The sequence below is a fragment of the Lontra canadensis genome, unplaced genomic scaffold (assembly GCF_010015895.1).
Source record: "Lontra canadensis isolate GAN:19392208 unplaced genomic scaffold, GSC_riverotter_1.0 scaffold7, whole genome shotgun sequence".
NCBI classification, from domain to species: Eukaryota; Metazoa; Chordata; class Mammalia; order Carnivora; family Mustelidae; genus Lontra; species Lontra canadensis.
In genome coordinates, this window is record NW_022631001.1 from 29,849,131 (window position 1) to 30,074,182 (window position 225,052).

Here is a 225,052-nt window from a genome sequence, read left to right on the forward strand (position 1 = left end):
GACTTAAGAGGTAGATCGCTTGCTTTGGACACAGTGAGTTGAGGTACATTTCAACCACAGCTCAGGACAGTGTGTGTGGCTGGTGGGGAAGGCTGGGGAGAAAATATTCACAGAGTACCCGGAATGAGAAGGGGGCTAAGAATAAAGGGAAACCCAATCTTTAAGAGGAAGATGAGGGAGAAGAAACCCAGGGGAAAACCACTTGTTGACATTTACTGAGCACCAACAGCGAAAGACTATACTGGCTGCTTCTCCCTGAGTAAAGTGCTCTACAAGCAGGTGGCCAACAGGGTATTTCTATGTGCCACTCGCCAGAGCCCAAGATTCATTGGGAACCTAAGAAACGACTCCGTGATCTTTCTGAAATTGAAGCCACATTCCAGGTTCTAACAAATGTCTTAGGCCTCGCAGGCTTTTCCTCCCACCTCTTCACATGGAGTCCAGATTAGGTGACATTACTTTTATTGACAGTGAGGGCAAGCAGGTTAGAGTGGCTGCTCCTCTCTCAGAGGACACAGTCTAGCCTGAAGGAACTGGGAGAGGCAAGTCAGAGCGGGGCTGTGGATGCAGGATTCACTCCTTATTTGGGTGTGAAGGCTGCATTCTGAAAGGGAGATTTATTTTGGGACTGGGCATAGGCACCGGAGAGGCACCGGCCATTAGGCTGCGCTCTCTATTTGAAGCACTGCGGCTTCCGCTGCCCCAGGTCTCCCGGGATCTTCCTCGGTGTCCTGTGGAGGTTCTGACTCCAGCTTGGGCTCCAGCTTGGGCCGGGCGTCCGGCTGGCCATCAGCGCTCCGGCCAGGCCCAAGGCGAGGTGGCTTGACCGGCGTGGGCGTTGGTGCTGCAGGGCCTTTCCGGCCGGACAGGGCTCTTCGCAGGCTCTGTACCTTCTGCAGCCCGGTGCGCCGCAGCCGCCGGGCCCTGGACTCCACGGGCTCCTCGTCCGAGCTCTCCTCAACTTCACCCTCGGGCTGCTCTGGGCCGGGCTCGGACTGGTCAGCTGGGCCTAAGGGCTCTGGCGCCTTCTGGAAGGCGCTGGCTGGGATTTCGGCCTCCTCCTGCATGTGATGAACACAGCTCTGACACGGGCAGTCCCCTACACCGCGCAGCGGCATAAGTCTCACTCCATAACTACACCGAGGAACCCGCCCCAACCCTGGCCTCCGCAGCCGGAGTGGCAAAGCAAAGGGAGGCGTGGGAAAGTAGGGGGCAGCAGGGAGAGGAAGAGCTACTGGGCGAACTACTAAAGTTTGGAAAGTACGTGGGACCTGCTTAGACAGGATGGTGGTAGCAGGGGCAAGAATCGGAGACAAGAGAACTGTCGAACTGTCGCGGGACGCACTTCCGCCACCGTTCGGGGATGGGCTGGGACTTGGAGCAAATTCGGTGGACGTGGCCTGAGCCCGAGCTGGGCGAACTCTGGTTGGCCAGGCTGGGTTCAGGGGATGGGGCAGCGTGGTGGGAAGTGGGTGCGGCTCTAGAAGTCCGCTCCGCCGGGTGGGGTGAGGAATGCGGGTGTGGTAGCCAGGCGGGGGACGGGAGGGAAGGAGGCCCCAGATGGTGGTCGGGAGGCGGGGGACGCCTAAGGTCACTGACCTTGAAGAGCAGGACGTGGAGCTTCCCGCGCGCCACCAGCAGCCCGTGGTTGGCCTCCAGCCGCTGCACCTGGGCCGCGCGGCGCACCGCGCGCTCCTGCGCGGCATCCGCGTGCGAGCCCACGCGCTCCGCCTTGGCCAGCAGCTGCGCCAGTGTGTTGCTCGTGGTGTCGTGGCTGCGGCTCAGCGCGCCCAGGCCGCTCTGGATGCGGCGCACAGAGCCCGCTAGGCCGCCCTGCCTCCGAGCCAGGCCCCCCTGCCGCTCCCGCAGCGCCTCCAGCATGGTGGCCAGCTTCTCCAGCAGCGTCACCACCGTCACGGCGTGCACCGGGCCCCCCGCCGTTGCTGCGGACACAGGCCCCGGCTCCAGCGCGCTCTCCCCCATGATCCCCGACCGTCCTGCCTGCTCTCCCTTTGGCCGCGGGCTGCACTCTGGGCTGGGGCCTCCTTTCCCCGGCTCCTCCCCAGCTCCAGCCGTGACTCAGGCAGGCGGAGCGGGCCCTCCCGGGAGGCGGGAAGGGGAGCGAGGGGCGGGATGGCGGCGGCGGGGTCCTTCGGAAGCGCTCCCCCTTCTGCTGTTCCGCCCCGGGGGCCTTTGCAGGGAAGCTGGTCGGCCTCGTATCCGCCCCCCTTCCCCAAACTCTCCCTGTAAGTTTGAATTCCTCTCCTTCGCCACAGTTCTCTGGTGTGTCTCTTTCTGGAATGTACTCCCACCACCGCAGAGGGTGAGCCATGGAAAATTCTGTTGTGCACATCGAGTGGGTAAAGAAACTATGTAAGCAAGGCCACAAGGATAACCTGAGGGGCTTCCACAGCCACGGCCTTCGGCCTCCCACGTCCCTGAGGGCTGTATTCGTGCCCCCGGGGCTGGTCCCACGTCCCTGAGGGCTGTATTCGTGCCCCCGGGGCTGGGCGCGGTAGGCAGGGAGGCTGTGGGATGCTACACACAACAGACTCGAGACTGTTTAGGGTGTTGGCCTCGCTTCCTGACCACACAGGCTGCTCCGTGCGCACCGGCAGGCGGGGCATCCTCTGGTATTTTCCAAATAGTCATCGCCAGGGTTTAGCCACAGGCCTCCTTTACTGCCTCTCTAGTTCTTATTGTTGGGTAGCTTTGCCCTGTTTTCTTTCTTCTAGTTGTCACACCTCCCTTTCTTTATGCTTCAGTGGTAAAGCCCCAGCCACACCTAGCTCTTACACCCTAAGCCTGGAGGGCAGGCAAGACACCTCTTCCTTTGAACCCTTAAAAGGGTTATTGTAGGTGCTGGTATGTCTTTGTTTCCTTGCAGGTTGGTTGTGGCTCCAACCTGGGGTTTTTTTGTTTGTTTAATTTTCTCTAGAAATAGCTGAGAATATCTGCAGCGGGTGAAGAAAATTTAAAACTGCTGCTGTAGAGGGAGAGAGTGTGTCCCTAGAAGGTCCAGTTACGGTGGCTCATGAATTTGTAATGCCATCAGCTTGGAAAATCCCCTCTCCTGTCTTTAGCAAAACGCGGTAAACTGACTGTAGGCTCAGGAGTCCAAGCTATCCATTGATCCTGACCCCTCTCCTCACCCAATCTGTGAGGGCCACTTGATAACTGTGGAAGAAACTGTAACTATCACTGGGCATAGTTAATGCAAGGGACCTGCAGTCTGACACAAAAGTACCCCAGAGGATGGCAGCTCTTGGCCAGATTTCTGGGGATGCTAAGTTGATGACTGACTTCTACAAATAGGAGGTTATGGAGCCTGAGCCCTGTGCTTAACACCGAGGAAAGACTCCCTTGGGAGCCTGCTGGGAATCACTGTCTCTACCATTGGACCTTCCATGTGCTCAGACAGACCCATCAGGATGTGCCAGATAAAATGCTTTCAAACCAGGGGAATAGAAAACCCAGTTTAGTTCTTAGAAACAAGAAACCCAATCTGCACCTACTTGGAAAAGCCCATTGTAGAGTGATGATTAAATGTAGGTCAGTCACAGCTTCAAATCTAGTTCTTTACCATTCTCTCAACTGTGCAGCTTCATTTCAGGAGTCAGCTTTATTCCCAAACTAGGCATAAGGTGGCTACAGCAGTTTCAGGTCATATATTGGTACACAAGGTCAGGAGAAAAGAAGGGCCCATCTTAAAATTTAGGACATCTAGGGCACCTGGGTGGCTCAGTGGGTTAAGCCTCTGCCTTCAGCTCAGGTTGTAGTCTCAGGGTCCTGGGGTAGAGCCCCTCTCTCTCTGCCTGCCTCTCTGCCTACTTGTGATATCTCTCTCTGTCTCTGTGTGTGTGTGTCAAATAAATAAAATCTTCTTAAAAAAAAATAAAATTTAGGACATCTATTTCCCAGAAGCCTCCCAGAATCCACTTGCCTTCTACTGGGTTACATGGCCATTCCAGAACCAAATTATATGGCTAGGAAAGTATCCTGCCTTGGTAAGCTTTAGCCTGGGTTCCTTCACCCAGCGGTAACAAGAAAGCTGAAAATTACATTTTAACAAATTAGGCCTACTTCTTGTCCTTCCCTAGAAACATGGATGGTATAGGAGGAAAAGTGGCTATCTCAGCACTGCTAGGATTAGTCAATTAAAATTATCTTCTAGAGGAAGGCTGTGAAAGAATCATCAGCCTCGAGGAGTAATGCTAAGGGAGTCCAGTGCATTTATAAGCAAGACTACATGGTTAGGTATTTTTCAAAGACCTGCTAAATCCCTCTCTGGATATGTAGAGCAAGGAGGAGCTTAAAACTTAGCAATAAAGTTATTGATGATTCTATGGGTCTCTCTAAAACCTTAGGTATAAAAGTCATAGGAACTGACTGATGTGGGAAAAGTGAAGCCCTTAAGGTGGATAAAAATAACTTGGGGCAACCCAGAAGAATGCTCTGAGTTAACAAAGCCCAGACTGATAGAAATTATGGTCGTGTAACCTTGATCGTGGAGTATCCAAGAAGAAACCATATTGCAGTTTCCAATTAGGATAAGGAAAAAAGAAAACAAGGATGCAGAATGAAACCCTCTAAGGCAGTGTAACCTGATCTTAAAGATTTCTGGGGTGTGGCTGCAACTACTCCCTCAAACTCCTTGGTGTGGGCTTGAAAAGTGGAAACCCACTGGAATAGGTTTTTTGTGTCTCCTGAAAAGGTATGTTCAAGTCCTAACTTTTGATGCCCATGAATATGTTCTTATTTGGAAACAGGGTCTTTGCAGATGTAATCAAGTTAAGATGAGATCATACTAAAGAAACAGAGGACCTTAATCCAATAGGAATGGTGTCCTTATAAGAAGACATGAGGGAAAAATAAATAAATAAAAAGAAGAAGACATGAGGCACAGAGAATGCCATGTAATGACAGAGACAGAGACTGGAGTTATGCTGCCAGAAGCCAAGGAATGCCTGGAGAGACCAGAAGCTGTAAGACACATGGAAAGTTCTTAACTAGAAGCTTTGGAGGGAGCATGGCCCAGCAACACCTTGATTTCAGACTTTCAGCCTCCCAGAACTCTGATAGAATATATTTCTGTTGTTTTAAGCCACAGTTTGTGGTAATTTAATAACCCAGGGAAACTAAGATATCCATTAATTAATCACCATCATTATCACAGTATCCCTTTACATAGGTTGCCCCCCTCAATGGCCTCCCCAGTTAATTCTGTGGGAAGTATGAAATTCTCTGCAGGAAAAGTTAATAGAGCCTGAAGACACCTTGTGGATGTAGACAATTAAATTAACAGTTGCCCAGATATAATGGATCTTGCAAAAATTTGTGGAATGCTATGGTGGTAGGGCCAACACGCCTTTTAAAAACCTGAAACAAGGCTGGGGCACCTGGGTGGCTCAGTGGGTTAAAAGCCTCTGCCTTCAGCTCAGGTCATGATTCCCAGGGTCCTGGGATCAAGCCCCATATTGGGCTCTCTGCTCCTCAGGGAGCCTGCTCCCCCCTCTCTCTCTGCCTGCCTCTCTGCCTACTTGTGATCTCTGTCAAATAAATAAATAAAATCTTAAAAAAAAAAAAAACAAACCTGAAACAAAGGTATTGCCCACTCTATTTGCCAAAGGTTCCTTTTATACACTGGCCCATCCCCTTCCTAGAATTTGGCATACTATGAGGAAACACTGGCTCTATTAAAAAAAAAAAAACAAAAAAACACTGTACTTTTCACAGGGCCTAGAATATACTGCTTAACAAAGATCTGCTCACAGACGGCTCTCTGTCTCTGCCAGTATCAAGAACAGTTGGATGTTCCCTTCACTTTCAATGAGACGAGGGTAAAAGGAAATCTCTGAGAGCTACAGAACAGGTTATGGTGACTCAGGTGGTATCATTCTGCATCCTTGTCTTTTTTCTTCTTTTCTCAGCGGTCAGGTGCCCTACTATATGATGTTCCAAAAGTCCCCTGAAACAAAAGTGGCAGAGTCACTGAGGGGAAGAGTAAGCACCATCAGTTCTGGGGACCAGCTACAAGGAATCCGGCAGACAGGTTAAGAAGTAGTGGCACTTAAGCCTGCAACATGTAGGGAAGCGTATGTAATCATTACCTCCCACAACAACAAAGAACAGCTGCTATTGGGGGTGTTTGGGTTTTAGAGTTGGCATATGCTCCATCTTGGAATTCTTACACATTCCATCTCTTGGATTATCCAAAAAGGCCACATACTTTGAATAGGGTTCAGAGGAGCTTCGGTAACTGGCCCTGGCCAGGTCACAAGTCACAGTCTGGCCAGTTCTACCCCTGGTACCCTGTAAGTCAGAAAGAAAGATAAGACCTGAGGTCTCTTTAATTTCTGCCTCTCTCACAGATGATTTGGGGCATGGAGGGAAAGAGGCAGATCCAAGCAGGAAAAATATAGCAGAAATACTTAGAGTTTTAGATTAAGGCAATACTTCCAGCCTCTGAGAATTATGTTGTTTTTGAAAAACAACTAATTGTGATTCTACCACAAAAGCTAGTGGAAAGATTCACTGAAGCTTGCAGGGTTGTTCTGTAAATGGGAATGCTCTGTCTCATGTTGCAATACAGACTAACAGTCTTTAATTATTAAATGGGTCGGGGGGAATCTAAGAAAGGATGAGGGATGGCTATGTTAGTTAATCATACAAGAATCATCCGTGACCCTGAACCTCACCTTCAGCTGCCCAGACAAACTGGGGCATCCTTCAGGGACTTAACTCTTGAATCAAAAGTAACAATGTGCAACACAGGCAGAACTATGCATTTAACAGGGAATGACCCTCAGTGGACAGGCACTACCTTCCACCCTTTGTCATAGACATCCTGTCTACGGAAGGGGTAAGGCCATTCTACACAATGACGGAGCTCTGTGTCACTGGCAATTAAGAGAACTGTAAGTTTGGGGCAACAGGAAGTAAGAATCTGAATTGAATCCAGAAATCAAAATCCCCAAATGGATGGAAGATCCTGAAATGGTATACTATAACCAAGAGGTTTGGGGATACTTTTTTATAAAAATCAGGCATGCTATTAAATCAAACGACTATCATTTTCTCATATTTTTGGTGAGATAAATAGCATCCCCATAAAAGATATGTCCAAGTTCTATCCTCTGGTATCTGTGAATGTGACCTTATCTGGTAGTAGAGTCTTATCAGAGACCATCCTAGTTTTAAAATGGGTCCTAAATCCAGTGAACGGTGCCCATGTAAGAAAAGGAGAACACAGAGATACAAAAAAAGAAAAAGGTGTTATGCAGATTGAGACAGAGATCGGAAAGCGGTCACAAAAAAATGAACACTGAGGATCGCCAGCAGCCACCAGAAGCTAGGAGAGAGGCATGGAATGGATTCTCCTTCAGAACCTCCAATGGTGTGTAGCCCTACCAACACTGATTTGTACCTCTGTCCTCCAGAACTAGAAGGGAATAAATTTCTATTGTTTTAAGCCACTAAGTTTGTGGACATTTGTTATGGCAGCCCTAGGAAACCATTACACAGAAAGACACCTACAAAAAGGATTAGGGGCAGAAAAATGTTAACAATGAGGTAAATCAGTATGCCACGGATGGATGTTTTGGCTGAGGCACATCGGAGTACCACACACCTGGAATGAGACCAAGGTTGGCAGAAGCCCACAGTTCTGGAGTATGTGCCAACAGTCAGGACGTGGGAGTTGAGCTTTTCTGCAAAAATGTCCTGGGACATTCCAAAAGGCAAAAAACCTAGAACACTTACTGAATAGACTCTATTGAACCTCCTTCTGTAATTTGAGGAACTCAGTGGGCTCTGACAGGGAGGGCCTTAGCCTTGCCTGGATCTGAGCTTGCATTCTTCACCAAATAACCACGGGGCCACCAACAAACCACTGCAGCCCTCTACCTTCAGCTCTATGGCCTTTCTCAACTACAGCCTCTGATCCATGACCATATTCTGCCACCCACATAATAAAGGACAGGGCAGATCATTAGGGAATGGTGTGCCCTACCTCTCACAGGGCAGCCCTCTAGACAGAGAGATGCGATGGGGCCTGGAGGACAGGCTGCACTATGATGCCATGGGCAGTGATTCAGACCAGTGGCGACTACCAGGAAACTCTGTATAGCTGGGGTCCTGTAGCCACATTCGTCTTAGTACAAAGACCCTCACCTCCTCCCGCTGCCATTTATCTCAGGCTGGGCCCAAGGAAGAAGTCATTATGAGCCACCCAGAATCTATCACAACTTGGAAACAATGTGGCTTATAAGATTTAGCACTGCATGAGTTGGTGGTGCTTAGTTGTAAGGTTTTGTTTGAAAAATAACTCATTTGTTTGGTGTCTAAAAAAGGAGAGAGTTGCTAATCAATTCAACTAGGGAAGTGAGAGAAGTAAGCTTTACCCTGGCAGAGAACAGCCTTGGCTCTGTCATCCCATCCCACTCGAAGGCAACTGGCACCGTTTAGCAGTACTGCGCAACACAAAGTACCCTATTAAATATTTCTTATCCTATTCGGATTCAGTGGATTCTAGAAGCAGAAGAGAAAGCTCTCAGAACCAGACTGTATGAATAATCATTTACCAACCCAGCCAGGTATGGCAGTGGTGAGGCTCTGAAAAGGGTAACCATGTTTTGATAGGCTGCAAGCTTACCCATTTACTCCAAGAGTGAGAAGGATCCCTAAGACTGATGAGATTGTCCTTGAGGCTGGTACCCCAGCTTTTTGGTATCACACCCTGTCCTGTCAAATGGGATAGTATCACAGTAATGCACTGAATCTCATGGAGGTAATGTACTATACAAAATGAGTCCACTGCCGGCTAGTTAATTTGCCTGTTTGTGGGAGCTGCAGATTAATCATGACTCCTCCTTATTCTAGGGAGTTGGATGAAGGAAGTATTAATTGAACAGTCAGGACATAAGGGTTAAGACATCCCTGTTGTCACCAAGTTACATCTAAGCCACATCTAAGCTCTCTCACCCCACAGGGGTACACAGGGCTGCTTCAGGCCCTGGACTAAGGAGTGAGACCAGGGGGAGGAGGTGGGGCTGGTCTTGGAGGCATGAGAGTCAGCCAAAGTTCAGTTAGCTTGGAAGCTAATGTAGGTGGGGGAATGCAGGAGGGGACTGGAGCAGTCCTACTGATATGGGCTAGAGATTTATGTTAAAAAAAAGAAAGAGAGAAAGAGGGAAAGGAAAGAAGGATGGCCATAGGTGGGGCATGGCAGGGGGTACAAAGAGGAAGGCAGGAAGGGTGGGAGAGGGGAGGGGAGAGAGAGGGCGGGAAAAGAGAAAGAAAAAGGAAATATTTACTGACTGATACTTCCACAACTGGAAAATTTGTGCAATATATTGAGGAAACCATATACTTACATGGTTCCAACTAGAATAAGAAAGTTTATAAAGATAGAGAACTGTAACTTCTAGATGCTACTGTACTTATAAAGGTTGTAGAGTTACAATGTAAATCTTCTAACAAAGAATGGAAATTGCTCCTTGCAATTAAGTTAGGGGTTGAAGGACCCTTGGGAAGTCAGATTAGAGTGCCACCTGGTAAAGCCTGATATCAAAAATGTGATCCAAATTTGTCTCAGGATTTCTCTAGCCTGGCACTGTCCAACATGACAGCTACTAGGCACATGTGGCTGTTTAATTTTAAATTACTAGTAAAGGGAGCACCTGGGGTCCTCAGTCAGCTAAGCATCCGACTCGATCTCAACTCAGGTCTTGATTTCAGGGTGGCGAATTCAAGTCCCACTTCCAGTGTGGAGCCTGTGTAAAAAATAAATAAATAAATAAAACAAATTACAATGAAAATTAAGTCCCCTGTCACACAATCCACATTTCAAAAGCTTAACAGCCACATGCGGCAAGTAAGTACCCTACTGACCTACACACCCCTAGTTAATACCGCCCCTAGTGAATTAACTACTCTAGTTAATACTACGGGGGTGAATGAGCCACCCCAAATGCTACCAATAACAATAACACAGGTTTCTCTGAGAGATGACACAAAGAATCCTTTCATTTCACTTGAAAGCCAAATCCTGCAGGAGATGATCAGTGTGAATGAAATCACAAAGCATTAGTGGAGAAGTGATTTCCTCCATCAGTGTTTGGGACTATTTCAAATTGGTAGAGAAGGATACAGGAGAGTACTTTCTGGAATGCTTCAGGACCTGGATCAGCACTGTCAAAAATATATACTTTTCAACATGGTTTACCTTGATGGTGGGAATATTCTTCTTTTAAAGATTTATTTATTTATTTTAGAGAGAGCAAGAGTGGCAGGGGCAAGGGAGAGGGAGAGAGACCCTCAAGCAGACTCCACGCTGAGTGAGGAGCCCAACTCAGGGCTTGATCTCACAACCCTGAGATCACGACCTGAGCTGAAATCAAGACTCGGACACTTAGTGACTGCACCTCTCAGGTATCCCTATAATTGTTGATCTTATCCTTTTGGGGGAAGTATTGTAAGAACTGTTGAAGTTAACAAGATCCCTTCTTGTAAAAATGCTCAGGATGTTCACTGCAAGACTGCCTCACCCTGGAGAAGGGAGGTGAGGGTTATGAGAAGGATGAACATGTTTAGATTGGAGCATGCAGTTTTGAGTAAAAAAGTAAATGTGACCTTGCACCTACCCACAACTGGTTACCACAGATATTTGTGTTCTTACTTTTAGGACAAATGCTAAGCACCCAAGAGCTTAGAATACGAAGGTGCCCAATACAGATTTGTTAATTGAAGAAAACACAAAATTTGCTTTGCTAAGCAAATAAATTGTGCTTGCAATGACAGCCTTAGAAGTAAATGTGTTCATGAGAATTAAGCGCCTACTTCTGATTGGCAACCTGGGGAGAGAGAGACCAGTGAGAAGCAATGAGGAAGGGATGGGGGAAACACCACACATGGGCTGAGTTTGGTCACAGGCCAGGACTACAGTGTTTGGAGTAGTGAACCCTCCTGCTGATGTCATTGATGCTGCCTGGCTTTACCCTGAAGCCAGCTCACCTGTCCAAGAGGAGTCACCATCATATGCATTGCCAGATGTGCCCACTCTGAAGGAGAGCCTGTAGACTATGGTGATATCTCGGCAACAAAATTTGAGAAAGGAAAGGAAGGAATATGCTGCTTTGCTTTGTGTCCATTCCCTCCCCTGAAATAACCCTTTGCTTAGGCTCCTCATAGGACTTGCTTTGTTTTATCTACGCAATGAGTGAAGGGGAGGCAGAGATAAGCTTTCTCTATGGCTGAACAATTTAAGCCCCTCCCCCCCATCATGATCCCAGGTTCAATCTAGGACCTGAGCCTCTATAAGATGCCTCAAGAGGCCAACACATAGTGCCTTGGTTGAAACCAAAAGCAATAACCATTGGGAAACCCTGGCTTCCCCATGTAGTGCACAAACCTTGTGGGACCTGGATCTTGGGGAAGGGGTGTATAGAAAGACCTCCTGACACAACTCTCAGAAAGTGGCCTGTACTAGCCAAGTCTTTGACTGAAGCTTGGGATCCTCGGGTGAGGGACTCCCTCTCACATCCTTCCAGTCAATCAAGGACCATTAGAATGAGAAGGCAAAATAAATTGGAAAGATTTGAAATGTCAAATGTTACAAGGAAGAGGGAAAGACATAGAGAAGTTGGTTACAACTAGAATTAAAAACTCAGAAAACAGATTGAGTTGAACATTACGAAGCCACTTGGGTGGCTCAGTTGGTTAAGCATTGGACTCTTGGTTTTGGCTCAGGACATAATCTCCAGGTCCTGGGATTGAGCCCAGTGTCAGAAGATCATCAAGCCCACCATCAGGAAATGAGCCATGCCTCAGTCTCCATATTCAGCAGGGTGTCTGCTTCCCTTCTCCCTCTCTCTCTGCCCCTCCCCCAGCACTCTCTCTCTCAAATAAATAAAATCTTTAAAAAGCATATACAAAATAAAATAAAAATAAGCTAAATTTAAATAAAATCCCATGCCAGTTGGATGAGAAGTTGATGGTTGAATTTTAGAAGTAAAACTGATCTTTATTTTGTCTATCCTCTACAGTGCGTTTCACGTGGCCTAGGCTCTTAACCAGTACCTACACTGCTTACAGTTTCTTTACTAGGTGAACTGACCCAAATCTTCATACCAGAAAAGTTTGAACCCTTGGTGAATTAATCTAGAATTATGCTAATATTTTAAGTAACCTTTACTACCAGACATGGCAGAACAAGAAGTCATGCCAGGGGCTCCTCACATTCTACCCATAAATCTTCAGGCCTGTATTATATTGGGTGCTACTCAGGTGTCACTTTTTTGCAATAAGCAGAAGCCCACTCAAGCTGGCCAGGCTTCACCACACTGCTCTGCCCAGGATGAAAGAATCTTTGCCACTTGACACCATGCGGCAAAGCTAGAGAGTATCCACATTCTTTGAGGCTCTATTGCTTGCAAACCTACTTGTCAAAACCCCTTTCTCTTCTAGACAAGGGTCAGTTGGTTGCAAGGAACAGACACTATCTTGGTTAATATAAATGAAGGTGGGTTTATTATAAAACAATTGGCAGCTACCCCAGCTCCCAAAGAAGACTACTGAAACTATTTATTGAGTCTGGAGCCCTTCCTGAATTACCAAGAGGGAGGAGCCATTAAAGGATAATATAGCTTATTTATTCTTTCAGTAGCTTACCAGGCAGAGCAGGAAAGAAACCAGACCTCTTTTCTGAACAATAATGGGGCCCACTAACTCTGGGAAAAAGGCGAGATGTCCTTCTAATTGAGGAAATATATCCTTTTTCAATATGAGTCTAGATTGTACTCTCTAAAAGTTAATGTCTGTTCCTGGGAGCAGTAGATGAGCTAATATAACAATTCTATTAATCAAATGAACTGACATGATTGCTGCTCACACATATAGGAATATGGAAAAGGAAATCTGGCCAGGAAGACCTAAATCCACAACTACTACAGACCCAGGAGTTCTTCCCCTCCCCCGCCCCACCTCCTCCCCTATACACACAGTTCTGCAAGACTTGGGTGACAACAGGCTTCATTTTGAACTAGCTTAATGTCTTGAGGCTCACCTAAGATTGGCACAGTGAGACTAGGAATGTTGGGCTGGGGTAAGGATGGTGAATCTGGAGAGAGAGAACACCCAAGGAGTGAGATCCCTTCCTATGACTGGTCTGGAAACTGGTGGGGTTTCAAATGGGACAAATTTTAAAAGGAGGCCCAAGAAGAAAAAGTTGTCCAGCTAAAATCCAAAGAGTCTGAAGGATCTGGATCTGTACATAGAATCCCTTTGAGAACTAAAGAAAAAGTCTCACAAAAAAAAAAAAAAAATAGTTAGGAGCACTTTATCCTTCCCTTCTTTGACACTGACTCTCCCTCCTGAAATTGCTTCAACTCTTTGGTGAAGAAACCTGCACATAATCACTTAGGCTGCTGGTAATTTGGGAGAGAAAAGAGGAAGAGACCTGTGAGGGTAAGGAAGATCTGCCCCTTTGAGGTCATGGAGAGAGACCTAAGTGAGCTGTAACAAGGAGCTCCTGGTGGTGACAGGCTACCTGAGGGCAGGGGGACATAACCATGATGATAGGATAGCCTGGCAAAGATGACAAATTTGAGGAACAATATGACCGAAGCTTTGGGGTCTTTGTGTCGATTACAGGACCCTGCCTTCTAAAAGAGGAAGTGAAGGACGCTCACATCCCAAGTGACCAATATCATCAGGTTACAGTTAGTTCTAAACCTCGGTTTCAAGCCCAAGGTTCTACACACTCTGTTCCACTTCAATACACACACACACTCTCTCTCTCTCTCTCAGGTCTCCTATACTCCCTTGGGCTGCCTTCATTCCTCCAAATGAATCTGGGTGTAAAGCACAATCCCTTCATCAATTTTCGCTAAGAACACTGACAACTTCCTGTTTCAAGAGATCAGAACTCTAAAGTTTCAGAGGGTTGGTCATGGGAAATGTCACACCAACATCACAGACTCTACCCCACACACTCTTACTCTCTTTCTTCCTTTTCTCTCCAGACTAAGCAAATGCTTTCCCTTGCTCCAGCCAATGTTTTGTCCATACTTAGATTCCTCGGCTTCTCAGCTTCTACCTCAAGTGAGCCTATCATGAAAGTTCTTCCAGAAAACTAACAGTGCTGTCTCATCAGCAAGTCCAGTGAGTACAATTCCTTCTATATCATCAACCTAGGGAGAAGTGACTATCTCACACTCTCTAAGATCTAAAAAAAAGCCTATGGGACTACAATAAGGAGGTCAGAGAGCCCATCTTCTACCTCTGATTCTCAAAGGTCTCCTGATCGTTTATTTCTCCCCTGTCTGTGTGCTTGCTCCATACTCCTTTCCTGAAGCTGAGTCTCTGTGCCTACTTATCAGCAAGGCACAGGGCCAGAAAATGGCTGTCCCAATCCAGCTCAAGCACCTACTATAAAATGATTAAAGTCACTGTGTCTTAGGAGAATTTCCTGAAAGAGAGAGTGAGCACCTAACTGACAGCTTTGGGTCAGGCCCAGTTAGCTATTGCCCAGGAGTGAGGGAATGAGATGAATACAGTAAATATGGCCAACTCTTTTTTTTTTTTTAAGATTTTATTTATTTATTTGAGAGAGAGCAAGTGAGCATGAGTGGGGGTGGGGGCAGGGGCAAAGGGAGAGGGAGAAGCAGGCTCCCCAGTGAGCAAGGAGCCTGATATGGGGCTCCATCTGAGGACCCCAGGATCACGACCTGAGCCAAAGGCAGGTGATTAAACAACTGAGCCACCCAGGCACCCAGTATGGCCAACTCTTAATAGGACCTGTAGACAAGACAGGCACAGAAGCTTATCTAACACAACTAGCTAGTCCCTTTATCGTTGGTGGTTGTTGTAGAGTTTAAAGGCTCCAATAAATAATACCCACCCCATTCTCTGCCTGAGTTCTGAATCAATTGAGAAATAATGCAAAGGAATAAGGTAAGTGAGAGGTCAAAATAACAACACTACTGATAAGTTGATATTGATAGATGTGGCTTTATCATTTAGTAATTGGGCTTCTTGATCCTGAACCCCAGGATTAGGGAAACTAGCCCACCCATTCATAGATTGTACAAGAAAACTGTAGCTCTCCTTACTCCCCACTCCATCCTCTACCCCATCTAGGGAAGACCCCTTTAAATCTTACTTCATGGAGGAGGAGAATAGAACGTGTATATCCAGAGGGAGTCTGGCTACAAAGAGCCAGAGGAGCTGTGTTGAGGATACCCAACTCACTCTTTTCAAATTTATCAGAGAAATGACCACTTTGCCCCAGGGGGTCAAATTAAAAATCAAATCTGAATCTGATCAAATCTCTAGATCTAACTACTAATTCACCAGCAATATGAGACAAAGAAACATTTTTCAGTACATCTAAGCAATCTATGCCTACTGTGGGACCTCCTGCAGGATAAATAACTCAGGTTCCTCAGCTAATAAATTTCAAAGAAAAAAAAAGGTGGAAGGTAAAGGTATAGATAAAAAGAGATCTACAAAACTTATAAACTAATATTAATGATTGTATCTTATTTGGACTCTGATTCCAAAAATAGGCTAAAAAAATTATGACATAATCTGGGAAATTTGAAAGCTAATTGAATTTTTAAATGCTAACTGAACATTAAATAATATTAAGGAAAAAAGTTTGAGTGTCATACTGGCTTTGTGCTTATGTTGTGTTTTTTGTTTTTTTTTTTTAAGTGTTTTGAATTCCCATACAGTTGCAGGTACTGGAGTCAAAACCTGGTAGAGTTGAACTGGAGTGTTCTTGGCTACTAATCTCAGTAGATAAACTGATAAAGTCAATAGAATATGTTTGGCATACAAAAAAGTAAACTACAACTTTATAATTTGCTCACACTATGATCTCTCATTTTGAAAAGCTGCCTCTTAATGGTTTCCTAAATTTAGTATCCTTTGAAGGAGTCATTCCAGTCAGCTCTGAAATCTGGACTTTTTTTTAATCTCTTTCTAGATTTATTTAAGATCTAATCACTGTTTCTGAGCTAATAAAAAATTCAGACATCTTACTCTGTTCTTATACCTTCTTTAAGAGCGATTGAGACCTAGATGCATCTCCTTTTCCCATCTTTATTCACCCATCCTGGTCTTCTTAACATGTGATGAGAGCAGGTTAGTCTTTCCATGGTTCCCTTTCTTGGGTAGGGTAATTTCAAAATGGCATTATTTTGGATCAGGTTTGGAGCAGTCTGACCAATAATACGACTGGTAAACAATTGTTCTGCACGCCCCATGTATAAAAGGCTCATATTAAGAAGGACTCTTTCCTCCAGGAACGAAGCAGGAAGGTTTCAGCTACCCCTGTTTATTAGGACACTGCAGCCCACCAGCATCTCTGTGTGGTCCCTACACGGCCCACGCACAAATGCTAAGTCTAACAGCTGTGTGTTTCAAGGATAAACAGCAGCAATTATACCCAAGGCTCTCATTTTCACTGTGGCTGTGCCTTTTCTGAGAGCAGTGTGGCCAGCAGGTGTTTGCTAGATTCTGTGTAGCAGGCACCTGCCGAGACCAGTGTCAGCTGAGCTATCCCCACCTGCCCCAGCCCTCGGACCCTGGCCCAGGGTGCTATCTGTCTCAATCCTGCCGTTATAAATGTTGAGGCCACCTACCTGCGCCGAGCAGACGCACTTTGGCTGAAGGCAGGAATGGCCTGCCCCTGCATCCTAAAGCCAGCCCACCACCCTGCCTCTATCAAAACAGATCCTCACCTGTGGATAAAGTCCTGAGAGGCGTGGGGACCCACCAAGGGGAAGACCCCACACACCTGGCACCAAAAACCTAAAGTTGCCCATCCAGCTACAACTGATAAAAACCAACTCCCTCCATAAACAAGCCAGCTCCATGGCTCCATGCAAGCGACCACAAGCCACATGGTCACAAAGGCATGCTTACTCAAGTCCGTACCTCAAGCTGTGGAACCTGGCCTCACCAGAAGCCTCTTCACATGTTAGTTGGATCCCCAAATTCTATTCCCTGTTTATTTAATAAGGCTTCCGATCCAGTGAAATTAGATCTTGAAGTTCTGTGGATCTTTAGTAAATAGCCCCCCACTTTTCCTCTCCCCAGCTCAAAACCAATTAAAAGGTAGAGGTCAACATATTACTTTTTTTTTATTGATAAAATAATGGAGAAGGTGATGTATATAATTGGATAACTTTCTAATACCCCCAGAAAGAAAGAGAGGCTTACCTACCCAGTTACAGATTATCCTGGAAAACTAAGGTCTCCCCGCTGGGGCAAGTCCCTTGAAAACGTCCTACAGAACACGTGCTTCTGTAGCCAGTCCGACTGCCAAAGAAAGGCATGGAGGAGCTGAACCAGCGTGCTCACTTAGTTCTTCTCAAATTTTCTGATAAGTTACTGACTTCTCTTCTGGGAAGAGAGGCCAAGAGTGTTACTCCAGAGGAGCTCCCTCCATATGAAACAAAACCCTGAGAGGGAGGGCAAACCGCCTTTCTCCAATAATAGTATTGAAAAGAAAACCACTGGCACACACCACGTGCCTGAAGGCCTCCATCCCGTCCACTATCATCAGTGCTTGTACACTGGGGAGCACCCTCGGCTCAGCCTCTAGCTCACCTTTCCTGCTGTCTGACCAGCTGAGAATGTTCTATATCTTGACAGAAACACAGGTTACATTAAATGTGTGCATTTGTCAAAACACATTGAACTATACACAAAAGATCACTGTTCAAGCGTGGATCATGTTCAGTGACCACTGTGTTGATGTTCACACAATCCTATGGATTTGCCAAAACCTATATAATTGTATACCACAAAGAATAAGTATTACTGTGAGTTAGAAAAGGAAAATTAACACCCCAAGTAGTGGGGGAAATGCAAAATAAAATACAAACTATAGCAAATGAGCCTACCTGTTTAACAAATAAATAACTACAATGAAGGACATGAGTAGGAAACCAAAATGACTTTGGAAAACTATATTTTGAACAGAAACTAGAAGACAGAATACAAAAGTACTGTCCATAAATTATTTTGTATTTCTTTTTTTTTTTAATTTTTTTTTTGAGAGAGAGAAAGAGAGCACAAGCACAGGGATGGCGTGGAGGAGAAGGGGGACTGAGGGAGGGGAAGAAGCAGACTCCCCACTGAGCAGGGAGCCCAACCAGGACAGGACGATCACACCAGACTCAATCCCAGGACCCTGGGATCATGACCTGAGCCGAAGGCAGATGCTCAACCAATGAAGCCAACCAGGGGCTCTATTCTGTATTTCAAAGGTGTGTTCCTCATAATGATATTGATTACTGGTTCTGAAATGATGTGTATATTATGGTTGATCAACTATGTATATATAATGTAGATAATTATATATATTATATATATATATATACATATATATGTATATATATATATACATATCTGCTTCCCCTGTCAAAGAAATATGTTACAAACAAGGAAAACAAGAAGGGTGTTCTCTAACACTGTGGTGTTAGATTGGAAAAGGAAAAAAAAAAAAAAAAGAAAAAAAAAAAAAGAGAAAACCACAGGACCAAAATGGAGTCACTTAAGCCAAGTCACCAAACCAGGTCTTCATAGTAATTAACACTAATTGTTTCAACCAGCATGCAACTGCGAAATTACTCAAGTAAGAGGGCTGAAAGCTATCAGCAGAAGGGAGGAGGGGAACAGAAAAAAAACAGTTCTATTTTGTTTTACAGAACCTACACTTCCAGCCAAGGAGACGCCCAACTACGGGTTCACCTGATAGCGGGTAGAAGCTAGTATGTTTCGCCTGGTTTCTCCTTACCGAGCTAGTTTGAGTAGGACTGGAGCTGAGGACCTGCACAGAAGCCCCCTGAATTGTTCTGAACTTACCTTTAGTTCATTATAATACTAAGATCTCCTTCTACGGCAGTTTTCTGCTATTTTTTAAACATACTATGTAGGCACTAGCATGTGGACATGTTAGGCCTGCCCAGTTGAACCAGAAGTGCCTAAGCTCCCTGCCCCGCCCACTAATACCCTAAATCAAAGCTCCCTGTGCTAACCCTACAGAGAGTGCTTTGAGAACTATCTCAGTCTCCTTACTTGTACTGCGTAATAATAAGTTCACTGCCTACAAATTTCCTTGCCTTGTGTTCAATTTGATGCACCCCAAGTGACAACAAACCCTTTGAGTTCAGTTACAATTGCAACTTCCGTCTCCCATAGAAATGTAATCTTAACCAGTCAGTCAGAAATGCTCTGGTCTCCAAAGGATGATGAGCTAATCTGCTGGATAAGACCCCCTGCCACTGCCCCCAAGGGAAGGGAAGTTGACTCTGCCCAAAACAAACCCTTCTTTTCTTTCTGCTAAAAATATCTTGCCACACCCTCCTTCCTATAAAAATCTTGTATTTTTGTACCACTTCTCAGAGCATCTCTCCACTTGCTAGATGGGGTGCTGTGAGACTCATGAATCGCTTAATAAAGTCAATGAGACCTTCAGATTCACTCAGCAGACCTTTTGTTCTTTAATAGCTATCAAGATTAATCATTCTAGACAACACTAGGACAACTTTTGTTCCCTTTCTGTTGTGTGTCATGAGAAATATAAAATGACCAGTTTCCAATATAGTGGAATCATTACTACAGTCCCCTAGGGGAAATGCTCCTGACTCAGGTAGTAAAAGAATCTTAGTGTCAGGAAGCCAACATTTTGAGAACGGTTATTAAAGTATAATTATGAGTAAGGACACTCCCATCTTCCAAAGGACATCCGTGTCTTTTGCAGAGCTTCCTGCAAATCAGGCATTTTTGTTGTTACAAAAAGCTGTAATGGATATCCTCCATTAGGGCCCTTCTGTCAAAAAGCCCGATAGTCTAGTGAAGCGACTGATATTGTCATAACAATAGTTATGAAAATAATTACTTAATTATCATCATGGTAAATGTTAGGAAATGCTGGGACAGGGCATATCATGTAAAGATCTAACCACGTGAGGTTGAGGGTGGATCACAAAAGGCTAAGGAAGTCACAAAGGAAGTAACATTTAAGCTGAGACTTGAAGGATGAGTAGGAGGTGGTCAGGCAACAGGGTAGAGGTAGGCACAGGAGGCAGAAGGGTCAGAATAGGTGAGGGTTTCGGGGCGGGGGGTGCACCACCAGCTCACCACACATACTAGTGCATACCGGAAGAGAGGTGGGCCCTTCCGGGAGTTAGTACCAGCAACCCTGTCTGCCTGGTCCGTAGAATGGGGCAGGGAAATGTTGAGGGTGGCAGGGACTGGATAGCCAAGGGCTCTATGTGCAACTGGGAAGCGTTTTGACTTTATTTTATCCTCTACATGATAGAGGGCTACTGGAGGGTTTTCAGGAAGGATTTTCGGAAGCTCTAGCTTGTGGCAGTGTGGAGGGTGGTCTGGAAAGGGGTAAGACTGAAGACAGGAAAACCAGGTTGGGGACAGAACAAGCTGTGTGACCTTTGGCAAGTTACATAGCCTGGTTGAGCACCAGTTTCTGCATCTGAAAATGGGGATGATAATTCCTATTTTATAGAGCACTGTCATGACGGCTGACAAAGTGTTACAGATATTAAATGCTCAGTAAATATTCACATTTATTATTTGCCTAAATTCTTCATTCTTCCTTTCACATCTACTTTGCCACAAAATCCTATTCATCCTCCCTCCTAAATACCTCTAAATCTGTTTTCTTCTCCCTAACTCCTTCTTTACTTAACTCTCATAAATTCTAATTTGGTTGCCTATCTGGGTTCCTGTATGCAATCTCCCTCCCCTAAGCCACCCCACACCCCACACCTTGGCTACTAGCAAATTAAACAGAACCCTGAATTTCATCTGCCTACTTGAAAACCCTCCTGATTCTTCATGCATTAAACAGCCATTACCAAATCCCTAAGTATGGGCTATAAGGTTCTCAACGATCCCCCCCTCCACCTGTCTATCTGTCATCCCTACTCCTTACCACCCTCCCAGCCCATCCCCACCCTGTTAGACATTTGGGGTACAAAATGATCCCTCAACACCCATGCTCCTTCCCACCCCACATCTTTATTCACGCTTTTGTTTCTACTCCGGGAATCTTCCTCCACTGGTGTCTCACAAACAAAAACCCGGATCATACTTTGAGACCCTGAGTCAATGTCACCTCTTTCTTCCTTTATGTTCACCAACTCCCCGGATCCTAAATTTCTTCCTTCCCTGGATTTCTACAGCATTGGGTACATCTTTATAGCCCTTATCACATGTATTATATTTTGTTTATGTTAATGTTTCACCTCCAAGATTATGGATTTTGCAAGAACAGCAACCTTCTTTAATCACCCTTGTATCTTCCCTCAGAGCCTAGCACAAACTCTATCAGGTACTAGGCCTGCTGAACAACTGAATTGATGAATGAATCAAATGTAAAAAGTCACACTGCATTTAATCAGCCTGGTGATTAAGAGGACTTGGACTCTAAATGGCCAGTGTTTAGGAGATCTGCTTAGGCCTTGGTAGCCCGGTTCCTCCCTGCATCCAGGGAATGTGGTCAGAGGAGCAACTAATTCCCTCTCTCTTTCCTCACCTGCTCGCACCTGGACCCCACCTTGGGACACAAGCCGGCAGACCTGTCCTTGTGTGAAGCTGCAGTGCCATCTACTGGTGACTGGAAGACCTGCAGATCAGGCTGAAGGAGGAAGGGGAGGAAGAATTAAGGGCCCCTCGGGCTTTATCTGGCCATAGACTCAGTTATTGGACCCCACTCTGGACAGTTTTCCCCACCTATATGGAGGCCTTATTTGTATTTACTTTGATGAAAGATCTTCAGCCATATCTCAGAGGTCAGAGCTATTTCTTCAAACCTCTCAAAGCCAGGACCCCCAACCCACACAGTTCCCTCAGAAGGTAGAGACCCTAACTCCATGAACCAAACATCCTCCTTGGTTCTCTCAAGGAGTACAACCTCTCACTTAGGACCTGTTGACCGTACTCGAGAATTGTGACAGTAGCCTCTCCTTTAGGTTTTGGTAACCAGATGGCTCCATCAGTAAGCAGTGCTACTGACAAATGCCTTAGTGATGAGGCACATTTCCTCAGGTCCTCGATGACCACACCCCACCCTCAGCAGTGACTGGGGACCCTCACTCAGACCTGTGATGACCTCCCAGGTGAACCCCCTCAGTGACCAGGACCCTCACCTAGACCCTCAGTTAGTTACCCAAGCTTTTCCCTCCATTCCTCTAGCCCTGCACTCAGCCTCTCAGTGAGCCAGTTCTCACTCAGGTCTCTGTGACAGGGCCTCTACCTCAGGTCCCTCTTCAGGGATGGCACTGCTGAAGTAGAACCACCAAAACTGAAAAAAAGTTTTTAAAGTGAATTTGGTATTTGCAGAAAAACATCAATGAAACTAACCATCACAGGATACACCTGAATTGTATTACTGAACTAAACTTATTCTATGGTTTGTTTTACTTTGAATGACATATGAAGATCAGACAGAAACTTTAACATGTTTAGACCTTTCAAAGTTTTGATTCAGCCCCTTTCCCTCAGGGACCTGGTACCCATCACTTAGGACTCAGAGATCGAGGGGACTTCATTAAGGTCTAGTGAGCATAACAAGAGCTAGGCTGTCCCTCCAGACTGCCCATCTCCTTTCTGCTTCCCTCTGGTCCCTGAAGCTGCTGCCGAAGCTGCTGCCAAAGCCCCTTGCCTCCAAGACTTCTGCCTCCTGCTTTGTCCCTGGGCCCCATGTCCAGACAGGGGCCACAGCTGGGCCCAGGTCTCATGAGGAAGTGTGAGCCTGCTGGACTAATTGGTAAATCCCACGTACAATCTCCCAAAAGGCCAGCTTTGGCCACCTCTGCCCCAGCCCACATGCATCAGAAGTGATTAGCAATAACCCTCCTTGAGACATTGCTGCCAAACAGTAATCCACATGAACAGTATAACAGATAAACAAACCAACTTCTACTTTTACCCCAGGTCACCTGGGAACATAGTACAGGGACCAAAGTAAATATGATCATGGAAGAAACTGGTGGGATGGATGTAGGAAATTGTGACTCACCATCCCCACTCCCATTCCCAGCCCTCCCAGAACCTTTTGTTCCCTCTATTTTGGCCCAAGCAGGTTCCCCTGCACTTGACCAGACTGCCCATGGAGTCTCCTTAAGCATTAACCACTGCTCTAGGTTGCCAACTGCCCCAAGGCTTGTTTTCCCCTTTCATAAGCAGATCCTTCACCATTACGACTTCTTTTCAAAAACAAAACCATCCCCTGCTTATGAAAATTACTGTGAGTCAATCATTCAATTCACTTCATTCATTCATTCATTCATTCATTCATTCCTATCACACAACTTTATTGAACTCTATGTGCGGGGGCCTGTGCTAGATGTTGGGGATACAGCAGTGAATAAAACAGTCAGAATACCTATCCTTGTAGGATTTACCTCCAAATGGGAGACACAGATGTTAGATAAACTACACAGTTACTTATTTAATGAACAGTATGATATAAGCTGCAAAGGAGTAGGCCTAGCATATATATATCTCAGCCAGGGCTACATGCTCTGGGTGATTAAAAAGAAGTAGATTAGACATAAGTATACTGTCAAGGAGTCAAAATTGAGGTGGAGAGCCAACCTAGAGCTCCTGCTAGGGGAAGGAGAAGGTTGTAGAAGTCTTACATTCTAAAGAAAGTCCTTGAGAATATCTCAAGGACTCCTGATGACTGGAAAAGACAAAAAAATGAGTAAAGGAGCCCAGGAAACAGGGCCAACAAGTCAGGGCTGGCATGATAAACTAGTGCCAACAAGCCAAACACGAAAGAAAACTAAGTTTAGAAAATGTAGCCCCCGAGAGCTGCTGGTAGTACCAGCTGGGTAGGGAGGGAGGCATAAAGGGAAGGCAGGGTTTCTTAGACATGGGGTAGGAGGCATGCAGGCTTCCCTCACCTGTTCAATCAGTCTGCACGGATAAATGTCAGGCATTGTGCTGGGCACTAGGGATACAACAACTAATGGAAAAGTTTAATGGGGGAAATACACAATTCAACACAATAATCGCTATAAAATATATGCATGAGGCTCGGTGGTGACTTATCCTTATAATAATGTCACCCTCACTAATTCGGAAGAAAAAGGGGTGGTGTCACAGCCAGGACTCAGGAATTGCTTCTCCAAAGCCTGTGCCACACACACAGTAGCCAGGAGTGGGCAGACTGCTAACACGCCAGAAGTCATGCCAATTTCAAGTCATCGTATCGCATTGAGATGTAACAGTTATTTTTACCACAGACTTTTTCATTTCCTGCAAAAATCCTGTCCAGGTTTCGATAAAATTGGGTCTAACCTTTGAGAGCGTGTATGAATATGGATGCCATCCATCACACGTGGTGGGAGGAGAAAAGATTGAGAATGGCTGATGCAAATGGCTGATAATGAGTCTAGTTCCTTAGACCAGGGAGACAGCTGAGTGGGAGGCCGGCGGAAAGGAGCAGCAAAGGATGAATCAGGCTTTCGTGTCCTGGAGACCTCTCCCATGTGAAGGAATGGAGGGACCCAGACCTCACAGGTCTGGAGCAGGGAGGAGAGGAAGCAGCCCAGGGGCCTGGAAGGCCTCATGGCAGAGCAGCGGCTCCTGACCACAGGACGCGCATGCTGCCCTTGGACATCTGACTGGTAGTGAACTATTTCTGTTTTCCATTTTCTCTTGTTCTCTCCTCTTCATAAAAACTCTCAGAAATGCCGGCTATATTTGTACTTTCTCCCATGAATATGTATTGCCTGCATAATTTTTTAAAGATATTTATTAAAAGTCATATAAAGAAAAGACTAAAATGATATTGCTAGTTGAGCTCTCCTTGGAGGAATTAAAGCCAAGTTTTGCCCACCTTCCCAAAAGAGTTGTTAAAAAAAGATGAGCAGTTCAACCCCAGGTAGGAGTTGGGGGTAGGGGTGGGCAAGCAGCTGGTTTTTAGGTCTGAAAACCCCAAGTTTGTGGGAAGGTGGGACAGGGGAGTCAGGGTCCTTAGCTAGCTCCCTACCCTCATGGCCAGAGCATTCTTCCAGAACACCCCTCTGCCAGACCTCCCCAAGCTTCCGCGTGGTTTGTCCTCATGAAGAAAAGCTGTTTCCATTACAGATGGATGATGGTGGCTGGAGAGACACTAAGGGGGACCAACCAGCTCCAGGCTGCAAAAGCCTTGCAAATTTGGAGGGAAGCCAGGAGAGTCTAGCAAGCAGGAAAGGCCACCCAAATGCGTGGCATCTCTTCCCTCCATCTTGGTCAGTCCATATCGGTGAGAATGAGCCCGCACTCCACCTCCCCTGTGGAATTTTCCCTGACTCCTTTGGCTACCATGAACCTCTTCTTCCTTATGCTTATTAAAATTAAGCATCCTTAATCTTAAGCATCCTTCTGTCTTTTCTCTTTTGGAAACTATATGCTATATACTCTGCCTGTTTATTCACTGGGGTCTCCGTGTATTCTTTTAAAATAAATTTATGGAAGTTCTTGTGGCAGTTGACTGCAAATATTTCCCTGGTTTGTTTGCCCTTTTTATTTGGGTTGCCTTTTACTTTTTTTTTTTAACATGCAAAAGTTTAAAATACTTCTACAGTCCAGTCAGTTAACCTTCTCCTTGCTAACTGCTTCTGTTGCTTCTAAGATGGAAACCTACTTCCTTCCAGAGACGTGATAAATAGTTCAGTGTTTCCAAGGTTTTTAAAGCTCCTCGGTTCATCTGGAAAGTTCGTGGTATACAATGTGAGGAAAAGATGTCGGTTATTTTTTTCTTTGTTGGTAGCTGGTTTCCCCAGACCATGCACAGACTAAATCTTCTCCTTTACCAGTAATTCCTGATTCTACCTTTATCATCTATTTCTTTTCTCCAAGCAAACTTTCCAGTTCCAAGCAACCATCATTTTGACACTTGATGGTACATTTGGTATTTCTCTCTGTTAACTACACTTGAAACTATTTAAGTAAAGAAGTCACATATTTTCCTTCCAATTTTTCATTCAGCAAGTATTGGTTAGGTGTCGACGATGGTCCATGAACTTGCTGGGTGCTGGAAACCAAGTGGAGGATAAGACAGGCATGGTTTCTGCCATCATTGTTCCCATGATCAAATAAGCAACGATGATGAACTGTGGAAAGCGTTCAGCAGAAACCAGTGTATCTTAGAGGTGATGGAGGGAAGGCACAGCGAAGGCCCCCCTGAGGTTTCCTCCTAACACCCAGGAGATGAGCGGCACGAATGCAGAGTAGGAGGCTGGCAGAATCTGGGATGCAAGGGGACCCGGGCCAGACCACCCCTACCAGATACCTTGATTCCAGCTCCTAGTGGAAAAGGAAGAGATGAAGACGGAAATTGATGACTCTGGCTGGCTGTCCTGAGCGGGAGGTGAGGGGCAAGGGGATGGGGAAGAGCTCTAGCTCCCTACGGGTGTCATGACAACATTTCCGTGTGGTTCTCATTTTGTTCTCAGAACCTTCCCAGAGGTTCTATTATTTACTCCACTGCCCACACAGGGAGACAAATGCTCTAGGTGTTTACATTACCCACCTGCTCCCCAACATATTCAGGATGAAGGGAGGCCCTGAAGCACGGGCATAGCCACCTTGTCCTGGTGTCTTCCTTCCTGAGGGTAGGGGGGAACACTGCTATCCCTGGACCTTTGTGTTTCCTGTTCTCCTGTCATACGATCCTACACCTAAGTCTTCCTAACACTGTGCAGACTCACCAGAGTCCACAAACTGGCAGGGGCCTGCGTCAGACCCTAGAATCTCTGGGCCCATACCCATGACTGTCTTTTCAAGTCCTATGTTCTCCACCCAGACACATTAGGAGCTCAGTGAGCTCCCACGTAGTTAGTCCTCACCGCCTGCTGCTTGTTGCAGATACTTACACGGAAGCTTCAGTGCACCACACACACAAATGCAGAACTGCAGCCTTCCCGGGAATCTTTTGGGACTTCTTTCCCAAAACCTTCCTGTTCCCACCATTTCATTCTGAGCAGGCCACGCCCAAGGCCCACCCATACGGCCACCATCTTCCTTCGTACCCTGTGCTCTAACTTCATGGCAGTCGCCTCCTAGCCTTCTCACTCCCCTGCTGTGCCACTGTAAATATAGTCACTGTTCTTCAGACCAGTGCTATTCAAGGTGTGGCCTGAGGACCAGAACCAGGCCACAAATTCTTTGTATCTGTCCATGATGAGATAAGTTCAGAAATTAAGAGTAAGAGCTTAGAAACTTGTATAACGATTTGACTGAATGATTATGTGATTTGAATTCAATAATAAGAAGTGCACTAAATGCAGTCGGTAGAGCACTGGTTTGGATCCTGAAACAGAAAAAGGACATTAGCAGCGAAAACCGCTAAAATCTGAAGAGTCCGTAGTTCAGTTAATTGTACTATACTGAAGTTAATTCGTTTATTTTGATAAATGTACCCTGGTTATCTACAATGGTGATGTTAGGGGAAGCTCAGGGCAGGCTATACAGCATCTCCGCTCTCTTGGCAACTTTTCTGTAAATCTAAAATTATTCCAAAATGAAACTTGTATTTTTTAAAATATGGGCTTCTGTTTTGTATGTTTTTTCTTCAATTTCATTTTTTGAGCAATTTAACTGAATTTTACAAAAGTGTCAGTCTGCAATGGATCCAAAACGGAAATTTTAAAAATAAAACTGGTCTTTCCCCACAGACAGCCGGAAGAGAACTGCTTTATCTGTATCTCCCACAGCACTTGTCACCATGATCTGTACGAATGCTGATCACAAACACTTGCTAAGGGCACCTGGGTGGCTCAATCAGTGAAGCGGCTGCCTTTGGCTCAGGTCATGATCCCGGGGTCCTGGGATCGAGCCCCACTTTGGGCTCTCTGCTCAATGGGGAGTCTGCTTCTCTCTCTCTCCCTCTGCCCCTCTCCCCCAGTTTGTGCCCTCCCTCTCTTGCTTGCTCTCTTTCTCTCAAGTAAATAGATAAAATCTTTTAAAAATAAATAAATAAATGGACACTTGCTGATAATGCCCAAACTCACAGGTGCAAGTGTGTGGACCAGTTACTGTACATAGACTGTGGCTACAGTCACAGCCTAGCACTGTATCACTCAAATTCTGGCACATTTCAGGGCTCAGTCATATACCCAGCACTGTCACAGCTCAAGGCCAAGCACAGGCTGTGACAGGACCCTAGGAAGTAGTGACAGGACAGGCTCTTGGTTGTTGACAGGGTCCTAGGATGTGCCTTTATTCAAAGAATGACAAGCCCCGCTCTGTGACTGTACAGAGTACAACAGTACAGTACAGAGCACAACTCTGTTGAGGTACAACAAAGTCCTGACATGTGACATGGTTCTAGAATGTGACTGGACCCTGCAATGTGGCCGGGGTGCACCAAGTTCTGGCTGCAGCAAGGAACGGACTCCAGTTCTCTCTGGGTTTCACAGGGCGCCGGATGTTCTGCGAAACAATCGCTCTAATGTTCAGGGCGGATCCTAATTTGTCCTGGATCGGTGGACTGGGACAGCTGAACCAACCCACAGGTGAAAGGGCATCTGGGTGTGTTGGGCCAGATTTCAGGTTCTTGTTCTGTGTTCCAGAACTATTGATTGAGCCTGTCCCGGCTCCTGGGGTAAGAAACAGACACAGGACTCCTAACTCAGCACAGAATTCTCTGCTTCCAGGGGATCAGCCTGGGGCCATCACCCCAGGGAGTTTGGCTGGAATCCACCTAACACCCCCCAAGCCTCTAGGCTTTGCGGCTCCCAAAGCTGGTGGAGGCTCCCCTGAGCCTGTCTAGCTAAGCTTCACCCCAAGGACTGCTCACCAGCTGCATGGGGTCACAGTGCCATCTGCTGGCTGCTGTGAGCCATGCTGGTCAGACCCAGAACATCCAGTGTGCTGGGCCACCTGCAGGCACTGCGAAGGCTTCTCCAAGCATCTCAGTTCAGGATTAATGGAGTGGCCTCCCTCTCAAGAGCCCAGCTACCAAGACCTTCACTATGACTGCAATGATCTGCTCATGCCACTACTAGCCATGGCCCCCGGGTCCCTGGGATCAAGCCCTTCACTCAGCCCCTAATTCCTGTCCCCAGTAACCAGGGCTTTCACTCAGACCCCATAATGACCAGAAACCTTCACTTGGGCTTCAGTGACCGGAACACCTCACTCAGGTCCCACAGTGACCAGGGCCTCTCACTTAGGCCCCCTGCATGACGTGGCCTTACGCTCAGGCCATTCAACGACCAGATCTATAGCTTATGACTCCCAGAGACCCTCATTCAGGACCCTCTGCACCTCAGTAACTAGAGACCCTTACTCAGAACCCTGTGGACATATGGAGAGGCATTTTGGGGAGCTCTTGCATCCCTAAAAGCCAGGCCAGTCCCATCCGGTTCCCCCATCTATCTTCCTCCCTCCCCCTGATCTCCCCCCGATCTCCCCAGGACTTTCCTTCTTTTTTTGCTGTTGCTCCTGGTCCCTGCTTCTGATGTGGCCACAGCTGTGCCCTGGTCTCATGAGGAGATTTGGCTCTGCAGTGTCAATTAATCCCATCCCAGGAGCTCTGGCCTGAGAAGACCAGATTCCATAGCAAGGCCGCCTACCCATTGCCACCTGGAGCTCACTTCTGCTGGCTCCCCAACACCAGGCCACACACATATGTGTCACCTCATATGCACACACAGACCCGTCACAGACAAGGCCTCTGTCATATCACGGTCTGGCCATACAAAGGCCGAGCACTCCCCAGACCCAGGATTCCACCAAGCCCTGGTGCTGATTCTTCCATTCTCCCTTTCTTCCAGACCCCAGCACGAGCCAGCCCTGCCCTCCTTGGTCTTTATCCCATTCATCTATTCATTCAAACAAGCATTAAATGAGCCTCTAGTTGTGTTGGGAATCACCTAAATGGCCGCTTGGGGGTTTGCATGCAGGGACAGCAACACCAAAGGGGCATTTGGGCTGAGATGCAAAGGATAAGTAGGAGTTTGCCAGAGGTATTATGCCAGAGTATGTTATGTAATAATACCAGAGGTATTATGCCAGGAGTATGCCAGAGGTATGTTCACAACAGAAGTGAACCTCTGCCAGAGGGTCAAAGGATAGGAAGGTATTTGAAAAAGGAACTGATATACACAATGCCCAGAGGGCCCGGCCGTTGAGAGAACTCCATAACCATCCAGCATGGTGCAACATGAAAAGCAGGCAAGGAGGGAAGGAGAAGGCAGACTTGGACAGAGTCAGCTATGGAAAGTAGACTATGGGACTGGGGGCAAGGGTGGATGTGGGGAAACCCATTAGGATTAACCTGAAACCATCTACGCAACAGATAACACAGTTTTGGCTAAGATAGTAGCTGCAGAGGTGATCAGCAGCAGGATTTAGGATACATTTTGGAGGAGAAATAGATGTGATTTGGTGGTGAATAAAATCTGGAGATAAGCAAGATGAATGCCAAAGATGACTTCAAGTCTCTAGTACAAATAATTACGTAGATTGAGACACCTAATCCCTCGCTGGGAAGACTGGAGCAGTATCAAATTCAGGAAAAACGATCCCAAATTCCATTTTAGAGATAATTAAGTTAGAGATACCTGTGCTCAGAGGTAGGGACTGGAGATATAAATCTGGAACTCATCAACACACAAGAAGTACGTGAGGCTGTGGGTGTGGACAAGATCACTGGGCTCTCAGGAGATGTAGGAATGCCTGGTTCTGGGTCAAGCTGACCCAAAAACGTTCCCAGAATAGCGAGCAGATCTTCCTTATCACAGGATTCCCCTTATCTTATTTTTCCCCCTAGATCAGAAGTGAATCTCTGTATTCCAATAAGGCCTTTAGACTCCTATAAGCAAGGCCCCTGGTCTGACCCCATGACACAGGGGATCAAAGTTTTCTGTATTCTGTGGCGCCGGGAATGGCTGGAGGTGGCAGTGTTGCTGGTGGGTCTGGGTCCGGATCCAGTGGCCATGGTCTCTTTTTCCTCCCTTCAGAAGAAGCAAGCACAGGACTTTGGTGAAAGAGATCTTGGAGGATGGAAGATCTTTCTAGGTATGCCCCAAACTCATAATCTATAAAAGAAAAGATCAAAATTTTAACAATGGAAAAATTGAGATTCTGCATTGAAAAATCTACCATGAAGGAAACGACAAACTGGAAAAAAAACTGATACTCGTATTAGTGACAAATGCTTAATTTCTCTAACATGGAAAAAATTTCTAGAAATCAATAATACCAACAGAATAATAATCCAACAGAAAAATGGGCAAAGGGTTCCAATAAAAGAATATATGGATGGCCCTAAATATGAAATGATCAACTTTACTTATAAAAAGAAAAAGCACAAACTAAAACAACTCTGAAATATCATTTTGTATCTGATCTTATTACCAAATATAATGATTTGCTACGGTGACATTGTTAGGAGACAGGCAATCCAAGTATTTATTTTTATATGCATAGAAGATCTCTGGAAAGACACCAAAGAACCTGGTAATAATGCTTGCCTCTGAGAAGGGGAGCTCATGGGGACAGGAGACAGGGATGGGGCACTGATTTGTTTTCATTTTATAACCTTTTGTACCTTTTGAATTTTGAGCCATGCAAATGTGTTATCTTTTAAAATTTTTAATAAAGTTCTTTTAATCAGTAAAAGGATATAAATTGAAATAAATGAATGTGCTTATTGCCTGAGACCAAATCTATGTTTTCAAACTTGCCTGAAATGTGCTGCTTGGCCTCTGCTTGGCCCATCCAAATCCTATACAAATTATAAGACCCACTTCAGGCACTAAATTCCTCTGGAGCCTTTTTTTTTTTTTTTTTAGATTTTATTTATTTATTTGAAACAGAGAGAGAGCGATCACAAGTATGCAGAGAGGCAGGCATAGAGAGAGAAAGTAGAAAGCAGGCTCCCCGCTGAGCAGAGAGCCCGATGTGGGCCTCGATCCCAGGACCCTGAGATCATGACCTGAGCAGAAGGCAGAGGCTTAACCCACTGAGCCACCCAGGCGCCCCTCTGGAGCCTTTTTTGATCACCCCGGCCCACAATGACCTCTCCCTTCGCCAAAGAGTCATCTCCTACAATCTGAGTCCAGTAAATACAGGTGGTAAAAGAAGACCGGACTAAAAATTAGAAAGCCTGCATTCTCATCTGAGCTCTAGCACTAAATCATTCAACAATTCCACACAGTCTCTGAGCTTCTATGGGTAAAGAAAGTGACAGCACAGAGCAGGTGAGAGAACGCAACGAAGGAATGTCAAGGTAAGTTTAATTAGCCCTGGTACTGAAGGGTTACACACAGCAAGAGAGGCTATAGTACTCTGCAGGATCCCTGTTCTCCTCTCCTTCTTTGGCCCACAGACTCCCCAGGCCTCCTCCTTGCCCCACTTCTTGCCAAGGGAATCTGAGCAGTAGCAGCAGGCACTATTCCAGGCCCAGGATTTCATGAAAACTGCTTCCAAGCCTGGATCACCTCTCTCTCTCTCTTCCCACCCACAACCACACCCCCACCTGCTGCCCGATTTCAACATCCAGGCAATTCAAGGAGTCATGAGCTAAAGGTGATAGAACCTCTGTCTACCTGTGTCCCTCTCACTGCTCTTTCACCACAGACCCACACTGGACAGTGACAAGAGCCAAAGGTAAATCCATATTGGGTTAAGTGACTGGTATTTTAGGACTGTTTCTTAAAGCAGCTGAAGTTACTTATCCCAAATAATATGTAAGTATGGAAATAGAATAATGGTCCTATAAATCCAATATTGTCTCACAATATTAACTGTGTTTCCCTAATCATTTGGTTTTTGTGCTGTCCATAGCACAACTTTCTCATTTTCCTCAAATCACCAACTTCCCATCCACACTCTTCATGTATGCCTTCATACTATAGTGGTACGGATCTGTCTGTCCAAGGACAGAAAACCAAAGCTTCATTTGTAAGCTAAGGAATCAGACCACCTCTTTAGTCATTTATAACAACTTGAGCTATTTTCTTACCCAGCCAAGGACTACAGAAAAGACCCTTTTTGTTTGCTTGTATTAACGTTACTCATTATGTTCTTGGTAGACACTGGAATGCCACATTTCCCACCTTTTCAATGATGTCCAGTCCCTGGGGCACACACTCTCAAAGGTTTATGCAGCACCCTGATATCTATAACTATTCCTTAAATTGGCAGAAAGCTTGACATTTTATAGGCCTGTCTCTAGCTGGCAAGACTTTCACAATGGAAGGTGGACAGAGAAAGGCATACATTGGAATTTTGACAGCATGGCCTGGAAACAAGTCCCAAGTCTTGATTCCACTGATCAATCATTTAATCTCTCTAAGCCTCGGTTTCCTGGAAACTGGGGATGATAACAGTACCTGTCTCAGGGTCATGTTGTCATATGATTAAATGCTCTACTTCCTGGCTTCCTCCTCCCTTTCTTAGCTGCTAAGATACTAAAGCCCAGCTCCAGAATCTGATTTTACTCCCCACTCCCTCCAGAACGTGCGCATTAAATTCTGACCGCAGTAAATGAAAATAAGAATTTGAATATTTTCAATCCAAAGAAATGGTGAGAGGGACAAACAAGATTTCAACATAAAGGATACAACAGGTCTGGCAAGTTCTAGAAGGTCACCAGCCCTGCCCATACTCACACCTGCACAGGACTTGGAAAGCAGCCAACTCTCCCGTGCAGTGAGGTGGGACCTATATACCTCAGCCCCAGTGATTTCCCTGCATCTTTGAGTAGCTGAAGTGTCTACTTTAGCACATGAAAGTTAAAGCAGGAGGTTTGCTTTGGCTGGAGCTTCCCAGCAGATAAAAAGCAAAAAGAAAGTCCATTATTGGCTACTGGTAACATTGCATACAGTGTCACAAGGGAGGAACAGATAAGAGATATTTTTAAGAGAAAAACACTAAAAAAGAAGAAAACTGTTACAGAAAATAATATACTTGCCTTGCCTCTTAGCTTAGATTTAAGCAAGACAAGAAAGATAAGGGAAATAACAAGGCTCTGAGCCAGGCGGGCAGGAGGCCCAGTTATGAGATATGTCCTTATGTTAGACAATGACTTCACATACTTTTAGGTGATAAAGGCTGAAATTAACTGTCTTGGCTAAGAGGAAGCTCCCTCTCCCACCCTCACCAAGGGCAACATGCAAGTATATTGCAGGTTGCTTATGTCAGAGTTGAGTGTTCTAAGGGGAAAGAGCATAAAGCGGGAAGGCCATCCTAACAAGGGGCAATACTGGGAACTGAGTGTCACAAATAGGATCTAGGGTTTTTGATGCTATTTGAAGCTAAGACCAGAACCATGATTTTGCTTTTCAGCCCAGAGTACCTGCTTTGCATCTTGAATCCTCCACTGATGCTTGGCTGAGTTAGCAGGTAGCTTGTAAAACCAAGGTCCTTCCATCCCTCAATAATATCAGATAATGGGTGAAGAGCACACGTCACCTCATCACCTTGTGTTTGCAGCATCTACAGGAAGTCAGTGTTTCGAGGGGCTGAGAAGGAACAGAAGGGATGGGGGAGGCAGGAAAGAACAGCCAAAACTGAGGTGCCAGAGAAGCAGAGAGAAGGGAGTGCTGGAAGACAGAGTCATCCAACATGTGCAGACCCAGAAGAGAAACACCGAGAAGTACCCACTAGATCTATTCATGTGGAGGTCATAAGTACCTTAGCTATTCTGGTAGACTGGGGGCGTCGAGAGGAGATGGGAGTGTTTTGAAGGACAAATAGCTGAGGAAGTGGTGACGGCACATGGGGAGAGCCCTTTCGAGATGTTCCCTGTTTCAGAGAGCAAAGAAATGGGAACTGGAGATCAGATTTGGTCTGGAGAGGGGATTGCATATGTTTTGCCTTGCTTATGTTTACTTCATTTTTAAAGATGGAATGTCAATTGGATTTTCAAGTTGAAGGTGCCAGAGAGGTGGAGTACACTGAGACAGCTGATTTCCTCCATCGGGCCTTCTCCTTTATTCCATGGTAGTTGAATCTATGAATTTCAGCTGGGTAGAGGGCCTCCTGATGGTGGGGGTAAGGCTGCTCAGCCACTTGATGGTGACCCTGGCATAACAGTTCCTCCCTGTCTGACCTTCTCCTCCAGACTCCCAGCCCACCTCTTACCACCAAGTCCTCACTCTCAGAAGTTCCAAAGGACCTTTTCTAGTTTCTCCAGGGCAAGAAGGGGGGAATTAAATTATCGGCTTTGTTCTGTTCTCCATCACCATAATGACATAAAGCCTATGTCTGATTCCCCTTTCCTTGTCATTCTCAAAAACTTACTTGAAAATAAACATACATACCAGATACCAACACACCACTCTTAACATTCCTACTATTACAACAATCCTAATTTTCCATGAAATAATATGGCTATTTGCACTATCTACAGCAGGGCTCAGCAAACATTTCCTGTAAAAGGCTGGATAGCAAACACTTTGGATTTGAGGATCAGAGGGTTTCTGTGGTGACAGCTCAGCTCTACCATTCAGGTGTAACAGCAGCCACAGAAAGGAGATAAATAAGGGTGGTGTGTTCCAATAAAACTTTATGGATACTGAAATTTGAATTTCCTGTAATTTTCATATGTCCTAATATATCATTCTTGTTTTTTTTTAAAACATTTAAAAATGTAAAAACCATTCTCAGCTCATAGACTGTCCCCAAAAAAGGCAAAAGGCCAGAATTTGCCCACCCTAGTCTAGAGCTGGAACACGCAGAAAGGAAAAAAATGGGCACACAAAAATATTTCAAGATATCTTATGGTAGTGGAATACTATATTGATTTTAAGTTTTAAAGTAGGAGGAGCTGCTTATCACTTCATTCTTCAAGTTTTCATGGAGAGAAAAGATTCTGCTCTACTCTCCAAGAGAACACTCTCCTGGAAGAATAATTCTGGTCTCTTTCTCCTCTCGCTCAATGAGTAACTCAGGTGCTGAGATGAGACAGTGTTTGCCAAACCACAGCCCAGTCTCCTGGCTCTTGCTCTCTTGTAGGACTTGAAGGCCCATGTGAACCACACTCTTCCTCCATTTCTGTTCTTGAGTCAGACCTAGATTCTCCTTCTAGGGCAGCAGAGCACGCACATCACAGACCGGGCTCAAACCAATCCACTGAGGTACAAGAATAAGACTTTAGAAAATTAGAGCTGCTATTTTTATTTTGTTCTCAAATTTGTATTTTAATAAGTTGTTAAAGAAAAATAGCTATGTTACAGTATGACTGTAAATTTATTATGTAATTTGTAAATGAAGGAACATTTGAGGATGAGTGCTCAAAAGTCATTTATTCATAGGGATTTGTAAAGACAAAATTTGGATATTATTATTTTAGAGACAGTAATGAAACTGTGTTGCTCTCTTCTCCCAGGTAGATGGGCCCTGTGCCAGGCTGTGATCCTGGATGAGGACCCATCCCAGAATCTAAATCTAACTGAAAGGTTTCACTGTGCCCTCAGGCGCAAGCGTCCTTCTCCAGTACAGTACCAGGTTGAAGCAGACCTCAATCCTCACCTGCCTCTGGGCATTTACCCTCCATTCAGAATCCAGTAAGGAGCCCATGTGATTCACCGGCTCGCTGGAACTCTCCAGAAGTTAGCTCTCTGCCAGTTGATAGGAAAAGATATTTTGCTAAGCAAAAGAAACAATGTAGTGTTTTCTCCTTTGTATATTTTGCATGACAGCCTATAACTACAGATGTAATGGATTTACTTAGTGAACCGAATGCAGAAAAGCACAAATATTCTTCAGCTTTCTTTCCGAACACAGCCTTCACACATGCTGTACTGAGACCCCTTCTCACACCACCCGTCCCATGAAGTCTCGAGCTGATCCCACAGACGGACAGTCACTTTCAGATAGAAAAACGGTTTCAAGTCGATAATTACAACTAAGCTCACTCCTGTGTATTAAAATGGTTCAGTCCTGCCTAAATCAAAATAGAGAAATATTTCCAGTTCAAAATGTCCCCCACCAGCCCTGTACTTCCAGCTCAGGCCAGCTCTGTGGCTTGGGAACTTGTAATAATAAAAGGAGGTGTGAAGAGTGCTTTCATCTTCCATCCACCCTCCTTCACCTGCGGCACCTGACTCCTTTGGAGTCCACATGGGGTGTTTGGGTGTGAGTTTATGTGTGTGTCCCTAGCCTGTTGGAACTGAGCTCTGGATAATATAGACGTATAGAGGTGTCTACATTTGGCTCTCTCCTGGGGACAGGTATGGATCTCAGAGGCCCTGTAGGGATGCGCTGTTTGCTGACCTGGGGGCTGGGGAAGAAGCAGACAGGAAGGTGTATATACCCTCCAGCTAATCTCCTGAGTCCCCATCTCCTCAGTTCCTTTCCACTGACGTATACTCCATAGTCTCTTATTGCCAGTACCAAGTACCCCCTTGGACAAGGTTCCTTCACATTCAGCTCTCTTCTTTGATCTTCACTTGACTTGGACATATCATACTCTGAGCACACAGACTACCCCATAGCTACCTTCTCTCCTTGCTCTAACACTGAGGGCTCCTCCAGCCAGACTCCGCCTGAAACTTATACAGGTGCAAAGGAGGCAGCAGAGTCCTTGTCACATACCAAGCTCTTCCAAGAACTCTCTCACCATACTTTGCTCTGATAGCTATACTGGGATTGTCCTGGGTACACATTTCCACAAATTTCCAAGTCTTTCTCCCCAAGAAAGATACCATATTCCCAACCACTCTTGGTTCCCTGCACCCTCCCAAACATGTACACAAATGTACACACACTTAGAAAAATCATAGCACTGGCCCCAATGCTTTAAATGTCATAGAATTTGGGGGTGCCTGGGTGGCTCAGCGGATTAAGCCTCTGCCTCCGGCTCAGGTCACATGATCTCATGATCTCAGGGTCCTGAGATTGAGCCCCACCTCGGGCTCTCTGTTCAGCAGGGACCCTTTTTCCCTCTCTCTCTCTCTCTCTCTGCCTGCCTCTTTGCCTACATGAGATCTCTGTCAAATAAATAAAATCTTTAAAAATAAATAAATAAATGTCATCGAATTTTTAGACTTCTTTTATATAGACTGAAGGTGGATGTTAGGATGAGGGTCAAAGATCTGTTCAGCCAACTTTTTTTTTTTTTAAAGTAGACTCCACAACCACCATGGAGTACAACGTGGGGGTTGAACCCATGACCATGAGGTCAAGACATGAACTGTGATCAAGAGCTGCACACTTAACTAACTGAGCCACCCAGATGCCCCTGTTCAGCCAACTTTTAAGTAATCCTTTGGGTATATATATTGTCTAACCTTAAAGCTTTGGTCAAAACATTGAGGCATCAAAAGTCCCATTCAACACTCTATTATACACACACACACACACACACACACACACAGAAACATTCTAAAAACACACAAAAAATAAGTTATGTTTCTCTCCAGAGAAAGGCTCCAGAGTTTGGGGTAGGAAGAAGCATTCTCTGGGTGGCTAAGTCAGTGGGCATCTGACTTCTGCTGACTTTGACTCAGGTCGTGATCCCTGGGTCCTGGGATTGAGCCTGCACTGGGCTCGCCACTGAGCAAGGAATCTGCTTCTCCCTATCCCTCTGCCCCTGCCCCTCCCCCTGCTTGTGCCCTCTCTCTCTCTCTCTCAAATAAATAAAATCTTAAAAAGAAAAAAAGAAAACATACCCTTTAAGTACTTGAAAAAAATTCTTAACATATGCATACACTGCTCTTCTGGTTTTAAGAAAACCAGCTTTTAAAATGAAACACTTTATTGGGGTGTGGTCCTCACACCGATGTAACAAAACAGTGTGGGTGTTATTACTCACATAAAGCAAAGCAAGGGCTTTGTTAAAGCAATTTAGACAAGTTGATTTCAAGCAAGGGTTAAAGTTTTATTTCAAACTTTCCCTCAAGGAAGCTAAGCTTCCAAGAAACACAGCTGAAATGATTTCTTTCTTTGGGGGGGAATGACGTTTTACTGAGGGGGGAGGGGAGATGTATATAAAAAATTAGATTAGATACAAGAAAATCACTCCTTTATCTTTGAACAAATAAACAGTCAGTGAGCCTTTACTTGCCCCAAGCACCATGCCAGGGAGTGGAGATAAAATAGAGACACTGAAGGTCTTGCCCTCCAGCGCCCACCCCCATCACTCATGGTCTTGTGGAGAAACCACTGAGTAATTGTCTAGTGTTGAGGGCCAGAGGAGTGTGCTGTAGGTGGAGCACGGGGAGGGTGCCCTGTGTGTGCTGGAGTGGCTAAGCTGAAACTTGATGGGCAAGAAGATAAGCAGATGGGGGAGGAAGCAAGTCAGTCACCAGGGCCTGTGTGACCTTGATTCCTGACAGATCACCTGACACTGAAATCCTGTTTTCTGTCCTCCTCCTACCCCTACCGTCAGCCTCAGAGGAAGCTATATCCCTTTTTTTGTGTCAATCCACGTCTTAACATGTGTGCTCCATTTCTATCAACGAAACCAGAAACCTTGGTGTCTTTAATTCAAGTGTTCCCTCTGTTCATCTGCTTATTTAGAGATCTGAGGTGGCCCCTTGGCAGGTACCAAGAGCCCTTAGATGTGGTTCTGTGGGTGTTGCTTTCCTTGTATCTCTTCTGTTTCCCCTGCTGAACAACCTTCTTCAATCCCACTTTTCAGAATTCATCTCTAACGTCACCCATTACCAGCTGATCTCTCTGGCTCTCCTCACTAAAGGTCCACAAGCTATCAGGACAGACTCCAATAAAATCCTTTAATGACTCAGTTACCCAGATTTGCAAACAAACTCTTCAATACCTAGGTCCTGCCTACTTCCCAGCATCTCTTCTCACAGCTAGCCTTCACCTGAGCTTTTGGAAATTTCCCCTTTTACATAGTGTTTCATGCCTTTGGCCCTGTGCTTACACTCTCACTTCTAATTTATTCAAGCAATCAGTCTTATGGAGGCACTGGCAGACATTGTGGTGTGTACTGGGGACACAATGGGAGCAAAACCAGACATGGTCCCCACCCTCATGAAGTCCAGAGTCTACTGGAAAGGCAGGCATTAATTAAATAAGCACATAAACAAACACAAAATTATAATTGCAATAGAACTATGGTGGAGGATGAAGAGTAGGACAGGAGGAGAAAAGGAAGACAAGGAGGGAGAAAGGAGGAGGAGGAGGAGAAGGAGGAAAGAGGGAAAGGGGAAAGAGGAAGAAAAAGAAAAAACAGACCAGGGAAAGCATCCTCAAGGAAATCACAACTGAGCTAAAGAATGAGTAGCAGCTAATTAAGTGAAAGGAAAGGGAGATCTTTTTAGGTAGAAGGAACAGCAGATGCAAAGGCCCTGAGAAAGCCAGGAGCATGTTGTGTAGGCTCTGAAAGAACATTGCGCATCTCAAGCATTGAAAACAAAGGAAGGGTGCCTGCATGGCTCGGTGGGTTAAGCGTCTCCCTTGAGACCATGATCCCAGGTCATGATCTGGGAGTCCTGGGATGAGCCCCAGGTTGGGCTCCCTGCTCACTGGGGAGTCTGCTTCTCCCTCTGCCACTCTGTTCATGCTTGTGTGCTCTCTCTACCTCTCTCTCTCTGAAATAAATAAAATCTTAAAACAAAAAACAAAGGAGAAACCCCTTCCTAATCTTGTCCTCTAGGTAAATAACTAATTCATATTTCAAGACTGGCCTCCTGGAAAAATTTTTCTTGTTCCCATCAACCTTTACTCTCAGGTCAGCAGGAATCGGCCACTTCTTCCCTGGACCCATTACAGTACCAATTAAACATGTCACCGAAAGCCCTTTCTTGTGGGTCTGTGCTTCATGTCTGTTTCTTCCCACAGGTCCACAAGCTGGCTGAGGGAGGAGCTGGTGCATAGTCATCTCTGTGTTTCAGGGTCCACAGCACAACACTTGGCACAGAATAGACTTCTAAGTGTGTGTCACCTGACCGATGGCTGGATGGATAAATGAAACAAAATTATTAACAAATGCATCCATTCCTTTGGGGATTAAGATGAAGGTCTGATGTAATCCTCCTACTCCAGTGCCACTGCCAGTCTAGTGTCAGCCTCGCACACCCTCCAACTCCCTCCCAGGGCTGGAGTGGTCACATTGTCATCTTCCTCAGTTCCCAAATTTGCCAGGCCTTCCCTGCCACAGGACCTCGCATGCAGTTCCCTCCGAGGGGGCATTAGTCTCACCCCACCTGAGCATTCTTTAGGCCCGGTACAAAAATAACTAATTTCCTGGGGAACCTGCGTGAAGGCCCTTAGCTCCAGGTGACACGCCTCCTCTCTGCTCCCACAACTCCCCACACACTAGCGTAACAATACAGGGAAACTTCTAAATCATATTCCTCTTAGATGCAAAGTTTCTCTCTTGTTGTTACTGAAAGAAGCCTTTCATGAGGAATTTCGGGTGGGGAGAGTGAGGCTGCATGAATAACAGCAGATGACTGTAGGGTTTTTCTAGGGACGCTGAATTCTGTGAGGGTTTTGTTTAGACAAATGTGTGTGTATGTGTGTGTTGAGCAAATAAATGTATGACTGCCTGGCAAAAAAAGGAGCCAAGTCACTGCTACGTCAAGGCTTGCCACATCTTCCATTGGTGATGAAGGGAGGTGAGTCAGGGAAAGGATTTTTCAAAGTTTCCCACATTCTTTCCTTTGGCCTTCACCTCACCACAGGGAGTTCCTCTTCCCAGGCAACAGATCCTGTGAATGGGGCATGGGGAGCCAGGAGCCCTGGGACCTGGACCTCATTAAGTCAGTGATGGTCTATACAGATGGGAGATGCAGTTTAAAAGGACGGCATCTTCCTTCCACCATACATACTGTTCTAAGCACTCTGGATTTCACTGAACCTCACCACGACCTTGTACCATTATTATCTCTGTGTCATCTAGGAAGAAATCAAAGCTCAGAAAGTAATGTGTTTTGTCTAGGTCACACAACTAGTGAGCGGCCGACCCAGAACTCTAACCCAGGAGACTGAATCTGAAGCCACTGTCCCTACCACTGAGAGTTCTGGACACACTGTTGGAATTGCCTGTCAGAAGACCATTTCTTCAGGGTCTATGCCCTTAAATTCATAGATTCCTCGCTCTCTGGTACTCCTTAAAAAATCCACAAGAGGGGGACCTCTTCCCACCAGTTCCAGGCTGCTGTGGAAATTATGGATTTAATTAGCAGTTTCACAGGCAGCCAGAGAGTTGACTGGTTACCTGTATAGAATTTGAACAGGTTTCCTGACACAATGGAGCATACCCTAAGTGGGTACCTGATCCAATTAGCCCAAATTAATTAGGAAGTTCTCTTTCCCAACCAGGCAGCCCATATTATCCCTCCGCCAATCACTCTCCAAGCTTGGAGCCCAATTTGCTATGGAAGCAGGAGCTGTGTGAGCCTTAGATCTTTAAACACTAGGCTCATCTCCCCTGCCCCAAGTTTCACCTATTGCCTAGTAGACTGGGAGCCTCCAAAACAGGTTTCAGAGGTTCTAAGATCCAGAGAAAATGAAGAATAAAATTGTTTTTACCATTCTCACTCCTAGCCCCACAAAGGTCTGCTCATAATAACTCTTAGGCCAGAGGATGTCCAAATTGTATCTATGCCCTTTCTTAAGGAAACTGAGATCAGGAGTGTGGTGGACACTGCTAGAGGTCACCCAGGTTTCCCCTCAGGAATGAAAGACAGTCTCCCAGCTACAGGGGGGTGCTTCTGGAATATGGCCCTCAATGATGAGCCCACCCAGGAGCCTCCACCTAGGAAAACCACCTCACCCCAGGCCATACCCATAGGATGCCTATGATTGATCAGTTTGGGAGGGAACAAAGGCCCAGTCCCTTGATTCAGCCTGGAACACTTCTGAGAGGTTATCTCAGCTTCAGAACTCACTGCAGGGTCAGCTGAGGCCTCTGTAGGGATTACACCAAGGTTCATCCTCCACCTCTGCCAAATTCTACTTGCTTCCTTTCCTTCACAGGTAGTGATCCTGACAGTACTCCCTAATAAACCTCAGGCAAGTTCATCTCCATCATCCAGCAGGGTCTGCTATTGGGTCACCCAACCTGTAGAAGTTGGTGCCAGGATGCTTCAAGAAAGCAGATGGTAAGACAGGATTGTGGAGCTGGAACCTTCACCAACCAGCCGACAAGGGGCCAGCACTGATTAGGTGGAGTTGGGAGAGGCCCCGGTGAACTGGGATTGTATGCTGGTGGAAGGAAATGCACGGCTGGGTCATGAGGGAAACTGTAACTATACGAGAAACAAGAGGGAAATTGTAACTCTAAGAATGAGGGAATTGAGTGTAGATAAGCTCAACTGATGCACTAGAAAAAAGTAATGAAAGGTTTAAAATAATTAATCAGCAGTTAAAAGCATAGAAAAAGTGGCGGCCTGCACCAAGGGAGGCAGAAACACCATCACTGACAGGAAGGATAAAAAGGCTCAGAAGGTGGGTATCAAGAATGGATATATTATATGAGGTTGGAAAACTTACGAAATAACTGTTCCATGTGTTCCATGGGATACACAATTTTCGAAAGTAATAAGGAATGTTTAGTAACAGGGGCACCAGCATCACTAAGAAATTCCATAATGGCTCTCCTATACAGGCCTAGGCTGATGGTAGAAAACACCCCTGCTGAGCTGAGCTCACTGACAGCACTAGAAATGACAGGACTTTCTTCCCAAAACAGAGACTAGGGGGCAGCATATCATCATTAGAAACCTATTACCATAGACCCAATAGTGTGGGCTCTCACTTACCGAAGCTGATACAGGTTTCTGACACATGTCAAATGTCTAACCCACTAGCAGCAAAACAGAAGCCAAGTCTCCAACATGGCATCATACCTTGAAGAGACCAACTAGCCTCTTACTGGCAAGTTGATGACACTGGATTCCTTCCACTCCAAAAGGTGAAGCAATTTGTTTTGTCAGGAATAAAAACATATTGCAGGTATGGTTTTGTCTGTACTGCCTACCGGGAATCAACTATCACCATGCTCCAAGAGCTTACAGTGTTTGAACAGGCATGAGATCCCATCACATCAGACCAAGGACCCAGTCTTGAGCAAAGGAGGTGTAAAGTGAGCACATGACTAGGAGAGTCACATTACATATCACATCACCCAGAAACCACCAGCCTGACAGAGTGTTGGAATGGGCTGGTGAAGGCAAAGCTAAAGCATAAACTTGAAAGTGACACTTACAGAAGATAGGGTGCCATCTTCCAACGTGCAGTGTCCACTTTAAAATAGCAACCTTTATATAGTGCTATGTGCCCAAAAGATAGAATTCATGAGTCCAGAAACAAGGAAGAAGCAGGAATGGCCTTCTTACCATTAATCTTGTGATCCACCTGGGGAATTTGCACTTCCTGCTCCTACAAGTCTAGGCTCTGCAGGTTTAGAGGTCTTGATTCCCAAAGGGATAATGTGTCCAACAGGGGACAGAGCATGACTGCTGCCCAGGAACTTGGGGCTCCTTTTGTGAAAGGACCAGCAGGCAAAACGAGGCATCACTATCTTGGCCACAGAGAGGGTCCTGATTACAAGAACAGAGGAGGCATGGCAGCTGCTACACAAAGGAGACGTTGGCTGTCCTGATACCAGCTACAGTACCTATAATTCTTCCCACTAGCTTTCCTTTTCTAAGTTGCCATCATGAAGGGAGACTCACAAGAATGCTGAAAGAGCTGCTCCCAGACCGAATATGAAGAAATGGATCCAAGTGGCACACAAGGTGTATGGACGGTGGTGGATGCTGTCATTGTTGCCTGGTCTCCATTCAGGAATGAAGGACTTATTCTCCTGGCTGTTAGGAGTGTTCTCAAAAGAAAACCCTCAGCTATCAGCCCCCTACAGGCATTTCCCCAAATGGAGCAAACCCACTCATGCCATTTCAGGACAATTCTGAAGGGTCATCCCAGCTTCAGAACTCCCATAAGGTCCACTGAGGTCTCTACCAAGACAGCATCAAAGCTCAACTTGTCCCTCTCCCCAATCCTGCTACCTTTCCTTCATTCCACAGCTGTAGATTCCAAGAGCGCTTCCTAAGAAATCTCTTGTATGTTCATCTCTGTCTCAGAACCTAATTCCTGGAGAACAATGTATCCATGTCAGGGGAAGAGGGGCTTTGGATCACCTACCCAGAAGGGTAAGAGTGTGTGACACACAGCAACGATGGTACCACCAAAAGCAACTCTATGAAACACTGTGAGAAAGAGAACTGGGCAAATGAGCAAGGAGGGAGTGAGCAAGAAATATGCTGTAAAGGAGATGCAATGTGAGCAAAGGAAAGGACCTCCTGGGATAAGGTCTTGGAGAACACAGGAATTTGGGCCCTAAGGGTCATCAATGTCCTCTTACATAGGAAGGACAGAGACTGAGAGCAGTAACAGTTGAGGAGAAATGGTGCTATTTGAAGTCCCCTTCTTAATAACCATCTAAACATATCCATCCTACTGTCCATCAAGATGTACCTTAACTCTCCCCTTTGTGTCTCCCCCTTCTCTTATTAATCTAATGTTTTTATTGGCATCTATAAAACCCATGAGGGGAAGCTTACACAACAAATTTGATAAGACTTCTTGGACTGGGGCGCCTGAGTGGCGACTGCCTTCGGCTCAAGTCATAATCCCAGGGTCCAGGGATCAAGTCTCATATTGGGATCCCGGCTCAGCAGGGAGCCTGCTTCTCCCTCTGACCCTTTCCTCTCTCATGCTGTTTCTCCCTCTCTCTCTCTCTCTCTCAAATAAATAAATAAATAAATAAAATCTTAAAAAAAAAAAAAGACTTACTGGACTGTTGCTTGATTTTGCAGCAGAAAATTTACATGGGGGGGGGGGGTCCATGCAAAAGTGGCCTGCTTAACCACAGTGTTTACCATGACCTAGGTAATGGGCATATTTAGTGGGTGAGTATAAAGCCAAGGTCATCATAAAGCCAAGGTCATCATAAAGCCAATCCCACATGGCTTGCATATGAAGCAGATCAGCTGCTTGATGTAGGGCATTCCACTTGGAATTTATAGGGATTGTTAACAGTGTCCCTTGTCAGGGTAAAGAGACCTCACAGTGGCTTTTATCCAACCCAGCAGGCTGGCCATTTCCTCAGGAATAACCCTCTGTGTATCTGGATGGTGTATAGCCATCTGGATGGTTCCACAGTAACCAATGGGTCCTGTAAGAACCCAAACATGCTCTTCCATTCCGAAGCATGTAAAAACAAAGATACTGCCCCTAAATTAGTCATGCTCACAGTCCATTTCAGCAAAGGTTCTTCAGGAAGTTGATGATCTTAATCTACAAAATAAAACAACTCTCTCACATTGTACTTCCTAGTTTCAGGAGTTTCTTGGTTTTGCCCTCTCCCATGTGGCCAATCTTCTTATGACCAGTCTTACAGGTACTCTGTTTTCCCCATATAATTTTTCCCTTCAGGGACAGATTTGAGACTAGTGGTGAAAACTCAGACAAGCTAAAATCTGAGCTTGCTCGAGCATCAAGGACTCACCAGCATTCTCCCTTCCTTTCATTTTTGCTATTACAGAGAACAATAACGAAAAGATTATATAATTTGCTTTTTTCATATTAGTTTCCATCACCTTTAGCATCCAATGAATCAATTCCCCAGGAGTTGGATCTACCTCTAAATTCCATTGGTAAATTTTTACCTTTAGTAATTGGTTACAGCACAATTACTGTTCCACACTTTGGGTAAGTATGTGGCCATGGCCACCCTGGAATCAAAGGTTCCTCATCCTTTCCTCCACTGTTTCATCTTCTTTACCCAAACCACATGTTTCCATGAGCTAGGGCCTGGCTAGCAAATCCTACTTCTGATACCACTTCTAGTGACACCACACAATTCTCCAATTCTCCAAAACCAACTGGCTGTTCAACAGCTCAATTAAATGCTGACACTACCTAGAGTTAACATCAAATCCCACAAATTAAAGGACTCAGTCCCACAAGATTGTCCAGCTTCAGATTCAGAAAACACCTTACTTACATTTACCAGTTTATGACAAAAGGTACAGGTCCGGAATAGCCAAATGGAAGATATGCACAGGACGAAGTATAAAGGGGAGTGATGTCACGGAGCTGCCAGGTGCTCTTCAGCTGTGACCCGTAATAGCAACTGAGTAAATTCACCAACAGGAAACACTCAGATTGACAGTTTATTCTGCAGTCCTCCTCCCTTCCCCGCAGGTTGAGGGTGGAGCTGAAGTTTCTCACCCTCTAATCACTTCGTCTTTAAGTCACCAGCCCCATCCTGAGGCTATCTGGGGGCCCACCCAAAGTCACCCCTCATTAGCATAAGTTTAGGTGTGATTGAAAAGGGCACTTATAAATAACAAGGGAGTTTAAAAGATTTTAGCTCTGTGCCAGGAACAGTCACTGGAGACAAAGATCAAATATATTTCTTACTATACCACAATTACTCTGAGATGATGAGGAAGAGTCACTTGAAAGAAATTCTCAAAGAATTGCCAGGACTTGGTAGTTCCAGGCCTCTTGGAGAAGAACTCTAGAATTAAAGAGCTCACAGGTTTTAACTGCTGTTCTGCCAATTAACTTCCCCATGCTTCATTTTCCCCATCTGCAAAATGTAAGTAATAACAGCATCATACTTACTTCTTAGAGTCGTTCCAGTTGAAGACAGTATTATAAAATGTCTGGATCCATGCGGGAACGTGTATAGAGCTCAGTAAATGTTAGCTTTCACCAACATGGATACACGGGGATGGGACACACAAGTTCTAGTCCCTGTTCCTGGCTCTCCTGGATGTACGCTCTGTACCCCCTCCTTAGTCACTTCACTATCTCTGGGCCAGTTTTCTCATCTGTAAAGTGAATGTGTGGGTGTCCCCACGAGTTCAGGGCCCCTTCCATCAGGAAAAGTCTGCGTCAAATGTGACTCAAAGATTCTCAGTCAGGGTGATTCAAGGGTGCTGGTGCCAGGGGCAGAACATCAAAGATGGAAGGAAGGCGCTCTCTGGCCAGAGGTAACACACTTGGCGACCTGCTTGGTCGTGCTCTCCCCGCTCCTCCCTTCCCGAGTGGGCGGCTGAATGGAGTGCCAAGTGAGTCTGGAAGTTAGCCCCCCCAAGAATTTAGTCCCGGTTTGGAGAGTCGAGCCTTTCACCAGCCACACCACACTGCACCCACACACAACAGGTGCGTGGGCGGCTGCAGCGCCCTTCCAAGGTTTAGACCGCAGGGAGCTTCCCTCCGCCCAGCGACCCGCGCAGGCGCAGTCGCAGTTGGAGGCGGGGAAGGGCGGGGGCGGGGCGGGGCGGGGCGGGGGCGGGTCCCGGGCGCGCTCGGTTCTCTCCACCTCCCCGGCTCTGACAGCACTCTTGGCAGCGGCGGACATCAGCTGCTGGGGAACAGAGGAAGAGGAAGGGGTGGAGCTGCTTTGCGGCTGGACGCGAAGCAGTCCCCCGACTGCAGCGGGGGCTAGTCAGCTGTCTCTGGCGCTGCTCGGCCCCTTGAGAGCCTGCGCCTGGACCGGCGGGACACGGACGGGCGAAGCGGCCTATCTAGAAACTTGGGCAATGCCCCGCCACGGAGTATCTCCCGGCCAGGGCCACCCTAGATCCGGCGGGGAGACGGAATCGGGGCGGTCTCGGGGGTCCCCCAGACTGAGGCTCCTGTGGATAGGCCTGGCTCTGGCGTTGGCCCTGCCCGACTCCCTGGTTCTCTGGGCCCCTGCCGGGGCCCACCCTCTTCCCTCCCAAAGCCATCCCGCCAGGTTCGGTCGCTTAGTGCCCCAGCTCCGCAACGCCTTTGGGTGGTGGAATCTCACCTGCCCAGTCTGCAAAGGCTTGTTCACCGCCATCGACTTTGGGCTGAAGGTGAGCGCTTAAAGGGGCTGTGATGGAGCAGCCAAGGGGAGCGCTGGTGGGGGCAAGGGCGAGGGAGGTGCTGGGCCTGGGGTCCTGAAGAGCAAACGTGATGGGGAGGCTGGCATCTATCTACAAGCCTTCACCGGATTTGCTGTCCTTTAGGGACACCCATGATTACACACCAGCACCACCTCCACTGTGACCTTGTGAAGAAAGAGTGCAAATTGTGGGCCGGCCACTGTGCTAGCCATTTTATATAGGTTAAATCAAACCTGTGAGGTGTTCATTACAGTTGTTATCTTCATTTTACAAATGATTAGAGTCTGGAAGAGGTGAAGTCCCTTGCATAAGGGCACACAGCTGTCTGCTAGGGGAAGGGCTGGGACTCCTTTCCCTGTACATCTGACACTGAATCCCCTGTGAGGTAAAGTTGGCACCTGTAATCCAGAGCACCAGGCCTTGTACCGGTTACTCAACAGGGACTTGAATTCAGAAACATCCAGGGGTGTGGGACTAGATAGTGATGTCTTGACCCTGATGGGATTATGATGAGTGCTAGTTGGTCAGTGAGCTTTGCAGTGTTCTCCAAGGCCTGCCCCAAACTATGGACAGACATACTACCCAGCCTAGATTTCAGGGCACTCTGCAGACAGTGCCTGAGGAAGCCAGCTGGGTAAGCAAAAGGCCTGAAATGCCACTGCCTCCTGAGGGGAGGAGGAAGTATTGGCCTGGTGCTGCCTGAGTCACAGGGCAGTGTCTGTGGGAGGCAGAGAGTGCACTGTGGTCTCTTCACGGTGGCACTGAGGCCAGCCTGGCCCCAGTTTGGAGATGGAGGTACAAAGGGTGGTAGCCAGGGTTTGGCCTGGTTCCTGTGCTGCCTCTGACCTCTCATCACTGGTTCTTCCCACTACAGAAGGAGCCCAGTGTGGCCTGGATGGGCTCCATGGCCACCAAGCTCTGCAAACTGCTGAAGATAGCACCGCCTACTGTGTGCCAGTCAGCTGTCCAGCTCTTTGAAGATGACATGGTGGAAGTGTGGACACGCTCAGTGCTGAGCCCATCTGAGGCCTGTGGTCTGCTCCTGGGCAACACCTGCGGGCACTGGGACATCTTCTCATCTTGGAACATCTCTTTGCCAGCTGTACCAAAGCCTTCCCCACAACCACCCAAACCCCCAGCCCCAGGCGCCCCCGTCAGTCGCATCCTCTTCCTCACTGACCTGCACTGGGATCATGACTACCTGGAGGGCACAGACCCTGACTGTGAGAATCCGCTGTGTTGCCGCCAGGATTCTGGCCTGCCACCTACCTCCCGCCCAGGTGCTGGATACTGGGGCGAGTACAGCAAGTGTGACCTGCCCCTGCGGACCCTGGAGAGCCTGTTGAGCGGGCTGGGCCCTGCTGGCCCCTTTGATATGGTGTACTGGACAGGAGACATCCCCGCCCACAACGTCTGGCATCAGTCACGTCAGGACCAGCTTCGGGCCCTGACCACTGTCACAGCCCTTGTGAAGAAGTTCTTGGGCTCAGTGCCTGTGTACCCTGCTGTGGGCAACCACGAGAGTACACCTGTCAATGGCTTCCCTCCCCCTTTCATAGAGGGCAATTACTCTTCCAGCTGGCTCTATGAGGCAATGGCCAAGGTGTGGGAGTCCTGGCTACCTACTGAAGCCCTTCACACTCTCAGGTAGATGAGGTCCATGGAAACCCAGGAAGAGAAAGGTGGATGATAGGGAAGGGAGTAGAAGATCTGGGTATTACCTGTAACTATTCTATCATGAGTCAGCTCTCCTCACTGGCTCTCTCCCACCTCTGACCCTATCTTCCATCTCTACCCTTATATCCAGACACCCTCCCTCACCGGGCTGACAGCATACCCTCTCCATGTCTTTGCTCATGTTGGCCCTCTCTAAAATGTTGGCACCCCCCATTTTAACATCCCAACTTTCCCAGGCCCAGATCATATTCCTTGTGAAGGGCCTTCCCATTCTAGCTCACTTATCTCTTCCCTGAACTCCTAGAGCCCTTAGCCTTCTGAGCCCCTTCATCTCAGTCACATGGGCCCTACAATCAGTACTGTTTTTTGGTCTTCAGCTGGAATGTGATCTTCTTGTGCTCTTGTGGAAGTCTTGTGTGCCTCTGCCTTCCACCCAAATGCTTAGCACAGGACTGGGTGAGCAGGACCTGGATTATGAATGAGTGTTGATTTTCATATTCACTTTGTTTCAGAATTGGGGGGTTCTATGCCCTTTCCCCACGTCCTGGCCTCCGTCTCATCTCTCTCAATATGAATTTTTGTTCCCGTGAGAACTTCTGGCTCTTGATCAACTCCACAGATCCCGCTGGACAGCTCCAGTGGCTAGTGGGGGAGCTTCAGGCTGCTGAGGATCGAGGAGACAAGGTGAGGGAAAGTGGTGAGAACATGGTGGAGTAGTTGCTGGTGGGGGTTGGGAAAGAAGCAGGCCCTTTGTGACCGGACTCCTATCTAGAGCCAGAACACCTGTGAGCAGAGAAGCTTGGTTTTCTGAAGCTCCCAACAAGTGTTCCCTGGGAGTTCGGCTCCTGATCCCTCTTAGAAGCCCTTTCATCCACTCCCTGTCTCTGGCCGGCAATGCCGGCTGTTGTAGGAAATGAGTACCAATTTTTCCTGGCCGGGGCTGCCTGAACCCCTCCTTGCTCTGATATTTGTTTGTTTGTTTGTTGACTTGTTTGTTTATTTAAAAGATCCAATTGGCTTTATTGACCAACTCATGAATCGGGCAGCATCCCATCTAGCAAATAGAGGGGCGTTATCCCTGATAACCTTCCTTAACTCTCCCTGCAGGTACATATAATTGGCCACATTCCCCCGGGGCACTGCCTGAAGAGCTGGAGCTGGAATTATTACCGAATAGTAGCCAGGTAGGGGGGAGGTGGGAAGAGGGGTGGATGAACAGCCTGAAGGTTGGAAATTCCTTCCAGCATCTTATTCCTGCTGCTCCACTGGGGTAGAGAGGCTTCTTCGTTCAGTGTGTGAAGAAAGAAGCACCCCATCTCCCCAGATTTCCTCCCCATCCCTAGAACCTTCTGAATATAATTAGTGTCTTCTGGCAGGTATGAGAACACCTTGGCTGGTCAGTTCTTTGGCCACACCCACGTGGATGAGTTTGAAGTCTTCTATGATGAGGAGACCCTGAGCCGGCCGCTCTCTGTAGCCTTCCTGGCACCCAGTGCCACCACCTACATCGGCCTTAATCCTGGTGAGTGAGGTGGAAGGGAGCTATTAGGATAGAGGAAGTTGATGGGATTGAGAAAGCAGAAACAGACTTGGAGCCAAGGCTGGCAAAGAGCAGGTGGGACATGTGACCCCTCCCCGGAGTGGCCTTGGCTCCTTCCCTCTCCAGTCAGTTCTCCCTCTTTGCAGGTTACCGAGTCTACCAAATAGATGGCAACTACCCGGGGAGCTCTCATGTGGTCCTGGATCATGAGACCTACATCCTGAACCTGACCCAGGCTAATGAACCAGGAGCCACGCCATACTGGCAGCGTCTCTATAGGGCAAGAGAAACCTACGGGCTGCCCAATGCACTGCCTGCTGCCTGGCATGACTTAGTGTATCGCATGAGGGGTGACACGCAACTATTCCAGACCTTCTGGTTTCTCTACCATAAGGGCCACCCGCCCTCAGAGCCCTGTGGCATGCCCTGCCGCCTGACGACTCTGTGTGCCCAGCTCTCTGCTCGTTCTGACAGCCCTGCTCTATGTCGCCATCTAGTGCCAGATGGAGGCCTCCCGGATGTCCAGAGCCTGCAGCCAAGGCCACCTTTCTGCTAGCACCCCCAGGGCCCAGAGCTAGGAAAGTGGAAATCTTAGAAAAGGAACAAAACCCCACATGATAGCTGTGGTAAGAAGTGCATCTGAGCCCCAAGCACACCAGGGAAACAGGACCTTCTTTCATAGAGCTGGTTTGGCTAGATAAAGGAGAAGGGGCAGCTGTTCTGCCTGGGCCCAGCATCTAAGCTGCCCTGGGACTACTGCCATTCATGGCTGTGGAGCAAAGGTCTAAGTTGGCACTGTGCCAGCAGATCAGACAGGAGCTGTGCTGGCCAGCCAGGAACCCTGTACTGCTGCTGTCGCCTGGTTGCCAGGCTGTTAAAATAAAGATAAGAGACATGGACTCCAGACCCCTCTGTGACCATCCCACTTACTTCTTTTAAAGCTGGGAGGGCAAGGCAGCTGAGTGGCTCAGTCGGTTAAGCCTTTGGACTCTTGGTTTCAGCTGGGATCATGATCTCAAGAGTCGTGGGATCAAGCCTTGAGTGGGGCTCTGCTCTCAGAGTCTGCTTGGAATTCTCTCTCTGCCCCTCCCCCGTGCGTCCTCTCTCTCTTTCTCAAATAAATTAATAAAATCTTTTAAAAAAAAATAATAATAATAAAATCAGGGAGGGCACGGTGGCTTTGGGAATATGAGCCTAACTGAGGGGTCAAGGTACTGCAGGTGATGATGTAATGCAGGCACAGGAAGGCACACGGCTTAGCAGGGCAGACAGACTTTATTAGTGATATCAGTACAGCAGAGGTGCTCATGGAACAGGGGGGAGGGGACCCATGCCTGAACCAGTCCCCTCCTGCCCCTGCCGGACCCTACCAAGATGGGGCCTGGCCTAGACCAGTTCCTCCTGTTCCACCTGAAATGTGGGGGTGGAGAGCCCGGGGCTGGCCTTGCTTCTAGCTCCCCTTATCAATCCAGTATTGTCAATTCCTTGCAGGGATTAGGTCTCTCTCCCCAGCCCCTAAGCAGGGAACCCCAGCTACTGGGAAGGGGCCACTTTGGTGTGGGGGGGAGCGCTGAGGCCTAACAATAGCCTCCAGGGCCCCTCCCTGCCCCATACCCTTGAGTTCCCTGGGACCCAACGCAAGCAGGTGGAAGAAGAACTGAGGGCTTCAGGGGGTATGGGCCCCCAGGCGTTTGGGCTTGAGGGAACCCCACAACGACTGAACGCCCCTGCGGACAGTCCACCCTACACGTCGGGCAACAGACTCAGCAGGGGGTGCTGGGAGGCAGGAGGTGGAGGCCTGGGAGCGTGCATCCAGACACTTCTGGTAGCGGAGCTGCAAAGAGGCACGTGGGGCAGTCACTCTCCAGCCTGCCCCCTGTGAGGTGGGCGTCATCACACCACCACCCTACCCACTTACCATGCACGCAGCCTGCACGGCCTCTGAGAGGCTGGCAGCATTGGGCTCACACCAGAACATGTGGCAGCAGAAGGAGGCTGGGCCGGCAGCCATGATGAACGCAAATGTGTGGACATCTCTGCCCACAGCCAGGAAGGAGAGGAAACGCACCCGACATTCCCCCAGCACTGCTTCCGTCTGGAGGGATGGAACCCGGTTAGAAAGGAACAGCCCAACCCTCTCTTCCACTGGGCACATCCACCTTACTGGCAGCTCTTCCTCAACCACCCCAGGCTCCCCTCCATGGCAAAGCACAGCCATGCCTTCTCCCAACCCAGTCTTTACCTGCTGATGCAAGATGGTAAGGGTAGCAGGAGCCACACTGACGTGACTTGGGGTCCACTGCTCACGGCTACTGGAGGACAGGACAGACTCCAGGGCCCCATTTATCACATCCACTCCTGGAAGATAAGGACACAAACATGACACCACTAGGGGTGGGGAGAGGATACCCCAGGGCCTTTGCTCCATCCCCACTTCACCAGTCCACAGCACTGTATAATGCTGCACAGGTATCCCTTCCTTGGTGCCCTCCTCCTTGGCTTCAGTGATTTAGCACTTTTCTGGTTTCTTCTATATTGAATCCTAGGCTTGGCTTTCTTCACCTGACTCAGCCTCTTCCTTCAACCTTCAAAATGAACTGACCCCCGCCTAAGCTCTGACCTCCCCTTATCTTGGCTCTCAGTGTTCACCCACGTTCAGACATTTACTGCATTGTACCACAAGAACTCCCAAATCAGCCCCTATAAGCCACTCCTCTCCCAAGACCCAACCTTTGTTTTGTTCTATATCCACTTGAGGTATGTTGACTTGTGTGTGCCACGGTGCATGCCAGTCATTACAGTGCACAATCCCATGCACACCTCACAACAATCACTTGATTCTTTTATCACCATTTTACAGATAAGGAAATTGAAGCTTACAGTTCCCCTGCTCCTTCTCTTTATTTCTATTTTCAGAATTAGAAGGACTGTCAAATCTTAGCTGGATTCAGTAAATTTCTGTAATTTCTATAATGTGCTAAAAGGACAGTTATGCAAGGTTTGTAGCTTTTAGATCAATCAACATCCCCCTGTAAAAGAGTGGCTTCCTATACCTCAAACTGCCATTAAACACTTCACTCTTTGTTGCACTTGGCCGAGAACCAAGGCAGAAGCAACAAATGGCATGGCAGAGGCATGGGTTCTGGTCCCTGCACTACTCATGAATGTGTGATCTACTGTCTTTACCTTCACAGCTAAGAGGTTAGAAGAAACTGCCAATGTAAAGACATGCAGCTCTGTGGTCCACTCCTGAGCCCTCTCACCCCTTTCAGGGCCTCTGGGCTCCCACAGGAGCAGACCACATGGACCCTTTGTGGGCAGAGGACAAAGAAGAGGACAAATAACTTCCTCAAAAGCCCTCCCTCATCTTGGCCTTGATCATCTTACCTCTGGCTGGATCAAGGCCCAATTCCCCTCGCAAGCATGCGAGTCCTCCAAAAACTGGCCTCATCTGAGCTGTCAAGCCTCATATTGTATTGCTCCCTGAGCTTCAAATGATTTATGTAGCATTTATTAACACCTAATCTTGGCAAATGCCCTGCTAGGCAGATGGGGAATACAAAGTAAGAAGAGGATGCCCTCAAGGGACACAGGCAGTAACTGTGGAAAACCCTCTGTCTGGAGTGCCCTTTCCCTCTAGACTGTGTGAGAAACTCCTAATTCTCCTCCTTTAGGGTTCACCCAGGCCCCACCCAGGAAGCCTTCCCTACTGCAGGGCAGAGAGGGAATGTTGCTGGGACAACTCTTAGCACATCTCAAGGACAGAAGGCAAGTTTATTTCATCTCCGTGTCCCCAATCCCAGCACAGGGCTTATCTACTTAAGGAATTCCAGACACTTGAGCAAGACACCCTCAAGGCAATACTGGCCAATGCGTTCCAAACTTGTATAACCAAGTAAGCTAGGAGTCCACAGACGGGTGAAAACACAGGCAGTTCCTGAGTGGGTCTGGTCTGACTGGCAAGGGCTGCGGTGTGTTTAACATTTATGCCAGTCAGTGGCAAATCTCAAAGTGTGGACAAGATATCAAAGTCAAACCATTTAATAAGCTCGTAGGGTGTGGGGGTGGCGCTTGGCCTTGGAGCATGGGAAGGATCAGCACAGAGGCGGGGAAAGTAGTGGAACAATGTGGCCTAGAAACAATCTGCCATATTTGGTGACAACTCAGGATTAAAAACTTACCCTGACCCCTAGCCCTGCACTCCGAATCCCCTTTACCCTACTGTGCATTTTTTTTCCCTATATCAATTGTTGCCTTCCAACATACTATATAATTTCATTATTGTCTGTCTCTCCTGGCTAGAATGTCAGCTACCTGAAGGCAAGAATCTGTCAGTTTTGTTCATTAATGTGTACCAAGAACCTAGAATAGTGCCTGGCACAGATCAGGCATCCAATAGTCACTTGTTGAATAAATGAATGATTTATGAATGAATCAATATTGCAGCCTCATGAGGAGCCAATGTTACACTCCTGGAGGTTAAAAAGGGAGGATGAGACAAAGCAGTAAATGACTTTAGAGACTCAATAGAGCAGACCCGTCGAGGTAACGGGCAGCAGAGGGGCAGTCAAGGATCGCAGACAGTTGCTTCATCTTATGAGAACCTACATGAGGTGGTGGGTTGACAGGGGAATAGGGGTAATAACTAGAAGAGGCAACAAGGGTTTGGAAGTTGAGGGTGAAAGGAGAAGAAATGAAGCAAAGGCGTAGAGGTCAGCCAAGCTTCCTTCCTGCTCCCTAAGCATGATTTTCTCACCTCCAGCTCCATGTCTCTGGCACTGCCTTGAATCCAACTGGAGTACCAACTCCCCTCTGCAAATCCAGGCCATCTTTCTAACCCTAGCTCAATCCCCCCCCAACTTTCTAAGATGGGTTCCCTTATAGGACATAAGGTGCTGGTCATTAAAGTCAGCATGGTTTGAGGGGAAGAGCAGACAATTAAAGATGACCGGGTTTGAGTCCTAGGCCTACCATCTCCTAGCCATGTCATTTGAGGCAGGTCTCATTCATTGTTGCATTTGTCTGTTCATTTATCCAGCCACCAAACAGTTGAGCTCTTCCTAAGTATCTTTTGATATGACACCTGACCACTACTTAAAGTGGCCTCTTTTTTGCCTCCCCCTCTCTCTCCTTCTGCTCTCACAATCCTGATAATTTCTCTGTCCATTAAGTGCTGGAAGGTCTAAAAGCTAGGCCTAGCCTCATTTCTCTTTTCACTGTGGGCTGCCACGCTCACGGCTTTGATTACCTCTATAACCCAATAAAGCCACACTTTAATCTGTAACCCAATCCTCTCCTCTGTGAATCCAACTGCTAACCCAAGTTTGTCAGTCAGCTTCCCCATCAAACTTGGCATGTCTGAAACTGAACTCCAATCTCCATACCAAAACTGGCTTCTTCCAGAGTCTGCTACCTTTAGAGAATGGTGTCACCATCCGTTAATTCCCAAAGCCAGGAAGTCAGGAGTCAGCCTGAATATCTCTGTCTCTCCTCCCACATTCAGTCAATCACCAAGACCTGTTGATTTTAATTATCTAAACACCTCTTGAATCTGCACACTCTTCTTCAGCTCCACCATATTCCGTGATACTCTTCTTATCGGCCATGGCTACTCCAAGATCCTCCTAATTGATTCCTCACATCCACCTCCACCTGCTAAACATCCTTCTCCATGGTATAGCCAAAGCCAGCTTTTACAAAATTCAAATCTGATTATGCCAAGTGCTTTCCTGAAAACTCAACTATAGCTCCTTGCTGTTCTCAGGATGAAGAACCAACGGTAAATGTGGCCTCTGACATCCCATAAGGTCTGAGTGCCACCCAGCTCCCAGCCTCTTCTGGCACCAGTGGCCTTCTCTCAATGTCTTTGAAGTACCAAAGTGCCTTCCACTAGGGTCCTCTTCTACACTGTTCACCCTGCCTGGAGAGTTCTTCCCCTGCTTTATTCCTATCTCCATCTCTTTTACCACATTAGCTCCCATTCATTTTTTTATCTCAGTTCAAATGTCACTTTCTCAAAAAAGTCTTTTCCAACATAGTTTTATAGCACATTGCTACTTTCTTTCAGTGAATAACTCAGTTAATAATTATACATTTATTATTAATATGATTATTTGACTAACTCCTTTTTTTTTGTTGTTTTTGTTTTTTGTTTTTTCTGCTGTAACCTTCTGTAACCTCCACAAAAGCTGTGGCCATTGTTCTCCCAAGACCCAGCCCAAGATGGGCTTCATAGGAATTTGTTAAGTGAATGAGCAAATAAATAACAGGTACTGTGAAAGCACTGGAAATATAAGAGACAACCAGACAGTCTCTACTCAGTTTCCTTATCTACAAAATGGGTATTACTATAATCCCAACCTGACAGGATTGTCAAGTCTTAAATGATATATAAGGAAGTACTTCACAAGCAATAAAGCGTGTCACGGTTATGCTCACTGCTTCCTCTCTGGATGCTCACAGCCTATCATCCTTAGCACTGCAGTACCAAACCCAGCTCCCAGCTGCTACCTAGTATTTACAGTCATCTAAGACCTGCCTCCCAAACCAATCAAAGCTTCTCCATGGGATGCAATAGTGCATCTCCCGATGTGCCTGGTTCATTGGTTCAAACTCAGTGAAGGCATGCGAATCGCTACTATAGGCAGAACACAGAGTGCAGATGGGACAGAGGTACAACAAGCTGGGATGCATTTTAAAGGGCAGAGTGACATCAAGCAAGAGGAAGGTCTGGTAAAAAAGGCATTAGGGGGCAGAGGGTGGGCATAGCCTTGGGATCAAGGTGGTGGTCCCTGGGTGAAGAAGAACGCACATACCAACAGGTTTAGCAACAGGCACATTCCCCAGGTAATAGACTTGGAACTTTTGTACCAACTCATTCTTAGGTGCTGGAAATTCCACTGTGGGAAAGAAAAGAGGGATCAGTCGTGGTGGCAGACCTTGCTCACTCTCAGTCCCCACCACCAGGGCATAAGCTGGATATGCACCCAGCCAAGGCCCTACCTCCACCCCTTCCCCATCTCCCTTTGACTTATTTGATCCAAAGAATTTAGTCTCCATGTGCCCATGTCCACGTAGTAGTTTGTGCCTCCTCCTGAGTCACTTCACCTTTGCCGACAAAGCTGAGCTGGACCTGGCAGGGTTGTGGCACTGACCTTGGAAAGGGACATCCACCAGTTTAGAGTGGTCCAGGGAGAGTCCATTTACCAAGCAGCGGGCATTACGCCTTTCGGCCATGATCTGAGGAGAGGAAGGGAGGAGCAAGGGAGAGTCTGTTAGGTCTTCATTGCTCTGGAGTCCCCCACCCCCACTCAATGACCCCACCCACATCCTTGTAGAGCAAATGGTAGCTAGTCCAGGGAGCAGAGGGGGCCGTGCCTTAGAGCAGATCTCATGCAGGCTGGTGGCGATGTTCTTGGCAGGTGCCTCACAGCGAAACACGTGGCACTTGAGCATCTGGGTCAGCTTATCTCGAGCTACGTAGGCAAAGTCCCTGTTGGGGGAGGGGCACCTCAGTGTCTCCCAGTGCCATCCAGTGCGAGGTGTCATCCCTACCCCACCCTGGCCCTCCCTGTCCATTGCAACTCCTTCAGGGCTTCTGCCCTTGGGCTGGTGTCTTGTGGGTGCCGCCTTCTGGCTGGGGCATAGACAGGCAAGCATGCCAAGGTGGGGGAAGATGGGCCAGCACAGCGGGCAGGAAGGGGCAGGGCAGAATAGGGGAACTTCAGTGCTTTGAGGCATCTGGTCCAGGTGTGGGAAGAGGAACGGTCAAGGTAAATTAGACATAAGTACCTCTCTCTGGGTCCGGCAGCACAAGAGAGGCAAAGAATAGAGTTAGGAAGGAGGGCCCCCACTCTGACTGCTGGATGCACCCCCACCCGAGGATCCCCAGCCCATCTCCCACCTTCCACTGTCCCGCCCGACGCCCCAGACGCGGATGCTGACGATGGGCTGGGCATGCAGTAGGGCCTGACTCTGCGGCTCCACCAGCTTTAGTGTCTCGTCTTCCAGCTGTAGCAGCAGGTCCTTTCCCTGTGGGCCCAGGAAGCAGGCACTCAGTGGAGCCCCAGCTGGGGAGGTGGCCGATCTCTGCCACCTCCAGCTCAGGGAAGGTCAGCCACAGCTCTGGGCCCCTGGCCTGGTGTGAGACCACCCACCCTGCAGGCCTCACTCTACTCGAGTCACGTCTGTCATCTCTTACATGATCTGGTTTTACGTGATCTGGTCACTGCTAGAAACCATCTCCCCAGGCCACCACCTGGGATTGCACACCCATCTCGCTGGGCTGTCATTTGCCGGGGTTGTCACCTCCCTCCCCCAGTCATTGCTTGGGTAACCCAGCTCTCTCATTCTCTCTCTCTCTCACAGCTCCCTTCCCTTTCCACTGAACTGCACCCGCCAGCTGAGCCCTTACCTCCCCCCAGCCCCCAGACATGGGGTCATGCAGATTGTTTTTGTGGTAGGAGAGCTGCCGGATGCAGTTGTTGACAGCCACGCTGCTGCGTCCAGGAGCCAGCTCCTCCTCGGTCATCTCCACCCAGCCTAGGGAGCGCACGGCGAAACACTGCCAGACACAGAAGAGGGGGTGGGAGGTACAACCGGAGGACCCCCCAACACAGGATGCTCTCTGCTAAGAGCAGAGGAGTTTCTGACTCAGAACATGGCAGCTGGGAGGGTGTTCTGAGCTAAGACTGAAAAGCTCCCCAAACAGGATATGGTTGGTGGGAGGGGGATGGTCTCAGATGAGACCCCTGCTAGTACAAGAAAGCATCTGAGCCAAACCTAGATGGACCCCCTGCCAAGATGCTGGATTGGCTGAGTTAGACTCTGACATGCTTCTGGCTCAGACACAGGGATCTGTGCTAAGACTGGAAGAGCTCCTAACTCAGGACCTGGAGAGCTTCCTGAGACCAGAGATGCCCCCCCAGAACATGACACAGGGGGTCTCCTGCACACAGAGGAGCCCCAACCTGGGGAACGGGCATTGGTCTTGAACAAACCTTGATCCCTGGGTTGGCATTCCGTGGGGGCAGCTTCTCCTCCTCTTGGGGTAATGGCTCTGGGCTGGAGGAAGATGGTAACACTTGGTACAGATCCCTGAACATGAAGCTGTCCTATGGCCCCTCCCAGAGAGATCCATTCCCCTGCCAGCACACTGTATCATGCCTTCCCACTCACCTGAGACTCTGAGCTGGGAAGGGCAATGTCCCCTCCTCAGGGTCCTTCAGTCCCAAATCCATAGGAGCCTCCTCACTGGGTTCATCCTTGGGAAAGGGAGAGAGGAGTCAGGGCCAAAATGATGTCCCTTCTCCAGCTCGCCCATTGTGAAGCAGGTCCCCTCACCTTCCAAAATTCTCCATCCTCAAAGCCTTCTCTGTGGGCAAAGCCTGTCCAAGTGAGCTAGGAAGAGGGATGGGAGTGATAAGTGGGTGGCTCGTCTGGCTCCAGCAGCACCACCCCTCCACCCTTGGACAAAAGACAGGCCTGTGAGCTCACCTGAGACTCCTCTTGGGGGCTGCTCCCCTGTGAGGGAGAGGCCCGGCCCGGGGGCTCCCACTGGGTGGTCCCTGTTGGGATATGCCAGTAGTAGGTCCCTGAGGTATCCTGGACCCTCATCCATCCAGCCGGCAGGTCGGAATCCGTCTCGAAGGCGTTGGGGTTCCAGAAAGAATCTGCTGGGTGGGGGGACTGATGAGGGTCTGCCCACCAAACAAGCAGACAGTAGGTACTTATGCCCAGTCCCCTTGCGGAGACCCCATGGTGAAGAGGAAGAGATGGGGGAAGGCCCCAACACAAGGTTCCTGCTTCCTCCTAGAGCTTGCAGTCTGGAGTCACAACATGGGGCACCACCAGCTGGGGACATGACTCAGGTCTCCTCCCGGACCCTGCTCCTGGCTAATGTGCCCACATAGAGGGAAGGAGGGAGGCAGAGAGAAGAGAAGGAGACTGGGTGACCCTAACTGACCTCCTGTCATGCATATCCATCTCTCAAGTACACGGACTTATCAGCAGCTCCCGCGCACATGTGTGCATTAGGATACACAACACATACAAGCCCTACTACGATCCTGTGCAGCCATCACACAGAAAATACCAGCAGAGATGGCAGGTATCACAGTCAGATGCACACACATGAGGAAGGGCAAACACACACACACACACACCCCAACTCCAGCCATAGCCTAAGGCAGACACCACACGCAGAGGTATACACGCACGGTTCTATGTATCAGCTCCCATCACACGTGTGAAGAAGCCACACCCACAACAACCCCCCACACATGTGTGGGTACCACCCAGACAGTGAATGCACACTCAGTCAACCTCTGCCACATGTGTGCAGATACCACAGACACTCATACCCTAACCCCTGGCACACACATATGCAGGCAAACATTCTCTGCACATGTACACATACCTGTGACATACACCCCTCTTCTTCTAGCAGAGCCACACCACTCCAGCTCCGTAAGCCAGCTTCTGCCTCCTCTGCCTCTCCTCCCCACCCAGCCCCAGCCCACATCAAGCCCAGACTCAGGCTACCCCTCACCTGGGCTGCTGTCCTGTAGGATGATGGCCAGGAAGAAGTCCTGGGAGAACATGGCGCTGGTTCCCAGCCCCTCCTGCCTCCACCCTCCCTCCTCACAGCCCCTCCAGCCCGGCCAGCTGGGCTCACAGCCTGGTGCTGGGCTGCAGAGAAAAGCTCATCCCGCCCCCTTCTCACCAGGGCAGAGCGCCTGCCAGGCAAGATCCTCCCCAACCTGGCGCTCACTAAGGAGGGGCCAGGACCACCATGGGAGGGGATCTCCTTTGCATGGGGATGGAGGGTCCTCATAAGACCCCAGCCCTTCCTGCTCACATCTCTTCTTTCTAATCCTGGCTCCCCTCCCCCAATCCTGAATCTCCATCCCACCCCAAAACGGGCACCACAGCACCACAGTCAAACCTAGTCTTAGGGACACCAGGAAGCTCAGTGCCTCGGGAATACCTCAGCCACCTGGGGCTCTGCAAAGCCTGGAGCTCTCAGCACAAAAAGGGTGTGGCTTCAGGGCTCCCAGGGATCCCTCCCCTGCCCAGAACCTGTCCTGCAGTTTGAGCCCCAAAGTGGGCCTTGAGGGCTGGGCCCCAGCAAGCTTGAGGATGGGCTTGGGGCTTCCCAGAACAGCCCCCCTCACCTGCCAGGGCCCAGCTAGGCTGCAGCGTCTCCTCGGCAACCGCAGCACCAGGCCGGCTGGGAGCGCCCAGACTGCTGACGTGCTTCCCGTTACCAGGGAAACGAGGAATCCTGACTGGTCCAAGAGGCAGCACTGAGGATACAGGCAGTCCCCAGACCCAGGCTGCTGGGCAACCAGGCAAGGGGTGCTGGGAGCAGGTGTGGTTACCCAAGGTGGCTGCACACCTGATGGGAGAGTTATTTCAGCAAGATGTCTTACCACCCTGTTTGCAAATGAGGTGGGCCCACAGAGGAGGGGCTCTTCTTGCCTGTCCAGCCTTCTAGGTAGCCATTACCACCTCGTCTCCCTCCACCCTCCCCTTTCCTCACGCCCAAAGGAATTAGAATGTCCACTCTTTCCCAGGGACCCTCTATCACCTTCAGGGCTCTCCTGTCAAATCTTCCAGGAACACGGGCACCGAGGGCAACCGTGCCTTCCACAGCCACACCCTTCTTCATGAAGGATCATATACCTCTTGAATCTGGGGACCAATTCATCTTCTGACTGAGTCACGAACACCAATCCATCTGCCATCCTGTTAGCCTGTACCTTCCTGCTTCAAAGAGCGTCATCCTTCCAATCTGTCCTGGAGGGGCCGCTCTCCCCCCTCCCCCCAACCATCTGGGAGGCCCTTCTGTAGCCTGGCATATCTCCCTCCAAGCAGAGCCCCACTCAAAGCCTTTGCCGCCACATGCACACATTTATTCCAGAATGGACATCTCCACTCTTGCGTCAACTCATTCAGGCGCTCACACACGGATTTAAAGGTTTGTGTATCATTCTTTCATCCATCCACGCATGTCTTCATGGTGAAACCGGTGTAGTCATTTGCTCGGGAGTCAGTGAATCACATAATGCTCTCTCCTCTTCTCCATCCCCATGTCACTACAAGAGTCCAAGCTACTACCTGCAATTCTTCCCTGGATCGCCACAACAGCCTCACAGGTGGGCTCCCTCCTCCAGCCTAGTCTCCTCCAATCTGGACTGCACACTACAGCCCACATGACTATTCTAAAATGCTAAACTATTCTCCACTTTAATACTCGTAATTGTTTTCTCTTGCCCTCAGGATAGAACCCAAACTCCTCCCTGGGTTTGTGTGCTGTTCTCAGCCCTTAACCTCTGCTTCTCAGCCTTACCTCTGATCACCCTCCACCCCTTGTCTCTCTCTCCCTGCGGGGCATGCCCCTCATCCTCTCCAAGCCCAGCCTCCCTCCCTCAATCTTCACTGGACTATCACCCACTCCTTCAGGCATACATGTAAAGGTCATGTCTCAAAACTGACCCACCCCCTCTCCCCCATCACGCACACAGGCAGGGCTGGGTCCCCCTGCTGCACCTTCCCCACTCCAGTGCTCACCATGCTGATCAGAGCCGCCCGTCTATCTCTGTCTCCCCCACTAGACTGTGAGTGCCATGAGGACAGGAACCTCTGTCCCCTATAGTATGCCTTCTCAGCATTTAGGACAAGGCCTGGCACCAAGTATGAACCCAACACAGGTAGTTAAGTTCATTCACTCATTCACTCATTCATTCATTCATTCATTCAGGCACTTATTCAGTCAAAAACTTTGTGGAGATCCTAAGCTGGGAAGGGGAAAATAACTTTTGCTCAATTCTACTCCGTTCCTACATGAGCCCAGACTTTCTCCATGGCCTTCAGGATCATGGCACCACAATTACAAAGGAGTAAGCAGTGACTGGACCCCTTCCCCAGGCTGATGCCACACCACTCCCTCCACTTTCCAGAGTCTCCACCAGAGCTTGATCCTTGGCCATCCCCTCTCACTGAGGTCGATCCCCATGCCTAGCAGGCCCTTCCCACTTCTTCAGCAGTTCCAGCCTCCTTCTCCCAGAAGGCTCACAGGTGCAGCTACTGCACTAACCATCCCAGCAGCCTCTGAGCAATCATGCCCTCCAGTATCTGGCCTCTGACTCAAACCCCCAGCCCCCCAAGCTAGGGCAGAGTCTGCAAACTAGCAACCTATAGACCAATACAAGACTCAGACTTTGTATGGCCTGCATGGTGCTTTTTCAAAAAACAGAGTTGGTTGTTAATATTTAGAAATTGAGATATTTCACATCAATGTCCAGTTTTCAGTTTACCTTGAAAAGTGTCATGAACTGGCTCCATTGCCACTACATTTCCCCCTCACCCAACCCTATAAATAGAGTGAAGCAGCAGCTGCTCCCTTCAAAGGAGGTCCAAGCAATGACCATGGAAAGTCACTAACATCACAGAAAAGAGAGGCAATCAGACTTTGCCTTTGATAGAAGTACTCGATACCACCTATGAGGTGTCCTTGCAAAAGCAAAACACCAAAAAAACTCTCAAATCCAAATCTGATCAAGTCTCTGGAACACACTACCAAATTTGCAGGAAATCTAGGGGAAGAGAAACCTGCTCGATGCCACCACAGGGAGAGAGTCTGCAAATTCAGACCACAGAAAAGCCAGGCCAAATAACCCTGTGTCTCCAATTTAAAACAACAACAACCTGCAAGCAGAAATAGAGGGAGACAGAGGGATGGAAGCGTAACATACAGCTCAAAGAAACTTTGAGATACACATCCACCATCAAAAGGTCTAGGACTATTTGATTATTGATTCAAAATAATCAAAACTTTTTAAATAGCAGAGTGGGGGATCATTTATTAAACAACTGGGAAATCATAAACACTGACCGGATATTTGACAATATTAAGGAATTACTGTTAAATATTTGTATGCAACATAATGGTACTGGGGATTGTTTTAAGAGTTTTGTTTTCTAGAAACGCATGGGTGAACACTTATGGATTTGAATGTTTGCTTCAAAATTACCTAGGCTAGGGCCTGGAGTAGATCAGGGTATAGACGCAGCAAGATTAGTCATGTGCTGATAATTGCTGAAACTGTTATCATGGGTCACTTGGGCTCACTATTCTAGTCTCTCCACTTTTGTAGATGTTTGAAAATGTCCATAATTAAGTTTTTGGAAAAGGAAAGGAGATGATGCACTGCCCTTGGCTCCATGGCTCCATGAACTGCATGCTCCCCTGCAAAGGCTCCCAGTTTGGGGTTTGGTATGGTGCCTGTTGCCAGGGGCACAGCAGAGTCCTTCCGAGGCTCTACTTAGACTCCAATCCACAGAACTCCAGGCTTATAGCTATGACCGATCATCTCTGTCCTCCATTCCTCAACTCTGTCTGCATCTCTACATGACAGAGACTCAATTTATTTAAATGGGACATATTTAATGATCAGTCCTTGGAGTCCTAATACCTACTTTCTACTTTCTCCTCCTGCCTAATCCCACAAAGAAGTATCTATTTATTCTTCCTTTATTTCCTAACCTTTAGTCAGTATTCTATTCCTGATACAAAGAATAGAAAACGGTATCCTTGCAATGCCTTGAGTGGTGCTCTGCATACAAGCCCCGACCTCAGTCTTTCCAGGTAGACCTATGTGGGGAGGTGCTGTTGCCTCCAAACCTGGCCTGGTAAAAGCTGGCTCACGTGCACGTGGCTCACTGTGCCGCATGCACCAGTGCAGGGTAAGCAGGGCTAAGAGCTCGGGTCTAGACACAGTTCCACTATGAACGCAGACTCTGTGACTATGGGAAAGCTACTTAACCTCTCCAGGCTGACTTTTCACCATCTGTAGCACAGGCCCCATAATAGTATCAGACTCACAACATAATTATGAGGATTCAGTACAATAACGCCGAGCAGAGGGCGGTACCTTTTAAGTGCTCCCTAAATGCAACAAGTCCACCATCCATCAGCGTCCACAATGGATGGACTTATCAGTTTGTGGAAGCACTCTAAATATAGGAATAGTTTTGTTCAGGAAAACCCGGTTATGGCCTGCTGAGGACTGAGGACATGGGCTCTGTGGCTCATGCCCTGGCTGGCCCTGGCCTTGATTTGGAGAGGCCTGACCTCTGCCCTCTTGCCCTCCCATCTTCCCCATGTCAAGCTCCATAAGGTACCTGTGTCCTCCGGGGAGCCGTAGGAGGGGCTGCCCTGGGATAAGGTAGCCCAGCTTGAGTCCTCGTCACTGGCCGCACTGTTCCGCATGCCAAACAGGAGGCTGGCACTCTTGCTGTGATCTCGGGGACCGTCGGCAAGGGCCTGGGGTCTAGGAGGCACCTCCACACTCTCCGGGGGCTCAGGCAGCCCTTGGGGAGAAGACAAGTCCTCCTCCTCCTCCTCCTCGTCCTCTTCCTCATCATCCTCCTCGGCCTCCCCTGCTGCCTTCTCCTCTCCTTCATCCGGCCCCTGCTCTTGGGTGCTGATGATCAGGCCAGATCCTCGGAGCCCTCTGTTGGCCGCATTGTGGGCAGAGAGCTCCAGCTCAGAGTATAGGTGCATCAGGCCTTTGGGGCCCAAGGGTGCCATCTCAGGCTCCTGACTGGCCTCCTCTGCCAGGGTCAAGGTCACGTTGCGGTTCTGGTCACGATGGGCTGTGGCAGCCCGCCGGAGCTGGTTCTGGCCCTCCTTTAGCCACTTGGCATTGGCAGGGCCTGGCTCAGGCCCACCCCCCTCCCCCATGGCACTGCGCAGGTCCTTGGGTCCCACAGCCGTGACCTGCAGCTTGGAGTTGAGCAGCTGGTTGTGGGCAGCGTGCAGGGGCAGGGGTAGGCTCAGAGCGGGGCCTCCGTGGCTGTTGGCATTAATGGCCGACTGGCTCAGTGATGACGGAACAGACATGGCCTTGGCAGATCCTGCGGGTGAGGAGAGGAGACCGCATTGAGCCTCCACGTGGGAACAGCAGCACCCCTACATCTGCCTGAGGCTGTGCTCTATACCTCCTCGACTCACTCATGCTCAGCAGACCAGCACCCACCAGTCTGTGTCCTGGGAGCTATTTTCCCATGACAACAACTAGGCTTAACTCCTGTCCCCACTCACCACCACCCACTCAACCACCATCTCCACCAAAGGCTAGAGCCAGGCCTACAGTCTACCCTGGGCCCAAGTCCCCAGTCCTGAGCTTTCTGAGCCAGCACAGCCAGCCCCTGCTCTGCCCTCACTCCCAACAGAAGAGCCTCCACACAATGGCTCTCTGTGCGTCCCCACCCCCAGCTGATCCAACCGGGGCTTACTGTGCCAGGGACCCAGTTGCTGTGGGACTGGCTCATGTGCTCTGGACACTGGACACTGACTGCCCCCTTCCTCTTGCCACGCTGCTATCCACAGTGTCCCAGTGTGAGCTCCCCAGGCAGTATTCCTTTCACCATCAATCACTGGGCTCAATCAGCCCTGAAGCCCAACCTTACTAGGGACTGTGAGAGTAGGAGAGAATGAGCTGCAGACCCATTTCTCAGGGGCATGGACCTGAGAAGGAAGGTCATAGAGGAAGGACCATCAGCTCCAATTAATGGCTCCTTTGGCTGTATGAAACTACATTTTGATGAGTGTTTCTATTAAGTACCTCACTTTGGGCACCACTCTACCTCCCAGACCCTATAATGCCCCATGTCTGGTGGCTCACTGCAGGGGCTTTTGACCTGTACCCTCCAGGCCTTCAGGTCTTGATCTGAACATCACCTTCTCAGTGAGGCTTTCCCTGACACCCTTTTAAAACTGCATGTCACCATGCCCTCTCTCAGCAACACCCAAACCTTCCCTGGTGCCTAGCACCATCTGTCAAGGTATTTACCAATATTATTACTATTTGTTTAATGATTGTCTCCTCATGACTATAATTTCAGTTCCATGGTGGAAGATTTTTTTCTTTTTTTTCAATGCCATATGCCTAGAGCTTAACACAGTCCTGGCACAGAACGGGAATTCAATAAATATTTGTTGAAAGGCCCTCCTTTCTCTTCCAGGCCTGATTTTAGTATTCCTCTGCCAGTTTCAGAAAACACACTTGGGCCATGTTACTGTGTCTCAACCAACTGTTCATGGTGGCCCAACCAAATCCCATCTGCCCTTCATGTGAGGGGATCTCCTGTTCCACAGTGACAGTCTCCCCCCACTTCCTGTCTCCTTGGACCCCTCTCACCAGAAGCCTTTGAGGATCACTTTCTCTGCCTACCTGTCCTTCCAGCCACATCACCCAGTGATCCCACCATCAGGGTCTCATTGCATCCTCCCCATTTCCCCTACCTTCCATTTCTCTTACTCCCCTCCCTCCCTGACCCCTACCGTAAAGTGCTTACTCCCTGGACCCTCACTGCCACCACGTCGCTGGCCATTCTCCCTGACCAACCACTACCCAATTCTCCCTCATCCTGGCCCCCTTAGCTCCTGCTGTCCACTTCCCCCATGCCCTCCCTGAGTCCTCCCATAAGGCCTCCTTGACTCTTGTCCCCAGCACACAACTCTCCCTCACTGCCTGCCTCTCACTGCACACCTCTCTCTCTGACTTCCACTGTATGGTTCTTTCACCCCTATTTCTCACCTGAGAGTTCTCTCCCCACCCCAAAATCCCACTGAGGAGTTCTTTCTCCCCCTGACCCCTGGCCCTGGTTCTCTCTGCACCTCACTGTAGTTCTCAGCCCTGAGCACAGGTTGCCAATGAGGGGCTTCAGGCTACCTGTCTCTCAGGTGCAGTGCATAACGCCTTTCCATCCTGCCTCCCTGCCCAGACCCTAGCACAATTCTGTGCGCACATCTGTGACATGCATTGAAAAAATGTTCCTGTCTGTGTGTCTGCTTCATGTGGAACTGCTGGGGCACTTGGTGTGGCTCCAGCTGGGCAATAAGCAAACTCATGGTCACTGGCATAAAAGAGAAAAATAAACAGCTCTGCCACTACCTAGAACCACAGTAATCTTCCAAAAATGGAAACCAGATTGTGTCACTCCCCATTTGGAAAACTCAGATGGCTCACTGCTGCCTTCAGGATAAGGGCTGTGCACACTAGCAGGATCCTCCTTGAGCAAATCCCTATGACCTCCCAGACCTCCTCCCCCTTCCCTGCCTCCTTCACACCTGACATTTCAGCCTCACAAAGGGTGGCAGATTCAAGAACATGTCACTCACACCCTAACAGCTCTGGCTCTTTGTTTACAGTGCTCTCTACCCCCACCTGAAATCCTGTCTCCCCATGTGAGAACCTTTGCTCATGTTTCAAAACTTGGCTCAGCAGCACAGCTCCGAAGCAGTGAGCCTTTCCTGTTTAGTCCTCCCTCTTCATGCTCCCTCCTCCATGTCTCACGATACCCGGTGCCCCATTCCAACCAAACACCTGAGACTGTGTCTTACTCAACTTCACATTCCCATTACCAAGGAGCGTGCATTGTGCATGTGCCACAGTGCGGGCCCTCAGGGTGGACAGAAGGAAGGATGGAGGGGACAGATATAGAGTAAGAGGAATTCGGAGGCTCAGAACTCAGAATTTGGAGGTTGGAGCAGACACCGAGATAAGCTTGTGTGGCCCTGTGGGCTGAAAGCAGGCAACGGGAGTGTTAGGGAGGGTAATGGAGAATGATGAAGGGTACCCAAGAAAGCAGGGGGTCCCAGAGCAGTGAGGACCAAAATCTGGAGAAAAGGAAGGGAGGGAGTTAGTGTAAGCCGACATGCTGGCCCAAAGGCTGTTCCATGGTGGCATCTCCATGAGTGTCAGGATGTGGGAGACCTGTGACTGGCAAGCGCAGAGGATCATGGAGATGACGAGCCCTTCTCTGAAGCAGCAGTGTATGCAGCCAGGCGTCTAGGAGGTTAGGATAGGACCGACCGCCTTAGCACTTGGAGGTGTGATCTAGGAAAGGCAGATACACTGTGAGGCTGGGGCACTGAAGAGCCAGGTCATCTCCAGGACAGCCCTGTCCCCCTGGTCACCAGGGCAGAAGGCACTAGGGGAGAAATGAAGTTCTGCTGTGACTAGCACTGAAGCCTAGGCACCTGGCTCAAGGCACTGTGTGGAGCCATCACCTAACTTATTGTGGTCAAAGGGTGACCAGCAGCCCAGGATCCTCAAAAAGAGGCACATTTTGGGGTTTGGTGTACCTGAAGCCTCTCAAAGGATGGAAAAAGCCACATGGATTCTGGCTCAAGGCAGGGAGCTGGGCAGAGCCCTCATGGAAAGGAGCTAAAAGAGTGGCCGCTAAGCCCGAAGGAGCTGCAGTGGGGAGCACATCCCACTCAAGGTCAAGCCTCCTGTAACCTGACAGCTTACTATTTGCAAGGCACTGTGCTAGCCATGGGGAAGAGTGATGAGTTATAAAGCAATGGTCCCTCCCTGGTGGAGCACAGAGATCAGCAGGGAAACCACCCCTTACTGTACAGAACAGTGCCAGTGTCTGGCCAGTCCCTGGCACCGATGAGCACCCCCTATTTGTTGATTAAATGATGGAGTATTGTGATGGGGAGCAATAAGGCACTACAGGGGTAAGAGTCTGTCTTCCTCTAGCCCAGACATCAGCAAAGAGCTGCTTGAGGAAAGGACTTTTTTTTTTTATAAGATTTTATTTATTTGTTTGACACAGAGAGAGAGAGATCACAAGTAGAGAGGCAGGCAGAGGGCGGGGGAGCAGGCTCCCTGCTGAGCAGAGAGTCCGATGCAGCCTCAATTGTAGGACCCCTAGACCATGACCTGAGCCAAAGGCAGAGGCTCAACCCACTGAGCCACCCAGGCACCCGAGGAAAGGACTTTTAAGTTGAGACAAGAGCACAGCTCTCCTGGGACCACCCCCTGCACCAGCCCTCGCTCCCAGAGACCTCCCAATCCTCCTTCACAGAGGAAATAGAAGCCACCAGTTGAGGGATATCCCCAAAAACAAACTTGCTGTCTTCAACACCCATCCTTTCATCCTTCTTCCTAAGACCAACTGCTTCATCTGTTACTTCCCTCCTTCCTTTCATGACTTTCCAGGAATTTTATACCACTGTTTATCCATTTTCTCTTCTATATAATCAACCTCTCCTTCTCAATGGGACCCACTATCTACCAACTTACATGCAGAATGTTTCTTTACTGACACTCCTCCAGTGCAACTAACTACTGGCTCTCTCTTGTTCTCTCTCTCCCCCCTGCCAGCTCAAGCAAACTTCTTGAAAAGACTTGTCTCTACTCACTGTTGTCATTTCCTCACCTTGCACTCACTGCTCAACCCTCTCCAATCCTGCTTCCACTCCCAGCACGTCTCAGTAACAGCTCTTGCCAAGGTCAGCAGGACCCTATGTCATCTAATCCAACCCACACATAATCTTGGTTGTATTCTCAGCATTCCTCGACATCCAGCTTCTCGTCTAACTTTCATCCATGGCTTCCTCATGCTACATCTCCTGGTTTTCTGCCTACACTCTAATTCCTGTCTGGTGGCTTCTTAGACCCCTATGCTGGCTCACCTTCCTCTACCAGCTGTTACACACTGGGATTTCTCATGGCTTATTCTTATGCCCTTTTCTCACAAATATTCCACGTATTTATTTGTGTCCATAGCTTTGGGTGCCACCTATACACTGCCCATTTCCAAATTTACATCTCCATTTTAGACCCCTCATCCAAGCTCCAGACATGTACATTCAATTTCCTACTCAACATCTCCACCAGGATGTCTCAAAGGCTTCTCAAACATGCCTGCTTACGTTTCTCTCTCCCACACCCTTACTGGTCCTCTTTCAGGATCCTGGTTCATGGAGGGATATAACCACCTATCCTGTTGTAAAAATCAGAAGCAGGGGTACCATCCTTAACACTATCATCTCCCTCACCACCCCCCACATTTAATCAATCCCCAGATACTGATAATGTTCTCTCCGAGGAAAATTTCTGGACTTCATCTACTCTCTGCATCCACTGTCATCACAATCCACCCCAAGGACAAAGAACTTAAGGTCAAAATTATTAACGTGGCCTAAACTGTCCTGCTCAGTTTAAACTGGCCTCAGCCTTCCTCTCCATCTTCAGCCTCACTGGCCTTCTTTTGATCCCTCGAAGACCTCATGCTCTCTCCTTCCACAAGGTGTTCGCATGTGATTTTTCCCTTCTGCCTGGAACCTCCTTCTGGTAACCCTCAGCCTAACTAACTCGAACTCAACCTTTACATCTGAGTTCAAATGTCACGTTCTCAGAGAAGCTTTCCTCAGTTCTCTCTACCTCCCAGACCAGTTTAGCTTGTGCCCTTATGTATTCTCAAGGCACCATCCAACCATCCACTTCATGGTATTTATTACACTTGTCATTTTATTCTGATTCCCTCCTGGATTGTGGGACAAGATTGCAGTGTATTTTGTTCATAATTATATCTTCAGTGCATAACACTACCTGATATATAAAAGGTGCTCAAAGTTTATTTGCTGAATGAATAAATAATTAGATTGCTGCAATTTTTTTTAAAGGATCACACTGTGTTGAGAGCATTTAATGGGATGTAGGCAAGAGAATATATGCTATTAGAGCAATGAGGGGGAAATAAGAGATTAAATCTGGTAGCAGTGAGGATGGAGTGAAATGAATGGATCTGAAAAATATTTAGGTAGCGGATGTGACAGAATTTGGTGACATTAGATGCAGAGGATGAGGGAGAGAGGTTAATCTAAAATGTTGCCCAGGAATCAAGCTTGGATAACTGATTGGAAAGTAGCCATTTCTGGGAGCTGTAGGAAGAACAGATTTGGAAGAAGGGTAGAGAGGGAACACATGGAAGATAATTCAGCTTGGGATCTGTAGGTATGGAATTTCTCTTGATTCAAGGGGATGTCATGAGGGCAGCTGGATATGGAGTTCAGAAAAGAGGTCTGGGCCAGATACATACATTTAATAATCATCAGTATAAAGATATAGATATAGATATATAGATATGAAATCTGAAGACTTGGGAGGGAATAAAATACCAGAGGAGAAAGTACAGAATGAAAGAACACGGCTCAGGACAGAACCAAGAGCTTTACCAACATCTAAAGGGAGGGGAAGGAGATGGTAGCAAATGAGACCATGAAGGAGCAGACAATGCCGGACAAGAGAAACCAGAAAAATGCTTCCAGGAGAGTTAACGCACACCACTGCATATACTAAAAGGTTAAAGGGGGAAATAGGAAAGTGTCCCTTGGAACCGGCCACATGGAGGTCTCCGGTGACCTTGGCTCCAGCAGTTTTGGTGGATGTCGGCAACAGAGACCAAATGAAGTGGTTTTGAGAATGAATGGGAAGTGAAGACATGGAGACAGCAAGTGTAGGCAGGGTTTTGGCTTTGAAAGAGTAGAGAGAGATGGGACTACGCTGGACGGCTGGGAATGTAAGAAATGCACAGGCAGATGCAAAATAGGTTCGGAATAACCTCTGAATTGGCGGTAGGAAAACTACTCTTAATGAGTGCTTCTGCGAGTGCTAGGCCTCCTGTCTAAGCTGGGGACACAGCCGGCCCCAGGGCACACCCCTCGGTCGCCGAGGGCAACTGAATGCGGCTTGACAGATTGCAGGCCAGGGACCCTGCAGAAAACCGTAAAGGCTCTGCCCACCTCACCCCACGTCCCATTCCCAGCCCTAGACCTCCCCTCCCCCATCCCCCTCCCCCATCGACCCCTCGCTTCGTGTACCCCATTCTCGCCCCTCTCCAGCCCCGAAGGACACGAGGTAGAGGTTGGGGAGGGGGCCTTGTGATGACCGAGGTGGAGCCTACAAGGGAAGGACAGGACGGCAGTCGGAATGCGCGCGGCGGGAGGACCGTCAGCGGGGATGGGGCCTGACTGGGGGACCCAGACCGAGGGACCAAAGGGAAGGGGCTGCGGGGTCCGCTGACTGCTGGGGCTCGGGATCCGACCTCCAGAGCTGGGCCCGGGCAGGGGCAGCTCTTACCTGCGTGGGGAGGCCCCAGGCCCAGGTGGCGGAGGTGGCTCAGACTGCGGGGCTCCAGCTCCGCGGCGGCTTCTCCATCACAACATCCCCCGCCCTGGAGCGCGCGGGCCGCGGGGCCGCGCCCCGAGCGGCGGAGGCGCGCGCGGGGCGGGAGGGTTGGGGGGTGTTGCGCGGAGAGGCGCCATCTTGGGCCGCGCGCGGGCACGAGCGCGCGAGCCCGTCGCGGGCGACACTTGCCGCAGCTTGCCTGGGCGCCCCACCCTGCGGGACCTTCGGGCCTCAATGCACCCTACCGCCCAGCTGCCCCGGCCAGCCGCAGGCCCTGGGCCCGAGTCCCCGGGTCCCAGAGCTCTGCCCCTGCCTCCGCCGACCCCTGCCCAGCCGGGCACCGCCCTCCACGGCGAGGCCCCGGACTCACCGAGAGCGCCCCGCCGGGCCCTGGGTCCGCACCCCCGCGCGCGCCGCACCCACGAGGCTGGAGCGGGAGGGGCTGTGGCGGTGGCCGGGCCGCGGCCGCCTGGGGAGGGGCTCCGAGGAAGCAGCTGCTCCACTCCTGCCGCAGCAGTCCCTGACGTCCTGGTGGAGAGGCGATGAGGACACAGCGTCAGTAATAATAATAATAGATCGTATTTACTGACCAGTTACACTATGCCGGACTCCGTGTTAGAAGTTTTTCAGGCATTCATCCTCACATCAGACGTACGAAGACGCCACTGTTATCCTTCCTTTTCAGAGGCAGATGCTGAGATTCAGAAAGGCAGAGCGACTTGCCTGCAGTCACAAGTGAAGCGCTGAAATCAGACTGAAACCTAGACGTTTCTTAACACTCCAGCCCTGATGCTGAGGGTAAAGCTGCGACACCAAGGTCTCTCACATATGTCTGATATAAAGCCTTCCCTTGTAGAAATTCATAAGAAAGAGGAAAAAGAGAGAATGTGGATGAAAAGTGTGAAGGAATGAACGGAGGGGCGCCATGCTGTGCAGACTACTCCCTGGATTGTGGGGTAGTACTCCGTGGTCAGTGGCCAAGACGTCATCAAAGATAAGAGGGGAAATGTTACCATCCAGAAACCTTCTCTTGGTTCATTCTTCTAAGGCAGAGCTTTCCACTTATTGTAAGTGCTAACTGTGGAGCAACTGATTGGAGAAGCCCTCTAGGTACCTGAAACTAAAAGTGCCCAGATCTAAATTCATTCTCTCATCCCCTTTATTGACCTTCTGAGAAGTTTTGCTGGGGTGTGAAAGAACCTCCCCAACACACACACACTCACACACACCAGCCTGGATGCAGGTACGCTTTGTCCATCCCAGTGAATGGCACCACCATCTACTGGATAACCCAAGCCAGAAGCCTCAAGCTCATCCTTGACTACACTTCTGCCTAACTTGAGACGAACATAAATGTTTTAATTTTAAGCTTACTTATTATGGAAAATTTCAAATATATACAAAAGGAAACTTAACAGTATAATGAACGTTTATATACCTGTCATTCAGTTTCAGTAGTTATCAACTCCTGGCCAAGAGCTTATTATGATTTGACAAACATCTATGATATAGGAACCATGTACCAGGTCCCAACCTAAACCTAAGGATCCAAAAACGAATCAAATTTAATTGTAACCCAACCTGAGGGATATAACATCTGACCTTGGTTCTTGAAAGATAAGTAATTACCCAAAAGAGTAAAGGTGTCCTCATTCACTAATTCATTCTCTTTCAACTACTAGTTATTATGTGGGAGGCACTGTCCTTGGTACTAGGAACATATGAACAAGCAAGATTGAGTCCCCATCTTCATGAAGCTTGAATAACAGGAAAGAGACATTAAGCATGTGGTTAGAAATGTGATGAATATCTTAAAGGAGATGTTCAGGATGCTATGAGTGGACTAAATTTGGCCTGGGAGGTTTGGGAAGGCTTTCATAAAGAAGTGGCACTTACATGAGGGGAAGAGGTGAAGGACTTGGAGGTCAGCCAGAAGAAGAGAAGATTATTCCAAGTCCAAGGAGAAGTACAAAAAGGCCAGTATGGATATGATAATGGTGAAGTATTCTTATTAGAAGTATTCTCATCTTATTAGATGAACTGGGAAGGGTAGGCACCTACCGAATCAAAAAGGACCTTGTATATTAGGCTGAGGGTTTTGGACATTATTTTAAGGGGAATGGAAAATCATCAAAGCATTTGAGGCAGGAGAGTGGCATGTCTCCCCTTGCATTTTAGAAGGTCACTTCCACTGCTAAATGGACAATAGGTAGGAGGAGAGCAAAACTGCCAGTGTGGGGACCAGTTAGGAGGCAATTGATGTAGTCTAAGTAGCAGATGATTATAGTGGTAGAAGTAGGAATAGAGAAAGTCACACAGGTTTAATAAATGTACAGTAGGTGGAATTCACAAAAAATAGTGATCAACTGATTGATTGGCTATGGAAATATGAATAAAGAGATGACTTCCAGAGTTCTGCTGGAACAAATGAAAAAATCCAGAAATATCACCTGTTTACAAAGCAGAATACTTGTCTTTCCAACCCCATTGAATAGGGTGGCTCCAATATTCAGGAAAATCTCTTCAGATAACCAGACATATGCAGATAGTGGGGGAGAGGGTGGGGAAAGGAGTCTAATTAGCTAAGATGTAAAAAGCAAATTTTACAGTTCACATGTAGCACAGTTTGACCCACACACAGTCTTCTTAAATTCCTGATCTCTTCCTCTCTGCAGAGCTTCCTGATTAATGGGGAATCAACCTGTGTCCTTCATCTATCCTCTATTGTATCTCTTCCCACTTCTGATGTTCTCCACTACCTAGGAGCAGCCAATAGCCTATGAACTGCCTCAGATGCTCAGTGTGTGGTTCTGACCAGTTTAGGTCCCTCTGAGGCAGAGATCTTTTAAAATCGTTACCTGGACCTATTTATTCCTAAACTTGAATTAGAAGCAGATCTATCCAGAGTCACTTAATAAGAGTACTGACTTTATGCTCTTTGGATTAATAGACCAACCATTTAGCATTACCAGGCAGTTGGCACCATATATGGGAGAATAGATCTTTCATCTCTATTAGCGGCAAAGACACTTAATGAAGTAAAGGCAGCCTTTTCTACCACTACCTGTAAGTATTGCTTTGATAGTGCAATCTTTCTTGTAGTTGATTCAATAAACCCTCTTTCTTCTGGGTGTTATTATCATTTGAAAATCTATAAGGAGGGATGCCTGGGTGGCTCAATTGGTTAAGCGTCTGCCTTCGGCTCAGGTCATGATCCCAGGGTGCTGGGATTGAGTCCCACAATGGGCTCATTGCTCAGTGGGGAGCCCGCTTCTCCCTCTGCCTGCTCTGCCTGCCACTCCCCCTGCTTGTGCTCTCTTTCTCTCTGACAAATAAACAAATAAAAAAAATCTATAAGGAGTAAAATCCTTCCAAATATATGGAATGGAATTCATAAGTCACATGCTATCCCTGGCATGGTCTTGCTCAACCCCTTTCTTCAGCAGAACTATTCTAATACATTCCCAGGAAGAGCATATAGGGTGAGAAAAAAGACTAGAAAAAAAGACTTAGGCCTGAATTCTAGGAGTACCAGCATTTGGGGAGCCAGCAGAGGAGAAGAAGGCTAAGAAGAAAACTGAGAAGAAACAGTAAGAGAAGAATCAGCAGAGAGTAATGTCATGGAAGAAGTCCAAAGGAGGAGAGACTTTCAAGGAGGAAGAAGTGGTCAACAGCATCAAATGCAGCAAAGATTTCCAATAAGTTCAAAGCAAAAAAGTATCCTCTGAATCTGGCAACATTGAAGGCATGGATCCCCATGATAAGATCTGTGTCAGCAGAAAATGAGGACAGGAACCACAATACAGTGAATTGAACAAATGAAAATGAGGTAGAATAAGTGCCTACATCCCTTTTGAGAAATTCGGAAGGAGGAATAGACTGTAGCTGAAGAGTGATAGGAAGTTAAAGATTCTGGTTTTGTCCTTTTTAAACATAGGCATCAACTACAAAAAGAAACCAGTAGAGAAGATGAATTAGAAAATAAAGAAAAAAGATGATGAGAGATGGAGGGAGAGCCCAGAGACAACGAGAGGAGGTAGGATCAAGGGCTCATGGAGAAGAACTGGACACCTTAACTTTATAGGCTGATGGGATAGGGGAGAGGGCAAGGGTGTAAGTAGGGTAATTAATGAAGTGGAGCAGGCAAGAAGTTGAGGGATTTTGTGCCTAGTGATATCAACATCGCCAAAGTCTTTACCTGAGGAGTAGAAGAAGTTTGAATGGAGTACAAGAAAAACCATACAAGGTAGGGATTATCCTGTCAGGGACATGTCGTTGCCTCTGTTATCTACACAGCAAACACCACCCCCCTTCTTATTGGTAAAAGCACATCAGTGTTCTTTAAAGATCCATCCCACCCCACTCTAAGTCTATGTGGTTCAGATGGGAATCACCCAGTCTCATACCCATGTCAGTGACTGAGTTCCTAACCCATAATCAGGTCAAAGTGATCAATTCCGAAATGGGCACATGATGAAATCAGATCCAGGAATTTTCCTGCAAACTGTTGGGCAAGAGTTGCTCATAGAAGGTAAACCTGGTGGACATCTTGCCACTGGGAAGGATGAGCCTGCCTGAGAACAAAGCCAACTCAAAGAAAGCAGAGCTACAGGGTAGAGAGAGACGAATGCCTGGTAACATCAATTTAACATGTATATTTACCTTGGTCTAAAGTCACATAAGTCTGTAAATTTCCTTTGTACTTAACATTGATTTGAGTTGGGTTTTATTACTTGCAACCAAGAGTTATGCTGAATCTATGTGGCAGATATTGCCTGCTGGAACTCATCCCCACACCCACTCTTCTATACTCTCCCCTGGGAAGGGCTGGAAATCTGAAAACCACATTTCTCAGATGCCTTTGTCACTTCTTTCCAGTTAGGTTCCACCAGTGGGAACCCTCACGTGAGGAAGGGAAAGGGGAGAGGTCCTCTTGCTGTTGGCAGGCTCTCTGGCCACATCAGCAGCAGTGGTTCCTGCCTAGCAAAAGTGGAAGTGGTTCCAGTAGCTTCAGCAATACAAACTCCAGGTGCATAAGCAGCTAGTGTAGAACTGTGGGTTCCTTCTCCTTCATCTTTGGGCTCCTCTTTTCTCTCTTTTGCTCCCCTAAACCAAGATTAATGGTAGTTTCCTGACCTCTGGGTAACTCTGCTTTCCGTTTTATGTTTCTCAGACTTCCCTGACAACTTTGTTGTTGTTGTTGTTGTTGTTGTTGTTGTTGTTGTTATTGTTGTTGTTAAGTAAGCTCTTTGCCCAATGTGGGGCTTGAACTCACGACCCTGAGGTCAAGAGCTGGGTGCTCTACCAACTGAATCAGCCAGGCACACCCCCTCCCTTACAACTTTGTAACACATTCTTTGCATTAAATCCTTCTCTGCTTGGACTATCTGAAGTGATTTCTATATGCTTACTGAATAGTCATTGTTACAATACATATTTCTATTTTGCATACACACATGTGTGTACACACATATACACCACTCACAAGGATCAGAGAAGGTGTTTCTCAGATACATAGAATTAGTAAGTAACCTAGCTGGGATTGGAATTCAGATATGTCTGATTCTAAAGTTCTCACTCTTTCTCCACCTAACATTGGCTTTTGTATTTCTTTTCTTTTCCTTCTTTATGGCTTAATTAAATAGAAGTTAAAGGGGACAGAAGTAAAAGTATTGTTAGGGGCGCCTGGGTGGCTCAGTGAGTTAAAGCCTCTGTCTTCAGCTCAGGTCATGATCCCGGGGTCCTTGGATCGAGCCCTGGGGTCCTGGGATCGAGCACCACATCCGGCTCTCTGCTTAGTGGGGAGCCTGCTTCCCCCTCTCCCTTTGCCTGCCTCTCTGCCTACTTGTGGTCTGTCAAATAAATAAATAAAATCTTTTTTAAAAAAAACTATTGTTAAGAAAGTTGTTCAGGTGATTGATCTTGATGTTCAGTTTGGGTAGGAAATTCAGACAATGGAGGACTGGGAGATAATAAACGGATTAAAATTCTCTAAAGGCGAGGAGCTGAAGAAGTATGAAGTTGTGCAGGAGGCAGAGGGATAAAGGTAAGAAGTGTTCACAAGTGGGCTGGTGGAATTTAAAATTTTTCACAGGTGAAGCAATTGTGAATAATCACTAAGGTTAGAGTTTGGCCATACTAACTGGATGGCTTCATCAACTGAGAGAAAATAGGTGGTTGGTAGATGATGGCCATGAGAATGGTATGGCTCACTTGCATGATGCCAAAGAAAGGGAAATTTAGCCTGCATAGAAAGAGGAATAGAAGTGGTACAGATGTGTATGGGGGTCATGCTAAAGCTAATACTGTTGCCCATCTATTGGGACAGCTATAGGGAAAGGAGGAGGGACCTTAGGGCAGAACCTGATGGAGGTAAAGAGATAGAGAACACTCTGTGGAGTGTGTAAAGAGTATAGAGAAGCTTGTTAGCTATGGAGTGAATTACAAAAGGTGCCATGGGAAGTTTGGGAAGAGGAGGTACAATTGTGAGTGGGGAAAGGACCCATGGAGCCTTTTGGATGTGAGATTTCTCACTTTCCCTCACTCCTCTATCCAATCTATCAGCAAGTCCTATAGACTGTCTTCTAAATATTTTTGGTGCAGTTTCTTTATTTTTTTATTTAAATCCAGTTAATTAACATATAATGTATTATTAGTTTCAGAGGTAGAGTTCAGTGATTCATCCATTGTATATGACACCCAGTGCTCATTATATCACGTGCCCTTAATGCCCATCACCCAGTTACCCCATCCCCACACTCCCCTCCCATCCAGCAACCCTCAGTTTGTTTCCTATGGTTAAGAGTCTCTTATGGGGGGCACCTGGGTGGCTCAGTGGTTTAAAGCCTCTGCCTTCAGCTCAGGTCATGATCTCAGGGTTGTGGGATCGAGCCCCGCATTGGGCTCTTTGCTCAGCAGGGAGCCTGCTTCCTCCTCTCTCTCTCTCTCTCTGCCTGCCTCTCTGCCTACTTGTGATCTCTGTCTGTCAAATGAATAAATAAAATCTTTAAAAAAAAAAAAGAGTCTCTTATGGTTTGTCTCCCTCTCTGATTACATCTTCTAAATATTCTTAATCTGCCTTTTTCTCTTCATCTCCTTTGCCACCCAGTGCCCAGACCTATGTGGTTTACCACGTGGGCCACAGCGCCCACCTCAGCCATCTCCTCACATTCACTGTGGGCTCCTTTCACCCAGCATCCTCTCTTCCATAGTCAGAATGATCTCTCTAAAATGCAAACCTCAGCATGCATGCCCATGTTTAAAGTCTCTTAGTAAGTCTTCATTGCCTCAAAGACAGACAAAAGCTGTACTTCTTAGCCTGACATGAGCTGACAAGCCCCTTCTCCAACCTCATCTCCCACCAACCCCTCTTTTAGCCCTCCTAAGTAACTGTGGTTCCCAGTCCTGCTATTTCCTCTGCTCTGGCTTTTTTTTTTTTTTTTTTTTTTTTTTTTTTTTTGCTCATGTTGCCTTCTCTGCCTATAATGTTCCTGGCACGGTAGTACATAGTAGGTACTGAATTTATTAAAGGACGTCCATACATTCTATTCATCTTTTAAAATTCAGATTAAGTGTTATGTGTGAGGCCTTTTCTAACCCCTCCATCCCAGGTATTGCTGATTCAACTCTCCTTTGTATATAGATAGGCTCTTCCACCTTAATTTCCACCTCTATCTCACTTTATTGCATGTATCTAACACCTTGTCTGGGGTCCCCTCTTTACTCTAATGTACAGTTGGAGATTCTTGAGGCACAGACTGTGTGATTCATTGACTGACACACTGTTCTGCTCCTAGGAGCTGCGGAGTGAATGAAAGAAGCACGAGTGGGACCTTTTCTGGGAGTTCCTTGGAGACAAGCTGGAGGCTTCCCTGTGACAGAGCAGGTAGGAAAAGAGAAGAAAGAAGAGACTTAAATTTCTTCCTTTGATAGAGAGGAGGAAGTTAACCTAAGTACCAGAGTTGCTGGATAACTGTTTAGACACCGCAAAGCGCTTTGGCATGACACAGTGATGGGCCCAGATGTAGCACATCAACTGAGTAAGGCCCAGACCTGAGACTCTGGCCTTACCCCCACCTCTCAGACTGAAGGAGGGGTACCCAGCCCTATGAGAATCATCTAGACTCCATCATGGATGAAGGGGAAAGCTCGAGACACTTCTTCAGAGTGGACCCCACAGCTCTGGTGCCTCACCCCTAACCTCTGTTTCCAGCCATAGCCAACCTCAAGCCCTGGATGCATCCTGATCTGAGAAGCCCAGATTCATCTCCTGGGCTTCTGGGAGGGACTCCCAGCCATTGAGGCTGGTGAAGGAACCTTAGGCAGTTCTCCTGGTCCAGTGGTACCTGGTACTTATCAAAAGCCACTTAATGGCCTGGCCTCCCAGTACAAAGCCGTGTTTGGCAGGTGGAGCTTGTCAGTCTACTCTTCTATCCACCAAATTCACATAAGGCAAGGGGCCACCAGGTCAGGAGGGGTTAGCCTTAAACCAGATGAGGCCATGGTCCAGAGTGTGAGTCTACTTCTGGGAGTTTTCCCTCAACCCTCTCCTCCCTTGCTTCCCACAGCCTTGTTTGAACTTGACAGCCTCCAAAGAGATATTACTAGCTCCTCAGTTCCAGGAAAGAAATGAGACTCTTCCACAACCAGGGTCCCTTGAGTCCAGCAAAGATGCACTCTGGCTTTATTGTGAGGAAAATAGGGAGAAGGAACTGGGCCAGACTCATCCCAAGAACCCTCCTGTCAATGACTGCAGCCCAGGAGGTTCTCCACTCTCTGGGGCTGGGGAAGAGTCTTGGCTGTGCTCAGTTTCTCCACATCACTGTAGCAGTACAAATCAGAGCCATGGATGAGGTATAAGCCAGGACCATGGGCAGAACATGAGCTGGGGCCAAGGGACTTTTCCATACAGAGGGCTGCGTCAACCTTCTCATGGGGCCAAGGAAGCTCCATCCATGTGGCTTGAGGTCCTAACTTCAGGTCCAGCCACCACAGCTTCCGTCCTGGGAAGAAGGCGACAGACAAAACATTGCTTCCACATCATGGGATTCTCACCTTACCCTTCCCCATGCCCCGATGGGGATCTATGCAATGGAGAAGGAGCAAAACAAGCCACCCTTTGGTATCCAGATGCCCCTCACCTGCCATAATGTGGAGCCGAGAAGTCCCCGGACAAGTAAAGGCTGCATCCACAGCCTCAAGGTTGATCCCATGAGGGCTTCCAAATTCCTTCTCCAACCTCTTTGGATAACCATCTACTAGAGTATAGCCTCCCTTTGTCAGGAAGATATATACCTGAGTGCCCTGGAAGACAAAGGAATTAATCAGCATAGAGCTGGATATTCTTCCAGTCCCCATTTCAAGCCTCTTTCCCAACACATACCTGGATTAGGTAGACTTTACTGTCCCAGGAAAAGGCCGCATCCACTGCTGAAGGACCCTGGGGCCACTGATGGACAATGGGCCAGCTGTGCCACCCATCCTTGCTAGTGTCCAGACGCCAGTAGTGGGACCCTGTCGGGTATCAGAGGTACCTCTCTAGTATTGATGGTAAAAGGCCAGGCAGTGAATAGGCAAGTAACAGGTGCAGGGATAGGTCCTGAGAAGGTGGAGAGAATACATCCAGAGGCCAAGAGGGAAGAGGCCGGGTGAGAGGAAATAGAGCAGGACTTGAGCAGCAAAGTTTGGCATGGTGCCCTGATTGGATCTGGAGTTACTAGGGGCCTGACAGAAGGGCAAGCATGGAGAACAGTGGCTAAGGTGCCAAGTGAGGCCAATGTCATGGGGTTTGGCAGGGGCTCCTTATGCATCTCAGACATCCATGTACAGAGATACTGTAGACAATGAGGGACAGTGACCAGAAGGTAAAAGAGAAGCACCACAGCATGATCCCACCAAGTGTTCTCACTCTGGCTGTGTTCCCTAATCCCCTGATGTGGCAGGAGAGTGAGGGAGTAGCCAGACAAGTGCCCTAATTTTCTTCTCCCTTCCTCATAAAGATTTACTAAGGGAATTATGTAAGTTCCCATTTACCTCTCCTTCCTCAACCACTTCACTTACACTTGTTTCCCTCCTCCACTGAAACCGTACTTTTCAAGGTCGTCAATGTCCTCCAACTTGCCAAATCTAATTGTCAATTCTCTGTCTCCATCCTGCTCCACCTCTCAGCAGCATTTGACTGCTCACGACTCTCTTCTTGAAATATCTTTTTTTGGATCTTGGCTTCTGTGATACCAGCCTCTTCCAGTGTTCCTCTTTTTTTTTTTTTTTACTACCCTTCTCTTCAGCCTGATATCTTATATTGGAATCCTCTAGTTTGGGCCTCTTCACTACCTACACTCACTCTCTTGGTGATTTCACCCAGTCTAGGGCTTTAAATACCATCTACATGCTGATGACTTTGGATCTGTTCTCTTCAGCTTTCATAGACCTCTCCTTTGGGCATCAGGCTCAAACTTAACCGCCTGCCCAATATGTCCACTTGGGGCCATTAGACACCAAAACTCTGCAGTGTCCAAGCTGATGTCTGCTCCCTGCCAAACACACACGCACACGCACACACACACACACACGCACACACGCACCTACCTCATCTTTACCAATTTTAGAAAGAGGAAACCACCAGTCACCCAGTTGCCTAGTCCCAGAAAGCTAAATCATTCTTAAGACCTCTCTTTTTCATTCCCCACTCCAACCAATATTCAGTCCATTGGTTAATGCTGTTACCTCGACCTCCAAAAGATATCAAGATGACTCCTCACCACCTCTGGTGCTATTATCCTAGTCCACACTATCATTGCCTCTAATCCAGACAACTGCAAGAACTACTAGCTGGAGTCCCTGCTTACACCATTGTATCTCTAATGACTGTGTGCTCCAGGATGTTCTTTAAAAAATAAGTGAGAACAGGGGCGCCTGGTGGCTCAGTGGGTTAAAGCCTCTGTCTTCGGCTCGGGTCATGATCTCAGAGTCCTGGGATCGAGCCCCGCATCGGGCTCTCTGCTCAGCAGGGAGCCTGCTTCCTCCTCTCTCTCTGCCTGCCTCTCTGCCCACTTGTGATCTCTGTCTGTCAAATAAATAAAGTCTTTAAAAGAAAAAAAAATAAGTGAGAACATATCACGGCCCTGCTCAAGACCCCCTCCTGGTTTTCTTTCACAGTTGAAAATCCTTACCAGGTATATGTAATTTGTCCCCTGTCTCCCTCTTTTCAAGCCATTCACCTGCTCTTATATTGTTCTCTAGCCACTCTGGCCTCCTTTCCTGATTCCTCAAAGTATATGCTATCTATCCTCTCTAAAATGCTTTTCCCCCAGTGCTTTATGTACCTAATGCTTTAAAAAATTTTTTTTTATTTAAATTCAATTTAAAGTACAGTGTGATTAGTTTCAGGGGTAGAATTTAGTGATTTCATCAGTTGTTTACAACACCCAGTTCTCATTATCTCAAGTGCCCTCCTTAATGCCCACCACCCCGTTATCCCATCCCTCTCACCTCCTTCCCCTAGAGTAACCCTCGGTTTGTTTCCTATAGTTAAGAGTCTCTTGGGACACCTGGGTGGCTCAATCAGTTAAGCATCTGCGTTTGGCTCAGGTCATTATCCGAGGGTCCTGAAATCAAGTCCCACATCAGGTTCCCTGCTCAGTGGGGAGCCTGCTTCTCCTTCTTGTGCTTCCCCCTGCTTGTGCTCTCTCGCTCACTCACTTTCACTCTCTCTGACAAATAAATAAAATAAGTCTCTTATGGTTTGCCTCCCTCTCTGATTTTATCTTATTTTACTTATCTAATGCCTTTTTATTACTGAAATATCAGCTCAAAAAGCATCTCTTCAAAGAAGGTCCCCCTCATTTTCCTCACCTCTATCTTATTATCCTGTCTTAATTTCTTCACAGCTTTTCTTTGACACCTAACATTTTTTATTTTATATTTTTAAACATCAACAATTTTTAAATCCATTTATACCACCTCCAAATGATATTTGAGGATAAGGAACATCCTGATGTTCCCATAACACTTCACTGCTACCTGAAAGTATTCTCTTCTTTCCTTTTCTTATGGTCCTTTCTCCTCTTGTCAGGCTGTGTGAGGGCACCTGTCTCATCTGCCATGCTGCCTCCTGTATCCCAGTGCTTAGAACTACATCTGATGCCTCTCAGGTTCTCAATAAACACTTGTTGCATAAATAGCCGATGTTCTCACGATAGCCACAAGCTCCCTTTATAGCTGTTTACCAGGCATGTCATAGTGACTACATAGCCACCTTCACCTCCTGCAGAAACTACCCTGCTTATGACCCCTATTTTGAGAATGGGCTGTGGTGCTCTTTGTGCAGAGGAAATAAGTGATGAGCCCTCACCAGGCAATGCACAAACTGGCCAGCAACCACTTCAGTGTGGGCTAGAATAAAAATATGGGCTGGGTCAGTCAGATTTCCTTTCTGGCAACCCAAGCAGGAAAAAAGAGAGCAGCAGAGGCAGTTTCCAGTTGGACCTGAGGCTGAAAGATCATGACTAGGAGAAGGGAGAGGGCATGATGGGCCTTGTGCAAGCCAACATTGTGAAAAAGCAGAAACAATGGGTAAGGAGCTAGGGGGCAGAGAACAGAGAAAGATATGTCAGAGATGGGAGAGGACCAGCTCTATGCTGAGTAGCTGGGTCACACTAGGATTGTCACCTCAGCTGGGGATTTTTAACGTAACAGTGTTCTCTCATCAGCTAGGAAACGTATTTAATACTTTTGATTTAGGAGTTCAGCTGCATTCTATTCATGGCCACATGGCCTGGAGGTTCTATGATCTCTCCATGGTTGGGTATTCTCTGTACATCTTTATGTGGTCCCTGCGGCCCTGTTTCCTCAATAGCTCTACCTACCTACCTCTATCTCTGTCTCCCTTTTTCTGTCTGTCCTCCCAATGGTCCCATGCTCTCACCACAGCTACATGTTGATAATTATGTGTTCTTACTATGGCATTTATTCTCGGTATAAGCCTATATTTTCATTGCAGGTGTGTGTTTCTTCATGGAGGAATGTTCTCACTACACCATGCATTCCTGTTGTGAGGATATACTCTCCTCACAACTGTGTCTTTTCCATTATACCATGGTAGTCATATCTGATCAGATTTGTCCAGGAGTTAGGAGCAAAAATGGATTTTCACTGTTCTGTGTTCTCACCACTATTTTAAATTTATATCTGATCATATGTATATCTTAGGCTGAGTATTTGTTTACTCCTTCTCTTGGAGCTATTCAAGGTGGATCAAGACTCATCACTCTCTGCCTGACCAATGCCAGAACATCCCTAGGTATCCTTACATGGCTTTTACTAACTAATGCCAAAGGTCTGGAGAGAGATGTCTATCTGGTCACTAAGAGAAGAAACCTCCTTAGTCCAGCAAATCTATCTCCTAGAGGTCTAAGGGACCCAAAGTTTCTTGGCTGGTTCTCAGCAATAGGAACATCTCATCCCAGGTAATGCTGTGCCCAGAGGCCTGAGCTAAGAACCAAGAGGCACTTGGGAAAAGATTGAGCTCCTGAGGATATGCTTAAGGGGAGCTAGAGGACCTAGCAAGACATGCAAGAGCTAAGGGAATATGAGGAATCATAGAGACCCAAAGAGGGCACAGACCTGAGAGTAGATGGTCCTGTGAGGTAGTCAGGTAGATGAAGTTAGAGGCCTGGGCAATGAGAGACAAGGTTGAACAATATGCACCAGAGGAGATGAGGGATAAAAAACTGCATGCCGAGGAGGCTAAGGTTGGGACCCAAGGGGACAAAATAAAGCATGCAGTGATGAAAATGGAGGAAGTAATCAGAGATATATGAAAGAGACAGGAGGTATGGAGGGCAGAGATGGGGGAGTCAGGAGGCATCTCTCACCACTGAAGGCATATGTGGCACCATGGTTGTCGGTAAGCAGTGCAGACAAGACTAGATGTGGGCTACAGTGCATATCCCCATGGCCATGATGGGTACCATTCCCATGGCCCATCCCATTCCTGTGTCCATGGCCTGGGAAGAGAAATAGGTGAGGGGGAACATAGAGGGAGGCCGGAGGTCAGAATGAAGTCCAAGGTGGCCGAGATGGCTAGGGTTAGTGGGGATGTACACCTCTTCCATAGGAGGACAACTGGGAGTGTCCAAAATGGAGATTGGGCTAGGGCAAGGGCCAAGGTGCTATATCACAGAAATAAAGTAGGAGCTAGGGTAGGTGGGGTCTGCAAACTCAGGGAAGGTAGGTGAATTCAGGTGGATTGCAGGGGCTGGGGCTTTCTCACCTCTGCCAGGGCAGGATATGAAGTAGTCTCGAACATCCAGAGGGTACTTTGGAAGCACCTCTCCCGTGATGGGGTGGAAGCGCAGGAATTGGTTACCCCGGAAGCAGAAGTAGCGGCCGAGCCATCGCAGGGCAGAGGAGCATTCCCCAACAGCTGGCCAGGAACGCTCCTTTTTGGTTCCCGTAGCCAAGTCCCAGAACCACGTTTGGTTACCTTTGTCCAATCAGTCAACAAACATTCAGTGAGGCCAGGTTATGCCCTTCCTTAAGCTAGCAGTGGGGCCCATGATGGGCCAGATACAGTCCTGGCCCCGTGGAACTCACAGCCCAGCAGGGAAACAGTTGAAGAGAGTGATCATATAATAAACTTCAGCAGCAAAATGCATATGACTGGCTCAGCAAGTGCATTTAGAGGAGACAGGGAAATGTTTCCAGAGAAGGTGATATTTAAACTCATACCTAAAGCAGGAATTACAGGGCAGAGATGAGGAGATGGAACTCCAGAAGGAGGAAAGTCTGAAGCATGAAGCAAGTGAGGTGTACAGGGAACAGTGTAGAGTCTCTGGAACTTCATATTCAAGGTAAAGTCATGATGAGTATCAAGGCTAGAGGGTCAGTAGGAAGTTGGCCATGGAGAATCTTGTATGTAAGACTAAAGTACATAGATTCATCCTAAGGATGATGGGGAACAGTGAAGAATTTTAGCAGAAGTACACCCCGGTATGTCATGCAGGGTGACTTCTCCTTCCCCTATTTGACCTCTAGACCATAACCAGCTTCTCTATTTCTTCCCTTCCTTGGGAAGCCACATGGTGCTCCATCACCACCACCATCCCTGCCACTACCTCAATCACCACCAGCCCACCATTACTCCAGGTTTTCTTATTCCAGCCTGTGCTGACCTTTGAAGAAGAGGACACCCTCTTCTTGGCATTCCCCACGGTGACATTCCACAGCTGCATCCACTGGTGATGGGATTCCAGGAAACTCTTCTTGGAGCAACTTTGGATATCCTTTCTCCTTCTCAGGAGGATACACCCAGACTTTATCTCCCTGCATACAAATCACTCTATTTTTAACTGTGGACCCCACATACTGCCACCTGCATTCATACATTACATCTCTGATCTACTGCATTTATACAATATCCCCCTTGTGCCCCTACACACTTTCAGTTAACCTGTGGATGACAGTGTGCTGCCCCTTGCACAAATATGTACTATTAGCTTGACTGTGCAAATCCCCCCCTGTTGCTATAGCACATGCACACATCTGACACTTTCATGACACATTATCTGTAATACCATTAGTCTTGGCAAACACATCCACAGTCACCCTGCAATCATCCATCCATTCATACATTCATTCATTCACCTATCCATTTGTTTATTCATCTGTTCACTTGAGAAACAGTTGCTGAATGACTACCATATTGTGAAAGGCACTGGGGATAAAGGGATGGCAGGACAGTCTCTGCCTTCAAGGAGTCCACTGTACAAAAGCAGAAAGGTTCCTACAATCCTAGCCATTCAACCACCAAAGTAGAAACAGGTGAAGTGCATGGGGAATATAGAGGGAGTGCTTAAGCCTACCCAGAGAATTCCTGGAAGGCTTCACAGAGGAGGAAGCATTGGGGCCAAGAGTTGAAAACGGAGTAGGAATTCAATGTGACAATTGTATAAAGGGTGGTACCAGCAGAGGGAGAGCAGGTGCAGAGCATGCTCAGAGAATTATATGTAGTCTCATGGAGCTGGCACACAGTGATTTTGGTGGGGTAGGAGATAAGCCTGAAAAGATAACCAAAGGCCAGATCTTGAGACCCAAGTGTACCTGACTTGCAGGAACTGGCACAGGGTGGTGCCACTTAATGAAATAGAGGACACAGCAGAAAGGGTGAGTTTGTAAGAAAGATACTAAACTTGATTTGGGGGATACTGAATTTGAGGTACCCACAGAACATCTAAGCCAAAGATATCTGCCAGGAAATTGGAAAGAGATATCTGGGGCTCTGGGAGGAGCCAGATCTGGTGTCCACAACATAGAGAGTCCTCAGAGCCATGATAGTAGTTGTGATCACTTCAGGAGGGTGTTTTGAAGGGCTGGGACAGATCTCCAAGGAACATTCAGGGACTGGCTGAGGATGGGAAGCTGGAAAACAGCAAGAAAGAGGCAGGAGGGAACCTAAAGCTGGGAGTGAAGGCTGCCCCAAGCACACGGCACCTTGTACAAATTAGGAGAAGGTGCCCTTCCTCCAAGCAGACACAGCCTGGGCCAGGACATGGGACTTGATGAGCACAGCAGACTAGATTTCATCTTCTCCTCACCCCTTGGCCAGGTGCCATTGTTATGAACGGCCTGGCCACCATATGAAGAGTATGTGAGGCAGAGTCAGAGACCAAAGGAAGACATTACCAGGACGGAAGGATGGCCAACAGCATGAGGAGTAGCAGAGAGGTCTGGATAGAGATTGGGCCTGAAGAAGAGCCACTAGCTGCTATGACTGCCAGGCCCACGTGCACGTATACTCTCTTAGCTTGAGCTTTTTCAGGGAAGGAAGGCATAGGGGCAGGAAACCAGGAAGCCACTGTAAGGGGTCCATCTAGGGCTACCTGAAGGCGGGTCTCTAGTGTCCATTCCAGCACTTCCTGGCCCAGCCCTGACCTTGCCCCAGCAGTACCTTGATCAGGAAGACACTGCTGTGACCACGGCGGAATGCAGCATCCACGGTGTTGGTGAAATTCTTCCACCTCTCTGAGATTAACTCCCGGACCCATTTTTGACTGCTCCACACAAACTCCCCTGAAAAACACACACTCATTGAGGACCCAGAACAAAGTTTTGGCCTCCTGTGATAGTTACCAAGAAGCTGTGGGTGATGCCCTCAGTTAACTTCTAAGATCTCCCACAGACAGATACACCCTCGGAGAATGGGACCAAGTCTGAAGTCCCAAATGCCCCAATCCCTGCCCCTCCTACCTTTAAAAAACTGCATGGCCCCGTGTTCATCCAGGGTGGTAGCGTCAAAGCTCGAGCCATCCAAGCAGAGTTCTGGGGGGGGGGGGGAGGTGCAAGGAAAAGACCAGTCAGGTAATACGTTGCAGAGACACAGCCGGACAGACAGACTCCAGGGAGACAGGGCCTTACCAGTCACAGCTGGGTTCCCTCTGGTCCCACTCCCACCTTCAGTCCTGTTCCCTGGAGTACCGTCCCTAGAGAGAAGACAGTTGTCTGGATCCACTGGGCCCAATTCCTCTCCCTTCGCTCTTCACACCTGTCTTCACAGTTGCCCTGGCCTAAAAACTGGCCCTAACCCAGTCTAACCCAGTCCCCAGTCTTTCCCCAGCTCAAGCTTTACTCACGGAGGAAGAGGGTGGGCAACAGCCAGAGACCAGCATAGGCCCACCAACCCCAGTGCAATGGGTGTTCCCAGTGCCCGAGCCATGCTGAGGCCCTACAGACAGCTCTGGACTCCAGCTCAGCTCCCTATATAGAGATGGTGGCAGCACCACCCCCACCATGGCCTGCTGATCCTCCAAGTCCCGTCTCTCACAACTATGCCAATATTAGCTGATTACATCAGTGCAAATAAGGTCAGGGTCTGGACAGAAATCTGAGTCCAAGACTAACTTTTCCCGGCAAGAGGCCCCATCCCCCTTCAATGACTTTTGAGCAGTAACTAACCCATGCGTTGATACCCGGCTGTGACTCTCATCACCTTGGTGATGGGTCCAAGTGCCCATAAGGTCAAGGAAGGACATAGAATGATTGACGATCACCTTGCTGTGGTTGGACCTCTACAGTGGGGTGGGTGGGGGGAGGAAAGAAGTAGAGGAAACTACCATTTTTGTGTACTAAGTGTCAAGCCATGTTCTAAGACAGATAAAGACACTGATAATTATATCTATTTAGCAAACACACTTAGAAATACTCTTTTTACAAACTTCATCAAGGGTCTTTTGGGGCATTCCCAAACCCCTTCATGTTTGCCCTTGATGGGTCAATAATATTTCACTGTCGCCATATGTACAAGTCCCACCCCTCCCCCACCCACCCCACTGGCAAAGTGTTTAGAAAAATCACCTGGGTGGGAAGGGCTGAATGGGGCAGAAAGAGGTGTCTCTCTCTTGCAGATTGCATTTTAGTAATTAGTCTTTCCTGGGAATTTCCACCTTAAGGGAAAAGGGCTTTATTTACCCATCACAGAATAAACAGAACTGTAACTGGGGTTTCACAATATTTACTGCTGAGCCTTGCCTAAATGCTATCTTCTGAATGAAGCCTTTCTTGACCACCTTAACTAGCCATTTCAGACACTCACATATTTCTTTTGTGTCATTTATTAAATCATGAAATTTCATCTATTTATTTGTTGCTTTTTTTCCTTCGTTTTGCCCGTCTTACTTACCATTACATTCTCCCCACCTAAAATACTACCTGGTGCATAATAGGTGCTCAATAACTGTTGAATGAAAAAAATAATGGATTTTGCCTACTAACTAGTGTTGCTAATGTTGCAACTGAATTCCTAACAATTCCTTCTGGGAATTCCTTCTTTGCTTCTGGGGTGAGGGGAATATCGGGAATTGGTGGTGTGCTAATAATGGGAAGCATACTGTGAGCCGGGGTCACAAGTCCCCTTGTCACTGCCTTTTACCTGGTCTTGTTTCTCTCTCCAGTGTTCATCCCCACATGCCTCTCTTCCTCCAGCGCTAGAATCTTACCTGCTATCTCTAGTAACTGCTATCTTCAGTACTCCTTGGGGCCACTCCCAAAGCCTGCCTCATCCCCATCTGAGGCTTGGCTGCTGAATCAGAAGACAAATATGGGCAGTCAGCTATGGCCCAGGATGAGGTTCCAGGACCCCTGTTCCCCAGTCCAGCCCCAAAGGGCCCTGATCCCTGTCAGATGGCTCCATGCCCCTGACATTCCCCTATATAGCCTTAGCAAAGGTCTCAAATTCTTCTTCTACTCTGCAAAGTTTTCTCTCAACAGGAAAACAGAGATCTGTGGGACTTCTGGAACATACCACTAGCCCTCTGCCTTCAGGCCCAATGTTCTCGTTTGACTTACAAATAAAAATGTGCTTTTTTTTTTTTTTTTTAAGAGAGAGAGAGAGAGGCAGGGGGGCCAGGGAAATCCACAGTGAGGGTCTTCAGTAGTCATATTATCAGGACATGGCATAGTCCTGCGGGCCCAGGGGAGCAGCCTCCTCTGGCCTAGCAGGACTCTGAGCACATATATGGGATGGCAATTTTTCAGTTTAGCTTCTTTTTCCCCACACAGCACTGGTTCCCTTCACAGCACCCCTGGGTCTACCTATCCTGGAAGAGTGATTTGTGAAACTTTTCCACTACTGTTTCCTAATTCTTTTCTACCCTAAGGGGGCTTAGATAGCATTAGAGGAGCCTTCCCCTTCCCGTCTCTGCTTCCCAACCTCCCCATCATGCCCTCCCCCAGCCCCTGCCCATCTCCCCCGCCCCACCTCCACAGGGACTAGACAGGCCGAGTCTTCTGCATGGCAGGCAGTTCTGCTGAAGCTCAAATTCTGAGCAAGAGCTAAGAGGCAGAGGACTGTGTCCATTCGGGAAGCCAGGCTGTGGATATGTTGGCCATTCTGATGTCAGTCACAGGGCACAAGGCAACTCTTCTCAGGGGACCCAAATACGGCTGGCCTTGCTTCTCTGTTCCCTTGAGGTGGCCATTTCTGCTTCTCCAGAGTTCCTCCCAGCCCTCTGGTCTGGGCTGAGAAAGTGCTTGTCCACGCTTGGTCCTGAGCGCCCCCTGGAGGCCACAGGGTTCAGTGCGCATCCACCCTTAAATCAGAGGCCAGAGCTGTTTTTCTTCCCTGAGACGGGCTCTCTGTAGCCTTCTTGCCTCACTCCTCTCAGCCCGAGGATGTGGGCTTAGTAGTACCCCTTCCTCTGCAAACTTCTGCTGCCCAGAGCAGGTTTGGGGACCTCCGTCTCTTGCTTGATATCCTGGGGAGTTCAAGCCCAGAAAAAGCCAACAACCCCTTTTCCTTGTGGTCTTCTCAATCCTATCCAGCAACTTTCTGGCTTCCTCCAAAGGGCATCTGAATGTGGGCCTGCAAATGTCTTCATGGGCAGAGCTTCCTCTTGCATTGCCACAGGCTACATTTAAATTGGACACTGACCCATTGTCCCTTGGAATGACTGTGTCCAGCCTGCCCTACACCTGGTCTGAGTTCTCTGATCTCAGTCATTTCTCCTGGGGTCCACTAAGTGCTGCCTGTGTTGGGCCTGCAGCCTGTGGCTGTGTACTCCCAGAGCAGAGCCTGGATTCCTTTTCCGTGACTTAGAAGCTTTGGGATAAAGCTCCACGCACCAAAAAGTGTTAGCTGCTCCCAACTGACTCCTCCAGCCATGCATTTTTGCCCTTGTTCTGCCTATAATGGACCTCCCCGTATATTCCATTCTTGCTTCTCTATGAATAAACATATGAATAATTTGCTTATATCTGTTGGGCATATGTATGTGCCTGGCACTGCGCTTGACATGGATTATTTCATTCAATCATAAATATTATCTATATAATACATGATACTATCAGTCCCATTATACAAATGAGGAAACTGATATTAGGTATCATAGCCAAATCCCATTGTTAACAAGTGGTAGTGCTATGATGAACTTCTGGCTGCCTGACCCTTGGGCTGTGCTAATTACCCTATCAAAGGAGATGCTGCGGCATGCGTAACAGCTGTTCTCAGAAGGGAAAAAGTCCTGATCGGTAGCGTTTGCTAATTTCTGTGGGTAAATCTACTATGGCCATTGTCAAGCTACCAAAGTGGAATTAGGAAGAAATGCACAGTAATGTACTACTTACTATATGGTTTTCCACATTGCAGATACAATAGATGTAAATAACTTCAAGAACACAGGTAAATAGTAAAATAATCAGGGAGTGATGAGTTTTGAATATTTATAATATTTAATGTTAATAAAATCTACTTAACTTCAGATTTACATAATTTAATTTTTAATAATGGCTGGGTTATTATTGACAGCAATAACCAGCTGTCAAAATTCCTGAAAATTTAACCATGAGCCCCTGTGAGCCAGAATGAATCATCTCCAGCATCCCATTGCCCACCAGACTGCCTTAGTGAACAGAAGGATGTCATCTCTTTATTCACCACTATATCTTCAGTTCTTAGAGCGGTGCCTGAAACACTGTTTAGTATTGAATTCTGTTGTTCCCACTTTCTAGTTAGACCTAAAATTTATCCACTTCTCTGCCTCCCTCAAAATGCAAACACCATCATGTCTTACTTGACCACTGAAATAACCCTTCTCTCCTTGCTTCTCCTGCCCCTCTACAATATTCTTCATAGCGAGCACAAGCTTCAAAGACATGCCTAAAAACATATTAATGCTCCTGCTTAAGTTTTTTTTCTTGAAGACAAAAATCAACTTTAATTCTATTAACCAGAGAACACCACTGCTCACACTTTATCTATTCCAGACTTTCTCTATTCTTTCAATATCCCTTCTGAAACAAACATATAATTTTACAAAATCTTTTTCTTCCTTAATGTATCAAAGACATCAGCATTTTAAAAGGATGCATATAATTCCATTATATATTTAAGCAAAACTTTATATAGCTATCCCCTGCTGAGGGACACTTTGGTTTTTCTAGGATTATTTTTTCCTATTATAAATCCAGCTGTGATAAACATTGGTGCTCACACCTCTTTAAGCCTTTGCCCAATTTTTCTTGAAAAACATCCCCAGAACTGGAAGACTCTAGATGATTTTAAGGTGTCCATGGTCTTCAAGGGGAGCACTTTAGAGAGGTTGAATTTTCTTCTTTTTTTTATTCTCACTTTTCTTTCCACCCCATGGAATTGCTGTCCAGCTACCTGTTCATCCCATAGGGTATCCATTCATCTCTAGCACTTAAACCTTTCTGTGGTTTACTAGGATACTCCAGATCAAACCCAAACTCTATCTGACTTACTAATCCAACACATGCCTGACTCTCCAAACTTGTTCCTTTCCTCTCTTCCTCCACCTTCCTTCCTCCCCATCACCAGGGCTCCTTTCAGGTCCTCCAATACACTGAGATCTTGACCCTCAGGACATTTGCACCTGCTCTGCCTTTATCTGGAAATCTCTGCCTCCTCTTCCTAAAACAGGTGGTTCCCTACCCACCCCCACCGCAGCCTGCAGGCCTTCCTTGCCCACCTGATTTCACACTGTATTCTTCCACATATTGCATTCTGTTCATCTCCATCACAGTGTTGACAGACTGCCACTACACATGTACGTTCTTGTGTTTACTTGTTTGCCTGTCTTCCCCAATGAACGGTAAGCTCCACAAGGGCAAAGAACTTTTCTGTGTGTATTCCCAAGGCACACACTATGGCCAGTAGTAAGTGTGCAGAAGTACTGGTTGAATGAACCTGCTGCCCATATATGACCAGAGGGCTGTTCCGATCACCTGATTGCCCTTTTTAAGCCAGGTGTGAGCCCTCATGGGAGCATAATGTAACTTTCTGACCTATTCCAGCGGGGGCTTTGATGTCATCCCCAAGTCAGTAAAGATGATTTAAGATGAATGCCAACTAAGCCAAGGCATCACCTCTACTCCCAGGCACCACTTCCAGCTACTTCTGGGCCCAATGCCTAAGTTGGGGGGAGAAAATATGCACTGTGATCAGGTCAAGAGGAAGTGAGTAACCCCACCTTGAGACACCTTCTGATGGCTTAGGCAGACAACCTAAACAGGTATCTATGGAAGCCAGCCCCAGCCGCCTGCTCTCAGTCTGGTAGAAAAGCCATGTGGGGCTTCCCATCCAAGAAGTTCATTTTTATTGCCCTTTTATTCCCCTGCTACTTTTAGATGTCAAGAAAGTGAGTGGTGAGAAGTTTAGGAACTCCGAGCTTGCATCCTCAGTGCCACCGTTGGTGCTGTGTCACAAAGGATACACCTGAAACTAATGTAACATTCTGTCAGTCATACTTCAATAAAATAATAATAATAATAAAGAAGGGAGTGCAGGGGAGAAATAGACTATCCAGCTATGAACTCCCGGGGAAGCCCCCACTGGTGCTGAGGGACCTATAAGTGAGTACACCATCTCTGCTGGCCAGGGCCTGGGTTCAGGCAATCCTACTCTTAACTGGAGCCAGAAGTGCAGGCCCTATAAGACCACCTGCCCCAGAACTGCAGGGAGCTCATAGGTCCCTACACCTGCCTACCAGGTCCCAGCCAGCGAAGACAGAGGATCAGGGAAGTGAAGATAACCAAGACTTCCATGTGGTTCATGTGGTGCCCGCTTAATCTCTGCAAAGCCCCCATGGTCTTCCACAGGTCCTTGGACAGGCCCTGCCATCTTAGCTCTGGGAATCACCCCACAGAAGGACAATGTCTTGAGCTTTCCCAGGACCTCTTATAACTAACCTTCCCAGATCCATCATTCTCCAAATCTTGGGTGCCTTCTCTGCCAGTTACCATGCCAGATGCAAGGGGCATAACGAGTAAGGAGCAACTTTCAGGTTAGGAGTATGACAGATGTAGATTCAAGTCCAGGCTCTGTTCTTCATCAGTCCTATGCCCTATTCCTCTGAGCCTCAGCCTTGTATAGAGGGAGAAGTTATAGTCCCTCATAGGCCCTGCCTCCCAAGTCATTGAGTGCTGGTTGTAATTATCTCCAGAATTGGCAACCAGACCCTGGCCCACGACAACTCAGGATGCTAGGACCCCCATTCCACCATGGAGAATGGGCAACAACCATAGAATGGAGAACAAGCAGGGTTCCAGGGTTTCATCAATGAGCTCTAAGATTGGCTCTGCAGTCTCTCACATGCAGCTTCCACCTGGGATTAGCCCCAAGGTCCCTTACCTGGTCCTGGGCTTCCAGGATTACCAGCATACCCTCAAACTGTTCTCCCTGCAGCTGCTGGCTGTGTTCTGGGCAAGGATCATTTTCCCAGGTTCCTTCTCAGCTGTAGGGCAGGCAGCCAAAGGACTTACTGTGTCTGCAGGAGATGCAGGCCTAGGGACAGGGATCTGGCAGGTGCCTAAGAGCCCCAGGGTTCACCCTCGTGCTCCATTCCTGAAACTTTAAAATGTCAGGGCTCTTTGGGAATCTGGATCTTCTGCTGACCTGCTTGCCTGTCTTTTAGTTCAGAACGAGTCCCAACCTCCGGTACCCTCACAGCCCCACCCCACAAGAAAGCAACAAAACCATCTTGGTGAACACATTTACTTAATATGGGGGGTGGGGTATTGCTGTCTCTGTCAGTGTGTACGGGGTGGTAGGGAGACAACCAGAGGGACTTCTGCCCTGGAGTAAGAGGATGTTCTGGACCCAGGCTGGGGGTGGGTGGGGAGCAGACTGATGGGACAGGGCAAGTATGTAAAGGGTGGAGGGTAGGGTGAAGCTCTGCACACATCCTTGGGACCACAGTCCAGGCCCACCCAGTCACCAAAGCAAGAACCGAATAAATAAAGTGCAACCGTGGGGTTGGGAGAGAGGGAGAGGGAGGGCACCGGGCGCACCCACGCCCACAGCCCACATTCAGTGCTGCCAGGTCCAGCCCACCTCCTGGCCAGACCCTCTTGTCCAATCCCCCCATGTCTGTCCCTCCATGAGCCAGGCAGAGCCCTTGTGCAGCTACTGGAGGTAGCGATAAGCTTTAAAGCAGTGGTTGCCAGCATCGGCCACCACCACGTGTCCATCTGAGGTCAGTGCCAGGCCCTGGGGGCCATACAGTGGCTCTGCAGACGTGTTGATGTAGGACAGGAAGGAACCAGAGCTGTCGAATACCTGGAGAGTGAGTGGACAATGGAAGGAGAGGTGAAATCAGGCAGGTGGGAGGCATTTCCAGGGAGAGGGGGAGGGGTGCACAGAGCACAGCAGGAAGCCTCACCACCCTGCCATCCCAAAGCCTCACCTGGATGCGACTGTTGCCCCAGTCAGCCACGATGATGTTCCCGTTGGAGTCCACCGCTACTCCTGTGGGGGCGTTGAACTGCCCATTGCCCTCGCCATGGGAGCCAAACTTGAAGAGGAACTCACCGTCGGCACTGTACACCTGGCAGGAGAAAGGGCTGGGGGCTGGGGAAGTGGCCTCAGGCAGAGGGCAGGGCCTTAGAGGGGGCAGGGGGAAGCCCCAGGGCTGAGGACCTCCAGATCTGTAGCTCCAGCCCAGTTCTTCCCAGGCTTCACAGCCATGCTTACCACTGTCTACTGACTATCTCCAGGTAGTGTCCCTCGGACAGATCAAATCCAACAGCTCAACTTCCCCCATGCTCTCTTTCTCAGTGAATGCTCTCTTTCTCAGTCATTCTCAACTCCACCTTCTCCCCTGCTTGATAACCAGGGAATTCACACAACCTGCTGATTCGATCTCAAATCTGCACCCCATTGTATATATTGCCACTGCAGTGGTCCTCAACATTTCCCATCTCGATTACTACAGAAGACAGACCTCCCTGACACTAGTCTCACCACAGCCAGAGTGATCTTTCTAAGACACAAGGACTGCATTGCCCTGCAGCCTGCAAGACTTCAGTGACTCCCCACGGCTCTTGGGAAGAGAACAAGCCCCTTCACAGGCACATGAGACTCATTGGCACTTGAACCACTCCCCTCTTCAAACTCAGTCTGAACTACTTGTGGTTTCTTAAACACACTAAAGTGTTCCTACCGCCAGTTCTTGGCTCCTCCTGTCCCCTTTGCCTGAAGTCCTCTCCTCCTCCTCTCCCTTCTGGCGAATTCCCCTGCTGCTTTAGGGGGTTCTCCATCACACCTGAATCAAATGCTTCTGCTATGCCCTCACACAGTTCCCTGCGCTTCCCTACCACACAACTGTAACAAAATAATACACTGTGATATGCTACTTCACTTCTTCCCTGCTACACCATTACCAAGAAGATAGACAGCATATTTGCCTGTTCATCACTGTATCCCCAGCTTCCAGCATAGTGCCTGGGACAAAGTAGCCATGCCATAAATGTTTATTGTTCAAATGAATGATCTCAAGGTGGTGGTGGGGGAGGTGAGGCAGAGAGGGGTCTTGTAAAAGAGGAAAGGATGTTGGGACAGCGGTCACAGAAGGCAGGAGGACACTGACCTTCACCGAATGGTTATGGAAATCCGTCACTACAATTTCATTCTTGTTGTTCACAGCCACAAAATGGGGCCCTGAAAACACAAAGTGGTTTCTAAGGCAGTGAGCTGGGATACGGAGTGGGCTGGAGAAGAGTATCCGGGATGACAAAGCTAGGCTGTTAGAAGAGGGGTGGGGCCTCCAAGGCTGACAGGTGCCTCTGGGATGATGGTACTAGGGTACAGTAAAGGGACGGGGTCCTCTAAGGCCAAAGTATAAGAGGAGGGGTGGTTAAATCCGGGGTAACCAGGATAGCTCTCTGGGGCTGGGATATCAGAATAGATCTCTGAATTCTTCCCCAATACCTGCAAAGTGACGGTCAGTGGCCCCACGGCCCCCAAAACGGCCAACCAGCTTCCCATTGGGCTGGAAGGTAAAGACGCAGCAAGACTTGTTGTCAACCACAATGATATGTCCGTTCCGGTCTACAGCCACGCCTTTGGGGCCCATGAGGCGTCCAGCTCCAATCTTGGTCTGGAGGAAGGGAATACCATTAGGTGCTTTATCCTGCCTTGTGGGGAGAGTAGCCCCAGCCTGACAATAAAGGAGAAGCTTGGGCTGGGGATGGACCATCCCAGGCCCTAACCACTATGCTCACCTCAGCCGGCCACCACTAGTGCAGAACACCAAGACCGTAGGCCTCTTACCTTGAATTTGCCCTCAGGGGAGAAGATGCTGACCCAACGGTTGTCATAGTCTGCCACAATAATGTCTCCATTGGTGTCCACTGCCACACCTGTGGGGCGCTGCAGCTGCCCAGGTGAGCGCCCTCGGACCCCAAAGCGGAATTTGAACTGGCCTTCATTGGAGAAAACCTGGAGCAGAGGAGCAAGGGAAGGAGCGGGGAGGAGGGGAGAGACTGTGGGCACAGAGGGAAGGGAGCAAGATCCTGAGGGAGGAGACCCCCCATAATCATTCAGCCATTCAACAAGCACTTACTGACACCATGCTAAGGGGTACAGAGAAGAATCAGACATAGCTGCAGACCTGAGGTGACATGCAGCACAGGCATGATGAGAGAGACTCTAGGAACATGATGTGAGGGGGGAGGGTGGATGGCCAGGAAAGGCCCTGAGAAAGGACTATCTGGGTTCATAGCCTAATAAGGATGCCAAGAGACAAACCATGCTGGCCAGGAAAGGAGGAGGAAAGGCATTTTAAGCAGAGTGAACAGTATGTAAAAGGCACAGTGTCCAGGACGGGCACTGGTTGCCCAGGGTGGCTGGACTGCAGGGAGCACTCCCATGAATAGCAGGAGAAGTAGGGTTTTATCCTGGGTGTAGTGAGGATTTACTGAACATTTCTGGGCAGGGAAGTGACAAGATGAGATTCACTTTTGTGGTATAACAAGAAATATACTTGGTCTTTGTCCCCAGTGCCTGGTGCAGAGCTCCTCAAGCCCTTGGAATTTTCTGATTAATAGGAGTGTCTTTTGTCATTCACAAGGAGCGCCTTTTGAGCTTATGCTAATGGAGTGACTTAGGATGGGGCCCCTACACAGCTTCAAGATGGGGCTGATCACCAGAAAGACCAAATCATTAAAGGGTTGGAACTTTCAGCCCTATCCACCAACCTCTGGGAAGAAGAGGGGAAGGCAGAGATTTGATGTGCTCCCAGGTTGGTGCTCGGAGGGTGGCCATGCCCCAGTTCTACAGGGACCAGAGTTCCCACACTAGAGACTCTTCTAGACCTCCCCCTATGTACTTCTCCATCTGGCTATTCATCTGTATCCTTTACAGTAAACTGGTAGACATAATTAAATGTTCCTCTGAATTCTATGAGGCACTATAGCAAATTAATTGAACCTGAAGAGGGGGTCGTATGACCCTCCAACTTATAGCTGGTCAGTCAGAAGCATAAGTAACAACTTGGACTTGAGACTGGCATCTGACATGGAGACTGTCTTATGGGAAGTGATACTATCTCTAGGTAGACAGAGTCAAAATCAGTTAAGTTTGCAGGACACCTGGTCAGTGTCCACTGAGAGCTGCTTGCTGGTGTTGGAAAAAATACATGGGAACTTTTAAGAAACAGTACTCTGGCTGTAGGGAGGAGTCCAAACTGGGCACTAGCTGGGCAGTCAGAGGTGTTGCACTGGTCCAGGTGGAAAGGGATGATAGTTTGTTGCAGGGCACTTGCTGGAGCAAAGATGGACTCAAGAGATATGGGAGGAAGACAATAAGACTTGGTAGCGGACAAGAAAGGGTGGGGTGGCGAACAAGGATGAGCAAGCATATCCAGGCTAAGAGGCTGGCAAGATAACCTCCTGGACAGAGTGAACCTTCCAACCTTTCCCCCACTCCTACCTCCTCCCTTAGCCGCCCAACATGCTCAGGTCTCCCCATCCTAAGAGCACCTCCTTTAAAGTTCCTTTAAAGCTCCTTCCCTCTACAGCCAAACCTTCTTGTTTCTCCTTCACAGCCAAAACCACTCACTATACAAGCCTCACATGCTTTGCTCTGTTACATGCTCTAGGGACACAAGATGAGTCAGAGCCGGGAGCAGCCTTGGGGAACTCAAGTTCTGGGTCTTGCCCTGCTCTTCCATCTAGACCTGTTCCTTCCTTAGTGGACTAGGCCCCCTGCCCCATCCCTATCTCTTAGACCTGAAGGGATGTTTGAACTGGTCCCACCAGCAAACATCAACTCCTCCTGATGTGGACTTCCAGCATGCCCTCAGCTGGCTAGTCAGCCCAATGGCTGGAGTCTGCCCTGGTCCCCTGTGGCAGGCCAGCCCTAGCCAGCATGAGAGGCAGGCACCCTGAGCAGAAGAGCTGATGTCAGAAGGACTAAAAGGACCTGACAGATTAACAGTGAGGCTGTGTGACTGCCCCCCGCTCACCTTCCCCACAAGTCTGAGCAGCTCAGTTTCCAGCTCAACACTGAGGCTTTGTGGTGGCGGGCGGTGGGGCGGGGGGTGGGGGGTGTATAGCTCCTCCCTTCCACTCTTATCCCACCTCTGACACATGGTCAACTCCTATTCATCTTGTGATTCTCAGAAATTTCCAGGTCACTTCCTCAGAGAAGTATTTCAGGACCAACTCCAGGCCTTGAATCAATACACACAGGTAAAGGCAGGCCTCCACGACCTACACTTTATAGTTTTCCTGTGAAAGACGGTCACTCCTGCAATGAACTGCTGAGTACCCTTATCTCCTAAGAAGGTAAGCCTCAGGTGAGACAGGGACTGGCTGCCTTTGCCGCTGCATTTGCACTCCTGGCACAGCAACGGGCACATGGAAGGCAGTCAACAAACGCATGAATTCCTTAGCTCGAGCTCACACAGAGCTGGGCATCTCCTCTCAGCTGCTGCACAGCCATCTCATGCTCAACATGTGCAGAAGGGAACTCACCAACTGATAGCCCGGCCTCCTCCTAAATGGCAGCACCCAAGTCCCATTGCCCCAGGTCCTGCCATTCTTGATCCCCTCTTCTCCCTTGACAACTGAAAGCTTACCAAAACCTGCCATATTTGCTTTCTTAACACCCCTAATCTGCTGGTGCCTTAGTTTGGTCCTTGAGCTATACCATGGTTGCCCTTAGTAACTTCAGGATCTGAGTCTAGTGGGGTGGGGGGAGCAGAGAGACTAAAAACATAACACAACTAACCAGTGACTCTGATAAAGAATGAAAAGTGCTACAGCAAAGGCCGAGGAAACTCAGAGAAGAATGTGATTAATATTCTGCCTGAAGGAAATGAGGAAGTTTCCACAGAAGAGCTGATAAAATTTTTTTATAAAGACTATTTTTAAAAAGACTAAGACTATTACACAAGGATATAATATATACAAATCAAATTTTTCATTCAAAATCACAAAATGTTTTTTCTCTCCTGCCAGCTGATGCTGATTCGGCAAAACAAAGGGATCTGCCTCAGCTGTCACCATAGACAGTCCAAAGGAGGAAAAGTTCACAAGGTCATCAAACCTCATGAATGGGGAGAGGAGACAACATCTATCTGGGAGCCTGAAAGACCCCAAAATAAGAGAAGCAGAAACTCAGCTCTGGAATCCAAGAGCCCACCTCCTAGCAGTTATGAAATTAGGAGGCAGGTGGAGTAGGAGCGAGAAGGAGGGCTGCTGTAGGAGCAGCAGGTATCTGGAGAGGAGAGGGGGCTCCCCAAGGCCCTCCCTCTCAATTCCCCAGTCCCTCTTCAGGAGACAAAGCAGCATACATCTTTGCATGCATGTGAGCACCGGTGTGTGCACACCAGGGACACTTTCCCAAATCTCAGCTTTTGGACCAAAAGCCATCCCTGGCATAAGGAGGAGAAAAGGAGTTGGAAGGTGGAGGGTGGGACTGAGTAGGGCCTCGGCACCACCCCCTTCCACCTGATCCCTCCCTCACTGTCTAGGCTGGACTGAAATGTTTCCATGTGCTGCCCTGCACCTCTCCATTCCTCTGCCCTTAGGAATAGGGTAGGAGTAAAAGCAGACTGGACAGGACCAGGAATATGGCCATGGAAGAGTTCCTGGCACCTTCAGCCTGCTAACATGGAAAGCAGGGGGTGGGAGCAGCTGACATTGAGGTGACAGACCTGTGGCAGGGATACTCAGATAGGGTCAGGAAGAATTTTAAATTTATAGGTGTTGTGAAGTAAGGATCTTCAAAAGAAGTTTTGCCAACTGATAAAATGTTTTCAAGAACTGAAGTGCATGGTAGTTAGAAACAATCCAGAACAGGATAAAATCAAAATTCCACAGCATCCTCTCTGAAACTGTTTACAATGTGACCTCAGCTACTCAGCTCCTAATAGTAATCTATGTCCAGCTGCCTGGGATACTTCCAGTTCCCTTAACAACCCCCTCCAGCACTCTCCTACCTTCTGGCTTTTTGTTTACAGTCTCCACCTGGACAATGATATTTTTAACAATACCTAACATTAGAAGGTTCACCAGGTGTCAGACACTGTGCATTATGTCATTTTAATGCTCCCAGCAACTCCATGAGGTATTCTTTTCCTAATTTTACACATGAGTTAACTGAAGCTCAGAGAGATCACGTGACTTGTCAGTAAGTGGTAGAGCAGGGATTCAAGCCCAGGTGTCCGGTTTCAGAGCCTGAGCTTTGAACTGCTGCTGTACTGTCTCCGAAGCGGGTGCCTGTCACTAGGCTCTGGGCTCAATACAAGGAAAAGAGAGAGAAAAGCATGCTTCCTGGCTTTAAAGAGCTCAAAGTGCAGTGAGGCCATGTGCATTTGTGTTGTGCAGCAGATGCTTTCATCAGTTATGTGAGGGACTGGGAGCACCAGGGACAGGACTACCTGTGAGGCTGCACTATAGTTTAGCCTCTAGAAGACACCTCTTTTCACAAGTTACTCCCATCTGACTGTCTAGCCAACCAGATGTTTGCAGAGACCAGCAGAGACAAGATACACTCGGAAGCCAGGCTGGTATGATGAAACAAAAGGTAGCCTACATCCAGACCACGTGGGGACAGGGCAGAAAGGAAGCCCCTCAGGTGGAGGATCAAACAGATAGAAGTGTATGAAGAATGAACCAGATCTTTGGGGTCCAGGAGCTTGTGTGGCCCGAGGCCAGGCCTGGGAGGTAGAGGCTGCAAGCATAGTAAAACCCCGTGCCTAACCATGAAGGGGCAGGATAGTGTTGCGACCAGTGGGAGTGGATAGCAAGTGGAGGGTGGGGTGTTGCGACCAGTGGGAGTGGATAGCAAGTGGAGGGTGGGGGGCTGGTGAGGGATGGTGCTATGATTCACTGCTCTTAAAGTACTGGTACTATCTTCAAGGGCTGGTTCATCTTTCAAGAGGTAACCTGTACACTGTTTTTTCAGGAGGCTGTAGTTTGAGGACCTTTACTGGCATCACGGGAGAAGAGGAAAGGCGCTTACCTGGATACATTGGTTGTTACTGTCTGCTACCACTATCCGGCCGCTGCTAGCTGCCGACACTCCCTGTAAATTGGTGAATTCGCCCTTCTCCCTTCCTCGGCTGCCTGTGGGGAAGGCAGGCAAGGAAAACAAAACAGTTCACTGAGGTCATTTAGAGTCGCCCTCCCAATCCGCCCTGCCCAATAGCCTGAGCCCGCCCCATTTGGCCCCGCCCTCAGCCTTCTGTACCAACACGGAAGACAAGCTCGTCCTCAATGGGGTTGTCCTTCCGTTTGCCTCCCGTGCTGTACATGGAGCTGGGCCGACGCACAGCCTTCTGGCGCACGTGGCTGCCCGGGCCGCCGGGGGACTTGACGCGGCGCTTGACGTCGTCTGGGGAAGGTGGGAGGTCCCCAGGACGCAGGGCACGCACGCGGAAGGGGCTGCCGCGCACCGGCTGTCCGTAGAGCAGCACTGAGAGGAGCAGCTCGCCTTCGGCGCGCGCCGTGTACACTAGCTCGTATGTGCCGTTCTTGTGGTCCACCACTGGCACAGGAAGGCGTGTGCCGTCGGGGCCGGTAATCTCGGCGCGCAGCTCAGCGCTGCCTGTGCGCACCAGCCTCCCATCCTTGTCTTTGGTAGTGACGGTGAGCGAGGCGGGCTGGCCCACCAGCGCCTGGCGCAGGCCCTCACCCGTCGCCACCGTCTCGTGTGCAGTAGCGCTCGTGGTGAGCAGCGCGCCAAGATTGAGCACCGACCGCCGAAGCCCGTCGACCTCGAGGACCAGTTCCAGCTGCGCGTTCTCGTGTGGCCGCTCCGGGAAGGCCTGGGCCGCCAACGCTGCCAGCCGCTCTCGCATGTGCTTGCGCACTAGCAACACCTCCGGGGCCGAGCCCAGGCGCAGTGCCTGCTCAGCGAAGCTGCAGCTGCTGCCGATGTGTTCTTGACCCTGGCGCAGTGTGTCTAACTGGGTCTGCAACACCTGAGGAGGGGTTGGGGGAGGGTTGGGTGCGCACACTGGCACCGAAAGGGTCTCTGTGATTCCTCATGACCTTACAGTACTATAGCATGAAAGAAATTCAAGAGGGTGAGTATGGCCAAGGAACACAGATACCACGGTACCTATGGGGCCAGGTCAGGGAGCAGAAAGTATAGTCTGGGGCAAGGGGTGCCGAGGTATGGAAAGCATGGTGGCAGTAAGGCCATCTAACAACGGATGGTGGTAGGGAAGGGTGAACAGACACACCTTCTGCTTGGCCCCACAGATGGCCTCCAGGTCGCTAACCAGAGCCTGCTTGCGCTGCTGCAGTGCTTGCTCCAGGTCCTCGAAGGCTGCGCTGATCTGGGCCAGGGCCTCTGCTTTGCGCTCCTGCAGCTGCTGGCTGATGCCCCCCACTAAGGCGATAGCTGCAGACAGCTGCGGCAGTCTAGGGAGGGGAAACATCTCTTAACCCGGGTTGCCTGAGGATGGCTTCACCAAACCATTCCTTCTCAGGGGAGAATCTACTGTGTCGTCCAGGAGATCCCCTCCCCAAGACCTCCCTGCCCTCCAGAACAGTTATTTCTAGCATCCCCAGGGTCCCGCAGCCCAGATTCACCCCCTCCCCCGCTCCTACCGGCCGCGCACCGCCTCGAGCTGGCGCTGCAGGGCCGCCTTGTGCTGCTCCACCACGTCTCGCAGCAGCACGGTGCCGTGCTCCCGGTGCTCCCCGGCGCGGCACTCGCCACACATGGCAGTTTCACAGGCCTCACAGTAAAACTCCATCGTCTGGCGGCAAAAGCGCTCCAGTCAGGCAATGGCTAGACACCAAACTGCTTTGCCTCCTCCCCTCCCGCTCTGCCCTTCTTGCCCTACACCTTCCAGGTGCGCTCCCTACCTGGACCACTTATCCAGAGAGACACCCTCTCACCCACAGCCACTTGGCCCCTCCCACAACCGCTCTTTACCCTCCACCCCAAGTCCTGGCCTCACTGGGCCTGCTTGGGCCCACCTTGCCTTCATGGTTGGGGCAGGAGAGGGGGCGGCCAGCCACTGCGCTGAGGGGGTGGGGGTCCTCCGGGTCGTGGGCCCCATCAGGTGCCTGCTGCATCGCCTCCATAAGACTGCTGATGAAGAAGTTGTTCTGCAGTGCTGAGACACCCTGCTCGGGGAGGATGGACGTCTGCCGACACACTGGACATGACAGCGTCAGGCTCTGGGCAGGTATGTAGTTCTGGAGGCATCTGGCCAGGGAGGAGGGAGAGTCAGAGGAAGGAGGAGTGGGCAAAATCAGTGCACCCCTCCTCGCGCCTTCCAGGAATGCCAATTCTCCTCACAGATGTATACTTCATTCTGTAGTCTCTCTGATTAGCACACACGTCTTGTTCTGCCAACAGGTGTGAAAGGCCTCACCTTTCACTACTGAGTAAAACACATCCCTGATCTCTCTCAGAAGAGCAGACATCTGCATTCCTCACACTGCACAAACATAGGCTCACCTTTCACAGGTGTTTACAAACCGTTCTCATAGAAAATGTACAACTAGCTCTCCTCCCATTAACTCATTAAACATTTACTGACTGCCTACTCTTGCCAAATCTGGGCCAAGCTCTGGCGATAAATAGATAAATAGATAAATAGTGCCCATCTCTAAAATATTTCCAAATTGATAGAGGAAAAAAGGTCACAGGCAGAGTTTATAGAAGTAAATAGTATAATGGTGAGGGCATGGCAACTCACAACTCACATGCCAACTCGCAGCCTGGAATTAGGCTGCTGGGTTCAACTCCTAGGTCGGTCATCTATGAGACCCCTGCTAAATGGCATACCTTTTATGAGCCAAGGATCCTTCCTTTGTAAAATGGAGACAGCATAGACTTCACAGGGTACTGGAGGGAGGATTAAATGTGAAGTGCTCACATGCCAACTCACAGCACTATGTATTGTAGGGTATTAGTATTATTTATTATTAACATAAAGAATACTGTACATGTAATAATAAGGAAATGTGTAGAAGGGGCATCTGGCCCTGGGAGGGGTTGCTGTGGACAGAAAAGGCTTCAGAGGATTTAAGCTAAATCGTCCTGGATAAGTCAATGTTAGCCTAATGAAAGAAAAGTGCAGGGAGAAGAGGAAGGGTGTCCAAGACCCAGAAGGTGGTGAGAAACTGCATCATGTAAGTAAGGAAGCAGTGTGAGGTGGCTGGAGATCGAGTTCGAGGCAAGAAATGGTAAAAGAAGTCTGGAGAGAGAAGCATAGAAGGTCACATGGGCCACATTAGGAGGTTAGAAATTATCCCAGGGACACCTGGGTGGTTCAGTTGGTTAAGCATCTGCCTTCAGCTCAGGTCATGATCCCAGCATCCTGTTATTCTGGGATTGATCCCTACTTTGGGCTACCTGCTCAGAGGGGAGTCTGCTTCTCCCCTTCCCTCTGCCTCTGCCCCTTTCCCTGCTCATGCATACTCTTTATCTCTCACTGTAATAAATAAAATATAAAGAAAAAAGAAAAAAGAAAAAAAGAAAATATCCCAATAGCAATAGGGAACACCAGGAGCATGGTACAGCCAGGTTTATGTTCTATTATCTTCATTGCCTCTGAGGAGGATGAATTTGAATGTGATGAGACAGCACACAGCATCATCACCATCGTCATCGTCATCCAGTTACTGTTTATTAAGTACTATGTGACAGGTCCTGTGCTTTATGCTTTATGTTTATGTTAATGGACTCAAAAACGGAAAGCTGTCCAAGGTAACAAAGCCAGTGAGCACTGGAGTCTGGATTCAAATCCAAGGCAAAACATGTACTTAGCCAAGATACTCTCGCAATAGTCTTGTAAGAGATCTTGCAGTAGATGAGAAAAACCCGGAATTAGGCAGTAGCAATGTAGACTATGAGCTGGAACAAATTTGAGAAGTATTTAAGAAGTATAGCAGTAGGAGGTGTTAGGTCTGAGTAGATATAGGGAGTGAAAGATGAGTCTTGGTTGACTCCCAGATTCCTAGCTTAGATGACTGAGTGGATGGTGCTGACAGTCAGTAAGATGAAAAACACAGAAAGAGGAGTGGTTTATAAAGGCATTCAGCTTTGACCTGGCTAAGTTTATTGGAACAGTGGGACATCCAAGTAGTAGGAGCCCAGGAGACAGCTGGGGAAAAGGCAAGGAGAGATGGGGATGGCATTGACATCGAGGTAGCTTCTGTAGCCATGGGAGAGGATGAGATCAGCTCAAAAGGCGTGTTCAGTGAGAAGAGCAGGATAGAGCAAATATGGAATGAAAGCAAAGAGGAACCAGCAGAGAGGTAGGAGGAGAGACACTGACAAGGCAGTAAAGTGGGTAGTGCGTTTCCAGAAGGAGGGAAGGATCAGTGATCAGTGTCAAAAGTGGCTGAGGAGTCAGGGAAGGTAAGGACTGGAAAAAGGCCCCCTGAATTTGGCCAATGTGAGAGTACTTTTGTTGGTACGGAAAACTGGGGGGGCAGGGGGTAGGGAGTACCAGGAAAAGGAAAGCTTGACTGCTGCTGGTTGAAAAGTGAATGGGAGGATGGGAGTTTGAGACAAAAGGGGCTTGAGGGACTGCGTGGCAGCTATCAAGGAATGAGGAGCCTTGAGCATGTTTATCAGTTGCAGAGCCAGGAGAGAAGGAGACATAGAATCAAGAAGAAGCATGGACAGGGCTCTGGGAGGGGGTAATGGCTCCGAATGGCCTGAGGAGGAGAAGTGGACCCCATTCTTTGAGTGGGGGAAGGGGGAAAGAGAGAGCACAGGGGTGAAGTTACAGAGTATCCCTCGGTTGCTTCAGGCAAGATCAGCTGCTAAGAGTGAAGGAGAGGTTCAGGAGACTGGTAAGGGCTGGGATTAGTCACTGAAGGGAGGAGGAGAGGAAGCTTTCTAGAAACACACAGCCCCTGGCTGTGTTTGGAGACCACAAATCTATGGAGGGAAGATCTGCATGGTGCACACTTTCCCATATCCCCAGTCTTTAATGTTCTCTACATCTCTGGATCTGCATTAATTAATTTTTATTTATTTAACAAACACTATGTGCCAGGCACAATTCTAAGTGCTTCACAAATATTAACTTATTTGTGACCTAGTTTTCCCAGCAGTTGTCTCAAGTAGAAAGTGGTCTCGTCTCATACTCCACATTCCTTAGGTCCAGAAGGTGGGGTTGAGTCCTCCCCACCCACCCTGCAGCTGGAACATTTCTGTTTTTCTTCAGCTCTTTGGAAGCTCATGCCTTCTGTCTATACCACTCTCCTGTTACTATCTTCAGTTGCTATCATGGTTGCTTCCCCAATGGCTGAAGACTTTCTTCTGGCTCACTCTCTTCTGTCACTGCTGACCCCCAACACCGTCCCTCCCCCACATATACATACACTCCTGCCATCACTCTCAGGGGCTCTGACATCCATGAGGTGATCCATACAGCATCAGGATCTCAATTCCTTGACCTCCTCAAACCCAGTGATCTCTTTCTCCACTTCACCTCAGCTGTCCCTTCTCATGCTCTCCAGACCTCCCATTTCTCATCGCCAGTCACTGCATCAACCCTGAAATCTGAATTTCAGCCATTAAAATCTGTCCTCCTGCAGTTCTGCCCAGCTCACTGAATCTGGGGTTTCCCCAGCAAAATACCTGCGAACTCATCAAGACCTCATTCCTACGTGTTCAGCACACCTGGCTTCCACTACCTTCCTAACTGGTTTCCTCTTTCCATTCTTGCTCCTCGGTAATCCATTCTCCAACACAGCAGCCAGAGGGAGCTTTAAAATCTAATTTATGTCACGTTAATCCCTTGCCCAAAACAAAAACAAAAGCCCTCCTCCAATGGTTTCCCATTGCGTTTAGAATAAAATCTAAACAGTTTTCTAAAACCACCAAGTTCCTCCATGAACTGTCCTGGCGCTTTTAGACTTTACTTCATCCTCCTCAGTCAGCAACACTCATTTCTTTTGATCTCTGAACATGCCCAGACTACCCCTTCCTGAAGGCCTTGGCATGGGTTTTTCCCATTGCCTGGAACTATCAGCAAGTCTGTCTCCTCATCCTCAGGCCTCAGGTCAAATATCACCTCCTCAGGGAAGCCTTCCCTGATGAGTCTATGCAGAATAGCCCCTGGCCCAACCACCCCCACTCAATCCTTGCTTATTTCCTACAAAGCACTTAGCACAGGCTACAACTCTCCTGTTCAGTTATTTGCTTGCTTACTGTCAGTCACCCCCCCGCCCACACACACACTAAGGCATAAACTCTTAGAGAGCAGGGACCAAGAGATAAATGAGTAGTAGTTAACAGGGAAGTCCCTGTAGTCAAAACTGAATCCAGAACTCAGCTGTCTACTTACTGTGGAGCCTCAGAAACAATTCTTACTCACTGACTCTGAAGCCTAGTTTACTCCCCTCTAAAATGGGGATAATAAAGTATCTATTGTGAGGATTAAGGGATTCAGCACATGTCTATCACTTAGCCAGACCCCGGCAAATAGTAAGTAATCGATACACTGTTGCTACTGGTATCATCATTTCTCAGGCACTGATTTTTTCCAGGACTGCTCAGTGATCTGGGCCTGAGGAGGAGGAGATGCAGAGATGTCCAATTACAGTTGTGATCCAGGGTTGAGCATCTGCTGCAGGGGTTCAGAAAAGAACAAAGACCCGAGGGAACTGTGGCATGGTCACATAGGTCACAGAGATGGTCAGCCATAGGGCCTGGCACGGGTAGGAAAGGATGGAGCTGGCAGCTGGGAGAAGGAGCAGTTGAGGTGGCGGGACATCTATATCTAGTCAAAGCTGGTATAGTGGGACTGGGGTAATGGGAGCCAGGAGTGGGATACCAGAGTTTATGACCACAGAAGCGATATTGTTCTGGCAAGATCCAGGCATCTGGAAGTGGTATGGAGGATGCTTCTGGAGAAACAGTTGAGAACCAAGAGGCCTAAATGAGTAGTGAAATCACCCAGGTTGATGGAAGAGCCTGGAAGAAGCCAGAAGGCTGGAACTGCTTCCAGTTGATGACAGGGGGAGAGCAGCAGAGCTGACATTTTAAAGAGCAGTGGGGCTGGAAAGGAAGTGTGTCCCTGTGGCAGAGGCAGCTTTCCGTGAAAGCAGAAGGTAGCGAGAAGGCCTGGGTGGAGGCAATGGTGAGAAGACCCCGGGACCAGAGGCTTCCTGGGGCCCTCAGAGTAAAGGCAAAATTCTCTGACAGGTCTACAAAGCCCCCTGTGTTGTGGGCCTCACGTGCCGCTCCAGCTTCACCCCCACCATGTCAGTCACACTGCTCTGCTCCCACCTCACCAGGTTTCCTCCAGGCCCCCTTACCTGACACATTCCCTCAGGCCACATGCCTGTCCCATGTTCTTCCTTCTGTGTAGAAGGCTCCTACCACTCCCTTCACTAGATAAGTCACCAACTTCATTTAGTGCATACTCCAGGTCGCCCCTCAGGGAAGCCTTCCCTCCTTCTCCGAACTGTGACAGACCCTAGCTAAACTCTCATAGCTTAGCACTTTATTTGCAGCCTTATGAAGGGGGTGATATTTATCTATAGTCTGGCTATATGATCATTTGATTACTATCTTTCCTCTTTACCTACACTGAAAGCTCTTTAAGCGCAAGTATTACATCTGTCTGCTTATCATACCCCATGCCTGGGATAGTATGGCACATAGTAGATGCTCAATAAATAAATACTGGCTAAAAGCCTAAAGGTGGGAAGTGGCTGCCTTTCATTCAGTGCCTCAGGACAACCATGAAGACAAGCAGGGAAGGACAGACTGCCAACCATCCTCCCACTGCTGACAAACTTTTCAGGTGTTGCCACTCATGGATGATGTCTCTGTCTGATGTCTCTGGCAGTGTTGAAAGCTGCTTGAGGTTTGGGAAGGGGCAGGGACCGTGGCCCAGTGTTAACAGCTTCTGGTCCTCTCATACATTCTTGCACCAAAAGTTCATCTCCAGCAGGCTGGAGTACATCTGCTGCCCTATATGTGCCTACATTTCCATCCCTCCCTACACTTTTACACGTGCCACCCCCATCTCAGGCGGGCCTGCAAGGACTTCATACCTCCCCCATACACACACCCCCTCACCTCTCACAAAAGGTATGCAGGCAAGGCAGAACCTTGGGGCATCGGTAGCGATCCAGGCAGATGCTGCACACCAGAAACTGCTTGTCCATTGGCTGGACCTCTGGGCCAGGGCTGTCCTCCCTCTTCGCCATGGTGCCCACAGATGGTTCCCGCCACTCACACCAGCCTGTGTACAGAGAGATGGTCAGCCCCAGGGAGGCCCACACATCCTCTCCCCACCTAAGCCCCACCACTCAAATCCCCTGCAGAGAACCAACTCCATTTCTTCCCTGCCAGAGGCAGGATGGGCAGTGACCGGAAAGGAACAGGGTGAAGCAGGTGGGCTGAGGGGCTTCTGAGCATGGTGCTCTGGTTAAAACTACAGACGTAGGCTTAGATTGGGTTTCAAACCCAGCTCAGCCTCTAACAAGGTATGTGACCTCAGACAATCCATATAACCTCTCTGAGCCTTAGTTTCCTCATTTGCAATTTCAAACGGATGTTTTGAGAATTTGCAATAGTGTATGTTGAGTGCACAGTACAGGGATGCCCACTTTCAGTGACACACCCATCCTTCACTTCCTCTGCCCTCCCCAAATCCTCCTCCAGGAGACCCTCTTCCTGGAGGATCTCTCCTAACTACCTGTGGCTCTTCTACTTATGCTCCAACCCACCTCTCAGCACACCTGTCTGGGATCATATTCAATCAGAATTCACATCTAGTCAGTATCAGGTCTGGCGGAGTCTGCCTCTGGAATATCTTCTCCCCTTTTCTCCAACCACATAGCTACTACCCTCAGTTCAGGTTGCCACCAAATCTCTCCTGCGATACAGCAGCAGCCTCTTAATTGGTATCCTTGTCTCCTTGCTTGTGCCTCTCATCCAAGCCCCTGGCAGCTGGACTGATGCTCCTAAAACACAGGTTCCACCTTGTCGCCTACCCCCTGTTAAAACCCTTCAGTGGTTCTCCACTGTCCAGAAGACAAAGTCCAAACTCCTCAGAGTGGCCAACAAGACTTAGCTTTGTCTGGCCCATACCTCCCTCCACCACCTCATGTCTCATTATTCTGTGATCAGTCACATTGGTTTCTCTTCAGTTCCTGGAAAACTTGTTCTCTTTTGCTTCTGGGAAGTCACATATTCTGTTCTCTTTGCCTGAGATCTTCTTCCAAGTCCCCATATATCTGGCTGACTCCCACTCATCTTTCAGGTCCCCACATAAATGTCACTTCCTCCAGAAGGTCCTCCCTGATTTCCTGAAGTCTGGGTTAGATATTCCACTTTTAGGTCCCTCCATACTCTGTATTTCCTCTATTCTAGCCTGGATATGCTATACTGTAATTTTCTCGTTACTTCTCTTCTTCCTTCACTGCAGGCAGAGTTCTTTTTTTTTTTTTTTTTAAGCATTTTTTTTTTTTGACAGAGAGAGATAACAAGCAGGCAGAGAGGCAGGTAGAGGGAGGGGGGAAGCAGGCTCCCCACTGAGCAGAGAGCCAGATGCAGGGCTCGATCCCAGGACCCTGGGATCATGACCTGAGCCAAAGGCAGAGGCTTAACCCACTGAGCCACCCAGGTGCCCTGAAGGCAGAGTTCTTAAAGGCAGGCATTATATCTTATTTTTTAATTCCTAACACTTAGCATGGAGCCTTACATAAGGACTGATCCATATTTATTGAATTGATTCCATAATTCAACAAATATTTAATTAAGTGTCTACTTTGTGCAGGTGATGGGGATAGAGTGATAAACAAAACAGATATGGTTACTGTCCTTGTGGTGGGGAGTGGTAACATATATTTTATTTTATTGTTTATTTATTTTTTTAAAGATTTATTTATCATAGAGAGAGAGCATGTGTACCAGCAGGAGGGACAGAGGCAGATGGAGAGAGAGAATCCCAAGCAGACTCCATTCTGAGTAAGGAGCCAGATGTGGGGCTCGATCCCACGACCATGAGATCATGACCCAAGCTGAAACCAAGTGTCAGACACTTAACTGACTATGCCACCCAGGTGTCCCGACATATATTTTAAAAGCAATAAACAAATACGTACTTATACATTGTGGGGGAGGAGAGTGCTAAAAAGAAGAAAGGCTCCTATGAGAAACAACACTTTTTTGTTTGGGTGATCAGAGAGGGCCTTTCCAACCAGGTAACTTTTAAGTTGAGCTCTGAAGAATGGAAGGAAAATGGTAGAGATGAGGGTGGGGGCATCAAGGAGTGAGGTGGGGGAAATCATTCTGGGCTGAAGGAATAGCAGGAATGGAAGTTCTTAGGCAGAAGGCTCACTCAGAACCTGAAAGGACCATGTGGTCAGTGCAAAGTGAATAAAAGGCAAGAGGTGAGTCTGGGAAGGTAGGATGAAATGAGGTCACCAAGAACCTTGATGTTAAGAATTGGGACTTTATACTAATTGGGGGTGGGGGGTGGCATGGTGTAATTTACAAAAAAATAAAAATAAATTAAAAAGCTCCTCTGGTAGCTATGGGGATTAGGAGGAACCAGAGTGGAGGCAGGGAGACCAGTTAGGAAGCTGCCTCAGTTCTTCCTGTCAGATGATCCTGGGTATTAGCAGAGATATAGGCAAAAGGGGGTAGACTTATTCGAAAAATATTCATGAGGCTGAATCAAAAAGACATCATGATGGATTGGGTGTGAAAAGAAAAAAGGGAATGCCGATCATGACTCCCAGGTTCCTTACTTGAGCATATGGTGGGCCATGCCCAGAGACCATGAAAGGTGAGGAACTGATGTGGGGCATTCTGTTTTCAGCAAGCAAAGTTTGAGGCACTGTATGATATCCAGGTAGAGATGTCAAGTAAGGAATATAATATAAGCTGGGTAGAATAGAATCTGGCTGGCTACCGATTTGGAAGCATTGCTATATTAATGGCATTAAAGCAGTGAGAATGGATGAGTCTGCCTAAGGACAGAGAGTGCAGGGCAAAGGAGAACCCAAAGGGGTGGAAGAAAACCAAGAGACCATGGACCCAAATAAATCCAAGGAAGAGAGTGATTCAAGAAATAAGGGATGATGGAGGCAAATGAAGACAAGAATGCCCACCAGGTCTGGCTGTGGTGGCCCAGCAGGGGCAGCAGCGGGGCTGGAGGGGCTGAGTGATGAATGGAGACGAAGACATTAACAATAGTGGCTGCAGACAGTTCATGAGAGAAATGTGGCCATGAAGGGAGGCAGAAAGACAGCTGGACTCCTTCAAAACAGGCCATGGTTAGAATCTGGTAACCACTATCTGTGCCCAGCTAGATGCACCATAGGCTCTGTAAAGATAATGAGTGAATGAACGAACAAACGTGTGGGGGCCAGTCCAGAACCTTCGCCAGGTTTGGGGAGGAGCAGAAGAGGAGCTGAACTGCATATGTCTTATGTTTGTGTAAGGGTGGGCATGAGTAGTAATAGGATAGGAAGGGCATCCCTGAGAGAATCCTCTCCTGATGCAGGCACTGGCATTCTGAGGTTCTCCAGGTAGACCTAACACGAGAACAACACAGCAGAAGGAGGACAGACTGAGGGTTGGTGGAAGGAACAGGAGGCGGGAGCTAAGCGGAAGCTCCTATCTGGTGAAGGGGAGGGCTTGGGAGGAAGAGTAGGAGTGGTCTACTGGGCCCTACTGGGGCAGCTGGATACCAGGCTCCGCCTCACTCCTAACCAAAGGGGCTCTCCCAGCTTGTCACACAGGGGCGGGGACTGGGCTACATCCAAGGACGGACAGCTCCTCCCTCCCTTCCCCTTCCTGCTTCAGTTCCCCACCCAGACTTGCTGGGCATGCAACCGTGGAGGCCATCCCCCAGCCTGAATCACTAAGATTCCCTTCTTCTCTTGGGCTCCTACTCCCACCTCTCCCATCCCATCCTGTCCTGGAGATCTGGCCCCAAGGTCCTATAGGTGATGGTTTAGGTGGACTGATTTTCACAGAGCAAATTTGGAGGATCTTGAACTCAGAGCTGAGAGTTCACCCTCCTTCCTCAGGCTGCCCACTGCCATCCTTACATCCCTTATCCCATCCATCTTTTATGGCTCAGTTCTAAAGGCACCTCATTTCCACATACAGCATTCACTCAACACCTCTGCTAGAGCGGGGAATACAAGGATAAATAGTCTCAGTGCAGTCTTCATGGGCTATACAATCTAACAGATTACTACAAGGCAATGTGGAAGGGTCTGTGGGGAAGCACAGGTTGCTACAGGAGCAGAGAGCTCACCTAACCTAGAGCTGGGGCAGGGGAGAGGGGTTACTGAAGGTTGGGGGTCAAGAGAGTTCTCCTGAAGAAGTGTCATTTACACTGAGAGCTCCAGGATGAGTAAGAGTTACAGAGCATGGTACTTTCTACTTCAGGAGCCTGAATCACACACTGACAGAAGAGGGCTAGGAAATGAAATGGAGTGATAGGCAGGAGCTAGATCACACAATGCTTTGTTGGCCTTATTAAGGAGTTTAGACTTACTCTTCCCTGTTTGGGGATTAAGGCTTTATTCAAAGAGCAAGGGAAACTTTGGGGTGGGGGGTGGGAGGGTTGCGGGGGTAGAGAGGGTTAAAGTATGAAGTGATAGAGCCACAAGAGTCACTTTTTGACTGCTGTGTGAAAAATAGTTTAGAAGGGTCACCAGGGGAAAGGTGAGACTGCATGATATTCCACAAGAGGGGTGATGGTGGCCTTGACTAGGGGAGTAGCAAAGGGGAGGTAGAGAGAAGTAGATTTCATAGAGCAGAATCAACAGAACTTGATGACTGGTTGGTGGGATGTGAAGAATAGAGAAGAAAGAATTGGAGATGAATCCTTGTGTTCTGGCTTGGAAGAGGAGCAGCTGGATGAAAGGATGAAAAGTTCAGTGTTTTCGCAAGATAAATCTGAGGTGCCTATGGGGCAGGGGCATGTGAATGGAGAGGTCCTGCTGCCAACGGGAAAGGTAGGCCGGAGCCTGGGAAAGAGGTCAGCCTGGAGACAGGGATTTGGGAGTCACTGGTGTAGAGATGGTGCCTAGAGCCTTGGAATTGGCTGACGTGACCCAGGCACTGTAAGGAAAGAAAGGAGAGCCTGTGACTGTGCCTGAGGAACCTCAAAATTTAAGGGATAGGCCCAGGAAACAAAGTTTGCTTGCAAATAAATTGAAAAGGTGTGGCCTGAGAGGCAGGAGAAACCAGGAAGGAGAAATATTGTCAAGACCAAGGGAGAAAAAGCTTCATGAATAAGGGAACAGCCTTCATTGTGAAATGCTGCAGAGAGACCCTAGGATCTAAAGCAGAAGAAAGCTGTCTTTAACTTTAGGGAGCATGGTTTCCAGAGGCTGGAGGAGAGGAAGCCAGATCCAGAGGGCTGAGAAGGAAGTTGATTGTGAGCAAATGAAGAAAGTCAGTGCTGACTCCATTAGATCCTTGCCATCTGCAAAGGATATGTTTCAAGGCTTTTCAGTTTCTCCAAATTCTCACACAGGATCCAGTTTCCCCCAAGACTTCCTCCTACAACCTCATGAGAGTCCCAGGATACATGATTTACACAGCTGTGGCTAGAGGTAGGTGACCAAGGCATTGTTAGAAAATGATGCAAGAGGTCAGTATGGCTCACTTACTTCTTAAAATGACTCAGTCCTGTACACTAACCCCCAAGTGTATTTGATCATTTGAGACCTCAGCAAAATGACAATGACTGCAGGTTACAGTTTCAGGGGTTTCTCTGGAACAGAAAAATCCCTAGAGGAGGTAAAGTCCTGAATGCCAAGGAATCCTTTCAGTCAGATTGACAAGGAAGGAAAGTGATGAAATTCACAGTGCTTTCTCCCCCACCACTGCCAGAGTGAGCAGGTAGATGAACCATCCAATCAGCTGATTAGCCTAGCAAACAATCAGACTGCCCTGGGCATACTCTGGACCAGGCTCTTAACCTGGGAACTGGAGACACAAAGCGGAGACAGATGTACACCATGCCCCTCACAAGTTCTCAGACTAGTGTGGGAAAGAGACATGGAAATATACAACCATAATGTGGTATCATGATACTGACATATTCAAACTGTTGTGACTGAAAAAAGGAGGAAATCTCTAACTCTGAAGGTGGTGGAGGAGAATAAAGAGGGCTTCCAGAGGAAGGGATATATGAGCTGAGTCTTGCAGGAGCTTGACAGGTACATTGGGAAAACAGTGAGTAAAGAACAGAAGCATGAAAAATTAAGAAAGATGGACCAGTTGGGGCAAGAGAGCAAGACTCAAAAGGGCAGAGGTTGTACTAGGTGTGTTCATGATTCACTTGCTAGGGGTTCTCCACCTGCCTCTCTGGCCGTGCCTTCACTGCCCATTCCTTAAATGTCTAATTCCCCAGGGCTTTGATCAAGGGCCTCTTCTCTTGGTTTCATACTCTGCCTGGGAAATCTCATCATTTCCCATGGTTTCAGTTACCATCCACTTGACTTGCAAACCCTTATCTCCTTTGCAGGAAACTTTTTTGAACACCAGGCCCATATATCCAACCATTTCTTGGACATCTCTACATGGATGATGCATAGAGATTAGTCTAAAACTGAATTCATCTTCCCTTAACCTACTCTTCCTGCTGGTATTTCTCCTCTCAATAAAACATACCACTACCTACCTGGCCACGTGAGCCAGAACCCTGGGAATCTTCTCAATTCTTCCTGTTCTTTTACCTTTCAGATACTAGCTATGACTATATTCTTGATTCTGCCTCTAAAGTGTGACCAAGTAACAGGTCACGAGATTTAGGAGCTAGCCTTGACTCTGTCACTAATCTCACTACTGCAAGGTAAGACTCTGGGCAAGTTTCTACTCCATCCCCTTACTTATATATTGAGATTGGAGGGGGGTCTTTTTGTTCCCCAAATCTGTGATTCCCAAGGTTCTCTTTCCAGCCAAAGGTCCCTACAGACTGTATTATGTGCCATGATTAAATCCCACCTTGGGGATTTGATTGCTGGTTTCCACAGTAAGACTAGGTGTGTTAGAGGATGGTTGTAGTTGCCCCTCACCTCCCTTCCAAAACAAATGTTTGCTAAGTTTAGGGCACCCATGACACTCCATTTGGGCACCCTCTACTCTAGCCATATGGTTTTGCTGTTTTTCTGAACACGGACTGTATTATCACAACTGTGGGCCTTTGCTCAAGCTCTTCTCTCAGCAAGAATGCCATTGTCCCCTAAGTGGCTGAGGCAGCACCTGGCACACAGAGGGTGCTCAGTTTATGTTGGTGACAGGAGAGCCATGTTTAAATCACTGCAGTTCCCTCTCGCCAGACAGAGAGGCAAAAGCACAGGCAATAACAAGACAAGTAAACAAAGTTCCAAGGAAAAAGACATCTACTTAACATAAAAAAGCTCTTCCACAGTATAAGGTAGCAAGTGCTCTGTCACCGGAGGCATGCAAGCCAAGAGAGGCAGGGCACCTGTCAGGCCTGCAGCTCTGATTCCAATTCTGCAGCAAATCAGAGCCCTACTTAGGGGATGAATGGGCACTGGTGAGCTGGACAGACAAACAGGGAAAGACCTGTGAAAAACACCTCTGCACCCACTCCAACCTCGCAGATCTTGTCTTCCTACTGGAGCTAGTTGTGGGTTTATGCTGTCCACATCAGAGACCCCCCACACCAGGAACAAGCCCAGGGCCTGCCTTCAGTCAGACCGACCTCCCCGGGGTGCAGCCTGCCCCCCCAACCTGCAACCATCTGTCCCTGCAGGTTTGCAGCCCAGAATCTGAAGCCAAGTCCAGAAGGGAGGAGGCTAGAACCAGGGAGGGGCCTGGGGTCCTCCAGGCGGGGCCCAGGCTGAAGGGGAATCAGAGGGGTCCTTTCCTACAACAAGCAGCCTCCGGATGAGGCTTCCTGTCCAGGGAGCAGCGCTAGAGGAGGAAAAGAGTGTCCTCCACCCGGGCTGGTGGGCTTCTGGGTGCCTAAGGAGGATGAAGGGGGTGGGGGAGCCAGGGGTGGAAGTGTCTGCACCAGGGAGAAAGGAACCCCTCAGACGAGCTGGGCCACAAGACTGCAGAGTCCCATTCAGCAACCCCACCCGCCACACCACCACCACCCTCGGCCGAAGCGTTCGACACCCTCCGCCAACATACACAAGCTCCCAAACCTCGAGCTCCTCCAAGGAACCATCACCCATCCACCCGCGCCTCCCCCCTCAAACATGGACCTCACGTGAGCAGCCACAGCCCGAAGAATCCCCCCACTGCTCTCACGGACACGGACACGCCTCACGTGGACAGAGACAGACACAGCTTTCGAAAAGCATCTGTGCCCCCACCCACAGACACTCGGACAGACACACCGCCGTTCGGACTTGGACCCGGAGCCAGGCAGACAGGGACACAAACGCACCCCTGGGGGCCGCCTGTCGCACTCACCGCGGCGGAGCAGGATGGGAGGACCAAGGCCCAGACTGCGGCCACTCGGAGCGGCCCGCGGCGCTGCCCCCGCTGCCAGCGCCCGTCCGCCCAGCCCTGCCCGCGGCACCGCCCCACGTCCCGCGCCTCCGCCTGTCCCCGCGCCGGCGCCGCCGCCGGACCCGCCGCACAGGCCGGAGGGAGGGGCCGGGGCGGGGCTGCGGACCAGCCAGGGGAGGGGGTGGCTCGGGTGCTGAAGACCCACCCACGCCCCGCCCGCCGCGGCGGAGGCCCCGCCCGCCTCCACCCCACCCTCCCGGCTCCCCCAACCCCCTCGAGGCTCCTGCGGGAGCTGCCTCCGCCGGCGGGCTGGGAGGCCGCGTGAACCGGATCCCGGATCCTAATCCCTGCCAGTGGCTTCTGGCTCCCGGCTCCCGACCGCTCTGGGGCAGGGCTGCGTAGTAGGTTTCAGTGACTGGGCTGAGGCTCCGTCACGATAACGCAACTGGGCAGCAGAGATTTCGGACTCTGGAAGCCGGTCTGGGCCCTCCAGGAGGTGCACTTCCCGTCTTTCTTGGGGAGCACCTTTGGAATATGCTAGTGTACTCTCTACTGTGCAGGGGGACACAGGGATAGTTGTACCTCGGCACGGATCGCTGGGCGGCGGAAGGGTAGTACACAGAGCGCTAGAAGAAGGGGCGGACGGCGTGAAAGGTGCGGGGACTGGATGTGGCTGTGTATGCCTTACTCTCCCTCAGGAGCCCCCTCGCCAGATTATGGTTCAGACCATCCAGCGATTCCCTTCCACACTCCAAAAACCAGAGCAATCCCTAATCACCGCATTGTGGGAAAGCAGCCCCAGTGGAAAATTGTAACAGTTAACAGGGACTGAGTGCTTATTATGTGCCAGAAACATAACGAATCACTTTACATAAATTGTCTCCTTCAGTACTCATAATCTTAATAGGGATCTTCTTTTATTAGCTGTGTTTTACAGGGGAAGAAACTGAGGGCCCTTGGCTCCTCAGACATTAACCTTTATCAGCTAACTCAGCCAGAAAGTGGTGTGTAACCAGGGTTTGAGCTCTGCTTTAGAGCCTGCCTCCAGTTACCTGCAGATTCAGTACCTTTCATGTTGGAAGTCCCCAGTGGCCCACAAAGTGGGGTTTTGTATGTGAAGCACCCAACCTGGTAATCAAGCTCTGGTCAGATGGCTGCAGGCTGACCTAAACCGAGAAAGGCTGCCTGGGAACTGTAGAATCGGTGGCAAAGAGCAAAATCAGGCTGCACGGATCTCAGTGCTATAAGAACCTGCTGAGTGGGCCGTCCTCTTCCTCCAGCCCTCCAAAGGTAGTGCAGAGTGCTGAAAAATTCTGGAGCTCTCCTTGGTTGAGGAGCACAGAGGTGGTGATACCTGGGCGCTGACTGAATTGAAGTGCTGGGGTGGGGGGGTGGAATTCTTGCCTCAAACAAGGTTGATATGGGCTCAACACCTGGGTGCACCCTCACTCTTTCATCCACCTGATGAGTTCTGGTGGCCAGTGCTGGTGAATGAGCCTCAGGGTTCATGCTTGCTTTCAGGTTTGGGGCCAGGGTTACTAGACTACCCAATGTGAGGGGCCCAGGGTGTGTATAAACTGTCTCAAGCCTCATGAGGACTACTCCCCTCAATTTTAGATTTCTCTGTCATCAAATATGTGCTTGAAAAAGCTTTACAGCTCCCTTTCTCCTAAAAGCAAAAGTCCTTAATCATAAACCTGAACAGGCCCAGTGTGACCCCCTCACTGCCTCATCTCTGTTGTCCTTCTCTATCTAGCCTTTCCCCTTCCACTTTTCATTCCAAACTGAATTCCTCCCAAGTCCTATCAGGGCCCTCTCATATGCTGGCCTCTCTGCTTAGACTGCTCTCTCTCTGTTCTTTGCCTGTGTCAACTTGCCCTTCAGGTCTTAGTTTTCAAGGTGACAGCCCATATGCACTCCAGTCTCTGCTAGATGCCCCTCCTCTGCACTCCCACAGCTCCTTGAACTTCTGTATCCTAGTACTTATCACTGCATTGTAGTTGCCTGGTTACTTGTCTCTATCCCCCACTAGGCCATAAGCAATGTGGGAAGGGACTGTGTTTTATTCTCTGATGTATCCCCAGGGTCTAGAGCAGTGCCTGGCAAATAAAAGCACTCAGTAAATATTTACTGTATGAATGAATGGCTGATGAAGGTCAGCGGGCCCAACCCCCTCTAGGCCCTGTGCTCTTAAGACCATAGCTATCTCAGTGCTGGCCTAAAGAGCAAATAAAGCTTTGGCTCCAGCTGGGGCTGGGGGAGGAGTGGGCTCTCGACTGTTCGTAAAACCTGTGACTTCCAGCTATCTGGCCTCTGCTCCTCTGGCTTAATAGGATTTTGGTGTACGATCACACTGAGCATTTCTCCACCCAGCCCACCCTCCTAGAGTCCCCCCACAAATTGACCTCACTGGCCTGCTTTTATGAAAGGTTTATTCCTAGTGCTAGGTCCCAATCTTCCAGGGCTCTAAGCACAATTAAACTGGGTGGGAAGGTGAGAGGAAGCCCATTTGGATGCAGGGCCAGAAATGGGGCTCCCCATTATCCCCACCCCTTTGGTCCCAGTCCCCTTCTCTGCAATGGGGACACATAGAGGAGGGACAAAGGGTACTGGAGGCAACATCATTGGCCCAGGGGAGCCCAAGAAGAGCTGCCATCGGCTGACAGGGCCTTTTGAGGCCCTGCCATTGGTCAGGGGGCACACCCCAGGAGCTGGGGACAGGCCTGAGGAGTAATGCCATTGGCCAGGGAGTGGTTCTGTCATAGCCTTTGGCTGTGGAGTGAAGGAAAAGATCTGGGAATGAAGCCCAGTGGCCAGGAAGATAAAGGACAGGACAGCAGCTGCTGGGCCTGCAAGCCCCCTCCCTACCCACAGCAGTATGGGCAAAACTGGTGTCAGACCCCAGCCAGGGAAAGGGAACCCAAGCCAGAGGGCAGGTGGCAAGGGATGTCCCATGTCCAATCTCCCCCACCCTGGGACTGCCTCTCCCAATGTCCTTCTTGATAGCCAGGTTTGATTAGGAGCAGCTCACTGCTCCTCTAGCCAGGAGGGCTTCTCAGCTCCTGGAGGCCGCAGCTTGATGTTGAACTGCTGCAGGGTCTGCTCCAGTTGTTTCTGGTTCCCAGCAAAGTAGGCTGACACGGCATTGTGGAAGAGCAGCAGCTGCTTGTGCATCACCTTGATCTGGGGGTCCAGCAGGGTCAGCTGAGACTGGACTCAGATGCCCTTCTTGAGCCTGAGCCCAGACCAGGGGTACATGGATTCTGCTCTGATGGTGTTTTTAGGGTGGGGGCTGACCTCTACTAAGGGAGTCAAAGAATAAGGGTCAGTCTGATGGGAGAAACCTGACTTGATTTGCTGGGCCTGGGGTTCTGGTGCCCCAGCTCAGGGAATGATTTTTCCCAGTTATGTTCCTGGAATCAAGAGCCAAATCCTCCAACAGAAAAGGGCCAGGGATTGGAGGGCCGGTGACTAGAAAGGTCCAGGAGTTGAAGGGGCTGGGGGAAGATCCCACCCCTTGGCCAGGCTGTATTTCCCCCATCCAGTAATGGGGAGGGTCTTGGGGGTAGAAGGTCAGTGTTACAGATGGGAAGGTGGGCTGGGGACAAAGGGGTGGGGTTGGCACCTTGTTTTCTTCCAGGAACTTGAGCTTGATGGCCACATCTCCCCGCAGCTTCTCATATTTGTCCCGATGGGCCTGGAAAGTAGCCTGGGCACTCTCGAGTCGACCACGCGTCCCTGCATCCCGGGGGCCTAGGCTCAGCTCCTCTAAGTCTGTTCGGTAGGCATCATATTCCAGCCTGGGGAAGGGGTGATACAGGCTGGTCTCCACCCCCTGTGTCCTCCACACATATTCTCCTATCCTTTCTCAATTCTTATGACCCCAAAGCTCAAACTTCCACCCAGGCCAGTCAATTCCCAAAACCCTGGGCCCTGCTGGTGCCCACACCTGGCAGCCTCATACTGCTTGACAGTCATAAGCGTGTCTTCCATGGTCTTGGTGACCAATGTGTTGATGCTAGAGACAAAGAAGTTCACAGCCCCTAGCAGGGTCTCTCCATTCTTGCACAGCAGCTTCTGTGTCTCTGCATTGTAGCCAAATTCCTCCTGAGGGCAGAAGGGAGGACAGGCCTTGAGCAACAGTTCCTACCTGACTAAAGCTACAGGGCCCTTATTCCCCTCCTCCCCATGGAGGAAACAGCCATGGAAACTGGAACAACCAAGGACTGCCTCCAGCAAGGCTCTCTTAGCCAGAAAGTTAGTGGGGCCACCCCAGGGATGGCTGGGGTAGGAATGTGGGAGTGGGGTTCTCATATAAGTTCACAGGACGAGAACAGGGAAAGCTAGTGCAGCAGGCAAGGGAAGGGCTCTGATTAGGCCGAGCACTGATGCAGAGAAGGGTTACTTGTGAGGCATCTAGTGTGCCGCCTCCCCCACCCCTCCAACTTCTGAACCTCTGTACAAACCCTTAGGCTGCCTCCACAGGTGAGTGCTGCTGGGGGTAGGGCTGGGCCTACCCTGGAGGGGTTCTCCCTCTGGGCTGCAGGAGGGAGGGAGGGAGGGAGGCTGAGGGCTGACTGCCTGGGAGGGCCCGGGCCCAGTCCCCCCACCCTCTTTGGCCTGACCAAGGCACCTGAAGCTCTGGGGACTTCTGGCTGAGGTCAGCAAAGGCGTCACCTAGTGCATGCTGAGTCTGCAGCAGGCTGTAGAGGTGGGCTGTCAGTGCCCGGCCCAGCTGCAGGACACTTTCATACTTGCGCTTCGTCTCACGCAGCAACTCAATCTGCAGCTCTAGCTCCAGGTCCACAGTCCGGGAGCCTCGGCCAAATCGCTCTGATAACAGCTGCTTTGTGCACTGATTGGGAAGTGGGGGAATAGGTCAGAGACCCTAGCACCCTGCCCCTCCCCCCAACAGGTATTGACCCTAGCATCCCCACACTCCTAGTCTCAGCCATAGATGGGATAGTGGAATCTGGAATATGGGGTAAAGGTACCCAGGGAAAGTGTGGGAGAAGGGAAAAGTGCTTAAATCCCACCTTGTATGTGTTGATGCCCCATTTCTTGACGATGTCAAACTTCTCTCCAGCGATGCCCCGAGCCACCTCATCTCCAGGGCCAGCAGGAGTGGTACTGTGAGATGGATGGCGGCCAGACCCTAAAGAACCAAGTTCTCTGACACCAGCCTCTCTCAGATATAACCAGACATTTCTGTGGGTCCACCCATACCTCCCAGCCAGCATTTGAAAATGACTTTACTGAAGTAGCAGAAACTAGAGACAATGAGATTCTCCTACTCACTAGGAACAGAACTCATATCTTGCGCCCTGAGACCCAAATTCCAATATACATATGGCCTCCTTCTGAGGTGGTGATGGGGACTGGGGTGGGGGAAGGGAGTTGCTGGTGTACAGGGGCAGAGAAGATGGAAGAAAATATGCTAAGAATGGGGTGGGAGGTCAAGGACGGTGGGTCCTGATAATAAGAAACCTCACTGACATCCTCATGTGGAATCCGAGTCAGTGTGAGATTCAAGAATATTTGCTTCTCTAAACTTTAGAGTCTAAACCAAAACTCTGAGAAGCGTCAGAGTTCCAAATCAGTCTCAAGCTCCAGAGCAGGGAGAATGTCTGTGAAACAGAGTTCTTAACGTGATTCGGGTAGTTGCAGCAGAGAAAGGAAAAATGGTCACATCTTAGGGGCTAAATGGCAAGTGGGAGCAGCTGGACAACCCTGGGCTCTAGCCTTGGGCTCTAGCTAAGGACAGTCCATAGGTCTCATACTAGCAGAAGTTCCCAGTATCTCCAAACATACTTCAAGCTATCTTAGACATACCCTATACTCCCCCAAACCATTACCCTACCCTCTCTCCAAACAAGCTTCCTGTCCTGATCATTCATACCTGTGGGGATGAGTCCATCACCAGAGCCCCCATAGCCACCAGACACAATGCTGGTTTCATTGAGGTTGGGTCCTGACACCATCACCTGCTGGAGGTCCTATAGGCCAGAGAAGAGGGGGGCTTCAGGAACATTGGGGCAGCTGAAGCATTTGGGGGGTGAGAACAAGCTTGGATTGAAGCATCACAGAGAGAGCACACAAGGGAAGTCTGCATGGAATCAGAATGAAGATTTGTAAAAAGATTGGCGGGAATTAGTAAGTTAGGGGAAAACTAATGGAATGGGGTAAGAGCCCAGGGCTTATTATTTGGGACTCCTAAATTGAAACAATATGGAGAAGAATCAAACAGAAGCACCTGCTCCAGCCCATCATCCTCAGGAAGCTGCCCAGCTTCACCGTTCCCGTGGATGGGGATCTCCATTGTGGCTGCCTTCCCTAGGATCCCGTCGGTCATGGCTAGGGAAGGGACTGGAGTCAAAGTCTCCACCCCAGTGCCCTGCAAAGCCCAACACAGACAGTTCTGGAAACTGGCCAGTACTCCAGAAAGAAAGGTCTCCCCCACCATTTCAGAGATTTTAGAGGTTGTCCCAAGACTGGAGTATTCTAGGGTTGGGCCCCCACTCCTTTCTTCTTATGGATATGTATTTCTTCTCTCCAAGGTGTGTTATCTTTCCACATGCACACCCAGGCCCCAGGTGTCTTCTCATGAACCCTCAACCCCACCAGGACTCAGGTGATCATTCATGCATTCAGTCATTCAACAGATATTTGGTAAGTGCCTACTATGTGTCATGCATTATTTGAGGTCACAGCAGTGACCAAGAGAGATAAGGTCTGTGCTGTCTTGGAACCTACCCCATGCAGCTGTTTCCCCCCCACCAGGTTAACCCCTTTCCAAAGCTCAGGAGCTTACTCCTCCCATTCGGGTATGTTCTCCATTGCTTGGCTTTTCACACTCCCTTAGTGTTTCTTCCCCTTTCCCTCAGGTGGTCTCCCCCTCTTCTATCCCATGCACCTCCTCTTCCTCGGCCCCCCACCCCCGGCCTTAGTTGAATTAGTTGGTGTATGTTCTCGGTCTCTGGGAAAAGCCTCTTTTTCCCAGAACATAGTGATCCCTTCCAAAGTCAGTTATGTCCCCCAGGTGTGTTAGTACCCGCCCCCCCCATACACCTGGGCATCAGGTGTGTCCTCATCCTTCCCCAGGGCTCAGTGGCATCTTCCCTTAGGGCAGGTTCGTGCGTTCAACTTCCCCTCGCCCAGGTGTGTCCTTCTCACCTCCGGCCGGGCCGCTCTTCCCCTCAGGGCGCCAGGCCCGGGCCGCGCGGGGACCTCGGGCTCCAGTTCCCGTCGCGATCCTAGGAGCAGGTCAGGAACTCGGCGGAAGTGACGTCCCCTCCCGGGCAGAAGAAGCCGGCCACGTCGCAGATTATAAGGGCGGAAATGACGTTTAGCGGGGGCATGGCGATCCTTGAGCCAACCCCCTCAGTCCCTGGGGAGCAGGGAGAGATCACTTCCGGGGCGTTACCGAGCGGCTGTAAGGAAGTGATGTATGAGGGCTGGTGGCGCGATGGAGCCACAGCAGCAGCAGCAGCAACTGAGGAACGTGAGTGGGTGCTAAGTCGCTGCAGGGCCATAGGTTCAGCTAGGATCCTTGCCCATTTCGCTGTACTTCGGAGGGCTGGGAACGTCGGGCTGTGGCGCGCGGTCCTGGGAAACTCGAGCAACGAGGCCTCGAGGTGCCCCCTCATTGCTGAGTTCTTTGTCCCCTTTTCTCCTAGTTGCGGGACTTCCTGTTGGTCTACAATCGGATGACCGAACTCTGCTTCCAGCGCTGCGTGCCCAGCCTGCACCACCGAGCTTTGGATGCTGAGGAGGTTAGGTGGGGAACTCTGTAGGGAGGTTAGCGGTAGACTGTTCCCAACCCCGACTTCCCCTGCCTCTGGCTCTGGCCTTTCCACGACCCTTACCCCTAGGCTAGGGATGGGAAGGAAGGAGACCGACCCGACAGGACACCTTTGGCCTCTGCTTCACCCTGTCTTCCATCCAGGAAGCCTGTTTGCACAGCTGTGCTGGGAAGCTGATCCATTCCAACCACCGCCTCATGGCCGCTTATGTGCAGCTCATGCCTGCTCTGGTACAGCGCCGCATCGCAGACTACGAGGCTGCCTCAGCTGGGCCAGGTGTTGCTGCTGAACAGTCCGGAACCTCACCATCAGGCAGCTAGCCCTCTCAACTCCAGGAAGGGAGGCACTGGATGGACCCTCAAGTTGAAAGAGCCAGTGGACCTTGGGCTGGATGCAGCCTGTATATAGAGTGAGGGGTTACCTGAGAGCTGGGTACTATTGCTCCTTTTCCGGAGCCAATAAACCCGCTTTTACTCTCTGGTTTATGTCCTGGTCGGGGAAGGTTTGCCCACTTTATTGGCATCATCCTTTATTCTGTTAGCTAGCACATATTGATTGGCTTCAGCCCTGGCAGTCGAGAAATTGCTGTCTGTGTGTAGAAGGAAAACCTCAACATTCCTAGGCACCTGGTTATAGCAAGGTCTGTGGGTAAAATTTTAATGTTAGTGACATCAACAGGAAGTTGGTTTCTGCCCAGATGCCAGAGAAAATGAGACCTCTTTCTAGCTCTCCTTCACTTAAACCTGTCTGACTTAAATGGCTCATTTGTGAGCCAGTGTGCAGTCATTCATAACTCTTTTTGTGGACTCTAAGGAATTCTGCTAGATGTAGAGAATGGAGGAGATAACTAAGGACAACAGATAAGAAATTACAGACAGGGTTTCTAGGCATTGCCTCCCGGAAAGTCAGTAGCTCCAGAATGGAGATGAAACCTGTAAGAATTTTGGGGTGTTCTGGAACTTCAGCCATCATCCCAAGTTGTTACTTTCTTACTATTTTCTGTCTACCCCAGGATGAGTGGTAAAGCCTTTACAAAGAAGATGTGTGTGCTTGTCTTCAGGAGAGTCAGAAAAGGGAAACTTGGAGGACCATATTCTGCTATATAGCCAGACCTGAGGGACAGAAGCCCAAGGGAGAAGTAGATGATGGTGGTTATGGGGATAAAGGGAATAAAGCAAATCCTTGGGACTGCTTTATCGTTACCTGCATGTCTATAATTTCAACTCTTCTGTCCTCTACCCTGTGTTCCTGCTATCTCTTTTCTGTTATTTCCATGTTGAGCCTCTCTATTCTTCTCTCTTTTATCGTCCTCCTTTTGAAATTTACTTCTGTATTCAGCAGTCTCAATGACCTATGCTCCATCACTGCATTTTCTTGCCTCCGTTGTGTCCTTTTTATATCATTCCAGCTGTTTTTTCTTTTCCTCCATTGAGACTGCTAGAGAAAAACACAGCTGTGTAATGAGTGGCACTAAATATTCAGGGTCTCCAACTTCATCGAAGCCCTCACTACCAACAAGCAACCCTTTGTGGCTTCCTGGTGTATTTCATCCCCTAATCACCATGGTGATTATTTTACACCTTCACTGTTCTCCTTATCTCCCACTTCACGTTTAGCTGTTCCCCATCGGGTGACCATGTTTTGTTTTTTATAGAGGAAATGGAAGTTCTTAGACATTGGCTCCCACAATAATAACAAAAACTCCTTAAAACTACCCACAGAGCAGACATTCCCCCCCGCCCTTTGTGGATCAGGAAGTTGAGATTCTCTAGTAGCACACCCTTATAGATACAGATCTGACTTTAGAATCCATGTACTTTTTACTACACCAGTCTGCCACTCAAAATATCCGTTGAGCCACCCGATTTGTATGGGTTCTGATACTGATACATGTCCTGCTTTATCTTCATCTTTTTATAGCAAAGCTACAAGTAAGAGATATTATCTCCACTTAAAGGATGAGGAAGCAAGAATCCAGAATGTACCAGAACCCTATCTTATACATAGTTAACTTTTGAGAAAAGTGGCTCCAAACAGCTTTTTGCCTCTTTAGCTACTGTATCTTGAACAAAAGGTTTTGCTAGGAACCTATTGGTTGCTGACCAGGAACTTCCCTACTGAGTGGCTTTGTGCATACCAATAAAGTTCTCTCCTTGGTAAATAACTACAGCTAAAACAGCTTATGAACTTAACAATTCCAAGATGGGAATGGGGACCTGGAATACTATGATGCTGGTGGGAGGACTCTTCTATATGGACATTTGTGTGTATCCTTCTAGTAAATTTCCATTGTAAATTATTTCTGTTTCCATGTCACTTAACTACTACTTGCTGGAGAAGGGCTAAGAACAAGATCTGTCTTGACTCTAGAGGCTATGTTCTCTGAATTTCCAGAGTTTATCTTGCTTGCTTATCTGCACCGAGCCTGTCCCTAGGCTTGGAAAAGCAAGTATCCCTCAGTGTAATCCATTAGTTAATCCCTTAAGTTTTTAACCTCTTCTTTTCTCTTTATAAACATGTTCGGTACTTAGAAGAACCCTACTGTTGTTATTCATCTCCGGTAGTCACTGATGGCCCCTTCAGGTCTTGCCATAAAGTGATATCCATTGGTGTAATGAAAGCAGTGTAACATTTTAAGCACAACACAAGAATAAATGTTAAAGTTGTATCTCTTATCACAAATACATACTGGAGACAGAGTTGGTGTTCTTGCCATTGTGGCTTCAGAACTTAACTGCTTACTCCTTTGCAAAGTCTGATTCCTTTGAGTATATTGAACTATACCACCTTCTCCCATTACTTGTCCTTAGTAACTAATGCTTTCCTTGAAATAGGTAGCCCTTGGTCTTCCTGTAACTTGATGCTTTAATGTTACTGGACAGTCCATTCAGTAGTTCAGTTTCTTAGTTCCTCGGCTCAGTCTCAGTCTTCCTTGTCTTAGCTAACCACACCCTTAGTTATGTCCTGGCCATTGTCATTACCCCAAACTGCTCCATCTTTTAAAACACTATTACCAGCATCTTATTTACTGACTACATTCCTTCTGCTTTGCTTATTGATATGTCCTTGACTATTCTTTGATTTCACTGGAGCATTCAAGCTATTGATTTCTACCTTATTTCCATTAACGTATTTATTTATTTATTTATTTATTTATTTATTTATTTATTTGACAGAGCACAAGTAGGCAGAGGGAGAGGGAGAAGCAGGCTCTCAGCTGAGCAGGGAGCCCAATGTGGGTCTTGATCCCAGGGAGCCCAATGTGGGGCTTGATCCCAGGGAGCCCAATGTGGGGCTTGATCCCAGGAGCCGAAGGCAGCCACTTAACCAACTGAGCCACCCAGGCAGCCTGCATTAATGCCTTTTGTTGTAAGAATCCTGTCCAACTTAAATTCCATTCCTTCTCGGAACAGGCTAAATGTCTTTGTCATCTCTTTATTGGACTCAGATAAAATGAGACATTTGACTGTGTTTGAATTTGGACAGCTAAAAGCCCAAGGAAATCACTACAGAGCAAATTTATAAGACTGAATTCATGGTTACCTGGGTCAAATCAAGACTCAACTCCTATAATCCCACTAGATTTTTCCAGTTTCTGCTGGTCCCTGCAATGACCATTCCAAATCAATACTTCTTTTTTTTTTTTTAAGATTTTATTTATTTATTTGACAGAGATCACAAGTAGGCAGAGAGAGGAGGAAGCAGGCTCCCCGCTGAGCAGAGAGCCCGATGGATGATGGATGCGGGGCTCCCTCCCAGGATCATGACCCGAGCCGAAGGCAGAGGCTTTAACCCACTGAGCCACCCAGGCACTCCCAGATCAATATTCTTAAGCCTCTTACTACCCTCACTATTCCCTTTAGTTTTCTGCAGGTAATTTTTTACTTTTTTTACTTTTTAATTCATAGGTAAAAGTAGAAGCTCTCAGGAGTTCCCACAAAATGTTGCAACAAAACTTGGTCACCCGCTTATATCTGCATCATTCTCTTTCCCTCCATCTAAATAGGACAAGCATGTCTCTTAAAGCCAATGCCTATTCCTGCTCTGAATCCTAGTCCTTTGGGAATCTCTGACTTTTTCCTATTTTGCTATATTCTCACCATTGTTCAAACATGCTAAAGACTGCCCTGTTACAACAAACAAACCACTACCTTATTTCCCTTCCAACTACTATCCTATTGTTTTCCAATTTACAGCTTAACTTCCTGAAACAGTAGGATACTGTGGCTGTCTGCATTCCCATTCCTCCACCGCGTCTGTTTTGACTTCTACAATCTTTACTGTGTTGAAATTCTTGATGAGGTCACCTTGGCCCACCAAGGATATGACTCATATCCCTGAATTCAGTGATGATTTCCCAGTCCTCATTTTACTTCACTTCTCAGTAGATCTGGTACTATTGACTGGTCCCCATCATGCTACTCAGTAGCATTTGGTACTATTGACTAGTGTTTGTGATTCCATTCGTGGTTCTACTGCTACTTTCACCACAGCTTTATAGCCTCCTTTGAGGTTCACCTGCTTCCAGCCTTTACATCTAAAGGTTTCTCTAGGGCCCCTTTTTTCTCAGACATTTTTCTAGGATTGTGTCCCCACTCAGCTTCAGTTACTGGTGCCTTCCAGATCTCTCTTCTGAGCTACCTGATAGACATTCCGACTTGGGTGTCTCAAAAACACCCCAACTCAGCATGTTTTCCTCATCAGCTTTCCTTCTATACCTAGTACTCCTCCAGTTGCAGGAAGTCGAAACCTCACTCAGTTGCCAAATCCCATCTGTTTAAGTTTTACACTTGTAAATATCCCTTGATTCTGTTTCTTCCCATTTTTATAGTCTTCCAACAGGGTTACTGCAATTGCTACTTTACCTCATACCCACTTCTGCATCCCTCCACTCTTCTCTATTCATAGTCCAGAAAACACAAACTTAGGCTTAAAAATCTCACAATAGCTTTCCATTCTTAGGATAAAAATGCATTCTACATGTGACCTTTGAGACCCTGCATGATCTAGTCCCTTGCCCACCTCAGCGTTATCTTATCGTCTGTCAAACACTGGACTGTCATTACTGTTTGTTCAACTGAATTGAGCCGCACCTCACTTGCTCCCTCTCTGTGCTCTCACCACATTGACAACTTCATTCTAACCTGCCTGGCAGGTCCCCTTCCAAGTCAGGGCCTTTGCACCTGTTTCCTGCTTTCCCTTCACTTTACCTACTTAACTTCTACTCATTCTTGAGTACTTAATTTGAATGCTATTTCCTCAAATAACTCTTCCCAGACTCCAGCTCCCATAATTCCTCATGTTTGCGACGTAACAGTTGGTAATTACATACCTCATGAGGGCACAGTCCATGGCTGTATTGCTCACCTTTGTACCCTTATCACAGTGCCTAGCATCTAATATGTGCTTAGTAAATATTTGTTGAATGAACATCTTTCAGTTTCCTCCCTGCTCAGTCCACTATTTACATAGGAAGAGAAAGGCTTAATATCAGAAGAGACACAAATGAGTCTGCATTTAACTTTTGACAGTTTGCTGATGATTTAGAGGTGTTTTTTCATGCCTAATCTCACTGGTTGGTACCTTCTGCCCTTAATATTCACAGATCAGTCAATACCAGAAAGCTTCCATCTGGAGCAAATCAGTCATTCTAGTTTCTACTCAATTTTTCTACTCAATTTAAGCATTATAATTCTGCTTAAATATTTCTTGAACCCTTTCTTTTCTGTCCATGTTCTTTGTCACTACTTTGATCTAGCTTTCAATCCGCTCTTGTATAGATTACCGCAGCAGTCACCTAATAGCTTCTTCCTTGAGCCTGTACCCCTTTGATTAGTTAGCATTTAGCTAAGGTATATGTAATAGAGACATAAATGACAGTGACTCCAAACTTCTCTTTCAAGTAAAAATCTAATCCAAGACTGGTGTGACATCACAGTCATCTAAGAACCAAGCTACTCTTCACCTTGCTGCTTGTATCAAAAGTATGATCCTCAATCATGTGACCCAGGATGGAGCTTTACTTTAGACACAAACATTCCAAGGGCCAGAATGGAGCAGGGAGTGGGTGAGCGGGTATATCCTCCTACCTTTAAGACACATCCGAAAAGTTGCACATGAGGAATTTGTCATGTGGTCAGACCATGTTACAAGAGAGGCTGGGAAATATCACTTTATTTTCACCAGTCATTTTTTATGCAGTTAAAAATTGGAAATTCTGTTACTAAGGAAGAGGAGGAGAATGGCTAGTAGGAGACACCTACCAATCCATTTTCCATACTGGTTGAGAGTGATTCTTGCAAAATACAAAAATAGTAGTAGTTATCTGCCTAACACCTTCCGTTACCTTCAGACTCTTCAGTATCACAACTGTGGTTTTCTGTGATCGGGTTCCAGAAGATGTCTCTGGCCTCATTTTCAACCCCCTTTCCTCAGTTTTTGATTCTCTTACCCTTGGTTGTAAAAGGATCAATTTATTTGTGGTACTGAGACATGCTAATTCCAGACTCTGTTTTTCCTTTTCTGGGTATGCCCCCACTTCCTTCCATATATTCAGTACTTCACAAATACCCAAGTGCGTGTATTTACCAACATTGTTAAGCCCTGCAGATGCAGGGGTGAATGAAAGAGATGCAATCCTTTTTTCTGTTGGAACTTGATACAGGTATGGTGAAGGTGAATATAGAACAAATAATCCCAACTATGGTGAATGTTATAAAGAAGAAATATGCATTGTAATGGAACATGTAGTAGTACTAACTTACCTGTGTGGGGGATGAAGGAGAGCTTTCCAGAGGAGTGATTTGGAACCTGAGAGCTGAAAGATGAAATAGAATTAACCAAGCAAAAGACAGAGGGAGGGGCTACCCTCCTTCATGTCTTTGCTAGATGTCTCCTTTTTATTAAGGCTTAGTCCAATTATGCTATTTAAAATTGCAACCTATCCTCCCTTCAGAAACTCCTGATCTTCTTTATTCTGCTCTATTTTCCATAGCACTGTCATTTCTCACATACCATATATATATATATATATATATATATATTTACTCATTTTTTTTATAATTTTATTTTTTATAAACATATATATATATATTTTTTTTTCCCCCCAGGGGTACAGGTCTGTGAATCTCCACGTTTACAAACTTCACAGCACTCACCATAGCACATACCCTACCCAATGTCCATAACCCCCCCCAACCCCCCTCTGCCCAGCAACCCTCAGTTTGTTTTGTGAGATTAAGAGTCACTTATGGTTTGTCTCCCTCCCAATCCCAACTTGTTTCATTTACTCTTCTCCTACCACATTAACCCCCCATGTTGCATCTCCGATGTTTACTCATTTTGTTTTTTCTTTTTGTTTCTGGATCAAGATTCTAATAAAATTCGTTCTATATACTACCATGATGATACAAAACTATTTATATTGGCATTGTCCCCTGCAGTATTTTACACACATTACTGTATTTTTTTTTTACAAGACTATATTTTAGACTGTTAACCACCCATAAACACTAAATAGTGTGAACTTTTGGAATAGGCTTGTTTTACCATCTAATCTAAACAGGAACTACGTTAGGGTGGAAACCTTTGTAGGGCTTTTGCAGGTAATTTCTCTTCCTTCAGATTCAAAGTATTATTTTCTTTCCTAAGACTAGTGATATAAATTCTCTAAATGTGATTCTCCTGAAGAGGGTGAAGATTAAGACCAGTAATATTTCTATGGAAATTGAGACTTTTAAATCATATCCTATCTGTTGGCCAGTCCTGTGATTCATAATTATATTCTGACTAGGTTCTATTTATTTTTATTTACCTTTTGGTACCCTTCATCCATTGGTGAAATGGGTAAAGGGGCTTATTTTGTTTATTATTTATTACTTGTACCTCCCACTAGAATTTACATTCCCTAAGTCATAAATCAGGAATTTTGTCAATGTTACCTCTTTGTACATTGATGTAACAAAACACCTAAAATAGTACCCAGCACAATTGATGCTCAGTAAATATTTGTTAAGTAAATGGAGGCAGGAGAGAGAGAGTTTCAGAGCACAGGTCTAGAGCTTGGTTTTAGAGAGAGGAGAAACATCTCTGATTGGTAACAGGAAGCATAGAGGAATGGGTAAAGCAGATCTAAGTTGTTTTTTTATTGGTACTAAGAGATTGAGTTTCTTTTAAATATCATGTGTGATGGTTAGTGTTATGTGTCAAATTGGCTAGGTTACTATACTGTTATTTAATCAAACACTAATCTAGATGTTGCTGTGAAGGTTATTTGATAGATGTGGTTAATATCTACAATTATTTAAGTAACAAAACTATTCTTAATAGTGAGGGTGGGCTTCATTCAATCAGTCAGAGACCATAAGAGCAGAAAGTGAGATTTCTTAAAGAAGAAATTCTGCCTCAAGACTGAGCATTAATTCCTGCCTGAGTTTCCAGCATGCTGACCTATCCTACAGAGTTTGGACTTGCAAATCCCCACAATCATGTAGCCAGTTCTTTAAAATAAATCTATCTATCTACCTACCTACTTACCTACCTATCTATATATAAATGTGTGTATCCTCTTGTTTCTGTTTCACCTATTTTTTTTTTTTAATAGGAGGTGAAGTTATCATTGGAGAGTAAAACAAAAAAGGAAGATGAGAATACAGGTTTGAAATTGTATTTGCACAGAATGGAAGAGTGGACTGATGCAAAAAAAAATTATTTGATTTTTGGGTGATGTTGAGGGTTCAATAGAGGCGCCTGAACAGGATTCCCTTCTGTTCTTGTCTGTCTGGAGAACTGTTATTTTGGGGCCATAAACGTCAAGACCTGCTGTGACTCTTTGCCCTTTCCAGGAAGGGCTGCCCTTATTCCTGCCCTTACTGAACACTACTATGTCTTGTTCACCTTTATGTAAACAGCACTTGGTAGGGTGCCACAAGCAGCAGAAACACATAGCTTACACAAATCAACTATATCAAATGTATTACTATCAGGCTCTATTCTAAACATTTTATATGCATTAACTCATTTAATATTTATAGAAACCCTGCAAGGTAGATACTATTACTTTCATTTTACTAAAAGAAAGAGTGGAAGGAAGGGAAGGGAAGAAGGAAGGAAGGAAAGGAGGAAGAAAGGAAGGGAGGGAGGGAGGGAAACTGAGGCAAAATACCCTACAACTAATGAGTGGTGGAGTCAGGTTTTTAATCCGGACAGTCTGACTCCAGAGGTGATCCCCTTTCTCATCAATGAAGATTGCTATACATTTATGCATTTGTTCCAAAAATATTTTCTGATCATCTACTCTTGGTGCCAGCACTAGGGGATGGGGATAGAGCAGAGAGCAATCAGAATCTCTGCCACCATGGAGCTTCTGTTTCTAGTCAGGGGAAATAGACAATAAGCAATTAAGTATTTACACGAGATGATATTAAGTGCTGTGGAGTAAACAATGCAGGGTAAGAAGGAGAAGAAAAGTGGGAACAGTGTTGTTATTTTATGCTGGGTAGTCAGAGAAGTCGTTTATGAGGTCTCTGAGCAGAGACTTCAAATGAGGGAATAAGGCTTGTGGACATCTGGATGAAGAGTGTTCGCTGTGGTATAAGCCTGTTGTTGTCCCTCAGTATCCATTGTTCCCTTCTTCCTTTACTGATAGAATCCCTTGCTTTTTTCCGGAACATGGCCACTGAAAATAAAGATTTGACTTTGCAGCTCTCCTTGCAGCTAGATGTGAATGTGTGATTGAGTGATGTGTGCATTACCAGATTGTGCCCTTAAGAGTAAGGGTGGGCCTCCCCCTCCTTCCTCCATGGCTGGGATGGGACCCAGCAGACATGGTGGTGAACTCTCTTGGGCCTTGAAAAGAGGGGCCATTTCCTCAGAGAAGGCAGAACAACTAAAAGGCTGCCATATTAGCCCTCAAGTATTTCTACTTGGACAGATGTAAGAGGGGGAAGAAAAAAACTTCTATCAGGTTCGAATGACGGTATTTTGGGATCCTTTTGTTATTACAACATATGTGGTGGGCAGAATTTTAAGATGGTCCTGAATTTCTCATTCCCTGTGTGCATATCCTACATAATCCCTAGGACTATGGGTATGATAGATTTTACTTCTGTGATCAGCTTATATATATGGCATACCTGACTGTAAGAAAGGGATATTATCTGGGTGGGTCCAACCTTTCCACGTGAACTTTTTTTTAAAAATCACATACAATTTATTATTTGTTTCAGGGGTGCAGGTCTGTGATTGATCAGTCTTACACAATTCATAGCACTCACCATAGCACATACCCTCCCCAATGTCCATCACCCAGCCACCCCATCTCTCCCATCCCACTCCCCTCCAGCCACCTTCAGTTTGTTTCCTGAGATTATGGTTTGTCTCCCTCTTATGGTTTGTCTCCCTCTCTGGTTTCATCTTGTTTTATTTTTCCCTCCCTTCCCCTGTGATCCTCTGTCTTGTTTCTCAAATTCCTCATATCAGTGAGATCATATGATAATTGTCATTCTCTAATTGACTTATTTCCCTTAGCATAATACCCTTATGGTTTGTCTCCCTCTCTGGTTTCATCTTGTTTTATTTTTCCCTCCCTTCCCCTGTGATCCTCTGTCTTGTTTCTCAAATTCCTCTTATCAGTGAGATCATATGATAATTGTCATTCTCTAATTGACTTATTTCCCTTAGCATAATACCCTCTAGTTCCATCCATATCGCTGCAAATGGCAAGCATTTTGATGGCTGCATTAATATTCTTGTGTGTGTTGATAAGTTCTTTATAGATTTTGGATACTAGCCCTTTATCTGATATTTCATTTGTGAATATCTCTCCCATTCTGTCAATTGTCTTTTGGGTTTGTTAGCTATTTCCTTTGCTGTGCAAAAGCTTTTGATCTTGATGAAGTCCCAATAGTTCATTTTTGGCCTTGCTTCCCTTGCCTTTGGCGATGTGTCTAGGTAGAAGTTGCTGTGGTTCTGGTTGAAGAGGTTGCTGCCTGTGTTCTCCTCAAGGATTTTGATGGATTCCTTTCTCACATTGAGGTCTCTCATCTATTTTGAGTCTATTTTTTTGGGTGGTGTAAGGAAATAGTCCAGTTTCATTCTTCTGCATATGGCTGTCCAATTTTCCCAACACCATTTGTTGAAGAGACTGTCTTTTTTCCATTGGACCTTCTTTCCTGCTTTGTCAAAGATTAGTTGACCATACAGTTGAGGGTCCATTTCTGGGCTCTCTATTCTGTTCTGTTAGTCTACATGAACTTTTTAAAAGCAAGGAGATTTCTCTGGCTGGATGCGGAAAGATTCCAAGCTTGAGAAGGGCTTTAGGCACTGTTGCTGGCCTTAAGATGAATAGGCCATATGGCAAAGAAGGTGGGTATCTTCTAGGACCTGAGTATGGCCCCAGCTGATGACCAGGAAGGGAGCCAGGACCTAGTCCTACAACAGCAATGATCTGAATCCTGTCAACAAGAATGAGCTTGGGGGTGCCTAGGTGGCTCAGTGGGTTAAGCCTCTGCCTTCAGCTCGGGTCATGGTCTCAGGGTCCTGGGATCGAGCCCCATGTCGGGCTCTCTGCTCAGCAGGGAGCCTGCTTCCCTTACTCTCTCTCTGTGCCTACCTCTCTGCCTACTTGTGATCTCTGTCTGTCAAATAAATAAATAAAATCTTAAAAAAAAAAAATAAGCTTGGAAGGGGATTTCTCCCCAGAGCCTCCAGATGAGAGCTCCACTCAGCCAACATCTTTTTTTTTTTTTTGAAATTTCACAGTTTTTCTTTTTTTCTTTATTAACATATAATGTATTATTAGCCCCAGGGGTACTGGTCTGTGAATCGCCAGGTTTACACACTTCACAGCACTCACCATAGCACATATGGTGCTGCTCCCAAATGTCCATAACACCACCACCCTCTCCCTACCCCCCCTCCACCTGGCAACCGTCAGTTTGTTTTGTGAGATTAAGAATCTCTTATGGTTTGTCTCCCTCCCAATCCCATCTTGTTTCATTTATTCTTTTTCCTACCCCCCAAACCCCCTACGTTGCATCTCCATTTCCTCATATCAGGGGGATTATATGATAGTTGTCTTTCTCTGATTGACTTATTTCACTAAGCATAATACTACATCTAGTTCCATCCACATAGTTGCAAATGGCAAGATTTCATTACTTTTATGGCTGCATAGTATTCCATTGTATTTATACCACATCTTCTTTATCCATTTATCTGTTGATGGACATCTAGGTTCTTTCCATAGTTTGGCTATTGTGGACATTGCTGCTATAAACATTCGGGTGTACGTGCCCCTTCAGATCACTACATTTGTATCTTTAGGGTAAATACCCAGTAGTGCAATTGCTGGGTCATAGGGTAGCTCTATTTTCAACTTTTTGAGGAACCTCCATGCTGTTTTCCAGAGTGGTTGCACCAGCTTGCATTCCCACCAAGAGTGTAGGAGTGTTCTCCTCTCTCCGCATCCTTGCCAGCATCTGTCATTTCCTGATTTGTTAATTTTAGCCATTCTGACCAGTGTAAGGTGGTATCTCATTGTGGTTTTGATTTGTATTTCCCTGATGTCAAGTGATGTGGAGCAATTTTTCATGTGTCTGTTGGCCATCTGGATGTCTTTGCAGAAATGTCTGTTCATGTCCTCTGCCCACTTCTTGATTGGATTATTTGTTCTTTGGCTGTTGAATTTGATAAGTTCTTTATAGATTTTGGGTACTAGCCCTTTATCTGATATGTCATTTTCAAATATCTTCTCCCATTCTGTCAGTTGTCTTTTGGTTTTGTTAACTGTTTCCTTTGCTGTGCAAAAGCTTTTTATCTTGATGAAGTCCCAATAGTTCATTTTTGCCCTTGCTTCCCTTGCCTTTATCAGCTCAGCCAACATCTTGATTTCAGGTTTATGATACCCTGAGCAGAGAACCCAACCAAGCCAGGCTGGAGATCAACCTACAGAACTGTGACATACTAAATGGGTGTTTGTCTTTAAGCTGCTTAGTTTATGGTAATTTGTTACACAGGCACAGAAGACTTGTACATGTCCTAATTGGTACACAGTGGAGATGTACATAGGCTCTGGGGTGGGAGCATGCTTGGTGTGATCCAAGCACAGCTTCAGTGGCATGAATAATGAGAGAGTAGAAGAGAAGGTCCCAAAGGTAACCAGGAGCTCATCTACAGAAATGTGGAGACCATGGAGGGCTTTGGCTTTCACCTCAGGGAATGCAATGGTAATGCATTAGAGGAGTGACAAGAGCTGCCTGTATTTGAAAAAAGTCACTGGCTGCTCTGGAAACAAAACAAAACAAAACAAAACAACCCAGATAGTAGGGGTAAGGGTGGAAGGAGGGAGTCCAGGGGCATCTGGGTGGCTCAGTGGGTTAAAGCCTCTGCCTTCAGCTCAGGTCATGATCCCAGAGTCCTGGGATTGAGTCCCACATCGGGCTCTCTGCTCAGCAGGGAACATGCTTCCCTCTCTCTCTCTGCCTGCCTCTCTGCCTACTTGTGATCTGTCTCTCTATCAAATAAATAAATAAAATCTTTAAAAAAAAAAAAAAAAGGAGGGAGTCCAGCTAAGAAGGCTATGGAATAATCCAAGTGAGAACAGATAGTGACATAGGCTAAGGTTGTAGCACTTAAGGTGGTGAGAAATAGTTGGATTCTGGATAGATTTTGAAGCTATAGCCAATAGAATTTGCTAGAGGATTCAACAAGGCATGTAGAGTGAAGTGGGAAGAGAGGGAGGGAGAGAGAAAATCAAAGGTGACTTCAAGGCTTTGACCCAAGTAACTGGAAAAAATGGGCTTATTATTTTGGGGAAGGCAGTGAAAGCAGATTTCTTTTGCCCTGGCAAGAGGGGTGATAGTTAGGAGGCTGGTTTGGACATTTTAAGATTTTAGGTTTGAGATATTTATCAGATTTCCAAGTAGAGCCAATAATGGCAGATGGATGTACAAATCTGGATTGCAAAGCAGAGGTGAGGCTCTATCATACACTGAATTTCATTCTTTTCCTTTCTTTTCCTTCTTTCTTTCTCTTTCATCATTCAGACCTTCCCACCCTCGATTTTGGGCTTCCTATGATCAAAGGTTTTGTCTTATAATGGGTTTTCTTGAGAGGGTTGGTGAGGTGAGGTTGGTGGATATGTGGATGGTGTTTGGGTAGGGTCCCAATGACACAGCTTCTTGGTACCTGGCGCTAGCTTAGATGCTCAGTGAATAGATAGATAGGCACATGGATTACACCTTCCCACGATACCCTCAGGGTTGCTACTTCCCCAAATCAAGCGTGTCACTCATTTTCATACCCAGCCAGACTGATCGGCTATCCCCAAGCTATGTGGGCATCCGGCAGGTTAGACCTGGGCTGAAAGAAGCCTTTCCCAGCCTTCCTCCTAACTCCTCACCCCGCCCTGTGCCACCCTGGCGCAACACGGATGCTGACTCCTCCCCTTTGCGGCTCCTCGGCTGTTCCACGGGTGTTCTGGGGAGGGGGGAGTGGCTCGGGCCTCTTGGGACCGTGTAACCGTTCTAACAGCTGGAAAGGGATGAGCTGCGGGTGAGTCCACAGCTTGCAAACCACTTTCCTTTGCCCTCAGACCATCCTCGACACTGCCTCCAGAAAGGTCCCCTCTTCTCACATTCCCATGGGCCTTCTCTGTACCTCCCCCACGCCCCCCTCTCTTCCTCCCCTTCCCTTTCTCCCTCCTCTTTTTCCTCCTCCCATTCCTCCCACTCTTCCTCCTCATCCTCCTCCTCCTCCCAGCTTGGTCCTTTGCCACTTTTCCCTCTACACACTACCCCCAACCTCATCCCGACCAAGTAGTTCTCTGTGCTTTCTGCCCTCAACAGCCCCCACAGCCCATGGGCAGATAGGACTGGGGCTTTGCTGCCTCTGAGTGACGACCTGTCTCTCCCTTTTAGGCCATTGCCAGATTCCACTTCCAGTGGTAGTTCCTTGCTCTTACTAAGGTTCTCTGAGTGAGCCCTCTACAGGTGTGTGTCAGCTTGTCTCTGTGAGTGATCACTCCTATGTGTGCCAGTCTCTCTGTGTGGGCAGCTGTGAGTAGTGTGAGCCTGTGCATGGGACCCAAGTCCCGGTTCACCAATTTCTCCAACAGGCAATTGGAATGGAACCTCACCAGCACATCAGTTTCTCTTCCCTTCCATTGCTTCCTGTACCCCTTGGGCCAGGTGAGGGGGACTGTATCCTGGGTGCTGGGAAGGAATTTTTGTGCAAAGAAGGCCCCTGCCTATGTCTTGGGCCTGTTTCTTACCAGAGGCTTTGGGGAAGCTGTAGGGAGAGTTGTCTTCTGCTATTCTGGCTCTGCCTGCAGCTCCATCCATTTCCCTGTCCTCACTCCCTCCCTTCCCCCTTCCTCCAGCCTCCTTAGACTCTGACCATCCGTGGCCCAGAGCCTAAGCCCTTTCTCTTGCTCCTCTCCTGGGCTGGGCCAAGCAGGTGAGATCCAGCAGCCAGGAGCCTGGAACTGGCAATCGGAGCCTGATCAGTGGGCGAGGTCAGTCCGACAGCAGTTGAATGCCCAGCTCCTCTTGGTCTCAGAGCAGAAGACAGGTCCGTCTCCTGAAGACTCATCATCTGAGGACCTTGAATCTCAGCACTCTGTCTGTGTTCCAGAGGCAGAAGAGCAGCCCCGGGACCATCACAGGAAACAGAGGCAGTTCCTGAAGGCAGTGACCCAGTCACAGTGCCCCACAGCGCTGGAGCTCTTGGTGGCAGAGCTCCAATCTTTGTTCTCAGCTGTGCTGCAGGATGGCAGCCCTGCAGCTTGGCGCTACCTGCATGCTGTGCTACGTCTGCTGCCCCCATATCGTGCACTATTTGTTGGTCGCCTTGATTTACTGCCCTTCCTCGAGCAGCTGTCCAACTGGGCCCCCTGGGTCCAATCCCAGTTCCAGCTGGACCTGCTAGATGCCATAGAGCAGGCCTTTCCCCCAGATACCTCTTTGTTAGAGGGTACCTCCCATGTCAAGTGCTGTCCCCTGAAACAGAAGTTCCACCATGGGCCGCCACGCCCAGCCTGCCCTTTTGTGCAAGCCCGGTGGGGTGGGCAGCAGGTAGGGGAGGAGTTGGCTACATGGCTGCGACCACTGACACTTCCTGAGCTGCAGCACAGCCTGGGCATTGTTGGTGCTCATGTGGCCCTGAAAGAGGCCTGGTGGCTAGATGGCCTTAGCCTCCTGCCCTTGGCACTGGCGACAGACATCCCTGTACAATATGAAAGCAGGGGCACTGATGACGCAGCAGAGGAACCTGTTGGAAGAAAAGAGACTAAGTAAGTGAGGGGCCCAGATTGGGGCTTTGAGCAGAGGAGAGAAAGAAGCCAGTTCACAGGTGCCTGTAGGGTCACTTGGATGTCTAGAGCCAGATCCCTATTGATTATAGGCATTAGCTGGATCCCAAGCAATGCTGGTCGAAGCTGCTTCTCTCTTCCTTTTTGTCTGCTAATAAACTGAGTGGTCTTAGTGTTCATCCACATTGGGCAATGCAGAAATCCACGAAAATCAAAAGTCAGCTATAAGGAAGCCAAAGCTTCAGAAAACAGCTTGAGTTTCCAGAGTATCCATTCTATCTCAGATGGTGCTAGAAGTTTCCTTAGTTCTTTTTCTTACTCATTCGTAATCTCTGAGCCTTGCCTCTGGGCCTCCCCAGAACTGGGTGCCAGATTTCAGGCACAGGTCCTTCCCTCAGGGTGCTCCTAGGGGGCAGTGTGTGTGAGGAGCCTTCCCACTCCTGTCTATGTGAGCTAAGCCAGCCCCAGAGCAGATTAGAATTGGCAGCACTGCCAAATGGGACTTTCATTCTTCCATAGTCTCTTCCTACCCTGCCAGTTTGGATATCCTGGCCCCTTGAGGGCTGATTATTTTCCCAGTCTGGCTCTCATTGCTCCTTTCAGGAGGTTGGTGAGAATGGTTTATTTCAAGGGAGTTTTTGTGAGGAGGAAGCCAGATTTTAGTGCATTCAAGAGCAAATAGGAGATAAGAAAGTAGAAATCACATTTTACTATTCTTTCATGAAGTCTTGGTCTGATAGGTGTCTGGATAGGACTCTTACAAAGATGGAGAGATCTTGAGAAGTGGGCATTTAATAAATATTTGTACAGTGAATGACTAAATATGGGCTAATGGTAAGAAAAGGAAGAGACTGAAACACAAAGAAGCAGTCAAGGGTCCACAGCACAAATGAAGAAACTAGTCTTGCAGGGAAGAAAGGACATTGCTTCCTCTCAGGTTGATTAGGATGGGACTAGGATGGGAGTCTGTGCAGATAAATGTGTGGGAAGGCAGCTGAACTAGAGGAAGTTACTTCATAGCCAAGAGCCCCAGTTTTCTCTGGGCAGAGAAAAAGGCAGAGAAGGGGATGGGACAGGGATCTGGCAGGGGTAGGCATGGGGGTAGGTGGAGGCCTGTGGAATAGCAGCTGAGGAGTCTGAAAGAGGGAGCTGCCTGAGAACTTATGTGAAGATATCAGAGCAGAGTGAGCCCACAGTTGAGATCAGATACCAGGAATCCATAGAGGAGCTAATATTTCTGGTTCTGCAATCTTCTGAACCAATTTAGATCATATAGGACTTTAATTATTGAGGAAATAAAGCTTTAATAGCTGTTACACCATTAAGATGTTCTGGTCCAACATCAAAGTTACAAACACTATTCTTTTTTTTTTTTTTTAAGATTTTGTTTATTTATTTGAGAGAGAGTAAGAGAGAGCATGAGAGGGGAGAAGGTCAGAGGGAGAAGCAGACTCCTCATGGATCTGTGAGCCCGATGCAGGACTTGATCCAGGACTCCAGGATCATGACCTGAGCCGAAGGCAGTCACTTAAACAACTGAGTCACTCAGGTGCCCACAAACCCTATTCTTGATATGAAACTTTAGAATAGGATTGCACTGTTATCCCTAGGGTAGCTTGTGATGTTGATCTAGGTTTGGGTCAGTTAATGAGGTTAGTATACTTGGCAGATTAAGTCTAAGTTTAATTATTCAGATTTTTTGTGTTAGTCTCATGTTCTGAGGTCACTCCAGCCAAAATTATTAGTCCAAGTGATCAGTTTTTGGTGTCTTGGATAATTAATTTTCATATCAATTTTGTTGGCTGGTGTTCTGGAAAGGTGAGAAGATTGAGAACACGGGTGCGGGCTTGAAGGGGTTGAAGGATGCACTATTGGATCCTGGCCAGAAATGAAAGGCTGTGAAACTAGAAGTTGGGTGGTGATGGGGGAAGAGCAAGAGTCACAGGCAAGGAGATCATGCCGAGTTGGAAACAGGCATAATGCGGGCAAAGATAGATCTAGAAGCTTAGGAAGGTTGCCATGGAGGAGAAATCCAGGACTGTGGGCTTACAAGTTGATGAGTTGGGAAAACAAAGTATTCCCATTACTTTTATTATGTAATACTGACTTCATAGTAATCACAGTAGGTCCAGAATGATTATTCATGCATCAAAAAGGGAGGGGTTGTTCATACATAAGTCTGTGTGAATATAGCTGTTTGACTATATTTGCTCGGTATGTGAACACCTTTGGGTTTGGCTGGTAGAAAGGTAGAAAGGCTCCAGCAGCACCACCTCACATCCTCGAAGGCCTGATCCAGCACCTTCTTTCACTGCCTAACAGGGGCAACCTGACCTCCTGCTCTGTCTCTTTTCTCCTGGTTTTTTATTGTATAGGCCTCAGCTTGGTTCAGAAGTTCCTGGTAAGAAGACTAGATTCTCACCTCAGACTTCCCTCCTGGGTAGCCAGGTGATGAACATTCTGAAGACAGAAAAATACCTGAAGAAGATCCACTTCCTCTACCTAAATGTAGCTCCCAGCCGGTACTTCAGGTAAGAGCCTGTATGCTGACCCCTTCTACTCTGTCCAACTCCCTGGTTTCTGCCCATGCTGTCTTCCCCCAGCTCCTCTCCATACCCACTCTTCTCCTGTCCTTCCTCCTCTCTCGCTGCTTCTACTCCGTCTTCCAGTTTCCCTCCCTCTTTGCTTCTCAGCCTCCTCCTTTCCATTCTGCACCTCTCCTTTTTTTCCCCTTTGCTCTCAGAGCCGTTGGTCTTAGTTGTCCTCTTCTACTTTTGGTTCTATATTCTTTATTCTGTCCTAAGATAATAGAAACATTTGGTCACAGCCTCAGAAGGGAATTTAATGGTTATCCCTTTCAACTCCAGTGCAGGAATCAGGTGTTTGAATCTTTACAGTGAGTGGAAGCTTTGAGTTTGCCAAGGTATTCTGTTCCTTAGACTGAAGCAAAATCTGCTTTTTTAAAAACTTCTACTTTCTGGTCCTAATTTTATCCCTGGGGCTATAAAAACAAGTCTCCTCCTTCCACAAGACTCAGGAGGTGTTCATTTTCCTCTATTACCTCTAAAATTTACATATTTTTAAAAGCCTGATTCAAGTCCCATCTCTTCCCAGAAATAATAATTACTGTTAATTAAGTTTTTCCAGGCATTGTGCTAATAAACACATGATGTATGTTATTTATCCTTCACCTACCAGGTGGGTGCTATTATTATTTCCATATATGAGATAAGTGCCCTGGTGCATAAAGAGGTTAAGTAATTTGTCACATAGTAAGTGGTAGAAACAAACAAACCTAGGTCTGTCTTAACTCAAAAGTCCATGCTCTTCAGTCGTATGTCACTTATCCTCCCAGAAAGCGTTATTTCCTGCATACACTGCTGTTCTTCTCCTGAGCTTATGTAGCACTAATGATCTGTATCATCCATACATTTATTGATCAGTTCATTAACACGTTTCACTGAGAGCATTGTGCCAGTTGCTAAGCAATTGTCTTTTGGCTCTAAATCTCTCCTCTCTCTGCTTTGAGATACTGGGGCTGAGACTCTGCAAATTCCTCCTTTTTCAGCTGGCCACCTGTTAGGTTTGATTAATAGGGGTTCTAGAAGGAGACTGGATAGCAAGATCCAGCAAGACTGGATATGGGTATTTCTCTTTCCCTCACTTGCTCTTTCTGTCAGTATTGGTCCTTCACCCTGGCAGCAGCAGGAACCTTCTAAATTGGCTTCTTCATGATTCTCAGCTGGGGGGCACCTTCCCATCAGAGTTCTGCATCTTGACTACATGGCCCCTCCTCCAGACTCCTTTGGTACCACCTTCCCTTTGTTCCTCTAGTTCTAGGGATGGTATCCATCCCTGTGGTTATTGTATCTGTGCTATCTTAGTGTTCCCTTTCTGCTTTTCATTTCTTTGACACCTTTTAAAAAAAAAAAACATGCTCTCTATTAAATTCACTTTGTTGAAATGTCCAGTATGGTTCTGTTTCCCTGATTGGACCTTTACTGATCTCATGAAAGGAAATGAGCCTCATATATGGGATTCTGGGATTGGTTTCTTAATGTCCTTGGCCTTGAACAGTACTGAGCTCCGTGCTAATGGGATGTAGGATACTAGTAATCCATGACATGTAGTGGCATCATGATTAAATTATCACTTGTGGCTGTGATGAACTACCTACTGATACCCAGTGGCCACCACACTTGACAGACTGGAGGTAATGGTAGTGACGATGACAGTGTGGGATGGGGTGCTTACTGGCTGTGGTGGAGAACTTACACAAAAGAAAATTATAGGCTTAAAACATTAAACTATCAGCTCCATCATAATCAGAGAAGCAGCACAATCAAAGATAATTAGACACAGAGAGAGACAAGAAACCATGAGCAAGAGAACTAAAGAGAACTAAAAAGGCAGTTGGTAATTATAGGACCAACATCTGCCAAAGAAGGAATCCCAGTGAATTGACTTTATCATTTGGTGATGCTTTTCCCTAATGAGAGATGCCTGTCAATTCCAGTATCAGCAATTTTCTGTCAGCTTTACTATCTGTTCCTGAAAGACTGAAAATGGGAGCTGAGCTTTGGACAGGCGCAGACAGCCAAAGATCAGAGATTGCAGCTTGGGGCCCACATCCAGGAGGGACGTGTTTTCTGCTTCAACCTATAATGTCACCAGGGTCCCAACCCAGAGCCCAGGGCCTTTAGTGTTGAGTTCTCTGTTGTGTTCATACAGATGATTTTAATATTTTATCCACGTATTTTGCCTTTTTCTAGTTGTCCTCAAGTGAGAGTGTTAGTTCCAAATTTCCAGTTGCACTATTAGTAAAAGTAGAACCTTGGCATTCATTGTTTCATTTTATTTGTCATGTAACAGGATTTTTTTCAATGTGTTTGAATTTGTCCAATTTTTCTTGTATTTGTCCTAGATTTTTTATTACATTTAAAAATTTTAATTCTTATATGCATACATACATTTATTATATACATACATATGTACATATATGTATGTATATAATAAAATCTTTAAGTATGTGTGTGTGTATATATATATTTATTTATTTATTTATTTGACAGAGAGAGAGAGTGAGAGTACAAATGGAGGGGCAGAGGGAGAGGGAGAAGCAGGCTGCCTGCTGAGCTCCATCCTCCCTCCTGGGATGGAGCCCGATTCAGGGCTCCATCCAGGACCCTGAGATCATGACCTGAGCTGACTTAGCTTACACTTAGCTGACTGAGCCACCCCCGGCCTCCTAATTCCAATATATTTAAGATACAACGTTATGTTGGTATTTGTCCTAGATGTTGATTCATACTCAGAAAGGAATTTATTCCTTTACTTTCTTAGAGCCTTCACTCAACTGTCATATCTTTACCCTCTGCCCTCCACTGGCACTGCCAACTTCCTTTGCCTGTGCTTTTTTTGCCCTCTCATTTATTATATTTATCATTTTTCCTCTCCAGTATAATGAGAGCTCTTTCAGGGCAGGGACTTTTGTTTGTTGAGTTTAACAATGTATCCTGAGGGTTTAGAACAGTTTGGCATAGAGACGAGACTCAGTAACATTTGTTGAATGAATGAATGAATGAATGAGTGATCTATATTTAGAGGCAGTAAATGATGAGTTCAGTATAGAACTTGCTGTGTTTCATTAAGGCATAGAGTTTGAGATTTTTTTGAAGCAGATGAATACTCTCTAGCATCACTTAATACTCTAACTGGTCTGAGCCCTTTGAGGACAAGGACTATGTAGTAGTTATTTCTATGTCCTCAGCTCCAATCACAGTACTTAGACAGAAGGGAAACTTGATAAATGGTTTAACTAACTCTGTAAAATCATAAATAAAAAGAAGAGGAAGAAAACCAACTTTAAAAAAGGAAAAAAGAAAGAGTAGTGTTCATTAAGAAGGTCATAGAGTGGGGAGCCTGGGTGGCTCAGTGGGTTGAGCCTCTGTCTTCCGCTCAGGACATGATCTCAGGGTTCTGGATTGAGCCCAGCAACAGGCTCTCTGCTCAGTGGGGAACCTGCTTCCCCCTCTTTCTCTGTCTGCTGCTCTGCCTGCTTGTGATCTCTTTCTCTGTCAGATAAATAAATAAAATCTTTAAAAAAAAAGAGAGAGATCTTTACAATTAAAAAAAAAAAGAAGAAGAAGAAGAAGGTCATAGGGGAAGGATCCCTTGGGAAAGCCTGGGATCAGTTGTGATAGGAGGCTATACTGTGGGAAGTAAGCAGCCCAGTGGTTAAGAGGGGTGGCTTGAGTCAGGTAGATTTGGTTTTAAGTCCTGCATTTTTCCCTGAACTACCTTGGACAAAGTTATAACTCCTCTTTGCTTCAGAAGAAATAGTTTGGGGGAAAGAGTACTTGGGAAAATCTAGTCACTTTGTCAGAAAGGAAACAAGGCTTTTATATGACTTGATTAGGTGAGTTTATTCTGGTATCTATCTAAGTGCTCTTTTTTTTTTTAAGATTATATTTATTTATTTTGAGAGAGAGAGAGCACACAAGGGAGCATGAGCTTGAGGAGGGGCAAGGGAGAGGGAAAGAATCCTCAGGTGGACTCCATGCTAAGCAGGGGAGCCTGATGCAGGGCTCAATCTCACAACTTGAGATCATGACCTGAGCCAAAATCAAGAGTTGGACACTTAACTGACTGAGCCACCCGGGCTCCTCTGAATCTAAATTCTCTTAAGTCATTTACTTAATAATGTATTCTAAAAGGCTAAGAGAATAGAGAGAGGAGGGCCGTTTTATCTCGTAGGCATGATAGGCATAAGACTTGAGACATAATAGCTTTTAAAGGACTCTGAAATACACTTAATGCTTAAAAATATTATTGGTTCCAAGTTATGAAGATAAAACTACAAAATAAAAATTGATAAATGCTTTATTGAATGTGTGGAAACATAGCAGTATGCTAATGAGTCTCCTGCAACTAGATACAACTATTGTATAGCTGCATATAAATGCCACTTAGTGTGGGATGTAGGTGCATTACACTGAAGTAAGAGAACTGAGTAGGATGTTAAGATGGCTCTGGAGGTACTTGTCTGGGTCTCTGGGGTGAAGTCCTCTTGATTTGTGTGTGTCTAGTCTTCTAGTTGCCCCGTTTTTCCCCATTCTCAGTTACTTCAAACAGCACCCTCTAGTGATCTCTGCATGTTATTTCAGTATCTAGAGATACATATTTTACCATTTCTAATATGTACTTTTTTTCACATTTTAACATATCTGAAATTGTGATGCATCTTACAGATTGGTGGAGTATCATGCTGGCAGCATTTTAAATTTCAGTGTTACATTAAAAAAGAATGCTGCATCTTAGAACTGATGGCATCTTAGATTTGATAAGATGTAAAGTATCTGGATCTAGAGATATGAACTCCTTAGAACTGGCTAGGTGCCCTTTTTGTTTTTCTCCTCTATCTTTGGCTTCCATTTATTCTTTTTTTTTTTTTAAGATTTATTTATTTATTTGAGAGAGAGATAAAGAGAAAGCGTGCACACGTGTGATTGCCCGGGGGTGGGGCAGAGGGAGGGAGAGAGAAACTCAAGCAGACCACACTGAGCAAGAAGCCCACACTAGGGCTCAACGCTGGGGCTCAACACTGGGGCTGACCTGAGCTAAAACCAAGAATCGGGCACTTAACCAACTGTGCCATCCAGGTGCCCCTAATATTTGTTTCCTTAAGTGGCTCAGTCAGTCAGTTAAGTGTCTGCTTTCAGCTCAGGTCATTACCGCAGGACCGAGCCCCGTGTTGGGGGGGGGGGTCCTTGCTCAATGGGGAGTCTGCTGCACCCTCTGCCTCTCTCCCTGCTCATCCTCTCTCTCATGTACTCTCTCTCTTTCAAATAAATAAAATAAAATCTTTTAAAAATATATGTTTCCTTTTTTTAGTTTGAACATCATTCTATTCCCTTTCCCCTCTTCCGGCTCTCCTCTGTCTTTATCCCTGCCTCCATGCTTCCCCTTTCCGTCCTTCTTTGGTCCCTTCCTGAAACCTGCACAAGTTCCCAGGGCTCTTGCTGATCAGAGCTCTTTTTTTAAAGGCCCTATAACCTGATGGTGGTGCCACCAAAGAAGGTGAACCCTGAGCACTACATCTTCTCTCCCTTTGGTGTCCTGCACGTACATCCGGTGGAGGGCAGTGAGACAATGACACTGGGGACCTGGCACCGCCACTCTGTCCTCTGGCAGCAGCTTCAGTTCATTCCATTCTTCAAATATTGCCTCTTATACAAGGCCTTGGCCCGGTAGGTGATGCTGGTATGGGATGTGGGGACAAGGGTTGCAGGGAGCTATAGCATGTCACTGCCCTCTGATCTGTAGTTGGCAGAGGAGTGTGACATTACAGCGGCTGCATCGGTGCCGTACTTTCCTCGGGAAGCATCTACTCTTGGCTGTGCCCCACTTTGGAGCTGGGCTTCTGCATATTAGCAGGTATGGTCTTCAAAATACACCGTCAATGGATGTCTTAAAATTATTTTTACAAAAAGTATTAACATGTCCCTTGTAGAAATTTTGGAAAATACAAAAAAGCACGAAGTAAAAAAAAAAAAAAAGCCTTTGATCCTAATCACATAACTAACCACATATCTAACCACAACAGACATTTTGTTGCAAATCCTGCTAATCTTTTTTTCTATCATCTATACAAATGTGGTCATACTTGACATATTAAGTAACCAGGTTTTTTTCTGAGTAATGTATTCTGAGCATATCTTCATGTAATTGTATATTCCTACATCACGTTGCCCAGATTATACAAGTATTAACTACCGGATCTGGGGATATACCTTAGGTGTTTGAATGCAAATTCTCTGCTCTTTCCATGGTATCTTTTGGATTCTTTTTTTTGAGGGGGTTATCTTCTGGATTATTTTTTTGAGGGGGAGACTTATTCCCAGTACTGTTTTTTTTTTTTTTTCACTTTTCCTGCACTCCTTGGCCACTTCTAATTATCTTCTGTGATAGAAGTTGCAAGCTCAAACGTCTACAGGGGCTGAGCAGGAGCTATGGAAGAAATGTAGTGGGTTAGGTACAAGACATTAGGGAGTGTGGGAAATGCAGTCTAGAGACTACATCTAAATAGGACAGTCACTACTCAATTCCAGCTGACTGTTAACACTGGGAAGATGGGTACAGCATGCCAACTGCCTTTTTTTTTTTTTCAGGATTTCCTGGAAATATGCATTTTGTTTTAAAGTGTTGCAATTTTACCTATTTAACTCGAATTTTTATTTAAACAGTGGGCTGGCCAACTCTTATTGGAACATATGAAAACATTTTCAGTCTGAATTTGACCCACAGCCTACCAGTTTGCAACCTTTGCTCTGGGGATCCTCCAGTCTGGCCTAATCGTGGTATAATTAAAAACATAAGGGCTTGGAGGCTGGACAGATCTGAATTTAAATCCTGAATACCGACTTTCCCCTTTGAGCCTCATTTCCTGATATGAAAACTAGGGATGAAGATTTCTATTACACAGCTATAGTGAGAATTAAGTGAGATTGTAAATATAAAATACCATGTTCAATGCCTCTTAATAGGTACCAAACAAAATGACACTCATTATGATCATCCTCTTCTTGTTGGGGTCTTTCTTCTTCTTCAGGTATTTTTAGAGATGTAGAGTTCTCGGGGTGTGGGGGAGGGTAGTGGATAGTGGAGGCAAATTTTCTTAGGGATAGTCAGCCCATGGAGAAGTTGGAAGTTTGTCACTTTTGATTCTAAAACTCATCTGTTCATCTAGACATTTAGGGCCCTTAGCTTTCCCTATTCCAAGGAAGAAGCCTCTGTAGTCTCTCCTCTTAAATCACACCTTGGGATCATTTGACCGTCTCCTAGCAGAAAGGTCACTTAGTATAAACATTTGCACACACCCCAGGCCTTTCCCAAAGAATTCCCCAGCCAGCAACTTCCTTAGCTTGAATTCTTCCAAAGAGCTCTCTAGAGGAAGCTGTCCCTGGAGGTCACCAGGAATAGTATAATCTTTCTAGACCTTTGCTTATTCTGAGGTGAACTGGGCTAGAAAGAGGTCAAAGGTGTTCAAGGGAAGAGAGCGGAGATGCTGGCTCTGACCAGTTTAGCCCTTTATCCCAGGCTTCTGCAGGAGCTGCGCTCTGTACCCTGGCTCCCCCAAGACCGAGATCGATGCTACGAGCTGCTGGACCTGCAACGGGCTCTAGCCAAGGAGAACCACAAGGCTCTGCGGCTGCTTCGTCGCTGCCTGCACCTCTGCACATCCATCCTGCAACTGGTAAGAGGCTCCAGCTTATCATGAGCCTTTTCTCGAAGGCGGCTTGCCAGAGTTCCAGTGTCCTCCTGGCTTAAGCTTCTCCTGGGATCCCCCATATGGCCTGGATGCTGCAGTTGGCTCACAGCCAGGGTCCTGTACAGCAAGAGCACTCTCTGTTGTGGGGCAAATGGATTGATTATAGATGGGCAGAGGCTTGGACTCAACCTTTTCCCTAAGGGTTGGTCATGGCCTTGAGCAGGGAGGAGAAGGAACATAACAATAATTGTTCTTCAGTTGTTTGTGTCAGGGTCATTAGGGAACTTGAAAGTTGGAATCTGGATCTTTTATGCGGCTGGTCTTATCTTAGAAACTATCTTGAACCTTTGGCAGGCCCCTGTGGCTGGTAGAAGCATCTAGTGTCCTTCCTGATTTTGCCTACTCTGCATCTGTGGTACATGCCCCCTGCTTGGGTTCCTGGAGGCCCTGCTGTATGATTCTGTCACTATAGTTTGTTGTCTGTCAGGTGGGCTGGATATTTACACAGTTCTTTGGCTGATCACCATCTGCAGGTTGTCTAATTCTGACAGAAGGGACCCACCCAAATTTTGTGAACTTGAGAAATAATGTAGAAGAGGCCCTTTGGGACTTCCTACAGGGAAATGGCCTTCAGCCCCAGATAGTAACAGTTGGACCTGCCATTGCTCTGAGCTAAACAGGGCAGAAGGTGGGGGTGTGTTCTTCCACAGCCTTCCTCTACCTCCTAGTTTCTAAATCCCACCTTTGTTTTAATGTTACAAAACTCATTATAATTTTTTAATAGTTAGCAGCTTATTTTGTTAATTAAGGTATAATTTACATGCAGTAAGCAAATTTGAGGTGTGCAGTTTGTTGAAATATTTGCATATATATACATCCATGTAACCGCCATCACTCAGATCAAGATATAGAACATTTCCAATATCTCAGCAAGCTCCCTGGTACCTCTACTGTCAGTTCCCCACAAAGGTAACCACTACTCTGATCGCTGTCACTATAGATTCATTTAGTCTGATTTTGAATTTCATATAAATGGAATCAGCATGTCTGGCTTTTTTTTTTTTTCCCACTCAACATAATCTTAGTGAGATTTATACATAATCTAAGTAGCGGTGGTTCACTTTCTTGTGTGTTATGGAGTATTTCCCTCTATGGATGTACCACAATTTATTTATTCTCCTATTGATGGACATTTGAGTTTGTTACAGTTTTTACTATGATGATTAATGCTGATTCTTGTACATATCTTTTGGTGGACATAATCACTCATTTGTTTGGAGTATGTGTTCCAGGAGTGAAATTGCTAGAATAGGGTATATGTATGTTTTGCAGTACGAAACAGTTTTCCAGAGTGGTTGTGCCAGGTTTATATTATCCCAGCAATGTAGGAGATTTCCAGTTGCCCTATGTTCTCACTAACACTTGGTATTGTCAGAGTTTTTAATTTTAGCCAAACTGGTATACAGTGGTATCTCAATATCATTTTAATTTATGTTTCTATGATCACCAAGGTTGTTGAGCATCTTTTCGTATGTTTATTGGCTGTTTTGGTAACTTCTTCCGTGAAATGTCTTAATAACTCTTGCTCAATTTTAACTGGGTTGTTTGTTTTTTTTCCTATTAATACGTAGCAGTTCTTTATACATTCTAGATATGAGTCCTATATCAAATATATGTGTTATAGATATTTTCTCCTAGTCTGTGGCTTACCCTTTTACTATTTTAATGGTGTCTTTTGATTAACAGCTCTTAATTTTCTTGAAGTTCATTTTATCAATCTTCTTTGGTTGGTGCCTTTTGAGTCCTAGTTTAAGAAACCTTTGCCTACCCCAAAGTCATGTAGATATTTTCTGGTGTTCTAGAACTTTTATTACCTTTTCTTTCATATTCAGGTCTATGGTACATTTCAAATTAATTTTTATGTATGGTGTATTTTTCCTATTTATTGAAGAAACTATCCTTTCCCCCACTTAATTGCATGGTGTCTTTTTCTTAAATCAGATGACTGTATATGTGTGAGCCTGTTTCTGGACTCTTTTCTGTCCCATTAATCTGTTTATCTGTCTTTAAAAAATTTTTTTACTTAAATTCAATGTAGTTAACATATACTGTATTATTAGTTTCAGGGGTAGAAATTAGCTATTCATCAGTTGCATGTAATACCCAGTGTTAATTACATTATGTGCCCTCCTTAATGCCCATCACCCGGTTGCCCCACCCCTCTACCCATCTCCCCTCCAGCAATCCTCAGCTTGTTTCCTAGAGTTAAGAGTCTCTTATGGTTTGCCTCCCTCCCTGTCCTTTTTTTTTTTTTTTTAGATTTTTATTTATTTATTTTACACAGAGAGAGACACACACAGCAAGAGAGGGAATACAAGCAAGGGGAGGGTGGAGAGGGAGAAGCAGGCTTCCTATCGAGCAGGGAGCCTGATGCCGCCCAGGACCCTGGGATCATGACCCGACCTGAGCAGCAGATGCTTAACAACCTAGCCACCTAGGCACTTCCTCCCTCTCTGTTTTCATCTTATTTTATTTTTCCTTCCCTTCCCTAGGTTTATCTATTTTGTTTCTTAAATTCCACATATAAGTGAAGTCAAATGGTATTTGTCTTTCTCTGACTGACTTATTTTGCATAGCATAATACATTCTAGTTCCATCCATATTGTTGCAAATATATTTTTGTCAGTGTTAAACAATCTTAATTATTGCAGCTTTATGGTATGTCTTGGTATATGGTACTATAAGCCCTATAACTTTTTATTATATAAATTTTTATTATACATTTATTATACAACCTATGCTAGGTTCTTTGCATTTCCATATAAGATTTAGAGTCAGCTTATTAATTTCCACAAAATAATTTTACTGGGATTTTTTTTATTGGTTTGTTTTAAATTTGTAGATCAATTTGAAGGAGATTGCTATCTTAATAATATTTCACTTTCTTCTTTTTCTTTTTAATTTTTTATTTCTTTTCAGCATAACAAGTATTCATTGTTTTTGCACCGCACCCAGTGCTCCATGCAATCCGTGCCCTCTCTAATACCCACCACCTGGTTCCCCCAATCTCCCACCCCCCCACCCCTTCAAAACCCTCAGATTGTTTTTCAGAGTCCATAGTCTCTCGTGGTTCACCTCCCCTTCCAATTTCCCTCAACTCCCTTCTCCTTTCCATCTCCCCTTGTCCTCCATGCTATTTGTTATGCTCCACAAATAAGTGAAACCATATGATAATTGACTCTCTCTGCTTGACTTATTTCACTCAGCATAATCTCTTCCAGTCCCGTCCATGTTGCTACAAAAGTTGGGTATTCATCCTTTCTGATGGAGGCATAATACTCCATAGTGTATATGGCCCACATCTTCCTTATCCATTCGTCCATTGAAGGGCATCTTGGTTCTTTCCACAGTTTGGCGACCGTGGCCATTGCTGCTATAAACATTGGGGTACAGATGGCCCTTCTTTTCACTACATCTGTATCTTTGGGGTAAATACCCAGTGGTGCAATGGCAGAGTCATAGGGAAGCTCTATTTTTAATTTCTTGAGGAATCTCTGCACTGTTTTCCAAAGTGGCTGCACCAACTTGCATTCCCACCAACAGTGTAAGCAGGTTCCCCTTTCTCCACATCCTCTCCAACACATGTTGTTTCCTGTCTTGCTAATTTTGGCCATTCTAACTGGTGTAAGGTGGTATCTCAATGTGGTTTTAATTTGAATCTCCCTGATGGCTAGTGATGATGAACATTTTTTCATGTGTCTGATAGCCATTTGTATGTCTTCATTGGAGAAGTGTCTGTTCATATCTTCTTCCCATTTTTTGACATGTTTATCTGTTTTGTGTGTGTTGAGTTTGAGGAGTTCTTTATAGATCCTGGATATCAATCTTTTGTCTGTACTGTCATTTGCAAATATCTTCTCCCATTCCGTGGGTTGCCTCTTTATTTTGTTGACTGTTTCCTTTGCTGTGCAGAAGCTTTTGATCTTGATGAAGTCCCAAAAGTTCATTTTCGCTTTTGTTTCCTTTGCCTTTGGAGACATATCTTGAAAGAAGTTGCTGTGGCTGATATCGAAGAGATTACTGCCTATGTTCTCCTCTAGGATTCTGATGGATTCCTGTCTCACATTGAGGTCTTTAATCCATTTTGAGTTTATCTTTATGTACGGTGTAAGAGAATGGTCGAGTTTCATTCTTCTACATATAGCTGTCCAGTTTTCCTAGCGCCATTTATTGAAGAGACTGTCTTTTTTCCACTGTATCTTTTTCCCTGTTTTGTCGAAGATTATTTGACCGTAGAGTTGAGGGTCCATATCTGGGCTCTCTACTCTATTCCACTGGTCTATGTGTCTGTTTTTATGCCAGCACCATGCTGTCTTGGTGATCACAGCTTTGTAGTAAAGCTTGAAATCAGGTAACGTGATGCCCCCAGTTATATTTTTGTTTTTCAACATTTCCTTAGTGATTTGGGGTCTCTTCTGATTCCATCCAAATTTTAGGATTATTTGCTCCAGCTCTTTGAAAAATACTGGTGGTATTTTGATCAGAATGGCATTAAAAGTATAGATTGCTCTAGGCAGTATAGACATTTTAACAATGTTTATTCTTCCGATCCAAGAGCATGGGATAGTCTTCCATCTTTTTGTGTCTTCTTCAATTTCTTTCAGGAGTGTTCTGTAGTTCCTCGAGTACAGTTCCTTTACCTCTTTGGTTAGGTTGATTCCCAGGTATCTTATGGTTCTTGGTGCTATAGTAAATGGAATTGATTCTCTCATTACCCTTTCTATATTTTCATTGTTAGTGTATAAGAAAGCCACTGATTTCTGTACATTGACTTTGTATCCTGCCACGTTGCTGAATTGCTGTATGAGTTCTAGTAATTTGGGGGTGGAGTCTTTTGGGTTTTCCATATAAAGAATCATGTCATCTGCGAAGAGAGAGAGTTTGACTTCTTCATTGCCAATTTGGATACCTTTTATTTCTCTTTGTTGTCTGATTGCTGTTGCTAGGACTTCTAATACTATGTTGAATAAGAGTGGTGAGAGTGGGCATCCTTGTCGTGTTCCTGATCTCAACAGGAAGGCTGCAAGCTTTTTCCCATGGAGGATGATATTTGCTGTGGGTCTTTCATAGATAGATTTTTTGAAGTTCAGGAATAATATTTCACTTTCTTATTCATAAACATGGATCTCTTCATTTATTTTTATTTCTTTAATTTCTCCTACTAAGGTTTTATAGGTTTCCTATAGAGGTCTTGAATATATTTCATTAGATTTATTACTAGATATTTGAAATTTTTGTTGCTATCATAAATGGTATTTTTAAATGTTATTGTTTTCTAATAGTTGCTATACCCTATACAAAAATTAGTTCATGATCGATGGAAGATGTAAAAGAAGATGGATAAAAGATGTGAAAAGAAAATCCAAAAAGCTTCCAGAAGACAATGTAACATTTTTATTATCTTGGGATTTCTTAAACAAAATTAAAAAAAATGTAAACCATTAAAAAATCAAGACATTTATTTATATTACAATCAACTTTTTAAAAAGCACCACAGAGTGAAAAGACAAGCAAAGGCAATATGTAGAGCCACTTTCTGTGCTGTTGTGTGGGCTCGAATGGAACTTGTCCCTGCCGGCAGTCAACCCAGAAGTGGGGGGTAATGTAGGGGAAGGGGAGGATGGTCATCATCCCACCAGTAACTGAACTGTTACAGAACCAAGCTTGTCTCTGTGCTCAATAAAAGCATGCTGCTCCCCATTAAATTGTAGCATTACTGAATAACTAAAATAGATTTGAAACATTAAATAAATAATGATATAAAATATGAGAGTTTGGTAGGTAACCTTTATCAATTTTTAAGGATTTCCCATCAATTCTTAATTTGCTTGAGAGGTTTTATCATGAATGAAAGTTGAAATTTGTCCAGTGATTTTTTTTCTGCTTCAATTTAAATGATTACGGGAATTTTTCTTTTACTCTAATATGGTGAACTGTCGGTGTTAGACCACTTTTGTATTGCTGGGATAAACCCATTTTGTTTCTTTCTTGTATGACTTTTTATTTTGATATAAGTTCAGATTTATTAGGAGAGTTGCAAGGTTAGTATAATAAACTCTCATCTACCTTTTACTAAGTAGTTTGTTTTTCTCACTTATCATTCGTGCTTATTCTTTCTCTATGTATGTGTACATTATTTTCCTGAACCATTTGAGAGTTTTAAGTTGCAGATGTTAAGTTCCTTTACCCTTAAATATGCCAGTGTGTTTCTCCTAAGAACAGGGACATTTTCTTCCATAACTCTAGTATAATTATCAAAAATTAGAAAATTTCATTTTGATACAATTCTGCTATCTAACTCACAGTCCTAATTTAAAATTTGCAAGTTACTCTAAGAATGTCCTTTATTTTTATGTTTTTTTCTTGTTTCAGGATCCAGCCCAGAATCCTGCATTGCATTTAGTGGTCACTTCTTATTCTCTTTCCTATATCACAGTTCCCCTGCCTTCTTTCGGTTCCTTGTCTCATCATGGGACAGCTCTACAGTAGGGTCTTCATTTCAAGGCTGCCTCTCTCACCACATGAGACCAAGAACAGCCTTAGCTGTGCTCTTGGCAATTTCGCCTTTCCTGTTTTGCTTCCTGCTCTCCCTTTGAAGCTTGCTTCCTGAAGACCATTCCGTCAATAAATCACATTTTCCCACATTTGTGGGGAACCCAGTCTAAGAAAATTATATTAGGCCAAGTTCATTCATTGTTTTATGCAAATATTCTACAGCTACAATAACTTAAAAAAATTTTTTTATCTTTTTTTTAAAATTTGAATTCAATTAACATATAATGTATTATTTGTTTCAGGGGTACAGGTCTATGATTCATTAGTATTACACAATTCACAGCACTCACCATAGCACATACCCTCCCCAGTGTCCATCACCCAGCCCCCCATCCCTCCCACACCCCTCCACTCCAGCAACCCTCACTTTGTTTCCTGAGATTAAGAGTCTGTTATGGTTTGTTTCCCTCTCTGGTTTTGTCTGGTTTTATTTTTTTCCTCTCTTCCCCTTTGATAACTTTTCTCATCCACTTTATCTTTCAGTTTCTGAGAGATATATGTTTAAAAGCCCCTCTTTTGACTATAGATTTATTAATTCTCCTTGATGTTCTTTCATTTTGCAATATGTATTTAAAAATTGTGTGTGCGTACAGGTTCATAACAGTGTTTCTTGGTGACTTTATTGCTGTGAAAAGGTCTTCATTCTTGTTACTACTTTTCCACTAGAGTTCTACTTTGTTTGATGTTAACAGCATCAAGCATTTGCTCCATCTCTTTTCCTGTTTGTTGTCAACTTTCCTTTGTTATTTTGTTTCCTGAAAAACATTAAGTCTGAGAGTCTATGTCTTGCAATAGGTTTATCTCATTTATTATGATTACTGATAGGTTTGGATTTGTTTTTCCCATCTCACATTGGTGTTATTTACTTCTTATGATTTCTGGTTGATTCTTCCTTGGGTTCCTTGTCTTTTGTTGGATTGTTTACATTTTGGTTGCCATTGTTGTCCTCTAATGGTTTGGATGGTAGACATTTTTATTGCTCTCATGGTTGCCCAGGAAACCCTCAGTGCCTATTCATCCTTCTTAGTTTTAGAATCTTGACTTTATTTCTTTTCATAGACTTGCAGCTGGAGGAAGCCATGTAATTCAGTTCTGGGCAATGAAACATAAGTGAAAGTCACTGTGAACAGTTTTTTATAAGAGGCAGATCCAACTGGAATATCTTTTGGGCGTTTACTCTTATCTTATTGCCTGATCATTGGATGAAATTCTGGAGATAGAGAAGCTATTGCACCATGAAAGGGTGAAAGTCATATTAAAGATGGAGGAGGACCATAAAAAGAGCTTTCTTCTGATTGATACTGTTGGGCCAATATGCCATCCAGGGATTTCTTATTTAATTAGTAAATAAACCTTTTACTTGCTTGAACCACACTTTTTTTAGTTTTCTCTCACTCGAAGCTGAGCGCATATGTAAGACATTTATACACCTGCTCAACAGGTATAGCTGTTTCACTTACATTTTTATAACAATGTCTCTTTCATCTCTTTTTCTAAGAGCCCTTAATTGCAAACCCACGCTATCACCAGCATCCCTGAGCTCTTTCCCTACTCTGTGTGTGTGTTTTGCATAGCCCTTATCACCTTTTTACACATAATATAAATTACTTATATGTTTATTGTATTTCTCCCTCTCCTTCAAAAGGGTAGGGATTATTATTTGTTTCCATCACCGCTATACCTTGTGCTCATTATAGGTTATGCAGCAGAGTAGCAGGTGCTCAATGAGTGCTGAGTGAATGAATGTTAAGTGTGGATTTGTATCCACGTCTTTCTCCCAAGCACAGTAAGAACCTCAGTGCTCTTCAGGTTTCCTTTCTCACCTCTCTTCCTCTCCTCACCCTCCACTCTTCCTGGTATGCTTATGTTGAGATTTCCTGGAATTTAATTCTGGATTGTGGTGAGCATTCTTGTTTTACAGCCTTCTCATTAAGACTTAACAATATGTTTTACAAATGTCTTTGCTCATCAAAGCTTCTTATAGCTCTTGTACTCATTTTCCTCTCTCAGAAATATACTGTTGTTTATGTTTTTCAGAGAGAATCTGTGGATGGTACATTTCTGGACTCTTTGTATATCTAAAAATGTCTTTACTCCTTCCCAAACTTTCAGTGATACTGTGGCTAGTTACAGAATTCCAGGCTTAAAAATATTGCCTCAGAACTTTGAAGTTATTGAAGATCTTGCCCCTTAGTGGTAAGGTTTTAAAAACAAATACTGATTATGATCTGGTGTAGTAATTATTGTTGTTGTTGTTTGTGTGGTTTTATCCTAATTGGCACTCAATAGGCCCTTTCAGTGTCAGTGATACATTTTTTTTTTTATAAACAGTTACTTTGAAAGTAGCTGTGCCAGGCACTGTGTTAAACAAAGAGACATGAAATAAGATGTGACTGAGGCCTCTTCCTGGAAGAATTTACAGTGAAGCGGATGAATCACCTGAGGAACTAGATAGTGATGACACACTGGACTAAGGGCTGTGCAGTGGGAAGCACTCAGTATGGAGGGTATTTCTAGAGCCTGGAAGAGAACATCTCACCGAGTCAGAGGGCGTGTTTGTGCATGATGTGTAGCTTAGTCAAGTGCCTTATGTCTGGGTCTCCGAAGACTGGGATCTGAACTCAAGGGTGAGTAGAATACAATCCACACACACCAGTTAGTTCTAATCACAGGCTCTACCAAACATCAAAAAGGACAGGAGAGCATCAGGGACAGTAGGTCCAACTGGCCAGGCATATCTTGCTGGTGTCTCCCCTCTGTCCAAAGAGGTGGCAACTGTCAGCAGCCAGTGTAGGCCAAGGAAACTCCCAGATGTGAGAAGGACCCACAAAGAGGCTCTTCGACTTTTATCGCACATTCCCCATCTCCAGGGGAAAGTCTCAGTAGCCTTCTACTACTTGGTGGACAGCTTCCACTGTCATATAAGGAGAATTATGCTACTCAACAGGCCATACCTCCCAGGCCTAGTGATTGAAATCCATGTCCTGGAATTATTGCTGAGCCTTACTTATCCAGTCTTTCTCTTTCTCTGTGTAATCTGTGTGCTGTGAAACTCTCTGTTTACACATGCACAAATTTTCTATTTGAGGTCTACCCTGGGGGCTTTTAGTAGACCTGCCTGGTCTATCAAATCAGCAATGTGACCTATTAATATATGTTCTGCATTTTGCATCTTTTCTGGTCACTGAAAGATTTCAGGGGCTAACCTCTACTAAGAAGCAGCCTCCCTGTGTATATGTAGATGCTCAGTTTCAGACTCTGAGACCTGAGAGTTTTGCAGAGGCCAGTGTGTGGCCAGTTTGTCTTCCCTCCTCCTTCAGTTAGTTGTCTGCTCTCTGTGCTGACAGGTTCACGAGGATACGTATCACATGCAACAAGGCCTACAGGAGCGAGTGAAAAACTGCAAGAGGATCAGGACGGACCAACGCTCCGTCTACCTTCAGAGGGTACAGTGTCAACAGCTGGAGCAGAAGCTGAAGCAGGCAGAGGCCTGGTTGCTGCGGCTGGGACAGTTGGCCCGCCTCATACACTACATGATTTGCCAGAGCCTTGTGTCTATCGTAGAGGAGGAGATAACCTCCTTTGTGGCCAACATCCTACAAGTGAGGTGGTGGGTGGCGTGTGTGGAGGTGGGCAGGCAGTCAAGGCCAGATGGCAGGCAGCAGGCACTGACATGTAGCCCCTGACCTCTCCTGACCCTTCTCTACAGTCCCCAAGGAAGAAACCCTTTCTCTCAGCCCAGCTGGTCTTTGACAGTTGTGGCCAGCTATCTCCTGAGCCGTGTGTTGAAACTATGATCCAGATTCTAAATGTGGGCTTGGAGTCTGTCAAGGCCTCTGTTCTGAAGGTATTCTGGATTGGGCAGGGGGCTGGCTGTAGGAATCCCCAATTCCTATTCTCTGTGTAATTAGAAGCTCTCAGCCTGGTCTGAACACTCACTGGTTTCCATTTCTGCCCTCTCTACATGCCTTGGCATGAAGGTAATGCAGTCTACAGACCTGAAGACCCCCTGCCACTCCTTGTATTCTGAAGGTATTTAAATAAGGAGGCTTAGGCAGGGGTTAGCAAGGGTGAAAGGAGGGAGAGGGGCACATGCACAGTGTCAAGGGCATGACCATAAAATCAGGCCTTGGGTGTGGATGGAGCAGCTGTAACCTGGGTAGTGCACACAGGTGTTGGGGGTGGGGGTTAGAGGGTAGGGGTGTGTCTTTGCTCACTCATAGATGTGCTTGTGTGTTTGTGTGTGCAGGCAGTTGAGTGGAATGAGAGGTGTATGAAAGAATGTGAGTGAATATATTGTCCTTCCTCTGGTTCATCTAATTTAGTGATGGCATTTTGTTTCCTGTTAAATTTGATTGCTAAGTTACTTTGTACTTGCTTGAACAACTCTGCTTGTTTAATATTAGCTTTATTTCATACAGCTCTTTTTCATTTCATATAGGATAATCTGTTAACATTATTGAGTCATTATGGTTACCAGTTATTACTGGTTATCAGTCCTCACATTTGTTAACCACCAGGGAGGAAATACATCTTCACACTGCCTTTATTTGGGATAGTAACCCAGTTACCAATAAAATCATTATGTGCATTCAGTCACATCTGACATGTAGGTGCTTCCCCCTCTCTCCTTGATTCAACTAATGTGTTTTCATTAAGATGATTTAAAGACATGAAGTTAAATTGAAGAAATAGGTGACAAGGTTCATTGAAAGGAGCCCATGTCTTTTACAGATGACACCAATCAGGGCACATTATTTTCTTAAGTGAATCTAGGTTAATTGGTAGAGACTACTGATAATTTGTTTTACATGGTCCAGTGGAACCAAACATGTTAGTTTACTAACCTATAACATGGGAATAACAAAAATACCTAACTCACAGTATTAAAAGAGGTAATATGTCTAGTATAGTGCTTAGCACATAGTGATACATATTACAGATAGTAACTTCTTACTGTTAATAATATTAATGACATATATAAACAAGATATTTCACCCTATTCTCTCATTTTATACTAATTCATATTTTGGTACACTAATTTCCTTTGAAAGGTAAAACAAATACAAACCTTAAAACTTTTATTCTAAGTTCTAATGAAAGTGAAAATGTTTACTTGTAGTGTTTTGTGTTACCCCTTCTACTTTTTTTTTCCCTTGGTGGGCAGCAAAGCAAAGTTTATTGGGTGATAGTACAAAGCTCAGGGAGGAGACCTGAGAGGGTTGCTCACCACTTCTACTTTTAAAAGAGCACGATGGAGTGATGTATTTAGGGGTGAAATGTCCTCATGCTTGTTATCTTTCAAAAGTTTTAGGGGAAAAAGAGGAGGAAAAACAAACAAAGCAATGTGACAAAATGTTAGTAATTATTGAATCAAAGTGGATGGGTAAAGCGATTTGTAGTACCTTTAAACTTTTCTACATATTTGAGATTTTTCAGAATCAAAATTAGAAGGAAAAAAAAAAGGTCAGCATGGAAAATCAAAGTAATACCATTCAAAGTTCTGATTTGGGGTTTTTCTTAAGTTCTCTATGAAAATTGGAGTAGTATTTAATAAAAGTTAATACCTGGCAGTTAAAACACGACTAAGTAGTCTTTAAGAAATGTACATCTATCTCAGAAATCTTTTACTTCAATGAGGCAAAATTTGCATGGCATTTTAGCCAAATTACAAAATGATTTCAGTGCCTCTGTGTATTTTTAAAAGTATGAAAAGTCAGCCCCTTATGATTGATAGAAACTTACACACTGACTAGATTCTGGTCCCTAGAAAAGGACCCGGTCTATTACTGATAAAACAGGTGCAGCATATCCTGCAGTCTTAAGCTCCATTCTGCAACATTTTCCAGAGAACAGTCTTAATTCTGAAACATTTTGCAACCAAAAAAGAGATGATCAGTATTGTTATCTGATGTCCTTACCATCTTATCAGGAATTTTCTGCACTTTAAAACAAGGAAATTATAATTGGATAATGATTTTTCTCATCTGGCAGGTGTCAAGTTCAGGAACTTAAAGTTTTTACATTAACTTTACCAAGATCAGTGCATCTTTTTGATATTTATCATAAACACTTTGATATATGTTTTGGTTGGGATGGTGTTGAAGTTAGCTGAGAGATATAATGCAAAGAATGAAACGGTCACTACTGGTTGTTGTTTGTTTGTTTGTTTGTTTGTTTTGGGTTTTTTTTTTTTTTTTTTTTTTTTTGGCCAGGGACCTGCATGTGGCAGGGGGTGTGTCTTAGAGCGTGAGGTATGAACAGTGTGACCAGCAAGAGGGAGAATAGAGGTAAGCAGTGTAGCGGTGAGTGGATTCATCATTGAAAGAGAAGAGAGACTTTTTTCCTTGCCACCCTATAAATAAGAAATTTTGAAAAGATGAAAAGTTTTATAAATATGTTTGACAAGCAGCTTTGCTGCTCTGTGTAACATGTCTTGAGTGACTCATTCAAAGAAACCTACAGTAAACGTCCCTATTATTTGGTTTTTCGCAGTTGGATTGATATTTAAAAATGCAGCTCCATGTTAACTTTTATGTTTCTTTGGTTTAGTTGCTACCAAACTTCTTGTCATAAACAAGCTTTATTTTGTTCTTACGTTGGCTCTGAAGTAAGTTATTAGTGATTTCCGTTTTGTTTTGTTGGGATATTGCAGTCACCAAGCTGGGCGTTAAAAACATACTAGCTTTTCTTTCCTTTGCTTAGACTCACACATGAATCAACTGTATCGCACCATATTGCTTGAGTAATCTGGTGGGTCTTGGCACCTTGAATCACAGTTCTTCAATCTCATCTTGTGTTTTGGAGCTCACAAAACAGCAAGTGACCAAATTCGAAGACAGAAAGTCTGTAGCAACACCACGCCTCACAGAAATGGAAACTAGAATGTCAGGAAGAGAGCCCCCTCTCTCAAATTGCTCCTTGTCCTTTTTTCTCTACTTCGCTCTGTGCTTCTTCCCAGGTTCTCTGACTCTTCCCTAAAACTAGCTGTCTCTGCCTCCTTTGAACTTTCTGCTCCCTTATACCTTGCTTCCAAATGACTTGGGCTTTCTATGGTACCAACCCCATCCTTAACTCTATATGGTCTTTTAGTTCAGTTTTCCTGTATGTGTGACTGAGTTATTTCAAATTTTCAAGACCAGGAATATGGTTGATTCAGCCTATTCCATAGAGGGAACCACATATCCATAAGCTCTGGCAAGGGAATTGGGTCATGGTACAAATTAATTAGTTTTAGCAGATCCTCTTAGAAGGGTGTATATGGTGGAGGCTCCAATCTTCAGCTATGATTGTATTGGCCATAAACATTCGTTATGTAGGCCTAAATGTGCATGTTGCTTTGGGATAATATATTTCTAACTCAAAACTAGGTAAGCAAAAAGGGGAATTTATTGACCCCCATAACTAAGAAATACCTGGATGCAGCTGAATTCAGGCTCATCTGGACTCAAGGCCCCGGGCACTGTCATCAAGGCTTTATTTCTATTTCTTAGTCTTTTGACTTTGCTTGTGTGTTTGAATTCTGAGTCACTGAGAATGCTTTCAGTGGAAATAACAGAAGACCTAAGAGTAGCCTAACAATGAAAACAATTATCTCACACAGCAAGAAGTCTCTCCAGGTAGGCATTCCCAAGATTGGTTCAGTGGCTCAAAGATGTCCCCAAGTATCAGGCTTCCTATAGCCTTCCCCTACTACTTTCTGAGTTCAGTTATAAGTAAGGGCAGATTCTCTTAGAAGGGTGTGTGTGGTAGGGGAGGCTAAATCAGAAATGTTGTTTTCATCCCAAGGCTTATTGCCTCATAGTTGCAAGACAAGCTCCAGCTCCAAGCAGCCCATTCTTAGGCAAGATCGGGGAAAAGGGGAGGAGCATTGGAGGGAAACCTCTTCGTGCCTGACTCTCACATTTTATCAGGAAAGGAAATCTTCCAGAAACTCCCCAGGAGACTGACTCTTATATCTCATTGTAAAAATCTAGGTCATATGGCTACCTCGAGCAGCAAGAAGGGCTGGGGAATCAAATGGCAGACATTTCTAATTTCTCACAGAAGATGGGCTCTTCTACCACAGAAGAAGGGAGAAGAGCGTAGCTTACCATTATGCCTTCCAAGATTCCATTCTTCCATTCTCAAAACCTGGCAAGCAAGAAAATGACCAGCATTCTCTATAGCATAATTTCATACTGTATTATTTCCCTTCTAACAATTATATTTAATAAAGCCTTCTTTAATTTTAGTTCTATAAGTAATAATATATTTAAGCTAACCAGCAGTCTTTATGTTGATTGATCTCTCAGTTATTATTATTATTTTTTTTGTCAGAAGCTCATTCTCAGAGTGCCTGGATGGCTCAGTGGATTAAAGCCTCTGCCTTCGGCTCAGGTCATGATCCCAGGGTCCTGGGATCGAGCCCCACATCGGGCTCTCTGCTCAGTGGGGAGCCTGCTTCCCCCTCTCTCTGCCCGCCTCTCTGCCTACTTGAGGTCTTTCTCTGTGTGTCAAATAAATAAATAAAATCTTAAAAAAAAAAAAAAAGAAGCTCATTCTCTATTAGATTCCTTAGGAAGGGCTTGTGGGACCAAAATTTTATTTCCCTTTTTTCCTGGGTGCCTGAAACATTTTTTTTTCTTTTTTTCTTGAAATTCAGTAATTTTAATAGATATGTCTTGTTATTGACCATTCTGAGGCATATTCTGAGGTATGCTCTTTCGAAATGTAGTTTTTGCTTTTGTTTTTTAAAGATTTATTTATTTGAGTCCTATGCATCTAATTTCTGAACATTTCGATGTTTTTCCCCCTTTATACACAAAGTTTTAACACAAATACTGAAATTGGCAATTAACCAGTTTCTAAGAAGTTAAAGGGGAAGCCAGGCCCAAGAATATTCCTTAAGACAGATACTAAGGATGGCCAAGTTCAACCTCTTCCTCTGTTCTACAGAGGCTGGAGTTCTATGCACTATGTTTTCTAGACCTCCTTGCAGAGAGGTGTTGTGCATGATTTAGATGTGCATGGACTTTAATTCAGAACTGAGGTAAGAATGGGAGAGAGGCAGTGCCTATGCCATCCATTTTGCTGGAGGAGATCATAATAGAGGTAGTGTGCTTCAGTAGCTGGCGGTATGGCTCTGACCTTCCAATTTGCCAGGCAGTGCAGAGCTATAGATGCTCAGTCTAGAGTGTTTTTCAGTTCTTCCAACTGTTTGCAAACCACTTAATTTTCTATAATAATTCCCTTATTACTTATACTAACTAAATTCTGTTTTCTGAACCTGAACCCTAAATAAAAATTCCTTCAGTGGGTCTGTGTTTGTGATATAGATGCATGTGTGTGAACTCACTCAGGAGCAAGGATTGTGTGTGTGTGTGTGTGTGTGTGTGTGTGTAAAATGTATACACTCAGGTGGAGAGAGAGGTTCCGTGGGGGCCCTGCAGGGCACTCAATGGACAATTATGGTTTTTGCCCCATTAGAAGAAGATGAAGAGGAAGATTCAAACACAGAATTCGTGATGCCCAAGCTCCAGGGCCAGCCCAGTGATGCTGTGCACATCTTCTGTGGGCCAAATATAGGATTGGTGTGGCCCTGGAAATCTCACACAATTTCTGAAGCTCTAGAGGTCCGTGGGTACCGGCTGCGGGGCCAGTACCTGCCCCCCAGTTACAAGCAGCTGCAAGAGGACCTGGACAATAATCCTCGGATCCAGCAGGCACTGACTATGCAACAGGTCTTGCTGGAGGTGAGAAGAGAGTTTAAGGAGGGAGAAGACGCTCACTAATTCCTGTCATAGCCATCCACCTCTGCTCTAAGCACCTTGTCTGTGCCTAGGGCATGCTGCATGAGGTGAAGGAATTCTGCAGGGAACATCGCTGGATGACAAGCATTCACCAGTTCCTGCAGGATTGGGGGCCCCAGAAGCTGGAGTCCATGAGAGGTTGTCCTGTCAAGAACTATGTGATGCTGGTGAGCTGCCTGAACCTTTGGCAGACCCATGTCTCCAACATACCTAACAAGATGGTTACAAAAGGCAGATTGATGCTGCTGGGCTGCCATCACATACAGTCAGAGATGGGTGAGTGCTGCTCATCCTCTTTCCTTTCTTTCCGCCTTCCTTATCTGATCCACGTGGCTCTCCTTGGACCTGGACTGTCCTCCAAGGATTTTTGGTAATGACCCCTCATTGGACTTGTAGAGCCTCCCAAAGGCCCAGATCCCAGGCCCTTCCCTTTGCAGTTAAAGGTGTGGTCATTACAGAGGATAGCCTCCCCATCTGTTTTGGCTCTGTTCATTCTCCATACTCTTTGGGAGTCAAGTTTCTATCACCTGACACTTTCTATTTTCCTGAGATGGAAGTAGTTCAAACCAAATGTGACTGAGAAAAGTCTTAATTTACTCCTTAGGCTCGTGAGCTCAATTTCTTTGCAGATATTCTCAGTAATCAAGAGTGCCTGTCCCCACATGCAACAGAGTCAAGATTGACACTATAATTTGCATGTATAAAAAGGCATTCTCTTTAACTGTTATGGCCTTACTTGTAGTTATAACTTCTGCAGGTGGTGAAAGAATGTATTTCAATTGAAAGTGAAAGCACTTTTCATATAAAGCAGTGCTTGGGTCTAATTCAGACCATTTTGGGTATTTGATCAATTAAAAATTCATTCTACAGTTCTGGGTTGTTTTTATTCTCAAGTGCCCTCTGCTCCTCTTCCCCTGCAAGGTGGCATCTGGCATTAGAGAGGGCTTCTGGGCTCTGTGCTCTTCTTTGCTGGCTTCTGTCAACCCTCACCGAGGTGTAATACATCCCTGCCTGGTCTCTGGCCTCCTTCTAACATTGCTGTTTCTGGGGCAGCTGTAGCCTGAGCTGGTGTAACTATGTGTGTTCCCTTGGCTAATAGGAGCCCAGAGTGTCTACCTTTGCCGACTTGGCCCTGCATTGGCTCCTGCTGGCTTTGTAGGCCCTTGGGATGTTCGTAAACCCTTCATCTAGCCTTCCTCTTAGGCTGGCTAGCCCTATAGTTTCTGCTTCAGTGTCCCTCAGCCCTCTACATAGGAACCCATCCAGGCCCACTGGTTATTAACTCTCCATTATCTTCTGTATCCCCTGCCATTTGGGAGTTGTGGGGGACTTGGGAGCATTGTGTTTGGCCCTCCTTTTGCCACAATGCATCACACTGTGATTTCTACCCTGATGTGACTATCTCGTGTTAGCACAGGGGCACTCTGCAGTGGCATCTTCCCAAAATTTCACACGGAAAGTGGAACACGGGCCCACTCTATCATCTGTTTCCTCTTCAACCCATTTGGGTTTCCTTCTTGTCTCAGTTTTCCTCTTGTCCCCCTACTAGGTCAAGGCCCAGCTGTTGGTCTCCCTGGGTCTCTGAGAAATCCTCATTTTGTTCCTCTGTTTTTTCGCTCCCTTCCAATGAGAAGGGTGTATCATGCTATTGTTTACCAGCTAAAGTGTCTCTGCCTAGAAGCTGGCCTTCGAAAGGCTCACAGTGGGGTAGATTGGGAAGCCATTGATTGTTCTTCTAGGAAACAGAAGGTGGTTCTGTTTTCTTACCTAGCTCCCAATAACCAATAGTTTCTGCTTCCTGCAAAGAGTAGATACTGTCAGACTCGTGGCCTCCAGGCCTGCTTTCTTTATGGAAGTGGGTGGCCTGAGAGATCTTGCTTGAAAATGCTTGCCTGCCTTGCCCTCCTTGTCTTTGCTCTTCAACGGATAAAAACATGTGTAATTATGCATCTTTTGGGCCACAAAAATTCCCCACTCTTCCCTCTCTCCATACCACCTAAATGTACAAGGGTTTCGGGCTCCATGGCAGGAACAGGAAGGGCCTATGGCTGACCTATTTTGTTTCTGACCCTATTTTGGGTAGGCTTTGCTCCACTGTTGTTCAGGAAGTCTCTGTTCTTTCTAGTTTGTTAGATTCTTGGTCCTTAGTCCAAATCAACTGGTCTCTTCAAGAAGAACAGATAGAGAAAAACACGGCGTTCAGAATCCTGGGTTTTCTTTTCAGTGGTTTGTGTGACCTCAGATTAGTGAGCTTCATTCAGTTCCTTTATTTGTAACATGGACATGATAATTTAGTCACTCACAGGGTTATGATTAGGAAGAGTAAATGAAATATTTTTTGCAATGTTTCTAGTATTGAGACAGCCAGGCACTAGGTGCTTAATTTTTTCACTTAATCTTATCCTTCTTGTGATCTAGTTTTGCTTACTTATCCTCCAACTCTGTTCCTCTTCTGCCTGGTCTTCCTTGAATTGTGAATGACATCATTATTCATTCTTGTGAGTTAGTGTCCATCCTTTACTCTGCCCTCTCCCTAACTCCACCACTTCCAACTGTCACCAAATTCTTAGCATTCTTCTGCCTCCTAAATATCTCTCAAATCTGTTTTCCCATCATCCATCTCCAATTTCTAACCCCCAGCAGCCCTGGTATTTTTCAGTCTCTGATTTTTACCATACGATGTCGCTGTTGAGCTCCTCTCTGCCATCACTTGCCTGCCCACTACTGCTCTGAAAAGCGCACAGTTCCAACAACCTAGCTAGTGTGATAGGCCCCAGGGGTAGTTTGCTAAAGGATATATTCTCTCCTGGTCTATTTCTTCAACCTCAGGCCTCCTTCCACCCATTCCTTCTCTCTCTTGGTTTTCTCAGTCTCAGTTCTTGGTATTAAATCCCACTGATGACTTCCTTCTAGGCTCTAGAAGGTTCATACCCAGTGTGTTTTAATTCTCTGTGCCTGGAACTCATTATCTCTTTCCGGTTGCTGAGATGCTCCTAGAGGAGAAGTCAGTTTATTTTCACCCCTCAAAACATAAAACAGAGCAGAGTGGAGTTAGGCTGCCTGAGTTTGAATCTTTGGTCTACCACTATGTGATTTTTTAAAAAGTTTTTATTTAGGGACACCTGGGTGGCTTAGTCAGTTAAGCTGCTGCCTTAGGTTCAGGTCATCATCCCAGGCTCCTGGGATCAACCCACATCAGGCTCCTTGCTCAGCAGGGAGCCTGCTTCTCTCTCTGCCTCTGCCTGCTTGTGTGTGCTCTCTCTCTCGCTCGCGTTCTCTGACAAATGAATAAAATCTTAAAAAAAAAAGTTTTATTTAAATTTCAGTCATTGAACATACAGTGTAATACTAATTTCAGGTGTACAATATAGTGACTCAACACTTCCATACAACACCCAGAGCTCATCACACCAAGTGCACTCCTTAATCTCCATCACCTGTCTCACCCATCCCCCAACTCTGCTCCCCTCTGGTGACCATAAGTTTGTCCTCTACAGTTCACAGTCTGTTTTTTTGTTTGCCTCTCTCTCTCTCTCTCTTTCTCTTTTTTCCCCTTTGCTCATTTTTTTTTCTTAAATTCTATATATGAATGAAAGCATATTGTATTTGTTTTTCTCAGACTGACTTATTTTGCTTAACATAATACTCTCTAGCTCCATCCATGTTATTGAAAATGACAAGGTTTTATTCTTTTTATGGCTGAATAATATTCCAGTGTGTGTATACACCACACTGTCTTTATCCATTTGTCAGTCGATGGATACCTGGGCTGTTTCCGTAATTTGGCTATTGTAGATAATGCTGCTGTAAACATCTGGGTGCATGTATCCATTGAATTAGTATTTTTGTATTGTATAGTTAAATACCTAGTAGTACAATTGCTAGATCACAGGGTTGTTCTATTTTTAACTTTTTGAGGAATCTCTATACTGTTTTCCAGAGTGGCTGTACCCAGGCTACATTCCTACCAACAATGTAAGAGGTTCCTCTTTCTCCACATCCTTGCCAAAACTTGTTGTTTCTTGGGCAACTGGGTGGCTCAGTCAGTTAAGTGTCTGCCTTCGGCTTAGGTCATGATCCCAGGATCCTGGGATTTTTATGGTTTTAGTTCGTAACATTTGGGTCTTTAATCCATTTTGAATTTATTTTTGTGTATGGTATAAGAAAGTGGTCCAGTTTCATTCTTTTGCATGTAGCTGTCCAGTTTTCCCAGCACCACTTTTTGAAGAGATAGTCTTTTTCCCATTGGATATTTTTTCCGGCTTTGTTGAAGATTAATTGACCATGTAATTGTGAGTTTGTATCTATTTTTGTGCCAGTACCATAATGTTTTGATCACTACAGCTTTATAATATAACCTCAAGTCCAGAATTGTGATGCCTCCAGCTTTTTGTTTATTTTTCAAGATTGTTTTGGCTATTCAGGACCTTTTGTGGTTCCATACACATTTTAGGATTGTTTGTTTTAACTCTGTGGAAAAATGTTACTGGTATTTTGATAGGAATTGCATTAAGTGTGTAGATTGCTTTGGGTAGTATAGACATTTTAACAATATTTGTTCTTCCAATCCATGAGCATGGAATGTCTTTCCATTTCTTTTGTGTCCTTTTCATCTTCTTTCATCAGTGTTTTGTAGTTTTCAGAGTATAGGTCTTTCACATTTTAGTTTGAATCTATTCCTACGTATCTTTTTATTCTCAGAGCAGTTGTAAATGGGATTCATTCCTTAATTTCTCTTTCTGCTGTTTCATTATTGGTGTAGAGAAATGCAACAGATTCTGCACACTTATTTTGTATCCTGCAACTTCACTGAATTTATTTTCTAGCAGTTTTTTGGTGGTCTTTCAGGTTTTCTATATATAGTATCATGTCATCTGCAAATAATGAACATTTAACTTCTTCCTTGCTGATCCAGACACCTTTTATTTCTTTGTTGTCTGATTGCTGTGGCTAGGACTTCCAGTATACTATCTTCTTCTTTTTTTAAATTTTATTTATTTATTTGAGAGAGAAAACGTGAGGAGGAGGAGGGGAGGGGGCAAAGGGAGAAGCAGACTCCTGATTGAGTAGAGAGCCCAACACAGGGTTCGATCCCAGGATGCTGGGATCATGTCCTGAGCCAAAGGCAGGTGCTTAACCAACTGAGCCACCCAGGCACCTCTCCAATACTATCTTGAATAAAAATGGTGAGAGTGGACATCCCTGTCTTATTTCTGACTGTAGTGGAAAGCTCTCAGTTTTTCCCCATTTAGGATAACATTAGTGATGCGTTTTCGTATCTGGCCCTTATTGTGCTGAAGTATGTTCCCTCTAAACCTACTTTGTTGAAGGTTTTTATCATGAATGGTTGTTGTACTTTGTCAAATGCTTTTTCTGCATCTACTGAAAGGATCGTGATTCTTATCCTTTATTAATGTGATGCATCACATTGATTGATTTGCAAATATTGAACCACGCTTGCAGCCCAGGAATAAATCCCACTTGAATCTGGTGAATGATTATTTTAATGTATTGTTGGATTCTGTTTGCTAGAATGTTTTTGAGAATTTTTACATCTGTGTTCATCAGGGATATTGTCTGAAGTTCCCTTTTTTAGTGGTGTCTTTATATGGCTTTCTTGTCAAAGTAATGCTGGCTGCATAGAATGAATGCAGTTTTCCTTCCTTTTCTATTTTTTAGAATACTTTTGAAGAGAATAGGTATCAACTCTTCTTTAAATTTTTGGTAGAATTTGCCTGTGAAGCCATCTGGTCCTGGACTTTTGTTGCCATTGTGTCATATTGATAATGTTGTTGAACTCCTCTAAGGCTCAGTTTGCTTATCTGTAAAACAGGGACAATAATATTATCTACCTTAAAGGGTTTTTGTGAGGATTAAAAGGATTAATACAGGCAAAGTAGTTGATATAGTATATGGTTTGCAGTAAACAAGCATTCTATGCTGCATGTTATGGTATACTGCTTTTCATATATTTTTTTAAGATTTTATTTATTTATTTGACAGAGACAGAGAGCACAAGTAGATAAAGAGGCAGGCAGAGAGAGAGGGAAAAGCAGGCTCCCTGCTGAGCAGAGAGCCCAATGTGGGGCTCAATCCCAGGACCTTGAGATCATGACCTGAGCTGAAGGCAGTGGCTTAACCCACAGAGCCACCCAGGCGCCCATCTTTTCATATTTCTTTATTCTTTTTCTTTTCTTTTTCTTTTTTTGTAAGTAGGCTCCATGCCCAGCGTGGGGCTTGAACTCATGATCCCGAGACCTGAGATGAGATCAATAATCAGACGCTTAACTGACTGAGCCACCCAGGCACCCAATAATGGTGTTGCTTATAATCAATGGTATCTTGGTGGTGTCAGTGATTTGGTGAGACCTCATGCTGGTGTTATTCCTGCCCTTGGAAACAGTGGAGTTGTCCCTATCACCAAAGGCAGCCTCTAAGATTACCTTCTAGCCCCATATCCACTGGAGAGCTCCTTTCTTTTAATCCTTAAAAACAAAGGGCAGATTACACATTCTTCTTGGTACCTCTTCTACTAGAGCAAAACCACTAAGGCCCCCCAAACAGAAAACTTTCATCCCAATAGGGCATTCTGCTCTTATGAACATGTCATCTCTGTGCCTTTGTATGTGCTATTTCATCTGCTTGGTGTGGCTTTGCTCTTTGGAGCATTAGCTGCTTGACACATTCCCTCCAGTGTTTCCTCCCAGAGGAGGCCTTTCCTAGCCTCCTCCGGCCTCCTCTCCTTTCACTACGTCAGGCTCAGGGCTCCCAAGCACTTGCAGAGCATTTATCACACTGGTCTGTGATTGTGTGTTCGTCTGTCTCTGTAAGCATATTGTGAACTTCTGAGGGTGGGAACAGTTTCTATCTCACTCACTCACTCTGGTCTCCTGGTGCCCAGCACAGCCCTTAGTAGCTGCAATTAGCTGTGGATCACACCAGTGAATAGCAGCTGACTGGACACTGGGCACGGGTCCAGTAAGTGCTCACTGAGTGAGGGAATGAATTCATGGTCTGGCTTCCCCTTTACTCCTTCCCCACTCTGGATCCACAGCAATTCATCAGCACCCCTTCTCTTTCATATACCCCTCACACCTAACCCTCTCCTGTCTTCAGAATCCAAGTTGGAGAGCATCAGGAAGGACGTTCTTACCCATGTGCAGAATGAGTGCTGGACCCGCAGTCAGCAACTCATAACAGAGCTCATGGATTTCACGGAGGTCTTCCAAACCATCAACTCAGACATTCATACCATTGCACAATGCTCCCAGAAGGTAGGCTCTTCCCATCTTTCCTTCCTAGCTTACCCAGGGTCCCATCTTACTAACATGCTCAGCACACTCTTCTTCAGCTCTCTGGTGAGCTCCAGTAGGGCTTGATGCCTTTAAACTATGTGCACGTATGTGATCTGCCCTTACTAACTCTCACCCTGTTCTCATGGCCCTCAGTCAGGGAGAGGCTGTGGCATGATGAGAACCATGGTCCTGCTTTCAGAGAGAGTTCTGCTCTCTGTGACAGTCAGATCTAGGGATCTCTTGCCCTGTCAACAGGGTTGTGATTTGGTGAGGAGCTGTGCTGTCTTCACAGAGACCGGGGTCAGATGGGATCTGATCCCAATGTGCCCCTGATCCCAGTTGGGTAAAAGGTGGCTGCTGGGGTCTGGAGCCTCTAGCAGGTGGGATTGCCTCATAGGGATGAGCCCAAGCTGGTACGCAGGGGTGTGGGGGTGCTGGTCTCATGCTATGGGCCCTGCAGTTGAACGAGGCCAGTGAGCAGTACAACATGCTGGAGGAGCGAGTGGAATACATCCGGTCACTCCATGAACTCATCCGGAACCACTTTAGCATCTTTAGCGCTGAGAATGAGGCACTGGACATCTCGGTGAGAAGGCAACTCCAGAGGTCACTCATGCCTCCCAGCCCCCCGCCCCCACACCTACTTCGCTTGACTGTGCTCTGCTTGTCCCACAGCTCCTGGATGTGTGGGAGGCATTTCAATTTGAGAAAAGCCAGGCCTCAGAGTTCTTGCTCAGCAAGCGACACGCCATTGTGCCCAAGCTGAAGCAGCTGATAGCCACAGCCCTGGTGGAGCTGGAAGGCCTGATTGACAAGGCCCTATCTGGCCCCTTCATGGACCCCACGCAAGAGCAGAGGAGCACTGAGCGCCAGCTCATCTCTCTGGAGCGTCAGTTCCAGAACACAGCCAGCCACCTCAGTGAGCTGCACCATGCCTATGCCACCTTCACTGGTACTGAGGATCCCTGCCCCTCCCCCCATCCTGTGATAGACCCTCCAGCTGAGATAAGGGTCCTGTGTCCTGATTGTCCCTAAGCAAGTTTCGGGAATCACATAGCTTCCTTTTAATCTCTTTTATAAATGAAAACTGTAGGATAAAATCTTCTTACACTGGCTATGTCAAGGGTCATGCTTAGGGTGGGGAGACAGGGGCCTCACAGTCTGGTAGGGAAGGCAAATGGCAAATGTTCCATTAGAATGTGATGGGGTTAGAGGGCTGAAAGCCTGTGCAGGAGAAATGTAAAGGTGCCAACCTTGTAGTCCTTAGCCTACTCAACCCAGTTCCAGGCTGCAGGCTCTAGATAAGATAGGTCTTGATAAGCCATAGGCACAGCTTCCAGCCAATGTGATGTAGAGGGGCAGCTGCTGCGGGTCTCCCTGACCCATAGGAGGAGACCAGGCCAGAACTATTGATCTCAGCCCTCTGTACAATTGTGCAGCTAAGCTGGTTCCCTCCTTCTTTATAAAGAACTTTGTGGGCTCAAGTTTCTTTTCTCAGGTGCAGTCAGTTCTATCAGTTACTTTTATCCCCTGGAAGGTCACATTGCTTCTGAGTTGCCTCTTGGCCAACTACCAACCACCAACTATTACCAGCTGTGCCTGTGGGCATCCTCAGGCCCAGGGCCATTGGGCCAGATGTAAGGTGGAGGACACCCTGGACCATCCTCAAGCAAGGAACGTTTTCTTTGGCCAAGTATGGAGAGACCCTTGTCCCATACCATAACTGACATAGACCACAGAGCTTGAACTTTCCTCTAGGGATTGGGGATGTTTGTGGAAAAGCAGAGTGGGGACTCAGGCCTTGTGATGCTCAGCCCAGGAAACCCCACAGCACTGCTTTTAGCTCCTTCCATCCCCGGCTCTCTCTAATTAATACTACTCTTTATTTTTTATTATGTACCTTTTATTTTACTCAATACGTTTGACATTTGCTTGGTTTTATAACCACATTAACAACTATTTTGACATCTAAGGTTTACCGGTTTTGTTTACCCACTACCATTTTTTTAAGTCAACAATGAATGTTACAGTAGTTTCAGGTGTATAACATTGTGATTTGACAATTGATTCTATACATTATGGTGTGTGGACCACAAGTGTAGCTACCATCTGTCCTCATACAATTCTTTTTTTTTTTTTTTTTTTTTTAAATTTATTTTTTTTTTTTAAGATTTTATTTATTTACTTGACAGGGAGAGATCACAAGTAGACAGAGAGGCAGGCAGAGAGAGAGAGAGAGGGAAGCAGGCTCCCTGCTGAGCAGAGAGCCCGATGCGTGTCCTCATACAATTCTATTACAGTACCACTAACTATATCCCTTTGCAGTCTCTTTCATCCCCATGACTTCTTCATTCCATAATGAGAGTTGTATCTCCCCCTCTCCTTCACCCATTGTGCCCAACCTCCCACCCACTCTCCTCTGGCAACTCTGTTTGTTTTCTGTATTTAGGAATCTGTTTCTGCTTTTTGTTTGTTTATTCATTGTGGGGTTTTTGTTTGTTTGTTTGTTTCATATATAAGTGAAATTGTATGGTATTTGTCTTTTTCTGTCTGACTTATTTCACTTAGCATTATACCCTCTATGTCTATCCGTGTTATCACACTACTACCATTTTTAGAAATGCCACATCTTTTCATTATTTTCATTCCTTCCTTAAATGGCTGTAATATTTTTTGAGTATTTATTTTTTCTAAGAAGGGAGTTAGAGGTGTTAAAATTTCTAAGCTCTTTTTGTTTTTTTTTTTAAAGATTTTATTTATTTATTTGACAGACAGAGATCTCAAATAGGCAGAGAGGCAGGCAGAGAGAGGAGGAAGCAGGCTCCCCGCTGAGCAGAGAGCCCGATGTGGGACTCGATTCCAGGACCCTGGGATCCTAACCTGAGCAGAAGGCAGAGGCCTTAACCCACTGAGCCACCCAGGTGCCCCAATTTCTAAGCTCTTTATGCCTAGAATGATTTCGTAATGTCCATACATCACAGCTTGGCTAAATACTGAATTCTGAAGTCACAAAATTTTTTCTCCAAACTTAGGCTATTGCATCATTGCCTTTTGATAGTTGGCATTGTGGGCAAATTTGATACCAATTTAACTTTTTTTCCAGATAGGTAATCTGTTTATCGGTTATTTGGTAATGGCTCTTAATATATTTGCTTGGTCTCCTTTCAGAATTCATACTTACGTATTGGATTTTCTGAATCTCTTCTCCATTTCTTTTATCTTCATCATCAGTCATTCCTTTACTCTGAATTCTGGAGAAATATCATGAGCTTGTCTTATCAATTTCCACTCTCTGTAAATTCCACTGCATTTTAAAATATGCACACATATTGTGTGTGTATGCGTGCTTATGTGCATGTGTATATGTACGTAAGTGTATGTGTAGATATTGGTTGCTAAGATCATTCCCTACCAGGGCTCCTCAGAGAGTGGATGATTTTAAGGCTATCTCAGGGTAGGTACAAGATGAGCCTAGAATATTTTTTAAATCCAGAAAGTAAGAGAGTAATAAATTCCTTTAATAAGTAAGGGAGGAACATGTCAGGAAAAATAGGAATTGATTATCTACAGTAATAATAAATAGATAAATAAGTCAATGAGGGAGAAACGAGGACTTGCACTTATAGTAGAATGCCAGGAGTCAACTAGAGAAAATCTGGAGGGAAAAATAATCATTTTGCAAAAGTTCTGATAACTATTGGATCAGGTAAGGATCATCAGGGGATGTCAAATTTGGGGGCAAATTTGATGAGGAGTAGAATGTTTACATTGTCTTAGAGATTCTCCTCCAGAGACTACTTATTAGTTGCAAGGGAGGGGGGGCAGAAACCTTAGCAATTATTTAGTGGAGAAACTGGGCAACATTTTGACCAGGTGTTCAAAGATTAACATCACCAATGAGGGACAGATAGACATCATATACCTCCAGACATGGTACGCAGAGGACACAATACCTATTCAGTAGTCCAGCTGAAAATAAATAACTTCAGTCATGAAAACCATACAAAGACAACATGAACTTTTTGTGAACAAAAAGGGGAGAAGGGGGTCAATGTACTTCAAAGATGTCTGTTAGAAAAGATTAAGCCTGTGAGGAATGTTAAGAGAAGTTAAAGAGACATGACAAGTAAGTGAGGTACTTGATCCTGGGCTGGATGCTGTCCTTGAGGGGGGAAAAGGGCTATATAGAACATTTTAGGTCAACTGACAAAATGGGAACACAGACTGTAGACTAAGGAATTCTGTCAATGTAAGATATGAAATTGATCTCTGTACTACAGTTATGTAAGAGAATATCCCTGTTCTTAGGAAATACACATTTGAGTTTGGGGATAATAGGGCCATGAAATATGTAACCTACCCTTAAATAGTTCAGAAAAGAATTATGTATTTTTGTATACATATGACCATACACACACAGAGCATGTAAACACAAATGATAAAGAAAACGGGTCAAATGTTAACAAAAGGTGAATCTTTAGAAATGGTATATAGATACTCTTGTTACAGCTTTTGCCTGAAACTTTAGAAGATTAAATCACAGGGCGTCTGGGTAGCTCAGTCCGTTAAGTGTCCAACTCTTGATTTTGGCTTGGGTTGTGATCTCAGGGTTGTTGAGATTGACCCCCTCATTGGCCTCTGCCCTCAGAGTAGAGTCTACTTAAGATTCTCTCCTTCTCCCCCCCGCCCCAATCTCCGCTCGTGTGCATGCTCTCCAAAAAAAAAAAAAAAAAAAAAAAGTGAAATCACTTCCAGATATATTTTTTTAAAGATTTTATTTATTTATTTGACAGACAGAGATCACAAGTAGGCAGAGAGGCAGGCAGAGAGGGGGAAGCAGGCTCCCCGCGGAGCAGAGAGCCCGATGCGGGGCTCGATTCCAGGACCCTGGGATCATGACCCGAGCCGAAGGCAGAGGCTTCAACCCACTGAGCCACCCGGGCGCCCCCAGATAAAGTTTTAAAATGCAGTGGAATTCACTGAGTAGATACCACGGCACATGTCTGTCAGAGGATATTTGCTGTTAATACTCAAGTTTGTCCTTCTCTTCTCACATGTCTGGAAATATAATGCCTGTTCTTTCTTATAGAGGAAGTTCCTCATTTGTCCAATATTTGATGTTGAGACAATTGCTACCAAAGATTATGAGTCTGTAGCCAGATCTTTTGAGTCAGACAGAGAATGATTGGAAGAGTTTAAATTTACTACCTTTTTTTTGGTTGGATGAGAGCTTTGATAGCCTGATAGTGATTCTAAGCCTTTCAATATTCTGATCTTCTCCGTGACGGATGATGCTTACACTTGAAAGATGCATGATTCCCAGCATCTGAGCTTTATTTTATTACTTTTTCTCTCACTCGAGAAAGTAAACTGGAATTCAAATGAATGAGAATGACAATTTTACTGCAATATTCTTAAACCTGGTCTGATGTCTTTTAATTGCAATCCCAGTACCATAATGATAATAATTATTATTTTTAAAGATTTATTTGAGAGACAGCATGTGCATACACATGCATAGCAGGGAGGGGCTGGGGGAGAGAAACCCCAAGCAGACTCCCCACTGAGCATGGAGCTGATGTGGGGCTCTGTCTCACTACCCATGAGATCATGACCTTAGCCGAAACCATGATATTATGAGATACAAAGGGAGGGAAGGATGACCAGAAGTACACAAAATAGGAAGCACCATCACTTACCCTCCATGGTCCTCTCTGTGGGCTAGATCTTTACCATATGCATCTCACTGGATTTGTCCATCTAACAGCTGCTTGTTGTGTGCCTATACTGTGCACAGGGCTTGCAGTATACCAGTGGACAAAGAACAAACACCTGCCCTCACAGGCCCATCGCTATAGCTGGGAGAAAAAGATAACAAATAATAAACATAAAATATAACCAAATCAAAACATATATATATAACCAAATCATGGAGTATTTTAGAAACTGAGAAGTTGCACAGAAAAAAGAGGAGAGCAAGTAAGAGGTGTCAGGAATGGCAGAGAGGGTAGGTAGCAGTTCATAACAGCTTGGGCTACCCAGGCCACATGTGGAAGGACTTGAATTGGTGAGGGAGTGAGGTATATGGTCCTCTGAGGGGACAGTGTTCCAGAAGAATGAACTGCCCATCGGAAGCCCTCAGCAGAAAGGAGTGTGCCTGATGCATCCCAGAAACAGAAAGCACTGTCCCTTGGATGGTCCCCACCTGCATTGTACTGAACAACTTTGGCTACCCCAGCCCTGGCACTTTTAGATGCTTGTTTCTGCCATTACAGGCTCCTGACTAACCATTGCCCACCATGGCCCCCGCCCCCAGCCTAGGCCTCAGCCTGCCCTATCCCACAGGGGACGAGAGTCCTGTGCCCTTGCCAGTCTGCGGGACCCGTCCGATTGTGCAGCAACAGCGCATCTGGCACCTGTACCGAGTCATCTCCGAGAACATCAGCGAATGGAAGTGCATGGCTTTTGCCAAGGTGCCAACACTCTCAGAGCTCCTGCCTGAGTGGAGAGACTGCAGGGGGAAGGTGAGGGAAGGGTCTCCAGCTGACAGTGAACCTTCCTCCCTCTAGTTCAGCATGACTATAGCCCAGGAGAAGACAGAAGGCTGGCTGATGGAGGCAGCCCACATGAGTACAAGCCTGGGGCTGCACAGCCCAGTCTTGCAGTGCTGTATACGCATGGTGGAGGAGTTCCGTAGCTACCTACCATTACTGACCAAGCTGGGCAGCCTCCAGCTCCAGAACTTCCAAGCCCTTCTACGAGGTGTGTTTTGGGTAGAATCAGGCTGGGGGAGGTGGGTGGGGTTGTGGTGGGGAGGAAAGGACTTGGGGATTAGAACAAGTAACAACTTTGTTCCTTGCTGCTCCTGTGGGCAACACCTTTCCTCCCTGGGTTGCTCCCTGCCTTGCTCCCACAGGGACCAATATTTCTAGCCTCCTGCACCATCATGTGGGTCCTCTCTGCTGCCTTGGGCTAGACTCAGGCTCGAATCTTAGCTCTGTGCTCTGTGTTGTGCTCTGGACCCTACATTCTGAGTTCTTGGCTCTGTGTTGTACTTTCAGATCTTCTGTTGGGGAGCTGGCCTGGGCTGGGCTCAGGGTTGCAGATCTGAGACTCTGGGATATGGGCCAGACTCTGCCGCATACCGGGTGTTGCTCTGACTTGTCTCCTCTACCTCCAGCCTTAGGGCTAGACAGTCTCAGCAACATGGAACTCCTAACACTGGGCCAGCTGCTCACTTGTCCACTGCTGGATTTTGCAGATCGAATCAATCAGGTAGGGCCCTCCAGAGAAAGGGAGTTGGTCCAAACCCAGGACCTATTTGCTAAGCTGTAATAGATCCAGTTAAGTTCCAGCAACCCCTTGCAACAGGGGGCCGTAGATTTTGGCTTGTGGTTGGGAAGGTGGGAAGCTAAGTTTGCTATCCTGCCTTGAGGGTTTGGGGATCTGATGGGTGGTTTCAGACTCTGACTGAGAGATGCCCCACTCCCAAAGTTGTGGGCACACAGGATAGCAGATGTCCCCCAACACGTGCCCTTTTCCAACATGAACTGATTAAGGTACTGTCCTCTGCTGAAACCTTGGAAAAGAGTGGGTTTCAAGGCAGCAGCTTTAGGTCAAACTATGCTACAGATGGCCTATCTGAAGCCAAATGGTCCTACTCTCCATCTCTGACACTTCACTCCCCTGAGCCCTGGCCCTTGAGTCCCAGCTTCAAGGCTATCCCCTGAGGCATTACCCAGTGCTGGTTCCTGAGACCCAGCTGTTCCAGATCTGGCAGTGTGAAAACGAACGAATCCACGCGCAAGATACCCTACGGCGGCTACAGCGGGTCTGGGAGGCACGCCAGCTGCGACTCATCAACTTCATCCTGCATGTGCCCTATGAGCCCCCAGCCGGGGAGCGCTCCAAGAAGCAAATGATCCGCAGCCCCCAGTGGGAAGTGGTGGGCAAGGACAGTGGCACCTTCATCCTTTCAGGTGAGAGCAGGCTTTGCTGCTGGGTGATAGCCCACTGCCAGGGGCAATTTTTGTCCACCAGGTCCACCAAGCCCTGTGGGATCTAGGTTCTCCAGCCAGGGCCTCATCCTTACTGGACAGGATACACCAGTCTGTCCTGGGACAGTGTCTTTCATGTCACTCCTATTAAGTCTTAATCTTGGGAGCTCCCTCCTCCTGCCCATGCTGCTTCTTTAGCAAAGGTCCTTCCCTTTCTGGGTGTACTAAGAAATCCCTCACAGTGATGATATCTCTCCATTTTTCCAGTGCTCTTTCCTTTAGATGGCATCCTGCTGTCTGAGCTTTTGCCCCACTCATTTACTCTTATCTGCTTTCTCTGAGCCAAACATAGGAGACGTGGAGTTTCACAGTCAGAAGTGCTGTCCCTCAGGAGCTCCCAGTCCAGTGAGAGAGGACAATAGAATAGAGATGACTGCATGGTGAAGAATCTAACTGAGGGCAGTCGAATCTCAGAAAGAGGACCAATTTTAAAGGACTGAAGAGAGTCAGAGGAATCTTCTCTTCCCATAGACAAAGGCTTCATGCTGACTCCTGAAGGATTAGAAGTTTGCCAAACTTACAGGAAGAAAAGGGCATCCTAGGCAGAGGGAACAACATACATACAGGCACCGAGATGGCATAGTTAGGGAATTTCCAGTAGAAGAGAAATTCTCTTATCCAACCCACTTGAAACCCAACTGGCAAATTCAGTCAGTTAAATAGGAAGATCATAAAAAAATGATGTATATATGGCTTAAGATTTTTACTTTAGCTTAAAACATATGAATATACATTTATTTATTAACCTTTTGGCTGAAGGACAAGAGCTTTACTTTGATTTGCAGTTAACTGATAGAAGTTCCTCACTGCCTTTCCCACATTAATGCACTGTCCACCGTTTCTGCTCCCAACTTCTGTAAAGTTGAACAGTGAAGACACTTATGAAGTTGCTGGAGTACAAAATTTTTCTAGATTTTTATTACATTTTATTACATTACATCTAGATTTTTATTACAATTTCCAATTTTTAAAAATTGGCCTATACATAATTTAATATACTTTATCAACTCACCTTTACTGAAGGCTTTCCATAGTTTCCATAGAACCAGGAACTCTTTCCCCACCCATATTTAAGTGGTTAACATAATATCAGATCAAACTCTGTAATTAGGATTATAACTCACATGAACAGGCTTGCAAACACACTCTGACTCTAGGTGAGCATAATTCTCAACATGTTTGGGTCTTCTAGAGAATAGCTTGAGAACTGTTGAGTGTCAGTGTTATTTGGGTAATAGTCATCTCTGCCCTTGTCCCATCAACTGCCAGCTCAGCTCAGCTGGAACCCACTCTTCCTTAGATTATGGCAGCCTGCAGGATTCTATCCAGGAAAGTCTTCAGGTGTTGTTCAAGATCCTGGCCATCCAAAAGTCAGGAGACTTAAACAAAGCAGCTTTGGAGTGGGTGACCATCATGCATAGCCTGAGTGAGTGCAGGCCTCTAGCTGGATGAATGGGTGGGACCTGAGGTGGGTTGGCCTGGAGGGATGGGGTTAAGAGGTGGGGGTTGGGTGGGGGCAAGATCAGAAGGACAAAGTGAGGATCCCCTTCAGAGCCACTTCTTGGGCTGAGGTGACCAGGTGAAATCTTATTCACGGAGAAAGTTTGCTGTCTTCCAAACAAGGTCCCTGGGTCCTGCTGAGTATTTTGGGGTGGGGCACCCTGAGAGGTGAGGACCAGCTGGACCCCCTAGCAGAAGCTAAAACCCCAGTCTCCCTCCAGTGTTCCTCTCACTGCTCACACAGGTGCCCTGCTGGAGGTGTGGGTGACTTTCCAGCAGCAGTGGATTTTTCTGAATAAAGTTCTGCATGAGATGAAGATCGAGTTTCCTAGTCCTGACCTGGTAGGGAAGAAGGGTGAGGCAGGTGGACAAGGGCTAGTGTGTTGTCGTGGGGCTCAGGCAGGAAGGGAGAGCTTCCCTCACTTTTATCTCCTCTCACCGCAGAACTCCCGGTTCAAGGCCACAGACGATCAGTATCGGACCCTGATGCAGATCTCTGTAGATGACCCCTGGGTTCTGTCACTTATCGTGCCCAGTGTCAAGCGGAGCCCTCATTTCCAAGGCCAGCAGCTGCAACAGCTGCTGCAGGCAGGCTCTGTGGAGCTGGAGGGCATCATTATGGCCCTTAAGAGTGTGCTCTATCGGGTGTGTGCTCATTTTCCCCGCCTCTTCTTCCTCAGCGATAGCGAGCTGGTGGCCCTGCTGGCTGCCCCCCTGGAGTCCTGCGAGGCCCAGCTATGGGTACGGCGCTGCTTTCCTCATGTGCACGCTGTGAGCTTCACGTCCAGCCCACTTGACGAAAAGGTGGATGACCGGGAAGCAAGACCAAATGCATCGACCTGGGTGGAGGCGCTGGCGGTGCTAGGGGCAGGCGGCGAGGAGGTGAAGCTGCCGAGGTCCATTCCTCTGCATTCAGATCTCCCCAAGTGGCTGGCCTCTCTGGAGAAGTGCCTGCGTCTGGCGCTGGTGCACAAGTTGCATGGTTGTGTGGCTTCCCGCCTCACTCTGGGCCCATCGCTAGATGAGGCCTCTAGGCAGCTGCCCCAGGAGAGCCAGCCGGCCCCACAGCTGTTTGCCCACCACTGGCTGCACATGGTCCAGGCCTTCCCGTGGCAGTGTGTGCTGGTGGCAGAGGAGGTGGTATGGCGGACAGAGATGGAGGAGGCTCTGCTGGAGGGGAAGACCCCTGCCATGGTCCGCGTGCATGTGTGCAAGCTCGAGGCACTGGTGAATTTTATACGGGCCCAGAGGGCCTCCCAGGGTGAGCAGCCCCTGGGCTCTGTCCGCCAGGCCAGCCTGCTCAGTGCCCTGCTGGCCATGGCAGTGACTCACCGGGATATAGCACAGATGCTGCAGGAGCACCAGGTCAGTGATCTGACAGATTTCCACTGGGCTCGCCAACTCAAATATCACCTGGGTTCACCTCATGTCATCCCCCAGAGTCCCCTGCAGAGTCTCAAGACTATCGCATCTGCTGTGACTTCTCCGTCGCCAGCGGCATGCTGGATAGACGTTCTCGGCCGGTCCTTCCTGTACAATTATGAGTACCTGGGTCCCAGACTGGGGTCTCTGCCCAGCCTGCTGCCTGAGCGGCCAGCCCTGGTACTGTTGCTGGCCTTGGAGGAGGTGGCCTGTGGGACTCTTCTGGGCCCTGATGGAGTAGGCAAGGCAACCACGGTGAAGAGCCTAGCACGGGCCCTGGGGCGCCAGCTGGTGACAATGCCTTGCCTGCCTCAGACAGAGGCCCAGAGTCTAAGCAACTACCTCAACGGTGCCTTGCAGGGTGGTGCCTGGCTGCTGTTGGAAGCGGCTCAGCGCCTGCCCCTTGGCTTGCTGTCTGCCCTGGGCCAGCGCCTGGCCGAACTGCACCACCTCTATGCCCCACTGTACCAGGCGGCCTCCCGAAGCCCCAGCACTGTTGACCCCACACAACCCCAGCTCCTCGGCAGTGGCTTCTTTGAGAAACACCACGTATACATACGCCTTGGCTACGGCTCTCTCCTGACACTGCGTTCCCTGAGCCCTGCTGTGCCTGCCAACCTGCACTTGCTTCTGCGGCCTGTGGCCTTGACACTGCCTGACCTTCAGCGAGTGGCAGAGCTGACCCTGCTAGGTGCAGGGATGCGGGACGCCTCCCGCATGGCTTCCCGCTTATCTAAATTCTTCTCCCTAGAGCTTGAGCTGGCGTCAGCGCCCCTGCCCTGCCGTTTGCCCCTGCTCCAGCACATACTGGAAGACATGATACAGAATTTAAATGTGACCAAGGAGGAGCCCAAGTCCCAGCAGCCCCACAGCCTGGTTGTGACCGAAGAGGCTGCCCTACTGCGTGCTCTGCTACGCTCGCCACTCTTCAGCACCCTCCGTGGTCTCCACCTGCACAACCTCCAAGAGCTGCTCTGTGGGCTCTTCCCTAATGCCAGGCAGGTGCTGGCAGAGCCTGAGGCACACACGCTGAGTAAACCATTGCTGGTGGAGGAATTGCCGCAGATAGGCATTCATCCCAGCCCTGATATTTTGGGATCCCTAGAGCAGCTGAGCCAGGCTCTGGGCCGGGCTTTGGGTATTATACTCCTGGGCCCCGCAGGCAGTGGCAAGACCACTTGTTGGCACAGCTTATTTAAGATCCAGAACCATCTGGCGGCCAGGGAGGATGCCTCAACCCAGGGCTGCCAGCCGGTGGAGGTCACGCACCTATATCCCAATGTCCTTAGCCCCCAGGAGTTCCTGGGATGGCTAGATGGCCCCTGTTGGCACCAGGGTGTCTTCCCTAGGCTGCTGCGTGCAGCCAGTCCATGTAAGACTGTGGGCCTGAGGGGGCCACCACAGGAATCAGTGGGGATCCAGCACTGGATAATATGTGATGGGGTAGCCAATGCCTCTTGGCTGGACCCCATCACTTGCCTCCTGAAAGATGTCCCCCAGCTCAGCCTCCCCAGTGGTCAGCAGATAGCACGACCCCCAGGTACTTTTCTCCTGATGGAGGTGGGAGATGCAACAGGCATGTCCCCCACAGTGGTGAGTCAATGTGCCCTGGTCTGGTGTGGTGGGGAGCAGACGTGGCGGGGGATGCTTAGCGTCCTGATGGCAGCCCTGCCGCACGAGTACCACCTGCATCTCCACACGGTCGCTGAGCTCAACCACCTGGCCGAAGTGCTGGTGCCAGCAACGTTCCAATTCCTCACCTGCCAGGGCGCCAGCTCTCTGCTGCATGTTCATGGGCAGCGGGCTATTTGCCCAGGTGTGGCTGAAGTCACCAGTCTGGCCCGTATCTTGCGTTGTCTGCTTGACCCCCACCTGAGGACAGATGAGGGGGAGAAGGCACACATCTCAGGTGAAGGGAAGGGGAGGGGAAGGGATGGCTCAGAGATAAGGGGCCTTGAGGAGAGCTGGCATATAGCTGGTGCCTGGCACATGGGTTCTTTGGTGGGCTTGGGTCAGGGGACCGAAAGTGGACAATGACAGAGCCAGTCTCTGTCATTCTCTCCCCGCCACCTTTTTCCTGCCCGGGCTCCTCTTCTGGCCATGGTGACCTTTGCAGAAGACCTCAGCTTTAGCGATCCTGTGGCCCAAAGCTTCAAGTCCTCAAAAAGCAGCTCTCTGAACCCGTCCCAGGTTGACAATGATGATGTACCTAATCAGCGCAAGAAACATTTGCTGGCTGTCAGCAGCTTTCTTTTTGCATTGATCTGGGGCTTTGGAGCCCACCTGCCCTCCAGGTATCTGCAGGGGCGGGGTTGGGAGTGGGTGATGCAGAGGGCTGAGATGGACTGGCACGTGGAAGTTAAAAACTCAGATGACATCACTGTCGGTGGGGGCGGAGGGGGGAGTGGAATGTGTGAGTGCGTCACAAATGGAACTGTTGTCACTATCGGACCCTTTTGCCCATACATCCATCTGAACAGGCTCTGGCCCCTCTTTGATACCTTCATGAGGGGTTCTATTAGCTGCCTCTCCAACTATCCTGAGCCACCGCCTTCATCCTTGGTGTTTGATCTACATGTGTGTCCTGATAATGGGACATTGGTCCCCTTCACTGGCCATTACCTGGGTAGCCGCATCAGGGGGACTCTGGGAGCCTTCAACCCTTCTCCACAGGTGTGAAGACAGTGGGGCAGCAGTTGGGGTTGGGGCTCAAGGAGATATCCTGGGGGAGCCCATGTTCTAGGCCCGGCTAAGGTCTACCTGCTCCTGTTCGTTGATATGTTCTCACAATCACAAGAATACATGAAGTGTTCTGCAAGTGCAGTCTAAGATGAGACCCCTAGACTTTCCTTTCAGCTAAATTACTATCCTAAACTGGCGCTGCCCCAGTAAGCCCTGCTCCTGTGCCACAGACCGAACGGCTCTTGTATGTGGTGGACCTGCTTCTGTCGGAGGGACACCCAGTGCTGCTGGCTGGAGAGGCGGCGACCGGGAAGTCCACCTTTGTGGAGGTGCTCGTGGAGCCGCATCATCCCTATGTGTGCAGCCCCATCCACCCTGCCTTCACTCCCATCCACCTACGCCTGCTGCTGAGTCGAGGGGTCCAGGGCCAAGCACAGGCTGCCCCGTGGCCTGGGCACCACCTGGATTCTAAAGGCTCCCTCCTCTTCCTGCTGGAGGATCTGCACCTGGCCGCTTCTGGTAAGGAGCTGGGTAGAGGGAAGGAAGGAGTCCTTGTGTTCTCTTGAGGCTGTAAAGTCCCTAACAATATTTACTGACTCCCAGTTAGACACCTACAGACCAAATCTCAGCAATCCATTCTTAGTATCTTCTCATTGTACGTATGCTTCCTGAACAATCATAACCCTCCCATGACCTTATCTACCATCTCTGTGTTTGGCTGCTAAATACTTATCCCCAGGCCAGGATGTTCTTTTAAGCACTAGACCTGTTTATCCAACTACTTACTGTGTATCTCTACGTTGTTGTCCCATTGGCACTTCAGATTCAACTCATCATCTTACCCCTAAAATCTGCTTCTGTCCTCTATTAACTAGTACAACCATCCATCCAGTAACTCAAGCCAGGAATCTCGTTGACATCTCCCCCTTTCTTACCAAAATCCATTCACAGTGTCTCTCAATTTGGCATTCTATATATCTCTCAAATCTTTCCACTTATTTCCATTCCATCTTCCCTGGTTCAGAGAGTCATTACCTGAAACACTGGTGAATGCTTTTGCAAGGCTCCTTGCAATGAGGCTTTCTTCTCTAGGCTCTTACACGCTGTACTCCAACTAGAGACAGCTGGGTACAGGCATTCAATAAATCAAGCTTCCGCTAGCCTCTGGGATTTCGGTCCTTTCTGCCTTCCCTGTATTTATCTGGCTAAGTCCTTATTCTTTACAAATAATCTCAGTCAGTGTGTTCTCTAGGAAACCCGAGCCTCCAGGCTAGGTTAGACACTCATCTTGTGTTCCGTAAAAAATCTGTGACAACCATAGTTTTATGATTATATGTTTACTTGTTTATGCTTATTCTGAGCTTCATGAGAAGAGAGATTCAGATTTGTCTTACTCATTTTGATAGACTCAATAGGAAGTAAGTGCTCAGTAAGAGTTGGTACAAACAAAGATTAGAAAGGAAAGGGGAAATTGTGATAAAAGTTAGCAATATTGAAGTTTAAAGTTTCTAAAGTGGTGTGCCCCTAGATGATGACAGGTTTGAATATGGCCATGGAAATGGGCAGAATTGGAGTCAGGGAAGTCAGTGGTCTAAAGCATTAGCTGGATTGTCCAGTTAGACCTGAATATGGGATGTAGAAAACTTGAATCAGGTGGTGTATAATTTATTGAGGACTATGTGCTGCATGTTTTATCTATGTCATCTTTAGTCTCTATAAAAGCCTATTAAGATGGAGATTTTGAGGGGAACCTGGGTGGCTCAAATGTTTAAATGTTGGCCTCCAGGGCAGGTCCTGATCTCTAGGTCCTGGGATCCAGCCCCCATGGAGCTCCCTGATCAAGTGAGGAGTCTGCTTCTCCCTCTCCATCTGCCTCTCCCCCTTCTTGTGCTCTCTCTGTCTCTGTCTCTCTCTCAAATGAATAAATACATTCTTAAAAAAAAGAAGAGATATGTTATGGGCATTTTAAAGATGATGAAACTGAAAGATTTTATAATTTGCCTAAGACACTCAAGCCAGTTAAGTGTCAGAACCAAGATTAAAATTTAAGTCTGTGTAACACTAAAACTTGTAATTTTCTACAACTATATTATTTGGGCCTTTAAGTGAGTTTGCACAAATAATCAAATTGTCAGTGGAAAATAGAAAGGGTAAATTCAGATCTGTGAATAGCAACTGAGAAGAGATTTCAACAGGAAGGTTGAAAACATTGCAAACAATGCTGTGGAGTGAAGTATATTACAGTTGGCAGTGTAAAAGATATCCCAGGGTGACAGCCACCGAAACATCTTGTATAATATAAAAAATTAATAAATGTATAATAAAACAAAAAACTGTGACCCATCATCTAGAAAAAAAGTCAATAAAAACTGACCTTAAAATGGTCTAGAAGTTAAATCTAGCAAATATCTACAGCAGCTATTATGGCTGTTATAAGAATCCTCAGGTAGTTAAAGGAAAATATGACTCAAATGGATGAACACATAAGTAATCTCTGCAAAGAAATGGAAACTACTAAAAATAACTAAACAGAAATTTTAGAAGTAGAAAATACAGTAACTGAAATGAAAAATTCACTGCATGGTTTAATAGGAGATTGGAGATAGCAAAAGAAAGAGTCAGTGAATCCTGACTGTTCTGAGGAACAGAAATATATTGAATATGAATAGAGCTTCAGGCAGGGGCGCCTGGGTGACTCAGTTGTTAAGCATCTGCCTTCAGTTCAGGTCATGATCCCAGGGTCATGGGATCAAGCCCTACATCAGGCTCCCTGCTTGGCGGGAAGCCTGCTTCTCCCTCTCCCACTCCCCTTCTTCTGTTCCTGCTCTGGCTGTCTCTCTCTCTGTCAAATAAATAAATAAAATCTTAAAAAAAAATAGAGCTTCATACACACACACACACACACACACACACACACACACACACACATAACTGGAGGTCCAGAAGGAGAGAGAATAGGGCAGAAAAAAACCTATGAGGAAATAATGACCAAAATTTCCCCAAATTTCTTGGAAAATATTAACTTTTCAAATATAGAAAGCTCAGTTACCACCCAAGTAAAATAAGAAGAAGAAAACCACACCTAGGCACATCATAGTCATATAGCAGGAAATCAAAGAAAGAAAAACCTTGAAAGTGGTCAGGAAAAAGATAAAAACATGTTATGTATAGATAAATAGTATTAAGAGTGATGGTTAACTTCCCATCAGAAACAACAGAATTCAGGGGATAGTGGAACAACACATTTCAAGGACTAAAAGGTGGGGGCAGGGGAACTTGTCGTCTTAGAATTCTCTATACAGTGAAGATACCCTTCATGAAAGCAGATGAAATGAAAGTACGGATGTATGAAAGCTGGGAAGATTTACTGTTGCTACAACTGCTCTGTAAGAAATGCTAAAAGGGACTCCTGGGTGGCTCAGTTGGTTAAGTGGCCAGCTCTTGATTTCAGCTCAGGTCATGATTTCAGGGTCATGTAAGATCAAAGCCTGCAACAGCCTCTGTGCTGGGTGGGGATCCTGCTTAAGATTCTTTCTCTATCCCTCTCCCTCTGAGCTGCCTGCCCACCCCCTACCCCAGCTCCCGCCCCTCACTCTCTCTTAAAAAAAAAAAAAAAAAAAAGCCTAATAGATGTTCTTCAGGCAGAAGGGAAATAGTGTCATATGGAAACTCAGATATACAGAAAAGAATGAAGAGTGCAAGAAATGGTAAATATGTGGGTGCATATAAATAACTATCGTTTTCATCTTTTAATTTCCTTAAAATACAGTTAAGAGTTTAAAAAGAAAAGTAATAACATTTGTATTTTTTTCAAATTTTTAAATTGTAATTAGTTAACATAGAGTGCAATATTGGCTTTGGGAGTAGAATTCATTATTCATACTTACATACAACACCTAGTGCTCAACACAAGTGCCCTCAATACCCATCACCCATCTAGCCTACCCCCCACCCTCCTCTCTCTATCAACTCTCAGTTTGTTCTCTGTCTCTTATGGTTTGCTTCCCTCTCCCCCACTTCCCATATGTTCATCTCTGATTTGCAATGATGTAGATGGAGCTAGAATGTATTATGCTAAGTGAAATACATCAGAGAAAGACAATAGCATATGATTTTACTCATATGTGAAATTTAAGTAATAACAGTTTTAGATGGAGTTGATAATATATGGAGAGGTAGAAAATAAACTGGAACACTAGTAAAAGGATAGGGTATGGAGCGAGGAGTAAAAATTATACTACTGTAAGGGTCTTACATCTGTTCAATGTGAAATAGGAAGTGGGAAAGGTCAGGTATGAAGTATTAAGTGGCATGATATTACGTAAAAGTATCAACACATTAAGGAGGCATAATATTACCATAGAAAAATCACTAAATAATAATAGCAAAGAGTATAATTTAAAATATATAATATTTTAAATATAAAAATACTTGTTATGTAAGAGGAAGGAGGAAATGAGCAGTAGAGAAATTAAAGATAAAAGGGACAATTAGAAGAAAAATGACAGTATGATGGACTTTAAAACAAACATATGGGGCGCCTGCGTGGCTCAGTGGGTTAAGCCTCTGCCTTCAGCTCAGGTCATGAACTCAGGGCCCTGGGATTGAGCCCCGCATCGGACTCTCTGCTTGGCAGAGAGCCTGCTTCCCCCTGTCTCTGCCTGCCTCTCTGCCTACTTGTGATCTCTCTCTTTCTGTGTCAAATAAATAAAATCTTAAAAAAAAACAAACAAACATATGAATAGTAACATTAAATGTAAAGTCCTAAGCACTCCAAAAAGTCCTTCAAGATAAAGGATATTACCAGAGATAGAGAACTGGACATCTCTTAATTAAAAGATTTAATTAATCAAAAAGACATCAAAGTCCTGAATGTATATGCACCTGAAACAGCTTCAAAATATATTAAAGAAAAAAAATGGATAGAAATGAGAGAAATAGCAGGTACAAAAATCATAGTAGGAGATTTAACACTCCTTTCAATAATTGATAGAGCAGGAGAGAGGAAATAAGGATGTAGATCTACATAACACTATAAACTATACGTATGTTTATAGAATGTCATACCCATCAGATGCAAAATGCATTTTCTTTCCAATTGTACGTGTAACATTCTCTAAGACAGATGATATGCTGGGCTACAAAATAAGTCTCAACAAATTTCAAAGGATTAAAATTTATAGAATATTTCCTCTAACTACAACAATAAAACTCATTAATAACAATATACCTAGAAAATTCCCAAATTCTTTGAAATTAACACACTTATAGGCGTGCCTATGTGTGATAGTCAGCTAAGTGTCTGGTTCTGGATTTCAGCTCAGCTCATGATCTCAGGGTCATGAGATCGAGAGCCACATCAGGCTCTGTGCCTGGCATGGAGCCTGCTTATGATTCTCTCTACCTCTCCCTCTGCCCCTCCCCACCCTCTGCTCTCACACTCTCTAAAAAATAAATAAAATAAAATAAAATAAAATAAAATAAAATAAAATAACACTTCTAAATAACTCATGCATCCAAGAAACCGCAAGATAAATGAGGAAATATTTTGAACGGAATAATGAAAGCAAAATGTTATCAAAATCTGTGGGATGTAGCTTACACAGTATATCCCTTTTACTCAACTTTCAAAAATCAGTGTAATTCATGACATTAACAGAATGATGAAAAGTGTAAGATCATCACAGTCGATAAGGAGAAAACACTTGGTTAAAATTCAACACTATTCATGGTAACACTCAGCAAACTAGGACTAGAAGGGAACTTTCACAGTTTGACGAAGAGCATCTATTAAATTAAAACCCATAGGTAAGGGGGCACCTGGGTGGCTCAGTGGGTTAAAGCCTCTGCCTTTGGCTTGGGTCATGATCCCCTGGGTCCTGGGATCAAGCCCTGCATCAGGCTCTCTGCTCAGCAGGGAGCCTGCTTCCTCTTCTCTCTCTGCCTGCCTCTGTGCCTACTTGTGATCCCTATCTGTCAAATAAATAAAAAAATAAAATCTTAAAAAAAAACCCCTATAGGTAAGTACGTAATTAATGGGTGAAATATCGAATACTTTCAAAGATCAGTCACAAGGCAACAATGTCCACTTTCACTGATTCTATTCAATATTGCACCAGAGACCCACACCAGTGCAATAAGAAATAAAAGCCTTAAAATTGGAAAGACAAAGTAATACTGTCTCTACTGATGTACAACATGATTTCCTACCTAGAGAATCATAAGGAATCTATAACAACAACAACAAAAGTGAACCCTACAAAACTGCTAGAATAAATAAGTGAATTTAATTTGGTGGGTCAGGGCACCTGGGTGGCTCAGTCTGTTAGGTTAAGTATCTACCTTTGGCTCAGGTCATGATCCTAGTGTCCTGGGTCCCAGCCCCCGAATCAAGCTCCCTGCTCAGTGGGGAGTCTGCTTCTCCCTCTCCCTCTGCCCTTCCACTCCATTGTGTGCTCTCTCTCTTGATCTCTCTCTCTCTCTCTCAAATAAATAAAATCTTAAAAAAATAATCTAGCAGGGTCATAGGATACAATCTATTGATATCATTAGTATTTCTATATCCTGGTAACAAACAAAAATTTTAAGTATAGTTAAAATATCATCTGGAAGCTTAAAGTATTTAGGAATAAACTTAGAGATATACTCTAAAAATTACTAAATATTGCTGAAATAAATGAGACTTAAATTAATGGAGAGATATACGACGTTCATGGGTCAGAGGAGTCAGTATCATTAAGGTGCTCATTCTCCCCAGATTGATCTATGTCTGAGCAGGCTTTTTTTTTTTTTTTTTTTTTTTTTAAGAAAGTGACAGGATTGATAAACTCATTCTGAGACTTATGGAAATGCAAAAGGCCTAGAAGAGCCAAAATTACTTCGGAAAAGAAGAATAAAGTGGAAGGGCTTATACTTGTTATTTCATGACTTACTATACAGCTATAGTAATCAAGAGAGTAGGGTATTGGTATAAGGACATGGATACAGATAAACTAACAGAAAAAAACAGAGAATCTGATATATGATCATATGTGGTCAATTGGTTTTCAACAGTTGTGCCAAAATAATTCAACAGGGGAAAGGGTAGTCCTTTCAATGAATAGAGTTGAAACAACTACATATCTGTGTGCAGATAAAAGGGTACCTTAAATCCTACTCCATGACATACACAAAAATTAATTATAAATCAATTAAAGATCTAAATGTAAAAGCTAAAACTACAAAACTTTACCAAAAAATGTTAAGAGAAAAATCTGTGTGACCTTGGTTAGATGCAATGATTTTGTAAATAGGACACAAAAATTAGATCTTAGGAAAATTAAAAACCTGTGTCCTTCGAAAGACATTCTTAAGAAAATGAAAAAAATAGGCCATAGACAGAAATATGATACACATATCTGAAAAAGGACTTATGCTCAGAATACATAAAAAAGCTCTTACAACTCAGTAAGAAATGGTTGAAAAAAAAATAGATACTTCACAAAGGAAAGATTTGTGAGTGGCCAATAGCACATGTAGCAGTATTAATTTGTATCGTCAAAACCTGGAAACAACCTAAACGCCCATCAGTATGTCAGCAGACCTACAATTCTGGTATTTTTATAATGGAATGCTACCACTCCAGTAAAATGAAACACACCGATGCACACAAAACATGGGTGAAACCCAGAATCATGCTGAGTGAGAGAAGCCAGACCTGGCAGACTACATACCATATGATTCCCTGTAGTTGAAGCTCCAGAACAGACAAGGCTGTGGGGCGCCTGGGTAGCTCAGCTTCCAGCTCTTGGTTTCAGCCCAGGTCATGGTCTTGGGGGTCATGGGATCGAGCCCCGCATCAGGCTCTGGGCTCGGCTAGGCACAGAGTAGGCTTGGGATTCTCCCTCTCCCTCTACCCCAACCTCGCTCTCTAAAATAAATAAAATAAAATCTTAAAAAAAAAGAGGCAAAGCTAATCGATAGTGATAGAAATCCGATCAGATAGAAGTTCCTGGGACAACGTGGTAGGGGGATTGATGGCAAAGGGTCATGAGGGAACTTTCTGAGAAGATGAAGCATTCTAAGTATCACTGGGGCAGCAGATACATGGGTGGATACATTCATCAAAACTCACTGAACTATATATCTAAAATGCATACATTTTATTTTATATAAATCATATCTTAATAATGACTTTACAGAAATGCACATGTGCTAATTCCTCCTTCTGATTGTGATGGCTGCACTTATCTCCTCTTGTGGTCAGATCAGGTTTCCATCCATCTCAGCTTCCAAACCTTCCTACTGTTAGTGAATAATTGGTCACAGAGATAGGATTTGTGGGGAGAAGAAAGAAGAAATTACTCACTTTAGGGAGAGTGTGGGGGGGGAGAGATCAATTTACTCAGACATGACTGAGTCCCAGTGCATCAGGTGTACAAAACTCCTTTAGAGCCCTGCGTGCGCCAGAAGTAAAGCCAGTGAAGCAGGAACAGGAAGAATGGAGTGACACGGTCATGTGCATCCCTGTTGGTCTTTGTGTCCCACAGACCCCGGGAAGAGCTGCCAGCCAGTGTTGGAGACTCTGCGCCAGGCCATAGATGGCACGGTGTATGGCCACAGCACCTTGGAATTGCAGACGCTGCAGCCTGTAGTCAACTTCCTTGCCACCGCCACAGTGCCAGGCTTCTGTGAGCGCCCACTGTGTCCACGCCTCTTTCGACTCTTCACAGTGCTGGCCCTGGGGAGTGTGACCCAGGCCATGCTGCTGAGCAGGCACACACCAAGCATCCAGGCCTGGCTTGAGCGCTTTCCCTCTGTGGAACGGGAGGTGGTTCTAGCAAAAGCCCTGGTCCAGGCCTCGCTGGAGGCCTGGGAGGCGGTGGGCAGCTGCTTTCTGCCCTCCCCCCTCCACCCACATTACCGCTTCTCCCTGCACTCTGTGAGCCAACTCCTGGGCAGCTTGCAGCTGCTGCCCATCAGAATGGGCTCCCGGGGCTTTCTGGACTGTCCCAGCCATCAAGAGCACTTGCGCCGGGTGTCGGGCCTGCGTGGCACCCGCCTGATGATTATGATGGCCATGCGCAACATGGTGCGTCTCTGGTTGCACGAGGCCCAGAGAACCTTCTGTGACCGGCTGGACAGCCCCAGGGAACGCGCCTACTGTGCCAAGCTGCTCCTAGGAGTAGCTCAGAGTGTCTTCTGCTGTGGGCCGGCACCCCAGAACGGGGGCAACGGCTCAGAGGAGGAGGAGGATGAAGAGGAGGAGGAGAGGGTGCCTGAAGTGGAATCTGAAGGAGAGCTGGCCCAGTGGGAGGATTTAAGCAACAGCGGCAGTGAGACAGAGGAGGAGGAGGACCCTTACAGCCTGGATGTCACCACCAGCTCACCCTCCAGTGATTCAGGTCTAGCACCTTCCATAGTACCAGTAAAAAGGGAGACCATAGAAACCCTAAGTCCAAAGATGAGCCAGGAGGAGGGCACAAAGGCTTCTGGCTACAAACTCCAGTTAAACAGAAGCAAGATTTGGTGGCAGAAAACAGCCCAGATGGACCTGGCCTCACCCCTTCTGCTACCAGTGCTACTACTCCGCCCCCAGGAAAAGCCCTCAGACCTGGTCTTCAGTCAGGAGCTAACGCTAGGGTCCAACTCTGAGAGCCCCAGCTTGTACCTGGAACGGCAGTGGGAGAGCCTGGAGGAGCAGCTGTCCACTTCAGCTGCTCAGCTGAAGCTGAGCGCCCACCTTGCCCGGTGCCACTCCATGGCCAAGCACGTGGCCCGCCTGGTCCGGGTGCTGGCCAGGCCCCGGCAGCATGGCCTATTGCTCTCCAGGGCTCTGGGTACAGGGCGCCGTACGGCCATCTCTCTGGCAGCCAGCATTTACCAGGCCCGCCTCTTCCATCTGCCATCTGGCTCAGAGGAGGCCATTCTCCAGTGCCTACGGGATGCCAGCTGGCATGCTGGCATGTTAGGCCAGCCGGTGGCCCTGCTGGTGCCCAAGGGTGTGGATCTCACTACCCTTCATCGTCTGCTAGCCCTGGCAACCTGGGGCAGTTTCCCTGACCAGTATACAGAGGCAGATCTGAACAGCATTGAAGAACATCTCTCCAGAGAAAACCTTAGTGTCAAGCAGAACATCAAAAAGGAAACACTGTTGCAAAGGTGAGACCAAGAACCCCATGTGAGGTGCTGCTCTGCTCTTGCTCTATGCTGGCCAAAAGGCCAAAAAGAAATCTAAGAGCTGCTGTGAGGGCTCAGAAGATTGGGGCTAAGGGTTCAGGGTTTGGCACTGGGCTTAAATGGGAAAACAGGGATAAAGGGGAGCATGGTATCTGAGCCCCTGGCCCACAGGTTCTATCAGCAAGTCTGCAATCACCTGCACATGTTCATCCTGATCGGAGATGACCAGATCTACAGGGAGCTGCCCTCCACCCTTTTTCTGAGGCTTCTTCAACTGGCCATTGCTAGCATTGACCGCTATGAACCGTGGGACCAAGATTCCCTCATCAGTGTGGTCCGGTACTACCTGGAAGGTGCTCAGAATCTATCCACTGATGATGGTAAGCCCTTTCTACCTGTTCTCCCTACTACTCTCAACCAGGTTTTAATGAGGATTCAGGTCAGTCTCCCTGTCTCTCTCTTCCCAGAACCTAGTGATCCCCTTCACCTTTTCTGCCTTCCTTCCCAAATCAGAAGAGGGTCCCTTTTCTTACCCATTTTCCTATAAGCTCACAGGCTAAAGTCATGCCCATTTCAGACTCTCTGAAGTGCCCAGACCTCCAGGCGTCAATTCCCAGGGTGGCTAAAGCCATGGCTCTCATTCACCTTTCGGCTGTCAGCTATTATGGACACCTATGCCCTGAGTTGCCACTCGTCACCCCCAAGACTTTCCTAGACTTTCTGGACACCTTCACACTGCTGCAGCAACAGATGACTCTGCAGATTAAGAACAAGTTCCAGCGGTGAGTTGTCCCATTTCCTGTACTGTACCTCCTTCTGCTTCCTTGGGCCCACTTATTGGTATATTGTATCTCCAGGATCCAGAATGCGTTGAGTCATCTGAGAATGATGATCAAGAAGCACAATACCTACACCAACTTTGTCTTCAACTTAGAACAGCTGCTGAAAACCTCCCGCAAGGTAAAGGGGGAGATTATGAGGTATGCACAGTAGGGTCAAAGCAGGAGCCCACAGAGGGCCTGAGTGAACCTTTGTTCTTATCTCCCGAGAGTACCCCTTTCCCCAGGGGATCTTTTTAATCCCTGCTGCCTCCTCCTCTAAACTTTTGAGTTTAGGCTCAAAGTTCCCTATGGCACAGCTGAGACCAGGCTGATTCTTCTAAACACAGGAAACTCCAGTGTCTGCTTCTGCTGTCCTCACTATGTACTTTGATTATGGGAAGTCCAGTTTACTTCCCAAGTAACTTGTATACATTTCCATCAGGGACGAGGCAGAAATTACATTCTCACAGTTGCCTCTACTCTTACCCTTTCTTCTCCTGGATTCTCTATCATGGCTCATTGGCACACCTCTTATGTCCCTCCTTTTTCCCATACAGCTTTGTCCCTGTACCTCTTCCTTCCACAAAAATACCAACTATACAAGGATCATACATACACTGGAGAAATGTGGATGGTAAATTGACATTTTTAGGCAAGAAGCAGAAAGAGATTGGAATGGTACACTAGACCTTGCTGTTCTGAATTTCTTTAGTCACCCTCCTCTATAGGACATCTCCCAGTAACCAATTCTCTTCTCACCAATCCCTGTGCTCACTCCCTTAGAGCTCCTCCAATACAATACAAATCTCTCACATAACAAGAGAGATTTTTTCTAGTCCAAATCTAAATCCCATCATTTTTAATAAGAGGAATTCTGAAACAGTTTTCTTTTTCTTCCTGCTACACAAGGCTTTGGTGAAGGTTCAGGGATTACCTCAGAGAAATAATCTGGTGGTCAACCCACACACAGACAAATGCTTCCCCCCTACTGGGCTTTTAGGCCATAAGCTCCCAATGCCTAGACTATCTCTTTTGATGGGTGCCCCAGGGCTCTCACCCAGTGCTGCACAACTGTAGAAGTCTGGCTTCCATTGTATCCACATGCATGGTTGTCATCGTGTTCTCTGTAAATGATGCTCCCTAGAGTTCTCCTAGTACTGGTGCCCTCCTACCATCTACCACCAAGGATCTCTAGCTTAGATGAAATCTCAAGACTACTGAGATTAAAAAAAAGAAGAAGAAGAAAAGAAAAGAAAAGAAAAGAAAAGAAAAGAAAAGAAAAGAAAAGAAAAAAAAGTTCACAGAGGGACAGGAATGGCCTCTCCCATGTTTTCCAAATTCCAGTTTCTTGTCTTGGGTCCTACCATTTCCCAAGATGATTAATACCAGGAATTGTTGATCTGGCTTAAAGGTGCTTTTATTCTTTGATCCCTGGGTCAGTTATATTAAAGGACAACATAAGAAGCCCCAAATCTGGATAAGAGATGTTCATAGTGGGGGTACCTGGTTGGCTCAGTCAGAAGAGCATGGAACTCTTAATCTCAGGGTTGTGTGGGTGTAAAGATTACTTAAAAATGAAGCTTTAAAGAGAGAGAGAGAGAGAGGGAGGGAGAGAATGTTCAGTGTCAGAAGCATTCAGTGTCAGATCCTTTGGCCATTCACTCAATAATCATAATAGTGTGTACTTCTTTCAGAGTTCCCTAGGAAACAGCATTACCATCCACTTAGTTAAGCCAAATCCCAGGAGTCATTCTGGAGTCCTTCATCTCTCTTCTCTCTCCTATTCAGCTGGTTCATTTATTCATTACTGTACTCTATAAAAATTAATTGAACTCCACTCTTTTTGTCCACCCACTCATTAACATGTATGTCTGTGTCTACATAGAGCTATGTCTACATCTAAATCTAGGTCAATAGAATCCTTGCTATAACTTTCTGAGGTGGCTATACTTTTTCCCATTTTACAGATGAGAAAACTAAGATCCAGAGAGGTTAGGATGAGGATTAAATGATCTCACATGGGCAGCATTTGAAAGTGCTGGCACACAGTAAGAGCTCAGTAAATGATAGCTCCTCCTAATAAGAAAGATAAGGTACTGTACTGACCTTGCCTTCATGGTGCCTAGTTTACTGGAACATATAGACTCATCCAGGCAATTACAGGACAGTGTGTTATGACAGAGCAAGTCCATTGATACAGAGCGAGTGTTATGACAGAGCAGGTGGGCTCTGAAGTATCAAGACTTTCTAGAGAAAGCAAAGTGCCACAATGAGTTACATGTAGAACATGGCAAACACTAAAAAACATTCCGTAAATATGGAAACGAGTGAAGTGCATTCATTTTTCTAAGGGGTTAGCTAAGATTTGGCATAAAAGGGAGTGGGGGTGGGGAGGATGTCACAGGCTGAAGTAAAAGCACGGGCAAAGGCCCAGAGGTGAGAGAATGTGTGCCACGTGGGAGAGGCTGAAAGTCAGGAATGGCTGGAGAGTTGGGTGCTGGGGGAGGAGAGATATGAGGTTGGAAAGTGGAGTTGAGGCCTCCTGGGCATGGAGGCCTCATAAACCAACTGGGAGAGTGATGAGTGTTCAGGAACATGATAATGATGGTGTTTGGTTGCAGCATGGAGAGTAGAGTAGAAGAGAAGCTGAATAGGTAGTGAGGGAGCCCATGCATGGGCAGGGGAGCAGACAGGACAGACTGGTAGGAGGCAGACTTGAATGGACTTGAAGATGGGCTGGGCTTGGGGGAATAGAAGAGATGGAGTCAGGGTAATGATGAAGTTTTCTTCCTTGGGAAACTTGGGTGTATTCTGCCATAGTTCTCTGAGAAAAAGAACATGTGAGGAGGCAAATAAGGTTGTAAGAGATCTGATGGGGCATAGCCAAGACCTTCATTTGTGGACATGTGGAGTCTGAGGGGCCTGCGAGGCATCAGAGAGGAGATTGCCACTAAGCAGATGGATACATGGATGTGGGGCTCAGGAAAGAAATCTGGTTTGAGATAGTGATTTGAGAGTTTTTAAAACAGAAGTGGTCATCAAAGCCATGAAATTAGGCAGGATACATAGAAGTATCGAATGAGAAGATAGGGAGGCCCTGAAATGTTGCCAAGGGATATTTAAGGGATGGTAGAGGGAGAGACAAAGAAAGAGCAGCCACAGAAGTTGGACAAAGCCAAAGGATAACACAGAGTTATGAAAGTCAAAGGAAGACAGTGCTTCAAGAGAGTGGGAACTATCTTCTGTAACAAATGCCACTAATGGGTCAAGTCAGATAAAGAGTGTAGCATAATGGTTAAGCACACAGGCTTTGGAGTCAGACTGCCTAGGCCTGTGAGGCAGATCAGGAGAAGCAAGCACCCACTTGAAGCTGCTCATACACCAGTAAAGTGACAGTTCCAGGGCTCAGTCTTTATCTGGGGCCTATACAGAGTTCAACTTGGTCATCCTGACTGTCAAGAGAGGAGTGCTGGAGTCCTAAGCCCACAGGCCTCCCTTTGGGATATTCCCACCTGGCCCAGGATGTTGAGCTGCAGAGCCTGGATCTCTGTTTACAGAACGTGACTACACTTCAGCAGCAGCTACAGAAAGGCCGGCTGCTCATCAAGCAGCAGCTGGCAGAGTGTCAGCAGCAGGAGAACCTCATTGAGACCCTGACCAAGCAGCGGGATAACCTGCGGGCTCAGCACGAGGCTTTCCTGGAGCAGGTGGGCTCTTCCTGCTGCCAGCCCTGCACTGGTCTTCTCCTGAGAGGGGACAGCCTTTCACAGGAGAGATGCCCAGAGGAGAGAATGGGATGGCTTGTCATGGAGTTTTCTGGGGGAGGGGAAAAGGTAATAGGATGACTTGAGGAACTACCCTCATGGGAACCCCGAGGAAGAAGTGATCCCTCCTGGCAACACCTTGAAGGAAGAGGACACTCTGGGAACTCACTTCCAGAGTGCATCTCTCCTCATTTAGATGCGTAAGGCCTTCCTGGGACCCCTGAGCCAGCTGCAGGTGGCTGACTTTGAGGAAATAAGGAGCTATCGAGCACCACCAGAATCAGTGGTCCAAGTAACCGATGCACTGTGCAACCTGTTCCACTGTGAGACAGGTTGGGCCAGTGCCAAGCAACTCTTATGCACCGAGGATTTTTACCAGGTAGGGAATGTGGAGCTCAATGGAGGAGGAGAGTGGAGGCCTAAGGGGCAGGGGACGCTGGTGGAGTGAGGTGGTTGGGGCAAGGTTCTGAGCAGAGCACCTATGTCTGCCTTTACCTCTCTTAACACACTTTCCCAGGAGCTAGTGTTCTTCCCTAAGGAGAAGATGACAGACTCAGAGATGATAAAGCTAACCCAAGCTCTGAATGCTCCAGGTATGAGTGATGCAGCTCTACGGGCAATAAGCATACCCGCAGCAAACCTGGCCGCCTGGCTCTGGGCTGTTCTGCGCTATGGGCTGGCCCAGCGCCGAGGACTACCTACGGGCCTGCTTCTGCGGCAGATAGAGGCCACACTGGCTCGGGAGCAGGCCCACCTGGGCCGCTGCCAGTTCCAGGCCCAGGAGACCCTAGAGCACAATTTGGATCTGGCTAAGACACTGGAAGAGGCCCGGGCTTCAAGCAACCAGATGATAGAGAACCTCAGTCAGGCTCAGTGTGGCCAATATCACAAGTGGCCCATCAAGGCTGCACTGCTCACACCCATGCACTCCTGGACTACAGAGCTCCAGGTAACCAGCCCCTCCCGGATTACCCCCTTAAGTTCATTTCTGCACTACTGCCCCCAACTCCTTGGCTCCTCCCTGGGCCCTCCCTGCCACACTTTCCTGCACCCCCTGCCTCACTCCTTCTCTGCCTGTACCTTCCTCGCTGGCCCACAAGCCCTCCCCTCTCCCTTCTCATGCCAGAAGTTGAAGGGGCACTGCCTGACTGTGTTCGGAGACGCCCTCCTGTGTTCAGCTGCTATCATCTACCTGGGTCCTTTCCCACCGGTGCGGCGCCAGGAGCTACTAGACAAATGGCTGGCTCTGTGTAGGGGCTTTCAGGAGACCCTGGGTCCAGATGATGTGGCACAGGCATGGAAGCAGACGCAAAAATCTGTGGTCATGCCACCAAAGAACCCCCTGCTCTCCATACGCTCTCCCTTCAGCCTTCTGTCCTTGCTGAGCTCTGAATCTGAACAGCTCCAGTGGGACCGAGACTTGAAGCCCCAGGCTAAGTCAGCCCGCCTGGCAGGCCTGCTTCTGAGAAGCAACACCCACTACTCCAGTTGCCGTTGGCCTCTAGTGCTTGACCCCGACAACCAGGCCCTCATCTGGCTGAACCCGCTGCCTCAGCAAGAGACTAGATCCTTGGTCCCAGGTCCCACTGAGCACAGAGGTAAAGCCAGGGATGATGAACACAATGCTTCTCGGGTCTCTGAACTGCCAACACTCTTGGCCACATGTGGTCCTCCCTTTCATAATGAAGACACTAAATTTTTGTGGCCAGGGTATCCTAGACTTCATCAGCCCATATGATATTAATCAATTAGGTCACATTTGCATCTTAGGACCTATTTTGCAATGATTCTGAATCTACATGGCTGACCAGTCTATGATCTTCCACTTCCCTGGTCTACCCAGCACTCTTAGAAACTTGGCCTACAACTCAGAACCTTCCTTACTATCCAAATTTACCCCATGTTCAGGAATTCTGGGGAAATATTTCTATTAGCTCTGCTCGGAGCAGAGACCCATCTGGGTAGAGTATCAGAAGGATATGTTTCCTAGGGGAAGGAAATAAGGGTGTTGTGTAGGGGAAGGAAAAAAGGTGTTTATTTTCCAGAAGAAGAGGTTGGGAATGGCACTGGGGAGAATAATAGACATCTATAATGGACTAGGTATGTAATAAAGTGGTCTGTAATATGGGCTCTATAATCAGACTGTCTGGGTCAAATATCTGTTCTTTCCTAGCTGTGTAAATAGGGCAAGGTACTTAATCGCTCTAAGCCCAAATTTATTTGCAATAAAATGAGCATCTTAATTATACCCATCTCATAAAACATATTAAGATAATTCATGTAAAAGGGATTTACACAGTGCCTAAAAATAAGTTCCCCAAAATGTTAGTGTCACTACTAACATATTACTGCTACCATTATTCCACTCCATCCCTTGGCTGTCCAGCACAACCTTCCATTGTGCCCATACCCCATTACACAAATGCCCATGACACAACTATTCCATGTAAGTGAATTTACCCCCTCTCTAATAAGAGGCACCCTGAAGAAACCTCCAGCTGTAGCGTCCAATTCTGAGTCCACGAACTGTGAACATCAGACCCAGATGTGGTTCTTTGTGATTCTGTAACCTATGATAGAGTGAGTACGTGCTAAATCTCACCCTAGTAATACACCTGATACGCAGATTGAAGCAAACTCAAACCGAGATAACTACAGTAAACATCCTGTTTAGAAACTGGGTAAGGGTAAGAAACACACACACGTCTATTAGTCTTCAGCATGTGCTGTGTGACACCAGACAGTGACAGTAAAGAGAATAATTAGCGGGCGCCTGGGTGGCTCAGTGGGTTAAGCCTCTGCCTTCGGCTCAGGTCATGATCTCAGGGTCCTGGGATCAAGTCCCGCATTGGGCTCTCTGCTCAGCGGGGAGCCTGCTTCCCCCTCTCTCTCTCTGCTGGCCTCTCTGCCTCTTTGTGATCTCTCTCCATCAAATAAATAAATAAAATCTTTAAAAAAAAAGAGAGAGAATGATTAGTATCACTTCACTGGCTATAGCGGGAGTTCTTGGATAGCCACTTTGGCTGTCCTGAGTTCCAATGAACAGTATACTTTTCCTAGTTCACTGTCCCCAGTGCTATCTGTGAAAGAAATATTGGGGAAGAGTCTCCTGTTTGTAGCTGTTCTGCCTTACATACCCACTTCCTATTGGAATGGGATGGGGCCTTAGGATTTGCCTTAAAATGAAGCAAACATGGATCACTTATTACCAGACAGGGGATTTTCTAGCTAATTTCTTTAACTCTCTCACCTTTTTACTTCAGATTGCATGTGTAAGGACTCTATTAGCTATTAACCAATGCCAGAAATCTTGGCATATTCTCATTCTTGAATTTAAACCCCACTTTTTGTCTTCTCTCTTAACACTGGTTCTAGGGACTCTAGCTATCCCACTAAGCCTTAATGTAAATGTCACCCATCTAAACCTTGGCCTTAACCTCAGAGCTGTAGTAATGAAACAGTCTGCTGAGCAGTGAGCTTAGACTAACTGGCTATGGAATGTAACCCCTATTACTTGGGGCTGTATCCCAATCAAAAGGGGGAGGTAGACTATTATGTTTGTCAAGCAGGGAATGCTTAAAAAGAGAAGTGCTAGGGATGGACCAGGCTCTTCCAATAGCCAATAATTTCCTATTCCATGCAACATAAGGTAGAAAATAATTTTTGCAAATCAGCAAGATGCATGAGTATCTGATCATCTGTGGTCTGAAATTGCTTGATATGTAGAAAGGAAAGGAAAGAAAAGCAGAAAGGAAATTTCTTTTTTTCTGGAGGTTGTTCCTCTTATCTAAGTAGAGAAGTAGCCAGCATGCCTTCTACTAAATCCACTGAAGTTCAATGAGCATATGGTCCAAGTCCCATGAGATAAACCAACTTCTTACCCACCACATAACCTAGCAGGCAGAAGAAAAATCCTCGTTGCCCCTCCCCACTACTAATTCACTGTATCAGCTGGGAATGCTATCATGATCAGTAACAAAAGCTCAACTTACCATGGCTTAAGAAATAAGAATTTAGGGGCGCCTGGGTGACTCGGTGGGTTAAGCCTCGCCTTTGGCTCAGGTCATGATCTCAGGGTTCTGGGATCAAGCCCTTCATCAGGCTCTCTGCTCAGCAGGGAACCTGTTTCCCCCTCTCTCTTTGCCTGCCCCTCTGCCCACTTGTGATCTATATCTCTGTCAAATAAATAAATAAAATCTTTTTTAAAAAAAGAAATAAGAATTTACTGGGGCACCTGGGTGGCTCAGTTGGTTAAGTGATCGACTCTTGCTTGATCTCAGCTCAGGCTTGGATCTCAAGGTCATGAGTTCAAGCCCCACATTGGGTTCCATGCTGGGTGTGGAGCCTACTTTAAAAAGAGAGAAAAAGAATAGAAAGAAGGATTTATTTATCTCACATTATAATAAGTACTGAGATAAGCAGGTACAGGGCTCCAGTACCGACTTCAAGTGCCCAGATTCTTCTTTCTGCTCAATGATCATTAGCATGTTGGCTTATCACATTATAGTGACTTGAATGTAGTGGGTTGAATCCTAACCCACAGAACCTATTAATATGAATTTATTTGGAAAAAGAGTCTTGTAGGTATAACTAAGTTAAGAACCTTGAAATGAGATCACCCTAGATTATCTGGTTGGCTCTAAAAACAATGACAATTGTCCTTATAAGAGAAAAAAGAGAAGGCATAGGTACACAGAGGGAAGGCCTCATGAAAATGGAGACAGTGCAGTTATATAACCACAAGCCAAGGAACTCCTGGAACCAACAGAAGCTGGTGCCTTCAGAGGGAGTGCAGCTTTTCCAACACCTTGATTTTGGACTTCTGGCCTCCAGAATTATGAAGAAATAAGTTTTGGGGTTTTTTTCCCCAGCTACCATATTTGTAGTAGTTTGTTACCATCTTGGCTGCTATCCCGCCAAGCATCATGTCAGAGTGCTGCTAGCCATCTCTGTCCCTTCTCTCAGGGAAATAAGAGATCTTCCAGAAGTCTGGATAGTCGAATGCGGTAGGCAGAGTTTTGGCCCCTATCACTTTTGTCCTCCATTGTTACTCCTGTAACTAAGTTCCATAGCAGGAAAGACAGTAATCTTAATTACTAACCAATTGACCTTAAACTAGAGATATCCTGGATTATCTGGATGTGCCTAGTGTAATCACATGTGCCCCTCAAAGAAGCAAGGAAGAAAGAAGAGACAGTCAGGGAGATCTGAAACATGAGGAAGATTCAAGAAACTGTTGCTGGCTTGAAGATGGAGCGGGCTACTGGGAGAGTGTGAGATAGAAATGAATTCTGTCAAAAACCAGTAAGCCCGAATGAGCACCCAAGCCCCAGATGAGAACTACAGCCCCAGTTGATGCCCGATTAGCCCCGTGTAACCCCAAGTGGAGCATCCAGTCATGCTGTGTGGGGCTTCTAACCTTCTGAACTCACACATAATAAATGGGTGTTGTTTTAAGCTGCTAAGTGATAATTTGGGGTAATTTGTTAAGCAATAAGAAATGAATCCACTAAACTGCACCTGGCAACCTCCACTTGCCTATTTCCTTTTTTTTTTTTTTTTAAGATTTTATTTATTTATTTGACAGAGATCACAAGTAGGCAGAGAGGCAGGCAGAGACACAGAGAGGGGGAAGCAGACTCCTCGCTGAGCCGAGAGCCCGATGCAGGGCTTGATCCCAGGATCCTGGGACCATGACCTGAGCTGAAGGCAGAGGCCTTAACCCACTGAGTCATCCAGGCGCCCCTGCTTAATACTTTTTTTAAAAAAATACTTTATTTATTTATTTGAAAGAGAGAGAGCACAAGCCAGGGGAGGGGCAGAGGAAGAGGGAGAAGTAGACTCCTCACTGGGCAGGGAACCCGATGTGGGGGTCAATCCCAGGACCCTAGAATCATGACCAGGGCCGAAGGCAAACGTTTAACTAACTGAGCCAGTCAGGTGCCCCCAAGCTTAATACTTAAAAAAAAAATCCTAAAATTCTTAAATTTCTTAATACTTAAAAAATATATTATTTACCTTTTCCAGTTGTTGCAATAGAGGAGGCAAAGGAGAAGGGGACTGGGGAGGGAGCCATCTGTGTCTACTGTACACCCCGTGACTTGGCTAATTCCAGTTTATGGCCTTTCACTTACAGGTTGCTACTTCCAGGCACTGATTTCTATATTAGCAACAATTCTTTTCATTTTGATAGATTTAGCTTAGGGAAAAAGAGATACATAGACTCTGTTAACCTATCTGGTGAAAGGTCAAAATGGAGCTGATTCAGGGATACCTAGAACCCCTCCCTGGAGTTTTAGAGAATTAATAATGACAGCTAACGTTTGTTGAGTGCTTACTAAGTCCAAGGCAGAGCTATGTATCATTTCATGTCATCTTTGCAGTAACCCTGTGAGGTACCCACCAATATCAACCCCATGTTGCAGACGTGTTGCAGATAAGGAAGTTGAGTCAGAAGGAGCTTAAGTGACTTTCCTAAGGTGTCTTCCTGCAGGCCTTACCTCATGAGATAGAGCCCCTGGGTGAATGGTGTTCCCTGGGAGCCCGGTTCATCCTCTGAGAGGAGTTCCTCTGCATCTTTCTACCACAGAGAAGGGCTTTGTGAGAAATCAAGAAGAAGAAGAGGCCTCGGAAGAGGAAGATGACAGTAGTGAAGGGTGTGATAAGGCTAAGAACAAGACAAAAGAGCAGAAGACACAGGACAGGGAAAATGAGGAAGAGAGAGAAAAGGAAGAGGAGCAAGAACACGAGGAGGATGAGACAGAGAGGCAGGAGTCAAGACCAGCCTCTGAGACTGGGTCTCTGCCCCTTCCCAACCTTCACGTGCTCTCAGGTGCTGACCCAGAGCTGGGTCCTCAGCTCCAGAAGGCAGCTGCCAATGGTGAGAACAGGTCCCCATCCACCATGTCCCCCTTCTGTGGCCCCACAAGTCTCTCACCCCCAGACTGACCTCAGCTCCCATCCTTAAGCCAGGCACTAACTTGTGGAAGAGCCCTGAGGGGATCCTTCTATTAGCCAGTGGAGAGCTGGTCAGAGTCAGATTTTGTGTGGCGGGAGGGGCAGGGTGCTGGCATGGTGGGTAGGGTGTCCTTGTCTCCCCCTCGTAGGCCTGCCCGTGCTACTGACAAATATGGAGCTGGGCCTAGGGTGCCAAGAACTGCAATGGCTACTGCAGCGGGAGGAGCTGAGCCCTCCCCAGGTACAGCCTGGCTTCTGTCTCTATCTGAGCACTACTGTCCCCCTCAGTGCCTTGGAAAAAGGTGAGCCCTGGTGGGTAAGTTGCCACCACAGCCTTGTGGACACAGTGGGCCTCCTGCCTCCCTCAGTCTGGCCCCGGGCAGGATCAGCACTGTGGTCTGGAGCCATAAGCCCAGTACACCCCACCCACTGGCTTTGTCAAGGAGAAAGCTTAAGCATCTCCCATGTGACCCCAAGTGCTAGGTTATGAATTGCTGAAGGGGATGAATGTGCTGGATCTGAGCCTCAACATGGATACCCTAGAAGACCAGATGCTGCATGAAATCTTGTGTGCAGAGTGTCCCGAGCTCAAGAACCGCTGGGAGGACCTAAAGACCAGAGCCCTGGACAGCTGTGAAGCTGTGAAGGCTGCTGAGGTGCCCGGGGGTCCCGGTTATGGGTGGGCGTGAGCTTTTGAGGGGCCCAGGTACGGGGGCAGAGATGAGTGTGGATGGTTGCGGACTGTGTGGGAAAGGGTCAGACCCATGGAACAGGTGGCTGTTTGCAGGAGCGGCTGCTGCTGATGCTGCTTCTCCAGAATCCAAAACATCAGAAACCAGCTAAATTCCTGCGGGACATGGTGAGGGCCCAGGCAGAGCTATGTCAGCTGCGTGCCCTCTGCGAGGATCTAGAAGACCTGAGACTGCAGGAGGTGGCCTTGTGGGCACCCTATCGGCATGTGGTCTGGAACGGAATGGCCATAATAAAGGCCCTTAGCCCACTGCAGAACCTGCTGCCCCTTTTCCGTATGAGCCCCGACAACTGGCTAGCGGCCACCAAGCGGGCTCTGAACAGCATGAAGCAGTGTGAGACTCATCAGGGGGAGGACCTGCCCAGCCATCTGCTGCATTTGAGAGCACAGCTGACCCGCCAGCTCCTGGGCAGCACTGTGGCTGCACTGAGCCTGACCCAAGTACCACTGGTGGGGGCCTTGGGTGCTCTGGCGCTGCTGCGAATGGCAAGGAAAGCACCAGAGCTGGAGAGACTGGCATTTTGGCCTGGCCTGGCAGCCTCTCCTAGCACAAGCTACAGCAATCCAGGTGTGGCTCGGCCAGCCTGGCTGGGGGTGAGAGCCTGGCATGAATGTAGCATGTTGGAGCTGCTGCCCCCATTTGCAGGGCTGTGTGCATCCCTGGCAGGCCACTCCAGTGTTTGGCAGGCTTACCTGTCACTGTCATCCACGGTGCTGGGTCCAGCACCTGGGCCTGGGCCTGACCCACTCAGCATCCTCCAGAAGCTGATTCTGTGGCGTGTACTGCGACCTGAGTGCCTGGCAGGGGCCCTGGCGGACTTTACCACTTGCCTTCTGGGCCGGCCCCTGGATGAAAACCTGGGTGCCTCCACCATACCCTTCGAACACAGTCAGGCTACTCGGCCCATGCTGATCTTGTTGCCACCACCTGGTCACCCCACAGCCACCATGCATCCCCTGACTATCATCCAGAAACTGGCTGCCGGGCATGAGCAGGTTTGAGCCTAGTCTCTTGGCCACAGAGACACCAGACCCCTGTGAGCTGAGATGGGGTGTGGTGGCTCCCTCCTAGCATTCTTACAGATCTTTCTGGCTTACTCAGGGATTTCTGGGGTCATTTGTGGCATTATGTTGGGTCCCTTGGGTAATCCTACGATCACTTTAAGTTCTCTGCCACTTCTCTGTTGGTCTTCAGGGGCAGAAGCATCTGGAGGTGATCGCTGTAGGCTCTGAAGCCTGGGACCCAGTCTCGGTAGTGGTCAGCACGCTATGCCAGGCTATGCATAGAGGGCACTGGCTGGTGTTGGAGAACTGTCATCTGATGCCCCACTGGCCAAAGGAGCTGCTGCAGCCCTTGCTGGGGCTGTTGGAGGGAGCCAGGGGTGGGTCTGCTACCTAATCCAGTTCCGGGCCTGAACTTGATGCCCTCACTCCTATATCTCACTCTTGACCCCAGAGCCTCCAGTTTGTGTCCCTAAACTTGTGTCTGACCCTTTTACCCAGTGATTGATCTCAGCCCCATATCTGACCCCTAGTGGTCTCGGACCTGGAGTTAGAACTGCCTCTAGTCCAACCCACAATCAAGAGTGTGACGACTGTCCACAGAGATTTCCGTCTTTGGCTTATTTTGTCTGCAGAAGCTATTGCTTCCTTACCAGGTGAGAAGCCCCCACTATGGCTCTCAGATTGAAGGAGGAGGACAACTGTGCTATGCTGACCCAGCACTCTCCTTCTGCCCCAGCGGTGCTGACTCAGCACTCCATGCCTGTTTTTTGGGACCAGTCTCTGGAGCTGGGCCACATCTTGACTGACAGCTTGGAGCTAGCCCAGCAAGGACTCTCTGTGCAACCCCCAGCAAGGATGCTACCTCTCCTCCTCTTACACGGCCTCCTGTTACACCGGCAGCTCTACGGAATGAAGCTGCAGACACACAGGGGGTGCTGGTGAGTGACCCTTTTCCATCTTGCTCAGTCAGTCGTTCAGCAAACACTGAGCATTTTCCATAACCCTGAGGAGTACAACTAATTCCTGCCGGGGCAGCACCCAAGTGTGAGGGCAAGGGGAAGTCAAGAAAGGCTCCCCCAAGGACTTTGTGCTCTCTCTTTGAATTGAGTCTAGAAAGCAGAGGCAGATCAGGTGGAGATGGGGCTTTTCTGAGTAGAAGGAACTAAGCTCGGCAGGAGGAAGAAGATTTCAGTGTGGCTAAGCTGGACATGTTGGGGGTTGAGTAGGGAGAGGTGAGGCTTTGGAGGCGAGGCCCTCCAAAAGGGCCTTTAAGATCATAGTAAGGGAACTGATTGTATCCTGAGGACAGTGGGAAGCCATTGGAGAGTTTTAAATAGAAGAAACGTGATCCTAAGTATCTGTTGGAAAGATCACTCGGCTGCAGTGTGGAGAATGGACCAGATGGGACAGGGCTGGAGGCAAGCAGAGCTGTTTTTGTTTTGTTTTGTTTTTGTTTTTAAAGATTTTATTTATTTATTTGACAGAGAGAGATCACAAGTAGGCAGAGAGGAAGGCAGAGAGAGAGGGTGAAGCAGGCTCCCTGCTGAGCAGAGAGCCGAATGCGGGGCTCAATCCCAGGACCCTGAGATCATGACCTGAGCTGAAGGCAGAGGCTTAACCCACTGAGCCATCCAGGCGCCCCAAGCAGAGCCGTTTTAGGAGGCTCTGGCAGTCTGAAGGAATAAGACCATAGTATGGTAGTACCAGTAGGGATAGAAAGTAAATATGGAGTGAGGAAGAAAGGAGTCAAGGATGGCTCCCAGATTTCTGCCTAGGATAGCGGGAGGCTGGTATAGGAGGAAATGATGATTTCAGTGAAAGCAAACTGAATTTGGAGTGCTAAGTAGCAATTACTTGTGAACCCTTGTGAGTTTTGAACTTGGGAGCTTGGGCTAGAAAGACCAGAGTCCTCAGCAAAGGGATGGTTCTGACGCCCCATTCCTGCTCCCCTCCCCCAGGAGTCAAGTGACCCTGACACAGGTCCTTCAGATCCAAGACCATCTATGGACTAGCCTCAGCAATCCCAGTGCTGCCATGCAGGAGCTGGCAGGTGAGACTCTTCCTGTCCCCATGTAGTCATCAGCCCTCAAGAGAGCCCTGAAAGGCGTGGGAGTGGGAGGACTGGGACACGGACATAATTCCCAGCTTTGGTTTTGGTTTGGGAGGTGGTGGGAACTGGAGGGGCTATTACTAAGGGGCTCTGACATTATTCTCAGCTTCGGTTTTCTATGGGGGTCCTGTGGGAGACAAGAAGGACAGGGAGGCCCTGATTAGCCTAACACAAGCCTGCCTGAGCCCCAGCAACGGGAGCTGGGCTCAACCACACACACCCCAGTATCTGCTGTCTACTCTGCTGCCCAGCCCAGGTAAGCTGCAGCCATTACCCGTGTTGGGGTGGGGAACAGTCTGTGTAATGCCCCCCTCTCAAGAATGTGAACCGCGGTACCAACAAAGGTGTAGGAGGGGGCAATATTCATAGTTATGGGATGGTGGCTTAAAGTGTCACCCCTCCCCTTCACCTCCAAGAGCTAGGGGAGCCAGATGCTTTGGCAGAGTGCAGGGCCCAGATGCACCTCTTGCCCACACCACCGGAACCCCAGAGCTGCGGACTGAGTGTTGGCTCCCAGGCCTGGCTGTTACGACGCCAGAGTCGCGCGCTCTTAAGCGCGCTGCATCGAACTTTACCCACTTGGGTTCCTGCGTCTCGTGGGAGCTCCCAACGCGCTGAAAAGCGGCTGCGGCAGCGCCTAGTGCAGGCCAAGCGGAGGCTGCAGTCGCTGCAGGCTCTGCTGACGGAGACCGCAGGCCAGGAAGAGTCTGGCGCTGAGTGGGTGGTGCTGAGACTGAGCTCGCAGCGGCCTCTGCAGGCCTTCCTCCAGACAGAGGTGCTGGAGCTGAGCCAGCTGGCGGGAGCAGTGCTACGGGACCTGGATTGCCTGTTGCAGCAGCTGCAGGGTGCGCCCCCGTGTGCCTCCCCGCGTTGTGTGGCGGTGGCTCAAGCTCTGTGGACTGGCCGCCTACCTCCACCTTGGCGTCCCCATGCGCCTGCCGGCCCACAGCCACCCTGGCACTGGCTGCGACAGCTGTCACGCCGTGGGCAGCTGTTGGTTCGCTACCTAGGCGTGAACACCAACGTACCAGAGCGCATCTTTCACCTATCAGCCTTTTGCCACCCACGCCGCCTGCTGCTGTCACTGCGTTGGGAGGCTACCTTTGCTACGGCCTCCCCGAACCAGCCTGTGCCTAGCTCGAATTTCCCTGGCTTCCAAGGCTCCAGCTCCAGTGGGCTCCCCCATAAATATCAGGAGCTGAACAGCAGCCCTTTGAACCTCCAGGTATCTTCATGCCCTTCCTCCATTTACACTTTCGCCCCCTCAAATCCCTGATTGCACCTTAAAATTATCCCACCTTGCCTCTTGGTGATCTTGCCTCCTCAGTAGCCCCATATGCTCTCATACCCCTCCACTAGGACCCCTCAACTTTCTAGCCTTGCCTGATCAGCTTCTGGCACCTCTAGGTGGTGAATGGTCCAAATCCTACCGTTCCAGAGATGGGGCTGCTGCTGGTTGGGCTCCAGCTCCGGAATGCTGAGTGGGACCCACTAGCAGGGGCCCTGCAGGACAGCACCTGCAGCCAGCCCAGCCCTCTGCCTCCGGTCAGCGTCAGTGCCCAGGCCCGGCGCCCCAGTGACTTGCCACCCCCAGGCAGCCTGGCTGTGTATTCCTGTCCTGTGTACATGGAAGGGCCCCTAGGCATCACTAGGCTACACAGCAGGCACACACTGATGCACCTGCCCCTGCCCACGAAGCTCAGCCCCACCACCTGTGACCAACGGAGGGTGTACGTGTGCAGCCCACCCTTGCTGTGAGCCCTGAAACAAAATAAAGTTGGGGTGATTCAATGAAGTATTTCTGATATTTAGCAGTGCGGGGTGTCTGCACATGGAGAAATGACCTGCTGAGGGGAAGACCCAGTGTGCACAACTGAGAGGGGAATGTTGGTATCCTGTTGGGAGATGGGCCTGGTGTTGGTCACGCATCCCAGGCATTTGGCAGATGGGGATGGTTAATCCACAGGATCCTGAATCTTTGCCCGGCTTTCTACTGTGGTCTGAGTACTTGTGTTAAATCCATGAGATATATATATATATATATATTTTTTTTTTTTCCCCACAAGGGATATTTTTGAAGAGAGAACATTAGAACTGAAAATGATTTTTTAAAAACATCTGACAGAGAGAGACAGTAAGAGAGGGAACACAAGGGGAGTGGAAGAGGGAGAAGCAGGCTCTCTGCTGAGCAGGGAGCCCAATGTGGAGCTCGATCCCAGGACCCTGGGATCATGACCTGAGCCGAAGGCAGACGCCTAACGACTGAGCCACCCAGGTGCCCCAGAACTGAAAATTATTTTTTAAAGCCTTTGTTGTACTATCAAGAATGCCTCAATCTTTCCCTTCTAGTGACCCCCTCCACTGTGATGGATTCTCCAAGTGAGTCATATACATTAAAAAAACAAACAAACAAACAAAAAAAACAAAACGGCCAAGTAAGATATAAGGTTTTATGTGCTTTCGACAATTATTTTCTTTTAAAGATTTATTTATTTTTTGAGAAAAGTGTGTGCACAAGAGCATGCAGACTGGTGGGGCAAGGGGCAGAGGGAGAGAGAAGCTCAGACTTCCCACTGAGCAGGGAGCTCCACGCTGGGATTGATCTCACGACCCGGAGCCAAAAACAGGGGTTGGACTGAGCCCCTCAGCAATTATTTATTGAGCATTCCTCTGAACCAGGTGCTCTTCCTGGCACTGATGAGATCGTCCCAGAGCAGGGAGACAGACAAGAAAAGGTCAATATCTGTGTAAGTTAAATTTAATTTGTATGTGCTATAAAGAAAATAAAGGAGGCTGAAGAGTTTGAGCATGACTAGAATGGAACAGTTAGTAACACTGGGGTGGTCAGGAGACACTTCCTGAATATGAGAAAGAGCTATTTGAAGATCTAGGAGGAGTGTTTCTGGGTAGAGCCCTCAGTAGGCGCAAAGGTCTTAAGGCAGGACAGAACACATAGCTGGAGAATGGTGAATCAAAGGGAGGGTGATAAAAAATGACAGAAAAGAATAGACAGGGGTCAATCACATAGAGTTTTTTCATAATGACCTTGTATTTTATTTTTATAATTTTTAAAAAGATATTATTTATTTATTTATTTGACAGAGATCACAGGTAGGCAGAGAGGCCAACAGAGAGGGGGAAGGGAAGCAGGCTCCCTGCCGAGCAGAGAGCCTGATGTGGGACTCAATCCCAGGACCCCGGGATCATGACCTGGCGGCTCAACCGACTGAGCCACCCAGGCGTTCCTGTATTTTATTTTTAAAACCATCAGGAGAATCTAGTGTAGAGTATTAGGTATGAGAAGACATGATGCAAAGCTTACTCTGGCTGTTATATGGCGGATGGGTTGAAGAAACCCCAGAGGAACAGGGAACATTTGTTTGGAGGCTTGAAGTAATTCTAGTGGGAGATGATGGAGTTTGCACTAGGGTTTCAATAGCAGGGATGGAGAATTGATGGGTTTTGGAAATATTTTGGAGGCCATGCCAGTAGGACTTGCTGATAGATTGGATGTGAATAGTGAAGGAAGAAGACAAACGTGGGATGGCTCCGAGATTTTAGGCTTGAGCAACTGAGTGGATGATGGTGTCATTAACTGAGATGAGAAATTTGAGGGAGAAACAGGCTGGATTAGGGAATCAGGAGTTCTGCCTTGATATGTTCAGTTATTATTAGCTGATTACATGCTATCCCAGGACAAACCTCTCTGATAAAAGTTGGGTTAGTGTGTAACTGAGCTAAAGGCCTACAGGGGCTCCTCTCTTTACCCTTAACCACCAAAACTTACAAGGTACAACCTACTTCCCTCGCTGTATGGCTAAGTATGAGCTATGTGGCAGGACGTAATGCAAACGGCAGTGTATACTGAGCGCTGGCACACAACCTCTTCAGTCATCCCCTCACCAGTTTCTGTGGTGTAACTGATGTCCTTTAACAAAAGGCTGAGCAGAGGGGCAAAAGATTCCACTTTCCTCAGAAAACTTTTTTTTC

The 225,052-nt window shown here is 46.9% G+C and overlaps 8 protein-coding genes and 1 long non-coding RNA gene across 29 annotated transcripts; 3 read left to right on the top strand and 6 right to left on the bottom strand.

Annotated features, from left to right (window-relative positions):
- Positions 1–445: 445 nt before the first annotated feature.
- On the bottom strand, positions 446–2,458 carry CAVIN3 (caveolae associated protein 3). Its single transcript, XM_032853312.1, has 2 exons — positions 1,600–2,458; positions 446–1,061 (listed from the first exon to the last, which is right to left on the bottom strand). Exons 1-2 carry the CDS (start codon positions 1,981–1,983, stop codon positions 660–662), a joined length of 786 nt encoding a protein of 261 aa, XP_032709203.1. The 5' UTR covers positions 1,984–2,458; the 3' UTR covers positions 446–659.
- A 7,248-nt stretch (positions 2,459–9,706) lies between these two features.
- Positions 9,707–48,017, bottom strand: LOC116865142. Of its 2 annotated transcripts, none has more exons than XR_004382153.1 (3): positions 47,593–48,017; positions 30,597–31,073; positions 9,707–9,773 (listed from the first exon to the last, which is right to left on the bottom strand). It is a non-coding gene; the product is annotated as an uncharacterized LOC116865142 (long non-coding RNA). The 2 variants fall into 2 exon arrangements; XR_004382154.1 differs by lacking the exon at positions 9,707–9,773 and adding an exon at positions 25,572–26,334.
- A 308-nt stretch (positions 48,018–48,325) lies between these two features.
- SMPD1 (sphingomyelin phosphodiesterase 1) lies at positions 48,326–58,433 on the top strand. Of its 2 annotated transcripts, none has more exons than XM_032853323.1 (6): positions 48,326–48,815; positions 49,720–50,492; positions 51,035–51,206; positions 51,630–51,706; positions 51,899–52,044; positions 58,251–58,433. In XM_032853323.1, exons 1-6 carry the CDS (start codon positions 48,516–48,518, stop codon positions 58,295–58,297), a joined length of 1,515 nt encoding a protein of 504 aa, XP_032709214.1. In that variant the 5' UTR covers positions 48,326–48,515; the 3' UTR covers positions 58,298–58,433. The 2 variants fall into 2 exon arrangements, with proteins under 2 accessions (XP_032709214.1, XP_032709213.1); XM_032853322.1 differs by lacking the exon at positions 58,251–58,433 and adding an exon at positions 52,209–52,968 and having other exon boundaries at positions 48,327–48,815.
- APBB1 (amyloid beta precursor protein binding family B member 1) lies at positions 53,319–75,528 on the bottom strand. 8 transcript variants are annotated; one of them, XM_032853315.1, is made up of 15 exons: positions 75,427–75,528; positions 67,249–67,983; positions 61,558–61,736; positions 61,405–61,461; positions 61,240–61,325; positions 61,062–61,125; positions 60,476–60,625; positions 59,966–60,093; positions 59,854–59,859; positions 59,440–59,554; positions 59,217–59,301; positions 58,878–58,961; positions 54,305–54,420; positions 53,981–54,157; positions 53,319–53,896 (listed from the first exon to the last, which is right to left on the bottom strand). In XM_032853315.1, exons 2-15 carry the CDS (start codon positions 67,967–67,969, stop codon positions 53,729–53,731), a joined length of 2,136 nt encoding a protein of 711 aa, XP_032709206.1. In that variant the 5' UTR covers positions 67,970–67,983; positions 75,427–75,528; the 3' UTR covers positions 53,319–53,728. The 8 variants fall into 8 exon arrangements, with proteins under 8 accessions (XP_032709206.1, XP_032709207.1, XP_032709205.1 ...); XM_032853316.1 differs by lacking the exon at positions 75,427–75,528 and adding an exon at positions 75,009–75,141 and having other exon boundaries at positions 61,558–61,733; XM_032853314.1 differs by lacking the exon at positions 75,427–75,528 and adding an exon at positions 75,009–75,141.
- Positions 75,529–83,711: 8,183 nt separating this feature from the next.
- Positions 83,712–92,810, bottom strand: HPX (hemopexin). The gene is made up of 10 exons (XM_032853324.1): positions 92,687–92,810; positions 92,472–92,536; positions 92,304–92,375; positions 92,005–92,126; positions 90,230–90,380; positions 89,329–89,541; positions 88,931–89,062; positions 84,439–84,569; positions 84,197–84,359; positions 83,712–84,058 (listed from the first exon to the last, which is right to left on the bottom strand). The coding sequence occupies exons 1-10, from the start codon at positions 92,767–92,769 to the stop codon at positions 83,799–83,801; spliced, it is 1,392 nt and encodes a 463-aa protein (XP_032709215.1). The 5' UTR covers positions 92,770–92,810; the 3' UTR covers positions 83,712–83,798.
- A 7,039-nt stretch (positions 92,811–99,849) lies between these two features.
- Positions 99,850–123,858, bottom strand: TRIM3 (tripartite motif containing 3). Of its 2 annotated transcripts, XM_032853325.1 has the most exons (12): positions 123,715–123,856; positions 115,366–115,531; positions 109,287–109,518; positions 108,912–109,063; positions 108,542–108,722; positions 107,545–108,277; positions 107,317–107,420; positions 102,118–102,285; positions 101,776–101,944; positions 101,435–101,505; positions 100,253–100,393; positions 99,850–100,125 (listed from the first exon to the last, which is right to left on the bottom strand). In XM_032853325.1, the coding sequence occupies exons 2-12, from the start codon at positions 115,494–115,496 to the stop codon at positions 99,973–99,975; spliced, it is 2,235 nt and encodes a 744-aa protein (XP_032709216.1). In that variant the 5' UTR covers positions 115,497–115,531; positions 123,715–123,856; the 3' UTR covers positions 99,850–99,972. The 2 variants fall into 2 exon arrangements, with proteins under 2 accessions (XP_032709216.1, XP_032709217.1); XM_032853326.1 differs by lacking the exons at positions 99,850–100,125; positions 100,253–100,393 and adding an exon at positions 100,405–100,666 and having other exon boundaries at positions 123,715–123,858.
- A 2,309-nt stretch (positions 123,859–126,167) lies between these two features.
- Positions 126,168–131,058, bottom strand: ARFIP2 (ADP ribosylation factor interacting protein 2). Of its 3 annotated transcripts, XM_032853329.1 has the most exons (8): positions 130,927–131,058; positions 130,007–130,147; positions 129,653–129,749; positions 128,790–128,908; positions 128,387–128,608; positions 127,703–127,860; positions 127,379–127,553; positions 126,168–126,936 (listed from the first exon to the last, which is right to left on the bottom strand). In XM_032853329.1, exons 2-8 carry the CDS (start codon positions 130,103–130,105, stop codon positions 126,781–126,783), a joined length of 1,026 nt encoding a protein of 341 aa, XP_032709220.1. In that variant the 5' UTR covers positions 130,106–130,147; positions 130,927–131,058; the 3' UTR covers positions 126,168–126,780. The 3 variants fall into 3 exon arrangements, with proteins under 3 accessions (XP_032709220.1, XP_032709218.1, XP_032709219.1); XM_032853327.1 differs by lacking the exon at positions 126,168–126,936 and having other exon boundaries at positions 126,943–127,553; XM_032853328.1 differs by lacking the exons at positions 126,168–126,936; positions 130,007–130,147 and having other exon boundaries at positions 126,943–127,553; positions 130,927–131,041.
- A 107-nt stretch (positions 131,059–131,165) lies between these two features.
- Positions 131,166–132,033, top strand: TIMM10B (translocase of inner mitochondrial membrane 10B). The gene is made up of 3 exons (XM_032853330.1): positions 131,166–131,254; positions 131,430–131,525; positions 131,699–132,033. Exons 1-3 carry the CDS (start codon positions 131,201–131,203, stop codon positions 131,873–131,875), a joined length of 327 nt encoding a protein of 108 aa, XP_032709221.1. The 5' UTR covers positions 131,166–131,200; the 3' UTR covers positions 131,876–132,033.
- Positions 132,034–146,070: 14,037 nt separating this feature from the next.
- On the top strand, positions 146,071–222,968 carry DNHD1 (dynein heavy chain domain 1). 9 transcript variants are annotated; one of them, XM_032853332.1, is made up of 45 exons: positions 146,071–146,108; positions 146,474–146,545; positions 146,671–146,743; positions 147,012–147,846; positions 150,240–150,395; positions 155,910–156,113; positions 156,190–156,300; positions 157,963–158,119; positions 168,097–168,351; positions 168,459–168,596; positions 168,730–168,781; positions 174,218–174,483; positions 174,573–174,816; positions 181,657–181,814; positions 182,296–182,421; positions 182,511–182,787; positions 188,181–188,308; positions 188,405–188,597; positions 189,016–189,110; positions 189,607–189,814; positions 191,193–191,318; positions 191,637–191,734; positions 191,837–194,723; positions 194,931–195,108; positions 195,295–195,487; positions 195,727–196,015; positions 204,025–205,636; positions 205,826–206,031; positions 206,232–206,436; positions 206,512–206,614; positions 210,033–210,182; positions 210,436–210,618; positions 210,757–211,188; positions 211,366–211,837; positions 216,829–217,119; positions 217,346–217,498; positions 217,674–217,852; positions 217,984–218,943; positions 219,143–219,329; positions 219,483–219,605; positions 219,689–219,890; positions 220,911–221,002; positions 221,169–221,318; positions 221,479–222,287; positions 222,470–222,968. In XM_032853332.1, the coding sequence occupies exons 3-45, from the start codon at positions 146,680–146,682 to the stop codon at positions 222,818–222,820; spliced, it is 14,298 nt and encodes a 4,765-aa protein (XP_032709223.1). In that variant the 5' UTR covers positions 146,071–146,108; positions 146,474–146,545; positions 146,671–146,679; the 3' UTR covers positions 222,821–222,968. The 9 variants fall into 9 exon arrangements, with proteins under 9 accessions (XP_032709223.1, XP_032709222.1, XP_032709224.1 ...); XM_032853331.1 differs by having other exon boundaries at positions 205,826–206,034; positions 222,470–222,820; XM_032853333.1 differs by lacking the exons at positions 155,910–156,113; positions 156,190–156,300 and having other exon boundaries at positions 205,826–206,034.
- The last annotated feature ends 2,084 nt before the right edge of the window (positions 222,969–225,052 follow it).

Bases quoted from the DNA above. Each gene is read 5' to 3' on its own strand.
- ARFIP2 (XM_032853327.1), bottom strand. From the start codon at position 130,105: ATGACCGACGGGATCCTAGGGAAGGCAGCCACAATGGAGATCCCCATC. The intron at 128,609-128,789 runs GTGGGATTTAAG...CTTCCCAATCAG, and splicing joins GGGGCATCAACACATACAAG to TGCACAAAGCAGCTGTTATC. The intron at 127,554-127,702 runs GTGTGGGCACCA...CCCCTTCCCCAG, and splicing joins AAGCAGTATGAGGCTGCCAG to GCTGGAATATGATGCCTACC.
- APBB1 (XM_032853315.1), bottom strand. From the start codon at position 67,969: ATGTCTGTTCCGTCATCACTGAGCCAGTCGGCCATTAATGCCAACAGC. The intron at 60,094-60,475 runs GTAAGGGCTCAG...CTGGGCCCACAG, and splicing joins TGTCTGGGGGCTGGGGGGAG to GGAAAGGACCTGCTGCTACA. The intron at 54,421-58,877 runs GTATGTGCGTTC...CTTATCTTCCAG, and splicing joins GCCTGTTGCTAAACCTGTTG to GAGTGGATGTGATAAATGGG.
- CAVIN3 (XM_032853312.1), bottom strand. From the start codon at position 1,983: ATGGGGGAGAGCGCGCTGGAGCCGGGGCCTGTGTCCGCAGCAACGGCG. The intron at 1,062-1,599 runs GTCAGTGACCTT...CATCACATGCAG, and splicing joins TCCACGTCCTGCTCTTCAAG to GAGGAGGCCGAAATCCCAGC.
- SMPD1 (XM_032853322.1), top strand. From the start codon at position 48,516: ATGCCCCGCCACGGAGTATCTCCCGGCCAGGGCCACCCTAGATCCGGC. The intron at 51,707-51,898 runs GTAGGGGGGAGG...GTCTTCTGGCAG, and splicing joins TATTACCGAATAGTAGCCAG to GTATGAGAACACCTTGGCTG. The intron at 52,045-52,208 runs GTGAGTGAGGTG...CCCTCTTTGCAG, and splicing joins CTACATCGGCCTTAATCCTG to GTTACCGAGTCTACCAAATA.
- HPX (XM_032853324.1), bottom strand. From the start codon at position 92,769: ATGGCTCGGGCACTGGGAACACCCATTGCACTGGGGTTGGTGGGCCTA. The intron at 90,381-92,004 runs GTACTGCTGGGG...ATTTGTATGCAG, and splicing joins GCAGTGTCTTCCTGATCAAG to GGAGATAAAGTCTGGGTGTA. The intron at 84,059-84,196 runs GTGAGGGGCATC...CCTTCTTCCCAG, and splicing joins TCGGCTCCACATTATGGCAG to GACGGAAGCTGTGGTGGCTG.
- DNHD1 (XM_032853331.1), top strand. From the start codon at position 146,680: ATGGAACCTCACCAGCACATCAGTTTCTCTTCCCTTCCATTGCTTCCT. The intron at 168,782-174,217 runs GTATTTAAATAA...TTGCCCCATTAG, and splicing joins CCACTCCTTGTATTCTGAAG to AAGAAGATGAAGAGGAAGAT. The intron at 219,330-219,482 runs GTGGGTCTGCTA...TCTGACCCCTAG, and splicing joins GCTGTTGGAGGGAGCCAGGG to TGGTCTCGGACCTGGAGTTA.
- TIMM10B (XM_032853330.1), top strand. From the start codon at position 131,201: ATGAGGGCTGGTGGCGCGATGGAGCCACAGCAGCAGCAGCAGCAACTG. The intron at 131,255-131,429 runs GTGAGTGGGTGC...CTTTTCTCCTAG, and splicing joins AGCAGCAGCAACTGAGGAAC to TTGCGGGACTTCCTGTTGGT. The intron at 131,526-131,698 runs GTTAGGTGGGGA...TCTTCCATCCAG, and splicing joins GAGCTTTGGATGCTGAGGAG to GAAGCCTGTTTGCACAGCTG.
- TRIM3 (XM_032853325.1), bottom strand. From the start codon at position 115,496: ATGGCGAAGAGGGAGGACAGCCCTGGCCCAGAGGTCCAGCCAATGGAC. The intron at 101,945-102,117 runs GTAAGAGGCCTA...CCCTTCCTCCAG, and splicing joins CCCCTGAGGGCAAATTCAAG to ACCAAGATTGGAGCTGGACG. The intron at 101,506-101,775 runs GTATTGGGGAAG...TTGTGTTTTCAG, and splicing joins CACTGACCGTCACTTTGCAG to GGCCCCATTTTGTGGCTGTG.